Source organism: Panthera tigris, chromosome F2 (assembly GCF_018350195.1).
Source record: "Panthera tigris isolate Pti1 chromosome F2, P.tigris_Pti1_mat1.1, whole genome shotgun sequence".
NCBI classification, from domain to species: Eukaryota; Metazoa; Chordata; class Mammalia; order Carnivora; family Felidae; genus Panthera; species Panthera tigris.
The window spans coordinates 65,492,055-65,731,531 of NC_056676.1; the positions used below are offsets into that span (position 1 = coordinate 65,492,055).

At 48.4% G+C, this 239,477-nt stretch overlaps 2 protein-coding genes and 1 pseudogene across 6 annotated transcripts; 2 read left to right on the forward strand and 1 right to left on the reverse strand.

The window, feature by feature from the left end:
- The first annotated feature begins 5,503 nt into the window (after window positions 1-5,503).
- On the forward strand, window positions 5,504-166,938 carry ZHX2 (zinc fingers and homeoboxes 2). Of its 5 annotated transcripts, none has more exons than XM_042973357.1 (5): window positions 5,504-5,819; window positions 25,073-25,376; window positions 77,868-77,938; window positions 150,845-153,585; window positions 165,669-166,938. In XM_042973357.1, the coding sequence occupies exon 4, from the start codon at window positions 151,066-151,068 to the stop codon at window positions 153,580-153,582; it is 2,517 nt and encodes an 838-aa protein (XP_042829291.1). In that variant the 5' UTR covers window positions 5,504-5,819; window positions 25,073-25,376; window positions 77,868-77,938; window positions 150,845-151,065; the 3' UTR covers window positions 153,583-153,585; window positions 165,669-166,938. The 5 variants fall into 5 exon arrangements, with proteins under 5 accessions (XP_042829291.1, XP_042829290.1, XP_042829288.1 ...); XM_042973356.1 differs by lacking the exon at window positions 25,073-25,376 and adding an exon at window positions 142,249-142,349; XM_042973355.1 differs by lacking the exon at window positions 5,504-5,819 and adding an exon at window positions 16,228-17,417.
- Window positions 166,939-182,587: 15,649 nt separating this feature from the next.
- LOC102966709 lies at window positions 182,588-186,821 on the forward strand (annotated as a pseudogene).
- Window positions 186,822-193,095: 6,274 nt separating this feature from the next.
- Window positions 193,096-220,146, reverse strand: DERL1 (derlin 1). Its single transcript, XM_007076818.3, has 8 exons — window positions 219,704-220,146; window positions 209,150-209,261; window positions 203,866-203,930; window positions 202,792-202,818; window positions 201,874-201,969; window positions 200,667-200,719; window positions 198,784-198,894; window positions 193,096-194,568 (listed from the first exon to the last, which is right to left on the reverse strand). Exons 1-8 carry the CDS (start codon window positions 219,854-219,856, stop codon window positions 194,430-194,432), a joined length of 756 nt encoding a protein of 251 aa, XP_007076880.2. The 5' UTR covers window positions 219,857-220,146; the 3' UTR covers window positions 193,096-194,429.
- Window positions 220,147-239,477: the final 19,331 nt, after the last annotated feature.

Here is a 239,477-nt window from a genome sequence, read left to right on the forward strand (position 1 = left end):
CACCATACTTGGCTATGCACATCTTTTTTAGCTCTGTTGCATACTGACAGAAGACACAGTTCTGTTTCTCAGGGGCAAGCTTGGGGCTTTGTTGCTTATGAGCAAATCTGCATGGGGATTAATATAAGCCAGACGTTAGGAGACCCACGTTCTGGTCGTGGCACTGTCACCAACTGAGAGCCTCAGTTTTCCCGCCTGTGAAATGAGCTGGTTGAAGAAACAGATCCCTAAGGACCGATGCCGAGGTAATGCTTTGCAGGCTGAGAATCCAAAGGAGGAGGGACCAGTGATGTTCTTCCACATCAGACTCAAAGCCCAGGCACCCCATAGAAATAGAAGCCTGGACCACAGGAAATGAAGTGCTTAGCAAAGATCATTCTCGGTAAACAGAAAATGTATAGTCTCTCTCTTTTTTAAAGTTTATTTATTTATTTTGCGAGAGAGAGAGAGAGCAAGGGAGGAGCAGAGAGACAGGGAGAGAGAAAATCCCAAGAAGGTTCAGCACCGTCAGTGCAGAGCCCGATGCAGGGCTCAAACTCACGAGCGGTGAGATCATGACCCTGGCTGAGATCAAGAGTCAGACGCTTAACTGACTGAGCCACCCAAGTGCCCCAGAAAATGTGTACAGTCTTGAACAGAATTGACTCCCTATTACTGGATGAGCCCTGACAAGAGCACACTTCATTCATTCATTTATTTCACAATCACTTATTGTGCACCTATGTACAATGCCCCAGGCAGGCTTTTAAGCACGGGAATATGATAGTGAATGAAACAAAGTACCTGCTTACAGAAACCTTACGTTATAGTGGAGAGACAACAAACAAATGAATACGCACATATAAAATAGCATATGATAACAAAGACCTTGCCAGGTGATAATTCTCTTCCAGGATATTGCAAAAGAGAGTCTGATAGGGCCATACTTTGGTCCCCTTTTGATACAATAGCAAATGATGAAAAAGGGCACAGAAATAACATTAGCCTTGCAGTTAGAAGACCTGCTGTCAAATCGTGGTTCTGCATTTAGTCTGAGAACTTGAAAACTACTACACACTGTATACCATCATTGCAACCTTATTAGCTTCAGCGACCTTCTCTGTAAGACGTAGATGGTAGTATCCACCGTGCTTACCTTACAGGAATGCTGCAAGGATCAAGCCAGACTGTGAAGTCGGAGACCTAGCAAGCTCTGAGTTTTCCCGACTTTGTAAACTCTCTGTTCTACACTCCTTGCAGGTTCAGATTTCTGCTAAGTCAAGCTCCTGCTATAAACTTGAAAACGTCAAGTCCCAGCTTTGATCCTACCAAGGATGTGGGATTCCATCTCACAGCACAAGACATTTTGTATCAAACCACGGAGTGAGGGGTTGCAGACATGTGAGGAAACAGCATCTGTCTAGCTTGCTTCCTTTTTTCCTCCACTTGCAGGTATTTGGCAAAGCAATCTGAATATTCCAAAAGGTCACCCTCTATCTCGCTTCTTTATAAGTTGTGTCCGTAGTGGCTGTTCTGTGCTACAGTTGGTAAATTGATATTTAATACTTTTCACTTCTGAATCTTATAATGGAAAAATTAAATAAATGTAACATGTCCAAGGATATATACCAAAATTATAACCAGTACCTGTTTGGACTGCTGATAATTACTTTCTTCTTCTTGCTGACTTCTCTGTATTTTGTGCTTTCTTTTTTCATTCATTTAAAACATATTTACCTAGGGATCAGACAGCTGGAAGGGGCGATCCTGCAATTCACATCTTAATTCCAAATCTTTCTGCTCTGCCACCTTTCCTTTGTGTTTATAAACCAGTGTGGATTTGTTGTCATTTGATTAGGGGCTTCTCAGGGATAATGCTGTGTTTTTGGTTTCTTCTCCTCCTGCAATTTCTAAATTTGCAAGACTTCTCAGCCGGGCCTGGTTCTCACCCAATTAAGAACAGAAGCTGTTTTCTCCCCACTGGGCATCTATAAAACACCAGGATGGACTCTTGTCCTTCCTTGGTTTTGAAGCCACTAGACGAAGATTTGAATCCAAATTCAAATTGGCTGGGTGACTTCGGAGAAGCGTCTTAACCTCTCTGAACAGCAGTTTCGCCATTTGTAAGATGAGGGAGACAATACACGCAGGGTAGGTGGTTCTAAGGATTTGACAAGATAATGCATACAGGAAGGGCTGGCCCCTAGTAGAGCCTCAATATGTGATTGCTGTTAATGAAAGTAGTCTTGGGAAACACTAGATGCCATTCTAGGCTGGGGGATAGGGGAGAGGAATTCAGATTGTTACCAAAAGGTAGAATCATGCAATCAAGAACTCTGGCTCAGGCCTCTAATGAACTCAGTTCTGAGCCTCGACTTCCTCCTCTGTAAAATGGGCATGATAATGTAACTTACCTTAACAGTGGTTCTCAAAAGGTGATCCGAGGACCCTGGAGGCCCCCAAGGCTCTTTCAGGGGTCCCTGAAGTCAAAAATCATTTTCATAATAGGGCAAAAATATTACTTTCCCTTTTCACTCTCATCCTCTCACACATATACAGTTTTCCCGAGGCTCTGTGACCTGTCATGGTTGTCATTGCTCTGACGGCTAACGGAAAGTGTGTCTGTAAATCCCTGTTTTCGTCTTTTTCAATTGAATTTCTAATACGGTAACCGTCAATAGGTATACAGCTCACATGGGCAAAAGCTATTTGGGGTCCTCAATAATTGTAAGAGTTTAAGGAGAACTGAAACAAAACATTGTAAGAATTGCTGCCCGATAGAGTTGTTGGAAAGATTAAGTAGCAACGGGCATATGGCGGACAAAACACTCCATAAACATTACCTTTATCATCATGGATTCCAAAGCTCCTGAATCATATCAGATAAGGGTCCATCCACTCCACCTACGCGCAGAGCAAATTGAAATCATAGCACTTAATGCAAAGTCACCCTTGGTTCATTCCCTGCTGTTTGTTTAGGTAGTGAAAGTTCAGTCCATGTTAAACTTTGAACAATTTGCAGACAGCAGCACATCAGAAACCTCCACAGTGTCCATGACATATAAGTGACCTGTAGACAGGGGGACTTGGTGGACAGTCCAGAGGACTACCCTGCTTGGCTCAACCCTGCCCCTTCCCACCCTGTTAATCTCTCACCAGCCAGAAGCAGATGGTAACAAGGTAGGGGCACAGGAAACTTGACTTCTAGAAAATGCTCCTAAGTGATGGACCATCAAGAGGAGATGCAGTCTCAAAATGGGAACAGTTTCCTTAAGGCTTCCATAATTTCCGTGGAAACAAACTGAGAGCTGCGCTTACTTTGGGGCACGGGGAGCGAAATGACCGGGAAGAGTCAAGGGTAAGCATATAAAATTATTAAATTTGGCAGGGGGGTCCTTTTTTCCCCCCTGTATTCTCCTGGCACACCCTTGGGGGAAGAAATATAAAACAGTATTCTTAGATTCTCGTGTTTATGGCAAATACATTAGGATCTTAGAAGTTATCAAATGAGTCTGAGAAAGATGCAACACGATCTGGGTCATGGTCTGCGATGAAGTTCTTAATGAATACGTTAAGAGCTGCATCAGCGATACGATGCATCGCTTCTTGGGTCTGTGAGCATCACACAAGAGACCCCTCCCAGGCCAGGGCCTTGTTGTCTGCGTCATTAAAAAAACAAAACAAAACAAAAAAACAAACAAAAAAACAAAAAAAACAAAAAACGCCACCAACAAAAAACCAAAACCAACAGACAGACCCCACATGAGCAATAACCGAACAAACAGGTGCAGACCAGTAAGAAAATTTTGCATATGAGCTATTTTTATTGTCAAAACTTCTGGAGACCCAAGGAGCTCTGTTAGAGAAATTGGAGCCCCAAGGGAGACCGTAGAAAAACGTTGTTCAGCCAGTTTCTTGTCCCCAGTCTAGAAAACGAAAATGTCAAAAGGTCACCCAGTGCCTTGGCCACGCAGTCAGCCCCCTAGGCCAGCCGTCCCCACTCCAGTCCCCGTCCTCGCCTCTGGCCACTCCGCCGCGCACGGCCACCTGTTGCGGTCCTGGCGCCCAGAGCTGCGTCGCAAACCGCCGCTAGAGTTCGTTCTAATTCCCCGGAGCAGAGGCTGGCCGGGAAGCCCCGACGCTCCGCGCCTGCTAATCCTCAGGGCGGGCGGGGACTCCGCAGAGCCTCCCAGCCCCAGGCTCCCTTTGTTTTCTCGCTGCGCTCAGACTGTCAGAAGTAGACCCCAGACAACATCCCTCGGCCCGGTTCTGCTAGTGCACGCCCGCGCCCAGCTCAAGCCGGGAAAGGCTGACGCGTCCACATGCCCTTGGAGGGAAACCGGGTCCGTCCGGGCAGGAATGTGCGGCGCAGACAGGTTGCCCGCTGAGATTCCGAAGCGTCCCCGGGATCCGAATTCCTTAGGGCTCCTCAGCGTAGCACTGCTGCAGGAACGCCGCGCCCAGAACGCAAGTTCACGGGTACCGCGCCGCAAGCGAAGGGCAGCGAGATCTTGGCCCGCCCGTACTCTAAAACGCCCGAGGGGAGCCAGGGGGCGACAGTTAGGGATCTCTTCCCTCCGGGAACGCCAGAGTCCCAGTTCCGAAAGCGACCCGCCCAGCTTCCGAGGGACTTCCCTGCGAGCGCCGCAGGGGTGTGCATTTCTCCGAGTCTGAGAATCCCAGCGAACGGCGGCCCGACAAGAGTTTAAGTCAGCTCCCGGGGCGTCTGTTTGTTTATTGGCTCTTAAGGGAAAAAGTTTGAGGATCTTTAACTAACCTCAGACCTGGCGCAAGCGCAAATCCCCGAATCTCCCCAGCAAAAGTCATCTAATTTCAAGTCGTTATATAAGTGGGGGCTCTTTCTCACCCTCCCTACCCCAAGCCCTCTTATTACTATTCCAGGAGCAAAAACGTGTCTCGCTTAAAAAAAAAAAAAAAAAATTTTTTTTTTTTTTTTTTAGTTATTATTTCCCTGAGTCGGGAGAAGGGAGAAAGCGCAGGCAGCGGCCTGGGCGCGTGGCGGCCCCACCCGAGCACGACCCCTCGTGCTGCGAGAGGGACGCGGGGATCTGGGGTGCCACCCGCTCAGGGCCAGCAGCCGCGCCCCGCGGTCCCTCCGTCTGCCACTCCACGTGGTCAGGATCAACAGTTTGTTGAGCTCATCAGTGACACCTTGAACTTTTCATAAAGAAAATGGGTATTGCACCAGGAGGGTTTGGCCACGGCCGCCGGGCCGGGTCGTGCTTAATATTCAATGATCTCGCTCGCGCCTCCCCCTCCTCCCCTCGCAGAAATTCCACCGAGTCCGTTACTGGGCTCAGACTTTTAAGTTAATTTACTGCCAACCCCCCCACCCCAACCTCGGCTAGTAACCAGCGCCTTTAGGGCTAACCTCCCCCCCAGCTCCCGCCTGAAAATGACATTTCGCCGGCGTCTCCGGAGGGGGCTGAATTTCACTTTGTAACTTTCTGCGGAACCCGAGCCCGGGTGGCAGCTCGGGTGGTGGTATCGTATGCAAATACGCATGCTGACGTTACAGATCATGTGGGTTTTGGCGTAGATTCCCCACTGATCGAGACATTTTTTTTTCCCCTTTTTTTTCCTTCTTTTTTTTTTTTTTTTTTTTTTTAAAATTTTGGCCACTGTTCCCCGTACGGGGGCTTTTCCTGTCCGTCTGTCTGGCAGGCTGGCCGTGCCCCTCTTTCCCACGGAGCCCGAGCCCGGCGCCCGGTGGGGAGTGGGGAGTGGGTGGGGGGAGCCAGCAGAGTTCCATTTTGGAACGCCCGTGCCGCGTCTCCGCGCTCCCAGCCCGGGTCCCCGCGTCCCCAGCCCCGGCGCAGGTAAGAAACTTCGCCTCGGCGCCCGGCACCCCCCGCCCGGCGCCGCCAGCCCCGAGCCCCGCACGCCGGGCGCCGGCCACTCCAGCCCAACTTTCCCACCGCCGCCGCCGCTGCCGCGGCTCCCGAAAATGTGTTGTTAATGGGACTTGGCCGGGTTTGTGATTGGAAGAGGGGGTGCGGAGGGGGGGGGGTGCGGGCCCTTTCGGCGGGTGGGAGGAAAGAAGAGCATCCGGAGGTGGGGGGAGATTTTTTTTTAAGAGTTTTGATTACAAGTTTGGATAAATGGGAGCCAGACCGAGGAGGAGGAGGAGGAGGAAAAACATGTCTACGTTTCCCTATGTCGACATAAGCCACAAAAAAATATGGCGTCCGCTTTCGACAGGGCGTTACGTAGACCCGACTCTGTTTTTATTTATTTATTTCGTGGCCGGCGCCCTCCCCTCCGTGGCCCAGCTGCGGCGCTTTGTGCAAACGGGGCAGGTCCCGCGGGGACTCCGGCGGGACGTGGCCCCGGCCCGGCGGGTTTGGCGGGGGGGGGGGGGGGGTCTGCGTGTGCGAGCTGCCCTCCCTCCCCCGCGCTCCCCTCTTCTCCCCTCTCCCGGTGACGATTCGCCGTACTGTGGTGGCAGGAAGCATGACGCCGTGGGCTGAGGCTGCCTCTGCTCTCGTCGCCGCCGGTGGCTGCGGGCGGCCGCCCGAGCTACCTGCCGGGGGGCAGGGCCGGAGCGCGGCGCGGGCCCCACGCCCGGCTCAGGTGGCGGGGCGCCCGCGTGTGGGGGGGGGGGTCCGGGGGTGGATTCCCCCCCCCTCGCTGTCCGCCGCCGGCCGGCCCACGCCCGCGGCCGCCTCTGCCAGCCGAGCCCACGCTCGCCCCCGGAGCGGCAGCTGGCGCTGTGGCGTCCGCCCCACGAGAGGTTCATCTTTGTTGGTGTTGCGGCGTCTTTGTGGCTTCCCCGGGACTTGGTATCCTCGCCTTTGCAAACTTGCCCTTTCCCCCGGCCGCTCTGCAGGAGGCTGCGGAGACGGAGAGCAGCGGAAAGTTGGAAACCAGTGAGCATCTCAGGACGGTCCCCTTGGCCCCGTAGCTGTGCGGAGAGCTCGGAGGCGGAGGAGGAGGAGGAGGGTGGCTCGTTAGGCTGGGGAGAAAACTTGGGGAAGCCAAGTTGTGATTTGCTCGGGCTTCCACCTGATTGATCGGCTTCAAAGCCAGTGGGGTCTCTGCCTGCCTCCAGCTGTTTGGGGATGGCCTTTTGTTTGTCCGGAGGTGGGGAGGGGGAAGGTGGGGGAATGGTGACTTTCCCTGGACCCGTCCCCTTTGGAAGAGGTATTGCCCGGCGGGCCCCGGGGTCCCCTGAGTCTTGTCAGGCCCTAGAATTCTTCCCCCACCTGATCTCTGATGATCTCCTTGTCTCCCAAGTTAGCAGCTCACCAGGTCTGAGGCAGGCCCCGATGGGCAGGTTTTGGGGGGGCAGGAAGTCCCCCTCTTCATCCCCTGGGTAGTTCAGACCTACACTTACCCTCTTAAAACATCACACACACACAGGCACACACTCTCAGACTTGCAGTACACTCACACTCCTTTATGTAGAGCAGAAATTAATGCCTGTTGAAGTGAAGGGGGTGAGGTTCTGAGGGCTCTTCAAGATTTCAGTCAAAAGGTGATTTTCTATTTATGAGGGCCCTGAGTTTAAGCAGTTCAGTCCCAGGGCAGTAATGTCAAAAAGCATTTGGATGACAACCAAGTGGAATAAATATCTTGTAAAATGGCGTGTTTAAAAGTAAAAATAGATTAATGGAACCCTCAAGTGCTTCAATGGAACTAACATAAAGGGTTGATTCAAGTTTAAAGGGAAAATTATATTAAGCCATATACACATCTTCTTTTACTGCCCCGGGGGGTGGGGAATCTACAAGTAAGACTGAAATGTGTCACCGACAGGAACAGGGACCTGTGATCCGTGGGAATCTCGTTGGTGTGGAAACGCTGTGCTCTTTGATCGTTCTTGTGTGCATGTACCTTCTGGCCAGGTTTGATGTCAACTAGGATCCAGCTGAAGTTAACAGCTCTTAAGGGGCAATTCAGAGGTCAGGGATTTAGGGGACATCAGATGTATTAACCAATCCCCATTTAAAGGAAAAGATCAAAATGACAGTGTTTGTGGGCACTCCAGAAGGGTATTCTCCTGATGTAAATGCAGCGTATCTTGACGTGCGGAAAGGTGATCCCCACACCAAGGGTCTCACCTCCATCAGGGCTGTGGGATTGAGTGGGATGCCTGGTGTTTGGCAAAAAGAATAGTGACGATATTTGATAATGACTGCTAATGTTTACTGTTTTCATATGCCAGGCACAATGGTTAGTTTTTTGTGTGCTTTATCATTTAGTTCTTAGCATAACCCTGTGAGATAAGTGCAATTATTATCCTCAGGTTACAGTTGAGGAAACTGAGGCTCAAAGAGGTGAAGGAATTTGCCCAGAGCTGCAGAGCAGAAAGTGAAGTCAGTGTTCCGAGCCGGGCCCTATTTCTTAGCCTTAAACACTCCTGTTACAGCAGTTCTCATTGGAACGAGTCCTCATTAGAAGGGAAAAGTAAAGGGACAGGTGTAGTTATGAAAAAGAAGGAACAGTGACACTGCCCTGGGGTCTGAACTCCAGAATTTTCCTGGGTTTTATTCCTTCATTCACTTATTTAGCAGCTACGTGTTGATTTATTTGTTCATTCAGCAGCTGTGATAGTCATCATCCTAATAAGAGTGCAGTCATTAAACACTTTTATATGCCAAGAACCCTTATAAGTGCTCGTGATTATTTTGTCTTCGTGACATCCCTGGGGGGTAAGTACTGTCAGTCTCTCCTTTTTATGGATGAGGAAGCAGAGGCACAGAGAGCACGGACGTTGCCCAAGACCAAACAGTAAGAGCACCAGACCCCAGAACACGCACACTTTGACCCCAGAACCAGCTCACTCCAGTGCGCTGCGCTAGACATTATGGAGAGACTGGCGACAGAAAGCCCCCTAACCTCAATGCAAAACCCTGCTCCAGGCACTGTGGAGGTGCTGGCGGGGTCCAGACCCCCTACCCCCGAGGAATCTGAGCAGACCGGCAGGCCCAATCAAGCAGGATTAACTAAGTGCTGTAATTGAGAAAAGTACTGCGGAAGCACAACGAAGGGTGTAATTATTGTGCTCTGAGGGAATCGTGGAGGTTTTCCTAAAGGGGGTGGCATCTGAACTGACCCATGGAATGAGAAGGAACAATGTCTGGAGGTGTGTCAGATATGATTGTATTCAGCTGTTAGCAGCAGCGATCCTGACCACTGGTGACGTAGCCAGATGGGGGCTTACTCGTGTCAGACAAGAGGGGGGAGTGGGACGATGCCTGGGCTGTACCACTGGGGACCCAGGCTCTGTCTTTCCACTACACCATCCTTAGCTGTAGGCCTCCGATCCCAGGTGTGTGTTCTTGAGGTGGAAAGGTGGCTGCCACGTGTCCGGGCTTCACATCTCCATCCCAGGAAAGAGAAAGCAGGATGAACGAGGCATTGAACGTGTGGCTACTAGGGCTTTACTGTTACATTGGGAAGAGATGCCCCTCTCAGGGACTTCTGTCCTTGGTTCATCAACCAGAACTGCACTGCCCGGCCACCCACACGTACCAGGGAGGGCAGCCCTGCATTTTTAAGGTAGGCACATTGCTTCCGTGAACAAACTGGGGTGAATGGTGGGATGGTTGTTGAGTTGGCAGATAAAGTGTGTGTGGCCTAAGTAAGAGGAGAAGAGGAAGAAAGGTATTTCTGGTGAAGGTAAAGCTGTGTCCTGGAAGCCGAGCATATTCTGAGGAGGTGGAGAGGGGGATGGAGGGACAGTTGTGCAAAGAGATGATTGCAGACTTGAGGGTGGACGTGGAGGAGGGTGGCTGGTAATCCATAGGTACTGGGGAGCTATGGCAGGTTTCCGAGGACGCGTGTCAAGCATTTAGGAAGGTAAGACTGACAGCAGTGTGCCTTGTGCAGACAAATCAGCTCGGTTCTGGTTTGAAATAAAAAGTTTCAGACCAGGGGACCAGTTTTGCCTTAGGGCAAAAAGAAGACAGAGTGCAGTAAGAAAGTGAGGGATGATGGGGAGCTTTTCTTTTAGGTCCTGCCAATAGGAATCCCAAATTAAGCCAATGCTAGTCAGCTGTTACGAGGACGTAAGTAGCTCTCCCTTTTCATAGCTCAGTTACTGAAAGCTGTGGAGGTAGGTACCATTAGTCCCCAGACACTACAGTTGGCCTTTGTCCTGATCCTCAGACTGCTAGGTATTACCTGCATCAGAATAACTTTGGTCATGACCGTTCACCTTTGCTTTAAATGGACAGGATGATATCAGGAGGCCTCAGAGGCCCTTCTGTTAGGTTCCCCGCTCTGGATTCCTCCAGCAAGGACTGATTCTCTGCTCAATTTATTAGCTACTCTCTAAACCTCAATTTCCTCATCTCGAAAATAGAGATCGTTCTAATAGCTGCCTGATGAGTTGTTGTGAAGCTTTGGAAGAAATTTGTAAAAGAGCTGAGCACAGCGCCTAACACTGTGTTCAGCAAATATCACCTGCTGTCACCATCATCACCACCAGCATCATCACTGTCACTGCCACAACCTCTGGCATGTGACTTTATTGTATCCTTGAGATGCCAAGTGATTAACATACATGGATTTTATCATTGATTCCAAGACCCAGACTGCCCCCGTCTTATTGCATTCCCCCCCCCCTCACGCATACGCACTGGTTAGTGGCAGGTCCGAGTAACCACTGAAATGGAAAGCCTTCCCAGAAAATCGCCGTGAGACCCCGGTGCAGTGTTCAGGTAGGATAATGTGCTGTGTCATAGTCAAATCCAGACAGCGCGGTTCTGAAAGGATGCCTGACTACTCACATGGCCCCGTGGTAGACGATAAAGTAGACATTGTTTTTAGTAGTGACAAGGTAGTTTCGTTTTTAACTTGGGGGAGGGGGGGGGGAGTCCCTCCTGGTTCCCCTCCCCCACCCTTCTCTAAAGCCCCCTCCCGGCATCCAACAGGTTGTGATTTTAAGAATCACCCACAATGTGTTTCCTGTTCCTATGCTTATAGTCTTACTTTTAAGAGGGGCCGATTGGGGGTGGTGTGAGTGTGGGTGTGGGTGTGGGTGTATAACAGACCCCCACGGAGAAAAACAGTCGTGACAACAGTGTATCAGTTTCCACCCAAACTTTAAAATGGAAAAAAAGAGGCCAGAGCCAGACCTGATTTTCTTGCTTACCCCTCTTGTTTACCACCCTGGTGAACAATTTTCAGTAAAAAGCCACAGTGCACACACACTTTCTTCCTCCCCTCTGCCTGCCTCCACACCTCTAGTACTAGAAACACTTAGTGGACATTAAATCTTATTACAGGGTGTTTCGCTGCGATAGAGTTGCCACATAGAATCTGCAGTGAATGAAATACTTGTACTGTTGATCCATGGGGAATCAGTATTTGTAAGGAGCGTGCCCCCGGCGTTCACTTTGGTGTAAGAGATTTGTGGTATGTTTTGGGGGTGCACAGGCTTGGTTTGGGATAGAAAAGTGAAAAGCGTATGATGGGTTTACTTTTGGGTTTCAAGCCATGCTTGGTTTACCCCGCAGGGGGAAACCAGCAAAATCTTGGGAACCATTTGCTGTCCAATTCAGTGTGGGCAGTGGACTCATGGATCCCTGGGGCCTCAGAGAGTGTCCAGATTGAGTTAGCTCCTCCTTTGGGAGGGAATCCTCCCTGTTGGGGGCCCTGGACAGACTGTGGGAGAGAGGAGTCTGCTGTTGAGAAAGGAAGAGGGAAGACGTGAGCAAGAGTTTCTGGGCTCCGGGTTCTCCTTGGCCCGGTTGGATGCCTGCAGCTGCAGCTTCTAGACTCCGAAACATCTGCAGAAAACCAAGGAAGGACCAGAAGTCTAAATTGAGGCAGCATGCGTGCATGCCCTGGCTGTGCAAACATTATGGTTTAAGTCAGTGTTGCAGAAAGACTCCAGGAAAACACTCCTCGGTGGGGCTGACGTCCATGCCCCACCCCCAGCTGTCTTGCTCCCCCTCCCGCTTTGTCCCCTCTGACTGGTGAGGCTGAACGAATACGAAGTTCCCTATACCCCCAGAACACCACAGACACACAGTGTTGCTGCCTTAACCACAGCGATGCGTCGCCCAGATTGAGCACCTGCTGTGTACCCGGCCCTCTGCTAAATACTCTCACTATGTCATTCAGTCTGACCATGAGTAGTACTTTGAGAGCAGGGTCGTAGCCCAGTTTTAAAGACAGGAAACCAAAGCTCAGAAAGGTTAGGTACTTGCCGAAGGTCACAGAGAGAAAGTAGCCAAGTCAGGATTCAAATTCAGATCAGTCTGATCCCAAAGCTGATGTCCTTTTTTTTTTTTTTTAAGTAGTTTTTTTTTTTTTTAATTATTTTGAGAAAGAGAGAGACCGAGCACACAAGCCAAGGAGGGGCAGAGAGAGACAGAGAGACAGAGAGAGAGAGAGAGAGAGAGAGAGAGAGAGAATCCCAAGCAGGCTCCACACTGCCTGCTTACAGGCACTGCCACAGTGCCAAGCTGGATGTGGGGCTTGAACCCACGAACCGTGAGATCATGACCCGAGCCGAAGTCAAGAGCAGGACGCCTAACCGACTGAGCCACCCACGTGCCCCCCAAGGCTGATGCTGTTAGTCATCACCAGGTCTTTCTGAAATCTTGTGGAGGTGCCCCACCCCAGCCTAGGAGGAAGTATGGGGAGAAGGGACAGTTTTAGAGTGTGCTTCTAGACGGTCTGATTGCTTTTCTGCTAAAGGGGTGTAGGGGTGTGGGCGTTCATGCATGCGTGAGGATGCGTGTGTGTAAGTTTAGTCAAAACAGAAGAGAATTCCAAATCCGTGCTTGTGATCCAACTGCCCCACCCCAAAAAGACAACTCTAAAGCCTCCAGCAGTGTCTATGACAGAACATTCCCCAGGGGGCACTGCCCCCTTTCCACCCTCTCCTTGGCTGTAGGGAGGAGGAATCCCAGCGGGCTGCAGGCTGCGCTCCCGGGACTGATGAGAATCCGGGTGCTACTTTCAGGATGCTGAACAGCCTTGCCAGCCAATAGGGGAAGGAGATGGAGGGAGCAGGCGTTGGGAGAGGAGATGGCTGTGTTGCTGTTTTTATACAATAAAAGAGGATCATTGTAATTGGGAGCCCTTGAATCATAACACGTCTGCCTATGGCTCTCTCCAGCTGCAGAGCCATTTAGTTAAATAGCGCACAGAAAACTCCTTTCAGCAGATATTACTTTCCCGCTGTTCTTAAATACAAGACTGAGCTGAATTGCTGTAAGGACAAAGCCATCTCAGCGCCCCCCACCCCCTCCCGCCCCGGGTATACCCAGAGCCCTCGCGGAATTTCCCTGGCCTGTGGAGGAGGACATTTAGAAATTATTTTCCTTTGCACTGCACCCTTGCCTTTTTGGAAACAGCTCCTTTAAGATATTTGCACACAGTCTGGTCAGAGTTGGATGTCATAGTCAAGTTGTTTATGGGGGGTAGTGACCCAGAAGGGGCAGAGAGAGGCCAGAATGCCAGTGCGGGTAGAGATGGGGTGTGTCCTTGCTTTTGGAGGAGGGCGGTGGGAAATGGAGAGATACGGACCGACAACTAAAAGCTGGGAAGACTGCCCCCAGGTCAAGAAATTTAGAGGAAGGGATGGCAGTGGCTCCAGGCAGGAGCAGAGAAGAAGCACAGACCCTCACCTAACCTCCCCTAACAGAGCGCCGAGGGCTCATTACCCTGTACTTTCTTCCCGAGAACTTTGTGTTACAGAATTAATTAGGAGAATGCGGTGAACTTCTGCCAGAGCCGCGCAGTTCAGGAGAGTGGAAGATTTCACAGCGTTCCCAGGAGCAGGGGCTTTTGGGCGCACAGAGCCACAGAGTGGACACGGTTTGGGTCACTCCATGGGTTAATGGTAGACATTCCAAAGATGGAGGGCTGTATTCAGCAGCGTGAAATTGAACACGGCCTGACGTCAGCACTTTCAGAAATGGGATTTATGGGTCTTCTGGTACAAACTCTAATGTCCTCTGGGGTCCCTGGAGGACGATCGTGGGGACCGGGGGATGAGTCTAATAGCAACATGGTGCATTAGTGGGATCAAGGAGTGTTCCGGCTGGAAGAAACTTCAGGGAGCACTTAGTCCATCTTAGGGAAACTGAGGCCCAAAGAGGTAAGGGATCACACGATTATATGGCAGAGTATTACTTTCCTCTTCTATAGCTTGAGGCTCTTCGGTTTCCTCGAGCCTTCCCTAACCTAGCCTCTTTTCCTCTGTCCAGTCAACGAACACCTGCCAGAGGATGAAAACGACATCCCTCAGGAAGTCCTCAATCATTTGGCCCTTAGCAACTGCAGTGATCGTCGCACTGACATTATAGGAGCAATGCTGAGCCCTTTTTGTGGATTAGCTCATGAGAATCCCAAGAGATACAAGAACCCTTTTATTTCCACTTAACAGGCGAGGAACAGCAGAGTGGGAAGCCCTCTGTCCGAGGTTTCTGGGAGCCAGGCAGTCTTCTTCCGTACCGGTGCTCCCCAGGCATGGGCCCATGCCACCTGTCCTGCCCTCTGTGCACCTGTGGCTCCTCCATATCTGATTAGAACCAGCGGCCAAGCCACCAGCCAGCGCCGAGGGTAACACAAGGGTGCACGTGCAGTTAGGGCTTGACAAAGGGCTTTTTTAAAAATGGTCTTTATTTATTTTGAGAGAGTGTGTATGCATGGGAGTGGGGGAGGGGCAGAGAGAGCAGAGAGAGAGAATCCCAAGCAGGCTCTGCAATGTCAACACAGAGCCCGACACGAGGCTCCATCTCACAAACCGCGAGATCATGACCTGAGCCTAAATCAGGAGTCAGACGCTTAACTGAGCCACCCGGGCAGACAAAGGGCTTTCTTGTGCATAGTTGGTTTTTTCCCCCCAATGTGACGAATGCCACCTGTATGTAGGTTCCTCACACCCTCACACCATCGTCCAGGTCGTTTGCACAGCAGCCCTGCTAAGCAGATAGTGTGAAGGTCAGGGCCAGGATTCCAGCACAGGTCTGTGGAATCCAAGACTGGAGCAGTTCTAGCCACATCAGGCATGCTGCAGCCATAACCCACTGATTGGGAGAACTCTGTGGGCAGGGACAGGTCACTTAGGGATACAGAATCACCAGTTGACTGCCCAGGTTAGTTTCCCTGATGTCCCCCTAAAAGTAAAGGAATCTGAGGCACTTCAGGCAACTTTCAGCTGAGCAGCAGATACTTCTTTGAGCATGTTAAGAAGTACCAATTATAATATATGGGGCAGTATGTGCCAAGCCCTGTGCAGCTCTGTACGTGGGTCCTAGAGTTAGCCCCTATTTTAAAATAGCTTACGGTGTAGTGTAGATACCTTAGAATTCACCCAGGTATAAAATGTACAATTAACTGATATCTAGTGTATTTACAGTTGTGCAACCATCACAACAATGTAGTTTTAGAACATTTCTGTCATCTCAAAGACAGATCCTGTGTCCATTAGCAGTCACTTCCCAGCCCCCTCCCAGCCCCCTTCCCCAAGCCTTAGCAACCTGAGCTACCTTCTGTCCTATAGACCTGCCCTTGTTGGACATTCCACATGGGAGAAACCGTGTAATCTGTGGTCTTCCCTATTTAATTTCTTTCGCTTCACATAATGTTTTTGAGGCTCATCCGTATTATAGTATGCATCTGTACTTCATTGTTTTTACGGCTAAATAGTATTCCATTGTGTGGCTATGCCTGCGAGGGCTGCCATCACAAAATGCCACAGACTGGGTGGCTTAAACAACAGGCATTTATTTTCCCACAGTTCTGGAGGCTGGACGTTCAAGATCAAGGTGTCAGCACATTGGATTTCTTCTGAGGCCTCTCCCCTTGGCTCGCAGATGGTTTCCTTCTCACTCTGTCCTCACACGGCCTTTTCTCTGTGCACACACATCCCTGGTGTCCCTCTGTATGTCCAGATTTCCTCTTAAAGGACACCAGGCACATTGCTCTAGGGCCCACACTAATGACTTGTTTTAACTTAGTCACTTCGTTAAAGGCCCTATCTCCAGGGTCATTTGGGTGGCTCAGTCGGTTAAGGGTCCGACTTCAGCTCAGGTCATGATCTCACAGTTCGTGGGTTCGAGCCCCGCGTCAGGCTCTGAGCTGCTGGCACAGAGCCTGCTTGGGATTCTCTCTCTCTCCCTCTCTCTCTGCCTCTCCCCTGCTTTCTCTCTCCCTCTCTCTTAAAAATAAATAAATAAACATTAAAAAAAAAAAAAAAAGGCCCTGTCTCTGAATACAGTCACATTCTGGGGTCCTGGGGATAGAGCTTCAATGTATGAATTGGGGGGGGGGGGCGCGGAGCACACAATCCAGCCCATATTTTGTTTATCCATTCACCTGTCAACAATTGGATTTCTACATTTGGGGCATTATAATAATGCTGCTGTGAACACTTGTGTGCAATGTTTGTGTGGAGGTGTGTTTTCATTTCTCTCGGGAGGATACGTGGGAGTGGAACTGCTGGATTGGATGGTCACTCTATGCTTTCCTTTTTGAGAAAACGCCAAGCTCTTCTCCAAAGTGGCAGCACCCTCGCACACTCCCAGCAGCAGTGCATGAGGGTTCTGATATCGCCGGGTCTTTGCCAGTCCTTGGCATTGTCGTCGGTCCCATTTTACAGGTGAGGAAACTGAGCACAGCGTGGGGAAGGTCAGTCACATGGCTAGCGGGCAGGATTCACGCACTGGTCTGACCAGTGAACTACCCAGGGCCTGGACTGGGTGAGGCAAACGAGGCACCCAGTGTGCAAAATATAAGGTGGTGCTCGCTCCCGGGCTCCTGCAAATGCAGGGTCAGCGCTTGAGAGGGAGTGCTTCCTTCAGTTCTGCGTCCTGGGTGCCTAGTTTGCCACTGCCTCACCCTTGTCCTGGCCTTGCCACTGTGTGTAGGGTACTGTGCTCAGTATTGGGAGCAGGGGAAGGGACACAGATGACCAAGCCCCAGCCTCTTCCCTGGAGGTGTTCTCAGTCTAGCTGGGGAACGTGTGCATTTGCTGGTCTACACAGTGGGCCTAGCTGGACTTGCAGGCCTGGAACCCCTGCTGCTAAGGCCGCTGTGTGAATTATAGGGGGTAACACCTGTAAAGTACTTAGCACAGCACCCAGCACCTAGGCAGTGGCCTAGAAATGCTGGCTCATATTGTTTTGTTATCCGACATATCTCTGACCTCATGTACTATGAGGCTGCCTCTGAGTCACTGTGGTTTGAGGGATATCCCAGTGCCATGAATTGATGACTGGGGGCCACACCCCTACCCCACAGAAGGGGCCATCACCCAGCGAGAGCAGGAACTGGTCATCCAGGCTCTTCAGACCTGCCGAGCCTGTCCTGGTGGACCCTGGTGGGTCCTGTCCCCAGAGCCCAGCGGTGGCTCCACTCGAGCTTCTGGCATTTCCTGGCTGGGCTGTAGTGACGCTCTTGTGTCTGGCTGTGTTACCTCCAGAGCCATAGTGTGATTCCTGTGCTCCCAGGTGTGAGAAAGTACCTGATGGGTAGTGCTTGGGGCCGAGGTGAGGCAGGGAAGGGTGGCTTCCGGTCCTTTCTGCTGAGCTGACAGTCCCCTGGTTTTCTCCAGCTGGGAGAAAGAGCCCTGTGTGTGGCTCCACTTATAACCAGATCAGCCTGCGGGTCTTTCAGGGTTGGGAGGGGTGCACTGATTGATCCTGGTAGGGGATTTGTGGAATCAACTTCAAGATTTCTGGATATAGAAGATATGTGCCAGTTACAAAAATGATAGGAATTTGCAGTCCTTAAATACCACATCTGATCGTGTTTCCTTACCCTCCTAAAAAGCTCCCCATGTCACTGGTTGTCCAGGAGTCCCAAACCCAAATGCTTTCAGGGGCTTTGAAGGTAGTATAGAAGAGTGAAGGGGTGAAGTATAGGGCAGTAGAAAGCAGTGGGGAATGGGTCAAAGTGGAAAGCATATGCCCAGTCTAAAGGCATTCAAAATCAATTTTTTCCCATTGTGCTTTCCTGTCTATTCTGAGGACTCCCACTTAGTAACTTCTAACCCGTAGGATCAAGTCCAAATTCCTGACCCTAGCATGGTGGCTCTTGGAGAGCTGACCTCTGCCTACCAGGCTTATTCTACCGTAACTAATTCCCCCGCCCCCTCTGCCATATGCCCCACCCTTCGGCCAGACAAGACTGATGTCTAAACCTTGTGTGTCGTCCTTTCCTTTTCATTCCTTTCCACACATAGATTCTTTTCCCTGGAGAGACTGCATCCCCCAAACTTAGCAAGACCTACTCATTCCTGCTATAGAGATACTTGCTCCCTCCTCCGAGAGGCTAGTGTGCCATAGAAATAACCCCTTATAAATCTTAGCAGATAAAACAGAAAAAAAAAATGGATTTTTGTCTGTTTGCACATCTGTCTCCCTGGAAAACTGTGAGCCACCCCCACCCCCCCAACCCTCACCGCAAGGGAGACTTTCCTATTTGTCTCCACGTTCCCAGCACCAGCACAAGCCTGGCCCACTTAGTAGGTTCAAAATGAATATCTCTCATGTGATTGGATTGTTACTGAGGATGAGTAAAGAACCCTTTACTGTTTGGGAGCCTGTGCTCTCGGTCAACACAAGTTGGCAGCCAGATGCGTTGCTGCTCGCTGCTGCCCCTGGTGGCAGGTCCTTGACACTGCCTGGAAGGACAGTCAACTGGACCATGTTGTAACAGGAAGCAGTGGAGGAAGCTTCCGTCCCAGGCTGGTTTTGTCCCGGATCCAGGATCTTTTGGCCAAACTCTGCCAAGCTCCCTGCCTCCCTGGCTCAGCCCTACTGCCTCTTCTGGATCTCTGGCCTATCTGTGCAGCCTGGATCCACTGCCTCCCTCCAACTTGTCCCACGTGACACCTACAGCACTGTCACAGGTGTTGTTGCAGGGTCTTTCTACTACTTTCACTATTAAACTTTCTTTTATTTTTATGTTTTTTACAAAGTCTGAACTTGAGACCAAACTCTACTGTAAAGGTGTTAGAGAGGAAGGAAACCAAACCGATTGAATGCTACGTACCAACCATTGAATCTTGTTTTAAATTGTTTCATTTTCCCAATAACCCCACTTGGTAGACGTTTTTATACCTATTTTATGTATGAGAAAATTGAAGTTTTAAGAAATTAGCTTGCCTGAGTTATACGGGAAATGGCCGAGCTGGGATTTAAAGCCAGGTCTGGGTGACATCAGACCCCAGGGGATCTGTGGCCACATCACCATGTTGGAGTGTTAGGTAAAGAGTATTAAGAGTCTGTGTTGGGGCACCTGGCTGGCTCAGTCGGAAGAGCATGTGACTTCTGATCTTAGGGTCGTGAGTCTTTGAGTTCCACGTTGGGTGTGGAGATTATTAAAAAAAAAAAAAAAAAAGTCTGTGTTAAGTGCCTTAGCACATGGGATCCCAGGGACACTGGTTCTGTATTCCCTTCCAGAGTTTAAGATTTTGCTTATGAAAGCCTGCACAGGTAGAATTAGCAACAGGAGCGTCTTTTTCCTTTCCCTTACCAGGTGCTTCTTGGCCAGTTTCTCATTCTCAAGATATTTGTCCTCTCACAGTTTCGTCAACAATTTTTCGCTGCTCTGGGGAGGCGAGAAAAAAATACCTGTCATGAGAGAGATGGCCAGATTTACTAAATCTTCATAATCTTGCTGGACCATCTTATGTGATGGGAAGATGGTCTCACTGAGATTTCAGTGTACTGTGTGGTTGAAAATAACTGGCCATCCTGTGACAGACATGCATGAGCCTTCTGGAATAGGGGCTGAATAAATGTACATGAGTCGTCGGTTCTGATGCAGTGACCAGGAAGCCCCAGTATCCTAGTGGCTTAACAAAGCAAGGTCTATCTCTTAGTCTTTGGAAGTGTGCTGAAAGGCAACCGGTCACCAAGGTAGCTTTCTTCGAAGCTGGGACTTAGGGATCCAGGCAGCCTTGACTTGGTGGGCACATCATTTGAAACAATTGGCTTTCAGGCTGCTGGAGCAGAGGAAAAGAAAATTAAATGGTCACGTACGCACTCCCCGAAACTATCACCTCTCCTCACCCTGCCTAACTCTAGGATGCTGGGAAACCAGGGGGTGGGGAGAGTGGATGTGAATATGAGTGTTTGGTGAGCAGTACATATTTCTGACCTGTGAAGCCCTGGACTGGCCGTGCTATTCCAGCAAGTCATTGTTCCTCTAAGCCTGGCTGGGGATCAGGGAGTAAAGAGGATCAGCGGCAGAGCCCAGACTTGAACACAGCTTCCAGACGCTTAGTCCGGTGCCACTTTGGCTCTAAGGACAGTGCTCAGTTGTCTCTGTCAATTGGGATGTGGAGGAGCCGTCCTAATGCTCAGAAAGGCCACCAAACACTAAAAATAATTGTTTGCAACATCTTTACCTTTCTTACATTTTGTAGAATACCATTGCAGTTTGGATTTACATTGAACATCCAATGTGGGGTAAAGAAAATGAACGTTAATGAGCCCACAGCTGCTGCCAAGCACTAGTGAGTAACTCTGATGGCCAGCATTTGCCTCGAGAGTGCGATGTGCCAGGCGGATTCCCAGCTCTATGTGGACAAATTTATGTACTCCACCCAGCTCCCCTAGGAGGTCCTTTACTGTTAATTTCCTCCTGAGGGAGGCCTGATTGTCTGTATATAACAGATGAGGAAACTGAGGCTCAGAGAAGTCACATGGCTAGGAAGAGGCAGAGCCCAGCCTCACAGGCAGATCTAGCTGATCCTCAACCCAACACTCAATTTGTGAGGTTTGGGAGTATGTTGGGGGATGCAGGAAAGGCCAAGGATTGCGTAGCGGTGCTATTCAGGTGAGTAGTCGAATGCTTTGGGGGTATTCTGCCATGCCTGTCTATTCCGAGGTGTGCCGGAAGCGTTACGGATGCTGGACGTTTGGTTTATTCGTACAGGAAATATTCAGGAACCTACTATGCATCAGACACGCTGGTAAATACTAGAAATACTGAGGTGCTTTCAATCTGATTTATTTCTCCGTGGGACTTTCTAGATTTTCAAAAATGTCCTTGAAAGATAACTTCAGGACCTCGATCATTCCTGCCTGGGAATGATCGTGTATTTGAGTTTTGGCTTCAAGAACATGGCCTGTGGCACCTGGGCTCTGCTTGGAAAGCAAGGACCCCCTTCAGCCAATTGATCCTGTGATTGAACAGCCCAGCGTTTGTCGGTTACCAACTTCGCACTAGTTCCTGTCTCAGACGGTCAGCCAGCCAGTGATAAAGCCAACATTTGAGATCACCTAGTCCACCCCTCTGAGGTTTTATAGTAGAGGAAACCAAGGCTCTCTCTAGGTTGTGAAATACTCTAGGCCCTTTTGCTTCTTTAAATGTTTCAGTCTCAAAGCGCATTCCAGAGCAACAGATTTTACCAGTGATTCAGGGAACCAGGGACGTGTTCCTGCCTCTACTGCGCTTCCATTCAGGAATGTTAAGGATACAGGGTTCTACCCCTCTTAGGCACTTTATACCTTTGACAGTATGCCTTTCCATTTACCCCGGGTGCCCAGGGCAGGAGCGCTGACCAGCCTCATCTCCCGCCTAGCCCCCCGATTTGAGGGGGTGATTGAGGAAGCAGTCCCTCCATCATGGAGAAGGTAAAGGACACGTACAATGTCAGATGATTAGCAGTGGAACCTGGGCTTCAACCCTGTGCTTTTTGCTTGTGCTTCACGTGTGTGTGTGTGTGTGTGTGTGTGTGTGTGTGTGTGGTTTTCTTGCTTGTTTTTCGGTATTAGAATTTTATGGCCAAGTTCTCTGACAAAAACTAATCATTTTAGACTTTCAGGGTGGGGGGGTGGAGGTGGGGGAGGTATATGTCTGGGGAAGTATGTCTATTAAATAGTTTTGGTTTTGGTGAACATCACATTTTTTCACTCAGGGTTTAAATTGTGGAGTTTGGGTCTCCGAAAGTAATGGCATAACTCGGTTATCTCCGTGGTGAGGAGAACTTGGCTTTAGTGATCCTGGTAATCCGAGGAGGGGGCCTGCAGGGCTCCTTCTTCCTGACCGTGAGAAGTTTTCCATCCAGGTGACAGGGCTGGATCCGGGGCTGTGGGCAGCCTCCCTCATTCCGAGATTTTGGAGGAGTCCTGTCCTTCTGCCCGCCCACTAACCCTCCGCCTTTGCTTTGCACAAATGACAGGCATTTGAATTTACTTACGAGAAAAACAAAACGCTTTTGACTCCTGTAGCTCATCTGGTGGGGCAAGCGTCCGTCCGTCTTGCAGTTCAGATGCCCTTGATGACAGAGGACCCCAGCCACTATTACATCTCTTTCATCGCGGCTCCATCACATCCTGCCCTCCTCTCCCATCCTGGGTTCACATGGTAGCTGTGTGCCAGGCCTGCAACCCCTTCCGAGAGGGGCAGGAACCGTGTCCTGGACAGTACGGTGGAGCCCCAAGCTCTAGTGGCCACCCCTTGCGCAGAGTAGTTGCTCAGTAAATATTTGTGGAATTTCTGAGGCAGGCAGCACTAGTGAACCCACAGTGACCCTTATCCGGGACACAAGCTGTTGGAGATTTGGCACATGGGTCATTTGTTCTGGCAACTAATGAAACATCTTTGCACCATGTGCTATCGGCAACCCTAAATGCAGGTTAACAGCAAATGCTTGCATTAGTCATGAGGATAGCTAGTGGTCACTTCGTGCCAAGTCTTTTCCCAAGGGAGGAGAGAGCAGTGGAGGGCGGGGAGGCAGGGTGGGAGGGAGAGAGGATGGAAATCATATTAAACCACAGGAGTAAAAGAACAAAGAACACAGGTTTCCCCCCCCCCCCAGTGAAAAACCATGTGAGAGGCTTGCCTGCAAGACTTGTAAAAACATAATAAAAACCTGCAACTGGAAGTTATATCTTGTGTAGACAGGTGCACATGCACACACATACACATACACGGGTCATACACAGGTGCACACGCACAACATACAGCTAAAACATAGTACAGCTGAAAAGTTTAATTTGTGAGTCTTTGACAGGACATAGGTATTGTGTACAACCTTAGTCGCAGAAACTACACATTGAGACTAATCGTTTTGTAAGTTCTGAGCTGTAGATACTCTGTGAATCAAGGCTTTTAATGAATGAAAAGACTGTTTGTGTAGGGTTGGTTAAAATAACAACCCATGAGAAAATTCTTAATCCTAGGTTTGCAGAAGGGGACTATTTATTCCCTAATTACCTACTTCATTGTGGGTGCCTATAATAAAATTCTCAGGTTATCTTGGGCAAAATTGGGCAGAGTGTAGTTTTTAATAAAATAATTTTTTAAGTAAACATGTTCCTGCAAATTTCCCATAATGCCCCTTTTTGTGAAATGAGTTTCATAAGTTGGGACTTGACATCTTTCCTCATGAACAGGATTTTGACACGGAGCTTCTATTCAGGGGCTCTGGAAACACAAGGGGAATGTTTTCATTTCAGAAGAGAAATCTAGAAAGTAAGGAAGCAGAAATGTTTGGCAGTGTCCTCCCATCCCCCCCCCCCCAAATCACGTTTGGAGGAAGGTGACTGCCAGTTCTGGACAGTCACTGTCTTTCTGTTCAGATGAGTCCTCGTGGAACTTCCCCACGATTCTGGAACAAGTACGTGGCCTGAAAGAAATTCCATGCACAGATGGGAATCAGGAGGCCTGGAGACACCCAGCTCAGCCACCCGCTGCCTGCTGACATTGAGAGGGTCGTTCTTTCCCTCTCCAGCCTCAGTTTCCCTGCTCGTAAAGTAGGGGTGACCTTACAGCCTCTGAGCCACTTCTCTAACCTGAAGTGTGCAGGGCGGGTTGTCTCTGCCCGCTCCAGGTCGGCAGGACTTCTGCAGGTAGGGCCGGCTGTCAGAGGCCTGCTGCCACCCTGGCTGCCTCCGAGCGGCCAGTTGACTCAGACCTTTCTAGAAGCCTTGTACAAAAGAACTCGACTTTCCACCGAAATTGCCCGTGGAACTATGGTGACGTTTCCTTGGAAAACCCACGTGGTGTTGAGCAAGCAGGCTGCTCCGTGCAGCTGCTGACAGTCCAAACTCCCAAGGCAGTGGGTCTGCAACTGATTTACAGGGAAGCACCGAGAAGGGGCGGCTGGTGGGGGGTGGGGGTGGCTGGAGAGAGGGCTGGCAGGTTCTCAGGTCCCAGTGCCTGGCTGGAAAAGTTAACCGGCCATCTCCTCGAGGGGGACAAAACCATCTCCGCGAGGGGGACAAAGCTGGCCAGACCTGCCCTCCCACCCCTCCTCCTCTGGAATGCCGTGTTTATTTATGGCTCTGTGGATCCCTGTTTCTCTTGGGAAATCACTTCTCCCAGGGCTGGGGGAAGCTGGCAGGATGTCTCCAAAGCAGGCTCCTTCCCCCCGCCCCCAGCAGTTAGAGCTTTTGGACACCAGGGATTGGGGGTGGGAGATGCCTCAGGAGAACGGGAGGAGGTAGGCTCGCAGGTGGTGTTGGGGACTTCTGAGTGGTCAGCCTGGATTAGCACCCTCTCCTTCCCCTTTCCGGTTCGGTTTGGAGCCTGGAAAGAGGGTGGGGACTTAAAAGTGAAAGCAGCCAAGCAAAAGCAGCCGAATTTCCCTCTCCCTTCCCCCGCCCCAGCGAGCAACCCCAACATGATGCCAGGAGCAGAGGTGCGAGGGCTCTTAGGTTAGTAGGTGGTCAGAGCCAGACTTGGTGGTTTAGCCATCTGGTGTCTTTCTATTCGAGGCTGTGATGGTGGCTCCGGGCCCACCTCACATTCCAGAGGCTCGTGCTAGAACTCACTTTCCAGCTCGACCGTCGCCTCCACGGGGAAGCCTTCCCTGAAGTGGTCTCTGCCCCTGCCCCTCCAGACCAGGGTTTCTCTGCGTCAGCACTGCCGACATTTGGGGTCAGGCAGTTGTCTGTCGTGGGGGCTGTGCCCCTTGGGGTGTGGAGAGCACCCCTGGTCCTCCTCCTCCAGATGCCAGCAGCACCTTCCCCAAAATGCCTCCAGATGCAGCCAAATGTCTCCTGGGGGGAGACTGTCCCCTCTTCCCTCCCTCCCCCTCCACTGCCAACCTTGGGGCCAAATCACATGCCCTGTTCTGTTTCCTTCACAACCCTCTTCCCTCCCTGACATGATCTTATTTTTCTCTCTTGATCCCGCTGGTGCGCAGCCCTGGCGGCCCGTTATATTCACCTGAGAAGCTTTAAAAAAATCCCGACGCCAGGCCCCACCCCAGGTGATTCCACCAGAATCTTGGGAGAGACTCCTTAAAAGCTTCCTGGCTTGGTCTGCTGGGCAGCCTGGGTCGAGAAACGTTTTGCTCTGTCCCTCTGGCGGGTAAGCCACCACGTGAGGGAGGAGCACGGCGGCCTTGACCACACCTGGGAGTCCAGAGAAGGATGCCCGGCGCACAGTAGGACTCGGCACTGAGATCCCACGAACGTGCAAACACTCCAGACAACCCATCGTCACTAGTAGGTGTTCTTTGTTCTTTCGCTATTACCATTCGTCCGCTCAACAAACATTCATCGAATGCTTGCTGTGTGCCAGCTGTGGGGGTGCTACATGCTGGGGATGCCAAGCTGAGCAAAACTGAACCCCCCGTCTTCTAGGTGCCTCCAGGCTCCTAGGAGGCAAATATGTAAAACGCGAGGTTGCCCATAGGATGCGATCGTTGCTAGACTGGCGGTGTGCAGAAAGCAGCTAGAACAGAGAACACGGAGTTCCTAAAAAGACACGAAAAGGAGCCTCGTTTCTCTTAGCGAGGTGTTTTCCTTAGTTTTGACACTTGGGTGACATCACAGCAGCTGAGCCAGCTGAGGTCCTGGGAGGCCACCTAACTTCCGATAGGAGCCACCTGCCTAACGTGGCCCCGTCTGGATTCAGACCCAGATCTGCCTTCCTCGAAGGCCCGTGTTCCTTCCAGGAGATGCTACTGTGTCCAGAGCTGAGACTGGAACACAGGACCCTGGGTTGGTTCTGGGTGCACAGCAGCCACTCGGTGCCCTCAACCAGCGCGTAGGATGCCCGCCGCTCCCACCACTAACCTGCTGTGGACCATCCATCTCCTGCCCCCGGAAGAGTTTTACCCCCGAAGCCCTTTCAGTCTATGAAACCAAGAATCAGATGGTCTTCGTTTGGCTCCTCAGAAGGAGACCCCAAGACAAAGATTTAAGTGAAGGTGGTTTATTTGAGAAGTATAGGAAGCTCTGGCAGGGAGCCAGGAAGGGAGCCTAGGAAGAGAAGTGGGGGGGGGGGGGGCACAAAGTACTTTCCAGCAAGTTACCACGGTGGGCACCTGGGGCCGCAGCTCACGGGACCGCATGGCCCACCCAAGGGGTGTGACAGGCATGGGACTCACCAGTACCCACTCAGGAAGCAAAGTGGGCCCGGAAACCAGAGAGAGCCCCCAAGCAAGGAAACACAGGTGTTGGCAATTAGAATTCTATGAGGCTCAAGTGCGCGGAAGGGGGCACGCGGTAGGGCACGGGCGGCATCTGTTCAGACCCAGAGGAGCGCTTCTCAAATATCATTTTTTTTTCAGTTGTCAGTCTCATTTTGGGGGCACCTGTTGTATACAGAGCTCCGGGCTGGGTTTGAAGGTTTGAAATAGACATTCTGTCTCGGAGGGGCTGGCAGTCACAGACAGGTGACCAGAGCACTGTCTGTGTAAGCCTCACTTCTGCAAACACTGGTGTGAAAAAGGTCCAGGTCCTCAGCCCAGCATTGGTGGCATTTCCCTGGGCAGGACGCAGCCCCCTCTCGTCATTCCCTCCCCCTGGAGCGCTCTGCTCCAGGAGTTTTGAACTGCTTGCAGCTCCTGAAAAAGCGTCTTCTTTCTCTTCTCCCTCTGGACCTAAATTTATACGTGGTAGCCCTTCTTCTTTGTTCCCAGAATAACTCCCCATCGTTTACGAGTCGGGTTAATATCTCCTCCTCCGGGAAGCCATCTCTGACTAACACTCCAATCCAGGTGCCCTTGGCTGTTGTCAGGGTCACTATTCTTATTCCTATCGGAGGAGTTGTCATAGAAGATTGTCATCACATCTTCTCTGTAAGCTTTGGGGAAGCCATGGGTACATGTTTCCTTTTCACTGGGCGTTAAACTAGGCCTGGGTGTGAAAGCTAGGCCTGAATTTCCAACTTAGCTGAACAGCTTCCTAATTGTGAAACTGGGACTGGATTTCAAGCCTCAGTTTTCTAGTCCTTAGAAATGGGCACAATAATGCTTCCCTCACAAGAGTGCTGGAAGCATTAGAGAAATTCATGAAAACTGCCTAGGACACAGTACATACAGGCATCTGAGTCAGGGCCCCCGACAGAACGTGGAGTAGTCACGGGAATTAGTGAATGGACCGTTCACAGGTAGGTGCACAGGGATGAGTAGAGCCGGCAGGAAATGGGGAGGCCCTGGGTGAGCGACAGCTGCAGGGCCCGAAAGAGCAAGCGGAGGGGTGGCCCCTGGAACTGGAGAGAGGCTGTCTTACATGATAAGTACCACCTAACCTTGACTGTGCACCTGCTGTGGCCACTGTTCTAAATCACTTAAGCCGCATTTATGGGGTATTCCTGTTTGTCCCATTTGACAGATAGGAAAGGTGAGGCACATAAAGATTCATTTTCTCTGCGTCTCGAAGTCGGGGTGGGACCTTGCTGTCCTATGACCCTCTGATCTGTGTGGTTGGTGAGCGGGAGCCACGATTGCTTCTGCTACTTTGTCGCGGTGGCTGGGCCCTAAAATGTGAGGCAACGCAGGCTCCTAGGCGGGCTCAGACGCTTTCCAGCCAACTTATTAGCTACAAATTGTAGCCATCTCACCTGGGCCCTAAATGGGCATATTTATCGAGTAATGAAATTGAAAGTCTCATCCCGTTAAGCTTCTGGTAACGTAGGACATGGTTCACTCCTAAGAGTTTTAATACTCGTGCATATTTGTTGACTCCATGAATTCTTTTTGACATTTATTCAGGATTTCCAGGCTGTATGGGAAGGAAAGCAAAACAGCATCGTCAGTGTTGTAGGTAGAAATAGAGAAATAGGGTTTTCCATTCAGATTGAAATGTTAGGCACTTGCAGGTGGCCTTTGAATTTAGATGGCAAATTTAACACTCCTGTCGGAGGCCACCCAGCCTGGTAACCACAGCCAGCATCCTGTCCAGTGGGCACCCCACAGTCAAGGTAGGGATCATGGTACTGACACACAGGGCTTAGGGCGGGCCACGTGAGGCTCCGTACTAATCACTGATGTTGGGCTTCTGCGTGCCCGGCCTCCTCCCAAGATGTTAACACAGGTTTACTCATTCAATTCCTATAACTACCTTCTAGGGTGGGGTCTATTATTAGCCCCATTTTGCAGATGAGGAAACGGAGGCACCAGGAAATTAAGTAATTTGCCCGAAGTCACCCAGGTGATGAGTGGAAGACCGCTGATTGAAATCCAGAGTCTGACTCGGGATACCTTCTCTGAACTTCAGTGTTATTGCCTCTCTGTAAGATAAGGCCCTCTTATTTTACGAGTGAGGCTCAGAGAGGTACAGTGACTTGTCCGAAGTCACCCAGCCTTGTTAGCAGGAAAGTTCAAAAGGGTTCTTAGTGACTCCTTCGGACTCTGGACCATCCTGTCGCCCTTTTTTTTTTTTTTTTTTTTTCCAGTTTTCTTACTCATCTGTAAAACGGGCTAATAATTATACCTTTAAATATTTTGAAGAGACTAATAATCATTTCTGCCCTGACTCCTTATAGATATGAGGACCACATACAGTGTATGTGGGCACCTCACGTAAACTGCAGGGTGCTAGAACAGGTTTCTAATAAATGACAGCACTGGCCTTGGTCAGCAGAGTTCAAAGCACATGTATTAACCCACACAGTTCATCCTTCATAATCCATAATCCGCAGCACGCCCTTTCAGGTTTGCAGCTGCAGAATCAGTTGTAGGAAGGAGAGTACCTTGTCAGGATATGGAAGCTAGTGAGGGCGCTTTCTAAGATTTGAACCTGACCAGTCTGGGTCGGAGCTCCTTACCAGCAGCTATGTTATTTTTCTTTTAATTATTTTATTTTAGAGGCCGCACATGTGAGCAGGGGAGAGGGGCAGAGGGAGAGAGAGAGAAAGAGAAGAGAATCTTCACGCTGAGCGTGGAGCCCGATGGCTTGATCCCACAACCCTGGGCTCATCACCTGAGCGGAAACCCAGAGTTGGATGTTCAAACGACTGAGCCACCCATGCGCCCCCACCCCCAGCAGCTATATTATTAACAAATCTTGTCAATGTTACATTTTGCACCTCACACACATTTTCTCAAGCACTAGCTACAGCCACAAAATAAAGGAAAATCATTTCTTTATAAAACCCTGAGTCTGGGAGGGACTGGTCTTTTTTTTTTTTTTTTTTTTTTTTTTTTTTTTTTTTTTTTGCAACATCCTAACAGAGATGATGACAAATGCCCTCTGTACCACCTTTCAGCTTGAGGAAGCTTCTAGAGGGAAATAAGGGCCTCAGAGACCCGCCCTCTGAAGTCCTATTAGCAGTTGTATCACAGCAGAAGGGGCAGAGACGGCTGAAGTGGCTAGAGGAGGAAGAACCCAAAGAAACTAGAAAGAAGAGCTGAAAACAAACCTCCCAGGGGCAAAGAGAGCTCATTTATGCGCGATCCCATGGTGTTACTTAGTTATGTCCGCTGGAAGTGATTTTAGACCTTAGGTAACCTCACAAGCCATCGGGGGCACATGTGCCTGATGTGACCTGAGCCACATCCTTTACTAGGTAAGCTCCAGACAGGCTGGCTGTGGGGTGTGAAGTTTAAGAGCAGGATCAAGGGGTGCCTGGGTGGCTCAGTTGGTTAAGTGTCCAACTTCGACTCAGGTCATGATCTCGTGGTTTGTGAATTCCAGCCCCGCGTCGGGCTCTGTGCTGACAGCTCAGAGCCTGGAACCTGCTTTGGATTCTGTGTCTCCCTCTCTCTCTGCCCCTCCCCCACTTGCACTCTGTCTGTCTGTCTCTTTCTCTCTCTCTCAAAAAGAAACATTAAAAAAAAAAAAAAATAGCAGGACCAAGAGTGAGGCAGACCTGAGTTTGAATCATGACTCCACCCTTTTCCAGCCGTGTGACCCGAGGCCACAGTGTGCCACCATTTCATCATCTGTAAAGAGAGGTAATCACTGTCTACATAATACAATATTTTTGCAGATTAGAGGAAATCCTATACTTGGAGAAGTGGCTGCCAAAAGAACTAGAAGTTTCTAACTAGAGTTAGAAAAGGTTGCCTCTGGGGACTATGTTGGAGGGGGTTAACTTTTATCATAAGCTGGTGGTTTTCATTATAAGCCTCTGTAGTATTTCATTTCTTAATTATGAGCATGTATTTCTTTGCTAAAGATGGTTTTAAGGCATTTTATGAGGGGCGCCTCGGTGGCTTAGTTGGTTAAGCGTCCAGCTCTTGAATTCAGCTCGGGTCATGACCTCAGTATCCTGAGATTGAGCCCTGTGTTGGGCTCTGCGCTGACAGCATGGAGCCTGCTTGGGATTCTCTCTCTCCGTCTCTCTCTGCCCCTCCCCTGCTCAGTTGCTCTCTCTCTCCCAAATAAATAAGTAAACTTAAGAAAGATAAAGCATTTTACAAGATCATGTAAACCCAGCACTGTGCAAAATGCTTGGCAAATAGTAAGAGTTTAATAAATGCAGGCTGTTTTTCTGGATTCCGTAAATGACTTGCTGTCACTATTTCCTGAATGCTTCAGGAACGCAGTCTGGGGTTGCTGTTTCAGCCTAGAGCAGCCGAGTGCTCCAGAATTACAACAGGCAAGTGGTTTGGACAGATCTCTTCTTGCCAAATGAATCATTTTGCTTCCTGATTCTAATGCCATCTCCCCTCCCTGCCACCGACGTGCTGGAGAAGGCAGACAGTGCCTCACTACAGGTCTCCCCTCACCCCTGGACTCAGCTAGTGGTGGACCTAGCTTCCTTAAATCTCCAGGTTCCCTGGACTCTTCGGCCAGGGCTGTGAGAGGGAAGAACGGTGGTCAGTAGAATCCAGCGTGGACTCACCGAGATCAGAGTGAAGCAGGTTCGCTTCGTTTCTTCAAAAATGGCTTTTGAGCTAGTAGATGAGGAAAAGGCCCCAAGTCAGGCATCTCTGGTATTAATCAAGGTGTTTGAGAAAGCCACTCATGCGTTCTTTGGAAACATGATGGAGAAATGTTGGATGATGCCATTGGATAAGTTTGCAGGTTAAATGAGTGCACCAAAGGGTACTGACAGATCTGAGTAGAATTGTCCGGACTGAGGTTCCTGGTGGCGAGTCTGGCTCTCTGGGCTCACCCCTATTCTAACCTAAATGCTAGCCCTAGGAGTCATCCAATGTGTGGCCTTTGGAACTCACACTGCTTCTTACAAGCTACAGTGATACGTGAAGGTGCTTCACTTCTGAAAACCTCAGTTTCCTCATCTGTAAAATGGGGGATAGTAACACCTGCCTCATCGGTTTGTTTAAGGGACAAGGCAAGGAGAATGCCTCGTGCCATGCCCGAGACCTTGCAGACCTTCGGGCAATGGTTACTTGCATTTCACTGTGGTCAGAAATAACATGAAGCTGGGAGTATTAGTGGGTTTATTGGATGATAAGCACAGCCATTTAGAAGATCTCAAGAAGAATGAGCCGAATCTAGTGACTTGAAGAACAGCATCAAGTCCCACCAGAGAGCGGGAGACAGAACCCTGAGGCACCGCAGATCCTGGGTGGGAAAGGCTGTATGGGCTGCAGGTCCCGGAAGGACTAGCGGTGTGAAGAGGGATGTGGAGATAGTTTTTAGCAGCATTGGGAACAGTGTGTGTCCAGAGCGAGCCAGTCACAAGCCTCCTCACAGAATTGTGCTCAGCAGTTTGCAGTATTGTGTGCAAAGTGGGACATTCTCAAACTAATACGTGGAAGGAGAGCGACTAGGATCGAAAACAGTCTGGAAACAAAGAACGTAAGGCTTCACTCGTTAAAATTTGGAATATTTAGTTGAAGTTTTAGGGGTCAGTAAATGGCACAGCGCTGTTGCTTGACCAGGTTCAAGACCAATCAGGAGAGATACAAGTCGGGGCACCTGGGTGGCTCAGTCGGTTGAGTGTCCGACTTCCGCTCAGGTCATGATCTCATGGTTCATGGGTTCAAGCCCCGTTTCAGGCTCTGTGCTGACAGCCCAGGACCTGGAGCCTGTTTCAGATTCTGTGTCTCCCTCTCTCTCTACCCCTCCCCAGCTAGTTCTCTGTCTCTCTCTCAAAAAAAGGTAAACATTAAAAAAAAAATTGTTTTTAATGTCCACTTTGTTCCTTACAGAGCCAGGCTAGTGCGCATGACTTATGTACATCTGCTGGCTAGAAGGTCTTTCTAACGCCCCCTGTCCTGCACCCCACCCCACACAGAACCCAAGGAGGGAACTGTGAGCCTGCAAAGCAGACTCACTCACTTAGAGCATTGCTCTGTCTGATGGCAGAGCCAGAACAGGCAAAGAAATTGCATCTGTGAAGTTTGCAGCTTAACTTCATTGAGTCAAGAAATGGACCAGTGACTCATCCGCCAGCGAGATGCTTTACTCCACTTCTAGGCAAACGTGGGTGACAGGGATGGAAACAGGTCCAGGGTGACTCAGTAAGGATCCTTCCTCATGGAAAGAAGGCAGGGGAGGAGTAAGAATCTCCCCCTAACATTTAGGAAGGCTGCCCCAAATTCAGTAAGCACCTTCTTGCTGTACAAAGTGCTCTTCATTCATTCATTCATTCATTCAGTAAATATCAAATAGTTACTGATCACCTGTTATGTGCCAGGTAGTCTTCTAGGCTTTTGGGGGACAGAAACAAAATAGAATCCTGCCCTCATGGAACACACATCCTTGGCCTGGGAGGAGACAGACAATAAAGGGTAGTAGTCATCATAAGCAAGGAAATCGTGCACTATGCAAGAAAGTGATAGTAGCTGTGGAAAAAATAATAATCCAGTATTTGAAAATGGTGTGGGAGTGAGCCATGGGACTATTTATGGAAAGAGCATTCCAGGCAGAGGAACAAAGCTGGGGCAAAGGCACTGTGGTAGCAGTGTGCCTGGGGAGTGGGAGAAAAGCCAGGAGGCCAGTGTGCAGACCAGAACAAGTGAAGGGAGAGCCGTGGGCCAGGAGACACAGGAACTGGATGGTCCAGAGCCTTATGGGCCATGCTCAGGACCCTTGTCCACCTTTACATGGGATGCGTGATTTGGTTCGCACTACATGATGTGGTGTTATAGGATAGTTATTCCTATTATCGTTGTTTACAGACGAATAAACTGAGATTCACGACCAAAGTCCCCTATTTTTACAGCTGAGAAAATTAATACCCACAGAGATGAAGTGATTTGCTCAAGGCCACAGAGTGGGCAAAATGGCACTGGCCTAGGACTTGGGCCTCTCGATTCTCAGTCCAGAGCCTTTTTCCCCCACACCTCTACCCTGGAAATGAACTGCCCTTGAAGGAGGTGACCCTGGGCCTCTCTTGCAGATTCAGGTATATAGATCATGGAGTTCTTAATACTGTGTTTTGTTTTCAGATCTTCTATGTGGACTAAAGAATCTCCTTCCTAGTAAGGGGGTTGGTGTGGAAAAGCTGTTAAACATGCATGTTAATGAACGCGGGATGAGGGGAAGGCCAGTGACTGTAATATGGCCATTGCAAGCCGGATGCTAATTGCTTCCTATGTACCTGGTCCTACTGTGAGCTTTGGACGTGTATTCATTCATTCATTCCTCACTAGCACCCTAAGGGGTAGGTATTGTTATTACCCTCATGTTATAGATGAGGAACTGAAACACAGATAACTTGTCCAAGATCACACCATAAGTAAAGAGCGGGGCAGTACTCAAAGCTCAGGAAGTCTGGCTTCAGAGTCTGCTCTTAACCCCTCTGCTCACACCGATGGACCAGGACCAAAGGAAGTTACACCAGCTGCAGGATTGGGGTCACCAAAAGCATTTCCCGTGGGCAACTGGGGAGTGGATGAGAGCCATCTTTTACTTTCCCACATTCTTACCTGGAAGATACTCCTTTCTCGAAGCTTCCCTTCAGACACGGGGACTTTCAGAGCTTAATTGGCAAGACGACTTTCAAGCACCTCCCTAGGAAAGAAGTCTCACCTCCCCTCTGTGACTGAAAGCATGACTGTTTCTGCTTGGAGTTATTTTAGGAGAGAGAGAAGCCATTCCCGTGGATTGAAAACAGCACCCAGTATATGCTGATCTGTTAATAATGATAATGAGCATTTATGTGGTGCTTACACTTTCCAACAGGCTGTCATACTGAGTCATTAGATCATTCAGTCCCACGAGGGTTCTAGGTTGTCACCATTTCATAGATGAGGAAGCTGAGATGCACTGGGGAAGGTTAAATGATTTGCTTAGTCACACTAGTGAGAAGTGGAGAGAGACTTGTACCCAAGTCCATATCGAAAGTTCTAGCTACCACTCTGTGCTGGCTGAACAGCCACGCTCAAATATAGCCACTAAGACTTCGAGTTTCCCCCACTGTCCTAGAGTAGAGTGTTCCTATGAAACCTGTCGTGAGCAAGCTGAAGCGGCATAAAGCAAAGAAGCAATTACCATTCATTTGTATAGGAAATTTTTCAGCTCCCCAAGCCCCCAAAAAACCTCTCAGGCTTTTCTGATACCTTAGGACACTTCTTGCTACAGGATGCACAAAATAAGTCAAAGCACAGGCAGTTGATGCCGAGATTCTAAGTGTAGGTCCCAGGGAAGGATCTTGGTGGGGCCACTCTCCCTGCTTGGGGTGCAGCTATCTCTTTAATGGCTGCTGCAAAACTAATAATGCTATTTCCATTTTTTGCCCTTTTTTCCATAGAAGGTCCGTTTTGCATTTCTTTCCGTTAGCGAAGCCAGGTGCTAATGGAGACCTCTCATAAAGGTGAGGTGGCATAACACAAACTTTCAAAAAGGGGAAAGCTGTATATTCCTGAATCACGTGAGTCCTTCAACGCATCTTTTCTCCTGAAGACAAGCGTAAAGAGCCGTGGCAAATTCCTGAGGGTATTTATTCAGACTTGAAAGATATTGGAGAAACCAGTTTCTAGGATTGAGTCTCCACTTTTAAAAAAGATCGTTTTTATCCCCTAGGATCTGGCTGGCTGTGTCTGTTTTACTAAATTAGGTTGCCGGCGGATTGACACCCATTGGCCACGTTTAGGAGTTTGTGTTGATATTACTGTTGTGAAAAAGCACATATTGGTCCCCACCATCTATATGCCTGTGACTAATTTTTTTTTCTCTCTTCCATTTCGTGCAACTTTTGCTTACAGCCTTCTTGGCGTAATTGACACATTGGCTCGGGCCTCCAAGACTGCCAACTTGGAGCCTTGAATCAGTTAAATCAGTTATGACAGATGTGATTATTTACAAGAAAATAGAAGTCACTATAATTAGACCTTCTAAGGAGTACATTTGGGTGGAGAATGAGAAAGCACAAGTCTGATCTGGCATGATGTGTTTGGATTTCAGCCCTGCGCAGGTTCTTCTCTGCTCTATGAAAGAAGGTGTTGGGGCGTCTGACACCCTCCATAGACACTGCCATGTATCAATTCTCGTGACAGAGCTATTGATAGATGGAAAGGCGAGGTGGTAGAGGGAGCATTAGGTTTGGCCCCAGAAGTGGTTTCAGTTCTCAGCTCAGCCGCTTGTCCTTACATCAGTATCTTTTTTTTTTTTTTTTCAGTCATACAATGGGGATTAAAAAAAAAGAATCCCTATCGTACCGCGTTGAGAAAATGAAAAGTAACAAAGACAGGTGTCTAGCACTCTGCCTGATATGAGGCACCATGCACGGGGCTCCTACCCCTCTTGAGCATGACCCTTGACCTCTCCGAGCCTCACCTTTCTCATTGGAAAATAGAAGTGAGAATCATTTCATACAGTGGATGTGAGAGTTGGAGGAAATGAAGTATGTGAAAGGGGCTTCATGACCAGTTGTTGCTATTTCATGCTTCCATCTTCCTATTTTTTTTAATCCATAATAGTTTTGGGGGACCTGGGTGGCTAAGTTAGTTAACTGACCATCTCTTGATTTCAGCTCAGGTCAGGATCTCACCATTTGTAAGTTTGAGCCCCACGTTGGGCTCTGTGCTGACAGTGCAGAGCCTTCTTGGGATTCTCTCTCTCTCTCTCTCTCTCTCTCTCTCTCTCTCTCTCTTTCTCTGCCCTACTTCCCCTCTCTGTCTCTCAAAATAACAAACTTTAAAAAAAAATCCATAATAGTTTTGATTCAGTGCATGCATCATGGGCCAGGCATGCTGGGTCATCTTCTCCGTTAGGTACATAGGCATAACGCCTAGTGCCCACGATATTTTCAGAGCCCCAGAAAATGTTTGATTTTAATTTCCCTTAAAGTCAGAAGGAAAAAATGAACATAATAATAATGAATATAAAATCAAATATAGAAATAAGAAACAATAATAAGCATCATGATTTATCTGGCCTGGATTGTACTCCTCTTTATACCGATGTAATATTAAAAACCCAATTTTTTCTGTTTTTTTATTTCTATTATTTTTTTTTAATTTAATGCAGGAAGGGACTGGACCCATAAAGGCAAAAATGTGTAGGGCTCACAAAAGTCATAATGCAGCCTTAATTGTGAGATCTTCACAAATGTTAGCCCAGTCATTCTCAGGAAGGTTTTTTAAATTCTCATTTTACAGATGAGGAAATTGGAGCTTCAGGAGGTTAAGAAACTTATCCAAAGCCACATGGCTAGTAAGAGACTGTATTAGGTTGGGCTAACAGCGGTAACCCCCCAATTTTAATAGCGTAACGCTTTAGGAGTTTATTTCCTGCGAACACGATTCAGTGCAGATGTTTGGCAGGTGGTCTTCCACACAGGGATTCGGGAACCTGGTCCTGGGAGCACTCTGGGTCAATTGGTAGATGAAGAACCACATGTGGGAGGTTTTCAGGGGCTGGGCCTGAAATTGCCCCACATTACTTCCGCTTTCAGTCCATTGGCCAGAGTGTAGCCACGTGACCATCCTAACTGCAAGGAAGACTGGGAAGTGGAGTCCAGCTGCATGCTTGGCAGGAAGAGAACATGGATAATGGGGAACCCTCTCAATCCCCCGACATGGTGACCGTGTTGGATGCCAGCCCACATCTTTTCTACCCCAAGTCCATGCTCTTGCCACTCTAATTAGCTGATTCTTGCCACAAAGCCCCTTTATGGGCCCTTTAATCCTGCCAGACTTGCCCGTTTACTGTGCCCCGCACCAGACCTTTGCCTGCCCCGTCCCCCTTGCCGTGGTAGGCGCTGGGAAGAGAGATGCATTGGGAAGGCGCTGCTCCTACCCTGGAATTGCTCGCAGGCTACCTTGAGAAGACTGCAGCCTGGTGCCGTGTGCTCCGTGTCTCCCGGTACCCAGCCCAGTAGTGCTTCTGGGCATGTGCTGAAGCCAGAGAATACCTCCACAGTGTGAGAAAAGGAGGCTGCGCAGAAGGTCTCAGAGAGCAGGAGAAAAGAGGTTTGAGCTGGAGTCTCGGCTGGACCGGGAGCCTTGGGCAAGGCATCGGCGGTAAGGGGGTGGTAGCAGGTGATCTTGCAGCACTAAAATGCTGCAGTCCTGGTATTGCTAGTTATTTGCCAAAAGCGAATTGTGTGGCCCTGCCCTTGAGCTGTTAACAGTGTTGCCTTTGAACCCCCGTGTTCATAAAGGACAAAACGGCTGGAGCCAGCTGGAGGCCAGATGCCCTGTGGATGTTTCTGTAACTGTTGGGCTAGCCCAGTGACCCTGGCGATGTGCCAGTAGTGCTGGTGTTGGTGGGCACCCAGGTCCTGCAAGATCAGGCCAACACCATCAGTCAGGAGACCGCTGAGTTGAATCGGAATAACTCCCTCCTCCAGGAAGCCCTCGGTGGTCCCTACCTGCTCAGAACCCCAAGGCACTTGTTGCCATGCCACCTTAAGGTCCTGCATTGCCTCCTGACACCTGGCTCACAGCTCTCCTCCCATTCCCCGTTAGTCTCTCACGCAGGCGCAGAACCCCGCTTAAAAATGTGTCTCGCAAGGAGACTTGGCATCCAGGACGCGCCCCGGGAAGAATTTGTTTTTGTTTTAATGCCGAGGACGTTTGCATGAAAACAGGATCTTTGTTGCTTAGGAATTGATCAACTCCTGCTGCTTCTTCTCCCTGCTGAAGTGCCAGCCCCATATTTTGTCACAGGCAAGCAAGTAACGGGACGGCTGGGACCTCCACAGATAGAGGGTCCTGGCTGTTCAGGGAGGGCTACAGAGGCCATGGGGTCCACAGAGAATCCAGAATCCTTCCTACGCTGAAAAGAGCTCAACAGGTGAGAGGTGCCCTTGGCCGAAGAACTGCCTCCTGAGTGAAGATTCTTTGTGGGTCTAGTTTGTCCTAGATGCTCAGGAGAGAAGAGAAGGGGCAACACATTTAAGAAGGGGCCTCCACCTGCAAGGAGAAAAAAGGAACAAAGACAGCGCAGACGCAAGTGACAGGAACTGGTACGTAGAGCAGAGAGGTGGGAAGTGAGGAGCTGGACAGACGTGGGGGTCTGCTACTTACCCGTAGGGTAAGCATGGACATGCTGCTTCACCTCTCTGCACCCCAGTTTCCTCACCTGCAGAAGAACATCCATCTCTTGGGGGTGTTACGAAGATTAAATGAGATGCTATATGTTAAGTGGGTGGCATGGTGAACAGTCAATAAAGGCAGACTCTTATTATTGATATTAATAATAACAATTCATAATAATACCAGATGCTCTCCATCCTAAGGAAGAGCTATCCAGATGGCCACAAAAGGCTATTTAGAGAAAGGACTTGAACTTGATTTGACACAGCTGTGTCCACTGCAGACCATTCTTGAGGAGGTTGGAGAAACAGTCCACAAAATCGAAGTAAAATCGCCCACATGCCCGTGGAGGGGGGTTCTCCAGGCCCCCCCCCTCCCGCCCATTTGTGGCCCCGGCCTGGCCTGACAGGCGTTGGCCTAGAAGGGACAGAGATGAGAAAAGCCTGGAGTGACAAGTCAACCCGTCAGGCCCTTCCTCTTGCCTCAGTGCTTGGTTTCTGGAGGGCAGGGGGGGCGTTTATGTCCAAATGCCCACAAGAGGCCGGACACCTTTCTCTCTCTGCGCCCTTAATATATGCTAATCAAAGCTGAGAGCCTGCAGAAAATATCTGCTTGGCAAAGCCCTGCTCCCTCGCCTTGGCTTGCCCACCCTCCCTGGGCTTCCCCTCCCATCTGCCTATCCAAGGGCGTCCATAAATCCGGCTTTCGGAGCCCTCGGGGGCTGGCAGGGCTGCCGTGGACCTCAGTCACATCTCGATGGAAACAATTGAAAACCACTTGGCAAAAAACAAGGGGTGACCTAATGTTTCGTAGCAAGAATACATTTTTTCCTCGCCATTCTTATTCAAGCCCTGGAGAGAAAGCCGGCTGCTCTCCAACTCCTTCGGGCTGGGACCTCAGGGTTTCTTATTCCTTTCTCCCCACTTTCTGACCACCCCCCAGGGGAAGCACGGGGAGGCCAGGCTCCCGGGCTGGCTGTGGCCCCCACGGCCATGGAGGAGCGGATCGGGCCTTACCTTCCTGACTTGCCAGGCGGCCTTGGTCCCCTCAGAGGCAAGGCTATGGGCACAGGGGCCTGTGAGAGGCCCATATATGGAGCCTGGGGAATGTGGGATCTGGCAGTCCGCCTGGAAAAAATGGCCGTGTTCTGAGGGCCAACTCTGCCGAATTATAAATAGCACTGCCTCCCTCCCCTTCCAGCTTGCTGTGTCTGTCACCGAGCCTTCATAGAGTAAGTTGGAGAGGACCGGACAGGACAAAGGGGCAGGCGGTGGGGAGGAGGGGGAGACCTACAGGACTACAGGACTTTCGGCTGCTGTCTTGAGATCGATAAAGAGAACTGTCACCAGACCGTGGGGCTGAGAGTAGACACATTTGAGACAGCAGAGTGACTACTGATTTAATACGTTTTTATAAGCCAAATAAATATGGGGGGGGGGGCGGGGGAGAACTAAGGGAATGTTTAAGTACAGGAGATGGCTTTAGAGGAGGTTTTGGAGCCTTTAAAAAAATAATAATAATCAATTGTCTCAATATATGAAAGCTTTCTCTCTGGCTCCAAAAGGCCAGCTGTTGTGGCTTCCAAATCGGAACCTTTGGACAGGTGCCCACAAAGGCCCATCCTGGGAGTCTTCTCCCAGATGATTTCTCTGTGGGTTTTGGTATCTCCCTGACATAGGGGAAGCAGGGGCACTCACCCCTTCCCCACAAATGTCTGCACGTTCTTTTGCTCACCACGTCGAGGGTGATGAATTTGGAAGGTGTTAGAAAAGTAAGAAAGAAAGAAAGAAAGAAAGAAAGAAAGAGAAAGAAAGAAAGAAAGGAAGGAAGGAAGGAAGGAAGGAAGGAAGAAAGGAGTGTGCAGCTCTGGCTGTAGAAGGCCCCCCAGCGATTCACACCTGGGTGATAGTGATCGGTAGGAGGTGTTCCAGCAAATTCTGAATTCTGAAGGAGGGGTGGGCTACTACTGCAAGGACCCGAAGTCCTTGATCGTGCCCGTGACCGTGCTGGGTGCTCCTGGGGACCCGTGGCCAGGTCTGCCGATTTGCTGCCCGGCCCTCCGCGGTCAGAACTCCGAAGTCGGGTCTAGGGGGCTCCGCTGAGGACGATGGGACTCAGGCGCCCAAGATGTGTGGAGGGCCAGCACACCCCCACATGGGTGTCCGTGCCTCCTCTGTGAGAGAGCGGGCAGCGCCAACAGCGGTTGCTTGTGTCCTTTGCTCCAGTGCTTGTGGCCCTTGTGTCCATATCACAGATTTGGAAGTGGGCTCACCGATGGGTCTCTCCTCTCCTACCTTTTTATGATCCCCCTTTCGTGCGTGCTCCGGAGCTACGTGTGAAATCAGACATGTTGAAAGAAAGCTTAAAGAGGAACAGACAAACCTTTGTGTCTTTTGGACACTTGTCAGTAGAAGATCTGCGGACCCCACAGAATTCAGGCAACCAGTCAGCATGGGGTGTGAGTGGGTGGACTTTGGAACTTGCCCTAGTGTTAGATTTGGAAGGCCCGTCCCAGGGAGTGGCTTGAAACCCGTGCCTCTGGAGCCCTCGGGGGGGGGGGGGGGGAGGTACCTCAGAGGCTGAGAGACAAAGGGCTTCCAGACTTTGGCCCATTTCAAGCAAAGTAGCTCCGCCCGTTCCCTGCTTTAGGATTAGACAGCATCATTTGAAAAGGGATGGCATGTCTTCAAAAGTGTGGAAACCAATACTGTGGCTCTCTCTGTCATTTCAGCGCTAAGTAAATAAGTGTGACTCTTGTCTCAGGAAGGGAAATCTCAGAGCACGGGGACAGGGAGGGAAGCACAGTGAGCATCTTTTCACCTCCCTTCCTTCGGCAACTGAGGCCCGGGGAGGTGACAGGATTTGTTGAAGGGATGTGAGTGGCAGGACCTGGGACTCAGAGCCACTGCAGGTGCTCGTCAAAGAGGCACGATGTGCCCTAAGCACCCCCAATGGTGGTATTTGATCCAATCAAGACAGACAGCTTCCCAGAGGAAGTGACACTGAGCCAAGATGAAAAAGATGGCAGGTGACAAGAAGGTGACGAGGGGCAGGAGGATTATCCAAGCAGAGGAACCACATGGGGGCTCGGGCAGGCAGTTCAGGGAAGCAGAGGCTTGGGAAAGGCGTTGGCTTTCATGGGAAGACCCGCCCCCCCCCCATCTGTCTGAGCTCACATCTCGCCTAGGGAACGAGGAAGGTGAACGGCATTACCACCTGCCAGGCGAGGCCACGTTCTGTGGGCTTTCAGAGCGGTTCCTCTGGCCGACCCGGAGCCCAGCTTACCACGAACAGAGCCTGCTCCCCAGAGAGGTGTTTCTGCTGGAGCCCAGGCAGGATGGCGTGCTGGAAGGCTTGCCGCAGCAGGACTTGAATACATAATGTGCCTCCTCTGACTTGAGCTGTGAGAAAGTCCAGACGGCCTTCTCTAGACAGGAAAGGACATCTCAGGGACGGTGGGGTTTGCTCGCAGTGAAACTCCCTGTGGCTTCCTGGGGAGAATATTGGTCTTTTTCTCAGGGTGTGCGCTTTGCATGAGCGTCGGCCCTGTTCGGGCCCCAGATCTTGTTTCTGGTCCCAGGGTGCACCATTTATTCCTTAATCAGAAGTGAAGGGGGACTTGGCTAAAGATCCCCGGAAATGTGGACATTGATCGTTGTCACCCAGATGATACGCTTAAAAAAACAAATACATGTTCTTTGCAACATAACATCCTAGAAAAAGGATTCCTGTTCTTTTATATTCTGCTCTCTGGGGAAAACCAGCACGGGCTAGTGCCGACTCATCCAATCATGGGCTTACCTTATCCTCAAGCTTCATGAATCCCGCAGAACCGAGGGGGAGTCTGGGATGGCTCAGGAGAGCATGCAGAGCTTTACTAACTAGCAGTCAAGCAGAGAATTCCCAGTCACTCCCACTTGCTTTTTTTTTTTTTTTTAAAGTAGGCTCTGTACCCAGCATGGGGCTTGAATTCACGACCCCACGACCCCAAGATCAAGAGTCACATGCTGTACTAACTGAGCCAGCCAGGCGCCCCTCTCCTACTTTCTGATACGCATTTGGAGGCGGGGACTTTCTGCACAAAATGCCTTACTCTGTATTCATGAGATTCATAGTCTCCATCCTGACATGCTAGCCTCGGTCCTGCGAGAGTGTGGTTCATGCTTCAGCTGTCTCTGGGCCAGGGTTTCTCAAAGTGTGTTCTGAGGAGTCTGTGTCCTGCGTGATGCTCTGGGACAAAGGGGTTGTGTTGTCATGTTAGTTTGGGAAATGCTGCCTACCGATTCATCTTGCATGTTAATTCTCTGTTCAGATGTCTATGCCAGATATCTTCCCAGACCACCATTACCACCGCTGTCAACACCTATCCCCATACCCGTTCTGTTCCTCAGAGTCCTTTTATTTTTTGTTACGTTTGTTTCTCAATTTTGAGAGACACCGCGATGGCACCAGTAGGGGAGGGGCACAGAGAGAGGGGGAGAGAGAATCCCAAACAGGCAGCGCAGAGCAGAGCCCGACGCGGGGCTCAAACCCACAAAGCTATGAGATCTTGACCTGAGCCAAAACCAAGAGTTGGACGCTCAGCCGACCGAGCCACCCAGGTGCCCCCTCCGAGTCCTTTTATATCCTGATGTTATGTTTATCTGTTGAGTTTTGTATTGTCTGTTTCCCCCACACTCACAATGCTCCACGCACCAGGGACCTTGCCTGTTTTGTTCAGTTCTGTATCCCTTGTGTCTAGAACACTGCCTGGTTCAATAAAATAATGTGTCATTGGACAGCGAACACATGAACCAACTGATATGTTCAAACCCTCAGGACTCTTCCATATAGAATTCTGTTTAATTTTATTTAGCTCAATATTTTTTCATACTCCTTCCCCCTTTTCTTCAAACGCCCAGCTCATCTCATCACGTAAGCCCAGGTCGAATTTGACCCTGAGAGGCCAGCTCGGACCATTCTACCAGGAGAAGCTGGCCTCCTTGTCCCACACTGTCTCATCACCAGGTTTCATTTTCTTCGTGGTATCATGACCAGTGGAAATTGGCCTGTTCATTAGTTCTCTCCTAACAAAGAGTGTGTTAGTTCACTTCTCTGATCTGAGCTCTGTGAGGGCAGGGAGGTCATCTGTCCTGTTCACCACCGACTCCCCAGGGTTCAGAACAGTGCCTGGTAAGTGATGGGTAATAATTTGCTGCATGAGTAGCCCTCTTTTCTGACTGACCCTTATCAGCAGCCCGTAGAATTTAAATTCCACCAAACACGCTCTGGGACAGGCTGTTTTCTGTCAACCCTCACAACCAGTTGCCAGTCATTACATTATGGTAGCTGCTCCTCTTCTTCATAAAACCACCAAGTGTCAGAACCAGAAGGGACATCAGAGAGTGTCTACACCCAGTGCTCTTGGTTTGTTGTTGTTGTTGTTGTTGTTGTTTTTAAGTAAGCTCCACGCCCATTGAGGGGCTTGAACTCATCACCCTGAGACCAAGAGTTGTGTGCTGTAGTGACTGAGCCAGCCATCCCTACCCTCACCAGTGCTCTCGTTTTTCAGAGGGAGAAATAGATAAATAGAGGCTTTGAGAGGGCAAGGGCTGCCGGTTCAGGACTAGTCCCCCAGGGCTCCTGTGTCCTACTCGAGTTATCCTCCATTGTCTGTGTTCTAGGGCTGCTGTACCAAACTACCACAACCTTGGTGGAGGTCACAAGTCTGAAATGGGTCTCACAGGGCTAAAATCAAGGTATCACCGGGCTGTTCCTTCGGGAGGCTCTAGAGGAGAATCTGTTTCCCTGACTTTTCCAGCTTCTGGAAGCTGCCTGTGTTCCTTGGCTTATGGACCCTTCTTTCATCTTCAAAGCAATGGCCTATTGAGTCTTTCTCAAACTGTGTCACTCTGACTCCCTCTTTCACTTCTGAGGACCTGCATGATTACATCGGGCCCGTCCAGATAAGCCAGGATCATCTCCCCATCTCTACGTCCATAACCTAACCACATCTGCAGAGTCCCTCTTGCCATGTAAGCTAACATATTCACAGGCACTGGGGAGTAGGGCGTGGACATCTTTGGAAGGGACGTTTTTCTCTCTGCCTCTCATCACACCATCTGCCCCTTGCTACACCCTCCGGCAGATGCACGTTCTCCTCCCCACTGGGACTCCCAGCACTTTCTGCATCTACTTGTCACATCACTTTATAGCTCGTCCAGTGTCTGGCTGCCTGGCCAGGCTGTGACTTCCTCATGGGCAGGGCGGTCATCTCTGTACCCAACCGTTAGCCCATTCCTGGCACTTGGGAAGCACATAGGAAGTGCCGTTGCCTTGGCTGAGATGGATGTAACCCACCTCCATTTACTACACCAGCCCCCTGCTTCCATTCACTGAACTGAAGGGGCCCCCCAGCAGCTTCTGCTGTTTGCGTTTTGCCATGGGACCAGTCCACAAAGAGAGCAAGAGAGAGCCTGGCCCCAGCTTTGGTCTTCTGGCACATTAAAGTATGAAAAAATATGAGAACTGATTACCGTAAAACCTGCAAAATCTTTACATCAGCAAGTTTACTCTTGATATCCAGAATACTCTGCTATAGAACCGAGTTGTGAGTTTAGCACGAGGTTTACATTTAAAAGACTTTAAACACTTTTTTAAAATTTTATTTATTATAAAGAGAGACAGCAGGGGAGAGGGGCAGAGGAAGAGAGAGAATCCCAAGCAAGCTCCACACTTCGCACAGAGCCTAACACGGGGCTCGATCCCACAACTCTGGGACCATGACCTGAGCCAAAACCGAGAGTTGGAGGCTCAACCAACTGAGCCACCCAGGTGCTCCTATATTTAAAATACTTAAATTCAGGGTATTGTACAGGTCTTAGAGTCTCTGATTCAGACAGCCTCGTATCGTTTTGACATGGACTGTGTCAAAAGTTTCAACTTATGCCCTTTTGTGAGTGAGAAGCCTGGTCTGAAGTGCCCTCCTGTTCACACCCCCAGGCCTCCAGACCTTGTGAGAGGTTCCACTTTGGAATAAAGGCTGAAGGAAAAGGCCCTGGGATGTGGCTTAATATTCAGTATCAGACCTTGAGCAAGTCACGTTCTTCATCCGAACGTTGTATACTCAGCTGTCGGCGAGGGGCTTGGAGCCCACGACTTTTAGGTTCCCTTTCCACCAACATCCTGTTACCTGGAGGGATCTGTGATAGATGCCGCCACCTGGTTTCTGGTCCGGATGTAGCCATGAGGAAGGTTTTGCTTCTGGCCCGGGCCGGTAAGTGATGGCATCACTGTCCTGCCTTTCACAGAAATCCCGGAAGATTCCTTCCGCTCTCCACACTATTCTGAACCTGGCAGAATCCTAGAGGTTCTCCACCCTGGAGAGATCCTGTGCCTCTTCTTCTTATTTTTAATGTTTATTTTTTTTTGAGAGAGAGAGACAGAGCACGAGTGGGGAGGGGCAAAGAGAGAGAGGGAGACACAGAGTCTGAAGCAGGCTACAGGCTCCAAGCTGTCAGCTCAGAGCCCAATGCAGGGCTTGAACTCATGAGCTGTGAGATCATGACCTGAGCTGGCGTCGGACGCTTAACCGACTAAGTCACCCAGGCTCCCCAGAGGTAGGGTGGTTTCTTATCTGGGGTGAGTGCAGACTGAAAAAAAGCCCTGATTTTGAAGCATCTTTGATGGCTTTTAGAAAGAAAACAGGACCAAAAAAAAAAAAACAAATCATAAACAGTTGAAAACAATATGTATGTTTCCGTGTTATGTGGTTTTCTATATGTTCTGTTTCACAATAAAATACATTTTAAAAGTCACAAGCAAACAGCATTGAATAAACAGGGTTTCAGGTCCACAAGGCAGCCAAGAACCCGTTACTCCCTTTCTAAGACTGTTCTGTTTTAGGCTGTTGTTCTTCTGCCCCCCTCCCTCCAGCCCCCTGCCTCACCCTACAGCAGCCATGTCTTGGGCTGGTCCATCCACCAGGTCATTATGATGGTCCTCCTGTATTGAAAACACTGTGTACCCCCAAGTCCCCTTGATGACACACAGTGTGATGTGGGAAAAACAGCTCAGACCCTGATGTCCAGCAGAAACCTGGATTCAAGTCTGCCCTTGTCTGCTGTCTCTTCACCTCTCTAGGCCTCAGGTTCCTCACTAGCAAAGCAAGGGGCCTATCCTATGTTAGGCTTGCAAACTCAAGTGCATATGAAGTCAGGCAGGTAAAAGGAATGAGGAAGGCGAGCCAGAAGTAAGGAATGGGGAGTGTGGCAACTTTGACAAAATCGAAAATTCCACGCCCAGTCCAAAAGGGACACTTGCCACTGAGCCCCAACAGACTGTTCCCAGGCAGGAATATGGACTTAGGGATGCCAGACAGCTACCTTTTGTTTGTTTTGTTTTGTTTTGTTTTGTTTTAATTTTTTAATGTTTATTTATTTTTGAGAGAGAGGGAGACAGAATGCGAGTAGGTTAGGGGCAGAGAGAGAGGGAGGCACAGAATCCGAAGTAGGCTCCAGGCTCCGAGCTGTCAGCACAGAGCCTGATGCAGGGCTTGAACTCACGGACTGCGAGATCATGACCTGAGCCGAAGTTGGACACTCAACCGACTAAGCCACCCAGGCACCCCTACCTTTTGTTTTTCCAAGGAAAGTTGGAAATCTTGGTTTAAAAAAAAATGTTTATTTATTTGGAGAGAGAGAGAGAGAGAGAGAGCATGAGCGGGCAAGGAGCAGAGAGAGGGAGAGAGAGAATCCCAAGCAGGCCACGCGCTGTCAGCACAGAACCCAACCCGGGGCTCAAACTCACAAACTGTGAGATCATGACCTGAGCCGAAATCAGGTGTCAGACGATCAACCAACTGAGCCATCCAAGTTTCCCTGAAATCTTGGTTTTTATAAGACATTTCCAAAATGCTTAACGCATAGTGTAGCTCAAAGAAAACACGTCTGAGAGCCAAATCCAGCCCCAGCCACCTGTTTGCAAGCCTCGGGCCAGAGATTTGGTAGCTTGCAACCCACTCTGATACATGGGGATGCCGCCATGCATGCCTTACTTTCTGTGTGCCTGGATGTGTGTTTCTCTCATTGCAATCAAGGCACGTATTGTCCCTGGAAGATAGTAGGTGCTCAATTTAATGATAGCCATAAAGGACTAGATCCACGTGTCGTACTCCCGTGTACCACCCCACACGAATACACACCAGGACTAGCACGCGTATACAAGTAGTCCCCAGGCGTTTCTGCTTACTAAATACGCAAGAACAGCAACCTTTAATGATATCATGGAATCGTAATGATGGAATTATGGTAATGATACCGTGGAATGATATCATGGAGTAGACTGACCTACAGCCTCTAAGAGGGGCCCCGCATGTGTGGTTTATGCTCTTCCTGATGTAGTTTATGCAGGTAAGAGAAATGGAGTCCTGCTGGGTTATGTCCTCTGTCAAAGGCCATGGCGCAGCAGCCCCCTCTCCCCATCTGGCACCCAAAGAAATTTATTCCATCAAGCCATGAATTTCTCCCTCCCCCTTTCCTTTCTCCCTCCTTCACTGTCCCCTACTCACCAGGAGGAGGTAGCAGACAACTCAAGGACACCTCTCACTCACCAGGGGCGGGACATGGGCTTCGGTGGAAAAGAAGCCCATTATACCCCAGATCTGTGGCTGTGAGGGTGAGCGCACCTTGTGCAGCTGAAGGGAGCACAAAGAAGCACTTGAACCCAGTGGCATCAGCCTGCCTTTCTTCACTGGAGGGAAAATGGGCCATTATTCCCACTGTGCCCTATTCCCACCAGCTCTCCGCCTAACCTCCAAGCAAGAGAGGCCCCACTTTCCAGCAGGTTTCTCTGCTGGACACTCCAGCAACATATTAGCATATTTTGCATTAAAAAGGACTTGGAAAATGAATTAAATGATTGGCATGGTGTTTTCAAAAGGGTTTTCCAAACTACTAGTAATTGTGTGGTGTTAAAATTCACCACTCCTGCCTGAAATGCCCTGAGCCTGGCAGCCAACTTAATCAGGAGACATCGCACCAGGCGGGGCGTATTTTAAGGCTCATGATACCCGGTGATTGCCTGAACAGTACCTGGAGACTTGCTAAAGAGAACCTTGTCCTAGTTTTTCAGCAAGCCGGCAGTTCATTTTCCTTCCTCACGGAGCCGAGATTTACGCCAATTCAGAATCTCTTTTTATGAGAGGGTCTGGGTCAGCTCCGGAACAGTCTGTTGAGGCTCCAGGCTGTGTAGACAGTATCCAAATGCAGACAACAAGCTAACAGAGGTGGAGCTTGGGGGACGGGTACTAGGTTGGTCACTCATGGCACTGCTCTGGCCACGGGGGCTCTGTGTAGGGGCACGAGTGTGGCAGAAGCTTCTAGAACGCGCTTTGAGAAATGCTGCTCTGGTCCAACCTCTTTATTTTTCAAGTGAGGGAGATGAGACCGAGAAAGACTATTACTCGCCCGGGGTCAGAAGCCACTTTTATTCTTCCTCGAAAGCGGGATTCAGATCCCCTGACTCTTAATTCAGGTTTGTCATTTTTGCGGGTGCAGAGGAAAGGAAAATTAAGGGGCACCGGCTGGCTCAGTCAGTGGAGCGTGTGATCTTAGGGTTGTGGGTTCAAGTCCTACATTGTGTGTAGAGATTACTTAAAAACAAAATCTTACAAAAAAAATTAATTGGGAAATAGGGGTGCGGGGCTGGGTAGGACTCCCAGAGGGAGATTAGGAAGTCCAAGATGGAGGATGACAAGCTGTGGGGAGAGCCTTAGGCTTTTTAGAATAACAGTTGTTACTAACATCATAATTAACCGTGATAATGGTGATAGTTGCTAACACTTGTGTGCTTTCTCTGTACCAAGCGCCGTGCCAAGAGCTGGCCTGTATTACCTCATTTGACCCTCCTAACAACTCTGTGAAGCAAGGGTTAGTACTCACGCAACCCCGTTTTACAGATGAGAAAACTGAGGCTCAGAGATCAAGCAACCAACCTAAGGTTACCCAGACCTGCCTGCAGCATCAGAATCTGTACAGAAAAAGAGAGCATCCGTAAGCAAATGATCAGGAAAAGGTAGTATGAGGCACACAGCTACCAGACAGTATTAAGAACAGAGACAGGATGAGGGAGAAAAGAGTGGGGACCGAGGAGAGCGCCAGGGGCACCCAGAAGGTGCTGGTCAAGAAAGCAGAGTGAGATGCGGTGTGGATGGAACGGGGCTCTGTGACCTGGGCTCCCATGTCTGTGCAGGGAGCAGCTTTGGCCCAAGAGCAGAAATACAGACCTGGAGCTCAGGAGAGGAATCACACAAAAACTCCTGGTTTTTCAGGAACTGGAGGGGGGGAAGGAAGAGAGAGAGTGCCTGGATAATAGAGTGTGTGAGTGTGTGTGTGCGTGTGTGTGTGTGTGTGTAGGAGGACCATACGCATACACACCCTCACACACATCCCTCAGGAGTGACTTGTAAGGAGAACGCGTCCTCAATCCAGCTCAGCCTGGGATGAAGGAAGAGGTGCCTGATCAGAAGGGAGACTGGAATCAGGGAAGACAGGGACAGCCATGCCCCATGCCTGTATCCACGAGGGCCTGGCTAAAGGGATCTCAGGAAGTGTCATCCTCTAACTCCCCTTGTCTGAGCAGAGAGGCCCCCCGCCCCCTGCCGCATGCTGTTGGGAGAGGCGGCTCAGTGGGTGTGGGCTGAAGCAGGCTGCAGGACAAAAGACGGAGGGGTAGAGGGCTGCCCCCTGAACGGATGAGTGGTTTATCTCATCTCGTGTATTTTTCCCTCCCCTTCTTGGGGCTGATGGATCGTATATGTGAATGGGCTTCTGGATGACTAATGACAGATGATTCTCACTGGGAATACAAACAGTATAGTGGGTCTGGGCTCTACCAGGGTCTTGTGGGCTGGCTTTTATTTCACACGGAGTATCTGAAGATGGCAGATAACAACTCATATACCCTACACATTGAGGGCACTGATCTTTTTAAAAGTAATTAAGACGCTATTTCAGCAAAAAGTTGGAAAAACGTCCTATTGCCTTTTAGTCTCATTAAAGGGCCTCAAAAACTTTTAACAGTGGTTAGAATTTCTGTGCTTCTCCACGTTTACTTAACGTGCTGATAGTCCCTCCAAAAGGATATGCACGGGTACACATGTAAATTAGAAAGAAAGGAAGAGGAAGAACAGTATGAAAACCCTCCCAGCTCAGTCTAGGAGCTGGGCAAGAAAGCCTCTCTACCTGAGCTCTGCTGGGGTCTGTGTCCATTTGGACTGCTACAGTAAAAATACTACAGACTGGGTGGATTGTAACCAGCAGAGACGTATTTCTCACGGTTCTGGAAGCTGGGAGTCCAAGGTCAAGGCACTGGTGGATTCAGTGTCTGATGAGAGCCCGCTTCCTGGTTCATAGACAGTCGCCTTCTCACTGTGTCCTACATGGCAGGAGAGGTGAGGGGGTCTCTAATAAGAGGTGATAAGGGCACTAATCCCATTCATAAGAGCTCCACGACCTAATCATCTCTCAAAGTCCTCACCTCCTAATACCGTCACACTGGGTGTTAGGATTTAACATAGAAATTTTAGAGGGACACAAACTTTCGGTATAGCAGGGACCAAACATAGAAGACTGAGTCCACCTTCAAGTGCTAAGGAACGTAGGGTTGGAAACCCAATGTACAAGCAAAGGCATGGGACAGTTGCAAGGCGATAGCCCCAGGACTGAGGGCTCCGAATTTTAAGAGTTCAGAGAGGACACAAAATAAGTGACCCCAGATGGAATTCACCTTGACAGGTTTTCTGCATATAAAAGGTAAAGTTTGGAGTGCTGTTTTGAAGGAGGAATGGCCAGCCGAAGGAAACGGCACAAACAGATTGTAGAGAACCCATTGGTGCTGACGATGTGGGTTTTGCTCTCTAGACCGGGAGAATCTGAACATGCCATTTTGACGGACTTCTTATGTTCAATTTTGAGTGTGACTGAACATCCAAAAGAAAGGCCCCCGAGCAATGAGTCTCAGAGCTCTGTTTGCTCGTATGGAGTCCGCTAGCCCCCTGCAGCCCAGCATCGTTCAGATGCCTGCCCTCCTTTCTAAAACAAGAGCCAGTTTAGTGAGGTCACCTGCTGGTCCCCTCATTTGCATTTGGTGGTCAGAGCTGGTCAGGGTGTCATTCAGACAAATTAATTTTGCAAAGTCCTCATGGGTTTACAGGTAGGGGGATGGATGAAGGATGAGAATGTGAGATGTAAAAAATGCATTTCAGAAATGCCATCCCATTAGAGCTTCATTTCGGTCCCTTGGGGTGGCCACCAAGTAAACAGCTTAATTTCCATCCCTGCTGGAGGTGCCGAATGCAGCATTCACACTTGCCAACAGATAAATGTCTCCTGTCTCTGGCGGTGCTTAATGGCTTTTAGTGGAGTTAAGGCTGGGAAGAAAGGGACTGACTTTCTCTTATTGGGTAAAACTGAAACACTGGGGAGACAATCCCTTTTCAGACAGATCCTTTCCTTCTCAGATTACTGAGCCACAGCCCAGCCAACTCCTTTTCAGCTCTCTCAGGTAAAATGGGAGACAGAAGCCACCCAACTGGGGTGCAGGCGGTGGGGGGGCTGTGACATGCTGGTGTTTGGGATTTGTCAGCTGAGAGATTTGCATTTCTAATAAGGGCCGAGTCCAAGTGTGCCTCAGCCCTGTGGCTGCCCTGTCTCTTTAGCTCTCCGAGTGCTCAGTTTGCTGGCACCCAGGGAAGGATCTTCAGCATAAATAAATCGCTGTGCAGAGAGAGAGGAAAGCAGAGGGTGGTGGGGCATCGGGGGCGCTTTCTGGCGCGAGCCTTTAAGGTCCCGTAACAAGCTGCAGAGCGCCCTGGCGAATATTCCCTGTGCACCTGTACCTCACATGCCCTTTGTCTACATATGTTTTTAAAGATTTTATTTATAAGTGATCTCTGCACCCGACCTGGGGCTCGAACTCACAACCCCGAGATGGAGAGTCGCCTGCTCTACCAAATAAGCCAGCCAGTGCTCCAAGAAACTTATGAAATGTTGCTCTCTGAGATTGTGAGATTCATTGTCATTTCTCTGAAAAGAACCAGGCATGTCTATCCCAGTCTTATCTACATTGGCAGAAAATTGGGAGAAGGAAACCTACGTCCTCCAAGAGATGAAGAGTAAGACAAATTCAGTGGTTAAATAAATGAACGATTAAATAAATAGCAGAAACCAATACAGCAAGTCTACTTAGTAGTGTGATTTTTTTAAAAGTGTTAAACGCTAGGGGTGCCTGGGTGGCTCAGTCAGTTGTGTCCGACTTCAGTTCAGGTCATGATCTCACGGTTCGTGAGTTCGAGCCCGGCATCGGGCTCCATGCTGACAGCTCAGAGCCTGGAGCCAGCTTCTGATTCTGTGTCTCCCTCTCTCTCTGCCCCTCGCCCACTCGCACTCTCTCTCTCTCTCTCCCCCCCCCCAAAATAATAAACATTTAAAATTTTTAAAAAATAAAAAATGTTTAAAGATTAAAAATTTAAAAAAATTAAAGCGTTAAATGTTAAGTGAAAAATGCAGGATATGTACTGTATACTGTATATGGTTTTTATTTTTAAAAACACGATGTAGATGGAAATACAGCAAGACGTTCAACAGTTAGTTCCTAGACATGACATCAGAGATGATTATTTTTCTTCCTTTATTGCTATATTGCCTACAATGGTTTTTTTTCTGATTCTAGAAGTTAAATGTCGAAGCAGGAAACTGTCAGATTCCCTCTTTTCTTTTGTTTCTTTTCCTTTCTTATCTCCTGGCACGAGAACATCAGCTTTGCTGTCACTGGGACCATCTAGGTGCTGCCCAGCCAAGCCTTCAGTTGCTAGCAGGGAACAGAACTACAGGAGCACAGGACAAAACTTGAACGTACCTAGTCCCCCTCACCTGCCATTTACTCTGCCTTGAGTTCATCTAAACCCTTCTTGAACTTGTTTATATTTTTAGCTCATACTGCCTCTCAGGCCCAACAAGTTCCATGTGTTTTCCACCCGCCGTGTGAAGTGGCCGAGGCCTGCCTGTCGCGTATCCTCAGATGACCTCCTTCCCACGCCAAGGGGTCCTCCCCGGTTTTGCACTTCTAGCGAACAAAATAAGAACAGCGAGGACACATGCACAATTAGCAAAGCACCCGTACAGACATAATCGATTTTGTAGAACTGTTGAACCTGGTGTTGAGAGAGACCTCCGAAATTGTTGAGGCCGGTGTTTTCCTCAAAATTCACATAATGACAGTCACTATTTCCAGAAACCAGTGGAAATTGTACAGTACCCAGGATACGGTGGCACTGGCTGCCTAAAAATATCACAGGGCTGTGTGTGTGGTGGTGGGGAGGGGTATTTTGGCTTTGGCTCTGGGCAGGAATCGAATAACAATGGTCACCTTGTTTTGATCAGGGACTCCGGCATTTCTACAAGTGCTTTGCTATTTTGTTAATGGAGAAACTAATTAATGTATGAGAGACAGAATCTTTAAAAATTTGGCACGTGGAAAGGAGGACATTGACGGGACTTTGCTAATCTGGGCCAGACCTGTGAGGCGGAGAGGGCAGGAATATTCCCGCATGCCGGACAGAGGAGCAGGAGGACCCCGGAGCGGCCACCTGACCCCAGCTGAGGAGGCCAGCGCACAGAGGCATGGGCCTGGACCCAGGCTGTCCAGCTGTAAGGCCTCGGCTGTCTCCAGGTCGCCTCTTCTCTCTCTGTTTAAACCAAGCCCCTGAGATACGTTACCTGCACTGGGAATAATTTAATAGACTTTGGATTCGGGCACGCTCCAACGGTGGTCTTCCTGTCCAGACTGAGTCGTCAGTCTGGAAAACGATTGGTTAGTTTCATGGCCTTTCTAGATCCTTCAGTCTTTCCCAACTGTAGAAACACGGGCTTCCGGGTTCAGTAGGGTACAGAGGGAAAGAAGGTGGGCTCTAAACTCCGAAAGCCCGGGTTCAAATCCTGCCTCCCTCCCTCACCGGTCCACAATCCCAGGTTAAACTTCCCAACTGTAAAATGGGAATAATGATAGTATCTGCCTGAAAGGGCCTTTGTGAGGATCGGGCAACACACTGAATGAAAAGTGCTTGTCCAGTGCCTGGCGCCCGGTATATACTCCGTGAAGATGAGTCGTGGCCTCTGATGTCATCATTGTTATTGTCGGTGTCCCATGAAAGGACCATAGTTAGGACACAGTGCCAGCTTTGAACCCGTTTTGCTTTGCCAGACCAGTGGCAGTTACCCCATTGGCTGTGTCGCTTCCTTTATCCTTTGGGGGAAAACAACCCAGTAGCTCCTCATTCACCCAGTTCCCGTTTCAAAGGGAGCAAAGCAAGGCCCAGTTGACCTGCCCTACATGACTTGCTCAAGGTCACACGGCTCGCTGGGGCAGAGTGGGAGAAAAGAGCTAAATCTAGAGCTCTTCACTCCGCAGTGCCCTGTTCCCTCTACGTGCCTCCTTTAATCCTCCAGACCAGGAAAATAGGGAGAAACGAGAGAAAGAAAGAACCAGATCCCCAGGAACCCTTGTTTGGATCACTGAGCAGTCACTGCATGCCTGCTGCTTGGTTAGTGTCTTTCTTTCATTTAGGAGCTTTAGATGCCGGTGAGGGTGGGGGCCCCCGATGGTTCCCGTTTCGCTTTCCTCCCTTCCTGCCTTCACCTGACTGCGCTCTGCATGAACCTCAGAACCTTGGGCGGTGGGTGGATGACGGACACAAGGAAGAAGCATGGAGTTGGCTGGTGGTTTCTGGTTGGTATTAAGCCCTTGTCCCCGCGTGCTGACTCCAGAGGGGCATTACAGGAATCCTCTGAGGCTCACGCCCATCTCAGGCTCTGCCGAAAGCCTCCTTACCTGAACCAGCCACTTCCTGAGCCCACCTTTTTTTGAGAGAGAGAGAGAGAGAGAGAGAGAGAGAGAGAGAGGAGAGAGATAGCACGAGTGGGGGAGGGGCAGAGAGACAGGGAGACACAGCATCTGAAGCAGGCTCCAGGCTCTGAGCTGTCAGCACAGAGCCCAACATGGGGCTCAGACTCTTGGTCTGCAAGATCATGACCTGAGCGGAAGTCAGACAGTTAACCGACTGAGCCACCCAGGCGCTCCTTCCTGACCCCACCTTTGAGGTGTCAGACATCCTGGGGCCACAAAACTGAAGGAGCCTCACTTCCTGCCTTCCAGGGGCTCACCGGTGGGGCAAGTTAGGCACAGACTGTGAACCAAATCACGGGAGGATTTGTGCACATAAGGGTTTGGGGAAGCGCATTCCAGGCAGAGGAAGGTTTGAGCAAAGACACTAAGGTGTCACCTTGCACAAAGTGCTTCAGGGTTGTCTGGTTGCTTTGAATATGTTTCTTCTGTCCCGGCTGGACTATAAGTGCTTCTAGCAAGAAATCACAGCGAGTCCTCCTCTTTCTTCTTAGCCCCTGTGTTCGTGGGGGCTGTTGACAGATTGGAAAACACCTTCAGCTGTACAATTCTTACTTGACTTGCTCAGCAGCTTTGTGGGGTTAGACTTTATTTCCATTTTAGAGATATTTAAACTGAGGCCTTGCAAAGGTGACTTGGTGGCTCAACTCCTTAGTGACCGAGCCTAAATTTGCACTCGAATCTGAAGTCTGATTCCAACTTCGCCATGGATCTCACCTTTAATTGGTCAACACTCGGGAAAGGGGCCTGAATTCAGTTGTTTGACTGAGAGGGAGACACAGGAGCAAGAGTCATGGAGCTCAGTAGAAAGGGCAGTGGCTTCAGAAGGGAGGCCCCTGGGGGCACCTGGGTGGCTCAGTTGGTTGAGCGTCCGACTTCGGCTCAGGTCATGATCTCGTGGTTCATGAGTTCAAGCCCCGCGTTGGGCCCTGTGCTGACAGCTCAGAGCCTGGAGCCTGCTTCCGATTCTGTGTCTCCCTCTCTCTCTGTGCCTCCCCCACTCATGCTTTGTGTCTCTCTCTCTTTCTCTTTCTCTCTGTCTCTCAAAAATAAATAAACATTAAAAAAAAAGAAGAAGAAGGGAGGTCCCTGGCTTGGGTCTCAGCTCTGCCAAGCATGAGTTGCAGGGACTTAGAATAGTCGCTTCTCTTTGAGACTCAGTTTCCCTGGTTGGAAAATGAGAAGGTGGTAGGAGATCCCAACTCATAAATCTGTAGAGCTGGAATCAAGAACCTTGGTGTTCAGTAGCTTTCTTCTGTCTCAGCCCCCAGCCCCTCCCTAGCTGCCCCCAGCCCCTGGTTCCGTCCAGCCCCTGTGATTTCCCCTCTCCAACAAACCCCACCTCTATCTAGCTCAGTGGAATCACCCAGGGAGCATGTTCAAATGCTGAGTCTGAGGCCTTTTCCTAGAACCTGAGGACTCTGAGACCCTGGAGATGGGCCTGGGAACCTGCATTTCTTCCCTAACCACCCCCAGGAAATTCTGATCATCAGCCAGACTTGACAATTTGTGCCTAAGCTTGGTAGTTCTCAAACTTGAGTGGGGATCAGAATCACTAGGGGGGCTTATAAAATGACTGAGCCCAGCTCCAGAATTTCTGATTTCGTAGTTCAGGAGCAGGACCCACCAATTTGCATTTGGAACAAATTCCCAGGTGATGCAGCAGCCACCCTTTGACAACCACTGCCCTAGCTGATTCTCTGAGAGCCCAACTAGCAACCAGCAAGGGAATCTTTGCTCATGGAGAAGCCCCGTCAGCACATGAACTTTTTTCACAGAGACCTTTATAATTATTTAGATGACCAGAATAGAAGCTAGTGTTGGCTGTGACATATGCTACATACCAGGCCCTGTGCTAAATGTCTGGAGTCAGTTTCTTGTTATTACATAGGATTTTGCAGATTCAGAATTAGAGGATCCATTAGATTGAGTGCTCATCTCAGATTGCACCTACAGCCAAGGCAATCAGGACTTTCTAGAGCAGTGTTCCGGCTAATTTCCTTACCCCACGAGGCCTCTCTGTACTGTGTCAGCCATGATGGATTCTGTTATGGGCATTTCAAGCCAGGTCCAGAGAGGGTTCACCATGCAGGTTGGGAGCGGTACTGCTGGTCAGAGGAGCCTGGAGCCTTTCGTTAGTTCCCCACAAATGGTACCCTGCTGTTAGTGGCCTTTGGCCCATACCTGTGGGACAGCACGACTGCCCCTCATCTCATCATCTACCTAGCCCACTTCTAGGGGACCCTTCACGGACCCACAGGGTGTTGCATCTGTAGCTCGTAGCTCCTGGGGTAAAAACTGGGCTCTGCTGCTGGGTCACAGAAGACCACCAGCCGGGTGGGACTCTGCCTGGGTTCTGGCCCGGCTGATGTTCCGTTTGCCCGTAACAGCCTTGGAAAAGAACTGTTGGTGTGAGATCCCAGGAGACATTCAGCAGATACAGATGGAGAAGGTTGCATCATAACTCGAACTCTGGCGCGTCTTTATTGGCGAGCTTCTTTCCCCCTGACTTGTGAAGATTCTTCCATTGTTTAGCAGCAGGTTCCCTGATTTGTGAAGAAATGTAGGACAGAGTAATTAGAGAGGAAATCCAAGTGGTCATGAGGGCTCGTTCCACCCCTAGGTCTTTATTCTCACAGTTTGCCAACACACACACACACACACACACACACACACACATCATGCTTGTGTGCGTGGTCTGTTATTGTTTTATTTCCCCAATTATTTTTACATCTGGCAGGAATCTCAGGGGTCTCAGGAAGTCATCCAAGTTGTTCTTGCCTTTCATGCAGTGTCTTTTACTTCTCCTACCTGTGCTCTTGGCTCTGTGGAGAAAAGGAAGGAAGGAGGGCAGGAAAGACACTGATCCTTCAGGGGGGCCAGAGGCCTCCACACAGAGGCTCAGAGTGTTATCCTTTCTGTTTTAAGCGGATTGACATGCCCCCTTGAAGGCAGCTTGGCGGAGTCAGCTGACTTTGGAATTGGCTTTGAACGCTACAGCTCTACTCGGGATCCTCCACTGAACCAAGCCACCTTCTCCGAGCTTCAGGTGGCCAGTCCGACCTGCCCGTCTCCTCTGAGAGGTTGTGAAAGAAAAGAGATGGTGGCTATGAGAGCATCTCTCCCGTCTGAGAGGGGAAAGGGATCCTAGAAACCTAGGTGTTTTACTTTACTAATGAGAAAGCGGGGCGCATGGTGGTCCAGCACTTCCGGGGCAGAAGAGCAGGATTGGAAGCAGAAGCAGGGCATTGCCATGGTTGTGTTTCCTTCCGTGATTGTTTTGTAAACGGCGAGCAAAGTGAGTGCGGAAGCAGAAGGAAAACGATAGGAATCTCTGGCTGGAGCACCTTCCCCAGCTTCTGAGACAGCGTGTCGTGACCAATCACTCGGTTTCCGTGTGTGTGTGTGTGTGTGTGTGTGTGTGTGTGTGTGTGTGTGTGTGACTCTCTGTTTCGGTCTGTCGGTCTCTCTCACACACACAGACACATCTCTTGGTTTAAATAGAAAAAGGCAGTGACTGCTCTTCACAGGAGAATTACTCTCTTTCACTGATCAGCAGGAAATCCATTGGGCATCATCTTACTCGGCAACGTATTTTCTAAGACATGAAGGAGTAAAGCTTCTAGTCGGGGAGAATCCACTGCCTGAGCTCTCTGGCATCCATGGGCTTGTGGCCTTGTACTTGCCTCAACCCCCAGCCCCCTAGTTCCCCTGTTCCCCTCCCACAGATAGACACGTTCCTGGTCCTGTTGCCCCCAAACACACATAGGGTGAAATCGGAGAACATGGGCTATTCAAACAGCCAGAGGATCAGAACTCTGTTTCTCACTAGCAGTGTGACCTTGGGCAGGTCACTTAACCTCTCTGAGCTTCAGCTTCCTCATCTGGACCATAGTAATAGCCCATTACATTGAAGTGAGGCTTCACCTTCACAGCGGAGAAGGATAAAAAGTGCTTAATACCGGGACGGGGACGGACACAAAGTAGCGGCCCGATAAACATTAATCTGCCACTATTGCAAATGTTGGAGGGATCCTGAAGATCACGTGATTGCGGTATCATTTTCGTAAGGGAATTGACTGGTTTATCATGTAAATGAGATCTCACTAGGCCTCCAGCAATCTGGCTGCATAGTTAAAGCTCTAATTTTCTACCCAGGGAAGAACAAATATTGTCCAAGTGTTAAGCACTCCATAGCTGAGCTGTTATCTCTGCAATACTGAGATGCTCCCGTGGTACTTTTCAATGCTACCTTGTGCGCATAAATATCCTTGTATCTGAAAAGGATATAAAATTGCAAATAATAAAAGGATACCGATACAACAGAACTGGACACCATGAAAACAGGAGTAAAAACACAAAAGCCCAATTGTCAATGGGAGAGAGGTTACATTATGCTGCACTTTCTAGTTTACAAAGCACTTTTTTATAATCCCCATGCCCCAGCGGCCTCACAGCCGGCCTGGAAGGTAGATATCATCTCACCCAACCTGCAAGCGGGAGAACGGGGTCTCAGGAGGAGAGCCGTCATGTGAGTAGGAAAGACAGACAGCAGCCACATCCTCCCAGGCCTTGTAGGACTTAGGAAAGGAATGTGAGTAGTTCTGAGTTCAAACCTTCGAAGGTTTAAGCAGGACAGTGTTGCAATGTGGTCCACGTTTTCAGATGACATCTTGGTGGGGGGGGGGGGTGGAGAAAGAGCAAAAGTGGAAACAGGGAGGCCACTCGGGAGGTGGCTGTGGAAGTTCAGGCGAGAGATGTGATGCTTGCAAGAGAAAGAGAAGTGGATGGGTTGGAGATGGAGGCCAGGAGCCAGCCTTCCGGTGGACTAGATATGGATGCTAACGGAGAGGGGAGAAGCAAGGATGATGGCCCCCAACTCCCTGGTGGGTCGCTGGGTGGCTGGTGATCTGATGGGGCATCTGCAGAGGAACAGGTTTCTGAGGTGGGGGGCGGGGAATCGGGAGATCCATTTGCATTTATTTTGGGAAGGAGGATGTATTTCCCCAAACACTTGGTCCTCTGATGGCAAAGAGCTGGTCGTATTCACTTGCTCCTGGATGTTGAATAAATGCTTTCAGTGAGCAGGGTGAGCTCAGGCCCATCCCCAGCAGCCTGTCTGTAAAGAATGCTGCCCCTGGCAAGGCTCCATGTTCCTTCAGCCGCCAGGGAACCAGGGAGCCATTCATGACCCCTTCTCAGAACATTGGGCCCGATACAAGAAACAAACAAAAAACCCCAATGTCCTACCTTCTAATGTTTCAGGCTTTCGGTAACTTTTTCTTTCGCCAATCTCCACGGGATCTTTCCTCAGCTAACGTTTGAAAGTGATTCTTTTTTTTTTTTTTTTTTATGTTGTGCTCAGGCCTTAAATAACCTTTACCCCGTGGTGGCTTCCAAATAGATGAAGCCTGGTAAAATTACAATAATATCAACAACAATAACAAGCTTTTGTAGACTTCCATTTAATTAAAAGACCTTGTTATTTTAGCCTCAGGAAAAATCTCTGAGCTAAGATACATGGTGAGTTTGTTTGGCTCTGTTTGAGAAGCCAAGGAATGTGGCCCCCAAGAGCATGCAAAATAATAATAATAGTAATAGTGTTAAATTAAAAGAGTTAAGGCACTCGGAACAGGGCCTGGCGCATGAACGTTAGCTGTTGTTTTTATGATCAGTTTCTAGATAGACAGACCCAGGCACAACGAGGCTATGATGTACCCAGTAGTGGAATCGGCTCCCGTGCGCTCTGCGATATTCCCGGATGCTGCTCTCAAAAGGAATCTATGTTCCAAAGTGATCTTCAGGTGGACGGGAAGGCTGCTGCCAGGGCTGAGTCCCTATGAAATGCTCCTTTTCGGCCGGCCAGCAATCGCCACCTGTCTCCCTTGCAAATCAGTTTTCTACCTGAGGTCTGGGAGCAGGCCACCCGAGAGCCTGTCCTCTCTCCACTGCCTCCCGCCCCAGGGGCTCCCCCTCTGTCCATCATCTTTTGCTCCTTCCCATTCTGGGAGGTAGAGCACAAGCCCCGCCTCCACCACCTCCTCCTCCCCTGACCTCCACCCTCCCGGCACTCTTCTCCAAAGGGCTTCTGCAGCAGGGCCACCATGGGCACCATGGAAGGGCACATGACCTCATCTGCCCCACGTGACTCCTCACATGTAAGTCTTGCCCCCCCCGCCCCCGGTTGAGTAGATGGAGACAGAGGGAGGCCTTGTCTTGTACCTGGTGACTCTCACTGCCCGGTGTTCCTGGCCCAGGGCCAAGCCAAGAGCAGGTGCCATGACATCATACGACTGACTTCTGAAACAATCACCACAATCATCCCTACAACCCACCTTTGCCAATGGGTGGTGAGCTCATCCAAGTCAACCCCTTGGGGAGCTCACCTCTTATTACAAAGGTGCCATGGCTCAGAACAGCCCAGACCCCCCGAATATCCCCCCAACACATTCTGAGCCTTGAGCTTGGCAAATCAGTGTCCTTTGAAGGTGGTTCCACCTGTCCCATCTGTGGAACCAGGAATGTGACTTACCTTAGAAATATAGCTGGGGAGGCAGGGGACAGGTGTTGAGAGTAAGGGATAGTTATACCATAATGTGCCCAGTTTGCTTTTTGCCTACAACCTGACAGTGAAGACAGCTCCAGAAAAGGGCTTCCAAAGGTGTCTTAAGCAAGGGTCATGTCCCTGAGATCGATAGGAAAGGTCTGCCACGGGGATCCTGTGGAAACAAAGGTTCACTTTGGGCTGAGTCAGTTCTGTGAGTGTGGTTACAGTTTGTCCACAAAGAGGAATGAACAAGTGAGTGAGCCTTTGGGTGAAACCTCATTATCTCCTGGCCAGAGTGCATGTGTCGTTGTATTTGTGTATATTTGTGTACATGTGTGCCTTGGGAGGGGAGCCTGCAGACCCAGCCACCCCGAAAAAGACAATCCTGCTTTGAAGCAGATATAATGCTCATTCCTTTGCCTCTTGCCGTCCCTCACAGGGCCCCCAAATTTGTTTCAGCCCAGTGACTCCCTCCACTGACCTGAATTTAATTATTTTATTCTTCATAAAGAGAACACCTCCCCCCCGCCCCGATTCCCACCCCACCCCCAAAATTAACTGACCTCTCCTCATTAAGTGTTCTAACAACACGGTTTTGTGTGGGAAGAGACGTGGGCTCTGTCCACAGGCCCCGCTGTTGATCTCTGTTAAAATGATGAAAATTTGACAAGGCAAGGGCGGGTGGAGGTTGGGAGGGTGTTTTCCCTAGATCCCCAATATTTGGGTTTTGTCCAATAAAATATTTTCCTGGGCATCAGAGGAAGAGGAAATGGACAACGTCTGTTTCTTCAGAGACCGATGTCGGCCTGCTGGTGGAGGCTCAGGAGTGGCCTGTGCACCTGCCCCCAGCACCCTTCTTTCCCTATCCTCCTAGTGGCCCGGGGTAGGGTGGGAGCCAAGAGACTTTCAGTGTGCATATCACGGGAGAGGAGGCATGTTTAGTAACCTGACTGGCTGAAGTTCCTGAGTGATTGTTATGAGTCCTGAGGCACAGCTGAAACCTGTTTACTGAGGCCACTACCCCCCCCCCCCAACCCAGGATCTCTTCGTGGCCGTGTGCATGGGGGGACCCAGAGGCTATAACTTGAAGTCACCAGATTGGACAGAATTCCCAGCAAAGCCCCGGGTCATGTGGTGGCTGCCAGGAAGCAGTGGAGAGGCTGGACAAGGGCCATTCTGGGGTTTTGCGAAGTGGGGACGTGGGGATCAAGGGCGGGAAAGGCATCTGTCCCCCTCTGCTAGAGGCCCCAGGGAGCCTGGTGCTGCCATTCACCAGCTCTGTTCCTGGCACATCCCTGTGGCTCTGATCTCCACTTCCTCATTGGAAAACACAGGGATAACAATACCTGCCTACAGAGTGAGCGGCTCTGGAGCCAGGCATTTCCAGCTCTACTCCTCGATTGCTGTGTGACTTTGGGCAAGTTACTTCACCTCTCTGGGCCTGGTTTTGCTTGTCGTATTCACTTCCTGTGGTTGCTGTAACAAATGACCACAAACTTGGTGGTTTAACACAACAGAAATTTCATCTCTCACAGTTCTGGAGTTCATGAATCAAGTGTCAGCTGGGCCATGCTTCCTCTAGAAGCTCTAGGACAAATTTTTTCCTTGCTTCTTCCAGCTTCTAGAGGCCGTTGACGTTCCTTGTGGCCGCCTCCGTCTTCGCATCACCTTCTCTTCTGTCTGTGTGTCTCTCTTCTGGGTGTCTTATGAAGACACTTGTCATTGGATTAGGGCCCATCTAGATAATCCAGGGTGATCTTCTCTTGAGATCCTTAACTTAATCACACATGCAAAGACTCTTTCCAAATAAGGTCACGTTCACAGGTTCTGGGGGCAAGGACATGAACCTATTATTTTGGGAGCAGGGCACAATTCAACCCACTATGAATGACTAAAGTCCTTCAGCCAATGCCCACAAACACTCACCATTTGCTCTTCTCATAATCCTCACCAATCCACTGTTGACTTCGGGGAGCACCACGTTGCACCCTCCAAGGGGCACCCGCCCCATTTTGGTGGATGCAAATGGCCCCTCTAGAGTTACACGTGAGCACGTGCTCGCAGACCCCTGGGTGGTGCTGCTTCTTGCCACGTCAACCGCCGCCCCCCAGTCCAAGCCCCCGTCCCCTCTCGAGTGGACCATGGCAGTGCCACTGGCTGCCCCTCCCCCGCCCTCCCTCCACTTCCTGCACACACCCCACAACTGTCTCCTCTCCCCACAGCTGCTTTTCCAAATGATGGGTCAGATCCTATCAATTGCCTGCCCCCAGCCCTCCACTCGTCCCCCCTTCTCAGAGCAGCAGCCAAAGCCCTCATGGCAACCCCAAGGCCCCCCCATGATCACCTGCCCTCTGCCCCCTGGCTCTCTGGCTCAGCCTGGAGCACACACACACACGCACACATGCACACACGCACTGGCATTTGCACAGGCCGTTCGCTTAGCCTAGAACACTCCTTCCCAGTGGTCTGTACTTTCCTCCCTTGTTTCATTCAGGTTCTGCTTCAAAGTCACTCCCTCAAAGGGTCTTCCCTGACCACCACAGGGTCGTAGCTAAACTAGCACCCCATCCATCTCCGTTCCCTTACCCTGGTTTTTCTTTAAAGCACACAGTGTGCTTGGCACTATACGTTTATTTGCTTGTTGAATGGTCTGCTCTCCTCATTACGCTCAACTCCATGAGAGGAGGGAGGGTGATCAAGCCCTGCTGAATCCCCAGCCCGGGCACATGTGAGGCACGTGGTAAATATTTCTGGGATGAGGGGATCTTACCGGCCAGGCTTTGGCTCTGTATGCATGACCTAGTATCTCCCAACAACCACCAACGATGGTGTTGTTCTACCCTCACTTGTTGGAGGTACAGAGAGAGTAAATAAATGTCCCCTCTCCCCATGGGGAGTGATATCAGCAAGATCCGAGCTAACTAGCCTTACTCCAGAACCGACTTTCTGAATCACCATCTGTCATGAGGCAGACATGAAAGACTAGGTGAAAGGCCTTTGGAAGTGAAAACGTGCTACGTGGAGGAAGCAGGATGACAGGCAGTAGCCGAGCCCTAGCCGAACAGATCGCTCCACATTGCTTTGGGTCACCTTCTTGTTTAATTTTTTTAATTTTGAGAACCATTTTTGGCTGCCTCCCTGGATTATAATGTGAAGTGGTAAGAAAAGTGTCTGTGAAGTATCGTGGTTCTCGTCTACTACTGTCCTACGTGGGTGGTCTAGAATGTTCTAGAAATGGGGCATGCATGCATAAAGGTGTCCTTTCTTCCAAAACAGTTCAGTCCGTTTTTCTGCCATCGGTGAACATAGCATATTGATTAGGATAAAATATCTTGGTGTGGGGCCGTGCAAAGAGCATACTTCCAACTCTACTGCTAAAAACACCCTGGGGCCTTGAATCATAACAGCAGCTCTTCCCCCAGGTGCTAGGCACATTCCAAGCTTTATACTTATTGATTCATTTCATTCCCCTAACCACTCTTGGGAGTAAGCACTCTTAATAACCCCAGTTAATCCCCATCACAGAGACACAGAGATGTTAAGTAACTCGGCCAAAGTCACCCAGCTAATAAATGGCAGAGCCGGGATGTGAACTCAGGCCGTCTGTCTCCTGAGGGTGAGTTTTAACCAACTCTCTTTCGTGACTCAGCTTCATCTGTAAATTATGGGGGAATGCATCCACTCATGTTGCCAGCTTGAAATATCTATACTTTGAGGTGGAGAAGCTGGTAGTCGTTTTGAGTCACTGGTGTGAATGCAGAAGATGTAGGCGAGCAGGGCTGGAAGCAGGGCTGAAGCAAGGAGATCACAAGGGAAGGTGCAAGATGTGGGCTCCTGTCTGTCAGGTCCCGGCTCGCATCTTGCTGTCCCGTCATTTGCTACTTTTCTTGCCTTGACGGTTTGCGGACATAAGAACACACAGGTGCGTATCTGCCCCCAGACGGCTTTCCCCTGTGTGTGGGAAAAGGAAAACGAAACTTACGGTCGACTCGGCCTCACATCTCTTTTCTTGTTTAATTCACACAGAAACCCTGTGTGGACAGGCAGGGAGAGTCCCATTTTACAGATGAGGAAACAGACAGAGACAGGTTGAGAAAACAGATCTCAAGGTCACATTTCCCTCCTCCTGCCCTCCTACGAGTATTTCCTGGGTTCTTCCTCGGGGTTTTTCCTACCTTACTGTACGCAAATACCTTTGATTGCTTCCAGCCACCTCCCACACTGTTGCCACCACTAGATTGGTAATAAATACCCATCATGAAGACAGCTGTCCTTTATTTAGTGCCTCCGGTGTGTCAGGAACTATGCCGGGGGCTGTTGCATTTTGTTTGCTTCTACTCCCCACAATACCCCTCTGAGATGCAGCCTTATGATGCCCATTTTATAGATGAGGTGCCTGAGGCCACATAGCCCCAAGCTGACCCTTGCATACAGTCACACAGCTAGGAAGTGGTAACCCCAGCATCCCTATGTGTTAACCCAGGTTGTCTGATGTCCCTTCCCCCCTCCCCTGGGGGACTCGTGGTCATGGACGATGTCCAGTCTCCTTGGCATGGTGTGTAGGGCCCCCACTCCCCGGCCTCTGCCCGTCTATCCCACACGCTAGCTCCACTGTCCTCACTGGCATCCACTCTCAGCCACCCGCAGCTCTCTGCTCAGGCCATGCCCTTCCTCGGGACCTCACTCCTCTGTTCCCCTCCCTGGAATTCCCACTCCCTCCCATTTCTGACTGGTGATTTCCCACCCATTCCTAAGAGAGCGGGCCAAAGCCACCTTCTTCACGAAGCCTCCGTCATGCAGACCCGCCATTTTCTGTCCCCTACTCCCCACCCAAGCGTCACTGTGTCCCAGGGCACCCTGTACCTCTCTCCATTCTGGCATAGCTCACAGGGTGTCTCCCACAACTAATGCAGCCCGTGGATCTGAGGGACATAGGACAGCAAGGAGCAGTATGGCTTATGGAAAGAGTGGCGAATTCGTGCCCCGCCAAAGGGCATTCTGATTCCTTGTTGTTGTTGTTGTTGTTGTTGTTGTTGTTGTTGTTTTAACTTTTTATTTATTTTGAGGAGGGAGGCAGAGCCAGAGAGAGAGAATCCCAAGCAGGCTCCGGGCTGTCAGCACAAGCCCAATGCAGGGCTCGAACCCATAAATGGTGAGAGCATGACCTGAGCTCAGTCAGACACTTAACCTACTGAGCCACCCAGGCACCCCTGATTCCTCATTGTTTTTAAAAACACCATGCCAGCCAGCCCAACAAAACAACTTTGTGGGTATTTGAAACCTGAGCCACAACTGTGAGACTCCTGGGAGCCCCTCAGGATTTTCTACATTGTCAGTGCTTAAATGAGGGAGTCAGGGAGGGAGGAAGAAAGGATTTACTTTCCTAAACCTGGCAGTTTGGTATATTCTATGTATGGTATATTATACCATTATTATATTATGTATTATACCAGACTGCCATAACAAAGTACCACAGGCAGGGTGGCTTAAACAACAGATATTTATTTTCTCACAGTTCTGAAGGCTGGAGGTCCAAGATCACGGTTCCAGCCCATTCTGTTTCTGGTGAGGACCCCCTTCCTCACTTGCAGACAGCCACTTCCTGCTGTGTCCTCACGTGGCCTTTCCTCAGTGCATGATACAGAAAGAGAGAGAGCAAGCTCTCAGGTGTCTCTTCTTACAAGGACACTAGTTCTGTGGGATCAGGACCCCATTGTTAATGACCTCATTTAACCTCCCTTAGAGGCCCCCAACTCCAAATGGCCTCCGTCCCACTAGGGGTCAGGACTTCAACATATGAATTTGGGGGAGACAGGCATAAACATTCAGTCCCTAACGCATGGCATTCCAGATCATTTGGTCCATGAGTGTTTCCTGTGTCCTTACTATGGGGATTCTGGAAACACTGAAGGCAAGCAGGACCGTCCAGTGGTCAAAAGCATGGGCTTTCAAATCAGAGAATTTCAAGTTTGAAACCTAACTCTGACACTTATTCTCCAAGTGACTTAGCCTACAGGGCCTCAGATTCCTCACTGTAAAATAGGGCCACGACACGAACCACACAGGGCCGGAGGATTGAGATTAATGCATATCCACAGTGCCCGACAGCACCCCTGTGTGAGTGCGGGGAACACTCACGGAGCACAGCTCTGTTCTGGCCGCCCTGCCAGGTGCTGGGAATCGGGTGGTGAGCAAGATAAGCAGATCCCTGGTTCTCACACTTACTGGACGAGCCAGATAATAAGTGAATATGTGATCAGATAACCAACAGGTCAGTCATTTGAGGACAGGGCATGGGCCGTGAGGAAATAAAACAGGTGGTAAAATAAGGGCACCTGGGGAGGTGACTTTGTCAAGAAGCTGACGGCCACACAGAGACTCAGGTCGGAGTATTCCAGTCGCGGGAAGAGGACACACACAGACTGCAGGTGGATACGCTCGGTGCCTGCATGAGCTGTTAATGCTTGCTGTGATTGTTGTGTTTATTCTTGCGTGTGGCCCCACCTTCGGAGTCCACCTCGCTTGTGGGGACACAAGACCTCTGCCCAGCCCTTCAGGGTATAGTGCCCCCTGAACTGGGCCTTCAGAGGAGGGCAGCTCAGCGAAGGCTGGAGTGGTCAGGAAGGCCTCCCCCTCTGTTGGTGCAGAGGGGAGGGTGCGTGGGGAGGGAGGCCGGCATTCCAGAGGAGGGGGAGTTTGGCTAAAGAGCCTGGCATCTGAGAGGGACCCTCGAAGACTTCCCCGGCCAGCGCCAGGTCTAAAAGAAATGCCCAGGGCGCCATTGGGTGACCTCAGTGTGGGCTGACAAGGGCAGCGGCGGCCTCCGTTGTCACGGCGGGCTGGGCAGGTTGTCAGTTCGAGAGAATTAGCTCCCCACTCAAGATGTAAGGCCCTGGGCAGAAATCCAGCTTTGTGAGTCACAACCAGATGCACATCTTGTCAGAGAAAACCATGGCCACAGAGCACTGGTCATGGTTTCCTGGAAACTTCCTGAGCGTTGGGGGAGGGGGCCCTCTGAGGATATAGGTGCCAGCCACAGCTGAGAGTGGAGGATGTGCCGTGGGCAGGGCCCAGGCTGGAGGCCTGGGGCTGCACCTTCCGGGGTCCACAGCCAAGCCTTCCAGGGCCCCCCCGGAAGAGTCAGAGCCTCAGCGAGGCCAGTGGACTAGCTGAGGCCCATTTGGGGTCTCTGTCTCCCCTCCCACAGCCGGCCTCCTCAAGCAGGCCCGCATGCCCCTTGTGTGGGTGCAGGAAGAGCATTTATATGGGGAGAGGTGCCCCTGAGTCCCCATCCCACCAACATGAATTCAAATCCAAGGACTTCGACTAATAGAGCTTCTCTGGCCCTCAGTTCTCTGGTCTACCAAGCAATAGGATAAATTGGGAGCTCTCCAAGGTTCCGCCCAGCTGCAGTATTCAGACACTTCCTTCGTTTTCCTCCGTATAGATAAAAGAAACTGAAGCCCAAGAGAAGGGGTTTGCTCGGAGTCAACCCAGTTGAAGGTGGGACCGGAGCTCCTGCTCTGGCCAGATCTGCACCCTTTCTCCAATGCCCGGCCTTCTCTCCTCAGTCTCCCTCACCCTGGACGCCTCTTTCCCTCTGTTCTTTCTACCTGTGCTTCCCGCCTGCCAGACAGAGGTTTTCAGCTACTCCAAGAAAGATGTTCCCACCCAGGGGGTGGTAGGTCTCGAATCAGAACCAAGATGGGAACATCTGTGTGTTCTCACCAGTATTAAGCAGGCAGGGCCTCGTCTGGCCACCTCCTGTCTGAATCCTACACATCCTTCAATCCAGCTTCAATAACACCTCCGCCAGGAAGCCCTCTGGCAGATCACTCCAGCCAGAGCTGTCACCTTCCCCAGCCTTCCTTCCCCATGCACGCCACCTTATAATCCTGCCATTGGCATTTTCACTTACTTTTGTTGTGGTTATTTGTGCATACATCATAGCTCTTCTATGCAATTTCCAACTCACTGAAATCAGTAACCAAATTGCCTACCACCAGCCTCCCTTGGACATCTGGTGCAGTGTTTGTATTCTGAGTGTTGGGTAGATAATTGTGGAATAAATGGAGTTTTCTTTCTTCATTGCAGAAGGGTTCTTTCCTTTCAGAATGAATGGCTGGGCGTGTAAGAGCATCTGTTCTAGAACTACAGTGGGTTGAATCTTAGCTTTGCCATCTGCACACTGTGAGACCTTGGGCAAGTTACTAACACTTTTGTACCTCAGTTTCCTCACTTGTAAAAGGAGGCTGACTGTAACCACCCCACCAACCAGGGTGGCTGTGCAGGTACAGTGCCCTGCATAGACTTTCGTCAATAAATGAAGTTGTTAAATTTCAGTGGCCCTCTATGCAAATTTTTATTTGATGTTTTGGAATATAGCACAGCCTTGCAGAGTTCAAGTTTGGATTTAGATAAGGTGCCAAATCCTTTTTAATCCTTGCAGTCACTGAACCTGCTTTCGGGTATTTGGTACCCATTGTAGAACCTCCCCAGGTCCCTGGAGTAGGAGCGGGGAGGGAGGGATGGGGCCCCGAAGCTAGCGTAACTGCTCGCCAGCCTAGGACTAACAGCTACATTAAGCGCTTTTATTCAATTCATGTGACTCCACAAATTTGGAATGTGTTAGGGAGAGTTTTTCCAGCTATGAGTCAGTACATTTATGCTCTCTCACACACACATAAAAAAATTTTTTTAAAGAAAAAGAGTTTAGCAAGAATCATTTATGAGTGCAAAGTGGAAATCTGTGGAAATTTTATTTTGACCCTGAAGGCAAGTAATACTTAAGAATTTAATAAAGGGCTTGAAACAGGATGCAGTAGGGAAAAAACACAGCTAACTGCCTTTTCCTTCCTTCTGTATTCTCAGCCACTGTGTTTCACAGAGGAAGGTCTAATTTGCATGGGTTTATTAAGCACCTCCTGGATACCCAGATTTGTGCTAAATATGGTGGGGAAGAGAGGAGAAGCAGAACCAGCATTTATTAGGCACCTATTATGTGCCAGATAACCGTGATGGGAGGGGAAGAAACAGGTCTTCACTTCAAGAGGCAGTGTGGGAGAAAATGGAACAATTGTATTCAGACACATGGGTTCAAACCCCAGCGCCCTATATTCGTAATACCATCTAATCCCCATCATATCCATTATATGGATGACAAAACTAAGGCTCGGAGAAGGTAAAACATTTGTCTATGGACACAGAACTCTTAAATGTTAGAAACCATATCCTAAACTGGGTCTTTCCGTCTCCCTATCAGGGTTAATGTCCCTAGGAGCTGGATAGGAGCTGTTTCCCACCAGGGAGGGAGGCAGACACACTCGTTCTTGGAGATCGTGTCTGCATATCATAACCAGGTACAACCTTCCTGCAGACCAGTCTCTTCAGCCACCTTCTGCCACTTGCTTTTAAGTCCTGCAGTTAGGGATTATCAAGAACCTGCTTCTCATTCAGGCTGATCCTCTTTGCTGTTGTTGTTTATTTTAAATAAAGAAACCACCGCCCACCCAGAGGGCTTGTGTTTCTAGCTCACTTTCCTCTCTTTTGCAAGGGCTCATTTTCATAGAATCCCGATCACCAGGGAGCTGTGTTTTTCCCTCTGAAACATGAGCTGTAATCAAAGGTGTATTCATCCCCAAACATCTGCCAGGAGCCACCTGAGCCAGGGTTCCCCAAAGCCTCGAGGCTCAGGCCAGGTTCCCGGGGACAATTTTTCCCTACACAAATCCGATTGCCCTGTGGTTGTCCTTTTGTAAAGATGGCAGGGTCCCAGGCAATGCCTCTCAGATTGCTGGAGGATGTGAAGGGGACCCCGGGGTAAACAGGATTCCACTGTCCATTCGGCAGCTACTTTTGAGGGCCACCACGTGCCAGGTACGGCAGGCATGGGGAATCCCGTCACTCACAGGTGTAAGGACCCGACTTCTTGAAATGCCTGCAGGGCTCTGAAAAGTCTGGCCCTTGCTGTTTCTCTGGCCTGCTTGGCTATGGCCACTCCAGCCCGCTTCCGGTATCTGTGTCCAGCAGGGCTCCACACGCACCCTTCTCCAGCTTTTTCGTCTTCCTTCCCCTCTTCGCCTTTCAGGTGTGCCCCCCTCTGCTATACGTGCCTCTCCTGGTGCTCTTGCTGCCATTGCCATGTGCTTCGTTGGCACAATAATGTCTTTGAAGTCTTTATCTCCAGCCCCATTGCAAGGGCTCACCTTACCTCCCCAGCCCTGGTCCATAGTGCCCATTGTTGGAAGAATGAGGGCAGTAGTAAGCAAAACAGACTGTGCCCTGCCCGGTGCTGGGCACATCTTCCTCGAGTGTTCATTGTGCTTAACAGTTTTGAAGAGGAAATATTTGGAAACAAATACAGATCCATTCTAGAGCAGAATTCAGTGTTCTCATTCAAGACGTCAAGCTGCACCCACACACCACAGGGAGGTTATGAACTCAGCATTCTCTGTACTCGTGGGGGTCTTAGTAGAAGAGTAGGTTGGGCTTGGGGGAGAGGTAGCCCAGTTTGCCAGCAACTCCAGCCATGGGGCCAAAGTTTAAGAGGCCAGTGGGGGGGGGGGGGGGAATGGAAGGACTATCCAGTCAGGCCAGAGTTCAAAACCCCAGTGCTGGACTTTCAACTCTTGTGACATGGGGCAGTGTATCTGATCGCTCTGAGATTCAGGTTTCCATCTATAAAATGGGTACATGAATACATGCTCCTCAGAGTTGCCGTGAGAGAGAGAGAGAGAGAGAGAGAGAGAGACGGCCCCTGGAGGACTCAGCTCAGTACCTGGCACAGAACAAGAACTCAGGAAATAGCGGCCGTTGCGTTAGTCACTCACTAGTGATGCTCTTTTTGAATTAAAGGCTGTTGTTGGTGATCAAGGTGAAACATTTTCTGGAGCAGAGACAGGCAACTTAAAACTATACTTCCAGCTTACAGAATGATGGCTTCTCAGAAGTGACTTGTAGCTTCCCACCTTCTTTGTACTTGACCTTTGTCTCATGTCCAGCCTGGACTGGCCCCAGCCAGAGCCCGTCACCCCCTCCCCTTTATTCCATGGGTTCCTTGCCCTCTCCTCAATATGAGGCCATCACCGCGGGACATAATGACCTGCTTACCAGACCTGGAGTTTCTTACTCATCTGCTAAATGTTTGCCGAATGAAGAAATGGAATGGAATAAATTGTGTTAGTGGGGGTGACTGTGGAGGGTGGGGGGTGTTTTTCTCCTACAAACGGTTCAAGTAGCTTCCCCCCCTTTCCTCCTTCAGGTGTCTAGCAATCCAGGAGGCTTAAAGTAGGCCACAAGGGAAAGAGCAGGGGAGCTGGAGGGAAAATCCCATGGGCAGATTTTTCTTTATTGGGATTTTGCTCCATATGACCAACACTTTCTGGTGAAAGGAGTCCTGAGCCAGGAAGACTGGAAATACGTGCACGTTTCGAGGCTGAAGAACATCGAAACGTCCTTTAATTCATTTATAATGCTCCTAACGGGAGCTGCCGTTTTCCTCACGCAGGAACGGTGCTCGGCACCGAGGTGTTCGTTCCCTGGTGCGGCCCAACGAGGAGGTTCTGATAGAACCCCACTTGGTTGGTGAGGAATCCAGGGTCCCAAGGAGTCGAGTCCTCGGTGTGAAGGCACAGCACAAGGGTGTGAGACTCAGACTCAGAAGTCCTGTCTCCTAGACCAGCGCTGTTCCCCATGCTGGTTAGGACCAGGTGTCTCGCAGGCTGGGTCCGAGGGTAAACAGGGAAAACAGGACTGATTCACGGAGACCCCTCCCAGCTCTGGCAATATCCGCTGTGCAGCCCCATTGCAAGTTGCTCTGCTTCCCTCTGCTCAAGAATCACCTGGCCAGCGGAGGAGAGGGATCAATGTCAGCAATAATAGTAGCTACCATACCTGCTGACAAGATTCTAAGCGTTTTGTGTTGCCTCCCTCAGTCCTACAGGGTAAGTTGGGGTTGATTAGGGGAAGGGGGAGGACAGGGCATTGAAGGAAGAGACGAAGTGTAGCCGTGTGGCTGCCTGAGGGATGGTAGACGGATTCAAGAAGCTTGGCAGTCAGGGATCCCAGAACACACTGGAGTGAGGCGAGGCAGGGAGAGATGCGCCGATCTGGACCTTGGAAGCCCTGGGGTAAGGAGTGTGGTCTTTATCCCGAGACAAATGAGGCATCTATTAGCTTCTTCCCCCACCCCATACTACCTCTGTCACATTGTCCTTTCTCAGACTCACTCCATTATTGATTTTTTAAATGTTTATTTTTTATTTTGGCGGGGGGGTAGTGGTGTTGGCGAGGGCAGAGAGAGAGGAGACGAAGAATCCCAAGCAGGCCCTGCAATGTCCATGCAGAGCCTGATGTGGGGTTCTATCTCACGAACCGTGAGATCATGACCTGAGCCAAAGTCAAGAGTTGGACCCTCAACAGTCAGTCTATTTTTTATCTTCCTCCTTTTTTATACCGTGAATTTCCTAAAGGTAGGGACTGGGTCTTCTTTTTTTATGTCTGGTGCTTAGCACAGAATCAGGTATATATGGGTACTTAATATAGACTGTTAACCAAGGGGCGCCTGGGTGGCTCAGTCAGTTAAGAATCTGACTTCAGCTCAGGTCACGATCTCACGATTTGTGATTTCTAGCCCCACATCATGCTCTGTGCTGACAGCTCAGAGCCTGGAGCCTGCTTCGGATTCTGTGTCTCCCTCTCTCTCTGCCCCATCCCCGCTCATGCTCTGTTTCTCTCTGCCTCTCAAAAAATGAATAAACATTAAAAAAAATTTTTTAAGACTTAATCAAACGTTTAATGTAGTCAGTATTCAGTATTGACATGTTCGATATTCAATAACTATATATAGTATACATTATATATAGATATTAGTACCTATAATGCAACTTACATTCAGCTGGATGATTGTAATGATAACTGAAAATTCAAAAATCGCAGCACCTTGGGGGACAGTTGGGGGACAGCAGAGCCGACACTCTCCATGCAACTCTGTAATAAAGCTCAATCCTAGTATTGAAACAAACACAGTTCAAAGGGCATGCTAGATTTTGAATTAAAAAAAAAATCAGTAACTTAGGGCCCGAGTCACTACAGGGGCTATATTTTAAAAAGGAAGAGGGGGGATTGATGGGAGGGGCTAGAGAAGGGTTGAGGCTGCGAAGGCAGGAGGGGACAACGCCTTTGTCAGAAGTTCCAGGTGAGGACAGCTGCAGCTGTTGCCACAGGGTAGCAGAGACGGGTGGTCTAGCCCTTGGCCTTTGCACAAAGATCCGTGAGGCCCGAGCAACAGGAGCTTCTAAGACAGCATGTGGCCACGCTGAGCCGAGAGGAGGAGTGTGGAGCACGTAGGGCGACTGGACAGCGAGGCCTCCAGGCTTGCCTTGCTCACTCAGGCTTCCCCAGGGACCGGGGGCAGGGGGGTGTGCTTTGCATCCGGCTGGCGTCACTGGGGCAAGGCATTCGTGCACTGGGAGCGTTTGCCTGTGAACTGCTGCCACCTCCAGATTTTGTTGACATCCTTCCCCTATATAACCTGTGTGAGCTCATCTGCTGTATGGAAGCCAGTGCACTAGAAGGAACGATACATAGTGTAATACGTGACTACCTGATAAGCCAAGAAGGCCAGCTGGCCAGTTTCCATGGAGAAAGGTAACAGTCACACACCCTGTGTGGGCTGTGGACCATTTTCTTCTTGGTCCATGAGTCTATTCAGCAAACCCTTTCTGTGAGCCGAGTGTAGAGCAAGGCCATGGGGAGTTAGGCAAAACTAAGTGAGAGCATCATAAGCCTGTGACAGACATGATCTCTTTCCCCATCAGGAGCAGCTGAGCCTTCAGAGGACCTCAACCCCAGCCTGCCCACAAGCTGTGTGACCTCAGGAAAATCACTTAACCTCTCTGTGCCTCATTTTCCTCAACTGCAAAATAGCACTGATGACACTCTCCCAAGTTCTTTTTTTTTTTTTAATTTTTTTTAATGTTTATTTTTGTGAGAGAGAGACAGAGTGCAAGCAGGGGAGGGGCAGAGAGAAAGAGAGACACAGAATCGGAAGCAGGCTCCAGGCTTTGAGCTGTCAGCACAGAGCCCGAAGCGGGGCTCAAACTCACGAGCCTTTGAGCTCTGAGATCATGACCTGAGCCAAAGTCGGCCGCTTAACTGACTGAGCCACCCAGGCACCTCTCCCAAGTTCTTTTAAGCGATTAGTTAATGGATAAAAAGCTCTTTCTAAACTAAAATGGGCTTCACAGAGTATTGTCCCTCCCACAAGTCAGTGCCTGGAATACTAAGGCTAGCTGGTCTCCCGGGACCTTCTTCCACTGGATGGTTAGTTCTAAGTGCAGTGGGCAGGAGCCCCAAACTCCCTGCTATCCAAATAAATTAATCGCTGGGATTAACACAGAAGCTTGAATTCTCCTGCAGGAGGAAGGCCCAGAACCTTTAACTGGGAAATTTTGTGGGCCCTCACAAAAAGTGAGGAGGAGGAAATCAGTGTGCAGCATGCAACGCCTCCCTCTCTGAAGGCTCTCCAGGACACCCAGGACCCTCCCTCTCTGGGGCCTGAGGTCATCCCCCGGCCCCCCACTGCCCTTCCCCAGCCCTCCCACCCGGCTGGGCCTGCCCATCCCTTCCCCCTCGCATTCTGCTTCCCCGAGATCACGAGATCACGCAGTGGAAAGGAACACCGGCTTGGGAATCACACGAGCACGGGCTTGGCTCAGCTCTACCAGTCACCAGCAGTAAGCGAGTTGTGGCCTCGTGAGCCTGTTTCCTCACCTGGAGAATGGGCTATGACTTCCTTCCTTCCACGGTTACTGACGGATATTACTATTCCTTCCGAGATTATGGATGAGAACCTGGCGGGCTTTAGTATGCCCAGAAATCACCCGAGAGGCTTGTTGGGAGGCAGGTTCTGACGCTGTAGGGCTGGGTGGGGTCTGCGACGCTGGTCTCTCCACCAGCTCCCAGGTGACACGACTTCCCTCTTGAAGAACAAGAACACAGAGCAGGTGTACGACGGCAACTATTGCCATGAAGATTCTTTTTTCTCCCCGGTGAAAAGGTTCTTCCTTGCAAACAGGCGTCGATGAATAAGAGAAACCTCTGCTCACCTCTGAATTCGTAGGGAAACAAGAAAAAACAAGTTTTGCTTTAGAGGCGGCCTGGGTGTGGGGAGTGAGGAGAGTGGCCTCCACGGCTCATCAGCACGCAGCTCCACACACACACGTGCGCCGCAGGTGGGCCTCCGCCGGCTGCAGAAACCTCTAGAGCTCAGGCCTCAACTTGCCATGCTGGGAACGCAGCCTCGGAGCCGGGCACACGCCTTATTCCTCCGGCTACAGCTCTCCAGAGGAATTTTCAAAGCACACGGGGTTCGCTTGGCAGAGCCTCCCAGGATATAAATACGCATTTGGGGCTTCTGCTTTAAGGACTGCGGTGCCTTTTTGACTGGAGGCCTGTGCCCAGGCCTCTTCCCCCTCACCTTCATCAAAATGGAACCACGGCCGGCCAGCCGCTGCTAGGAGCAGACACCCAAGACTCCAGGAGAGCCGGAGTGAGGATCGGGACACCTCCCCACCCCACCCCATCCGATCCTGCTTTTGGTTTCCCCTCCTAAAAGGCCTGCTTCCCAACAAGCTGCTGACTCACCCAGGGTGAGGGGCTTTTTGTTTCTCCCCTCTCCTCTCAGCATCCCCACAAAGCCCAGAGGTTTTGAGGTTGGTTTCACGAGCAGCTTTGTCCTTATCATTTACTTTCCTTTCTCCCCGCCCCCCCCCCCACCCCCGTCTCCATCCCAGTCTCCCAGTCCTCCATCCCTCCTGGAAAGAGAGTTGGACCCCCAGGTGGTCGGCCCGGCTTTTAACACTGAGTTTCTCCTCTTCGTAGGTCTTGACACACTGGCTGCTCTTGGAGTTCAAGCATACCAAGATTCCCAGGATGTAAGCAATCCGGGACTGGTGAGTGACAATGCGTTGGATGCAACCTCAGCTGGATTTCAAGAAGGGGAAGGGGATGAGCAGGGGGTGCGGGCGGCCGGTCCTGGAGCCTGTCCTGAGGGCGTCCGACTTTTGCAGCTTCAAACCGCTTCCCTCCAGATGCACCTGGAAATGGCACAGAGAAGCTAGGTGTGAGTCCCTCGCAATTCAGAGGGGTCCTGCCAGTCCCTCCCTAGAAGCAAACAGAGTGTGTAGGTAGGTGGCTGGGCTTCCTTTCTCTGCTCAGATGCACCATCCTGAGGGCCTGGGCCTGGAATTGTTTAACCAGGATTAGGGAGGTATTCTTAGAAGAGAGAGGACATTACCTGGTCCCCTCCAGTTTGTAACCCATCGTCCTGCGGAGACCTGAGGAGGTGAGGTGAGAAAGCCACCTTTGCACATACGAAGGGCTGTCATTGAAGAAAAGTGGGCAGCTGTTGACTCAACCTAAGGAAAAATTCCTACCAGAAGAGGTATGCAAAGGTGACGTAGGTGTCCACTGGAAGTAGTGAGTTCCCTGTCACTGGCAGAATTCAAGTGCAGGTTGCAGAAGCATCGGTGTTGAAGGAAGGAGTGGTTTTGACTAGTGTTTTACAGACTGTTCCATGATGACCTAGAACCCCCAGGGGTTCTAGGGTGAGGGGTAGCGGACTTAGGGAGAGTGAGGGGGCTTGTGAGTGTGCACTCTCTCAGCACTACCTGTTTGGTGTGGTTCTGCTGTAAAACTGTTTGGAAGTTGCTGGATGAGATGATCCTCAGCTCTTCTATGACTTGTCGTCCACCGGCCCCTGCTGTACCTGAACTACCACCAGACAGACACACATATCACACAGCATGTTGTGAACGTGATGGGGTGGGCAGCTCTCCAAGCGTGATGGGGGTTTTGGCCAGAGGCTCCTGTCCCATGCCAGGACCACCGAAAGATTGACTGGCTAGTCACACCATCTAGAGCTTTGATCCAGGCGACACAGACCCGAAAAGAAGGCGTGGGGGACACTGGAGCCCCCCCCAGTCCCCCAGGCTGTGGGGGGGACAGTGAGGGTGGCTTCCTAAGGGGGGTGGGGCACTTTGGCAAGACCAGTACCCCAGACTCAAGCTAGCATGAGAAGAATTGCACCCAGACCCAGGTGGGGACAGTATGCGCGAGGGACACCCACTGTGAAGGGGAAGGTCTGAGTAATGAGCCCCCAGGCTTCCTTTGTGCTTTGTCACTGGGCCTTCTTCCCCTGGGCCTGGGTCAGCTGCAGCTGTAAATATTTATCAAGGGCCCCTGAGGGCAGGGTGCAGTGGGAGGCCAGAGATGGGGTTTTTCTTTAAGAAACTGACAGCATGGATAAGATTGAGTTTGACAGTCGCTGTGCATAGGCTGTCTGTTCAGCTGAGTCCTGAGCGCTGGGGGTGGGGGGGTGCTGGGGGCGGTGGAGAGGGGGTATTGAAGACCAGCAATGGGAACAGAGGGCTGAACAATGCTTTTGAGCCATGGCTTGATGCTTCCTTGGCAAATCTTCAAACAGGAGTGGGGCTTTGAGGACAGGGGCTGTGTTCTTTGATTCACAGGAGCTGGCACATAGTAGGTGCTCAGTAAGTGATTGTCAGATGACTGAAAGGGATAACAACGAGGAGGCACGCGGGGAGGTGATGTCTAGTTAAGAGGAGCGGGGCCCCCAGAATCGATCTTCCCAGGTTCAAATCTTGCCTCTTCCACTAGCTGCTGGGCCATAGGCCAGGACATAGTAAGTGCCAATAGCCCTGAGCCCTATTTTTGTTCTACATGTGGGGCATGACCCTGAATTAAGGTTCAGTGTTGGGACAGGACAGTGTCCAGTGTTGGGGCAGGCTCAGTGATGGGACAGCATGAGTCAGAGGAGAGAGCTCTGGGCTGGGAGTCAGAAGACCTGGCTCAGCTGGAGGGCGGGGGGACAGGGAAGCAATCTCACCCCTGAGAGCCCACTCTCTAAGATGGTGATGCTGTGAGGAGGTGATCAAGGCGGCTCTATTTTTCCTGCTCTCCCTCTGATGGGACATTGTAGTCCTGGCACCCTTCCAAAGGCAAGGGCAGCTCAGCCATTTATTACTTGTTGGGGGCCCTCCTGGAAAGTGGTCCAACGTCTCCGGACCTCCCTGTCCCCCAGTGAAAGGGAACCCAGTGCAAGCCTTCTTCTTTTGCAGAAATGGTCTTAACAACTTGAAAAGCACTGTACAAAAGAAAGATTCTGTTGATGCGGACAGAAAACCACTAAAGATGGGAGCTCGGGTAGCATAATCTCAAGCCTCCCAGCCGAAGCCCGTTCCCTGTCCCCTCCACTGGGAGACCAGTTCTCCGAACGATGCAGGCACCACCCACTACACCAGGACCTGTAGCAGGTTCCAGATAAAAATTTGCACTTGCCTGAACTGGGTGTAGCTGGCATCTGCCTAACTCCAGCCTCAGACTCCACAAAATGCCCGTATTTGCCCTGAAAGCAGACCTAGGAGAGTCTGGAGGGCATTTCCAGGGAGGGCCCCTGTGGGCTGGTGTGGGTACACACCTGTAAGAGACACCGAGGCAGCCTTGACTGCCGAAGACTAGAGTCGGCAGTCAGGCTAAATGGGGGCGCGCTGCTGGCACCTTTGAGCGGCCACCTCTGAAACCATGTCTGAGGCAGGATACAATGGCCCAGGATGCTATCCGGCTTGTTCCGGTGTGGGCCGGGCGCCACAGGCAGAGAGGGTCCGGCATCTCCAAAATGGGTAAAGGAGGGCCTGCTACATGTGTGAGTCATGCAGGTGTGGGGAGCCAGGGACCCTAAGGAGAGCCAGCTGTGCAGAGAGGCAGGGTGATGGTGTTATAGGCAGGTTAGAATAGGGATGAGGGAACAATAAAAAAACAGGATGTCATGCATTAAGCAACATTCAGCCTACAAGTAGTCAGGGACCTGACTAAAGAATAAAATGCCCAGGCTCCTTTTTCGTTTTTTGTTTTTGTTTTTTTGAGACCCACGCATGTGCATAAGTGCCTTAAAGGACTGAGAACGACCCGTCCACCAGGGGTACTCAAGGGCACAGAGTATACTCGATATTCGGGGTATACTCCTGGCAAGTGCCAGGACACATGCATCAAGTGACCAAAACTAGGTATGTGCAAAGTCCCTCAAAGCTCCTCCAACATTAAAGGAAAAAATCCCCCATCCCTCCCGTGAACATTCAACGGCTCCCTTTAACGTCCCAGTAAGTGGGTGAGACCCAGGCTTCCTGGGGTGGCTCCCTGTCAGAGCTGGCACTCCCTTCTTGAGTGTGTGCTTTCCCTTTCAATAAACTCTTTGCTGTTGCTTTTACCTTAAAAAAAATTGCATTTGCCTGAAACATTTATCAGGCTTTAGTAATAGACCTGGACTGCAGGATGGGCTTGCTCAGGGACCCACCTTTCGCCTCCCCTGCCTGTCACACCGTGATCCTAGCTGGATAGTAGGACCGTAGTGAGCCAGAATCACTTAGCACACAAGCACTGCCCCTGTGCCTAGGGGATCTTCAAAGATGTCTAACATTTTGCCAAGTGACCTCAATTTTACTTCTGCCTTTAGTGGGAAGGATACAGGGAGGAGGGGCTTTCCTGGCCAGCTTCAAAGAGGGAGCTCCATCAGTCACACAGCTTCTCTCAGCTTCTGTGCCACCTGTATTTAGATGAGGTGACCAGGCTAGGTCAGGGATGGTAAATAGATTTCATCTTCTGCCAACGCTGATCAACTGGTCTTGGCTGCCAGGGGCAGGATATTGAGAAGGATTCTGAGGACTATCTAAGAAATGGTGTGGGGCAATGGATTAGTGATGTCTGCTCAGGCAGAGGACAGTAGCATCTGTGGCAGTTTTTGGCATGCCTGCACTCCCCCCCGCCCCGCACCCCACCCCGTGCTTCATGTTTTATATCAACAGCCTTGTTTTGCATCAGAGAGGCACAGCATAGCAAAACCTCATTAATCTGGCCCACTTTAGAACCCACCCGAGTGAGTGAAGAGCCTTAATCTTTGGGCATCTGCTACATTCAGGAGCTTTGTTACCTTTCAGTGAATGGAATGAAATGAACTCGCAAGTAGTTCACTGGTCCCAGTACAGGGGCCACAGTGATCTGTGCTTCGCAAGTCTGACCGTAGGGCTGAGCGCAGCTGACCTGTACTTCTGGCACGACCTACTCTGTTTGTGTGCAAAGTATGGATACCACCAAAAGAAACTCTGATAAAGGCAGAGTGTTTTTGAGGTATAAAACCATTCAATGGGCAGCTTGACTTCTATTTCAAATTGCCAGAGAATTTGAATTAGAGTTGGCTGCACTAGCCAGGAATAAGCTGTTTTTCCAGAATTATATGCACAAGATGAGACAAAACAGTCCAGAACTAGATTTTCCCTGAGCTTCCTGATCTGTAAAATGGGGAAATAATACACCCCATAGGGCTGTTTGGGAGAGTAAATGAGATAAAAACGCAGAAGAGACCTAGCAGGATCGTGCACACAAAAGCTGGTCAAAAAATGCTATTTCTTCTCCCCTGTACCACCTCCTATCTATAGTCCCCTGAAAGCATAGCTTTCTTCTTACAATATGTTCGAGAAAATGCTGTTACAGATAGATTTTTTTAAAATAGTATCATACTTTTCAAATGACTCCTGTTTTTCAGAGCCTCTTCCTTTTTATTTCCAATGATTTTTCAATGGGAAAGTCCACTTAAACCTTCAACTGGAGTTGCTCTCGGTCGTCTGGGTGTAGGAGCTGATGCTCCAAGGGTCCCGACGGGCACGTGCGTGAAGGCTGTGGTTGCAGGTCTCCCTAGAGGATGACTAGACCATGTCCCCTGTCTTCCCTTTAATTCAGCAGGTGTCAACACCCAAATACCGCTCCCTCCATAGGGAGAGTCGGGACAGTAAAGGTGGAAAAATGCCGAATTGATACCAAGTGAATTTGGGTGTGAGCGTGTCAAAGAGGGGATCTACTTGTTAAAAATGGGTAGGAAATTGGAAATGGAACTCCAGTTTGGGCCTTAGTCCCTGAGAATCTTCAGGAGAAAGAAGTTCTCATTTAAAGAAATCAAGACCCATTGAATCTGTGAGAGGCAGGGAGAGGAACCCACGTGGCCGGAGGGTCAATACTCCCCAGTCACAGGAGCCCAGGGTGGGGGAACAGGCCTGGGAGGCCCAGGGGAGCTGGTCAGGACTCCTGGGTTGTTGGCTGAGAGTAGAGGTTCTAAGGGGGCACTGGGCAAGCGCGCGCCCTTTGTTCTGGTGCCTGGAGCATCTGTCCCACCTTCTCTGGCCCCGGTGTGGACAGCCTCGTGCTTCTCCTTGGACTGGAACAGAACCGCTCTGCAGCCCGTGCCCTGCTCCCCTGCCAGAAGCCTCATCTTCCCTGCCCCAGGAGAAGGCCTGGCCAGCAGCCTGCCCACTGCCCCACAGGCAGGGGAGGAGGGGCATGGACCCCTCACCCTCCCTCCCCTTCTTTCCCCTGAGCCTCCACTCCCTGTGTGATGACTGTGCTGTGGGTCCCTGTCCTCATCCTTGTCCAGCCTCGTCTTCTCCCTCCTGAGGATGGGGCTGAGAGTGCTTGGAGCAGAGGGGAGGCCTTGTGGTTGGAGGGGAGGGGGGACAGCCAGCATAGGCTCTCCTGGGGAGCTGTCACCTGGAGACCTGGGCAGCCAGGGCTGTCTCCTTAGCACTTGAAACTCAGCAAGTCCTGAAGCTTCCTCTGAGGCCCCTGTCCCCTCTTTGGATCCCCATGGACCTTATGGCCCCACCACCCAGTGTGAGGCAGTGCCACAGGGTCATTAAGACCATGCACTCTAGAGCTGGACTGGCTGGGTTAGCATCCCAGGTCCACCCTCACTGACCCCAATGTTGGCCAAGTTATTCAACTTCTGTGTGCATCAGTTTCTTCATCTGTAAAATGGGCCAGCTCACAGGGTAGTTAGGACTCCTGAGTTTATGGTATGTGCTTAGAACAGGGACTGGCACAGAGTGAGTAAATCAAAATCAGTAAGAAATGCAGAAATCAGTGTGTCATGTGATAGCCTGATTGACACCAGCAAGATTTTAAGTTTCTGCCCACAGAAACAACATCCTTCCTTCTGCCTGTGGGTTCAGGAGGCTTTCAACTAGAGCCTGAGGGAGGGGGAGAATTTCTGCAGATAGGTGGCTGTGGAATCATGGGCAGAGATGCAGAGGGAGAGGGCACCTGGGACATTCGGAGGATGCCAGAAGTCCGGCGTTGCTGGAGCAGGTGCAGCCTGAGGGAGGAGCACGAGGCAGTTGAGATGGGCAAGCTTGGATGAGTCAAAGCCTGGAGATCCTCAAACGCCATGGTCAGGATTGGACTCCGCAGGAAGCAACACACAGCTGTCGGAAGTTGGAAACCAAGCAGGTGATGTGATGCACGACGTGGTCACGGTGCAGGGAGTAGGCTGCAGGTAAGACAGATCACAGGCAAGACGCAGTTGGAGGCAGCTGCAGAGAGATGGCCCTGGAGAGAAGGTGTGACTGTGTGAACTGTGACGGACAGTCACGGCAGAGGCGAAGCGTGGGGAGTTGCCCCCGGCGTACCAGTTCAGAGAAAGCATCGACTGGTCTTGAACACAGAAAGTGGGGACGGAGGAGTCCAGAGGGAGCCCTACACTCCTGGCTTGGGAATCTGAGGGAGATCCTGCTGAGCATGGTAGTGAACAGATAGAGAAAACGTGCCAGTTAGTACAGAAGGCGCTGGGAAGGTAGTAGCTGACGCACTTGTGGGACGCCCAGGGACCGGGGTGGGCAGCGTAGAGCAAGTGGTCAGGCACGTGGACTCGAGAGTCCACATGGCATGAATCCAAATCCCAACTCCACCATTTGCTAGCCGTGTGACCCTGGAGGGGTCATTTCCTTTTCCAGAGCTTCAGCGTCTTCTATATAATGGGGATTACACAGTTATTAGCTGCCTGAGAGGCTGTTCGGTCAGGACATGTAGCATTAGGAGCTGTGCTCACGGAGAGTGCTTAGTAGGGGCAACCTTGCCCTATGGTAGCAGTGGTCTTGATATTAGCTTTCAGTATTAGTATTCGTGTCCTCATCCTATTGGGGATGTCCAACATGGGCATAAGTGAGCCCAGGACAGGAGGGCTTCATTCCGGAGTCCTCCACCCAGAGGTCAGTGGTTGTCAACCTGACGGGTGGTCCTGGGGGAGGAATAGAAGGCCATCAACTGGGTTGTTTACAAATTGCATCACCCTCCCCAGCTGTGGCCTCACCATCCCGCCCCCCCCCCCCCCCCCGGCTGTCCTGTGAAAAATCAACATGGGCGACTGTCACCATTCCCAAAGGGCATGTGCCACGTCCCTCAGGCCTACTGGGAAGGAGTGAGATGGACAGACAGCTGACAGAGGAGCAAGGCAAGGCCATGGGGTGATTGCATTCTCTCTCAGGGACTGCTCAGAGCAGGGGACAGAACCCGGGGACACTATCCACATTTAAGAGGCAAGACCGGAAAAAACAACTCAGTCGGGAAACGGAGCTACCGCTGTCCCAGGTGCCCTGCCTGACTGGACATAAAGACCCCATAAAAGGCGGGCAGTTCTGCACAATCCAGGTGCGGGTTCAAACCACACTCCCACTCAGCACGTGAGGGGTCCTCTGCTCCTTCCTCCAGCAGCAGTAGACTCTGTATCTGAGTTGAACAGGAGAGATGGCCTCCCACCTTCCCCTTCTGTCCATCTAACACTTGCCCTGGTGCCCTGCCCTGAACCCTGTTCCGTGTTATTTCAGAGCCCACAGTTTATTGGCCAAGGAAATGATAACACCTGGAACTGTGAGGTAACAAGGCTCAAGTGGATATTCAATTATATTAGTCAGACTTTTGGTTACAAGCTTAGAGATCTAATTCAAATTGACGGAAGTATAAAAAACAAAAAAGCAGTTCATGTAATTGAAAAGTCTGAGCTGCTCTGGCCCTGAGCCCAGCTGGATCTAAACAATGTCAGCAGGCATCGCTTCTCTCTGTCTCTAGACTCAGATTTCTTGTGTGGGCTTCGCTCAGGCAAGTTTTCCCCCCCAAAGATCCAGCAGCTTCTCTCGGCAACCCCCACAGAAAGAGAGCTTTGCTTTGGTGGCCATCCTAGCAGATGCCCTGGGGTTGAGGGGTTCGGGTCACGTGTCCATGCCTAAGCGAAGGATTGCTGTTTGAGCAGCATCAGTGAGTGTACAGGGGAGGCTGGCTCACCCACCAGCCTGGGCAGGATGCTATCTTTGCTTTAAGCGAGCTCTCAGCTGATGAGGCTTCTCCTTTGTATGGCCAACAGGGTATCTGTTCCCTGGTTCCAATCGCTCTTCGTGCCTGAAACCACTCACACTGTTCTCGAGGTCAGAAGTCTGAAATGGGTCTCGCTGAGCTAACATCAAGGTGTCAACAAGATGCATTCCTTTTTGGAGACTCTAGTAGAGAATCCATGGCTTGCCTTTTCCAGCTGCTAGAAGCTTCCCTATTTCTTAGTTCATGGTTCTTCCATCTTCAAAGCCAGCAATGGCCAGTTGAGTTTCCCTCCTGCTGCATTACTCTGAAGCTGACTTTTCCGCATCTCTTTTCAATCTCTAACGACTCTTGTGATCTAGGATATTCCCTTTATTTTAAGGTCAGCTGATTAGCCACCTTAATTCCTCTTTGCCATTTAAAGTAACATTCACAGGCTCTGGAGATTAGGGCCTGGGCATGTCTGGGGGCTGTTTTTCTGCCTGCCACAGCTATTGTCATTAGTGTTGTAATATTTAGGCAATATTTGCCATGACCAAGGCCATTTGCTAAACTCCTAACCACCCAGAGGCAGGGTACAGCAAATAACCCCCATTTTACCATCAAGGAAACTGAGGCACCAAAAAATGAGTCACTTCCAAAGTGACACATTCAGTGACAGTAGAGTTGGGGCTGGATCACAGGTCTGCCAGACCCCAGAGTCTGGCTCTTTACCAGGTCAGCTGGTGGAAGATGTCAGGAGTGTTGGAATAACAGAAAACAGAGTGGAGGCAGATGGATGGAGTGGTGGTGAAGTTCTCTGGCACCAGACCCCCTAGGGTTTATGTGCCGGCTCTGTCCTTCACTAGCCGTGTGACCTTGGCCCCGGTCACCTCACTTTTCCATGCCTCCCTTCATAAACCAGAAAACGAGCCTTGCAGGGCTCCCAAGAAATCACCAGGGCTGGTTTTATTTTGATTTTTAAAGTAAAATTGCCGGGCCCAAGTTTTTCTTTTTTATGTGTAGCTTCAGCCCACTTTTAGTGGGAGAAAAAGCCATGTATACATCTCCTTTAACTTTGCTTTCCTTTTTTCCTGTTTCCTCATAAGACAGCATGGCAAGGATCAGCCAACTATGCCTATCTCTGAGCAGCCTGTGAGCTAAGAATGGTTTTATATTTTTAAAGGATTTTAAATACACACACACACACACACACACACACACACACACACACGCAACAGAGAGTGCTTGTGACCCAGCAAGCCTAAAATATTTACTATCTGGCCCTTTACAGAAAAAGTTTGCCAACCTCAGAAAGAACAAGGCAGTTGAGTCGACCAGACCTGGGTTTGGATCCTGTACTATATGGTCATGGTCCACTTAGACCTTTAGACCGTGAAAGCACCATGGGGCCCCCTTGGGGTTTTCCCCTCCGGGCGGGGGCGGGAACACAGGGGTGGTGGTCAGTATGTGATTGGGCACCTACTCCGGGTAAGAGCGTCACCTGTCGTCCCCTCACCAGCCAGGTACACCCATGGAGGAGAAGCCACTTGGGAGAGCAGGCCACTCGCTCACGAGTGACACAGTGGGAGGAGATGGAATGGGGATTTGAGCCCAGGCAGTCCGAGTCTGCACTCCCCTGCCTTGCCTCCCTGTTGTTTCCATTGATTTTTTCAGGCAAGGGAATCATTGGCTGTGCCTTCCCCCTTCTCACTTTCCCCAACTCTCTGCAAAATTCCTTCCCAATGTAAAGTGGGAGAGTGGTCAGAAACAGCTCTCATGAGAACCATTTAAAATTTTGGTTCTGGCATTCATCTGTCCATCCATCCGTCTATCCAGCAAACACAGCACAGCACCAGGAATGGGTGAGAGAACATGCCTTTTTAAAAAACAAATTTTAATGTTTATTTTTGAGAGAGACCGAGCATGAGAGGGGGAGGAGCAGAGAGAGAGACATACAGAATCCAAAGCAGGCTCCAGTCTCTGAGCTGTCAGCACAGAGCCCAATACGGGGCTCGAACCCACAAACCGTAGGATCATGACCTGAGCTGAAGTCAGATGCTTAACCGCTTGAGCCACCCAGGTGCCCCAAGAGAACACGTCTTTAAGAGTGACAAAGACACAGCCCCAAGTCCTTGGGTCCTCTGCATTCATTGTTATGGGGAGGCATACAGGGAAACTCATTAAATAGCACCACGCACTTGATTAATAATATGCTGTAATTCGGGCAGCACCAGACTATTTCAGCACCCCTCCCCCCACCCAGTTACCATGACAACGTTATTTCAACAAACAGCTCCTTAATATTTAACAAAAATTATGCTCCTGCCAGGTGAGCAGAAGAACCACCACACTACAAAGGGCTTAGGGGGGTTTACAAAGACATTTTATATGAAGCCATCAGTTTCCCCTGATCCCTGCGTGCCATCCGTCGCCAGAAAATGCAAGTGTTCTGGGGGCTGGGCGCCAATGTGATGCCAGGCCTCCGTTACATACAGCAATTGAGAGTTGTCACTTTTTTAATGCAGAATGTCACAACGGCTCCGTGAGGACGGGTAGCGTGATAGCATTATTAAACGCTTCTTTGTACACCAATCTACTAATTTCACCCCAGCTCGCCTGAGGCTGCTGAAAGCCTTGTTTGCTTCCTGTGCCTTGAATCAGGCTGGATTGCGAGACGGCGTGTGGAGAGCCCAGAGCGTGTGTGCGCCACTGTGAGAAGGGGCTCGTTTCCTCTTCAAGGCGCCATCTGGTCCCACCCGGTCGATTCAGTAAGGAGCAGGTGCAGGGATCAGGAGACCCAGTCCTCTGCCCTCAAGGGGGCTAGAGATGAAAGAGAAAAGACCAAGGAGACACGGAACATTCTGTGGCAGCCTCCACCAATATGATGGTCTGACGTGCTGAGCATTGAGAAGGCACAAATTAATTACACATCCCAGACCCCCATTGGGAAGGATGGGTTAATAACTGTAATAAAGTAGGGAGAGTGGAGAGTGCTATCATGGTGATCTATTAGCTGTATGCTCTTAGGTAGGTTACTTAACTTCTCTGTGCCTCTGTTTTTTCATCCATAAATTGGAGATAACACTACCTATAGGACAACCTAACTGTTGTCATGAGGTTTAAAAAATGAAATAAACGTATAAAAAGCACTAAAACGGTTCTTAAAATACTCAAAACAGTAGGCACATGGTAAGTATTAAATAACTGCTAGCTAGGATTTCAGGTTCCCATGGTACCATGCATACAATTATAATAATAGCTCACATCTATTAAGGGCTTACTGTGCCTCGCACAATGCTGAGCGCTGGTGCTGTACTATCTCATTTAATCCTCACATTCGTCCTGTGAGATAGATACTCTCATTATCTCCACCTGTTGTAGACGAGGAGGCTGAGGCTCAGAGGGGTTGGGGAACTTGCCTGAAGTTGCGAGGCTTCTTGTTTGTAAGAGGGGCTGTTTGTAAGAGGGGATTGGAATTCAGTTTGTCTGAGTTTGCCACCTAACAAAACGCCAAGGGCAGTACCACACGGAGCACACCGGTGGTGCTGGGGGAGCGCGGGTGCCCTGCTGGTGGCTCCAGGGAGGGCTGTCTGGGGGCAGCGGCTGTAGGTACTTTGAAGGCTCCTGTATAGTCGTGGAGAGAGGATGGGGTTTGAAGGCAGAGGGGCAAATCTAAGTAGGAGGACTAAGTAGCTGCATTTGTAGGAGAAGCACTGTCTTGTTGACCATCCAAAGGGCAGATTCGTGGCATTGAGTGGGACCTTATCTATCTATTTAAAATATACATTGGGCTTTTATTTAAAATAAGTGGACTGGAAGAGGAAGCATGAGACCTAAGGGGGGGGAGAGAAGCCTTTAGAATTTTCCATTTTCTTGGATCAGGATTTCATTGGAATAATATGACTGGGTCTACATCGAGTGTGCATGTCTATGCAATATGAAAACATTTTGCCCCAGTTTCTCCAAAAGCAGAGAAAGGAAGGTTTAGACTGTGTAGCAAATTATAACCATAGCCATAATGCACTGTATTTTTTAATATATACATATGTATGTGTGTATCAGCTATTTATTACCACAATAGTGCTTCATAACAAGCAACTACCAACCTCACCCATGAACAACAAGAAGCATTTATTTAGCTCATATCTACAGGATTTAGCCTTCATGGATTGGGTTCACTCATGAACCTGAGGTTAGCTAAAGGTTATGTGGCTCTGCTGATCATGGCTGGATTTACCCGCATCTTTGGGGTTGGCTGATCTAAGATGACCTCAGCTGGGATGACAGGGGTGAGTGGATAAAGCCCCACACATGGCTGACCCTCTAGTAGTCTTGCTCAGGCATAGGAGCAAGGGTGCAATCTGAAAGGTGCTTGTGCTTTTGCAAACCTTGGCTTGCATCCTGTCTGCTAACAAACCTCCAGTTGGACAAAGCAAGTCACATGGCCAGAGTCACAGTGGGAGAGCTCAACAAGGTTACATGTCAAAGAGTATGGGTTGGGGGGGCGCCTGGGTGGCTCAGTCGGTTAAGCAGTTAAGCGTCTGACTTTGGCTCAGGTCACGACCTTACGTTTGTGGGTTTGAGCCCTGCATCACTCTGTGATCTGACAGCCTGGAGCCTGCTTCAGATTCTGTGTCTCCTTCTCTCTCTGCCCCTCCCCTGCTCATGCTCACTTGCTCTCTCTCTTAAAAGTAAATAAACATTTAAAATTTTTTTAAAAAAAGAGTAGGATGGATACAGGGAAGGATACAGAATCGGGACCATCAGTGTAACCAGTAACATGTTTCCCAAAATCCACCAGATGAAAGCATCAAGCCATCTGGGAGGAGGAATCCTCAAAGGCAGACTTGGAATAGTCATATGATTTCTTCTGGTCTGAGAGCTACAAGGTGACCTTGACCTCAAAGTGAGTCCTCAGTGCATGGCATTTAAGCCAGCGTCTGTGTCTTCAACATCATACCTAATCCCTGCCCCGAGGTGTCTGCAGTGACAGGTAGAACCTGTCACTACAGGGAGGGGGACCTGGTGCACCCCCGGTAGCACTTGGTTTGGATGTACTGCTTGTCCTAAGCTGCTTCTCTAGACAGCAAGGACAGCGCAGCCCTGGGAACTCAAGGTTGGCCATGTGTCTCCTGGCAGAACTTGGTACCCAAGGTTTGCCCTAAAGGCAGTCTGTCTAGAAATATAGGTCAAATGAAAGGAAGGTCTATCTAAGGAATTCTTTTTTCTTCCACATCATTTATTTAATAGTAGCCCAATACCTTGACTTTGCACTCTACTGGATACTCATAACAATAAGGACTAGCATTATTCCATTTCACAGATGAGGAAACTGAGGCCAAGAGAGCTGAAGTGACTTTGTCAGAGTGGCAAAGCCAGCTGTGCAGCCCAGCCCGCTCTCTCTCTCTCTCACTCTCTCTCTCTCTTTACCGCCAGTGATCTGCAGCCCAGCCCTAGGGACTGTGTTCACATCCCCATTCTGCCTCTTGCAGACATGTGGCCTTGGATATGTCACTCACCTAATTCTCTGTGCCTCTGGAGAGAATCTTATCTCCCCGATGGGGCTGTTATGAGAAGTAAATGAGTTTAAAATTAAGGACTAAGATTCTTGAGTACTGCCCTGAAGTTGGACACATTCCTAGAACTCTCCCTGAACCCTCAAAACCACTCTGAGGAAAGTACTGTTCTTACCCCACTTTTACAGATAGGAAGCTGATGTTCAGGGACAGAGTGACCAGCCAGAGGCCCCACCAAGGTGGCGCTGGGGCTTGGACACAGGCTGTTGGCCTCCAGAGCCTGTGAACGTCTGCTTCCCGTGCAAGGATTCAGCAAGGACACCATAATAAATACTAGCTGTCCTTGTCCCTTTGGAAGCCTGAGATTGAGAAGCACATTGGGGAGAACGTGCCACAAGAGAAGCAAAGGTGAAACCCTGGCACCACTCTAAAAAGCATCTAAAACAGATGCTGCCCCAGCATTTGGTCCCTTCTGACGACAGGAGCATCATGTTAGAGAGCCCGTGAGGTCATACCCCAAAACACACACACACACACACACACACACACACACACACACACACACAACTACCAAAGCGTGCGTTCACTGAACCCGGTGACTCAGAAGGCAGTGGCACCATCTCTGTAAATCCGAATACTTGATTAACACTGAATGACCTACGTGACCAAGTTCATCTGATTGAGATGCATTATCACCACCCGTTCATTTGCTGGGCACGTGAGTGTTGCTCACAGGCTCCAGCTTGAGCACACAAACCCTCCATCGTCATCCTTATGCACCGCATACCTGTAGAGCTTTCTAAGCACCTTGACGTGGGGCCTTTTCACTCCTCGAGGGAGGTTAAAGCAGGGATGGTACCTGTTTTCCAGTTTAAAGAACAAAGGCCAGAGCAGTGACACTTTGGCTGCCGGCCCTTAGGAGAGACAAAAGAGGTCCAGGCCAACACAAACTAAAACTGTTCCTTTGTGTTCAATCAGAATCTCGGGTCCACATTTCTTTTTTATCATTTACTGTCTGTGTGACCTTGGGGAGGTTACTGTATTTCTCTGTGCCTCTGTTTTCTCCTCTGTAAAGTGGGGATAATAGTGTTTACCTCTTAGAAACGGTACGGTAGTACCTGGAACGAACATACGAAGGATGTGGTAAGTGTTGCCTATTGCCATTACTGTGTGCATTTTTGATTAATCATAAATGGACATTAAGTAGGGTTTGATAAGTGTAGCGGGTGGACAAAAATCCTTATCGGGCGTGAGGGTGGAGTCACAACAGGCGTCTTGCGTGATGAAAATATCGAGGAGTCCGTTAGGATACATGGCCAAGGTCACCCTGCTGGTGAGAGGCCCCGTGGAGATGAGAAGCCATCTGACCCCAAAATCTAGATCCTTCCTGTTTTACCAGGCTGCCTGACTGTCCTTAGCAGGAGATCTGTCCCTTCCCTAAGTCACCCATCCTGTCGCTCCATAACTCCGGTATTGGCAAAATGCCTGGGCTCACGTACCTAATGGAAACCTCCCCATCTCCTTAAAACTTCCAGCCAGCAAATGTAATGGAGCTGTGAACCCAGGTTTGCATTAGCCATTCAAAAAGGATACAGTTTGTATCTGAGAACACTTAATTAAGCACTAGGCTTAATTAACTTAAATCAATCTCGCTCCTTACTCCCAAGCCCCCCTCAAAAAAGAGGGCTGCGTAAAGTATAGTCCTTAACTGGAAGTTCTGATTTTAGCTGTTTCTAATCAGACTCAAAATTGCCAGCTTGTTGTCTTAATCTGCCCCTGAGATATCAGCCTTCCCTGTGTGATTAATCTTTCCTTTCTTTGGCCACGTTTCAGACCTAGACAAGCATTGCACTGCGGCTTATCATGTTGTGGTTATTGTTCCCTGAAAGGGATGAATGGAAGCAACCGCCTTTCCTTGCATAATTTGTCAAACACCCACACACCCCTCTTTTTATTTCTAATTCCAAAGCCAGCCGATGAGCTTTGCACTTTTGCAACTTTGCCTCCACCCTCAAGAATCTTCATTAATTAAAAAAAAAAAATTTTTTTTTAATGCTTATTTATTTTTGAGAGACAGAGTGTGAGCAGGGAAGGGGCAGAGAGAGAGGGAGACACAATCCAATGCAGGCTCCGGGCTCTGAGCTGTCAGCACAGAGCCCGAAGCGGGGCTCTAACCCACGAACCGTTAGATCATGACCTGAACCGAAGTCGGACGCTTAACCGACTGAGCCACCCAGGTGCCCCTATTAATTTTTTTTTTTTATGTGTTTTCTTCCTTTCGCTAGAGAACAGTGACTTGCCCCAAACTGCAAAATAACAAAATGCACAAAACCGGACCGTGGGTCCTGCAGAACTTCTCCCTTTCCTTCCATGTCCACAGGGGCAACTGTAATGCCTGCCACCTCCAAGGCCTCCTCTGCCACCCTGGCCCAGACCTCATCTTTCACCTGGGCCTGATGGGCCCCCCTTCCCCCCCCTTACAGTCTTGCTTGCAATCCACCCTGCACACCTCTGCCAAAGTTACCTTTTTACTATACAAACCAAATCACGTCACTCCGAAGGATTATAACCATCCAGTAGCTTCTCCCTGCAATTCAGCTGATGTCTAGACTCCTTTCCCCGGCTGACCAAACCTTAAGTAAAAGATCCCGCCCTTCTCTACCCATCAAGCCCCTACCGTCTCCTCCACTGAGCATCCGCCATGCTGGCTTTCTTCCTGTTCTAAGGGACCCCAACCCCGCCTTCTCCCTGGTGCACTTGCTGTCCCCTACATGTGCAGTGTTCTGTCCTGGGTTCCCAAGAAAACAGAGGCGGAGGCACAGCTCCTAATGGTCTGTGCGGGGATGGGGACAGATGTGCGATCCCCAGGAAGCAACAACAACAAGGCAAAAGGGAAGTTCAGGTGAAAAGAGAAAACAGTGTTCGGGGTGCGTTGTTCAGCTGACTGGCCGCTTCACGAGGAACTCCGGCCCGCTGCTGTGATACTCGGATGGTGGTGTGGGATGTAGTCAGCTATACTGTGATGCCCCATCCGCGTTCCTCAAATCTGCCACACTGTGCAAAACCGCACAGTAAAAATCACCGGGCCCAATCGCGGGGAGGATAAAGTTAGGGCCACAACTCTCAAAAACTTTGTCCTAGTAAGAGCAGTGGCACGGTTTTACACGTTACACATGGTTTAGAAATGCACAAATACTGCAGTAAATACAGCATTTTTCCTTGCCACGAGACCCGTGTGTTTGAGGAACTGGGTGGCAGAAGGCGGCAACCTGTGGGTCACCGTGGCGTAGTAGAGGGACGAAAGCTGTAACACCAGCTGTGACGGTTGTGACTCGTCACGCACAAGGTAAACTGAGGTAGCCGGCACTCATTTGAGATGTGTGTATGTGCGCGTGTCGTGTCTTTCTGTGGATTTCGGTTCAGGTGGGTGAGGTCTGTTCACCTGTGGTTTCTCACGGATGACCTCGGGCACAAGCATGTGCAAAACCCATGGCTTACTCCACCGGGGTCCTGTTGCAACAGATTTGCATTTTCCAGACCGGCACTGCAGCCGACCTGACAGGGCTGTGTCCCAGAAAAGCCCGTCGGGGGAGGATGTCAGAGTTCCCCCCCCCCCCCCCCCCCCCCCCCCCCCCGTCAGCGCTGACTCTCCGTGCTCAGGGGGCTGAGCCTGAAGTAGGAGCCAGAGCCCTTAGGCCTGGTCAGGTGGGACCCGAGGCCAGCGGAGGGGGTGATGTTGGCCACGCTGAAGCCCGCCCTCACGTGAGAGAGCTGGGGGGACACCCGGGGCCCCGCGCAGCCCAGCAAATCCAGCACCGTGCCGGGCCCGGTACCTGCTCTTGCCTCGTCCTTACACGTCCCACCGCTGGTGGTTCATTCTTCCACTTAAAGACACCCCTTTGGGGTGGAGGCGAGGGCCGCAGGCAGACTGGCAGCAACACCGGGGGGCTCCAAGCAAAAATGGGAAGCCGCGGGAGCCGGACAGACGTGGTGGGATTTGGACGTGTTAAATCCTGCCCTACAGCCGTGCGGGAACTGGCTCGCTGGGGAGAAGCCCGACTAGGAGGGCGATGACAGCTTGGACCAGGGGTGCAGGAGTGAAGCTGTGGGAGGCGGGCAGGTGGGGGGGGGGGTGTTTTGGAGGAAGAGCCGACAGACTCACTGATGGAGAAATGGGGTTGTGGCCTGTCAGGGCTCCCCCGGTGAGACCCTCCTGGCTCATGAGAAAGTCCCCGGATTACCACCTTACCACCGTCAGGAGACAGGCAGGCCCTGGTTCAGTGTGGTATTTGGCGAGTCGGTGACAGCTTAAAATCATCTAGACGTTGAATTTGTCGTCTCTGGAGTGCTTGGCTGGGATCAAAGCAGACACACCCAACTCTGGGGACATGCAGGGGCCTTGGGAGGCCTGGGGGGAAGGCCCTAGTGAAGGGAAGGCCCCTCCCAGGGGGTGAGGTTTTATGTGGGAGATTTGGGGTGGCATTGAAAGTTCTCACCTTGAGAGCAGACAACAAAATGTTTAAAACAGTGCTTCTCAGAAGTGGGAGGCATGAGAGAGCACTTTTGCTCCCCACCCCTGCCCGGAGGACATTTGGCAGCATCTGGACACTTTTTTTTTTTTTTTAATTTTTTAGTGTTTGTGTATTTTAAAAAAAAAATTTTTTTTAACATTTATTTTTGAGACAGAGACAGAGCATGAATGGGGGAGGGGCAGACAGAGAGGGAGACACAGAATCGGAAACAGGCTCCAGGCTCTGAGCTGTCAGCACAGAGCCCGACGCGGGGCTCGAACTCACAAACCGCGAGATGGTGACCTGAGCCGAAGTTGGCCGCTTAACCGACTGAGCCACCCAGGTGCCCCAATGTTTGTGTATTTTCGAGAGAGAGAGAGAGAGCATGAGCTGGGAAGGGGCAGAGAGAGAGAGAGAGAAGAAAACAGAATGTGAAGCAGGCTCCAGGCTCTGAGCTGTTAGCACAGAGCCCGACGCGGGGCCCAAACCCACGATCCGTGAGATCATGACCTGAACCCATGTCAGACGCTCAGCTGACTGAGCCACCCAGGTACCCCTGGAGACATTTTTGATTCATCACAATTTCAGGCAGGGTTGCTGCTGACATCTAGTAGGTGAAGGATTTTTTTTTTTTTTTCTATTTTAGAGAGGGCACGTGCAAGTGGAGGAGAGGGGCAGAGAGAGAATCTTTTTTTTTTTTTTTAATTTTTTATGTGAATTTTGAGAGAAGAGAGACAGAGCATGAGTGGGGGAGGGGCAGAGAGAGAGGGAGACACAGAATCCAAAGCAGGCTCCAGGCTTTGAGCTGCCAGCACAGAGTCCGATGCAGGACTCGAACCATGAACCACGAGATCATGACCTGAGCCAAGGTCAGATGCTTAACTGGCTGAGCCACCTGGGCACCCAACAGCAGGTGAAGGATTTTAGTGCGCTGCTAAACATGCTACAATGCACATGACAGCCCCCCTCAGCTAGAAGCTAGTTGGCCCCAAATGTCACGTATGCCAAGGTTGAGAAACCCTGATTATGTCCCGAACACCCAACACTTGGCGGGGGGGGGGGTGGGGGGGAAGCCTTTTCAGGTCTGTTACAAAATGCCATAGTCTAGAACACTGATCATGTGGCTGGTGGGTCTGGTGTCTACACCTGATACTGGAGTTTATCGCTCTGTATATTCGAGGTACGTTAATGGAGAGTTGAGTACACATATATTTAGCTCGGCATTTCTGAAAGGCTGCCAATTCAGGGGAAAAAATCAATTAAAATGCACAAAAATGCCATTAAAAGTTAAGCAATGTGTGCCAAACACTGGACACAAGCAAGATGCCTCTCCGTAGGTGAATGGATGAACCAAGTGTGGTATATCCACCCACTGGAGTGTTATTCAGTCATAAGAGGAAATGATGAGCCAAAAGGCCAAGAAAAGATTTGCAGGAACCTTAAGTGCAGATTGGTAAATGAAAGAAGCCAGATGAAGTGGTTGCATATTGTAGGATTTCAACTTGGTCACATTACCTAGTAGAGGGAAAACTATCCAGACTCTAAACACGTCAGCAGTTGCCAGGGGTGAGCAGGAAGGGAGAGAGGGGTGACCAGGTGGGGCACAGGGAGGGTTCATGGCAGGGAAACCATCCTGTTTGATGGTTGAATGGTGGACTCACGTCCCACGTGTGTCAAGACCCATTAAATGCACAACACAAAGAGTGAAACCTGGTGTAAACCGATGAACTTCGGTTAATAATCACTTTGGTTGTATCAATATAGGTTCATCAGTTGTAACACATGTACCACACCAGTGCAGGAAGTTACTAGGGGAAACAGAGGAAGTGGGGAGAGAAGAGTGATATGGGAACTCTGTACTTTCTGCACATTTTTTCCAGAAAACCTAAAATTGCTCTAAAAATTAGTCTATTGATTTTTTAAACATTAAGCAATATAACAGAATTAACAAAATTATTATAATTATCATAATAACTAACACTTACCGAGTGCTTCCAAAGAGGCAAACACATAATAAAAAGTCGTCACTGTCATCATTGGTTAGGACGTAACAGAAGAACTGAGTAGGAAGAATGGCTCTCACTTGAAGAGCACTGCTTAGGTCCAGGCAGATAAGATGTTGAACCTTATACATTTAACCCCCTCTACCACCCTAGGAGGAAGGTCCTATTATCGTCATCTTCATTTTATAAAACAAGGAAATGGAGACTCAGGTTAAGTCACGGGCCCAGGGTCACAGAACGTCAGAGGCAGGATTTGAATCAGATCTCATTGACTCCTGGGCTTATGTGCACACATGTGGGAGTGTGTGTGTACGTGTGTGTACCACATAGAAGGAGAAGGGTGCGGTGATTAATGAGTGACTGCATAAAAGGAAAGAAGGAAAAGCATCAAAATAACGGAAATACACATACACACAAATGAAGTTTCTCCCCTCCCCCTGCCTTGTGTCTGGGTCTCTTCCTGTGGGTGTTACCGCCCTCTACCCTGCCTGCCCACCAGGGCTCATCGTGGGATGGGGTGTGGCGGTGACCCAGGCTGACCAGTGTTTCCATTGGGCGCTGGCCAGCCTGAGAGTTGCATCTGAAGCCAGCCTCCTGCCCTGGGTGGTCCTGGATAGCTCCTCTTGCCCAAGGTTGTACAGAAGGTTCCAAGCCAGCAGCGGGAGCCCCTGCCCCTTTCTCCAGGAGCATTCTCTTTTGTTTTTGTTTTTTTTTTTACTGTTTATTTATTTTTGAGAGAGACAGACAGAGCATGAGTGGGGGAGGGGCAGAAAGAGAGGGAGACACAGAATCCAAAGCAGGCTCCAGGCTTCAGGCTCCAAGCCGTTGGCACAGAACCCAACGTGGGGCTCAAACCCACGAACCGTGAGACCATGATCTGGGTCGAAGTCAGATGCTTAACCAACTGAGCCACCCAGGCGCCCCAGCATTCTGTTTTCAAGAGGAATGCGAGGACCAGGCAGCAGCCATCCCATCCTTAAATGGGGACAAGCCCCTCATAGTCCCGGAGAGCTGCCTGTAGTCCTGCAGATTCGTGCCTGCTGCGTTCAGAGTCCAGAAACAGCTACTTGTCTCCTTCAGAAGGTGCTGGAATGAATTGTCCGGCACCGCCCAGTTTCCTGAGGGCGTCTGATCACGTCACTCTGGACCAAAACGCGAAGCAAAGATCCAGCTGCCCCATCTGGCTGGCATTTTCATATCTTTATAAGGTGATGTCATGCACGAAGGGAAGGTGGCATCACTCTCACCTGATTCTGCCTTATCTCTTTTTTATCCACCTTATTCTGTCTAGACCCCCATCCTGAACCCACTGGCGGAGAAACCCACCTCAGGGCGTGGATTTCGTCCTGGTCTTCTCTGTCTTCCTCTGTGTCTGTACCGTGCCTGACAACGGCATGTCCTCAAGAAACGTTTGAGTGGCGCTACCCCGAATAAATCTCAACTGACCACGGACCGAATATTTAAAGAAGCATTTTTCTGCCCATTCCAGAAGATTTCAGTATGGGCCCATCATTCTCAGATTGTTTTTCAATCACCAGAATTGATTTCCGTCGTCCCCCTCCGCAGGGTCGTCGCCAGTGAAGTGTATGAAATTGCAATTAATGTTGGCATTTGTCCCCGTCTCCCTCCCTTTCCTTAAAGGGGGCACACAGGTGGTGGCAAATTGACGAGCCAATAGTAATCACATCATAGGGGAGGTGTGAGCACTGGCAAGGGCTTTTGCAATTAAATTAGGTGGAGAAATTCGCTTTCTGAGGAAGGGACAGCAAGGAGGTGCCCCTGCCGCAGGGGAGCTGGCTTGTCTTCAGAGGCGCTGCAGGAGGGTGGCTCCGCAGAGCACAGGAAGAGGGCGTGGCCGCTGGGATTATTTCCAGCCTAATTGGTTTTGCACGGCTCAAGTTTTAGCAAGCAATTTCTATAAGTCCTTTTACAATTGGAATTCATAAGCAAGTCTGCGTGCGCTCCCCTGAGTGGTTTTTTGTTTTTTTTTCTTTTCTTTCTGTTTCCTGGTCCCGTCTCACTAGTACCTAGTAGCATCTTTCACCCGATCCCAGAGAGATCCCTGGTCTTCCCACCTGTGCCAAGCCAGACCCTTCCCAAAGAATGGGTTTCATTAAGAGTTTCCATCAGCCCAGTCTTAATTTTGTTTCTCTCCTGCAATCAGCGATTCATCAGCCTGCAGTTCATTAGGATACTCTTCGCACCAAGAAGAGCACAGCTGGGCACTCGCTGTCTGGGCCGAGCTGCGGGCAGACGGGAGGGGCCGATGGCAGGGGTGGGGACTCTGCCATGCCTGGTCCGTGGATGCTCCTTGGAGGCAGAGGACTTAGGAGGGAGGCGGACTAGTCCATCAGTCTAGACCTACAGCCCTTCTCTTCTCCGTGGACTCCCTCTCAAACCTTCCTGCAGCTCCTTGTTGGGACTCTGGTTTTAAAGGCACATTTTTTTTTTTTCTTTGTTATTAAAAGGGATGAGCTCCCCTCTGAGAATTCTTTTACTCCCTGCCCTCTTCTCTGGTCTTCCCTTGCACAAAATGGGCATAGTCAGATCTATTCCATAGGCTTCTTGGGAGATGGTGAATATAAATGCCTGGGACATGATGTCATTTTGAGCAGTTCTGTTTTATGCACCATGCATACAGTATCTCATTTAATTTCTACAGAAACACTTTGAGGTGGGTTTTTTGGTTCATATGTTTATTCTGTAAAAACCTTTTATTGAGCATCTACTACGTGCCGAATAATATTACATAACCTGCTGGGGCTCCAGCCATGGACAGGCAGATTTCCCTGCTGACAAGGAATTTAGGTTCTCATAGCTGCTGTTACACCATTTTACAGACCAAAACACTAATGCTCAGAGACAGTGTCACTTGGTCAAGGTCACACGGCCACTTGTCTGGCTCTGAAGACAGTCCCCGCTCTTCTGTCCTTGCTGCCTTCCTGGGTCTGAACCCAGCACTAGGCATGCACATAGCTTTGTCAATGTGTGGAGCTTCCCCCCACCGTACCCTCACCCTGTTTCAATTAGGCTGGATTACATGTCACTGGGGAGGGAACAGTGCCTGGGAATTAGGAGATAATCGTGTGACCTCAGAGAAGCTGTTTAACCCCTCTGAGCCTCAGTGTTCATGTCTGTGAAATGGGGATAAATCTAACACTTCAGGTTATGATGGACTTCCCAACACCCAGGATATGGGGACCTACTTTAAGGGCTGTGATGTCCTGAGCCAGTATGAGTTGTTTCTTTGTGCCCTAGTAGCCCCTGGGTGTCTTGGGAGCCTGTTCAGCTGCCCTAGGCCCTGGGCACCTAGTTTCTTCTAGATCATTAGAGGGAATACAGGCTAGTGGTTTTGACCGTGGTTAAAATTCCAGCTCCGCATTTGCTGTTATGCCACCTGTGAAATGGGAATATCAAGAGCATCTGCCTCAGAGAGTTGTTACGAGAGTGAAGTGATCCTTTCCTGACAGCAGTGGCCGCCATGACTCAGTGATGTTCACCCAGTGGCTTCATTCTTAAACTGCTAAGCAAAACCCTATGATTCTGAAACATCTCTGAGGATTACATTTCTTGGTCTGAAAATCAAATCTAATTGTTTCTGTGAAACATTGCATCCCTCTATTCAGTTTTGGATTCATCCCCTTCAGACTAGGTGGTTTTTGTCTTGTCTGTCCGTTTTGTTTCTTTCATGTGATGTTCCGAAATATAACGGAACGATTTCATTTCCATTTAGCGAAGTAGATTGTTAAAGGAACAGGAAACCTGACGACGAGGTTCTCCTCCCAGGATGTTACCCCACACGTGGAGTGGTTTTCGTGTTTTTCTGACAAAGAACTGAGAGATTGTTTTTCCTTTAAGCTGCTCAGTGGTAAAGCCTCTTCTCTTAAACCCGGGTCAACTCTGTATAACCAAACAGCTGGAAGTGTGGGCCAAGAGAGTGAGCCGTCTAGACACAGGGACAAGTCCCTGTCCGTGTGTAAAGGACAGCTTTGTTGTTCTTGCCAGGCGCGATGGCCCAGATCACTGGAAGGCCACATTTTGGCTTATTGGAGGCCGCAAGCAGTCTTGCTCAACCTGGAAACCCACATTCATGAGGAGAAATCATGGCTGTCGGTCCTCGTGAAGTGAATGGCACATTTCAGGACCTTCAAAGGGATAATCAGCAAAGCAGAACTCGCTGATTTGTCCCCACTGTGCAAATAAGCTACCATTTATTCAAAGTCCCCATGCACGTGACCAACCTTTCCTAGGTGCTTGGAACACGTCATCACTTGTTTTTGCCCCAAACCCACCTATTGTAGGTGAAGAAACTAAAAGTCAGAGAGGTGAAGTGACTTGCCCAAGGTCACACAGCTCTGACGACGCGGAGCAAGGTCCTTTTTATTCCCAAACTCTTGTCGTTCTGGGGAACCACTGGGGGAAAAATTAGGGATGAGAAAACAGTAGAAAAAGCCTGGTGGTGATGGTGGCGGAGGAGGAGTTGGCGTTAACCATCCGTAGAAAATTGTTGCCGCTTATCATGACAATGTTGTTAACTATTCACTTTCAGAAAAGGACCTAAAAATGGACTGACAGATACATATTCAACTCTGTTTAAAAAAAAAAAAATGAAAAAGAATGAAATTGGCAGGCATGAATTCCCAATGTCAGAGGCAGAACCAAGCCCGGTCAGCCTGCTTCTGGATTTCTTTCCTCCTTACCTTTATACTTCACAAGCGTCACGTTGTATAATTTTTTGCTTCCAGTCCAGATAGGACTAAGCCATCCCATCATGTGGTGCCCCCAGTAAAGTAATAGCAGTTAATACTTATTTAGCACTCTCTGTATGCCAAGCCTTGATGGAACCATTTATATTCATTTTTTTTAATGCTTCTTTATTTTTGAGAGAGAGCGAGCATGGGGCAGGGGCGGAGAGAGAGGGAGACACAGAATCCGGAGCAGGCTCCAGGCTCTGAGCTGTCAGCGGAGCCTGGCGTGGGGCTCAAACTCCCGAACCACGAGGTCATGACCTGAGCCGAAGTCGGTCCCTTAACAGACTGAGCCACCCAGTCGCCCCCACCTATATTAACTCCTTCAAGCTTCACAAGAAGCTTGTGAGACAGATAGCATACTCATAATCATTTCACAGAGAAGGACACAGAGGCACGGAGAAGCTAAGCCCGGTGCCAGGGTCACTGAGCTGGAGAGTGGCCGTGGGGTTGGGCGCCCAGGCAGGCCGCTCCCTCCTGCACCTGTGGGCTCCTGCCCCAGCTCAGCACAACCTGCTCCTGACCTTGTTCCTCCAGTTGCCGCTTGATTTCGCCCAGACTTGTCTGATACTCACTCACTGGATCTTCTCACAGCTTTGCAAAGTGCTGGGTGTCCAGGGTGAGTGGTTTCCGTCAACAGCCATGGACCAGCCATCCATTCAGCAAATCCGTACTGAATCCTTGCTGGGTTCAAAGCACCGAACTGGGCACTGAGTCTGGGTCCTCGTCCTTGTATTCATGGAATTCCAAGTTCCCTGAGGGCTAGGGTGTGTCCTGTGTTTGTTTTTCCTCCCTCTCCAGACCTAGAGTCCCACACAGACCCTCTCCCACAGCACCAAGAGCATTTCTTCTTCCTGACATTTTAACGTTTTCCTCCCCACGTGATGAAAAGCAGGAATTTTGGCCTCAATACATGGAACCTTGCGTTTATAGAAGGTGCTCAATAAATGCTTAACAGTCATAGAAGGTGCTCGATAAATGCTTAACAAAGTGGATCCCTGGTATTGTCTTTCCAGCTAGAGCCAAACAGGGCTGGTTTACAATTGCACAAAGAGAAGCTACTTAAATCACAAGCCATAAAAGGCTGCAGAAAGAGGGTATCCACTGTGGCCCCCTTCAGGAACATCCTCTTGAGTTTCAGATTTTGACCCCAAAGACAAATGCCATCAGGGAGGGGGGTGGGGGACGCTGGCTGCATCTGTCTCACCGTGTCCAAAAATGCTATTCCTTAGCCTCTTTTCTAACCACCTCCCACCCCCACTTCCCAATATCCTGACTTACATGGAAAATCAATGTAGTTCAAGTAGGAAACAAAGAAGAGAGAGGTTTCACCTGAGGTGGAAATTATGCAGGCAGCTTCATGCAAATTGGAGGGAAAGACAAAAATAAAGCCGTGCTAGGGAATCCAGGCACCCTGGTAATTCCGAGCTGCTTTATTCGCTGCACTCGTAGCGGGGCCGGCTGTGTGCAGGACCCAGTTAAAACTAACATCATGTCAGGTTTAGGCTTTCTGGAAAAGAATGTGAATGGAAAAACAAACTGCAGATGTTTGTTCTGATTTCTAGCAGAGACGTGAAATGTTCTGTGGCTTTCAGGGTATCAAGCTTTTCCCTCTGTCCACGCCTCACCTAAGGAGGGCGCCCTCTGGGAGCCAGATGATATCATGGAAGCCAGTTTGTGGTTGGAATGACTTCTCACATGTGGCTTCCAATTTCTGAGGCTCAGTGACATTCAACATGGGCTGGTCCTTCATTTTGTCCTAGTGCTGGGTGTGACATGTTTTGTTTTTTTCAAAGGCTCAGAAATGGTGGTTGGCAGGTCTCCGTAAGGTCACAACGTCCTGGTCAGGCGTGAGCCTTTGCCCACTCTAGTCCTCCTCCAGGAAGCCACGGGGTTTGTCATCCATCCCTGAAAAGGTGGCTCTGACATTTCAAATGTCTGCTTTACAGAGCGTGTAGGTACTCCTCCTAGTCGTCTAGCTAACTGTAATTGATTTCCCATAATGCACTGCTTCCTACACGTACTGCATGTCTGTTTTAAGTGGCATAGACAAATATTTCATGATTATGCATGTATTCTCAGGAGTATTAGGGAAAAAAATGTAACTAAATAATTTTTAAATTATTGAGTAAAGAACAGTACAAGTAGTATTTGTCTAGGGCATAACTCACAACGTGTGGTAAAAATGACTAAAGTTTGAGGAACTGGGGGGCTCCTGGGTGGCTCAGTTGGTTAAGCGTCCGACTTCGGCTCAGGTCATGATCTCGAGGTCTGTGAGTTCAAGCCCCGCATCGGGCTCTGTGCTGACAGCTCAGAGCCTGGAGCCTGCTTCCGATTCTGTGTCTCCTTCTCTCTCTACCCCTCCCCTGCTTGCACGCATGCTCTCTCGCTCTCAAAAATAAGCATTAAAAATTTTTTTTTTAAGTTAGAGGAACTGTCCTAGAATGTGAGCATTTTCAGTCAACTTTCTAAAAACTCACATGCATATGGTCTGTTTACCTCTTCTCCTAGAAGAAGGGAAGAAAACATTGCAGCGTGCATCTGAATCACGGTGGGGTGTCCTAAAAATGTAGATCCCTCATACTCTCACCGAGAGAGCCTAGTTGAGCGGGACTGAGGTGAGGCCCTGGAATTTGCATTTTAATTAGCTTCCAAGGTGGGTTTGTGGTAGGAGGTCCTAAGGCCTGAAGTCCCTAAGGACTGCCTCAGAACCCGCTTCCAAACAAAGACGGTTCCACTCCTGCACAGAATGTTCGCTTTCATCCCCCCCCCCCCCCCCCCCCCAGTGAGCCGTGCCTGCTCTCTGGGAATAAAATCTCATAAAACCTAATTTAATTGTTGAGCGGTGCTTCCTCTTTCAAATCACTTGTACATGCAGATTTGGGGGCTGCTTGGCTAATCAGGATTTCTCAGCCTCAGCACTACTGACATTCTGGGCTGGCTAATTCTTTGTCGTGATGGATTATGCTTCCATTGTAGGGTGTTTTAGCAGAATCCCCGGCCTCTACCCACTAGATACTAGCAGCACACCCCACACCCCCACCGTTGTGACAACTAAAAATGTCTTCAGACACTGGCAAATGTCCCCCGTGGAGACTAAACCAGCCACCATTGAGACCCACCCGGCTACTTAGCTAACTTTATTCCGCTCGATAAACCTTTCCAGTCACAACCGGACTCAGAAGATGATGGTGAGGGGCTCCTGGGTGGCTCAGTCGGTTGAGCCCCTGACTCTTGATTTTGGCTCAGGTCATGATCCCAGGGTCATAGGATCAAGCCCCACGTCGGGAGCTCTGGGCTAAGCGTGCAGCTTGCTTAAGAGTCTGTCTCCCTCTGCCCCTCCCCCACTGGCGCGCTCGCTTTCTCAAAAAAAAAAAAAAAAAAATGATGATGGTGATGAGGGTGAAAAAGGGATTTGCTAGCTTCCCACGACTAGGACTGAGTTCCTTGAAAACGCAGGTCCCTGGTGGTGAAAAAATATGCTCCAGTAGAAATTATTCATAGCTCTCTGGCCCTGGAATTTGAATTCTCTTTTTTCAGGAGCCCTCGGCCCCATGAAAAAAAGAATGTTTTATGAAGTGCATGAAGCAGAACGAGTAGCCTGCAGCCTGGCGTAAACCTACCTCAGATCAGCTGTAAATTCAAGGGACTTCAGAGAATCAGTATAGCTGGGCCAGGTCAGCTAGTGGTCTGCCCTTCCAGGGGAATTCAAGTGAACCAACAGGTATTAGCAGCTTACTTTGTGCTGGGCACTAGGGAAGCCGGTGAGGGTACAAAAATAAGGATGATCAAGTCCTTTCCCTCAAGAGGCTTGGGTCTGTTAGAGTCAGGCAAGTGCCCCAACAGAGGCAGCATGACATAACGGTCCTTAGCCATCTTGCCTGACTTCAAATCCTGCTCCACTTACACCAGCTGTGTGGCTTTGAGCAAGTTCCACAACCTCTCTGTACCTGTGTTTCCTCAGCTGTAAATTGGGGGTAGAAATGGTACCTACCCCAGGGGTTGTTTAGAGGGTCATATGTGTTCATATTGTAAAGCACCTAGAAAGGGCTATGTTAGAAAGCCCAGCGGTGAAGGGCAGACCTTGGAGTCAGGAGGCTTGGGTTCAAATCCTCACTCTTCTGAGCTTTGCCAGGCTCAGAGCCTCAAGTCCTCCATCCATGAGATGAGACAATCTCATCTTGCCCCACAGGATGATGGTAAAGATGAAATGAGATGATCCATGAAATGCCCAGGCCAGCCTGGCACACAGTAAGCACTGAATAATTTTAGCTATTTTGTATGGTTATTAGAAATGGATTTTTACCAACCAAATTCATAAGAGATCAGAGACCATTTATCTGAAGTGAAAATTAAGAGAGCCAAGGGCCCAGAAAACTGCATCTCTTGGGTCAGTTCCCTGACACTGTCCAGCAATGGCATTAAGAGGCTGGATTCCAAAGGCCACCTGGGTGAGCACAGAATCCACTCAGGGAAGGTAGTTCTGGAATTCATATATGCACGCTCCCAGCCCGGCATCTGTACCACCTGCCTCCGGGCTCTGGGGGCTTTCCCCGGACAGGCAGACAGGGCACACCTCCTAGCTGGGTGACTCTTCTCCTAGCATTCTTCTAAGCTTACTCTTTATTTAGATGTATTAATAACTTTGCTTATTAGTACAGACACTCTCTAAACTCTGCCCATCCTGTCTCTTTCTTATCTGCGTTTAAGACAGCTTTGCCCAGAGCTCATCTGTCTTATCTACTTGATGCAGAATTTCTGCCAACAGACTCACACGGACAGGCAAGAGCCTTTGGTCACTCTCTCCAAAAAAGTATTTATCATATCTCATTGTGCCACAAGGCAAAGATGTATCAAGCATGCCCTGGCTCTTTTTTTTTAAAAAAAAATTTTTTTTTTCAACGTTTTTTATTTATTTTTGGGACAGAGAGAGACAGAGCATGAACGGGGGAGGGGCAGAGAGAGAGGGAGACACAGAATCGGAAACAGGCTCCAGGCTCCGAGCCATCAGCCCAGAGCCTGACGCGGGGCTCGAACTCACGGACCGCGAGATCGTGACCTGGCTGAAGTCGGACGCTTAACCGACTGCGCCACCCAGGCGCCCCCCCTGGCTCTTTAATGAAGTTAGAATCCCAAGTGATGAATTAAGTCACACACCTTCAGTGATTATCAATGTCTGAGTGCCAGGTCTTGGGATGGGCTTCAGTTTCACCTGGAAAGTCTTAGGAGATAATCACCATACTACCCCAGCCACATATCCCCGAAAAACTGTGGCCCGGCCCCCAGTCTCGCCAGCAAAGAGTAAGTGGGGAACCCAGATTTCCACCCTCCCTTGGTAGCGAGGAGCCCCAACCTTGCCTCCGCTTCCGCCCCCACTAGGGTGGTGTCAGAGAAGGCAGACTAAGGAGAGGACACTTTTCACCACCGCCAGCCGAGGGTAACTACACCCACCTTGGTGTCAGTAAAAGCCACACAGAAGGAGTAAGAAGGTACTCCTAACCCTTCCCAGCTAGGGAGGTGTCAGTGGAAGCCTTGTGGGGAGCTGGAACTCCCATTCCTGCCCAGTGGGGATTTGAGTGTCCATGAAACCCAAATGAAGAACCTGGCCGCGCACCTGGCAGTAATGAGGTGCCCCCCACCCTGTCAGAGCAGTATCCAGGAAAGCCAGCTCAAACACGTTTAAGAAAGATCCAAATTCTCATAATATCCAAAAGGCCATATTTCAATTAAAAACCACTCATACCAAGAATCAAGATCTCAAACTGAATGAAAAGAAGACAATCGATAGATGCCAACACCAAGCTGACACAGATGTTAGAATTATCTGACAAAGATTTTAAAGTGGCCACTATAAAAATGCCTCAGTAAGCAATTATGAAATGTTTGAAATATGAAAAAAAATAGAATGTCTCAATAAAGAAATAGAAGAAAAAAACACATAGAAATTTTAGAACTAAAATATATAATAACTAAAATTAAAAATTCATTGGATGACCCCAATAGACTGGAGGGGCCGGCGGGTGGGGGGGGCGGTGGGGAATCTGTGAACTTGATGATTAAACAGTAGGAGTTACCCAATCTGAACAGTAAAGAGAAAATAGACTGGGGGGCAGGGGAAGGGAACAGAATCTCAGGGATCTATGGGACTATAACAAAAGGCTTAATATTCATGTCCTCAGAGTCATGGAGAGAGAAGAGAAAGACAGTGGGACTCAAAAACTATTCAAATAAGTAATGGCTGGAAACTCCCAAATCTGGCAACAGACCTGCAGACTCAAGAAACTGAGTGAATCCCAAATGAGATAAACCCAAAGAAGGCCACACCAAGACACCTCAAACTCAAACATCTAAAAACCAAAGACAAAAGCTCTTGAAATCTCTGAGAGAGAAATGGTACCTTACTTACAGGGAAAAACAACATGAATGGCAGATTTCTTACCAGAAGCCATGGAGACCAGAAGGAAGTGGCATAGCATTTTTGAAATAACTGTCAACCCAGAATCCTATATCCAGCAAAAATACATCCTGCGGGAATGAAAGGGAAATCAAGACATTCTCCAATGAGAGAAAGCTAAGGGAATTTGTTGCCAGCATATATACCCTAAAACAACGGCTAAAGGAAGTTCTCTAGGTAAAAGATGATTAGGGGTAACTGGATGGCTCATCAGGTTGAGTATCTGACTTCGGCTCAGGTCATGATCTCACAGTTTGGGAGTTCAAGCCCTGCGTCGGGCTCTGTGCTGACAGCTCGAAGCCTGGAGCTTGCTTCGGATTCTGTGTCTCCCTTGCTCTCTGCCCCTCCCCCCCTCCCCCCACACTCATGCTCTGTCTCTCTCTCAGAAAATAAGCATGAAAAAAAAATCTCTTTAATTAAAAAAAAAGAAAAAATTATTAAGGCATCTTGGAACATCAGGAAGAAAGAAAGAACACAAACCTGTTTTCTACTTTGCCTCCCATCTTGAAGGAAAAGGACCACAAAAAGCAAAGCAGGGCCTGAAGGTTTTGAAAAAGGAAGACAGTCGGAGTCTTAAGGACCCTTGAAGGAAGAAAGGATGATTTGGATTCTGCCCGGGACAGAGAAGTAGTCTGGGGACCTGATGAGGGGACACAGTCTGCAACTGATGTCCTCAACTTCTTGTTGTTCGAATTAGAATAAAATGAGCTAGGAGAGAAATGTAAGGCTGTCCAGCTTTTTCCTTTCTTTATGTTAGACTAGAGTTAAACAACTTGTCTTAGAAACCTACAACCCACAACACACCCTTACTTACTTTAGACTGCCCCATAGTTTCCTGCAAAAACCGAGCTGCAGTTAGAGAACGAGTCTGAAAATTTGGAAGAGTAGTATCAGTTCAAAACTTTCCTATCTGAACCCAATTTTGGTATTGGATTAGGTACCTGTAACACCTGGGCCATGAAAGTAACCGGTTTCCACAATGAGCAGGAGACAGACATAACTAACTCCAGCTCTTAGAAATGGGCACTTGCCAAAAGAATTGAATGGAGGCTGGTAGTTAAATAAAGCCATCTAAGGCTAAAAAATTAGTTAATGTTTATTGGGAGCTTGTATCTCAAGCATGTTACATTTACAATTGTGTTCGGTGCAGAATTAATGAGAAGTTAGAGACAACTAAGAGTCCATCGGTAGGGGAGTGGTTTATGCTACATTGAGACCACGAAATCTGTCCAAGAGGATAAGGATTCCTCCTTACGTGTGGATGAGGAATGATAACTGGGATACACGGTTGAGTGAATAACGCAAGTTGCTGAATAATGCATCTAGTGCAATCCCATTTGTGAAAAATAAATTCCCTGTGTGGGTGTGTTTGTGCACGGGAAAAGGATATACATTAAACTGTTAAAAGCAGTTACTTCTGGGGAGTGGAAATAGAAAAGAGGTGGGGGATACAGTAGAGATTCCTGTGTCATCTAGATTTTTGTAGGAATTATAGGCTGCTTGTGTGATGCAAAAATTAGAATGGTTTCAACTTAAAGGGGACAGAGGAGGGGAGTGCCTGGGTGGCTCAGTGAGTTAAGCATCTGACTTTGGCTCAGGTCATAGTCTCACAGTTCGTGTGTTTGAGCCTGCATCGTGTTCTCTGCTGTCCGCACAGAGCCTGCTTAGGATCTTCTCTCTCTCTCTCTCTCTCTCTCTCTGCCCCTTCCCCGTTTGCAGTCTCAAAAAAAATTTTTTTTAAATAAATAAATAAATAGGACAGAGGGCATGAAAGCCAACAGCATCCCGGTGGTCAACTTGCCTAAACCCCCCTCTAAGCCTTAGCTTCCTCAAAATGGGAAACCTCCCAGGAGCGTTGGGAAAATGAAACAGGAAAAGCTGCATGGAAGGGGCCCAGCCAGCATGAGGCTGGTGTCTGGATGCCCAGAGCCACTGAGTCGGGTCAGAGGATATTTCCCCATGTACAGAATGGCTGAGGACAGCCATCTCATAAGGGCGTTGTGAGGGAGTAAATGAGGTCAAAGATGTGCAAAGTGCCTGGATGGTAGGTGCTCAGAAGTGCAGTGGCTGGTGTCTTTATTTATTTATACCAGCCCCGCCAGCCCCCAAACAGAGCCTTGCAGAAGGCACGTGACAAGCTATCCCGGGGTGTGGGAATTTTTTTTTTTTAATCTGGACCAAACGGGTTGTAATGCCTGTCGCTGCCTTTCCCAAATATGCATATAAGGGGTTCGTCTTGGGTGACAGTGTGCAGCGGGGACAGCCAGCAAAAGACAGAAGACTGGCCTCCCTATGGGCCCCGTCACCCTACAGTTGAGTTCACAGAGGGCTGCGGGTTCTATGTGGGTGGAATTGGGATGCCAGGCCTTAGCCCCTCTATCTGGCTGTTGTGAACACAAAATGAGAGGCTAGTGTGAGAGCGTTGTGTAAACCGTAGAGCTCTGTCCACATGGAAAACCCTTGTTATCTCCCTCTTCTCTTTAATCTGACCTTAAACTGTGAGCAGTATGTTTCCCATGCCCACCCAGCATTCAAGTATCAAAGACAGATTTCAAAATTAATTTTTTGGAGTACGTAAAAACACTTTCCAGGGGCGGCTGTGTGGCTCAGTCAGTCAAGCGTCAGACTCTTGGTTTCGGCTCAGGACATCATGATCTCAGGGTTCGTGGGTTCGAGCCCCACATCAGCTCTGTGCTGACAATGTGGAGCCTGCTTGGGATTCTCTCTTTTCCCCTCTGTTTCTGCAGAGCACTCTTATGTGCTCTCTCTCTCTCTCTCTCTGTCAAAATAAATAAACTTAAAAAAAAAAACAACAGAAACACTTACCAGTGGATGGCTATGGCTAGGGTAATAACCATGAAGTAGGAAAACACATCTTTCAGAAAAGAAGGCAGTTCTTGGCATTGTTGTTAGAAGTAGGTGTTTGGCTCCTGGTCTGATCTGAGTGCCCTTCCTGGGCCTACCTGAACTCCATTGGCAGCTGGGAACTTGGCTTGCCCCAGAGAGGTGGGGGGTGAGGGGGGTGTTAGTGGATTCATCACCTTTTCAAATTTCCTTTGTGATTTCCTCCCTTCCATAGATGTCACTTAGTTCTAACTTGTTCTATAATTTAACATTTCTTCCACCTGGTTCCAGAAACCTATGGTGCTGAGCCAGCAAAGGTAAGGACTCACCTGCATTGTAGCTTAAATAAAGTTTATCTGATTTGGGTTTAGTAGCCAAAAGGAGTTAGATATGGTTAAAAAAAAAAATAGGACAAATGAATACTCATTGCTCTTTAGGTTAATTTATAGATTTTGCATCCCTGGAGATTTCTAAAAATAGACTAAACACACATCATTCTGATTCATTCGCCTCGAGGGGCCAGGCCAGATAATCCTCCTCCTGCTTCCCCAGACCTGTTCTTCCTCTTGATCCCACTCGCTCGGGGCGGAAAGCTGGGAGGTACCTCCCATGTGCGCTCCAGCCTCCTGGGTGACCCTCCTCCATCAGCTTTCCATCCCCGAGGTCACTCTCTCGAATTCGGGGCCTCATATCGCACACCTGGTCTCTTCCAGAGCCTTCGATTTTACCCTCTCCCATCCATCTGCTACCTGCAGCCAAGGTGATCTCTGAAAGCACAGGTCTGATCATGCTTTTCACCTGCTTAAAATCCTTTCTGCCTTCATTGGCTACTGGGTGAGTCCAACTTGCCTGGGGCCTCTCCTCCCCATGATCAGGCCTCTCCCACGTCCAACCTCAGCCGCCCCACCTCCCAGCGGTTCATCCTACACCCCCCACCTTCCCCACAGCTGTGCACACTCTCAAAACAGATCTGCTCTCATGTTCCCTTAAACATACCACGCCTCAGAACCTCTGTTCTGCAGCCTGTCTGCCCAGATAACATCCTTCCCTTTCTTACTCACCTGGTAAACTCCTGCTTGCTCCCCAAAACCCAGCTCAAAAATCCCCTCTTCAGAGAAGTAAATTAACCTGGGAAAAATCAGAGCCGGGCCAAAGACCAGAGGGGCGTAACTAGTTTCTTTCTTAAATTCGGGGCGCTGCCCTTGCACATTGCCTTAACTTAGTCCCTGCCCCAACTCTAAAGGTAAGTCCTATCAGTATCCTGGTTTTGCAGATGAGGTCGCAGAAGTTAAGAGTCTAGTGACCTGCCCAAAGTCACGCAGCCAATTCATTGTAGAATTGGGGTTTAAACTTCAGTGTGTCTGACGAAAGCTTGCGTTTAGTCACTTGTGGCCTTCTGCCGTCCAGTGCAGTGTTTTTTCAAGCTGCCAGTCACAATTCATTAGGGAATTGTGAAATCGGTCTAGTAGGCAAAGCTGGCTACATAATTTGTGGGGCCCAGGGTGAACTGAAAACACAGGGCCCTTGTTCAAAACAACAGGAAAAAGCTTTTCCCCCTCATCTGCAGTCTCTCAGGCTGTCATGGTGTTTTTTTATTCCCCACCTAATGTCACACTCCCTCAGGCACATGGATACTCGTGGGAGAGTGCAGACCCTCTCGGGGCACCACCAAGGACAAGGCAGTGGCCGTTGCCGCGTGGGGGCAGGCAGCGGATGGCCACGTGTCCTGTCCGACTCCACTTACAAAACCCGAGTCTCAAGATAAAATAATAATAATTAGTATCACCATCATTCTCAAGTTTGTTAACATACAGTGTAGTCTCGACTTCAAGAGTAGAACCCAGTGATTCGTGTCTCACAAAGGAACCCAGTGCTCATCCAGCAAGTGCCCTCCTTCATGCCCATCACCCGTCTGGCCCATCCCCCCACCCCCACCTCCTGCCAGCAACCCTGTTTGTTCTGTGTATTTAAGAGTCTCTTATGGTTTGCCTCCCTCTCTGTTTTTATGAAGATAAAACTATTAAAAACGTGGAGACAGTGACCACAGAGCATAAAAAGAAGGTATTAGAATATACTGTACATAGTGAGAATATTATTTTGTTCACTCTGTTTTTTACACATAGGTCTGCACACCCACAGGATTACCACATGAAATGTATTTCTTTTTTTTTTTTTTAATTTTTTTTTTTTAACGTTTATTTTTGAGACAGAGAGAGACAGAGCATGAACGGGGGAGGGTCAGAGAGAGGGAGACACAGAATCTGAAACAGGCTCCAGGCTCTGAGCTGTCAGCACAGAGCCCGACGCGGGGCTCGAACTCACAGACCACGAGATCATGACCTGAGCTGAAGTCGGCTGCTTAACCGACTGAGCCACCCAGGCGCCCCGTGAAATGTATTTCTTAATGTTACTCTCAGCCAAAGATGTCTGAAAACAGTCAACTATCAACTGCTCGCTTTATTTATTTTTTTAAGTTTGTATTTATTTATTTTGAGAGAGACAGAGACAGCACAAGCGGGGGAGGGGCAGAGAGAGAGGGAGACAGAGAATCCCAAGCAGGCTCTGCACTGTCAGCTTGGAGCCCGTTGTGGGGCTCGAACTCACGAAACCGTGAGATCACGACCTGAGCCAAAACCAAGAGTCGGACGCTTGACCGAGCCACCCAGACTCCCCTCAACTGCTAGCTTTAAACTGTTCCCCTTCCCCGGAGTGCACAGAAGAGGAAAGGGGCTTTGCCACGGTGAGCAGTGGACGGAAGCGCGTAGAGGTGTGGGTGGACACATACCCTCTTCTTCCCCTCACCTCTCTCCCTGCTCTTCTTACACTAGGGGCTTCTCCACGAGGAGACCCAGGCGCCTCTGAGGAATTGTCCACCAAGGTTCTGGGAGCCCACGTATGAGCAAGAGACAAGAGACAGGCTCAGGGTTCTAAATATTTGGTTCTAGATATTTGCAAGTTTCTTTTCACATTTTTGGCAAGACAGCTTCATAAGGATGGTGGCCTGGCTTCCAGGGGTCATAACCTTGACCCTCACACAGCTAACTGTTTTTGCAAATACTGCGCCTTCTCTGTGTGTGCCATTAACACGCAGCATGGCCTCAGAGCTGGTGTCAGCCCTGACCGGCAGTGACAGACACAGTCTGGGACAGGCTGTCAGACACATCTCCAGATAGAAACAGAAAATCTGGTCTGACGTGTCCACCAGCCCCCTGCTGGCCCGGGCCCTCGGCATTGGTCAGCACGTGAGCGTGTCCTTTCAGAGCAGTCTCCAGCATCATGGCATCGTGTGGGCTGCCCCGTGTGACAGCATGGCCACTGGGCTTTAGAAGGGACATGTGATGGGAGGTGGGGCAGATGGCTAAGAAACCATACTCCCCAGGGCAGGGGACCCCTTGTGGAGCCCTGTCAGTGGCACTGTGCCAGGCATCCAAGGAGGACCCTTTCCTTGCACCTCAAAAGCCTTGTCTCCTAATCGGCCCTTTGCAGAAGGCATTCTTATCCCCACTTTGCAGATGCAGAAACTAAGGCTCAAAGAGCCTACAGGGCTTGCCCAAGGCACATATTCATTCATTAGCAAATACGAAAGCACCTACTAGGCACCAGGTCCTCAGAAGACAATGGCACGGAAAACAAAGGGGTCTGTGCCTTTGCGAACCTTACAGGATAGCAGGAACCAAGAAGAGGTGGGAACTCAAATTTTTTTGTGGATGGTTTTATTGAGATGATAATTCCCAGACCATACAGCTCACTCACAAAGTGTACCACCAATGGTTTTCAGTATATTCACAGGTGGGCATCCATCACCATGAGTTTAGAATACTTTCCATCACCTCCAAAAAAAAAAAAAGAAAAAGAAGAAACCTTGTATCCACCTGCAGTCACTTTCCACTTCCCTCCAGCCCCCCTCCCTCTGTTTCCCTCCAGCCCCAGGCGACCACTAGTCTGTCGCTCTAGATTTGCCTACTGTGGACATTTCATACAAACGGAATCATGCAATACGTGGTCCTTTGTGACCGATTTATTTCACTTAACATGATGCTTTCAGGGCGCCTATGAATTGTAGCATGTCAGCCCCCACCTTTTTTTTTCTTTTTTCTTTTCCTTTTTTGCCAAGTGAGACTGCATTTTATGGATGGACCATATTGTGTTGACCCATGCTCCATCGATGGACGTTTCCACTTTTTGACTGTTAAGAATAGTGCCGCTATGAACATTCAGCATTTGCATAGCAGGACCTCAGATTTGAACCCAGTTCTGCCCGTCTCTAAAGCCTAGCACTGTGCCCCTCAGCAGCTTCCATGCCCCCAAAAAGCTAGCCTTCCTGAGCCTCCTGCCTCGTGTTTTGAGAGAAAGAATTCATCATCATGTACCACAGCCTTAGCAATATGTCGAGCCCGGTCGACGTATTGGCAGGTACGAAACTCCCTCTGAGCTCCTGGGAGTCAGGTGGTCCAGGAAGTTCTCCAGCATCTCTGTCACTCTCCATCCTGGCCCTCGTGACAGGGACAGGCAGAAAGCAAAGGCTGGGGCGCTCTGTCCCGAGCAACCCTTAACTCAGGGGACTCGCGGGCTGAGAGGTTTGAGCCGCATCAGCAGTGGAACTTGAATGTGGCCCTCGTCTGCACTGGGCTTGCTCAGTGATCACATAGCCTGTGCTCCAAGTCACCTCCTTACCTGGTTCTCTCTTATGACAAAAGAAGGGTTGTAACACCATCAGTTGTTGATTGAAAGGAAAGGGAGGCCATGTGCATAGGGCACAGCAAGTTACCAAGCCCGTGGGTGAATCCATCCCATAACTATGGCCTTAATGAGCTCAGCTGTCTCCTAGGGCAAGCCTTTCCTGATCTCTACCCGTAAACCCACACACTCTATTCTCTGATTGTCTGTGGTACTTTGTGCTCCGTTCACTCACGGAAATTAATCCATTGTTTCATCTCTGCCTGGGTTCTTACATGGCTCCTCCTTGAATCCAGGGAGAACAGATAGCTCACGGCCATACTCCAAACACCCAGCCCAGTCCTTGGTGCCTTGGAGGTGCTCAGGGGAGGCTATGGAAGGAAGCAGGCCAGCCAGAAAACAGCACTGAGGAGCTGCTGCTCTCATTCTGCTGCCTGATCCTGGCAGCTAGTTCTCTGCCAGGCTGCCTGGGTCAAGATGGCGGGGTGAACTAGAAGGAACAGAAGAATGCTGAAGGATCTTGAGTCTCACAAGCCAGGGTCACCATAACCGCAAACGGTGAAGTGGGGAGAGAATGGGGTAGCGGGGACAGCAGCCAGAACAGGTGGCATCTGCCTCCCACCGACAGGCATGAGGGCCCCACTGGTTATTTCCCAGCCCCGCCTGCAGGCCTCGGTTCAGCCTGGCCTACTTTCAAGCTCATTATATGCTGCCGCCGGAGCGAAACGCTCCCCCTGTCCCTGGTTCCTGAGACCTGCCCTTTCAGACCCATCGTGTGGCATTTTACTGCTTCCAAGATTCACCACTTATCAAAACCCCGACTAATTAAAACTTGCAACCGATTTCCTTTCTTACACTGTGGACCTCTACTCGCTAATAAATCTTACAGGTTAATTCAGATACGTAAGTCCGCTCCTGCAGAAGTGGTTTTCTCCCTACTGCTTTGTTATCTGAGCTTTTTCAGCTCTCTCTTGGATTTTTGTGAAGTTCAAAGCCTGTGATGCACTTATTCCCAGAGAAACTGCTTCGCAGTGGCCCATCTCTCTAAGATTATTCCTGCTGCAATGAATATTTTTACTGTTATTCCCAAAGGGGAGCATGTTGCCTTTCTTCTCCGCCTTCCCCAGACTTCACTTTAGGCTGGGTCTGTCACGTCAGGTTCCTTGCAGCCATATCGGGGCATCTTCTGGGCCAAGTCCCCTGCATGTTGACTGCAAGATGAGGCCCCTTCCCCCTTCTGAGAACAGCTATTAGCATCTCAAAGTCCTGGCAGGCTGCAGCTGAGCCCCTGAGAGCTCATCCATCCAGTGTCCATGCCTTACAGGTCATGTAATGACACCTGTTAGGAACAAGACCCTGAGTGGCAGGCAGTCAGGTCTCCCAAATCCCCTTCAAGGGCTCTTTCCATGGGAGGCCTTGCCAGAGTTACTGCAGATCAGCGAGGCCCGCTGGCCTGGGAACGCAGCTGGTCAGTGCCCTGAGCTCGGCCTACAGCTCGCTCTTCTCTCCACTCCGCTTGCCTGGTCTCCCACCATCTCGGTGTTTCCTACCCTGAAAGGATAGTCTCTTCAAACTCGGAGATTTCCCCGAGCGCTCCTCCTTGATCATTTGTGAAAAATACAAAGTAAACTGAAAGATGGGGAGCCCAGGTGGCTCAGTCGGTTGAGCATCCGACTTCGGCTCAGGTCACCATCTCGCGGTTCGTGGGTTCGAGCCCCGCGTCGGGCTCTGTGCCAACAGCTCGGAGCCTGGAGCCTGTTTCAGATTCTGTGTCTCCTCCTCTCTCTGCCCCTCCCTTGCTCTCTCTCTCTCTCTCTCTCAAAAATAAATAAACATTAAAAAAATGAAGAAAAGAAACTGGAAGAAATTTGTAAGAGAGCCTACATTGATCATTTGGGAATTTCATTTGGAACATCATCCACCTCTTTCTGCTTTTGCTTCCTTGGCTTTACGCTGCAAGAAAACATTTCCTCTCCCAGTTATGGGTGATTAATGGAACCCTGTCTGGGCCTTGGGTTCTAGCGGAGTTGCAGAATTTCTCAGGAGAGCAAAGAAAAGCAGGAAAACCTCCATTAGTGTCTTATCTGAAGCAGCCTCATTCTTTTCCCCATTCTGGAGGAGTCTTGTTCTGTGATGGCCATGAGAAAGGGTGGTTTGTCGATGGTTGGTACTTTTCCCCATGGCACAGTAGTCTGAAGACCAAAGAAAGTGGTGAATCGATTCTGTGTCAGGTAAGGAGAGGGAGTGATGGATATTTAAGTCTCCAGCCCTCCTAAATGCAGGTTCCGGGCCTGGGGCTTTGGTGATTCACCTTCTCCTCCTCGTCCTCCTGCCACCCGCCTGTGGGATGTGTGACCAGCTGACTCTGGTCCCCAGACACAGGCACTGGCAGGGAAGGGCGGACAGGCCCCTTGCCTTGGTGGGTTTCAAACCGCCTGCCTTGAAGTGCAAATGGCAGGTGTTGGCTCCTCTGTGCCTTTTAGAGCATCCGCCTGGCTCTTTTATGAGATTACAGGCGCTTTCATCTCGGCTTTGGCCCCGTTTTTCCTCCTTCTCAGCAAGGCTCCAAAGACAAGCATCGAGGCGAGAACAAGGAGAGGAGGCTCATTGGTGCCTGTGTCCCCGCTGGGCAGGGCGACCTGGCCTGTGCATCTTCCAGCCGCGTCCCTTTGAGCCGTGGAGGCTGGGAAGGGAGCGCCGAGGACCAGGTTAAGAGGGGTCCTTCCCCCTTGGTGCCGGGAGGAAGTTGCATTGCATCCTGGGAATGCTCTAATCATCCCTTTTGCTTTGTGCCTTCCACTTCAATCCAGTGGAGAGGGGCTTCGGTGCCTTTGCTTCCCTTTTTCTTTTCTTTTAAACCTAGAGGTACTTTTTTGAGGCTCAGGGCTGAGAACACAGCACATGTCTTGCGCTTTTGCTTTATGTCTGCATGTACACACACACCCTTCCTTCGTGGTGGCTGTGTTTCCTCACAGGTCTTGCTTTTCAGGTTCCCTTTGCTTGAAAGGCCCAAACGGGCTTTCCTTTCCATATTGCTCTCAATGAAAGAAAGGCGAGTTTCTCTCCTGCCCGAGATGCTAGAATTCCTTCCTTCCGTCTATCCGTCCTATCATTTAAGCGTTTCTTATGGAGCCTTCCCTCTGGGCCAGGAGCTGGGAATGTGACCATGGATAAAGCAAAGTTCTTGCTCCTAATGGGCATGCTCCTTGCAGCCTGCCTTCCCCGGCCCTACCCCTTCTAGCTCTGTCTCCCACCACTTGTCCCCTGAGTTCCATCCGTCCGACATCCATGCCCTTTGCTGAGCCAGTGTCCCCTTCCTGTCTCTGCACTTTGGCTCAGGCATCTCTGTCCGTCCAGGGTGCACTTCCTCTTCCAGAGCCCCACCCACAACCTCACCTGCCTCGACTCTTGCCTCTGTGAAACTTCCTCACAGCTCTGCCCCCACACCAGACAGCGAGCAACTCCCTCCTCCGTGCACTTGGGGCTATAATGCACCCCATGTGGCATTATAGCTATGACCTGTCTTTCTCAGGGCTCCCAGCCCTGAGCTCACATTTGGGTCACTATGCATAAGGCTTTGTTCCCATGTACCATGGTGGGCCCTCCAGGCCCCCATCACCTCCAGCACCCTAAGTATTTCTGGGAGTCCTCAAGGAATGTCTCGGTGTTCTTCACTCTGAGGAGCCACTGTGAGACCCTGCCAGAATTGGACCCCCTGTCCTTGCCCCTGTGAGGCCACACAGCATCTGACAGAGTGCCCAGATTACCACAGTGTCCCCCACCCCCACTGTGCCCAAGCCCGTGGAGGGCTGTGCTGTGACAAGGAGAATCCTGCCCCCCCCCCCCACACCCCATGTGTCACATTCTACCACAGGGCTTCTGCTGCCTCACACAGAGATATTTGTTGAAACAACTCTGTCTGTTCTTTCTTGTCCCCACCTCTTGGAATCAGACATGGATCCCTGGGATCTCGGCCAAAGGGTGATCTGCCAAAGATCAGGCACCGGGCTGCAGTCAGAACTGCATTTCCTTCTGATGACTAAGGCACCGTTCTTGAGACAGGGTATGTGTACTCCCTAAAGATACATTGCTTCCCAAACAACCCTTGGGCCTTAGAATTCAAAAACTTATTGGCAGGCCTGTCCTGCCAGAATTCCAAATGTGCCCTGACATGTTTGAGTCTTAAAACAACCAACATAGGCTGCGGAAACATACGCCCCACCGTTGTACTTTCCTGGTCCAAAGCAGACATCACTAATCAATCACAGGATAGTTTCTGCCTCGTGACACCATTAGGATTCTTCTCCGTTCAGCACGCTTAAGGGACCACAGAGCACACCTCTACTCTGAAGGCTTTAAGGATCCCTTCATTAGAAATATTCACTATTTCCTCTATCTAATATCTAATATTATATAATATATAATATACTAATATTCACTATTCCTTTACCTTTCAACCCCTCCCCTCCCCCCCATTCTTGTCTGGGCTCATCCAGATTGCAATAACACAACTAATGGCTAATATCTTCTGAGCTCTTCCGTTGACTCGGGCAGTGTTCTGAGTGCCTGTCATTCATTAAACTTAATACTTACAACCATATGATGCCGGTACCATTGCCATCCCCACTTTACAGATGAGAAAACTCAGATACAGGAATTACAAGAGTTCCCCAGTCACACCCTGTGTCCTGCCTACCTTTGTCGCTTCTGTCATTCCGCCATCATTTTTATCAGGCACGGATGTGGGCCCGGCACAGCGGTAGGCCCTAAGGACAGAAGTAGAACCCAGCACGCCGCTTGGGTGCAGCCCTTAAGAAATCATTTATTTCGAGGCCACGTTCATGGAGAGAAGAGAGGATGGGAGCTAGATTCAAGAAGTGGGAAGCTGAATGGGAGACTGAAGGAGTGAGCTCATTCAAGGAGTTTAAAATGAATGAGAGTGGAGAGAATAGAGCTGGAGCCTGACTAATGTCTTTTATTCCCGGACGGCCCCCGCTGTTCTTGTAGAAGCTTCCTCCTCCCTCTCGACACCCCCAAGCTTAGCTGAGGGCATCAGAATTTGTGAAAAAACCACGGCCCCCTGGGCGGGAGCCCGGGGAGGGCCCTGGCCTTCTCATCCCCCGTCCCCGGGCCTCCCGGTTCCACTGTTCCGACAGACAAGGGCGGCTCTGGCAGCCCTGCACAGGATGTGGGAGCCACTGACGAGTCTCTTGCAGTCGTAAGGGGAAGGGCCGTCGCCGCCAGGCCCCGCCAGGATTGGTGTCAGCTGGTCAAGACCCCAGAAGCTCTGTCGCGGCAGCCAACCCAGCAATGCTCTTTCACTTTCCTGGAAACCAAGCTTCCTTGCTGGCGTCCAGCGCCCTGCGCCCTCTCCCTCCTCACCTCCACCACCTTCTGATCCTGAGCGCCTTACCTGTCCTCTCTGTTCCTTGCTTGCCTGCACCCTGCTTCCTCTCTTACATCCAAGCCACTTCTTACCTGGCCCTCCGTGGACACCGCACTTTTTTCAGACCCGTGAGTCTTGGCCTAGACCAAGGGTCAACCGGCCTCCTCTGTAAAGGACCAGAGAGTAAATATTTTAGGCTGCGTGGGCCAGAAGTTCCCTGTTGCGATGACTCGATTCTGCAGTGAAGTGTGAGTGCACACACGGGCACGTCTGTCACGTCCCAATAAAACTTTATTTGCAAAAGCAGGAGGCAAGCCATAGTTTGCCATCCCCTCGCCCAAACTGTTCTCTCATCCGGAATATCCCCTCATTTTGTCACATCTACTCCTTCCTGTCCTTTGGGACACAGGAGTAGTCTCACCTGGCTGGGAAAACCCCCTCCCGACCACCTCACTGCCCTGTGTGCTCATCACCTCCTCACCCAGTTCTCTTTGTTTCCTTACCAGTTTGCATCTAGTACCCACCGTCAGTGTCCTCAACTGTGCCATTAGATGTAGTCACATTCTGGGTTCATAATCCGCACACGGAACTAGCTTCAGGTATTAGTAGCATGAATGTGTAATGACGCCGTGCTTGGAAAACCACTAAATTAAGAAATGAAAGAGGGGCGCCTGGGTGGCTCAGTCGGTTGAGCGTCCGACTTCGGCTCAGGTCATGATCTCACCATCTGTGAATTCAAGCCCCGCATCGGGCTCTGTGCTGACGGCTCAGAGCCTGGAGCCTGCTTCGGATTCTGTATCTCCCTCTCTGTCTGTCCCTCCCCTACTTGCACTCTGTTTCTCTCTCTCTCTCAAAAATAAATAAATATTTTTAAAAAAAAGAAATTCTCAGAGATGAGAGGGTGACAGGAACTACTAGTCGAGCTAATTCTTCCAATGCTCTACATCTGTTATCTTGTTTCATCATAGTCACAGCTCTCCGAGGTGAACAGCATTAGCCCGTTTTACAGATGAGAAGGCTAAAGTCAGAGGCTTGTGGCCGGCTGGAAGTCACACAGCTTCCAGGAATTGGAACTGTTTCAGCCACGTTTTCTCTCCTAAAACAAAGTAAAACCACTTTTCTGCTTCTAAAGGTAATAATCTGGGTTATTATACAAATTGTTGAAAATATATAAAGCAGAAAATAAAAAATCATAATAATCCCTATGCCATAAATAGCCAGTGTTACCATCATCTATATGTGTTTTTTTTTTACAACTGTTTGTGTTTTTGCAAAAAATTGGAATTCTACATATCTGTGTATAGCTGCACTTTTTTTTTTTTTCGCCTTTTAAAAAATTAAGGTCCAATTTGCCTTCAGTGAAATTCACCCTTTTTTTTAATGTATAGTTCTTAGAGTTTTGATAAATGCATGCAGTCGAATAACCACCACCGAAATCAAGATATAGAACAAGTCTGCAACCCCCGCCCCGAAATTCTCTTGTACTCCTCCTAGTCGCCCCCACCAACCTTCAGCACCTGGAACACCCCCCCCGCCGGTTTTTGTCTCTACAGTTTTGCCTTTCCAGATGTCACATAAATGGAATCATCCAGTGTGTTGTAGCTTCGTGTTTCACTTAACATCATGCGAGTATGTTCCCTCGTCATTATATATTCTTCAAAAGTATTATTTTTTAATGACTGCCTGGCACTCTCCATCCCCCATGCTCTCCAGCATGCCACAGCAGCCTCTTGGAGAATAGAAATGAGAGGTGCAAGGTCACGTTGGAAAGAACAAGGGCAGAATAGATCTGCTTCCTGCTTGTCTCCCGACAAGAGGTGCCGGCTCTTCTGACTCCAGGCCGAGGTGGCCCAACTCCACGTGGGCACACGGGTGATACCAAACCGCAGGTTAGAGCACCAACATTTGCACCCAGCTCTATGCCCTTACAGCCCTTGCTGGGGCGTGGCGCCTTCTGGATTCCTGGGTTCAGATCCAGAGTTTCCCCCGAGGAAATGGCAAGAAGAATGCCCACCCCACAGGGCCACCGGGAGGAGGAAAGGCGGTGGCGTGGGTGAATATGGGGACCACAGGGCTGGGCGTTTGGGCCGGTTTTCCTTTCTCCCCATTCTCCCGTCCCCTCTCCAAATGTCTGGATCCACCTTCACTAAAAAAGAAGAGAGGAGTTGAGATTAATGAAGAGTGTGGAAGACCGGTTTTCACGTGATTGAAGCTGCCTCCTGACCAACAGCAGATGGGGAGAGGACTGAAGGAAGGGTATACAACTGTCAGAGTCGGGATCTGTTGGGAACAAGTACACGGAGGCCTCCAGAACCTGCCCCCTCCCCCCAGGTACAGGAGACACCCCCTGAGCACACGGCACGGGAGCAGGATCTGGGATGACGCTTGGAGCTCTGAGTACCAAAATGGCTCCGGGCCTTTTCCGCCTGCCTTCTAGGTGATGAAATTTTAGCAAGTTCTTCACCACCCAACCCAGCATTTTCATCTCCCTCCTCCTGGGTCCTGCTTAGACTTCTCCCAGCAAAGTGCAGTCAGTATCCTAGTGTGTTGCTATGGAAAGAATGGCAATATCACTTCGAGTTCATGAAGAAAAAAAAAAAAATAAGAAAGAAAAGGAAAAAAGAAAAAAAATAGGACAAGCAGGATTTTTTTTTTTAAGTGTTACGAAACTGGAAGAAAAAGTGTTCCACCACTAAATATATCCACTTACAAAATCAGCAGATGTTAGGGCTTACACAGCGTCGGTCTCTCAGGCCTGCAGAAAACTGCAAAGCATTTTCACGCCGTCATCCCACAGAACTCTGAGAGGCTGTTAGAGATTTCTCGGTTGGTGGCTGGAACCTTCCATGTTGGCCAAATGGATGACATGTAGCCTTTCGGGGGTGCCTTGGGATAACTGGACTCCATTGTGTTTATTTCTTTTAAAGGCCTTACTCCTGTTCCCTGTCCCCACCCCCATTTTCCGTGCCAGGTCATTCAAATTCCGACCCCCTTGGGTACCTTCAAAAAGCCAAGCCTTGGAGCCTGAGTCTGAACCCCAGCTCTGCCGTGGACAAGCTCTGGTCCTTGGGCATGTCCTATCCAACGTCTCTGAGCTGCCGTTTCCATATTAATAAAACACCTGCTTCCAAAGGCTTGTGAAGTTTAGCAGTAACACAGGGAGCATCTAGCATCTGGGGGGCAGCCCAGAGCTATGACTAGTAGTGGGGTGGTGTGATAGAAGTTCTCGTGCCTTCTAGCCACATTTTCTCTCTGCCCCGGGGGCTGTCAGGGACTGCAGAAGGGGCAGTTCAGCTTGCGTCTGTCATCGGTGGCCCATCCGGAGTGGAACCGCACTCAACCTCAGGCCTTTCTCAGTGTCACTCATTCATTCATCACCTGTTGGTCTAGATAATCCGGATGTAGAGCATCTTCTCACACTCTTGGTTGATATCTTGGGTCTGCCTCTGTCCCAACTATTGCTGCCTAAAAACTCCACCAAAACTTAGGGGTTTCAAACCGAAATCTAGTACATGTCACAAATCTGTAAGTGCGAAGTTCAGAGTGTAGCAGTTGGGGCTCACCGGTGCTCTGTGATGTCTGGGGGCCTCAGTTGGGATGGACTTGAAGTGATGGGGCTAGAACAGCTTGGGAGAGTTGAGCATCTCTTCCTCCACGTGGTTAGCTTGGGCTTCCTCACAGCATGGTGGCCTTGGGACAGTCAGGCTGCTTACACAGGGGCCCAGAGCTCCCAGGGGAAGGAAGCGGAGATTGCATGTCCTCTTAAAGGCCTTGGTCCAGAACTGTCATGGCATCACTTCTACCACATTCTATTGGTCAAAGCAGTCATAGGGCAGTCCTAATTCAGGGGTGCAGGGATGGATTGGGTCGTGAGCCCCACCTCTCAGTGGGAGAAGCGTCAATCTGTGGCCTTTTTTTAATCTGTCACAGAGTCACCACACCTGCCTGCCTGCTTGCCCTAGAAGGAAAGTCTGAGAAGCTGATGGTGGAACCTGGGAGCAGAACCAAAGGGCAGGATAAGCATTACTGATCGAAGGTGAAGGTGGAGTTCAGATAGCACACTTTTCACGGGAGCTGGCTCCTTGAAGAGTTGGGTGCAAACCAGAATTTTGGAATAGGCCCTGTGAATGCCCCCTGGGCATCCTCTCTGGCAAATTCCTATCCATAGCACAACCAGCCCTCAATTTCTCTTGCGTGTAAATGCCTAGTGCACACATCAGGTTTGCTTACAGTGAGGCATTTCCGTTTCGAGTCACTGTGCTCTTTCCTAATGAAAGTGGGTCCATATTTTCCCAACTGGCAGAGGCACCCAGGCCAGGCTTCGCCAGCTGGTCCTGTAGGCCATGGCCACCTGGAAAGAAAAGATCTCTGCTTTGGGGGGTGTATTAGTTTCTTAGGGTTACCACTAACAGAGCACTACAAACTGGGTGGCTTAAAACAGAGGAAACTTACCGTTCCCCAGTTCTGGAAGCCAGAAGTCTGAATCAGGATGTTGCCAAGGACATGTTCCTCCAGAAGGCACTAGGGAAAGCCCTGCTCCAGACCTGTCCCCCGGTTTCTGATACCCTCAGACGTTCCTTAGCCTGTCACTGGTCGTTTTCCCCTGTATCTCCTCACATTGTCTTCCTTTGGGTGAGTCTGTCCCTGCCTCCAGATCTCCCCTCTTTATAGGGACACCAGTCATTTTTTTTTCATTTTTATTTTGGAGAGAGAGAGACAGACAGAGACAGAGTGCAAGCAGGGGAGGGGCAGAGAGAGAGGAAGACACAGAATCCGAAGCAGGCTCCAGGCTCTAGCTGTCGGCACAGAGCCCAATGTGGGGCTCGAACCCACAAACCATGAGATCATGACCTGAGCTGCAGTTGAATGCTTAACCGACTGAGCCACCCAGGTGCCCTTGGGACACCAGTCATATTGAAGAAGAGCCCACCCTTGACTTTTGTAAAGATCCTATTTCCAAATACACTGACATCCTGAGATGTACCAGGACTTAGGGCTTCAACGTATTTTTAGCAGAAACAGAATTCAACCCACAACAGGTGGTGAACAGAGGCACACTGGGATCAAATCCTGACGCTGTGGCCATCTCACTCCCAGCCTCTCTCTGTCTCTAGGGGTCATGACCCGGGCCTCCAAAATAGAAGCTCTAGAGGGCAACGTTCTCAGCTGCCCAGAGCGGTGCTGGCACATATTAGGCCCTCAATACATATTTTATTAAAAGAAAGGAGGGAGGGAGGGTGGAAGGAATACATGAACCAGTCAGCCAGTCATTGAACAGCCAGTGGCCCTGACAGACCAGAGGGGCCAGCATGCCCCTTACCCCTTGGGTCCTGATCCTAAGTGGCCAAAGAGTTGAGGGTCTCGGAGTTACTGCTGCAGTTACTTTTGCTACTGACAATACAGGACTATTAACAGGCCCCTCGTTCTCCTGTGAAGCTATGTCAGCACATTCTGCTATTGGGAAAAATATGGGCGGGGGGGGGGGGGGTCCCACTGAAAAGCTTACAGAGGCTTCAGCCTGACCTCTTGGCATTTGAGATTTGAGTCCGTGGAGGGAGTTAAACTGATTTGGATAGAATTTAGGACATGGAGGGCTGTTGCAAGGAGTACTAATTTGCTGTCCCCCTTGAAATCAGTTAATTACCAAAAGAGGTTCTTAGTGGGCCTGCCTTCCGCAAATCGCACTAGGCACCAAGGAAGCATGCAGGATAGAGGATGACGTAATGGAGTGTGATCGATGTTCAGAAAGCGGCACCTGGGTTCAGAACTGTGGGAGAAAGGGGAATGAAGATGACAAGGTCCTGACCCAAAATGAGCTCTTGACCCACCAGGGAAAAGACATACCCAGACAGGTAACTAGTAGACCCCTAGGGGAAGTTCAAATTGTGTTATTTGAGAATAGGGGAGGGAGCAACCCATGTGACCGAGAGAAACCGGAGAGATTCTTCCGGGAGGAGGGATTGGAGCTAGACTTTGAAGACAGGCTGGGTTGGCCTTCAATAGAAATATTTTGGAGAGAGGGCCATTCCAGACAGAACAGCGTGAGCCAGGCCCGGAGGTGGGTGAGGGCAGGGCAGGTCCGGAAGCCGTGAGCACACTCCAGGCTACATCAGCAGGGCTTTGAAGACGATGCTACGGAATTCAGACAATATTTGGGGAGCAGTAGGGAGCGAGGGAGGATTTAGAGGAAGGCGTGCCTTGATCTGTTTTTTAGGCAGATCACAGGGGCAGTTTGGACAAGGCCCTGGGAAAGCCCAGTGGCAGAGGGTGGAAGATAATTGGAAGGCCTCCTAACAGTGCAAGTGACCCAGGAGGAATGCCTGATGGGGGTGGAGGGAAGGGACATGGGACGGAGGGGCAGATACAAAGAGAAAGGACTGGACTTTCTGATGACAGCCCAGAATATGACCGCACCTAACAGGGAAACGGTGCAGGAACAACCCCCATCTCGGAGTGTCCCCCAACAGAAGCAATACCCACGCTCCCCAACTCCCCTCTCCTGGGAGGTGACCCGACTGAGACCAGGGCTTCTCAAACCAGGCTGCACTTTGGAATCCTTTTAAAAATACGGATGCCTGGATCCCACCCCCAGGAAATCTGGTGTAACTGGCGTGGGGTGCGGCCTGAGTGTTGGGGTATTTAAGAGTTCCCCTGCTGCTGCACAGGAGAATGATCTCCCTGTACAGAGTAGGCTGTCCAGCTGCTGTCAGTTTGTCATTAGCTGTTAATTTGAAGGATTTCTTAGTTAAATGCTAGGTCTTGCACTAAATGGTAAATTCCATGAGAACGGGAATTATATCCGCTTCCTGCGACTGCTGTAACTGAACCTTCGAAAGGTCATTCCACCGATCTGTCAAGCCAGCTGCTTGAGGGCTGTGGGGAACACAGGAAGACCAGAGAATTCCGTGGCCCCTTGCCGCACTTTCGGACAGTTTGTGCATCCAGCTGTGCAGAAGCATCTGTAAACCAGGCCCAGTGTGTTCTCCTCATCCCATGGGTTATGGGAAACTCCCCAAGAGGCCTACACTCCCTGTGGAAGCTCCAGGGGACCATCTGCTGCTTTGTCTTTTCCAGCACCTAGAGCTGTGTTCTTTTCATTCCTTGGCTTGTGGCCCCTTCCTCCATCTTCAAAGCCAGATTCTTCTCTCTGACTCTGCTTCCCTCTGCTTCTGTCACATGGCCTTCCTCTCTTCCAACTCACATCTCCCACCCCCTCCCTCTTATAAAGACACTTAGGATTGCATTTAAGGCCTATCCAGATAATCCAGGATTATCTCCTCATCTCAAGATCCTTAACTTAATCACATCTGCACAATCCTTTTCGCCATGTAAGGTAACATTCACAGATTCCAGGGATTAAGACCTGGATTTCTTTCAGAGAGCCGTTACTCAGCCTGCCTTGGGGGTTGTGTTATTTTTGTTTGCTTTGGTAGGCTTACAACCTAGTGCAGTGCCTGGGACATAGTGACATAGTGACGCAGTGAGATGGGTGGAGAGCATAAGCTCAGTGCACTGGCTGATCGAAGTCACATTGCAGTAGAATCAGACTCCTAGGGATGCAGAAGGAGAGCTGAAGGTAGACTGTGGAAGGAAGTGCCAGACATAGAGGGATTTAACCTGGTGCCTTCTAAAATGCACAGCAGTTCCTACCGTGCATCCCTGACTTCTCCCCCTCCCCATTCAGTGGCTTTCCATTACCCTCGGGACAAAGTCTAGTGAGGCTCCCCCCTCAACTCTCCCAGCTTTCTCTCCTGTCTCCCCTGGCACCCCATACTGTCCCTTAGATTGTGCCTGGCATTCTTGCATTATCATTGCTTCTGTAATTTTCTTTCTCCTCTACTAGACTTAAACTCCAGGGGACAGCTGTAAGCTTAGCTTGCCCCCCGTCCTCTTTACTTCCAGTCTCCAGGACAGAACCTGGCACTTAGTGAGTACTCACGTATCTGTCAAGTGAATAAAGGAACTACGAACTAATGGGCTATTAAGAGCCAGACAGCCTTGCTTCTGAGAATATTGGCTTATCAGGGGAAATTGGACTGTTAGTTCATTCCCCAGTGCCTGGACTGGTGGCCTGGCTGACAAGTCATTTAAAAATATTTGGCGGGGGGTGGGGGGGTGGAGGATGCAAAGAGTCTGCCAGAGCAGAAGAAGGTTCAGGGAAAAGAGTGTGTGAGTTTTGGTAAGAGCCTTGGAATTGTGTCGTGGGAGACCCCAAAAGCTCGTCAGATGACATTCAGCAGATAATCGGGAGCCACAGCTGGCCATTACTGAAATCAGAGATGGAGGGAGATGTACCCAGCAGCAGGCAGCAAGGCACAAGATGATGGAAGGAAGGAAAGTTATTCCATTTCAGTAACCCAGACAAGGTGTGATGATAGCTTGAGTATGGAACCATCTAGAATATTACAAGTGACAGAGCTTAGATTCAGATTGAGGGAGAGGGACAAACTCATGTGCTAATGTACCATGCCCTGGGCACACATATGAAGAATGGCACAGGAGGGAGCATCCAAGGTGACTTTGTGTTTGCCAGCCCCAGGTGACAGAGAGCTTGATGCCCCCACCTTGTGGCCCATTCAGTCATCCAGGAAATGACCCCATTTCTTATTTGTGTGATTTTGCATCTTCATATCATCAGCATCTGTTACTTTATATTTTGACTAAGCTCCTGTACCCTGGGTCATAGCGCATTGGCACATTAAAACCGTCATTTGGATGGGGCGCCTGGGTGGTTCAGTCGGTTGAGCGTCCGACTTCGGCTCAGGTCGTGATCTCGTGGTTTGTGAGTTCAAGCCCCACGTCAGGCTCTGTGCCGATAGCTCACAGCCTGGAGCCTGCTTCGGATTCTGTGTCTCCCTGTCTCTCTCCACCCCTCCTCCACTCGCACTCTGTGTGTGTGTGTCTCTCTCTCTCTCAAAAATAAACACTAAAACAAATTTTAAAAAAAGCAAAACCCGTCAGTTGGAAATTCCTCTGGAAAAGGACAAAATCACAATAACAGGCCCCTCATATCTGAAGAGAAATTCACCAAGTATTTTTTTGTTTCCTGTCCTTCTGCCCCCATAACACACTTGTGTACCCATTTCTCACTGTCATCTGTAGAGCAAGTAGTTGCTGGTAGAGATCGAACTATCTAGGAAGCTGCAGATGCCACGCGGTTGGTTCTGATGAACTAATGTTGCGTCGGCCTAAAACGAGGAACCACAGAGGCAAAAGAAGAATCCAGCTTGGGCTCTTCCTTCAGTTCAGCAGGCAGGCCCAGCGCTGTGTCTCCTGTTTGTACAACAGCAGAGAGCTGGCATATGGAAGGCTCTGGATCGGATCACAGAGGAAAACCTCTTCTCAGATTCAGTGGCCTCATGGGGAAATAGAGGCTGTACTAGTTCCTGCTCTGCCTGCCTCCTTGGGGATAGGGGCTCCTACGGGATGACGTCCGTAAAAGTGCCGGATTGTGGTGCATAGTCCAGACCTGAGGGGTGCTTATTACCATCGCTCCATGACCATTATTACTGTCGGTGTGGAGGAGATTGTGAGGATCGTTGGCAAAAAGGAACAAGCAGGCCAGTGATTTTCTACCAGAGAGCAGCAGTTGGCACAATTGCTTAGAAAAAGTGAAAGAGGAATTCTGGAAGAGTGGGCAACCCCTACATGTTCTTTCCCAAGTTTAAATTGTAAAAAGAAAAGAAAGAAAAGGAACAAAAGGGGGAAAGAAAGGAAGAAAGAAGAAAGAAAGAAATCAATCATGATTTTCTAGAGTCCTCCCATACTGGACTCACTTGGTAAGAATTTTGCCCCCAAGATAAAGGTGATCCCAAAAAGGACCTTCCCTTCCTGCGTTCCTTCTGCGTCTCAAATATGTTGGCAGTGGGGAGACTGGGAACACTGCCAGGCCCATGTGTTGGAAGAGGGAGTGGGCGGTCAGCCCTCCCACAGCCCCCATCCTTGGTCCATCCACCAAGACATCCCATCAGCAAGGTCCACCGGAACCTTCGCCCTTCAGTGCAAAGCTGGTCCTTGGTGTTATCATGGGAACCCTCCCCGGTCAGGGGGCTGTTCCAGGCCCAGGTAGGGCACACCTTGCCCCTGGGCTGCCAGAGGCCACGTGGTCTTTTGCACAGACCATGACACTTCTCTACGCCTCAGTTTCCTCACTTGTAAAATGAGCGGAGCGAGACAAGCTCAGGTTCAGGTTTGTAGTCTGTGATCCGTAATTGTCCAGGAATGCTGGGTTCCACTGAGTTCATCTGCGACAGGGCCCAGCTGTGCAAGGGACCCTGCACCCCGGAAGCCCAGAGGATTTGTGCAGGAGCTGTAGCTGCTGGCTGTGTGGGAGAAACTCAAGTCCGTGCTGTGGGCCCTGTGCCTCTCTCTCCATTAGCCTTCGGCCCATTGAGGAGCCTGCCTCTGCTTAGTGACCTACTCTAGGACATTTACTCCTTAGATGACCTTTAAAAGCAGGAAGAAAGGGGCGTCATGATCTCGTGGTCATGAGATGGAGCCCACGTCAGGGTCCCACACCAAGCATGGAGCCTGCTTGGGATTCTCTCTCTCCCTCTCTCCCTCTTCCCCACTCATGCACACTGTCTCTCCCTCTCAAAATAAATAAACTTCAAAAAAAAAAAGCAGGAAGAAAGGAAAGGGGAGAGGGTTGGGGACAAGGATGGGAAAGGAAGGAGGGGAGAGAGGCAGGGATGGGGAAGCGGAGAAGACACCTTGTCCCCATCACCTCATCCGATTGTCACCACAGCCCTGGGAAGCGAGAAAGAACATGTGTGTGAGGTCACCTTAAAGACAGTTCAGCTCAGGGGCGCCTGGATGGCTCAGTCGGTTGAGCGTCAGACTCTTTGATTTCAGGTCAGGTCAAGATCTCACTGGGGGTAGGGTGAGCAGCCATGCCACTGCGTGAATGGGCGTGCTCACACGTGTCCCTCTGAAGACTGTCATTCTGGAATGTTCTAGCAGAGGTAATCATCCTAGCTGTGGCAACTTAATGGAGACGGGAGGCAGCAAGTGCTGGCCTTGTGGATCTGAGTCCAGCAGGGTTTCCAGCTTGTTCCAAAGAGACAGCAGCCCAGCTCTCTCCAGCCTGGAAGCAGGAAGGGGTTCACCAGAGAAGTGGCGTGGGGTGAAAGGAAGGTCATGGGCCGCAGCCCTGGCTCCCCTGGCCCTGTGTTCACGTCCTGGGCCCGCCAGAGCAGACTGAGTAGCCCCAAACAGCACAAATGCCCATACGGTTCTGGAGGTCAGAAGTCAAAAGTCAGATTCCTCGAGCTAAAGCCAAGATGTGGGCAGGGCCAGCTTCCCCTGGGGATTCCAGAGGAGAACCACTCCTTTCTTCCCCAACTTCTAGTGGCCGCCTGCATTCCTTGGCTCATGGCTCCCATGTCCACCTTCAAGGCACGTCTGACCATCTCCATTTCTGCCCTCACATCATCTTCTCATCTGTAGTCAAGTCTCCCTCTGGCCCTCCCCTTGTAAGGTTATATTGAGACCCACCTGGGTAACCCGGGATAGTCTCTCCATCTCAAGGTCTTTAACCGAATCCCATCATCCCAGTCCCTTTTGCCATATAGGGTCCCATTCACAGGTTCCAGGAGTTGGGACCTGCGTATCTTTGGGGCCATTGTTCAACCTCCTACACCCTGAGTCCTGTGCAGAGAGAAGCAGAACCGTGGCCCCTGGATGCAGTTTAAACCCATGTGATTTTCGTCTGGGATTTGAGTGGCGTGGATGAATGGCTTTGTGGAGCACGTTCTATCAGAGAGCAAGAGTAAACCTTCAGTCTTTATCCAAGGCTTTGAGATAAAGGGAAGTCCCTTCAAGGTAGAGATGAAAGGTTCAAGAGAGAGCTGTGGTTTGGGGGATGCACAGGATGAGCTGGGGGGCTGCAGGCAGATTGGGGGACAGAATGGAGAGAGGGATCTGACAGGAGACTATAAGCGACTGCTAAAAAGCCCTGTGTTGCCCTGATCCACGCGTGCCTGGGGAACAGAGAAACCTCACTCCTCTCCAGGCTCCAGGAAGATGGAGTGAGCACGCATCACCCACGAGGAGGGAAATGAAAAGGTTACACCGGGAATTGTCGATATGATGAATGCCTGTGGTCTCACAGCCTCTCTAAATGTTTTGATAGCAGAATTTGATGGATTGTAAATCAGAGCAGGCCCATCTTACACTTTTCATGCCACCTTATTTATTTATGTAATGTGATGCGTAAAACCAGAATCGATTCCTTTTTCTCTGTCTCAGCGAGCTTTTTTTCCCCCTGCTTTCAGAAACCCATCACTCTGCTCCCAGCCCTGGTTTGCCATGTTTGTGGGTGTGTGGGTGTGTGGGTGTGTGGGTGTGTGGGTGTGTGCCTGTGTCTGGTGGCGGCTGTTATGATTCTTTCTACCCAGAAAAAGGATGCTTTGCCTTGGAGAGGATGATAGCACCAGGAATTAACTACAGAAATAACGAAGCCACTTTGCTTCAACATGTGTCTTAATCTTGTTGCTGGTTTTTGTGGGTTTTTTTACAAGATTATTGCTCAGAGAAAGAGAAGGAGTAGAGATGGTGCAGTGTGATAGGTTTGTGATACAAAACCCAGGCAGACACGAAGACAGTTTCCCAATCATCCTGGCTTGCCTCTGAGCTCGCTTGAGCCCCTCCGGGGGATCCGATTAACCTTGCCTTTGACGTATGCTCTCTACCGTAATAATTACTGGTTAATAATACATCAGAGAGGGGCAACCCTTACTTCATCATCAACATTGCTACCATTTGTTGAGCATTTACAGGTACCTGGCATTATGATGGGATCTTTACAAGCATTACACCATTTATGACATCCTCACAATCCTACGAGGTAGGCATTAGCTCCATAGTTACAGACAAAGAGACCAAACCTAGGAGAGGTGAAATATATTGCCAGTGTCATACAACTAGTAAGAGTTAGGTGGGGCCTCACTTCAAACCCAGAGCTAGTGAACTTATTCACTCTACTTGTTCTAATTCCAAAGCCAGTGAACTTATTCACTCTACTTAACTGGCTTCTCGGCTCAAAACTCCTTGATGTCACCATGATACTGAGGACAGACAGCCACCCAGCAGAACCCATCACCCCAACACAACTGCCCTTGAGACACTTCACCTCCCTGCCCGGGAAGATGGGCCACTGAGGTCTTACCATGATGGTGAAGGATAGGATTCTGTGTCTTCTCGCCATGCTTGCCTTCTGTCTGTGACCACATCTCCTGGTTGACTTTACCTAATGGATAGACTTAGGTCACCTCTGAGAACCTTCCAACTTTGATGCCCAGTGGTCCTTCTCGATTCTGGTTTTTAGCCTTTGGCTTCTTTCACGAAGAAAGCAGAATATGGGGGGCACCTGGGGGGCTCACTCAGTTGAGCATCCCACTCTTGGTTTTGGCTCAGATCATGATCTCACAGTTCATGAGTTCAAGCCCCATGTCACGCTGTGCTCTGACACACGGAGCCTGCTTGGGATTCCTCCTCTCTCTCTCTGCCCCTCCCTGCCTTGCTCGCTCTCTCTCTCTCTCTCACTCACTCACTCACAAACTAAATAAACATTAAAATCTTTTTTTAAAAAAAGAGAGAGCAGTGTATGGTTTTTGGGGTGCAAAGTCTTTATGTATAAGCCATCAAGACAATGCTTCATTTTAACTACTTGAAAAAAACTATTTCAGAAACCAAAAAAAAAAAAAAAAAAAAAAAAAAAACCTGTATGCTATAGTTTTGGTTTTTTAATCCACTTTTTTCAAAGAACACCTGGAGATTAAAATTTTTTCTAATATTTCATCTAGACTCACAGATGACACCCCCCCCCCCAACACTTTTTTTGGAGCTGTTTGGAGCTCTCCACTTATCTCAGATTCAACTAATTCCTCAATTATCTTCAGTAAGGAAAAGAAGAACTTTCTTCCATGGTAACACTATTGAAGAGTTTTGTTTTCATGTTAGTAAGTGAAAAGTTGTATTTCTCGATGAAGCTTTTTAAAGCCTTTCAAGAAAGCACCGCTGGGGAGAACAGAATTTTTAAATAACAACTGAACAATTTGCAAATTACTTCGCGGCAAGCATCGAATGTCGTCAGCAGTCAGTGAGTCTGCCCCTCTGTGGTCATTGATACACACAATCATGTCAAGGCAGCTCGTTCTCGATAGAGTTCTAGGCCCAGAACTCAACTCCTTGAGGAGGCATCCCCTGATTATCTCTCTGCCAGGGCTGTGCAGTCACCATCACATCATTTTTCAAAACTCTGTGCAAATCACTCAGCACTATCTAGACGTTGTTTTCCATTTGTTTCCTGTCTTCCCCTCCTTGATCATAGATGCCTTGAGAGCAGGAATCTTTTGTCTTATTTCCTTAGTATCTAAAATTTTTTTTAATGTTTATTTATTTTTGAGAGAGAGAGAGAGACAGAGCACAAGCAGGAGAGGGGCAGAGAGAGAGGGAGACACAGCATCTGAAGCAGGCTCCAGGCTTTGAGCTGTCAGCACAGAGCCCAATGTGGAGCTCGAACCCACGAACCGCAAGACCATGACCTGAGCCGAAGTCAGACAGTTAACTGACTGAGCCACCCAGGCGCCCCTTTCCTTAGTATCGAAAGCGGTGACTGGGATATAGCAGACCTGAGGGACGGAGTGAATGAACGACTGAGTGAATGAATGAATGAATGAATCAACAAATAATTAAGTTGCGTTCTCTTTTCCAAGGCCCATGTTTCTGTTGCTAAAAAAAATAGGTCCTCTGCCATATTTCCCTTTTAAAATACCAGGAAGTTTCGAGGATGGGAAGGGGGTATCCAAATGGAACCGGGTGGTGAAAAGCATGTCTCACAACCAGCTCCCCCTACCCCTAGCGAGGCTTTCAAGGCAAGGATGATGTGGTCAGATCTGTGTTTAGAAACATGATGTTCAGTCATGGCATCAGTTGTGAGGTACGTATTATCAAGAAGTATTGCTTCAGAAGTAAAGTAGTAAAGTTTGTGAATGACTGTCTTTTCTTGATTAGCAGGGACGCAAAAGTGACCCTATATGAATGTCACTCCCGCTCACATCCTGCGAATCTTCCTTAAGTGGGAAGGGATGGTGTGGAATAATGGCCATCACAACAAGAACGAGAGAATGTTGCAAATGGGCATGTCACCCAGCATGTCTGTCATGGCAGGAAAGGGCTGAGAATTGCTGTTTTAGGAAGAAATGGTGGCAGGGAGGAGGTTGGCCTGAAACTGTGTCTCTCGAGATGTTTTCAATTACAGGTGACAGAAAGCCCCATCAGACTGACATAAGTATGTTGGATTCGGGCAGAGCGGCATTCAGTGGGATGTTTTCAGGACTCACTGTCTGCATCTCTCAGCCCAGCGCTCGGCTCCACTCTCAGGTCTGTTCCCCCTCGCGTGGCAAGAAGGCCGCTGGCAGTGGTGCGAACTGTGTGCTCGCATCCAGTCGGCTCGGCAACTCCACCAGAAAGGAGCACGTGTCTCCCAGTGGTTCCGGAAGAAGCCCCAGAGGGAACCCCACTGGTTCTGACTGCTTTGTAATGACTCGCCGTTGCTGGAGGACGTGGGGTTCTGAGCGGTCAGAACTAAGTCCCACGCCCACTGCCGGAGGGCCCACATGGACCAAGAGTGGGTCCTTTCTCGGCAAAGAATGAACTGCCATGGCCAGAGGAGGCGAGATAGGCCGCTGGCAGGTGAAGCTCAGAGGCCAGGCCAGGATAGAGGGAGTGTTTGCAGCTGCTGAGGGAGGGCGAGAGGAGAACCTGACCTCGCACAGAGGCGTGAGGGCCTGGGAGGCATGGTAAAAGCAGCAGAGTCAGGAAGACCCGGTGTAATAAAGTAGGCGGCAGGGGGAGGACAGGGGAAGGAGAATCCGGGTTCCCAGCCTGAATAAAGGACAAGATTATGGGACTTTTATTTGGAACGAGGAGCATTACAGAAAGACCACGTTTGGGAGGGAAGGGATCAGCTTGGTTCTAGAAGGGTTCAATTTGGGGTGTCCGTGAGACTCCCCGCGATGGTCACAGAGGCAGAGAAGACACACTTGGAGGAGACTCTGAGGCCATCCAGCCCGGCCTCTGCCAAATTTCCCCATCAGCTACACCTTCCAGGAGGGGTGACTGAATAGAATCTGTTTTCCAACTGAGCAGGGATGGATCCTCTGGTATTTAAAAAAATTTTTTTTAACATTTATTTATTTTTGAGACAGAGAGACAGAGCATGAACAGGGGAGGGTCAGAGAGAGAGGGAGACACAGAATCTGAAACAGGCTCCAGGCTCTGAGCTGTCAGCACAGAGCCTGACGCGGGGCTCAAACTCACGGACCGCGAGATCATGACCTGAGCCGAAGTCGGCCGCTTAACCGACTGAGCCACCCAGGCGCCCCGGATCCTCTGGTATTTTAATTTATTTATTATTTTCCTTGGTTTTCATGAATCATCTTGGCCTTGTTAAAAAAAAAAAAAAAAATCTGGTTTCAGTGGACAATGGCCCATCCAGCCTTTGTCCACACAGGCTGGCCTCACTGTCAGCCAGCAGTCGGAGCAGAAGGTCTGGGGCCCTATAGAGAGGAGCCAGGCTGGGCGGGCTGTTTGGTAGCTGGCTGTCCACCAGGATGCGTGTAGAGCTTTGGGATGGAGGAATTGGAGGAAGGCAGTTTGCCCCACAGAGTCGGGGATGGTGGGGACAGATTTGGCAGTTTGAGAGAAAAGCATCAGCAGAGCAGGGAGGGCAGAGCACTCAGAGGTGAGGGGCGAACGGTACGGGATTGGAAAAGGTGAGCAACAGTCATCCCAAACTTCGAGAGCTTTGATGGTTGCACAGTCTCAATAACACGGATTGCAAGCTCAGCGCTCACACCATGTCGGAGGCCCAGAGCCAAACCTAGAGGCCAGGGCGTTCACTGGATGCTCTTGGCAACCCTTTGACGTGGGTACCGTTTTCATGCCCGAATTACAGACAGAAAGGCCGAGGCTTCAGAAGCCTGACATAAGTTGTCCAGGCTCACACGGAGACAAGTGACCGGAGCAGTCTCTCCTTCAGTGGGGGCCTGAGCGCCCCACCTCCACCATAGAAAGCGAGAGTTGGTGCGATAATGTGTAGACCGGGGCAGAATTGAGCGGCTTTGGGAAATTCGGTGTTGCTTTTTACTGTTGTTTTGCTTTGTTTATTTTTTTAGGGAAATGGCAAATGGAGGTGTTCCCGGAGGGAAGGGGATCCAGGGAAAGGAGGGGAGTTGAGAGCACCGATGAGTGCTGGGCTAGAGTCCCTGAGGAGCATCGGGGCCCGCAGGCCAGGTGGAGGGGTTAGCCTGGTAACGGGGAGACCCACTACCGCCTCTGAGCTGGAGAGAAAGAGACGAGTGTGGAGATGGGGAAGAAGGTGACCTTTGTCTCGTGACCTTGATCTTCTCAACAAGATGGAAGGCAAAATCTTTAAAATAGACAGGCAAAGTTAGGAAGATTAAAAATATTGGCACAGTTGCCATAGAAATTTCTATGGGCACGAACAAAACATGAGAAAGAAAATCTCGGAGCAGCAAGACTCAGATGAGCTGGGTCACCTTCCCTGGGGGTTGGCAGCTGAGAAGGGGGACTTGGGGAATGAGGTCAGGTGACCCGAGGGCAGACTGAGCAGGGTGTGTGTGCAGGATGAATGGCACAGCTTACCCTCACTTCACTGCTAATACCAGCTCACTAAAGTCACCTGTTTGGGGAACCAGGCCAGCGGTAAAGGTTCTCATTCAGCCCGATCCTGCCACTGGAGAATCCCACCCCCCATTTTCTAAATGTGGAAACTGAGGCTGGCCCTTGAAAATGAGTCTGTTGCATTTGGAGCAGTCCAGGCTGCACGTGGGTTTGGGGTGTGTGAGGTGGGCATTCGGGCTGTGGCCCGACAAGGAGGGACTTCTCCATCAGTAAGCGGCAGAGCCGGGATTCAAACCCGGGGAGAGCTAGCTCCAGCCTGGGTCCGTCTCCACCAACCAGGTGGGCACTAACGGTGAGGACCGATGGGGGGAAAAACAGCCATGAGGCTAAGGTCTCACCTGGCAAAGGAGCTGTGGAATTCGTTGTTTCTGAGTCAATGAGTTAATTCTGGGGTCTGGGCTCACATGGGCCCAGAACGGGTCTTCCGTCCCAGGCATCGCTGGCCTTCTTTGCCTGAGTCCTTACTGCCTTGTCTCAGGTCGCCACTTTTCCTCACGGCTAGCAAGACACCAGCCTCCTCTCGGAGCCCTGTGTTGCCTAAGTGCACGATGGCGCTGATGGGGGTGGGCCACGTGCCCCGGCCACAGACTTCATTTCATCATTTCATCCCCCTGAAACGTTTTTGGCTACAGGAGGCCATGCAGGCTTTTTCCTAGCTCAGAAGAGAGCATCTCCGAGTAACAAGTGGAAAAAGACATTACAATTCAATTAGAATCGTACTCCTTCGAACACTCCCAGAGGGAGAAAGCCACTCAGAATTTGTGAGAAATCTAATTTATAGACTCAGTGTCAGGAAATGGAATTGTTCACGATTAACAACTGTGTGTTCCTGGGACCAAGCAGTGGGTGTAGGGCCAGAATTGTCTGGGCTCTACCCGCTTCAGCAAGCCATTTAACCTCTCTGAGCCTCCGTTTCCTCATCTGTGAAAGGGAGATCATAGCCGTGTGCCGGTGTTGTAGGGATAATACAGATTATGCCTCTAAACAGTATCTGCTCACACCCTTAACCAGATCAGCAAACGCCTTTTCTTTAAAAAAAAAAAAAAAAAAAAAAATTGTCTGGCTGAGCAACGGAGCCATAAAAACACGAGAAGTAGCATCATTTTTTTTTTTTAATGTTTATTTGTTTTTGAAAGAGAGAGAGACAGAGCATGAGAGCAGGGGAGGGGCAGAGAGGGAGAGAGAGACACAGAATCTGAAGCAGCTCCAGGCTCCGAGCTGTCGGCACAGAGCCCGACGTGGGGCTCAAACCCACAGACTGTGAGATCATGACCTGAGCTGAAGTCGGTCACGTAACCAACTGAGCCACCCGGGCGCCCCAAGAAATAGCGTCTTAAAGTTCACCTCCCCCAGCCACCAGTTGCGCTGCTCTGGACCTGTGGTGTCTACAGGTGTCCTATACTGCGTTAGCAGGCATCCAGCATGCTGTGTTCCCTTCTCCTCCTACGGTTCTTCCCCCACGTCTGCATTGTCCTCCAAACTGTCATCGCCCTTGGGGACATGCCGTTCCTCTCTAGTCCAGCACAGAATGCAGCAAGAAACCTCTCCAGTCTTCATGGCACAGAACTGGCCTCCCCCTAGCCACTTCTGCAGCAGGAGAAGCCGAGTGACGCGTTCCTGCCGAGGCCACCAAACCTGGCTGCCCGTCAGTCACCGTGGCTGCTTGTTAAAAGTAAAGACTCCTGGGCCTGCTTTCGGTTGTCGGGTTTTAAAGTCTGCACGGGGGCGCAGGAAGGGTATTTTCTACAAAGCACCCCAGGGGGTACCTGACGGTTTGGGAGCCACATCGTATCGTAGGCTTTCCCCCGCATTAGATTTCAGTAGGCTAGGGAGAAATCCGTAAAACTCCAGGAATTAACTCAGGGTCTCCTGAGTGACGTTTCAAAAGCGATTCCCATTTAACAGATGAGAAAGATGGAGGCAAATGGAAGCAGACAAGCGAGCTGGGCAGCCAGGAGTGCAGAGCAAAACCCGAGACCCCTGCGTCCAGTTCCTTCCTCCACTCCACCTGCCAGCCGCCACCGCCACAACGCGCCTACCCTTCAGGATTCCTTCTCCCTGGGCAGCGGAGGGGTGGGGGGGATGTTGTGACTTGAGAACATAAAGGAACAATCACACGCGTGTGCACACGAGGTCTACCCTTATGAGCTGAGGTGATATCTGTTAACAGCTCTGTCAGAAGACCTGGCAGAGCTAAAAGCATCTTTTTTGGCTTTGATGTCTTGACAGGATGCTTCCTTTGAAAGCCCAGAGACAGCCCTGTTATTTCCTCTGACAGCCCCAGTGAAAAGCCCCGAAATGAGAAGTGGCATCCTCGCCAAAGCCCGAAGGTTCGATTCCTTAGGAGCGGCCCATGTGCTCCCCGCGTAGGCGTGACGCAAAGCCTGCCTGGGAGGCCCGAGGGGCCCGGGCTCCTTGACTTGCTCTGACCTCTGACCCTCCTTGGGCTGGAGACCACCCCCCCCCCCCCCAGCCATAGGCTCTGACTCTCCCCTCCCCCACGTGCCTTCCTCCGGAACTCGACGGCCTGGACATTTCTCTCATCTGACAGCCAGGCTATGTGTCAGCCGCCTTGCAAAGTGATTCCAGGGGCTGGTCTTCTGGTTTGACCCGTTTTTGGTTCCCCTCAGGGCCGCAGGCCACTTGTAGGGAGAGGTCGGGAAATGCTACCACCCCATCTCTGGAAAGGAGGCGGGGAGAGAGGGTGGCAGTGGGGACTTGCTTCCTTGGGGAGGCTCCACGTGTGGCCCACCTATGCGCTCTCCTCCCCTGGGGCCCGGTTAGAAATGCAGAACCTCACTTCCACCCCAGACTTTCCAAATCCGAATTCTGTATTTTAGCAAGGTCCCCATAAAGCTTGCAGCCCAGCTCTGCTGCTCCGGGCTGTGTGACCTCGGCCAAGCTCCTTAACCTCTCTGAGCTTCGGTGTCTGCAGAGGGTTTTTGACAAGTGAGCCACTGAACACCTGGAATGTGCAAGGACTGCGGTGAATGCCAGCTGCCGTTGCTGTTGGGAAGACGATTAAGGGAGAATCAGTTTTACCACATTTAAACCCGAATCATCCAGCTATCCTTGGGGGGGCGAGTGCAAACTGAGTGGGAGAAGGTTCAAGATGAAAAGGGAAGGGCCCTCAACATCTGCTTAGAGAACAAATGTAAGGATAGAGGGAGGCGTGTCTCTGGCAGCCCGGGCCCTCACTGTTTAATTTGGGGGTAGTCAAGATTATTGTTCATCTGCTTGGCTTGGGGGTTCTTACCTTCATTGACGTGCCTTCTCGTCCTGCCATCCCTACCCCACCACCCCACGAACTTCTCTCTAAGACCCTGCTGCTTCCATGATTCGCGAGTGGAATGAAATTGCAACTCCTTAGTGTGACATTCAAGGCCCTCCACAGTCTCTGCCTAACCTGACTTGCCAGCCTCTTCCCAGCTTCCGCCCTCTTGCCCTGCCCTTTGACCTCAGTCCTGTCCATTCCTCAGATATTTCCTTGCTCCTGCTCTCTCCTCTGCCTGGGAGCACGTTCCTCTGATTGGAGTCACCCTTCCCTTTCTCTGTCCTCCAGGATCCTACCCCACCCTTGGAACTCTGCTTAACCAGGGGAGGCTGTGTCATGTGCCAGGAGCACGTGTTCAAATCCCAGCCCTACCATGAACTCACCGTGCGACCTTGGGCAAGGCACTTAGCCTCCCTGGCCTGGGTTTTTCTTCCATAAATTGAGGTTCATTACAACAGCCCTGCAGAGTTGTTGTGGGGCCTCATCCACATAGTAAGGAGAATTTCAGTTAATCAAAATCATGGTCATTTTATTTCTTTAAAAAAATTTTTTTTTATCTTTATTTCTGAGACAGAGAGAGACAGAGCATGAGTGGAGGAGGGGCAGAGAGAGAGGGAGACCCAGAATCCAAAGCAGGCTCCAGGCTCCGAGCTGTCAGCACAGAGCCCAATGCGGGGCTTGAACTCACGGACTGTGAGATCATGACCTGAGCCGAAGTCGGTCGCTCAACCGACTGAGCCACCCAGGCACCCCTTGGTCGTTTTATTTCTAAGACGATTCCCTCCTCTGTGAAGCCATTAGCCATCCTCCTACCCTGTCTTAAGGAATTAAGCACAGCCTGCTCTGTGTTTCATAAACTCTTTCTCCTTCCTGTCTGTGCAACGTCCCGATGCTCCCCTGGCTTCTCGTGGAGGGAGGCCCTAACCTCCCCGCTTAAAGTCGCAGGTCACCGCATTCCCCACCCCAGCCTCATCACTGCTTGACTTTTTCCCCATAGAGCTCATCACCTCTTGGGCTTCTGCTCATGTCAGCTTGTGAACACGAGTCCCACCAGAGCAGAGATTCCTGTGTGTTTACTCGTGTGTCCTGGGGACCCAGAACCACATCTGCACTCATAGTGCTCGGTATCTGTCGTCTACACGAATAAATCACTTTTGCACCATGGAGGGTATTCGGTGGGCACTCCCCTGCCTGCCTGTTACAGGCTGAAATGGGTCTCCCCTGCCACCTGCCAAATTCATGAGTTACAGTCCTACCCCTGAGAATGTGGGGTATTTCAGAAAGGGTTTTTAAAGAAGTGATTAGGGTTAAAGGAAGCCCTTGGGGTGAGCCCCAGTCCAGTGTGACAGGTGTCCTTCTGAGAAGAGGCGACCAGGCGGTAGACACAAGGAAGGACGTGCTGAGGACAGGGCAAGTAGGTGGCCGTCTGCAAGCCGAGGAGAGAGGCTTCCAGAGAAACCAACCCTGCAGACACCTTGGTCATGGACTCCCAACTGCCAGAACTGTGAGAAAAACACTCCTGTTGGTTAAGCCTCCCCATCTGGGGTGCTCCAGCCCTGGCTCAGCAATAACGCCGGCTGTGCGCTCCCTGAGGACAAGGGCACGGTTTCCTCCTCTTTGTGGGCCCCGTTTCCACAGCCAAACTCAGCACACAGGGGTCTAATCGAACTGCGTTCCACGCACAGCACAGAGGGGCTGATGGAGAAGTAGAGGCGCCAAGCGGGGAAGGGGGAAGAGAGCCCAGGGGACGCCCGGAAGGGAGTTGTTCGTGATGGTCTGTAGAGACTGGCCGTTTTCATCCCATGTTACTTATTCCAAGATTTTGTCCTTTCTCATTCATCATTGGATTTCTTTGTGGTGAGTGATGGATGCCGTGGTGGATAAAAGGAAAACCGAGTGTCAGAAACACGCAAAGGAGGCAAGGGTCTGTGTCGGTGCCTTGGCTCCCTTTCCGTGCACCATGTGCTTGTCGCGCTCTGTCCTAGTTGTCCTGTGAGGCCTGGGACGCCTGGAATGTCACAGACGAAGGAGATTTCTTTCCTCTCCTCTCCTTCCGGGCGCCAGGATCTTAAGCACAAATGTGCTCAGTCCTAACCGGCTCCGGCCACCCGCCCCAAGGCAGGATCGTGTCTCAGGCCCCACTGCTGGGCATCCAGGGGAGAACTCGCTGCCGCCCGGAGGTCGAATGTTCTCAGGCGGGCACAGAATGCGCCTGGGAAGCCGGCCGGGGTGAGACCGGCTGCACAGGGCTGGCGGGTTGTGATGCTCACCTCCCCTCCCCCAGCACGGAAGCGATGTGCTGGACTTTTAACGTGCATTTTGACATCTTTATTTTTGCCAGTTCGGGCAGGTGTCCGTCCGAGCCTGAAGACGGCTGGCAGTACTGTAGCCTTCGTGCCGGCGAGGCCCAGGCCTCGTGGGCGCTGGTCCCGATCCCACTGGCGGCTCACAGACTTTCAAAAAGGCAGACCACGTGCTTCTGCTGTGCAGACACTCACCCCCTTCTGGTGCCGGGGTGATTCTTCCCAGGGCCGTGGTTCTTGTGACTCCATCACGGGGACCCCCCCCCCCCCACCGAGAGATGAGTTCTTCAAAGGCTCCGTGTTTTCTGCGCCCTGCCCCCACGTCTGTCTTCTCTTCCTTCATCTTTCCTTCTTTTTGATCTGCTGTGGTTTGGACTCCTGGTCGCCAAATGAGTTTTAGAAGATGCTGTTTATTCTGAACCACGGTTTTTGGAACACTGAGAAGTTTTAGGATGTTTTTACCACAGTTTGGTTTACTTCTGGGCCCCATTTGTCAACAGATTTAAGTCATTCTACGTATGGGGAGTTTCTCTAAGAAGAATCTCTTCCCCCTCCCTCCCCTGCACCCATTCCTGCACCGATTTCTTTGTTTTTCAGGCAAAAAGTTTCCTTTTGCTCCCTTGCTTAAAAATTCTATTTCAGGGGTGCCTGCATGGCTCAGTCAGTTAAGCATCTGACTTCGGCTCAGGTCATGATCTTGTGGTTCGTGAGTTCGAGCCCCGCTCCGGGCTCTCTGCTGTCAGCACAGAGCCTGCTGCAGATCCTCTTTCCCCTTATCTCTCTGCCCCTCTGCTGCTCATTCTCTCTCTTTCCCTCTCTCTCAAATAAATAAACATTTAAAAAATTTCTAAAAATTATATTTCAGCTTCCCCAGTCTCTTGGCTAGTGTGTGCAAATGTAGCCACCAGCTGTCACGACAGGGACACCCTCTGTGGCACTTTAGGACCTCCTTCCCCCTCACAGAGCCCCTCTGCTCATGCCCCCAGCGCACACCCACGCATACACTCACGCACGTGCACGCACACACAAGGGTGCCTACACGTGCACACACAGCAGGACATTTTGCCGCGCCTCCTCTCTCCGTATCAGCCACAGGCCCCACGAGGCAGCCATCCTGAGTTAACTTAATTATTCAGCCAACATGCATAGGAAGCTTACTACGGGCCAGGTATGGTTCTAGGCTCTGAGGAAACCACAGTGAAAAGTTTCTGCCTCTATGGAATCTATGTTCTAGAATAGCACTGTCCAGTAGAAGGTCCCTCAGCGATAGAAAAGTTCTGCGCTGCTTCATACAAAAGCCACCAGCCACGTGTGGCTACTGAGCACTTGAAATGCGGCCCGTGTAACTTGAAGATCTGATTTTTTTTTTCATTTTCTTTTATTTTAATTAAGAAAGAGCCGCATTTAAATTCGAAGAGCCACGTTTGCCTAGTGGCTGGCATATTGAAAGTCCTAGAGGAAGAAAAAAGTAGATAAATGCTCTCTCCTCCCTCCTTCAATCACAAAATGTCTAAGTAAATTTTAAATATTGAAAAGTGCTATGAAGAAAACAAAGCCAAGCAGAGTAAGGAAACAGAGTAATGAGGGAGGCACTGATTTACTTGGGGTGGTGGTCAGGAAAGGTCTCTCTGTGGGAGGATGCCTTTTATTTTTGTTTTAATGTTTATTTCTGAGTGAGAGAGTGAGAGTGAGGGGAGAGGGGCGGGGGGGGGGGGGGAGAATCCCAAGCAGGCCCTACACTGTCAGCACAGAGCCCAATGCAGAGCTTGAACTCACGAACTGTGAGATCATGGCCTGAGCTGAAACCAGGAGTCGGCCACTTAACCAACTGAGCCACCCAGATGCCCTGAGGATGACTTTTAAATGGGGACGTGAGCACTGAGGAGCCCGGGGGTGGGAGGTTAGGGCAGAGGTCCTGAGATGGAAGGGATACCCCTGCTCCAGCAGCCGGAATGTGACGCGCAAGGGGGAGCAGGAAGTATGGGCCAGAACGTGCCGGGGTTGCAGGCTGTTATAAGGGCTTGGAGAAAGGGCTTTGTGCAGAAAGGTGACATGAACTGATTCTTATCTTAAAATATGCCACTGCTCCAGAGACCCTTCAGAGGCTGCCACAGACTTCCAGGTGGGAGAGGACAGTAGCTTAGACAAGGCAGGGGCGGGGGGATGTGGAAGTGGTGCGAGGGGTCAGATACTAGATTTATTCTGAAGACAGAGTCAACAGCGTTGCTGACGGATTAGTTGGGGTGGGCCCAAGAGAGTTTGGGCCGGAATGACCAATGGTGGAGCCACTGACAGAGATGAGAAACTCTGGAGGGGGTAACGTTATGGCTGAGGGGGAAACCAAGAGTCTCAGCAGCAGGGACATGGAGGCTGAAGATGTCAGTTTGGGTGTGGTCAGCAAAAAGACACGGTCGCCTCTGCTCTGCTGTGCCCGTGTCCTCTCCTCACCAGTGCCCGGAGGGACACTCACCCACTGCTGATGACGTTGTCCAGCGTGGGAATGCCAGGGCTCCTCGTTAGAATAACTGGCTTCTGGCTTCACAGGGGAAATGCCCCTCCCCAAGTCCTGCTCAGCTTTGTCACCTGAGCCCCTAAGCAGATGTGCGTGGGCACAGTCCCGCAGGGTTGCTCGTAAAAATAAGCCTCCACTTCTACCCTTGAGCACTCTCTTCAGTGGAACTCAACCCCAAGGCAACGGGAGGGACAGGAGGTAACAGCCATCTTTTCCCTTTCCGTTCTCCCCAGGTGTCAGCTCTACTCCTTTCAAAACACATCTCCCTTCTCCTTTAAGCACAAAATGAAAGATGCCCTCTACACCAGCCCGTGCATTTACACACTGGACGCTGCCACTTCCCCGACTTTGCTACTCCTGATAAGCAAATTGTTCCTGTACTCCCAAATTAATATTTGTTTAATGCAATTCCAATCGAAATTCTAACAGGATTTTATTTTGCAGATGATTCTGATTTATGGGAATTGATTTATATGAAGAAATGACCAAACTAACCCAGGAATGTTTTGCCAAAGAAGAGGATAAGGAGGAGCTCACTCTACCAGACATTAAAACATACTCTAATCTACAAAAAAAAAAAAAAAATTAAGTCATGTGTGTCAATAGCTAGATAAGAGGCACAGAATAAATGACCCAGAAACGCCCTAGTATATGTAAAAATGTAATGTATGACAGAGATGATTTCACAAATTAGTGAGAACACAATACATGCTATGAGATAATTGGTAACTCTCAAAAAAAATGGTTAGAATTGTATCTTACAGCTTAACCCAAGATCAGTTGAATTCCAAATGCGTTAAATGTAACAAATAAAGCTAAAACACTCTGAGAAAACATAGAATGATATGTCTCAGCTATCAAGGCAGGGAATCACTTTTTTTTTTAATGTACAAGTGATTTTTATTTATTTTCTGTTGAAGTATAATTGACATATAAGATCCTGTTAGTTTCAGGTGTGCATCAGAGTGATTCCGTGTTTTTATACATCATGAAATGATCCCCACAATCACATAGTTACCATCTGTCACCATACAAAGTTAATACAATATTATTGAGTATATTCCCTATGCTGTACATTACATCCCAGGACCTTTTTTATTTATTTATTTTTTTTACAACTGGAAGTTTGTACCTCTTAATCACCCTTCGCCTACTTCATCTGCCCCTCAAACCCTCCCCTCTCTGGCAACCAGCAGTTTGTTTCTTGTAACTGGGAACCACTTTCTATATATAAAATCACAGCGAAAGGAGCCACAAAAGAAAAAGGTTGGTAAATTTGCTGCCTAAAACGTAAAACTTTTGCATGTAAAAACACGAAAAATGCCATATACGAACGAACACGAATGAACATAAAAGGTAAATGATCGACTAGAATCATTTTGCAACAAATACAATAAAGTACTGATACTCTTAATATAGAGGCTTGTAAATCAATAGTAAAATCACTGAGCATCACAAGAGAAAAATGGCACGAATAAACAATTCAAAAGGAAAGAACACACAGGGCAAGTAAATCTATGAAAGCAGTTCAACCTGATTAGCAATGAAGGAAAGCACAAAAGTATATTAAGATCGTCTAACCCTGGGGCACCTGGGTGGCTTAGTCAGTTAAGCATCTGACTTCGGCTCAGGTCATGATCTCACGGTTCATGGGTTCGAGCCTCCCACCGGGCTCTGTGCTGACAGCTCAGAGCCTGGAGCCTGCTTCGGATTCTGTCTCCATCTCTCCCTGCCCCTCCCCGGCTTACAGTCCTTCTCTCAATCTGTCTCAAAAATAAATAAACGTTAAAAAATTTATTTAAAAAAAGATGGTTTAACCCTATCTAATCAGCAAGGCGTTTTCATGGTAATATTCCATGTAGGTTGAGTGGTAAGTTGGGCATTCCCGTTCATTGCCAGGGGAAGGGCCAGCTGATGGAAAAGTTGGCCAAATGAGTGAAGAGAACTTAAAATGCACATATCCTTTAACCCAGTGCTTCTGTGTCTAAGCATTCATCCTAAGGACTTACCGGAAATAAGGACTCACGGTGTTGCCTGCAATTTTGTGGAGAAGAGCCAAAAATTGAAGAAAAAAAAAAATGTCCAACAAAAGCTGAATGACTAAATGTATCACATGTGTATATCCCCCCAAGGTGGTATCATGCAGCCATTTTTAAGTCATTATTTTGCTCATTATTTATAGAAAGGGAACATTTCAAGTGAAATAAAGGAACTACAGTATTCAGGGTGATTTTTTTCTCCTTTATACTTGAAAGCATTTTCTGGATTTTCTATACTGGTGACCTTACTTCTGTGATAAGAAACAAGAGTTGATATCCATTTTCTAACACCCATATAAACACCATTTGGTGGCCCCAGGTAAGCATCTTGCTTCTGATGTACCATCAATTAAGGCAGCTTGAGAGCCCAGCGACATCTCGACATCTCATCTCCGCCACCCCACCCACCACTTTAGAGCTTAGAGACTTCATTGCATTTCTGTATCTGTTTGCCTCTAAACATGAACGAATGACCTGCACCCTCCTTTGCTTGCGTTGGGCCGGTTCCCACTGCCCTTCCCAAAGAAAGGAAGAAAAGAATGTGATCTTTTATTTTCATGTGCACCCTCTCTCACTGTCTGTGCGTACCTAGGTGTCTGCTTTATTGTGGGTGCCAGTTGGGGTGGGTTAGAAAGAAATGCTAGTTTCTTCTGCCTTGTGGAAAAACACTGACCCTATCTTTGTTCTTGTCCCACAGATATGATGCTGCCTCTTGTGTTTAGCCATTGGAGCAGTTACAGTTTTTTGTGCTGAGATCATTCTGAACACTCAAACACTAGACTTCAGCATTCAAGGGAAGCCAAAGCCATTGGAGGGGGAATAAAGCCCAAAGCCTTTTATCTGATTTGCTCCAAAAATTTCACTGCCCCTTCCCTACCCGCCCCCCTCCCCAAATTTAAGCTGTTGCACACAGACGGCATGGCGAGCAAGCGAAAATCCACAACCCCGTGCATGGTTCGGACATCACAAGTAGTAGAACAAGATGTGCCCGAGGAAGGAGACAGGGCCAAAGAGAAAGGAATCAGCACACCACAGCCTGAAACAACCAAGGACAGTTGGACAGTAGAACCCGAGAACTCTTCCAAAGAAAATGAAGTGATAGAGGTGAAATCTACAGGGGAAAACCAATCCAAAAAACTCCAAGGTGGTTATGAATGCAAATACTGCCCCTACTCCACGCAAAACCTGAACGAGTTCACGGAGCACGTTGACACGCAGCACCCCAATGTGATTCTCAACCCCTTATACGTGTGTGCCGAATGTAACTTCACAACCAAAAAGTACGACTCCCTGTCTGACCACAACTCCAAGTTCCATCCCGGGGAGACCAACTTCAAGCTGAAGTTAATCAAGCGCAATAATCAAACTGTCTTAGAGCAGTCCATCGAAGCCACCAACCACGTCGTGTCCATCACCACCAGCGGCCCCGGAAGCGGCGACGGTGATCCCGGAATCTCAGTGAGTAAAACCCCCATCATGAAGCCAGGGAAACCAAAAGCCGATGCCAAGAAGGTGCCCAAGAAGCCGGAGGAGGCCACGCCCGAGAACCACGTGGAAGGGACTGCCCGCCTGGTGACAGACGCGGCTGAGATCCTCTCGAGACTCGGAGGCGTGGAGCTCCTCCAGGACACATTAGGGCACGTCACGCCTTCTGTCCAGCTCCCACCAAATATCAACCTTGTCCCGAAGGTCCCCGTCCCGCTGAATACTACCAAATACAACTCTGCCCTGGACACGAATGCCACCATGATCAACTCCTTCAACAAGTTCCCTTACCCAACCCAGGCCGAGTTGTCCTGGCTGACGGCTGCTTCCAAACACCCAGAAGAGCACATCAGAATCTGGTTTGCCACACAGCGCTTAAAGCATGGCATCAGCTGGTCCCCGGAGGAGGTGGAGGAGGCCCGGAAAAAGATGTTCAATGGCACCATCCAGTCAGTACCCCCCACGATCACCGTGCTGCCGGCCCAGCTGGCGCCCACAAAGATGTCACAGCCCATCCTCCAGACAGCTCTGCCGTGCCAGATTCTCGGCCAGACCAGCCTGGTGCTGACTCAGGTGACCAGCGGATCAACAACGGTCTCCTGCTCCCCCATCACGCTTGCCGTGGCCGGAGTGACCAACCATGGCCAAAAAAGGCCTTTAGTGACTCCCCAGGCCGCCCCCGAGCCCAAGCGTCCACACATCGCTCAGGTGCCAGAGCCCCCGCCCAAGGTGGCCAACCCTGTGCTGACGCCAGCCAGTGACCGCAAGAAGACAAAGGAGCAGATTGCGCATCTCAAGGCAAGCTTTCTCCAGAGCCAGTTTCCTGACGATGCTGAGGTCTATCGGCTCATCGAGGTGACCGGCCTTGCCAGGAGTGAGATCAAGAAGTGGTTCAGCGATCACCGGTATCGGTGTCAAAGAGGCATCGTCCACATCACCAGCGAATCCCTTGCCAAAGACCAGTTGGCCATCGCAGCCTCCCGACACGGCCGCGCGTACCACGCGTACCCGGACTTTGCCCCACAGAAATTCAAAGAAAAAACACAGGGTCAGATTAAAACCCTGGAGGACAGCTTTTTGAAAAGCTCTTTCCCGACCCAAGCAGAACTGGACAGACTAAGGGTGGAAACCAAGCTGAGCAGGAGAGAGATCGAATCCTGGTTCTCAGAGAGACGGAAGCTTCGGGACAGCATGGAACAAGCGGTCTTGGATTCCATGGGGACTGGCAAAAAAGGCCAAGATGTGGTGGCCCCCAATGGTGCTCTGTCTCGACTTGACCAGCTCTCCGGTGCCCAGTTAGCCAGTTCTCTGCCCAGCCCTTCACCAGCAATTACGAAAAATCAAGAACAGGTACATCTCCTGCGGAGCACGTTTGCAAGAACCCAGTGGCCTACTCCCCAGGAGTATGACCAGTTAGCAGCCAAGACGGGCCTGGTCCGAACTGAAATTGTGCGCTGGTTCAAAGAGAACAGGTGCTTACTAAAAACCGGAACCTTAAAGTGGATGGAGCAGTACCAGCACCAGCAGATAGCGGGAGATCACGGTTACGACGCCCCACCAAGGAAAGCAGTGAAAGCCGTCATCGCTGAGAGCCCAAAGAATGGAAGTGACGTGGGTCAGCAACATTACAAGGACCCCAAAAAGCTCTGTGAAGAGGACTTGGAGAAGCTGGTACCCAGGGTGAAAGTGAGCAACGAGCAAGCCAAGGATGGTGTGCTGGCCAAGCCTTCTGAAGCCACCTCGGACAGGTCGGAGGGCAGCAGCCGGGACGGCCAGGGCAGCGACGAGAATGAGGAGTCGGGCGTTGTGGATTGGGTGGAGGTCACGGTCGGAGAGGAGGACGCCGTCTCAGACAGGTCGGATAGCTGGAGTCAGACGGCAGCCGAAGGCACCGCAGAACAGGCCGGCTCGGACTCCGACAGCATCCCTGCCGAGGCTGGCCAGGCCTAACAGGTAACCCCCTCCCTGCTCCCCGCAGGAAAGTAGGCGAGGATGCTGGCTTGCTTTCTCCGTATTGCCAGAGTCCATATAGGTTGTAGGGTACGGAGATGTTGACACAGATGATGAGTTCTTTTTAAAAGTTCTTGTTTGAAAAAGGAAGGAAACCAGGGATGCTGGCAGGCCAGGTCAGAGGACCTGGAAGGGGTCCCGCAGGACCAGTCAGAACGGTCCTTGGCTTCATGCAGGATGGAAAGCAGGTGTGAGCCAGCAGGAGGTGAGAGCAGAGTTTACTGAAGGGAGAGAGAGAGAGATTGAGAGCAGATACGGACAGAGCGTCTGGGAGACTTAAAAAGGAAAGGAGCAGGAGTCTCATCTTTGCTTGGGGTCTGGAGATTTTATTGACCATTGCGGTCTGGAGCACATGTCCTCTCAGGCATCCAGGAACTCAGGGTCCAGGTGTCCATCATAAGTCACTCGTTCCCTGGAGTCAGGGAATTTTGACGACGAGATGTCTAGAGTCAGTGGTCTGCAATAGGCAGGCGTGTGCCACATGATGGCCTCGCCTGGTCCTTCCTGAGATGTTATCTACTGTGCTAGAAGGCCCCAGAGAAATCATGAACTCCTGGTCCCTTGTAAGGAGGACATACGTTAAGGCATGTGCGGGGCGGGGGGTGCAAGTCCTAGCGAGAGAGAATAGAAGCAGGAAAGGGAGCAAAAAGCAGATTCTTATGGAGCCCTTCGGTTTCCTGGTCTCACTAGCGGCTGGTGGATTTTGTGTCCTCGTTTGCAAGGCCCTGCCCGTGAGTGACAGCGCTGTGGCATATCTTGGACGCACCCTCTGGGGCCTCTCCGTTCCTCAGTCTACAAGCAGTTATAGGGACACAGCCTCTGCCTGCTTTCTGTTTGCTGCTGTAAGAAACGGACCTGAAAAGGATGTGTCTTTTCCTTTTTCTTTCTGTGTTGTTTTGTTTTGTTTTGTTTTCATTTTCTTTCCTTTCTTGGATTTTTAAGGGTAGTTAGCCAAGTTTACTGGCCAGAGATTTGGGGTTGTTTCTTTCAACCTGACAGGTTTTGCTCTTTGCCTAGTCATGGCTGAAGGAAGGCGAGTTTCTCACTATATAACACAGCTCATAATTGTGCTGAGTGGGTCCCCAGAACCCCTTCAAATCTGGAAGAGACTGGTGTAAATTAGGCCTGTGGAGCCACAAAAGCCTGGGAAGGGAGGTTGCCATGGTTACTAATGGCCGTGTCATCCACATGATGGGACATGCACCCAGGCCCTGGTGTTTGTGCTTTCACGAGAGGTCTGTGCAAATCAAGGCCTCAAAACACAGCAGCTTGCTTGGTGGTAGGTTTAGAATAGAGGGGGCAGCGGGGAGAGGGGTGCAGGAGGCAGAGAGCCGACCTTGGCCAAAGCCGACACATTCCACGGGCAGCTCGGAACCAGGAGGGAGAGGTGTGATTTACGCTCTGCCCAGATTGGCTTCTCCAGAGGTCACTTAAAAGGCAACAGAAGCCCCCCCCCCCGCCCCCACATCATGTCATCTTTAAAAATAATGAAACAAAGGTAAGAACCTCCAGAATGATTGATAAGGTCCCGAAGGGAGCCCTGGAAATTACCATGCTTCTTTATTAACGACTTCGGGCAACTTTGGCTGGTCATGCCCCTCATCAATTCATTTATTTCGTAGTAAGAAATAGCAGTAAAGAAATAAATGAAAACATAAAGTCTTCTTAGAAACCGTATTTTAGCTGGTTCCATCAGTAGTGAAAGAGCAGTTGAAGGAACAGCCAATCAAAGATGCCATCAAGGCTTCTTCCCGCCGCCCCCCCCCCCCCACCGACTTTTCAAGAGGGAATCGTAATGGGGTACAGGTGAGGAGGCAGTCCAGAGGGGAGGGGCTAGTGGCAGGAGGGGGCTAAAGTCCAATAGTACCAACTGCCCCCCACCATCTGGCTACCTTGGTTCCTCCCTCTGGCTATTCTCGTACCTTCCTTTGAGACCTAGCTTGCCCTGTCTTCTATCATTGACCTTTTCCAGTGCATGACATAAATTTACACGATTGCTTTTTCCTCCTGCCACGGAGTAGACAATAGGGTTCAGTTCAATCCAGCAAATACATTCTGCACACCTACCATGTGCCAGTCTCTGTGCTAAGTGACAGAGATAACGGGATGAAGAAAGCAGATAAGAGTCCTTTCACGTGGTGCTCAGTCAGGCCAAGGAGAGAGGAAATTGCTCTTTCCTTTACTAGCCGGGGTGATCCATGGTGTGATAGGGACACGCCCAGCTGTGCACTGGAGCACACAGGAGGGGCATCCAGAGGTCAGGGCAGGCTTCCCGGAGGAAGGGATATCTGTCTCAGAGACTAGCTGAAGGGAAGGAACTGGCCGGTGCACTGACAAGGAAGAGTGGCTCATGTGGAAAGGGACGGACAAGGAAAGTTCCAGAGATGAGAAAAGGAATGGTACAGTTGAGGAACCAAGAGAGTTCGGGCACAGCCAGAAAGCCGAGTTCGGGGTTCAGGAGTCGATGAGAAAAGGCAACTCGAAGAAATGACTGTGGTTTTCCACAGAAAGCAAAAGCTATTCTGAACCAGCTGTGTTGGCCGAGTTTGAGTAGAATTGTGAGTGTCCCGTGTCCCAGAGTGAGCTGGGATGGCACTTCCAGGTCCCCATGGCTGAGTGGGGTTTGTCTAGGGGTAGCAGCTCCCCAGGGGCCCTGAGGCCACCTGTCCCCATCCCTTCTCCCCCAAGCTGTACCAGCACCGACAGGGGAACATGCCCAGCTCTTCTGCCTACCATCGGGCCTGTGCCCCACGAGAGGCCCAAGAGAAACATAAAGGGGGAAGCAATGCTAAAACGATAAGGAGCAGCTTTGGAGGGAAGGGAGGAAGGATGGAAGGGTGGGTGCAGGGCCTCCTGAGCACCAGAGGCTGAGCTAAGTGCTCTGGCCCCAGATGGTCTTCCTTGGTGCTCCTAGTGACGCCGAGAGGTAAGCTACTGTATATTTTCATAGGCCCAGAAACTGAGGCTCAGAAACCAAGGAGCGTACCCTCCTTCTCCCAACCAGCACCTTGGCTCCCTTCCACAGCCCCGCCTCCTACTGCTGTCTCTGCCTCTCTGTTTCTGACAGAAACTCCCTGTCTCTGGATGACCCCCAGGGTGGGGTTGGGAGGTGGGTGTTTAGATTTGACAGTTGATATTAGATAATTCAGAGATGAAGGAACTGGCTGTTTTCTACCTCCCACCCACACACACACACACACACAAACCCAGAAATACCGTGGAACCCCCTTTTATGTTTATTTATGGCGAATGCCCTCAAGTGTGAGCTGAAAAATGTTCCCAAACAAGATGCTATGGTCTACTTCACACCGGGTAGCACCCAGTGTCCCTACTGGCTTCCTGATGTTTCCGAGGTGCTACCGCATTGAGAAAAGGGCTGCGGGTCTGGCCCGGTGGTGGCATCCCGGACAGAGGCACCCGCTTAAGGGGACCTTTCAACTTAGAGGGAAGAAATCCCTCCAAATTACTTCACAGCTTTTATGAACCGAACACATGGGTCTCTTGAAATTCATAAATATTCAGTGATGCCTTTATTTTAAACACATATTTATTTAGGAAACTGCAGTTGGGTTCAGTTGTTACACATACGATAATCCTGAAAATAATGCACAGTTGCAGCTTCGTAAAAGGTGTTATGGGATGTACGTATGAGAAAGAGAAAGAGAGAGAGAATGAACTTGGGTGAGCAGCTGAGAGCAAACTCCAGGGTGGGGTTTCCTCCTCTGCTGTGGTTCAGCATCCCCTCTGCCGAAGCTTCACAAGCTCACGACAGCGTTGACTCGGGCCAGGTTCACTCAGCCTTGAGGGCAGACAGAAAGGGACTCCTTACCTTTGAATTGTGTTGTGATGATTCATCCTCCGCGGCCAAACAGTTATGGAGCTATCCATTGAGAGACCTGTCGTGGTAAGAGGCTGAACAGTAAATTCCTCCTTTCCTAAAAATGAGTCAGAATACTTGAGCCAAACATTGCCAGACATATGCCTCAATGTTTGGCCAGATGGAATATCCCAGTACTCCTACTACTAAGAATTTCTATATACCGGTATATGCCATGTACTTGGCATTCTTCTTAGCACATCCATTAAATCATTTAAACCTCACTTCATCCCCGTGACATAGGTATGGCCTTCTTCCTGTTGTGCAAAGGGCAAAACCGAGGCTCGGAGAGACGCGTGGGTTCCTCAGCTAGCAGCTGGTGGCACCCGGAGACCACCTCTCATCTGTGAGGCACCAGTGCCTGACCCAACCACGGTTGGTACCACTGCCACGGGTCAGGGCAGACCGGCAGGACTTGACTCTTTCTTAATACTATAGTCAAACACGAATACACAGTGACTCGTGCACTAACTTGGCTACCTCCCAATTCCTGACAGTTTCCAACTCATGATTAGGGATGGCTTTGGACAAGAGATACATTTCGTGAAAAATATTTTCCAGGGTTCAGCTTGCTTAAAAAATTCAAGGCTACCAACTGGTGCATCCTGGCTACACTTTAGGATCCAGGATATGCGTGCCCCACAGTCTGTTCAGATTAGCTGTCTAAATACAGATATTTGAATGAGTGGATGGATGGATGGATGCATGCATGGATGAAACTGTAATTATCTGTTTCTCTGTCTCTCCCCACCAGACCCTTGAATGTAGGGACCATATCCTATTAATCTCTGAGTCCCTAGTGCCTAATTTGGAGGGGCTGCTTAATAGCAATGTATTGAACCAACCTGAGAATTAACAAACATAGTTGACTTTCAGTTGTCTGGAATCTGGTATTTCAGTCCTTTGCTCCTCGTCCTCCTCCTCCTCCCCCTCCCCTACCACCCCCTCCCCACTCCCTCTTCCTTTCACTTCCCGTCCTCCTTCCCTTTTCCCTCCTCCTCATTTTCCATCACTCATTAGCCTTATTAGCTGACAGCTGACAGAGGAGAGAAGTTGGGGACAGTTTGCTTTCCATGCATGTGAGCAGCTCCAGGAAAAGGTCTGCTGGAGAATCTCACTGGTTATTTACTGGGTGATGCTTCTCAGGGACTGCCCATTAGCCTCGCAGCCCTGGCACCTAATGGAGAGTTAACTGTTACCACTTCCATTTACCTAATTCTGGAGCTTCTCAGGCTAGGAATTCTCACTGTGCTTTGGGCAGCTTGTAGCAATTTAGGAATCATGAAGTCTAAGTTCCCTCATTTGTCAGAGGAAGGATGTGGGCCCCAAGGAGAGGAAGTAACTGGTCCAGAGACATCCATAATAAGTGATTCGACCCATTTATGCATCAGGTTATTTGTGGGATGCCTCTGGCGTGCCACACTCCAGGTGTGTTCAAACTCTGAACATCTGTGGTACCCAGCATGTTCCTGCCCTCATGGAGCCCACAGTCTAGTGAGGGATGAAATTTTAACCAAACAAAAAAGAGAGATTGCCATGCTAACGGGTTTTTTGAAGGAAAGGTACACAGTCTGTGGGAATATACGATAGGGGAATTTGACTTGATTTGAGTGGTTGGGGGAGGCTTCTCTGAAGAGATAATAAATGAGTTAAAATCCAAAAAGTCAAGTATGAGTTGGCTGAGCAAAGAGGGGGAAGTAGCCTTCCATGCTGAAGATACAGCATACTCAAAGGTCCTGAGGCCAGGGGGAACTTCACATCGGGGGACCTAAAAGGTGGCCATTGTGGCTGTGATTTGCCTAGTTCACACTTCACAGAAGTTCATGGGTTAAAAACCAGAGTGGTATGTGACCTACAAATAATCCAAATTTCCCTTGAAACTCCTCTACCTCACCAGTAAAGAAGACTGTATATGATTCAGTGTGTATGATCCTGTAGAGAAAGTTTAGATGCTCTGAGATACTCAAGGAAGGAGTAAAAGGAAGTCATGTTGCAGATATCTGGGCATTCAGACCTTCCTGCCATAGTGGTAAATGGAGGATGGATGCTGGAAAATTCTAGAGCATCCACATGGCCATATGTTTTACTTTATTCTCTATTATTAGTAGGTCTCTATAACTTTAATACTTAACGATATTAGTCAACTAAGGCTGCCAGAACACTACAGATTGAGTGGCTTAAACAACATTTATGTCCTTGCAGTTCTGGAGACTGAAAGTTCAAGATCAAGTTTCCAAGCAGAGTTGGTTACTGGTGTGGCCTCTTTTCTTGACTTGCACGCAGCCACTTCTCTCTGTGTCCTGTCCTTTCCTAGTCTTTCCTCTGTGCCTGTGCCCTCCTAATGTCTCTTCCTCTTCTTATAAGGACACTAGAGCCCCACCTCATGACCCTCATTTAGCCATAATTACCTCTTTAAAGGCCCATCTCCAAATACAGTCAGATTGGGGTTAAGGCTTCAACATATGAATGGTGGGGTAGGGGACATAGTTCAGCCCATGGCACTAATAAAATTGTCTGTTGTTGTTAGGATTAAATGAAATAATACAAGTGAAATCCCCTAAACAGGGGCCCAGCATTAGCATCAGCAATTGCTTAGTTGCTGGCTCTGAATTGACAGTCTTTTTTTTTTTTTAGTATATTATGATTATTTTTAATGTTTACTTATTTTGAAAGATGATGGGGAGAGGCAGAGAGCAAGGAAGAGACAGAGAGAATCCCAAGCAGGCTGCACACTGTCACCACAGAGCCCGATGTGGGGCTTGATCCCATGAACCATGAGATCATGACCTGAGCTGAAATCAAGAGTTGGGTGCTCAACCGACTGAGCCACCCAGGTGCCCTGACGCTTTTTTTTTTCTTTTTTTTTTTTTATGGAGAAGAACTTGGCTGAATGCCTTCCAACTTGGCTTTTTCAGTTGGGGCCCCACTTGTACAAGCTCATGCTGTTGTGTATTAATTGCATCTCAGAGGGGTGGGGGTGAGGATGGGGGGCAATGACAAGGGGTAACATTTGCTGAGCCCTTACTGGGCCAGGCACTTTGCATGTGTTGATGACTCTCTGAAGTCAACACTATTCTTTTTCATTTTATGGCTGAGGAGAACGAAGCACAGAAAGGTAGCTCATCCAAGATCCTTCAGCTAGAAAGTGGGGGAGCTGGCATTCAAACCCGAGTCCACATGCATAAACACGTCAGGGGTGTGCCTAGTGAGTTTAAAATATGATTCTGTTTGCCCAAATTCTTTGGACTCCTCTAGATAATATCCTCTGACGGAAAAAGGGCAGGAAGAGCCAATAGCCCCTTTGATTCCTTCTCCCATCGAGCCTCCTTGCAAGCAGCCTGGGGGAGACTTGCCTGGCTTGTAAGTCTTAGCAATTTCCCCAAGCCCAGAGGCTCCCCAGACTGCTGCGGTGAAAGAGCTTTGGCCAGATATGCCAGAGTTGACCAAGGCCTGGCATGGGAACGATTTGAGATGGGATGGAGTCTTCCTGGTCCACTGGGAAATTGCTTAATCCCTCTCCCTGCCACCATGTTTTCCTTTTCCCAATTCTAATTAAAATCAGAGCATGCCCCCTATCAAGAAAAGAAAGTTTGGCTCAAATATTATTAAGATAATAAATCACTATCACGGTGCTTGTTTTTCTGTCTCACGGAGTACAGTATTACTCTCTCCTGAGTCTGTGGGGCTTAGGGAAATCCCTACAGGGCAAATTAAAGAGACACAGAAACAGGTATCACATGGGAAAAGAATTCTAATTTTTTCATGTTTCCCCAATGGGTAAAGTAGTAAGCAGATTTTGCTAAAGAATTAGACAGTACTTTTTAGCCTTCCAAGTTGTCCCCAAGATAGAAAGGGACTGCTATGAAGGCAGAGGGTTCTCTGTCCTGGGCGGTGTTCAGGAAGAGGCTAGACATCCACTTGGTAGAATAGTGGCCATAAGCACAGGGCCCGATGATCTTGCTGTTTCCTCCCAAAGGGGAGATTCGGTGCTCTAGGATCAAATAATCCGTCGGGTCACTGGTTCTCTGCCCTGGGGAATGTCTCCGTCCTAGTGGTAAGACTGCGGATAGAAGCCCAGGGGATTAGCAAGAGGCCACACAGTCAAAATCACTGTGCTACTCTAAAATAAAAACCCGAGATGGGAGTTTGTCACCAACGTTGTGTAACCAGCCACCCCTCTAAGAGCAGCGTGCTTGTCCCATTTCTCTTTCACTAATGAACACCAGGGCATACTGTGTGAGCCAGACCCAGAGTGGGGCAGGGGGCCAGGGGTCAGCAGTGAACACCGCGGGCCCCATGCATGTCCTCAGAGGACGTACAATTAACCAGGCAGTTTGAAGACTGCGTGATACAGTTGTGCTGGAGATCCCTGGTGCAGGGGCGTTTGACAAGGAGACCTGAGGGTGCTCGGGGGCAAAGCCTTCCAGGGAAGCAGCCTGTGGCTAGGACGCGCTGCCCTAGGGGAAGTGACTGGGCCACCGGCTGTGTCCCTCATGGGGAAGGGAAACCGCCCCGCCTTCTGTTCCCAGCGGCTTCCCAGCCTCCCTTTTGAGAGCATTGCCAGCCCCCGCAGTCCTGCCCGCTGCCACGCACCCTGGGAGAGGTCAGAGGAGAGCTGAGGTCCCAGGGTGCTCCCAGGGCCCAGAGCCACCCACGGACATCTGGGGTCTCTGCAGAAGCAACTTGGTGTCCTTTTCTCCGGGTCACCCTTTTGCCCTCTGCAGTCCGTTTGGGAAGGGGGTGGGGGGGTGGTAAGGGCTTTGTTCAGTATTTCTTTTCTTCGTGAATACACCTGTTTGGAGGCTTATGTGTGTTGGTGTCCACAAGAAATGACACAAGGGAATCATAACACATCGCCCGATGAAGAACCACCTTCATATTGAGGCATATCTAAAAATGTGAGTTTTTGCCATTCGCTTGAAGAGACAGGGTTCAGTTTCATTTTTGAGAGGGAGAGAGAGTAAATACGTGTATACACACACACCCCTAAGGCCCCAGTTTTACACCTGGTCTTCCTCAAAGGAAAATGAAGCAGTGTTTTGGGAGCACCTGCATGCCTGGCACTCCCCACCTGTAACCCCCGCCCCCAGCGGCCCAGCAAGTATGGGGGGATGGAAGTGAGTCTCAGGGTGGTTAAGGAAGTAACACGGACACACAGCTAGGAAGTGGCAGGCCCTGGATCCCAGCTACTCCGACCCCACGGCCCTTTCCACTCTGACCCACCACAGCCAATACCCACAGTCGTGTGCTGACCTGATGCTCTGCAGCCTGGCTGGGAGAAGGATGGAGAGTAGCGGTCTACCCCCCCCTTGGGCCTTGTTTCCCGGGCTCTTGAGAACCTCTCAGGTGGACACCCCACCAGAGGCACCCCCTTTGCAAGGGTGATGAAAGACCCTGTTTGCTGGGGGAAAGCCAGTTCCTTGGGGAGCACAGGAGGAGCCTGGCTCTGGTCCCTGTGCCCACCCGGGGGTGCCTGTGGCTCTCCGTGGGATCAGCAGTAGGCACGTGGACCTCTCTGGGTGCCCAGAACCGCCAGCCCCTGCCTTTGAAGCAGACGTGCTCTCCCTGTCCCCAGGTGTCTCCATGCAGGGGGAGACTGTGTGAGTAGGACAGGGAGCCTGGAGTCCCATCAGGTGTGGGAGGAGCCACTGAAGTTGGACTGACCTTGGAGGAATGCAGGCTCCACCACTCGCTACATGCCTGACATCATTTAATCTCAGCCCCTGTTTCTTCACGCCACGGTAGGCTTAACGGTCTGGTTACTATAAGGAGTGGACGGGATGCGTTAGCATTAGCACCTACCATTGGGCCTGGCTCGTAGTAAGTGTGAGAGAAATATCAGTTCCTGTCACTGTTGTCACAACCAAGGTCGTTACTGTGACTGTGCCTCTGAGAAGTCTCGTGATTTGGGGGATTCGCCTTTCTTCCCGGAGCTTCCCTCCTTTTCCTTGTGAACTGAGTGATGTGACAGCACCACCTGTAAGGACCCCTGTGGTTCTTACAGTTCAGTGACTTTTGCGGATCACTTTCAGGCGGTACCAGATCCCAAGGACACCCCCGGAATCTGGTTTCATCCACAGACGTTTCTCTCACAAGTTGGCTTCTTAATTCCAGCATTCATTCTCCTAGTCAGAGCACCTAGGAAATGTAGGGGCAGCTGACCTCCTGACATTAAGAAAGAATGTATAGATGTATAGACATCTATACATTAAGCTGATCTCCTGACATTAAGAAAGACTGTATAGATGACCTGCTGATACCTCTGGCTGAGAAGTCAAGTCTGCTTGCTCTTGGGGTCCCCTGTGCTAAAGGCACTTCTTAGGGTCCTCTCCACTAGAAACAGCCATTCCAAGAAGGAGGCAAAGAAAAAGCCAGTGGCTTCAGGAATCCACAGATCTGATAAACTTCCAGCCCGTCATGGAATACTAGCTGTAGTCCTGGGCCCTCCCCTCGGATTCCTTTCCCAGGAGCTCCAGATCCTGGGAGCCCACAAGGGTAATCATGGCGGTCTGTCTTTGCTTCCTCGGGCTGCCTTAAAGTACCACAAAGCGGTGGCTTAAACAACAGAAATGTATTCTGTCACAGTTCTGGAGACTCGAAGTCTGGTGTTGGCAGAGTTGGTTCTTTCTGGGGGCCGTGAGGGAAATCTGTTCCACGCCTCGCTCCTAGCTTCTTCTAGGTTGCTGGCAGTCCTTGGTGTCCCTTGGCGTCCCTTGGCGTCCCTTGGCTCATAGATGCATCACCATGGTCTCTGGCTTCGTCTTCATGTGGTGTACTCTCTGTGCGAATCTGTTTCAGTGTCCGGATTTCCAGTTTGTAACGTCACCAGTTCTGTTGGATGAGGGGACACCCTAATGACCTCATTTTAACATGACTATTTATCTCTGTAAAGGAATTTCCAAATAGGGTCTCATTGTGAGATACTGAGGATTAGGACAGCAGTATATCTTTTGAAGAGACACAGTTCAACTCACAAGAGGGTCCTTGTGCTGTTTTAGTAACGTCAAAGAACATAAGAATTAAGCATTTCTCCATTCGGACTCTTAATACTGTTGGTGTGTTATAAGCAGACACTCTGGAGATTGCCTGGGTTTGAATCCTGACGGGGCCACTTCCCAGCTGTACAATCTTGGACAAAGTGTTTAGCCTCTCTGTGCTCAGTTTCCTCACCTGTAAAATGGGAACAATGGTCACACACCTCTGAAGGTTGATATCAAATTAAAAATACACTTAAGGGGCACCTGGGTGGCTCAGTCGGTTAAGCATCCGACTTTGGCTCAGGTCATGATCTCGTGATCTGTGAGTTGGAGCCCCACGTCAGGCTCTGTGCTGACAGCTCAGAGCCTGGAGCCTGCTTCGGATTCTGTGTCTCCCTCTCTCTCTGCCCCTCCCTCTCTCTCTCTCTCTCTCTCTCTCTGTCTCAAAAATAAATAAACATTAAAAAAAATTTTTAAATACACTTAAAATGTTTCATCTTGTTATCACTGTTCTCTACCTTACCATGCTTGGAAAAGGCTGCAGCCAACAAAACAACAGAAGTCTGTAATACTATGTAGTATTGTCAGACTCTGGAACTTTAGGAGCCCCTGTGACTGGCTCCCCCTCCAGGAATGAGAAAAAGGCCTTGTAATGATGAAAAGAATCACAGGCCACCACCTCCACTTGCCCAGAAAGTCATCCTGTTTTCAAAGGTCTCTTTCTGGGGACGCTTCCTGTGATGTCAGACTGTACTCGGGAAAATGCGCTCTTTCTAAAAAAAAAAAACTGGGGCGCCTGGGTGGCTCAGTCGGTTAAGCATCCGACTTCGGCTCAGGTCATGATCTCACGGTCCGTGGGTTCAAGCCCCGCGTCGGGCTCTGTGCCGACAGCTCAGAGCCTGGAGCCTGCTTCAGATTCTGTGTCTCCCTCTCTCTCTGACCCTCCCACGTTCATGCTCTCTCTGTGTCTCAAAAATAAATAAAACATTAAAAAAAATTAAAAAAAAAAAAACTGGCCCCAAACTGGGGCACTTATCTCTCGTCTAAGCCCTAGGATGGCTTTGGAAGGGGTCGTCCCCAAGACAGCCAGGAAGAGTGACCCAGCCGCCTTCCACCCAGAGACTGATCATCTCCTGACATCTCTTCTCTCCGGTTTTGCGTTGTCTTTCTAGGGAAGTCCGTCAGAACTGCATTGCTGATAAAGGGGACGCTCTGTCTTTGAGGAAGGAAGAGGACCTCCCTCCCCGGCCGTGGGCCACCCTGGCCAGAGGCTCCAAGTGGAACCACTTAGCCGGCGTGTGGCTGCTGGGTGCCAGAACCCCAGCCTTCACACACACCCCGCCCGGAGGACCGGCGGGAATTGTTCATAGTGCCAAAGTCCTACTACTGCGTTTTCAATGGGTCCTTGTAAATAGTTTGCTCCTCTGCCCTGGCCCCCACTTCTTGCTATACTGGAACCAATTTGTACGATGTGGGAATTTTGTTACCTTTTTAATCAAGGGCAACGTCCTTTTCCAGCACTACCATTGTAAGGTTTTTTCCAGGAGGGAGGGCTGATCACATGTGCTTTTCTCTTTTTCCTTTTTTTTTTTTTAATCTTTATTTTCTTAATTTTGGGGAGGGGGGAATGTTAGCATTAGTGCCATTATATCTACTGGATTTTAGGTAGGGAGAGTTCGTTTTATTAAAAGTAGTTTGAAATTTGGGAGATTTCTCCGTGGGAAGGGCTAGGATTTGGGCTTCTGTCTGAACTTTGAGAGGGTTTTACAGATGGCACATCTTCCAGATCAAGCCCATTTTTGGTTCTCCCTCCGCCACCAGCCACCTCTGGGGTCCCTGTTTAGCCACGCACAGGGCTTTCCGAACTGCCAACAGGTGGATCTGGTTTTCTCCGCCGCCTGGCCTCTTGGGCTGACCTTGGGCGGAGCCAGCACCAGAGAACTAGGGAGCAGGTGGCTCCCTCTTTCAGCGTCTTGTTAGATACCAGCAGAAAGGGCTTCCACATTTCTAGCATTATCGTTACTTTTGTGAAACTCCAACAAAAAGAGGTCTTCCTATCTAGATGGTACAAAGATGAACAACTTTGGTTTTGATTTCTGTTCCTAACTGCCTTTTCTCAGTGTGATATTTGACAAGATTTCAGCCTGAAGCCTCATCATGATCTGATTTTTTTGTTTGTGTTTGTTTTTGGGCCAATTTTAGATTCCTGAGTGCACTTTTGTTTTTTGTTGTTTTTTTTTTTTCCAATTAGTCCTAACTTTTAAAGAGGAAAAACCAAGAGACATATCTGGTGTAAATGTTGCAATATGAATTGTGTTTGCAACCCCCTCCCCCCCCCCGACCCCCCATTTGGGTATACTGCACAAATAAAATGCTAGGGAGTTTGGAAAAAAAAAACATTTTTTCTAACTTGTTGCTCATTTGTTGTAACTCAATAAAGCAGAGACTAAACATTTTTATAACCTTTTCCTCTGCTCCTTGTTCTTCATTGCTGCCTGGCTTCGAGGGCATGAGGTTTCCAACTTAGCCACCTCTCGTTTCAAAGCAGTATGACAGATTCATTTGACATTTCTCATTTTCTGTCTTGGTGAGGTCCGACAGCACCAACGGGACTTTAAAAACAGGGCGTACATGTTGATGTGGGAATCTGTCACATCTCTTGGACACAGAGAAGTAAGTGATAGGTCCTCCCTTCTCCAGGGTCTTCACAGATAGATTCATAAAATACTGCGGAGAACAGCATGAGTGGGAAGGAAATCTGCAGGCCATGTGCAGGACCACTGCTCGCCCTCCGGTGACCCGAGGTAAGTCACTCCCCTCCCTGGGCTGCTGCTGACAGGTGACTGGGACACTGCCATTTCTCAGAGAAGGCTGGCTTTTGTGTCTCTGCCCAGGTGAGGTTTAAAGAGTCCCTCACTGTTCAGGGGTGAGGCTCATCTGCCCGGGGATTTTCAAGCTTGGGCAGGCACCAGAACCACCTGGAGGGGCTAAAGTTTCTGATTCGGTAGGCCTGGAGCAAGATCGGAGAATCTGTGTTGCTAACAAGTTTCCAAGGTAAGGCTGATGCTGCTGGTCTGGGAAACCCACTTTGGGAATCTCTCGTCTAGATATTTGATTTTCCAGGGATGTATGGACTTTGGGCCAGTTTATCTAAACTAAGCATGTGTACAAAGCATGTGGAAGTATATTCTTCAGACAGCCCTCCCACTTCCCCAAACATAGGAAACATTGAAAAATCGGGGATTCTGAGTAAGTTGGCCTTCTCTGGAAGATGTCCTCTATCTTGAATATTGTAGAGTTCTGGCCTTTGGCTACAAAACCATGCAGTCCTGCAGCAGCCCTGGTCTGGGGCTCCGGCCGCCTGGGAGATACCTGCCCACTAATCTCTGCACCCCCTTTTCAATCTCCATCCCCTGGTCCCCTACCCAGTCAGGAGGCAGAGATGCCTTCTGCTTAGCGGAACCTGCTCAGTCCCCACCAGCCACCCCAAAGCTCATGCTCCAGATACTACCCTCCCACCGGGACCACTGCAAAAGCACCTGTTCTCTGTTGCAGTGTCGCCCACCCTCCAAGGCTCCCTACCTACAAGACAGGATGAGACGGAAGCACACAAGCCACCTACAGGTGCAAAACATAAGGAGCCAAGGCCGTGCAAGTGCCAACCCCGAACGTGCGGGACCCCACGAGTGGCTGCCTCCTTAAGTTCTGTGTCCTGGGTGCCACACTTGCCTCGCCCTAGCCCTGCCCTGTCTGCCACACTTGCCTCCAACCCTGCTTCATTTTCCTCCATCTTATTTTCACAGCGTGTCATCATCTATCTGTTTACTGTCTTTCATATCCCACTGCGTTACAAGCTAGCTTCAGGAAGACAAGAATTGTGTCTGGCTTGTTCCCTCTCCCACATCCTCTGGCCCTAGCACAGTGGCAGGATGTAATAGGTGCTCCCTAAATATTTGTGGGATGGATGGATGGTGGGTGGATGGACAGACGGATGGATGGACAGATGCATGGATTTAGAGTGCCAGCTCGGCAGTCAGACAAACCCAAGTTTGAATCCCAGCGCTATGGCCCACGAGATAGGTGATCTTGTGGGGTTTATGTGACTCCTCACAACCCTGCTTCCTCATCTGAGGCATGGACGTGCAGATCTTTGCCACGGGGCCAGTGTGAGGATTAACTACGCTCAAGTACGCAAAGTGCCCAGTGCTCTACAAATGTTCTTTCCTCTTGTGCTGCTCTGACCGAGGAGTGACAGCGGGCCAGGCAGTGTGATGGCTGTGCCTTTCCGTGCCCGGATGGGATGTCCATGTGAGGAAGGCACACAGGAAGAAGCTGGATGAAGTTCTAGGAGATAATATTGCAGACACCTGTGCTTCTGGCTTTGGAGACTTTGCCATGTGTAGCTAATACTCTCCTTCCTTCCCTTGACCCCCAAACTCTCCCTACACCCCTCTTCCAAAAAATCCCCAAAATCCAACATACAATTTTCTTATTAGAAAAAAAAAAAAACCGTGAAAAGTGGCTGTAGCTCACTCATTCTCGGTCCCCACCTGCACTGCCTTTCCTGTGCGTTCCCAGCACTGGGCCTTCCACAGACCGCATCTCCCCATGCCGTCCTGTGCTTCCAGCCCATTAACGAATGTCGGACCAAATCCGGCTTCCAGCTTCTCCCTTGGCAGGCATCTGCCTTCCGCTCCTGCTATTTACTGCCCTTGCAGTCGCTTGTCACTCTTGAGCAACGTAAATACATTCTTCAAGCAAGGCAGCATGAGATCAGCCATCAAATGCCTGAAGAAACCAAAGGGAAAACCAAAGCCAGAACATTTGTCTTTTTATTTTAATTTCTGCATCGAAGACAAAGCCTGGATAATTGGTTGCAATGAAAATACACAGGGAAGATGGTTGTGCTCTTTTAACCATCCAGCAAAATACATGTCAAGCCATCTTTGCCCGCCTGGGGACAATTAAAGGTGGCAGAAGCTAGGAGAGGTTCTCGGGGGGAAGAGATGGACAGGATTCTCACTGAGGTGGACGAGAGCAGTGGAGTGGGCTGAACAGCTGTAGCTTCTGTCGGCCCCATACCTCTCTGCACTGCTGCCCCTTCCTCTGGGGTTCACTCCTCTGACTCCGGGGGTGGGGGCTGCCCATCACGGTGACCAGCCCCTCCCACAGGACGAGCCAGGGCACCCCAGCCCCGTGGCAGTGCGCTGCAGGAGCGCTCTGCGCTGGGGGAAGAGCTCCCTTTTCCCATCTAGATGACAGTGTGTTATTAGCCTGGAGGCGCCAGCAGCCGGAGCCCCTGCCAGAGACAGGAAGCCAGTAGTTAGAAGCCAAAAAAATCAAGAAAAGGAGAAGAGCAGTGAAAGAAAGAGATGGCGGTGGTGACAATGACAATGCAACATCATCTGAGTCCCTGGACCCTGCCATTCCCAAGGCCAGCATCCTGTCTTTCCAGTTTCATCAAAACCAACATATTTCTGACTTAAGCCAAAAACCCGTTACTAGAAACTCCGTTCTGATGGGTTGATGATATGACGAGATAAAAATCAACGGAAAGACACTGAATGCACATCGCCACCCGTGGCTGGTGTTTCCCTATTGGATGGCTGGCCTCTGAGTCCTTGCTACTCAAGTGTGTTTCCTGGATCAGCAAGCGGCCCCGGCCTCAGCCTCACCGAGGTACTTGTGAGAAGTGCAGAATCTCTGGCTGGCACCCAGACCTGTTGACACCGAATCTGCAATTCGATACTGACCTTAAGGTGATCCACGCATTCATTCAAGTCAAGAACATCCCCCCCCGCTCAACTCTGAAGGCACTGAAAGTCTCCTTCCCCACCTCCTGCAGCACACTGGCTGGGGGTTGGTGGGTGAAATCGAATGCTACATCACACCACAGAAACTGTTTTCAGAATGTAGACTCCAGGGCCTTGAGGAGCGAGGAGGCGAGGTCGGGAACAGGATGGAGGGCACGTGGTGCCCCAGGTGTGGGCACGCTTGTCCTTCTAGGCCACCTGGTGCACTGCCGCTTCTAACCAACAGCTCTCGGAAATGACAGCTCTCGCTGGCCTGCCACAATACAGGCTGGAGAGAACCAGGAGGATGTCAGTTCCCTCCTACTGATTCCTGAAAGCTCCCGGCTGGAGTGCCTCGCAGCTGGATGTACTTACAAACCACAGCAGCGACACCATCTTTGTCCCTGAGGGGTTGATCAATAAAAATCAATTTTAAAAAAAGGACTTCGGTGCATCCCAGGACACGTAGCGAGTCGGGCATCCTGCAGAGTGCAGGAGGTGCACTGCCCTTGACTTTGAGGAGGGGGGAAACAAAGGTGTCCATCAATAACTCTATCACCTTCACCCAGAACAAGCCCCCAAAGCGTTACACACTTCCTCAGTCTGGATCCTTGGAGAAAAGAGAACACTGAGACTGGGTAATTTAGGGAGAGTTTATGAAAAGTTTATTGTTTACAAAGGTGTGGGCAGAGTTTGGGGAAAACAACAAGGGAGGATGTAGGGAGCTTGGCCTGAACGGGTAAGGAATAGGGCAGTTACTGGAACCCACAGAGGGCAGATGTACAGAGGAGGCTACCTGAAAGGAGATGTGACCTTCAGCAAATAAACCACGGTGACCCAGCAGGCACAGAGTCGGGGGAATAAATACCCTGACATCATTCTCCTTCTGTCCTCTGCCCTCCTGCCACTGCCTTCCAATGACCAAACCCAATCAGACGTCAGAAGGCAAGGGGATCTGTCAATCCAGCCCATCAGAGACTGGCTCCCAACACATAGAGCAGGTGAGGTAAGGGTAGAGGGAGGAAACAGATGATCCCACACACAGATCAGTCTATTGGCTGGACCAAAGATGGCAAATATGCACCAAGCATGCCTTATGCCCTACTCCACACCTGTGACAGACATTAATAATCGATAATCGATGTGCCTTTCCCTGCTAGGCTTGGACAAACTTTCAAAATATTTAACACAGAACTCTACCTCGAATCTATTAATCTTGGAACATGGTTGCCTAGCTAATATCCATCCCCTCATTCCTCCTTGCTCACAGAACCAAGATATTGCCCAGGCACTAACATACCCCAGCTCCCCAGGTGAGAAACTCAGTTTCCCCTGCAGCTAGGAATGGCAAATGACACAAAGGCAGCAGGCCACTGCATAGTTAGTGCCACTCTCCTTTCTTCCTTCTGACCCTGTATGCACTGGTGATCTTTAGACTGTGTCTCTGAGAGCCTCATTGAGCCCCCGAACCTGTGCCTCAGATGAAAGTTTCAAACTATTTTTTTAATCGAATTATAATTGACATACAATATCCTATTAGTGTCAGGTGTACAAGATGATGATTTGATATTTTTTACGTTGGAAAATGATCACCCTGCCAGGTCTGGTTACCATCCATCACCATACAAAGGTATTACAATGTTATCGACTATATTCCCTATGCTGTACATTACATTCCTATGACTTGCGTATTTTATAACTGTACATTTATCCTTCTTTAATCTCCTCCACCTATTTTCACCTGTGTCCCCACCCCCTCCCCTCTGGCAATCACCAGTTCTATCAGCGAGTCTGTTTCTGCTTTCCGTTGTCCATTTGTTTTTTATAGACCAAATCTAAATGAAATCATATGGAATTTGTCTTTCTCTGACTTACTTCACTTAGCAGAATACTCTCTAACTCCCATCCATGTTGCCACAAATGGCAAGATTTCGTTTTTTTCTGGCCAAGTAATATTCCATTATATGTATACTGTATTATACATTATATATCATATAATGTATTTTTATATATTATAAATATATAATATATTTACACATTATTGTGACATTTATATTTAATATTTATATATTAATATATAATATTTACATATAATGTAATTATACATTATATAAATAATGTGTAAATAAAATTATAATGTATAATATATATACACGCCACATCTTCTTTATCCATTCATCTATCCATGGACACTTAGGTTGCTTCCATATCATGGCTATCATAAATAATGTTGCAGTACATTATGCAGTACATAGGGGTACATATATCTTTGCAAATTATGTTTTTATTTTCTTTGGATAAATACCCAAAAGTGGAACGGCTGGATTGTGGGGTAGTTCTATTTTTAATTTTCTGATAAAACTCCATACTGTATTCCATAGTAGCTGCCCCAATTTACATTCCCACCAACAGTGGATGAAGATTCCCTTTCTAAACTTCTTGATATGAAAAGTAAATCTCTGTTTGACCCACCACCCATTGGATTTGTCTGATACTTGCCATCAAATGCACTCATAACTGACACAAACCCTGTGTGCCATACATTCTAGAGAGATGTGAATCCCTTCACTCACACATGTACTTATTTATCCCTGTGCTAACTGCCAGGTGAGAGACAAGTGAGGCATAGTCTGTCTCCTCTTCAAGGAACCTTGATCTACATTTTGAAAGATTAGTAGGAGTTTGCCAAGTGGATAAATGAGAAGAAGGCACACGAAGCAGAAATGAGTGTATGCAACGTCGGAATGTTAAGTACTAAGAATCCATCTAGCAGTCTATGATGTGTAAAAAAAGAAGAAACCATCCCTTTCGAACAACCAATTCTGAAAAACAACCAATTCAATTCAAACCCAGTCGTGAAAAAACAGAAGTGATTATCTACTTGGAAAGAACCTGAAAAACAGCCAAAGATTATGCTATTTCCTTGTATGATGGGAAATCAAAAAGTGGCTTGGGATTTCCCAAAACAAATAAAATTTTATATAAAACAGATGTAAAGTGAAAACAAAATGTATTTGAAGTCTTTTACCTCAGACTCGCTTCCCATAGCTGAATTTGGGTCACAAAACTTGGAATCAGGTCGGTACTTCCAAATGTATCCCCCAATTCCTTGTGCATGCCCTTTCTGTGGCCACACTGGTCCGCCTGCTGATTACTGAACACTCCCTGGGTCCGTACAGTTTCCCAGCTTAGAACCCCCTCCCCAGTTCTTGCCTAACCCCCTGTTCTTCCAGGCCGAGGTGAAGATCCACCAGACCCAACAGGAAGCTGGGTTTAAGGAAGACACATAACCCCAGGCTCTCAGAGAGCCCTGCTGTTCTGAACTCCAGGAGTTCACCATCAACAAGATCTATTCTAACCACACATGGGTTTGTTGTTCACCTTCCTCTTTGTGTGATGCTCCTGTAGTCAGGAAGTGGGCTGAACATCGTTTGCTTTTCCCTCCCAGCATCCCTTCCCCTCCCTTTCAGCCACACTCACATCCCTCCCCACTGGGGACCCCTGGGCCCTACCCCTTCCCCACACCTGCTCTCTCCCGGGGGCCAACTACAGGCCATCAGTCTATGGGCACCAGCACACAGCAGCACCCCCTAGCCATGGGGAGTCATGTGACTCAGGCCTAGCCAATCGCAGCACTCCTCTCTGACCTCCGCGGGGGGGGGGGGGGGGGAGGGGCCGCCAAGGGGTACTCACGTGACTCGAGCTGGCCCAATCAATGATTTTCTTGAGGTTTATAAAAATTTGAGCAGCGAGGGACGGGGGAGAAAAAAGAAAAAGAAGTGCAGGGTCATTAGAGTATTCAGATCCAGCTAACCCTAAAGTTAGGTTCACCCATGTTTCCCAGTTAGTGAGCCAATAAATCCCCGATTTGCTTAAGTTAGTTTGAGTTGCCTTACTGTCATTTGGAAATGAAAGAGTTGCGAGTAAAACCCGTACTGTTACCCCACTGCCCAGCACATGTCTGCGGAACTGACCACAACTGGAAATGCAAGGGCAGATTAGAGGACATTTAAAAATGTATTGGCTATGATTCCATGTATATGAAATGTCTGAAATGGGCAAATCTATAAAGATAGCGGTGGGGTGTAAAGGAAGGATTAGGGGTAAGGGCTAAGAGCTGTGAGAGTTCTTTGTAGGGTAATGAAAATTTTGCAACATTGATTGTGGTGATGGTTATACAACTCTAAATATACTAAGAGCCATTGAATTGTATGCTTCAAACAGGTGAATAGCGTGGCATGTAAATTATATCTTGGGGCACCTGGTGGCTCAGTTGTTTTAGCATCAGACTCTTGATTTCGGCTCAGGTTATGATCTCATGTGAGTCAAATCTGGAGTTGGGCTCTGTTCTGACAGCACAGAGCCTGCTTGGAATTCTCTCTCCCTCCCTCTCTGCCTCTACCCCACTCATGATCTCTCTCTCTCTCCCATACACACACACACACACACACACACACACACACACACACTGTTCAAGCCTGTCCTGAACCACACCCTCCAGGTTTTCTCTTGCTTGGTGCCTTTGTACCTGAACTTCCTTTTTCTTCCTTCTTGTTGCCTGAACTTCCCTTTTCTTCCTTCTTTACCTGGCAAACTCCCCATGACTCATGCAAGTCCCCAAATGAGTATCATGTCTTCCAAGAATCCTCTCCTGACCCCTTCCAGCCAAGTCCTCTGTGCTCCTAAAACCGCTTTTGCATGTCTTTATTATAATTCTAGATACTGTCCCTGTGTTTGTCTGCCATGTAAGCCTATGGAGGCCTCCTTGTAGACAGAGTCCAGCCCCACAGGGACAAGGCAAGCATGCATTCAATTGTGTGTTGTAGGAATAAATCTACACTAGCAATATCCCCAGCTTAATTAGACAAGGGATGGTAGTAAGATATTTGAAAAAAAAAATTTGTGGGGAAACATCCATAATGGGATAAAATGTATAAGTGTCCACAAACTTCTTCCCTTCACCCACCTGCCCAAGAGAACCTCTCTAATTGGCGGCCTAATTCTCCTTTCTCCTCTGTCTCTCTCAGAGACCAATTTCTACATTTTTTTTTGGTTAAGGGCCTGGAATGAGCAAAGAAGGACAGCAGCAAAGGTGTCAATGGAGGAGTAGAAGGACTTAAGGAAAAAGGTCTAATCAACCTGGGTAATAAAGAATGGAGAGAGAAAAGAGACGAAGTTCAGGGAATAGAAGTCACTGGGCTAGTGGAAAAGAAAGAATTCTTCGAACAGCTTCAAATAGAGTGTAGCACAAGAGGGAACAGGTCAAGAGTCAAAACAGCGTACAGGGCGTGCTGTACAGGGTCATATATCTGGAAGCCTGCCTAATGTTCTTTCGGAAAGTTGAGAACAAAGCTAAATTCCTTTTTTGTCATGTTTTGGCTTATTCGGACTGTGCTTCTATAACTGGTTCTAGGACTGGACCATATGGGTCACAGTTTCAATAGGGTTACATGAAGTTTCAGTAAATGCAAAATGAAACTGGAAAACCAACTGAAAGCATTTCCTGCTATTAATAGGCTAGAACTCATTACCCATTTCCATGGACCATACTTGTCTTCACATTTCCTCATACTGTTCTGCCTGGTGAGAATTGTGCTTCCTGGAATAGCAGAAACGTGGTTGAGCAGCAGAGGACACAATCATATGACTGTCCATGACAAGGCCACCCCAGGATTCAGGATCCTGGATCCTGACCCTTGTTTTACCACAAGGGTGTATGACCCTTGGAAAGTCATTGCTCCTCTTTAAGCCTCATTTTTCAAATGAGGGGGTTTAGACCAGATGACCATCAACTGTTCATTCCAACTCTGAGATATGATTATAGGAGCCTGGGCCAATATCCGTCTTAAAAGCCTCCAGATTCCAGCTCCCAAACCCCCTACCCTCAACTGAAGGTTTTGGGGAGATTTTTTTAGGACAGCAGTGAGCTAAAGAAACTTTAGGGCAATAGCCCTAAAGCTTTGGAGCAAAGATTGTCAGTGAGCAACCCAGGGAGGGAACTTTGAAGAAGCATATGTGCCCACAAACAGCATTTAATTAAAGAGCAGCAAATGGCAGCATGGAAAAGCGGAAAGCAGGCTGTTCAGGAATATTTCTCCAAATGCAGAACATATCACTCGATATCTCTTCTCAAGCCAAGCAACGTTCACAATGGCTTTGTTAGAGACACAGGGTGCCTTTGGGGTCATCTAACCGGTTGCTCTGGGCAGGCAGCTGCCCTCGCCCTAGGCCTGGACACAGTCTCCTAAGCCTGGACATAGTCTCCTAAGCACGGTCTTCACCTGGTGAGACTGGGGACTAAGTTGACCTTAGCAAGACAAATTCCTCTTTAAGGGATTGCTAAATCCATGTGTGCTCCAGAAGTTTCCTGTGGTGTTTCTGACTCGTGTGTGGCAGATCGTCAGCAGATTGTGTAAGAATGTCTAGGACCCCAAGAAAGAAGCACTTCCAGAACACACGAAAAGTGCACAATTTTCCCCACCAGCAGAGTAAAGGCTAGACTTCAGAACGATTTCCTCAAGATTGGATTTAGGAACGTGCCCAAAGCTACAGAAACTAACAAGTGCCAGAGCTGGAATTCGAACCCAGGGTACTCTGAGACCAAAGCGCATGCTTTTATTTATTTATTTTTATCTTAATATTTTTTAATGTTTATTTACTTGTTTTTGAGAGAGAGTGTGAATGGGGGAGGGGCAGAGAAAGAGGGAGACAGAGAACCCTAAGCAGGCTCCGTGCTGTGAGCACAGAGCCCGATGCGGGGTTCGAACCCACAAGCCATGAGATCATGACCTGAGCCGAAATCAAGAGTCAGACGCTTAATCACCTGAGCCACCCAGGTGCCCCAAAGCTCAAGCCATTGCCTCCCATGGCCAATCCTAACCAGGAGCCAGTGACAAAGGACTCTGGGTGATGCAGACCCACTCAGGTGCACGTTTCTATGTCAAACATCATGGCATCAGAAATGCTGACTGCCTTGAGCAGCACATACAGCAGAAAGGAGTGGTGTTGCAAGGGTGCAGTATAGCCAGGTCACCGAAGAGGTCCAGGCTTGAGGAAGGCAAGTTCAAATGGACTCAAGTGGATTCTGTCCGGGAATCCAGGTAAATGAGCCATCGATTCAGAGACATCCAAACGCAAGGTGCTGGAATTCATCTAACCCATTCCCCTTGGTTTAGAGATGGAAAAAAAACCCAACCCAACATGAGTAATTTGCCTAGTATCTTCTTCTAGCTAGTTACACATCCAGGACCAGAACTGAAATATTATGACTCCAGAACCAGCTTTTTTTTTTTTTAACTACACACATTATTACTGCAGCCATGAATCAAAGTTGTCTTTGGCAGAGCTATCAGTGCACTTATTCCGAAAGTAGCTGAGCCATAAAAGGTTAATTATCCCTTGTAAACTGTGCCCAACAGACGCTATGAGAGACCAAAGTAACCTCATCTTTGATGGGCTCAAGCTAGTAGGAAGTACAAACAGTCTTCAGAGCTCAAAGAATAACGACGGGCAAACTTCCTCCAAACTCAAATTCTCAGGAATTTTATAAATACTTCCACAATGCCAACACCATTCAATATTCACTTGTTGAGCATTTACCTTGTGTCAAGTACTTTAATTGCTAGGGAAACAAAAGGGATTACATGCTGGCCCTGCCCCAAATGGGCTCCCCGTCTGTGCCCTCAGTTGATCCTAGGTCATTCCAGGACCTTGACCAGTCCATCCTTGGTCATAAGGACCTAGCATATTCTGGCCCATATTTACTCTGGCCCAATTTACTCTTGTTAAACATAATGAGGTCGGTCGGTCTAATGGGGGAGGCAGACAAGTCAACACCAAAGTCAACACAGTCAGACATATACGCAGAGAGAACTGGGAAAACAGAGCAGGGGCATCATTTCCAAACAGGGGCATGGTTGGCTTCCTAGAGGAGGGGCCACCTGAACTGAGTTTTCTTTTTTTAATATTTCTTTATATGGGGGAGAGCGCAAGCAGGGGAGGGGCAGGGAGTGGGGGCAGAGGATCCGAAGCAGGCTCTGCGCTGACAGGCTGAAAGCAGAGAGCCCGATGTGAGGCTCAAACTCACGAACCACGAGATCATGACCTGAGCCAAAGTTGGATGCTCCACCGAGCCCCTCAGGTGTCCCTGAGTTCTGAGACCCATAAGAATAATGCACAAACATGGCGTCTGGTGACTCAGTCGGTTAAGTGTCCGACTTCGGCTCAGGTCATGATCTCACGGTTCCTGAGTTCGAGCCCCTCAGCAGGCTCTGTGCTGACAGCTCGGAGCCTGGAGCTTGCTTCAGATTCTGTCTCCTTCGATCTCTGCCTCTCTCTCTCTCTCTCTCTCTCTCTCTCTCAAAAATAAATAAACATTTAAAAAATTATTAAGAGTAATCCACAAACAGGAGACTAAAGGAGATGGGGTTTAGTAGAATCAATCTGATATAGGCTTAGATTTTTCTCTCTTCTCATTTTCAATTGTATTTCCACCTGCCTCTCCTTAGCCGATGGGGCTTTTGCTCTCTGATAAGAAAACAACCTTCCGTTGTCCCATAGAAACATCGGTGTGAGCTTGTTCTGGTCTCCTTATGAAAACCACCTGTCTGGAAGGCAGGTGGAAAATCACAGGAGTCACGCCTGCCTGGCCTGACAGGCGTGAGGAGAGAGGGCATCGGAGCCTGGCCAGGAGCAGGCCGAGAGGCGGGAAGAGGGTAGAGAAGTTCCTAGCAGCTCCCGGTCCTGACTTGCCCCTGCTCGCTGTGGGGCACAGGATTGGGGCCAGAGTCCACAAGGTCCCCAGGCGCAGCCTCTCCTCTCAGCGCAGGTTACCATTGGACAAAGGCACAGAGAGCGTTCACCCCAGAGCCTTACACGCCTCAGATTTCAGACCAGGTGACAGCCACTCTTGTGCTGGGAGCTTATAAACCAGCCTGCAGCTGGGCCCGGGGCCGGCTGTGTCTCTCCTGGGGCACTGTGCCCAGTGAGTCCAAACCCCATGGCAGGACATGATCGGCCTCACTCACCCTTGAACCCATTGCCCCCCACTGCCCACCCTTCGCCTACACTCGCCTCCACCTCATGGACACTCCATTCCTCTTGCCTCCAGACCTATGCAAACACTGTTCCCTCCACCTGACACTCTGACCCTGGCCCTGATCCTTTATCTCATTGACCCCTGCTCCTCTTTCAGGTCAAAGCTAGAAATCCCTGCTTCTAGAAGTTTCCTGTGATCCCACCCCCAGGTCCCAGGGAGCTGCAATTTCCAGACTGCATGCCCATGTCTCCTTCAAGGGCTCCTGCAGGGCAGAGACTGAGTCCTTTCATCCCTGTATCCCCAGCACCCAGCACACCGCCAGGCCTGTGAACGTGCCAGACCCGGTGAATACATCCCTTCTCTCATGGGAGCCACTGAAGGACTGATTCCAGTCAGCAGGATGAGAAGGCCAAGGTCATTCCTCAGCTGAAGGGTCCTTGTGGGGGGGGGGGGGGGGGGGTTGATGCTCAGAGTTCTCCCTTTGCATGAAAAACCACTCCCTTGTATTTGCAAAGGACTTTCCTCTGCACCACCCTCAGGGGTAGGTTTTAATCTATCCACTTCCAGATGGGGAACCCGAGGCCCAGACAGGTTCGGTGAGTTGCCTGCGATGCACACTCCGAGGTGACAGAGAGCGGGCCAGCCCCGGGGTCTCTGACTCGGGTTCACCAGCACCTTTGCTGGCCTTCTGGCATTGCCCAGGGGAGCCAGCCAGCCTGAGTTCCAGGTGAGGAGTCGTTGCTTAGGCCCTTCCTGTGACCTGTTAACTACTCTACAAGGGGCCCACAGGGACTGCCTGACCTACTCCATAGTGGGGTACAAACGGCTCAACGCTCCCCCAGCCAGCCCTCACGCACACATGTGTGAGCCCCACCCCATGGCTTTTAGGTCCATGGCCCTCAGGAAAACGGGGGTAGGTGGCCACAGAAAATTCATGACACGTGGTGGGAGGGTCGAAGGCACAAACGGAAGACAGTGGTATCACCCAGGGCCCATGAGCCCAGGCATCCCTAACACCGAGGAAGGACGACTCCTCCCTTCTTCCCGCCTCCCAATCCCACACAGGTGCCTTTTGTTTGTAAAAACTAACTGGGACCCAGCTGGCAAGAGAGTCTGGAAAATGTAGTTTCTCAGTCTCGGGAGTGCAGGGAAAAGATAAAAGGGCAGGTATCGAGCTGGACAGCAACAGGTAGCATCTGTACACCATCAGGGCCACTAGAATAGGGCGATGTCTCCAAAAGGCCCTTGTGAAGGGCCAGGAGCACAGGGAACGTGCTTTCTGAGTGTCCTGCACCTGTGGGCATTCTCCTTACTTTGGAGGGGGTCCTGCCTTCTACCTCCAAATAGAAGTGAAGATCTCAGCCAGCCTCCCTTGTGGCTGGGAATGGGGCATCGGCTCCACAAATCAAATTTGCCAGCAGGATCTATTGGGATAGAAGCGGTGATGTGAGGGAAGAAGCCCAGGCAGCCTCCATGTGCTGGGAGGCAGCGGCGGCTGCAAGGCCTGGTCTGTCCGGAGAAGGTGCATGAACCCCTGCTCAAATTCCTGGCGCAGCAGTGACTGTTCCCTCTAATGTTCACCGGGGGCAGTCTCTCACCAGATCGATCCTGCAGCAGCGTCCTGCGTGTCACTGCCAGGGATTCAGCCTCAAGCCGGATCCCCCAACCTTCCCAAGATCCTCTAATTTACCCATCTTTTTACACAAACATTAAAGCTAAAGTATAAGGTCTTTACAAAGCGTATACAGATCAGGAGCATACAGCTCAAGAAATTTTTATAAAGTGAACCGTCACCCAGAGCAATAAGTAGGGTATTACCAGTACGGGCAGGTGCACCCCCAGGGGCCCTCTCAGAAACTGCCCCCCCAACTCTAATCGCTCACCCGACTTCTGACAGCATAGATTCTTTGTGCCTATTCTTGAGTTTTATAGAAATGGGATCATAAAGCAGATATTATTTGCATCTGGCTTCTTCCATGCAACATCGTTTCTGAGACTCCCCAACGTTGCTTTCTGTGGCAGTGCTGTGTCTGTGTTCCTAGCTGTATAGTATTCCATCAGAGGAGCAAACCACAGTTCACCCATTCAGCTGCTGATGGACTTCAGGTTGCTTCTAGTTTAAGTTTATTAAAAATAATGCTGCGGGGCGCCTGGGTGGCTCAGTCGGTTAAGCGTCTGACTTCGGCTCAGGTCACGATCTCGCGGTCCGCAGGTTCGAGCCCCGCGTCGGGCTCTGGGCTGATGGCTCAGAGCCTGAAGCCTGCTTCCGATTCTGTGTTTCCCTCTCTCTCTGCCCCTCCCCTGTTCATGCTGTGTCTCTCTCTGTCTGAAAAATAAATAAAAGTTAAAAAAAAAAATTAAAAAAAAAATAATGCTGCAATCGGGGCGCCTGGGTGGCTCAGTCGGGTAAGTGTCCAACTTTAGCTCCGGTTATGATCCCCAGTTTGGGGGTTCGAGCCCCTCATCAGGCTCTGTGCTGACAGCTCAGAGCCTGGAGCCTGCTTTGGATTCTGTGTCTCCTTCTCTCTCTGCCCCTCCCTGCTCACGTGCTGTCTCTCTCTCAAAAATAAACATTAAAAAAAATGCTGCTATCAACGTTCTCACATGTGTCTTTTATGTGCATTGCAGTGCAAGGCAGTCATAAGAGGGGAACAGAACTGAGGCCAGCTGAGATTTTTGTAAAGAAAACAAGTTATTAAAACAAAATACACTATCCCCAAATGGCTTTCAACTAAGTAGAATCATTTCTAACAGAGCCATTTAGGGTGATTCCCTGGGCCCACAGCATCCCCTGTAATCAGCACCACCTCGGGGGCATGTGGGTGGCTCAGTCGGCTAAGCGTCTAACTCTTGGTTTCGGTTCAGGTCATGATCTCACGGTTCATGAGTTCAAGCCCCGTGTCCAGCTCTGTGCTGACAGCACACAGCCTGCTTGGGATTCTTTCTCTCTCTCTCTCTCTCTCTCTCTCTCTCTCTCCCTCTCTGCCCCTTCTCTGCTCGAGATCTGCACATGCAGTCTCTGAAAATAAATAAAATAAACACATAAACCATAAAAAAAAATCCACCAGCTTGGTGGCATCCTGGTGCTAAATGACACTGCCACTGCTTCACTGCGCTGTGACACGGCAGGGTGACAGGGTCCCCCCTCTGAGCCTCAGTTTCCTCACCTATAACAATAACGCCAACCTCATCAGACCATTGTGAGGATCCCAGTGATGACTGAAGGACAGGGGAGGAAGGCAGGGGGACAGATAGCACTGCGGACTGGCTTTGTAGCAGATGCTTCCGCAGCATTAGCTCAGGGGGGTGTCACCATCATCCTATGAGGTGGGTCTCACCCTTCTCTTCGTCAAGCTGAGGAAACTAGAGCTCTGAGGTTTATGTGAGGTCGTAAATGTGGCTCGAGGTCACAGGCCTGGTGAAGGGCAGTGTCAGCTCTGCCCAGGTCTGCCCCCCCCCAGTCCACATAGAAAGGGGACCGGGATTCTGCCTCTTGCTGGTGAGGGGAGTCCTTCGCCTCCTCTGAGCCCCACGTGTAACTCATGGGCAGCACGAGGACAGTAAAACCATCACAGGGCAGTTGTGAGGACAAAATGAGTTGGTGGTTGGGAAGGGGAGGGACACTAATGTGTCTGAGGAGAGCCAAATGATTTACACAGATTGAGGTAATTTCCACGACAGGCTTCCAAGGTGGGAGCCCGGTTACTTCCTTCTAGCTAGGACGTTCGGGTGTGTCATGAACTGTGACTCAGAAGTCCCAGAGGGACGCCAGCCCCCACCGGCCTCATCACCCTGGACATTCCAGTTCCTGCCCAGGGAGAAGGGCCCAGTCAGAACTGACCCCCGCAAAGTGGACAGTCTCCTGCCGCTGAGGCCAGACCCATAACTCCTTCAATTGTCTTTGTTCCTCAGACCCTGAAGCCAGGCCTGCACCCCCCAACACACACACACACACACACACACACACACACCCCACAGGCCGGGCACAGCAAGCCCCCTCCCAGCCCCCACTGCTATCAAGAAAGCCATTGTCAAATGCACACACTCAAAATGCTAAAAGACTGCGTTTTTATTTTTCAAGGGCCCATTGCTAATCACAAGAGGCCACTTAGTCTGAGTGGGGCCCAGTAATGTTGATTAATGATTATGCATTTCTCAAGAGAGTGGAGACCGCTCCACTCCTCTGTCTCCTGCCCCATTGCCCGCCCCGGGTGTGCGCATTAATCAGGGCGACCGCGGGTGAACTAGAGCTGTGACCAGTGACCTTTGGGCAAGAGCGCCGCAAGGCCCCAGCACCGGGTCGCTCTTCGCTCTTCGTTTCCAGGTGCGTTTGCTCCACACCCTCCTCAGCAGGGCCCTACTGCCCTGTGCCCTGCCTCACCCCTGCCAGGGGAGTCTAGGGGGGTGGCTTTTCCACTTCAGTGCCCGGATCACCCCTCCCATCACACGCCACGTGGATGTGAATATTAATCAGGCCCCACACACCTCCAGATAGTTCACCGTAATGATTTTAAGGGTTTTCCTTAATTTCCTTTCTCTGTGTGACAGATACAGACATTCATGAGTGAGGGTTCCCAGCCCCTCCCCCCGCCCCACTATTTCTAAAGGAAATTCAATCTTCCTGTATTCAGCCCCGCCCCCAGCCCCGCCCACGTCCCTCCCACTCCTTTCTGTGGGTTCCCTTCTGGCCAAGCCCGGCTTGTGCCACGTTTTGGGAACACAGAATCCGGAGAATGGGCTGAGGGCAACCAAACTGGAGGCAAGGAGAGAGAAAGAAGGCGGGGAGGGGTTGAGATTCAAACATGTCACTTAGGGGAGCAGTTTTCTTGGAGTGGAGGAGTCGGGGGGACTCTCGAACACCCTCAGGTGTGAGGGACAAAGTGGAGCAAATCGGCAGGAGGGCTTTTAAGAAGCGGGGAAAGGCTGACAAACAAGGGCTGGCTTTGGAAAACCACTCGGTTCTACTGCTACTAGATGTGCGGGACTCTGAGGCCAGGCAATGCTCCCTTCTAGGAATTAGGCGCCTTACCCAAAGGATATGTGTGTCACTATGTTCCTCAGAGTACGTGCCCCGGAATATTCACAGCAGCCTCCTTGTTATATCCTGAAACTATCCCGATGCCCACCAACAGCAGAGTGGACAAGTAAATCACGGTGTATGCGGACCATGGAGTAAGCTTCAGCGATGAGGACAAAAACACTACAATTATACACAACAGGAATACTCTCACAAGCGTAATGTTAAGTAAACGCAGACAGACACAAAAGAATATGTACGGTATGGTTCTATTTGTAGAATATTCTAAACCAGGAAATAACTAATTTACTATGTGGTTACGAGTCAAGACTGTGGCTCACCTGGGGTGGGGCTTGGTGACTGGGCCAGGGCAGGTGTTCAAGAAGGCTTCTGGGGGCTGGAGATGTCATATTCTGATCAGGGTGCTAGCTACCCCAGGTGTGTCGGTTTGTAAACAGTCATCCAGGTGTGTGAACTTTTCTAAATACAGAGTATACAATATTTATTTTTAACAATTTTTAATATTTATTTTTGAGGGAGAGAGAGATGGAATGTGAGCAGGGGAGGGGCAGAGAGAGAGGGAGACACAGAATCCAAAGCAGGCTCCAGGCTCTGAGTGGTCAGCACAGAGCCCGACGCGGGGTTAGAACTCACAGATCACCAGATCATGACCTGAGCCGAAGTCGGACACTTAACCGACTGAGCCACCCAGGCGCCCCAGGATTTATTAAAAAAAAACGAAACAAAACAAAAACCAGCAGCATTGTCCTGAATCTGTTCTTTGGACTTGTTAGTAAAGGCCTGAACGGCCGTAAAATCGCTTTGCTTGGCTGGGCTGTGTTTCTGTGAAGGCGGTACTGTGCTGAGACAATGCTTGGTATTCTTTCAACTTCGTTTGCTGTTCCACAGGGGCCTTCAGGAAGACTTGTGTTTCCGAGCTGCCCTCGTGATTCGCTGGGACCCCGTGAGTGAGTGCCGGCCAGCAGCTTGTGGGCAGAAATGATGTAGGCCGCTTGCAGCCTGGCCCCTAAAGTCGGCTGCGCAGTCCTCCACTGGCTCTTCCTTGAGCGGCCACCTCCAGAGAATTCAGTGGAGGACTCTGGGGTCCTGGGAGGTTGTGGAGCCGCTGAAGCCCAAAGCACAGCACACACGGAAGTTTGAAATCCCGGCACTAATTGAAAGGACGCCGAGTCGCTGAATAACTGCGTGGAGCAGACCCCCCTCCTCGTTCTCCACTCCCCTTCCCGGCCCCCACCATCCTCCCTGCCGACCCGCATCGGCCCGTGACTTGGACAAGAAATGGAGCTCTGCTGTGATATGCAGCGGGGAATTGGTGATTGGTTGCTGGTTACAGCTATTAGTCTAACCCGACTGTCCGACTCACACATATTACACGTTTCAAAAGAAGCCATTTGGGGCCCGGGTCTCCATCTTGTAAATGGGAGTGGAGGTGAACACGCTCAGGGAGAAATACTGGTTCCTGACCCCTTGCACTTCCATAGGGAGGGAATTTCCCAGGGAGGAAAAGTACACCAGAAACTCTAATTTTTCTCTCATAGGAAGACTTATGTGATTGGTGAGCCAAGGAAGGGACTGAGCTCCGTCCTTGTGAAGCCAACCGGGCCCCCTGGAAACCACCTTCTGGGCTCTCCCCACGGTAAGCTTGCAGCAGGAGACACCCCTGTCCTTGTTTTGCTATGCCGGTGACCAGGGCAGTCTTTCAAGTTCTGGGGTTCCTTTTTAGGACATCTTTGTAACTGCACCCCTATGACGTATCTTCCAATCCATCCATCTTTTCTCAAGAATGAAGCTGTCATTTTTACCTCTAATAACAGTGATTATCTCTCCCTTGGCTCCGAACCAAGGAAAAGGGGAGAGTGATTTACTGGTCCTCTAAAATCCAACAAAGACTAGGAAAGTAGCTGTTCTCTGTAGCAATGGCCCAAAACTGAGGCCAACTCCAAAATATCACTGTAAAAATTTTTTATTTATTAGCTGCGCGTAGGGCGGCCTTTTCCCACGTTCACGTGACCCCGGGGGTTGGACTGCGGGTCTCCTTGCAGGGCAGCAGCTCCAGAGCAGACCAGGAACTGCAGCGGCCGGAGTCATGGCAGAACAAGCATTTAGAAAGTGTCTTCCCCTCTTTGACCGAGTTTCAGTTGAAAGGAGTGCAGCCGAAACTGTAACCGAAGGAGACATTATGCTTCCGGAAAAATTGCAAGGAAAAGTTCTGCAAGCCAACAGTGGTGGCTGTGGGATCAGGCTCCAGAGGAAAGGGTGGAGAGATTCAACCAGTCAGTGAGTGTGAAAGCTGGAGATAAAGTTCTTCTCCCAGAATATGGAGACACCAAAGTAGTTCTAGACGGCAAGGATCGTTTCTTATTTAGAGATGGTGACATTCTCGGAAAGTACGTAGACTGACATAAATCATTATGGAAATGGCATGAAGGGAAGCTGCCCATTCCGGCGAAGTTGTGAAATCTTTCATCATGTAAATAATTTTCATGTCTCTCTTTTGTAATAAACTAATGGTATCCAAAAAAAAATTTTTTTTATTAAGTTGATTTATTTTGAGAGAGAGGGTGGGGGAGGGGCAGAGAGACAGGGAGAGAGCAAGCAGGCTCCACACTGTCAGTTGCAGAGCCTGACGTGGGGCTCGATCTCATGAACTGTGAGATCATGACCTGAGCCTAAATCAAGAGTCGGACGCTTTACCTGACTGAGCCATCCAGGCACCTCTTGAAAAATCATTTTGAATAGAAGTCAGGGAAATTTCAAAGGATTTGTCAAAAAAAAAAAAAACAGGCAAAAGGGACTGAAATGAGGGGTAAGTTGGGAAAACACTAGCTGTGACCCCTCTTTTGATAAAGAATTTAGATGAGCCTCACTTCTGTCTTTTACATACTAGGATTTGAGATCTCATTCGAGCAAAGAGTTCCATGCCTAAAGACCATTTGCAAGTCTGATTTAGATAATCTTTTAGGTACCCTCCAGCCCAAAGGATCTCTGACTTATACAAGAAATCCCAAATTCCATTTTTGTAATGTTTGCCAATGACAGTAGTCTGTGACAGACACAGACAGATGACAGGCTGGGATGCAGAGAGAAGTCTGAGGGTCGGCTTCTAGATGAAAGCTCTTTTGGAAGCAAAGAAGAGATGCACCCAGGTGATCTGAGCTGGTGGGACAGCGGTGCCCAACCTTTCTTTTGTCTTGGGCAGAGTCTGATGGTCTCACCCGAAGGGTTGAAAATGGATTATGAATACCGCGTGGGCCAGAGACAGCGTGGACAGTGTTCCCGCTGCGAGAGGCAGGAAGGGCACATTGCATTTAAGGACCTGAGAGAAGGTGGTTGGGAGGTGAATTCGCTTCCTACGGCTGCTGTCACGAGTCCCCACAAACTTGAGGGCGTAAAACAGTAGAATTTTATTTTCTCGCAGTTCTGGAGGCCAGAAGTCCAAAATCAAGGTGTCAGCTGGACCACACTTCCTCCAAAGGCTGGATGAGAGATTTCATTCCTTGCCTCTTCCAGCTGGCGGTGGCATCAGGTGCTCTTTGGCCCCCCTGGTCTGGGGCCCCTGCTCCAGGCTCTTCCTCCACCTCCCCATCACCTTCTCCTCTGTGTGTCTGTGTCTTCCCCTCTTCTGCCAAATATCCCCTGTGTGGCCCTTACAGGACACTTGTCATTGGATTCAGAGCCCACCCGGGTAATCCAGGACGATCTCCTCATCTCAAGATCCTTGATTACATCTGCAGAGACTCTTTCTGCAAATACGGTCATATTCATAGGTTCTGGGAACTAGTATATGGATGTATCTTTGGTGGGGGGGGGGCACCATTCAACCCTCTGTAGGGGGCATATCACAATTTTGAGGAGTATGTAATGAACATTTGAAATAATGTTCAAAATAACTTGAAATAGTGAACATAATGAAGTCACTTTTTAATTTTTTTTTTTTTTAGTTCATTTATTTGAGTCATGTCTACACCCCAGCGTGGGGCTCAAACTCACAACACCGAGATCAAGAGTGGCATGCTCTTCCGACTGAGCCAGCCAGGCACCCCAAAACCATCTTAATTTTTCAGCTACAGAATTGCCCTGCTTCCCTGACCCAGAGCCTCGCTTTGTGTCCGGCGAATAACTTCAGTAAGCCTCTCTAAGGTGAGTAGGCGTGATTAACTGCAAAGCTTTTATTTTGCGGAGTATGGAGTTTGGGAGCCAGAGCTAAATTGACCAAGACAGACGGGACTGGAAGAGCTATGTGGAGAAAGGATGGAGAGAAGGCAGGAAGCCAGGTGACCATGCTAGAGAATTTAGATTATGAAATGGATCCATTCCTTCAACAAATATTTATCTCAACAAGGCTGTGTGTGCCAGCCTTTGCACTAGGTGCTGGGGATATGGCAGTGAACACACACACAGTCTCTCCTCAAGAAGTGTGGGCAGTCACTTATCCCTGTGAGGTTCAATGCCAACACTTCCACCTTCTTTTCCCCAAATCTTCAGCAAAATCCACAATGCTTGCTAAATGCTCTGGAGATGAACTTGCGGGAGGAGATGGGAGGATATAGAGTCTCGTTCCTGGGTTGGAATGAGGCAAAGCCAGAGGCCCCTCCAAAAGGCCACATGTGGTTTCCATGCGCCAGTGGGCCAACTGGGGCTTTTTAGGCACATCCAGCATCTACTTCCCCCTTCTCATGAAGCAAGAGCACTTTGATTTGCTTTTAAATAACTACTTCTCCCCCTTTGCAGTCTTAATGGGACTGTGAGTCAAGTGTTTTTCCCTCAATTCCTAGTCACAAGAGGGTCACAAGGGCCAAGCTAGGCCAGTAAGACTTGGGAGATGAACCCTAAAAGGAGAAACGCAAGCATAGAATAAAAAGTGGAGCTGATTTAGCCCAGCAGCTGCAGTCAAGATTAGTTCCTGTTCCCCGAATCCCTGGTACCCCTTCCTATCCGGTGTCTCCGCGGCCCCTTGGAATCTGTGACCTACTCTGTATCCTTCCAATAAATTCTCTTTTGCTAAAGTCAACCAGAGTCCTTTTTGGGTACCTGTAATCAGAGAAGCCTAACTGATCGAAGTGATCAAGAAAAGTCCCAAGCCCTCCTACCCAGTAAGAGGTCTGGGCACCTGCAGGGGATGAGGGCATGCTGTGGTGACAGATGCATCTCACATCCTCAGAGCTGGGTTTGTGACTTTTCTCTCAGGACAGTTTCGACCAAAATCTAAGGTCTCCCTTAAGCTAACAGTGATTGCCCTTAATTAACAAGGACACTCAGCGTATCAGTGCCAGCCCTTAGAAAAAGGCCAACACGATGCCAGAGAAGAGAGAGGGATCAAATTCATCTAGGTCAGATAAAGGCTTCCGATGAAAACTTGAGCTTAATAAACATTCCCGAGTGATCCTTAAACCTTGCACCTGAATTCAGTTCTGCACTTCCTGTGGCTCTTTCTGGCCCTGGTGACAAGGCAGGGCCTTCTCCTCCATTGTGCCCATGCATTCATACAGGCCACAGGGGAATTCCTCAGGGGAGAGAAAGCTAAATTTATACCTTCAATTAATCTTCCAGTGTTCTTGCCCGCCTTCAGTCTATACGGAGTCTCCTTTTGCCCCAACCACTAGGATCACACCTATTAGCAGATAATTAGCCATTATAGATAGAAGCTGCTTAGCTCCTTTTTAAAAGTACTTCAGTTTTGAATCCAGTCTTCCCAGGATCTCAAACCTCTTCTAATACCCTCTTTCAGAGAACCAGGATTCCGCTCTATGAACAAGAAGTCCTTTAAGACTCCCAAGAGACCAGGCCATCGGCTCTCTCCCTAAACAGACCAAATTCCTACCCAATCCATTACCCATTCCAGTAGAGAGCACACACCCTGAAGACAGACAGCTGGTCCTAAGTGCATCTGCCCAAGCACTACTCAATAGACACCTAGTTTTTATAATACATATGTAGACTTTATACATTTACATAGATATTTGTAATTATATATATATATATATATACACACACATATATATGTGTATATATGTATGTGTATGTATGGGTATATATATATAATTTTTCCCCTTTCCAAGCCACAAGGCAATCCCCCCAGGGATGATAGAAAGCTAATTTATACCTTCAACTGAAGTTTCCAAACGTTCTGGCCTGCCTTTAGCCTGGCAAGAAAACAATCTTTTTTTGCCACTTAATGCCAGATTCTGACCTTTGGCTTCCTCAACTGCAACGCAGCAGCCGAGATCTTAACTCAGAGCTGGGTTCATGCCTTGTTTTTGGTGCCTTGTAGCTGCTTGGTCTTAAGTGACTTAACCACGCTGAGTCTTAAGTTTCCTTACCTGAGAAATGGGAATAATGCTATTTCACAAGGTTGTTCCCAAGCCCAACCGAAATACAGAATCATTGGGAACTTTAAAAACATACAGAATGGGGGCGCCTGGGTGGCTCAGTCGGTTAAGCGTCCGACTTCGGCTCAGGTCACGATCTCGCGGTCCGTGAGTTCGAGCCCCTCGTCAGGCTCTGGGCTGATGGCTCAGAGCCTGGAGCCTGCTTCCGATTCTGTGTCTCCCTCTCTCTCTGCCCTTCCCCCGTTCATGCTCTGTCTCTCTCTGTCTCAAAAATAAATAAACTTAAAAAAAAAATTAAAAAAAAAAAAACATACAGAATGGAAGCAATGCAAGAAATCTGCATCCTTAAAAATCCCAAGTGATTCTCCGGTACAGCCACATTGGAAACCATAGATTGGAGGCTTACATTAAATGATCCAGAAAGTACGAGTCACATTCAGCAGCCGGTTGTGTTTCTGGAAATAGGGTTCTACCCTAACGGAGTTGTGAGGATAAGGGGAGCACATGGAGAGTCATTCTGGGCTTTCGCCATACATGGAAGGAATTGCATGGCAGGATACTCTCCCCTAAATTGCAGTTGCAGCCGCCAGAGCCACTCGGAGTGAAAAGCAAACAAGTAAACTGCCAGGAAGCACTTGTTTTCTCAGCCCAGCTTTGGAGATACTAACGGTATAAAGTCCAAAGAGAGGATTAGATGTTTCCCAAGGTTAAGCTTTGTTATTTAGTTAATGCTGGAAATGTTAAAGGGGAAGGGACCTCAGAAATAGAGTTGTAATGAATGAAGGGGTGGCAACCACATCACCTGTTCAGTCAGTGTTCCTCAAAGCAGCTCAGAACACGGGGATACTGGCGATATACCGTCCCCCCGAAATAAGCAGGATCAGGGCGCCTGGGTGGCTCAGTCGGTTAAGCATCTGACTTCAGCTCAGGTCATGATCTCGGGGTCTGTGAGTTCGAGCCCTGCACCGGGCTCTGTGCTGACAGCTCAGAGCCTGGAGCCTGCTTCGGATTCTGTGTCTCCCTCTCTCTCTCTCTGCCCCACCCTGCTTGTGCGGTCTCTCAAAAATGAATGTTTAAAAAAAATTTTTTTTTCTTTTAAAAAGTAGGATCATTCCTTTCTAGCTTTCTGCTATTTCTCCAATGCCAGAAGAGGGGGGCAGCGCTCCTCCTTCCTGTCACCCCACCTGGTGATGAATGATGAGGGCCTACCTAAAAGGCCTGGCTGGTTCAAGCTCAAGAAAAAAAAGGCTCAGTAACATCATGGCCTCTGCCTTCCAGGCTCTAGGTTCTTATCTGGTTAATTCTGTAGGGTTCCAGGAGTCAGACCTGCAGGCTACAGAAATGCCGTAAGGCACACAACTGGATGGGGCGCCCAACTCAATGTTCGGAAGCACACTGCTTCATTCCAACCAAAACCCAGAAACTGTGCTTCCGGGAATGAATCCTACAGCTAGTCCCAACACATGAGCTAGTCCCCTAAAACATGCTGCATTGCTGTGATTGCAAAAAACCCTGGACACTCCTACAGGCCCGAGAAATGCCTGGTCACGTAAATTAGGTAGTGTCTAAAAGAGGCAGCAGGGTAGGTATACGGAAACTTCAGACAGACGACCGTCAAGTTGTACATTTTAATTTACAATCTTTACCAATAAAAAGAATTAGTTACAAAAGGGGAAGTTCTCTATACAAAATAAGGATTTTTTTTTTTTTCCCCACTCATAAAGAGAATCCACTGTCATGTCCTGCCTGGCCAAATCAAATCTCAACTAGCTTGCTTAGCTGAATTATTCCAAAAAGATAGGTAATCCAGACAAGATTCATAAAATCATCAGCTCCTTACATGTGTTTAAGAAGAATTTAATGAACATTCTGCCTTGAACGAAGGTATTCTAAAGAATACTTGTAACCTTTACCGAAACTACTGCTCTCAGGCAGCTGAATTGCTAAGAGAGCATATACAAGGGCCTCGAGCTCACTCGTCATGAGAATCTTCTTACGCTTACAATGAGTTTCCACTCCTGTAGATGAGGGCACATGTGACATAACAGGAATAATGGCTTCTAAAAGTTTACAAGTAAATTTTATTGTGGCCACAGGTCAACAGCACAAACACACGACAGTTAAGGTTCAGAGTCTCTCCGCCTCCTTTATCGTGTAAAATTAAATAAGGAGAGGTACACACAAACTTTTATTAAAATCAAGCTGCTTTCAGGTCCCCACTTCCTGGTGTCACACACGTCACTGTTTTCAGGGTGGGGCAAAGCACGGTCACACTGGTAGAGCACAGTGTTTCCTGAGAAGAAACCAATCAAAATGTTCAAAGCCAAACCACTCAACACTGCTCCTAGGCCTAGCAGTCTGCTTTCAGAATAAAACCAGAAAGTAAGAAACTGTGAAACACCATAGCCTTCAAAAAACTTTATTGGGGGATAAGCCTAGCTCTGATGGAAAAAGCCCCTACGGGGGAAAAAAAAAGTTGTGGGTATTTAAGCTGGGATGATGTACATTCATGACTTCTACATTCATGGCTCAAAATAAAGACCCTCAAACACAAGTGATTCTAAAGCCATTACAACCCAAAATTATGTGATTCACTTAGATGTGCTTAGATTAGCTCTTATAATATGACCTATGTACAGAGGAACTGTGTCCTCACCATTAACTGAAGCATGTGCCATTCAAGGTGGCGGGAGAGGCAAAAAAAAAAAAAAAAAGACAATTTAAATAGGGTGTAAGGTTCTCACTCCACACTATTCAATAAACATATATCCAGAATGAGAATGAAATGGAACCGATGCCCAGGTGCCTCTCAAAGAGAGCGACTCCCCGGGGCACGTGTGATTTGGAATTTCCTAGCACAACACACCCCACTACTCCGGGGACACGCAAAGCCAGCATGCCCTACATGAGATGCAAAGGGACTACCCCTCGCACAGTTTGCACCTAGGCCCCGTGCAAGACGCAGCTCCACTGAAGTTGTGATCCCCTCGCTTAAGGAAGAAAACGCCTAGCAACAACCTATGCCTCCTTAACACCAATCTGTGTCCTCACGGCCTCAGTGGTGCTGGTTTTTTTTTAATAAAAAACATCTGTAGCAGTGGCAAATGGTCACAACTGACATCGGGTCCCAGCAATTCCAAAAGAGAAAGCTCTCCAACCGCTGGTCCAGTCTTTTCCCCTATTGTTATAGTTCTGCCACCAAGGGGAGAAAATGGTGGACAAGTTCTTTGAGCCCAAGCCTTGGCAAAAGTCAATAAATAAGAGAGCTTGTCAAAGGCAGAACCATCTCAGGGGCAACCTCCCCCAGCTGCAAACATGGGGTTGGAAAAAGAAGGAGGGAGGCAGGTGTGCAAGAAAGAGGTAAGAGTCCCTTTGCCAAGGGTTTAGTGACCCAACCCCAGATTCCCAGTTTGGTGCCAGCAGACCAGGACCTGCCAAAACCCGTTACTGAGACAGAAAAGGAAGAGAAGACACCAAAAAAGAGAGTCAGTTCTGAAATTTGCACAGTTGATATTTGTTCTTCGTAGCAGTAAGGACTTGAATGAGAATCACGAAACTTGAGGAACACTTATATTTTTCTTCAGGTCTTAAAAAATTGTGTCTTGTACTGAAAGACTACATTCAGTGTGGGTCAGGTCCAACAGCGTTTGCTAGAACTCGGTGGTTAAGCACGCCCAGCACTGGAAGGAGACTTCATCTGAGCAGAGTGGCTGGTGGGCAGGCCAGAGGCCGCTCCTTCACTGGTCTCCAAGCCGAAAGCCCTGTCCCCAGTTGTGTCTCCCACCTCCGCCATTCTGATCAGCAGCCCGCCTCATGCTGGCGGGGGGCACACCGAATCCTGACACCCCTCCTCTCCTGCTGGGCAGCCAGCGGTACCTGGAGCGGGGGTAGGGGGGAAACAAAGGAGAGAAGACGAGATGATCACTTCCGCACGGTGCTCTGACCATTCAGCACGTCTCCCTTTCCTGCATCCCCATGGCATCTGTCACACTGAATTACATTAGTCTGGCCAATGGAAGACAATGTCTTACTTAACTCTGCCTTCTCAGCACTTAGCTCGATGCCCGGACCACAGACTGTGCTCACTTTTCGGATTTCTTAAATTTACTACGTCTCCAGCCAAATTCACACTCTAAAAAAATTCGTTTTCTGATTGCAAAAGCAATTCATACAGAACAGTATAGAAACAAAAATATTACTCCCACAAGCCCAACAACCAGAAAGAACCACCTATACATAGCATTTTGATGGATCTAAATACGGATCAACCTGGATCAAAGGAGGTAACAGAAATTCACTTGCAAAGGACCAATCTGCAGCCTGCATGTTGAGGCCCACACGGCACCTCCACCCACACCTGGGCCCCACGGCCGTCAAGGGGGACTGGAGATGCCCACTTTGTCTTGGAATCTGGGGTGTTTTTTAATTTTTGCATTTATACATTTTTGAGAGACAGAGAGAGAGAGAGTGAGAGAGAGAGCACACGCACAAGCGGGGGAGGGGCAGAGAGAGAGGGAGACACAGAATCTGAAGCAGGCTCCAGGCTCTGAACTGTCAGCACAGAGCCCGATGCGGGGCTCGAACCCACAAACCACAAGATCATGACCCAAGCCGAAGTCAGACGTTTAACCGCTTAACCGACTGAGCCACCCAGGCGCCCCTGGGGTGTTTTTTTAAATGTTCATTCCTAATCTGTCTTCTGAGAGCCTTCTTTCCATCTCAAAGATGGTAGCAAAGCTGAAGTCCAAAAAGCTTACCTGACTTCCCACCTTACAGATTAATGACCTAAGAGTCCCAGAGCAGCTAAGAAAACTTAAACCCAGGTCTGTGTTCTCCATAGTCTTTCCCTTCCTTGTCTATTAGTAAACTGAGAACGTGTTTTGTTGTTGTTGTTGTTGTTTAATGTTTATTTATTTTGAGAGAGAGTGAAAGATCAAGTGGGATAGGGGTAGACACAGAACCCCAAGGAGGCTCTGCGTTGTCAGCACAGAGCCCAATGCAGGGCTCGAGCTCACAAACCACGAGATCACGACCTGAGCAGAAATCAAGAGTCGGATGCTTAACCGCCTGAGTCACCCAGGCGCCCCAAGAATGTGTTTAAACCTATTCCACTTAGATCCTAGTGTTTAAAATTTTGTGAGAAGGCAGAGGCCATCATCTGACAGCCCTGTTCAAAACCCTCACGGCACCAAGAGCAGACCGTGAGTGGTAACATGTCCACAGCAAAAAGCTTGCAGAGCACGTCCGTATCATAGAACGTTTTGCTTCCACCAGGTGCTGCATAAATTCACCTCGTCTTTACCACAACCCTATGAGCCAGGCACTACTATTACCCCATCTTGTAAATGAGAAAACCAAGGCAAGACTAAATAAAACCCTTCTAAAGAGTGAGTGTCCAGATTCCAACCCAGGCAGCCTGGTTCCAGAGTGTGTGCCTGTACCACTTACTGGACTACAGGCTTCGTGCTACAGACGGGACACACGGGGTGCGATTCAGGTGACCGCAGTTAGGGACTGGAGTCCTCATTTGTTCACATCATCCCTGACGCCTTTGTATTCCTGCCGAAACCAGACCACGAACCCCTTTCACACAAAAAAATAACTACGTGCAGAAGACGATCTACTTTTCGAAATGCAATGCAGAACAGTGATACATCTCAGAATTCTAGAACTCCGCATCTTCCCTTTTAAACAAATACGGCTTTGTTTTCAAGTCAAAACGTCTGTCCAACTCCTGACTTCTCCACATCCACGATGTTCTGGTACAATAATATTCCTCCAAAGTGTATAATGAAACAGAACACTTAAAAAGGGCTGCCTTGCTTTGCTTCTCACTGTAAGACAATATGGGAGCCATCGCCACTGCTTAGACGGATAGTGAAATTAAATGCAAGTAATTAGTACAAAAAGACACCCAATTATACATAATCAACAAAAATTTATGGTAATTTCAAAGCAGTTAGTGCTTTTGCAAGGAGCTGCATTTTGTCATCTGATCTGTATGCAAAATTTAACAGAAGGGCTTTTCCACCAACAGAGAGCGCTCAAACGGAAGGCAGGCTTTGGCATGCCACTGATTTTTGCCACTAGAATCTCACATGCTTTGTTGCCTACAACTGAGAACTATCTCCAAGCCGTGAAGTCAGAACACGGCCCCTGAAAGTAAGAGAACCGTTGGCCGCCCACCAAATGACCAAGTTGTGTTTTAATCAATTCATCTGCCATCTGACTTGATAAACCTAGACCAAAAATCCAAACCCGCTGCTATCGTGTCCTTTGATAATCAGAAAGCAGATTGGTCATTTGTTTTTTTAGCCTGAAGGCAACTCAAGGCTCAGAAGACAAACAAGTTTCCTTTCATGCTCTTTAAAAAAAAAAAAAAAAACACAACAAAAGTGTACTTCTCTGTTTGTATATAATACGTCACAAAAGGCTTTTAAAACCCTACCCCTAAATTACAAAGGGGGTGCAGGGTGAAGGGGCCTCAAGTTTTACTGCTCTCACTGACCCCTTGGAAGAATGATGAATCACAAAACATTAAAATGAGCAAGATGAGAAAGGGTTTTCCTTCTTTAAAGCTTTTAAATGCAAGCTATTATTGCATATCCCAGACTGGAGATTAGGTGTGATTGTCAGGCAGGCTGTGACACCCAGATGGTGATTTCACTGGTCCCTTCTTCAACAGCCTTTTGCCTCACTGACAGAATGGTCCCACTCCTGACATGCTTAAGTGTGTCAGCATCTCTTCTGGCTCGTGAAATCCCACCCTAGACCCAACTTTAGGAACAAGGCTAAGAACTTGTATTTACCGAACACCCACTACTGTGCGGCCAATAGCCTGCCTTACCACCCGCAGCCCGATGAGACCCGGCTTCCCCCCAGCGTACAGGCTTGCAAATTGAAGCTCGGAGGTTTTATTAAGCAACTTCCCCAATTATCAAAACTGATGAATGAGGGGAACGGGATTCCAACCCAAGTCTGTCTCAAAACCAAAGCTGTGCCCTCAGCCTCCTCACCTGAGTAAACCCTAGGAGTGGCAGAGAAAGAACCAGCACACATTCCCATGGTGCCTACACTCTACAAACCTCAGGTTTCCCACTTTCACTTTGAAAAGTTCCAGAAATTTTTCATTCTCTAATATCTGATAGAAAAAATGTTTGGGGCGCCTGGCTGGCTCACTTGGAGAGCATGCAACTCTTGATCTCAGGGTTCAACATGCCCTATGTTAGGTGTGGTGATTACAAGGGAGGGAGGGAGGGAGGGAGGAAGGGAGGAGGGGAGGAAGGGAGGAAGGAAGGAAGGAAGGAAGGAAGGAAGGAAGGAAGGAGAAAGGAAGGAAGGAAGGAAGGAAGGAAGGAAGGAAGGAGAATGGAAGGAAGAGAAGGAAGGAAGGAAAGAAGGAAGGAAGGAGAATGAAAGGAAGAGAAGGAAGGAAGGAAGGAGAAAGGAAGGAAGGAAAATGGAAGGAAGAGAAGGAAGGAAGGAAGTTAGGAAGTTAGGAAGGAAAGGAAAGGAAAGGAAAGGGAAGAAAGGAAGGAAGGAAAGGGAAGGAAGAAAGGAAGGAGAACGGAAGGAAGGAAAGAAGGAAGGAAGAAAGGAAGGAAAGGAAGGAAGGAGAATGGAAGGGAGGAAGGGAGGAAGGGAGGAAGGGAGGAAGGAAGGAAGTTAGTTTGAAACTGCCAACCAGTGAGGTAGCTTTATCCCCCTACCTCTTCTCTGGCCAAATCTTGTGTAAAATTGATGCTCTGAGAGCATATACTGTTGTCCTGTTACTGTGTCCAGCCCCCTGGCGCACTGTGGGCCGCGCTGGAGCTGCACATGGGGCCCCACTTGTTCAGCAGAGCTAGAACGTTCCCTGTGATGTCTGACTGGAGTCAGCAGCAGCCCCTAGCTAGAAGGGCTCCAAGGAGAAGACAAGGCTGTGGCTTTGATCCCTGACTTCCTGTGACTGTGGGACCAGGACAAGTCTGCTGGTTCACATTTCTCCATCAGCCGCAGAGGTAAATCCGACCCCTCGTGGAGTTTGATTAGGATGCCTAAGACACGGGTGGTGAAATAAATGACTGTGACATGAGAGAGAAAAATACTTACAGAAACTGAGGTGTAGACAGGAAATTCCTTCCTCCCAAGTCCATCGGGTATCTGAACATTAGGAAGAAATAAAGATGTCCGACAAGATTTCCAATTAGCTCATTGATCACCCTGCAAACAAAGAGGCAAATTAGTTTCAAGATATTCAAGCAGTGAAGTGAGATGTGGCCGGTTTTAACTAACAGCAAGGGAAAACAGCCTTCCCAGCGGCCCATTTCCGGTCCTGGGCAGCCCGTGGTGGCTCTGCAGGGAGCCCTTTTGTGGTCTGCGTGGCAAATGCATTCTGAGGGGAAGGGAAACCAGTCCTGCTGGGGTCCGTGCTCTCCAAGGGCAGCTGCCCTCCGACATCTCTTTCAAGCCCCATCTCATCCTCAAAATCTTGTTTTTGCTACTTCCTTGCCTCCAGAGTGGCAAGCTGCAAAGCTTCTGAATGCTTCAGCCATAAGTACTATATTTGCAAACCATGGGCAAATGGGAAGGCCAGCGAGAGAGAAGCGTGGGGAAGGTGGGGGGACAGTGCAGGCCTGTTCGCACATTCCTGGAGCCACAGCACTTGCCCCTCGCCTCCTGCGTCCTTGAATGTAAGACATCACAAAGATCACTTTGCGTGGCTGACCTTGTAATCCTAAAACACACGCTGCCTTCAGTTTTTCCTGGCTTACGTACAGGCCCTCGAAGGTTCTATAGATCCACTCCTACTATCAAATACCCTGCGTTGTCCTCTGCGGCCACATGATTCCTGTCAGGGACAAATCAACATCTGCAGCCACTCCCGGGCTCTGCCCTTGGCAGCTTCAGCACGCTCAGAACTTGCTAGGCTCTAAACAGCGTCGGTCTGCTTAATTCACTCATTTCTGTCAATACGCTGCAGACATCAGGACCACACAGAGCAGGTATGTCAGACATATTAAGAACAAGGACCCTCAAAATCTGTTAAAAATGGAAAATACTTTGTAGTATAAGTGGGAGTTCACAGAACAGTTGCATCTTGAGATCTTCCTTTTAAAATTCTGACTGGATACATTAAAGGTTTTCCTCTCAGCTCGAATTCCAGGCTGGAAATTTGACCCTATTTGGCTATAATTTCTGTACTATCAAACCGCTTGCAAAACTACTTCCCATCTGAGAATCTGCATTTTGATGACTGGTGAGCAGTTTTCAAGGCATTCTGGAAATGCCTCAAGAATAAAAAACATAGTAATTTCACGCATAGTTCTTAGAGGAGTCAGCCTAGACACAAAGTAGCTTCTGGTTTGCTCAATCTGGACAGTGAATCCAGAAATACTTTTCAAAAGCACATACATGGAAGTATACTGTGCCTAACGATGAGCTAACAAAATAACAATCGTTCAGTGCTAAATGTGCTTAAAGTCCCGCAATGTAATCAATGACATCAAAATGAAATTACAGTGGACCCTTGAACAACACAGATTTGAACTGCGTGGGTCCACTTGTATGTGGGTTTTTTCATGTATACAGTACAGTTCTGTAAATGTATGTTCTCTTCTTATGATTTTCTGAATAACATTTTCTTTTCCCTAACTTACTTTATTATAAGAATACAGTATATGATACATATAATACGTTACAACCTAAAACATGCATTAATCGACTGCTTATGCTAGCAGCAAGGCTTTGGTCAACAGGAGACTAGGAACAGTCAACTTCTGGGGGAGTTAAAAAATATACACAGATTTCCAACTGTGCAGGAGGTTGATACTCCTAATCCCCGTTGTTCAAGGTCAACTGTATTTCATAAGTCTGAGGTTCCAATGCATCGACGCTGAACTTCTTTAAAGTTTCATAAAGCCTAGAGAAGACAAAGAATAATGGAAGTCTTTTAAGGATTTGTTTCCAATTAAATAAATCGAGTATTTACTTACGAGCCTCCGATGATATAGTTGAATCCAAGGATCACCCAAGGTAAATAACAGGCCTAGGAAAACGTAAACACAAACATGAATAACCACCCCTAAGAAGGATGCAGGTGCCAGGGGGCTAGAACGGGTAAGGATATACTGGTAAGAGCTTTATATAAATTCTACGGAAAGTCACCCCCAAAATTTGTCAGACCAATCCATCAGTACTGTACTTAAAACTTCCAATCTAAAATTCGTATATTAGTAACTGGAGGGACAGAGTACTGTGCCCATGGATCAGATACGATACATGCCCTGCTGAATGGATACTAACAAACAGCTTCACAAAGGAGCTGGGTGTCCTATGGACACTCATGAAAACATGACCCATAATAGAACCACATTAAGACTCCAACTAGCCAACTGTTGCCCATGAACTAAAAATATCCCACCTTTTTAGGTTCTTCTCTTACATACTTCACAAAATTACTTGGGATTTTTATCTCATTATACACGGATGTCCTGAACTAATACTCTCCCAAATGAGAAAGCTCCCCAGTTGAATTCAACATCTGAGCCTCTGTCCAGATTCAACACATCATACCAAGAGCTAAGGGAGCTACAAGGAACTTCACAAAGTAGTAAAGAAAGGGTTCTACATAAATAACTTGAAGGCAGAATGTGGTAAATATTCTGGAACATAAAGTACTGGAGAGCCCCAAGGCAAGACTAATTCCAGGCAGGAAACCCAGGAGTATGTTCAGTCCCAACTCAAATGAAGACCAGGTAGGATTTACAAGAGGAAGAAAATCAAAGAGATGTTACGAGTGGAAAAGTGTGAGAGAAGGAACTAACGGAAGTGTCTGGGGGGAAAAACAAATCTGTTTTAGCGGAAGTGTAAAATACATTAACAGGGAATGATAACAGACTTTAAAAGGAAATGCTCCCCATGAGTATCTTTCCTTCCCTCTATCATACACGCAGACACAAGACTGTTCGGGGACACATGCCTAAGGGGCCAAGAAGTAACAGTCAGCAAAGGAAGGATTCCAGGTGGGCTAAAGAAACGCAGGGCACTGACCAGGGGACTGAGCAGGGGAGGGGGGCTTGCCTATGGTATGTTGCTCTGCAGTGACCTCTTCTGGACGAGTCAGAAAGTGCACCTCTCGGATGAAGAGGGATTTCTGTGGAGACGAACGAAAAGGAAACTTTTCCAACTAGGTCAAAGTACCTTAAATCGTGTTCCAAACCAAAATGATACAATCATGTCTCTGTTCAGCTGGGCCCAGACATAAAGTACGGACATGATCAGAGGAATCATCAGCAACTGCAAAAGAAGTCAACGTGTAAACACAAGGCTCCAGAGGCACTTCAGAGGCTTACCGTGAATCTACCAGGTTGGGTTTTTTTGTTTTTGTTTTTGTTTTTTTTTTAACCTCTCCCCTCCAAACAAATTCTCACATGGCTATTCAAAAACCAAAAATAAATTCAATCATCAGAATTACAAATTGATCCTTTTAGTTAATCAATTATACAAAGCATTCTACAAAATCCTGGAATAAAATCCAACAGAATTATTTGAGATGGATTCAGAAATATCAGGATCAAGCTCGGGTACTTGAGAAAAGGAGGCAGTAGGGGCGCCTGGGTGGCTCAGTCGGTTAAGTGTCGGACTTCAGCTCAGGTCATGATCTTGCAGTTGGTGAGTTGGTGAGTTCAAGCCCCCACATCAGGCTCTGTGCTGACATTTCGGAACCCGAAGCCTCTTCAGATTCTGCGCGCGCACGCGCGCGCGCGTGTGTGTGTGTGTGTGTCTGCCCCTCCCCCGCTTGTGCACTGTCCCTCTCTCTCAAATATAAACATTAAAAAAAAAAAAGAAGGCAGTAAAGCTTTACTTACTGTATATTCTCAACTTAAAAACTACATATCCATATAATGCATAGAAAATACTGGAAAACCATCATTCTCAATGCACAAACATAATGAAGAACCCAGAAATGAGCAAGGAAAGTAATGGTTTAGATAATTCATGTAAGACCTTCAAAGAAGTTCTAATTCTATAACTGCAAAATGCAATTTAAGTTTCTCTCAAAGGCCATGAATAAGTAAATCTGAAACATGTAAAAGGGCAGTTTCAAGGGACACTTACCTGCATGTCCATTGCTAAGCCAGTAATCTTGGTTTATAAAGTTAAAGATCAGATACAAACAAAGCAATTCGCACCTAGTATAAGTTCATTTCATTCCTGTGTTCTGAAAGAAAACACTTTTCTTATAGTTCAAACTGTTTAAAACATTCCAGAATCCCAAGTTATCGAATACTCTCCATTATGAATATTCTATTAGACTATAGGATGTCACGGAAATGTGAGAATTTAACTGCTTTGGCCCACGACTCAGTTGGCCCTCTTGCATCCTCTTTGCCTTGCCCTGCATTTTAGCACCTCTTCTCCAGCTGGAAGATGATGATACCTGTGCCCTGAAACAAATAATGATTCTACTCACATTCAGGGCTCCACAGCATGGCTGAGGTCCAAAACAATTTTTTTTTCTTCCCTTAAAGGAGGGGAAAGGGCATCCAAAGTGCCACATGTCCTGGCTCCCGGCCAAGCTTCAATGGCAGCTAAGCCCCAAAGCAATTCTGAGCTCACCAGCTCCGCACAGACTGAGCCATCGTGCCCTTTCTGCTGCTCTCACCATCTGTAAAGGTCCGCAGCTGGAAGGCTGCTGGCAGCGGGGGCTGAAATGCAGCAGAGACATGCTGTGGCCCTTCCCAGAGCCGGCTCCCCCTGGATGGACTGAATGACTATGTAGGCCCCAAAGACGAGGACGGCAACGAAATCAGAAAAGGCTGCTGGCTGTAAATTAACTTTCTGATAAGGAGCACAGATTCCAAAAGCTGTCTCATGGCACGGAATCTCTCTGCTGCAGTCAACGAGCTGTCACACATGAGAACACAGAGAACTGGGAACAAGAGGGACAGCAATACAATTGAACCAAATGTGGAAAACCCCACCAAGGCAATGGCAAGAGAATGCACCACTCAAGGGCCGTATGATTGACTACGGCTCTCAAAGCGAACTTTAATTATTCTTAATTATGAACTGTAGTAAACAAAGATGCAAATGCTATCATTTGAACTGCTGTACACAATACCGTCTACTTTCCCAAACCTGAAAATAAAATGGTTTCTTTCTGGCCCAAAGTCACAGACTAAAGGATACCACGATGCAAATCCAGTTAAAAAGGAGCATGAATAAATAGTCTGCAGGCCTCCCATCAAAAGCTCCTAGAAACAAAAATAAGCCAAATGTCACGGTCCAGAATTTCAGAACAAAGTGATTTCTATGTAGAGAAATGCTTCAAAAAATTCTAGAGAAAGCCAAAATGAGAATATTTTTAAACTTCTCCTCACAAGTAAAAAAAAAAAAAAAAAAAAAAAAAAAGGAAAATTTTTAAAATACCTAAAACCATGTCTTCCAATAAAGCCCTGAACTACAGTCAACTGAGTAAGGCTAATCTGTTCTCCTAACCGAATTCCAGTAACTACCATCCTCCAACTACCACAAGCTGTAAGACCCGCAGGGAGGGCAGTCGGTTTCACTGCCAGTGAGCTCCCATCCCCTGAAGGCTTCACAACTAGTCGGCCTCTCCTTCCTGGCTCTCCTCGTGGCCCGATGACACATCTGTGATCACTTGTCTCCCTCCTCCCTCTGCGAGACCATAAGCTCTGATACTGGAGGGACCCCATCTGTCTGGCCTGCCACTGTGTCTCCAGGAAGACTATGCTGGGAGAATCTTACTGTTGTTGTTATTATTAGATACACACACACACACACACACACACACACACACACACACACTCTCACACTCACACACTCTCACTCTGACACTGGGCTTTCTTGAGAAGATTCAGTCTCCTTCTTCTGGCTTACATTCTAGCAAGGGAAAACAATGCTGGAGGAGGGGAAGAGTGAGGGCACGGCCAAACCTTCCCATAGACTCTGACTCTTCACCTTCAGACCACATCCGGGAGGTAGAAGGGAAAGACGAGGAAATAAAGTTACATGACCTGGACCACATGGCTTGTTAGAAGCAGGGCGAAATGTAATTACTAGTCCAGTGCCCTTGTCACCACACCAAACGCCAGGCTCCGTCTTATTCCTGGACCGAACAATCAACACTGGCCCTGCTCTTCCTTCTAAGGGTGAGCCCTCATGCCTTCAGGTGGGAGACCAGAAGAGAGGCAGAGACCACACGCAAATGACTGTAAGGTCATTCTAGCTCAAACAGCTACGTTCCCTCCCCTCCACACCCCCTCATAATCGCATGATATGTAGTCAGTTAAAAAACAAAATCCTCTCTCTCTCTGTCTCAAAAATAAATAAAAACATTAAAAAAAATTTTTTTTAAAGGAGGGGGGTGCTCCTGGGTAGCTCAGTCGGTTAAGCATCCAGCTTCAGTTCAGGTCATGATCTCACAGTCCGTGAGTCCGAGCCCTGCGTCAGGCTCTGTGCTGACAGCTCAGGGCCTGGAGCCTGCCTTAGATTCTGTGTCTCCCTCTCTCTCTGCCCCTTCCCTGCTCGTGCTCTGTCTCTCTCTGTCTCAAAAATAAATAAAAACATTAAAAAAAATTGTTTTTAAATCCTAACAAGTCTCAGAAAGACAGGGAAAAAATTCTATCTAAAAGAAAAAAAGTTTCCGGCAAAAGTCTCTCCTTCTTTCCCTAATTTCTCCCCTGGTGTCTCAAAGGCACGCTTTAGCCACAGTGTTAAGGAAGCTCAATGATGGGGATCCCTATGATGAATCAAAGCTAATTTCTGAATTTTAGTAAAATTTGCTTTTCTTTTTTTTTTTTAAGTAGGCTCCACGTCCAGTGTGGAGCTTGAACCCGTGATCCCAAGATCAAGAGTCGCATGCTCTACCAACTGAGCCAGCCAGGTGCTCCTGTTGACTTTGTGATTCGGAAGCATTCTTCGGATTGAATACTTAAGCTACTGTAATCACATAAATTACAATACTATATTATTTGGCAAGTGTGCAACTGGGAATTTATAAAGTAAGTGGTCTCAAACTGCAGTCTTCCAGTTCAAATCAGAAACCTTATAAATAAGCCGACACTGCTGTATATTTCATTGACTCAGGCAGGAAAATATGCAGGTGGCAAACACATTGTCAGGCTGTTACCGTGAGGCTGTATGGCGGAGGGAAGACTGGAATCAATGAACCAGGGCTCCAGTCCCAGACATGTTATCTCAAATAGCGTTGTGACCTTTGGGGCATGTCACCACCTCTCCAGACCATTGTTTTCTCGTGGCGCAATCTTATTTTAAATGGGCAGGTCTCAAAAGTTCCTCTCAACATGAGGGTTCAGAACCGCATTATTCATAACAGTGAAAAACGAATACAAGTCAAATGTCCATCAACTGATGAGTGGAAACACACGGGGCACGTGGGTGGCTCCGTGGGTTAAGCATCCTACTCTTGGTTTCGGCTCAGGTCATGATCTCAGTTTTGTGAGTTCAAGCCCCACATCAGACTCTGCACTGACAGCACAGTGATCCTCTCTGCTTCTCCCCGACTCGCACTCTCTCTCAAAACAAATGAACTTAAAAAAAAAAAAAAATGGAAAAATAACCATATAAGGGAATCTCATTTGGCAATAAAAAGGAATGAGGTACTAACACATGCTACGTGGAAGAATCTTGAAAACACTAAGTGAAAGAAGCCAGTTACAAAAGATCACCTATTGTATGATGCTGCCTATAAGAAATGCACAGAATGGGCAAATCTAAAAAGGCAGAAAGTAGACCAGTGGTTGCCTAAAAGCTTAAGGGGACGACCAGGTTGAATGGAAATGGGGAATGGCCGTTAATGGGCACAGGGTTTCTTCTTGTGGTGACGACATATTCTCAAGTTAATTATAGTGATGATTGGACAAATCTATGAATACCCACTAAATTGTACACTTTAAATGGGTGGAACTGTATAGTATTTGAATTATATATCAATAAAACTTGAAATAGTACCTCTCAGCTCTAGAATTTCAAAATGCTCAGTAAGGAATGGGGGAAGCTTAAAAGAATTAAAGCGAATAAAAGAGATCAATGGGCTAATAATCCTACAGATTGATCTTCAGTGTTATTCAGGTATTACAAATTAGTTATATTACCTGACTAGATAGGAGGGGTGGGTAAGTGGGTTCCAGGGCCTCAAGTAACGGAGAGAAAACAACTTACAAATAAAATATGGTCATGGCATTATTGCAATTTAGGCTTCATAACGGTATTAGGATTATTTTTAAGTCCTTGAATTTCAGAGATAAATATTAGAAAATGTACCGATGAAATGATATCATGTCTGCTATCATTTGCTTCAAATAATCAGGGGTGGGAGGACAGACATGAATAGAGATCAAATAAGATCAGCTAGGAGATAACAGTTCAAGGCGAGGAGTAGTTAAAAAGGGGTTCTTGCAGGCAGGTGGACACATACTACAACATGGGTAAGACTTGAAAACATTCTGAGTGAAAGAAGCCTGTCACAGAAGGACTCATAAAGTGTCCCAAATAGGCAAATCCGTATGCATAGAAAGTAGCTCAGTGCTGGCCAGGAGCTTAGAGAAAGGGGGGGATGGGAGATAGAGAATAACTGCTTTGGGTTTCGGGGGGCGATGAAGATGTACTGAATTAGACAGTGGTTGGTAGTGGCTGCGTAACCCTGCAACTAGACCAGAGACCACAGAACGGTACACTTTAAAATGGCTAAAACAGGGGCGCCTGCGGGGCTCAGTGGGTTAAGCATCTGGCTTCGGCTCAGGTCATGATCTCACCGTTCTGAGTTCGAGCCCCCCTGTCAGGCTCTGCGCCAACAGCTCAGAGCCTGGAGCCTGCTTCCGATTCTGTGTCTCCCTCTCTCTCTGTCCCTCCCCCACTCGTGCTCTGTCTCTCTCTTAGACAATGAACAAATGTTTAAAAAAAATTTTTTTGTAATGGTTAAAACAGTCACTTTTATGTTCTGTGAATTTCATCTCAACAAAAAGGAAAACAAAGGTTCATTAACCTTTCTCACTACTTTTGTGTACATTTGAAGTTTTTCTGTAGCAAAATTTTGAAAAACTAGTCATGGATCATCCACACTTAGAATCTCCTACTGATATAAAATAATACTACTCCAATAGCTCAATCCTCAATGAAATTACACCAGGGGGTAGAATGCTACAGCATTACTAGCAAGTTCAACTGGGACAGGGGAGAATAAAAATCACATATGCTGGGGGCTTTAGGTCCAAGCCCCCTGCTGTGGTCGCGAGACTGTGGGTCAGTTTCACCTCCGCCAAGCCACCTTCCTTCCCCGAATCTCCTCTTTTTCCTCCATAAAACTAAGGGGATGGGCTAGGTCCCTTCCGGTGGTAAGAGTCGATGACCTGACACTTAATGTAGTGATTTGTTTTTAAAAAGCACCTTGTGCAAATGCCAATTTAAGGAAAACACATTTGACACCAAATGCCCATCCTTCTACTTCCCCGCAGTTATGAGACTGATTCTCAATTCTCAAACTGACTTAGATTTAAGGGTGGTTCAGAATTCTCTACCCTGAGCTAACAGCCAGCAGGTTTATAAGGTCTCTGGAGTCGGCCAACCTTTTCAAAATCATTTAGGCTTAATAAAACTTTGTTCACATTTTGACCCAGCAGCATCAATTTACTGCTCTCAGGATAAGCAACTCAGAACAGCACACGAGGTATTGTACAAAGGAAATAACAATACCGAGAAACTTCTAAGAAAAGATTTTTGTAAAAAACCAAACAAACAAAAAAACTTACCCATAACACCATATGGGCAGTCCTATCTAATAAACTACCATATTATTAAATCCCAGTTATGTATGTCAAAAGTGAGTAATTCAATCACAGAGAATAACTTAAGGCTTTCATAGCATGAAGAAGTGTTTTTCAACCCCAGTCTGGGAGATATATACACTTCAGCCCAGTTGACATTTAAGGACAAGGACTGGGGCACCTGGGTCACTCAGTCAGTTAAATGTCCGACTCTTGATCTCAGCTCAGGTCTTGATCTCAGGGTTGTGAGTTCAAGCCCCACAGTGGGCTCCAAACGGAGTGTGAAGTCAACTTAAAAAATAAATAAAATAAAGGACAAATGAGCGCCATGTGACAGAAACGGGTGAGAAGTCAAATTTAAGTGAGAGGCACACAACTCAGCCACTAAGGACAAGGTAGGGACAAGATGTATTAAGCTCTGGCCTTTCATTTTTTTTCACCTATAAAATGGTGACACTGTTACTTATGCTTCATGATGATGTCGTGAGGATTAAAAATCAAATAAACGAAGTGCCTAGTACAGTCCTGGCACAGTTACTACTGAGCATTTACTATCATTATGCCATTTCCTTACAAGCTAACTGCCCTCAAAATTCTTCCAATAAGTAACTGGTAAATTAGAACTGGTGAATTAGAAACAAATCTTAAGACAACTATGGACAACATACCTGTTTCAAGACGTGTAGAATACTGATATAAGAAATATAAATTGACCAAATAAAGAAATCCAGTTCCTGGACCCACAGGGAAATAAAAGGTGGCAGTGATTGGCCTCCAAATCTGTCCAGATCAAAACAAACACAGTGGTTAGTTTCTCCAAGCCTGGTTAAATTTTTTTTTTTTTTTAACTCAACAAAATTCACCCTTGCAAAACATTCTCCTCTGTGATGAAAGCAACCAAAGGGATACCACCAATGTAATTCAAGAACACTGAAGAAAAGCTCCCATCAGCTACCATCATACCAATCTGCAAAGCGATGGAATAAAATCATGTAATATAAGCAATAAATATTCCTAACCAAGTTGAAAAAAATCAATACTAAGGAAATATATGGTTAGTCTTTACTGGGAGAAGGGCCATAGTTAAGCCTGTCAAAAATGAATTATAAAGACAGGCTCCGGCTGCACAGTAATATCTCCTTTTGGGAGAAAGAATATACCGAGGTGATAAACCTTACCAAAAAATGTCATTTTCAAAAGGTAGAAGTAAAATAGAAATGTTTTTATTCAAATCACTGTGCTATTTAGGCAATATGGATATATGACTTTACAACTGTCCCATCCCCTCAACACACACACACACACACACACACACACACACTTACCAAAAAGTCTACAATGAGAAGGAAGTCTTCCTCCTGACCTTCATCTCCTGATTCCCTTTCCATCAACAACAATCAGTTTCTTGTATTTCTTTCAATAACATTATGTGTTACTACTGTTCATTCTTTTTCATCCTACCTTGTATTGCATGGTTCTATGCCTTGTTTAAGTCCCTTGACAAGATATTTTTATTGGCTGTAAAGTATTCCTTTTATGTGAAGGTCCAAAATTTGTTTAAACCGTTACAAGGCCGCGGTTGAATATTCTCGAATATCCTCTTTATACACTTACATATAGGATCAAATCCTGTGAGTTCATCTGCTAAATTAACAGACTTCTGCATTTAATTTTTGTAGACATTGCCAAATGCCTACAAAAATGTTTAACCAACTCCTATACTTACTCCTAAAATGTACATTAATGCCCATCTTCTCTCCACGCCGTCACCATGTAGTGTGTGTTTACGAACTGTTTTTAAAACTTTAGCACTTCCTTTCTTCATTTTCCTGCCAGATTTGCATTTCTTTATATATTATGGAAATTCCCCTTTCTCATTGTTGCAAATATTTTCTGGCCATTCATCTATGTTTTTACGGTATTCTTGCCATATTTTGACATGTAAAAGTGTAATTTAAGGTAGGCAAATGTATCCGTCGGGGGTACTTGGATGCTCATGTAGCTCACAAGCTACGTCTCCACTTAAGAGTATCAAAATGTTCACAGTCCTACCGTGGCACATTCATGTCCGTGGCACATTCATGTTCGTCTCAGGAGTAAGGAAGATAACCTACTTCTTTTTCTAGGTGCTCACTCAGCTTTCCCAATCCCATTTACAGAGTAACCCATACTTCCTCCATTCATTTGAAACACTACTTTCTTTCTTGTTTTTTTTTAAATATTTTTTAATGTTTATTTTTGAGAGAGAGACAGAGTGCGAGCCAGGCAGGGGTAGAGAGAGAGGGAGACACAGAATCCGAAGCAGGCTCCAGGCTCGGAGCTGTCAGCACAGAGCCTGACATGGGGCTCGAAATCGTGAACCACGAGATTATGACCTTAAACTAAAGTCAGACACTTAACCAATCGAGCCACCCAGGTGTTCCGAAAAGCTATTTTCATTATCTATTTATTTCCTTTTATATTAAAATCTATTATATTAAAATGCTATCCTGTTTGGAACTGAATTCCCCTATCAATATCAAGCTATTTGAATGTCTAGTTTTATAATATGTAACAATATCTGGTAAAGTCATATGATTAAATAATCCCCCTCCTGTTTTTCTTCCACATTTGTCATGATTTTCTCGGCTGGTCTCAACATTTTATTTTCTCAAAAGAACTAGAATCAGCATCTTTATTATATCAATGTGATAACCATTCCCAGCCAGGAAGAAGTCTTTCACAGCTTTTAGAAGTTTTCTATTGAGCTATGCTTTCTAGCTCTAATACCAAACCACCAAAGCCGAATTACCTTACTGTTTGTAGTATTAGCTGGATTACTTTATTGTTTGTAATAGATTTGAAAACTGAGCCTCTTGGGCTTTCAAAGTATACAACTCTATCTGTAAATAAAATTTTGTATCTCATTCCATTCTGGTCTAATTCACTGGCTAGTACCCCCGAACAACCTTAAATAATAATAGTGGTTGAAGTAGACGACCTTCCCAGTCCTTCGGAAATGCCAGCATAATGCTGGCTTTTGCCTGGAGAGCTGTGTGTCTCGCTTGGCAAGCATGAAAGACCCGCCCCCCGGCATCCAGATGTTCTCGGTAGTGGGTCATGTGAAGAAGCAAAGAGTGAGCACGAGGGAGGGGTGGTCTGGTCTTGGGAAAACGACTAAAGTCCGAGAGAACTGCAAGAGCACTGAACAGGTACTGCTGACAGTGTGGGTGTGGCTGGAATGGGGGACACTGGCGGCGGCGCCTGGCCGGACACAGAGCTGCCACGTTACACCCTCCGAGTACAGGAATGTAGCCCTCACGGCTCCGTTCCCTGCGGAAGAAAACGCGCTTTATAAAAACACCCAGAAGAGTGACTTTGCAAGAAACCTCTATTAAACCAGTAAAACAAAATAAGTTAAAACTCATGTGGATTTATTTACAACTTTAACATAGACGCATCATTTAACGGAAAAGATTTGAGGACTGTGAGTGAGAAGTTCTCACCAGAAGTGATTTGAGAACACCAAGATGTTAAGTGTCTGGCTTACAAGCTATCACTTCCGGGCCTCAATTTCCATCCGTAAAAGGGGAATGATAGACTAATACTTGCCCTATTCTGATGGGTGGTTTAAAAAAAAAAAAAAAAAAGTGTGCTATTCTGCTCATTTACATGCACTGACTCAGGGGGCAGATTTTACAGATGAAGAACAGAAATGAGAAAAGGTTAAATAATAGCTAGCAGGTGGGGGAGGTAGAATTTTATCCCAGACAGCTTGACTCCAGAGTTTATGACACAAAACCCCTGTTTTTACAATGTCTCTCACAAGTGGCATCATTACTATGAGCTATAATTACAACTAGTAAAAATTTTAAGTCCTCCTATACTTGTATAATCCTGATTCTCCCTGCTTACGAAAAGCACTGGGGGCAAAGACCAGAAGCAAGCTAGCCCTGGCCTTGGCTCTTAAGTAGCCGCAGGGCCTTGGAAAAGTCTAGACCTCTCAGTGTATATCTTCATCTACCCGGTGATGTCTGTCCTATGACTCTGCCCTCCTTAGCTCACAGATTTTATAAAACGTTGTAATTAAGAAAACGGATTACAAAGGTGCTTTGAAAAAAAAAAATTGTACGTGTAGGTGTATGATGATTACAATCTCTTAGAAGACACACACTGACATAGTTTTTACAAATTCCCATTTTAAGCTACCTCCATATCCCTGCAAATTACTCAGGACCTGATTTTGGAAAAGAAACCCTGTTTTTTTCCGACTACATTTTCCCCTAACACTGACGCCACCATGCTATTTTTAGCCCCTGTGTGCACCTGTGCTTTGGAAATCAGTGTCTGTCAAAATATCTCACTTCTTTTCCCCGCTCATTAAGCTTACCCTTGAGTTATACTTGGCTTTCATTGATCTAAGAGACTTGATATTATTTTTGTATTACTTTAAAATGATAATTTGAAAACACCAGGAGAGAACTTATCTCTTCGGAAAAACACAATGTAATGTATTTCTGGAATCCCCAATGAAGAGGCCCAGCTAAATTCCCTCCTTTCCTCTGACATGCAAATAGTTAGAATAAGAAAATGGATTTTCAGGGCTGGGAGTGCAGACATGCTTTCCGCCCTGGGGAGCCTGCCCCCACCCCACAATGGGGAGCCAGGTGCAGCACCGAGGGCACAGGACCGGCAGGCAGAGGGGAGGGGAGGCGAGCAGCTCATTTTATCCCCACAGCCTCCCAAGGTAGGAACCATCATCACCCCCAGCTTTTTCTTGAGGAAAGCTGGGCCCTCATGAGAGTTTAGGTGATCTGCAGAGTCCCTCACTTAGAAGGAGGCCCATAGCTGCACTGGCATCTAAGGCCTCTGAAAAGGGGTAAGACATTGTTCTTTACTTACTAGTCCCACAGCTTCTGTTGAGAGAGTGGGTGGCAGCCAGCCTTGAACTAAAATTCTCCCAAACAATCTGCTGCCGAAATAATGACAAACGCCACCCAGAGTCTAAAGTGGGGGGAGTTTTAAAGTACCAAAAGCAGACTTTTTTTTTTTTCTGAAATGATACAAATTGATTGCTTTGGAGGTAAGAAACTCTACACAGGTCACCAAACAAGAAAGAAGAGGAGCATCCATGTGCCAAATGCTGATGTTAGCAAAGTGTGGCTTTTTCTTTTCTTTTTTTTTTTTTTTTTGACATCCTAGGTAGGCAAGAAAAACGAATGAAAAATGAAAGGCACCAAGGCTCAACTGTGGACTGTAAAAGAGCTGTTGGAAGCCATCTATCCTACCCCTGGGTATGTACTCAACAGAAACGCATACCTATGTTCACCAAGACATGTACCAGAATGTTCACAGCACTATTCATTACAGCCAAAACCAGACACTATCCAAAAGACCCATCATCAGTAGAATGGGGTAAAGAGATGGTGATCTAGTCACACGATGGACCAATATGAGGAGGAACAATCTATACCCATGAGCAACAGTACTAGTGACTCAAATGCACTGTTAAAAAGAGACCAGACACAATAGAATACATACCGTAAGATTTCATTCATAGAAAGTAAAATAATTGGCAAAAGCAATCTGTGATACTAAAAGGTAAGATAGTAGTTACCCTTGGAGGGGGCAGTTACCAGAAGGGAGCTACAGGAAGGTTTACTGGTATGTTCTGCTTCTTGATCTGGGTGCTGGTTACACACAGGTATTCAGTTTTTAAAAATTCAACAACTTGTAAATGTATAAAGCGGACTGAAGTGGACAGGACTGTTAAGGAAAGACATTAAAGCTATACATACCAAAACACTAGCCACTTAAGTTCTAATCCAAACCTTGAGGCTACTTCCATGCTCAGCCTAGAGACCAAGTTCATCTCCCTTCTGGTTATGCATGTATAGGTTTCTCTTCCCCAGTGTGCTTTTTTTTTTTAAGTTTATTTATTTTGCGAGAAAGAGAGTGAACAAACGTGAGTGGGGGAGGGGCAAAGAGAGGGAGAGAGAGAATCCCAAGCAAGCTCCCTGCTGTCAGCACAGAGCCCAGGGCAGGGCCCAATCTCACAAACTCTGAGATCATGACCTGAGCCAAAATCAAGAGTTGACACTTAAACAACTGAGCCACCCAGGTGCCCTTCCCTAATACGCTCTTAATTCATTCGGCTAGGGTTGCTATCATCGGGTTAAAGGTAAATAACATAAAGCAAAAGCTTGGCAAATATAAGCACAAGGCCCAAATCACAGATTTGGCGGGTGCCATTTCTTCTCATTCCTGAAAACAAATGAGGGAAATTGAGAGTTCATCTCTTCCCGCTTGAAGTCAGGATGCTTTTAAGGGGGCAAAATACAGGATAATCATCCAGCAGTCACATTTCAATTTCAGTTACAAATTAAAATTAGAATCTCGGGGCCCCTGGATGGCTCAGTCGGTTAAGTGTCCAACTTCAGCTCAGGTCATGATCTCACGGTTTGTGAGTTTGAGCCCCGCATCGGGCTCTGTGCTGACAGCTCAGAGTCTGGAGCCTGCTTTGGATTCTAGGTCTCCTTCCCTCTCTACCCCTACCCCTCCCACTCACACTCTGTCTCTGTCTCTCTCTCTCTCAAAAATAAATAAACATTAAAAGAATTTTTTTACTAAAAAATAAAAAAAAATTAGACTCTTACTGCCCAGAGAGAAAAGGCAGTAATGGAAGGAATTACTATTCACTAGAAAATAAAAATGGACACTATTTTTGAACAGCTTATTACGAGAATATATACTGGGAACTTTACATTTTGCTATGAATTTTACATGACAGAGGCATGGAGTAGATAACATACTTCTTCAATTTGAAGATACTCATTTTTGTGTTTCTAAAATTAGTATGTGGCTTATAATCCAATACATTCATTTAATGGAATTTCTACTCTCCCTCCCCTCCAAAAAGTTGTATTAAATTGATGGTGCATCTTATAATCTATGGAGTTAGATCAGAGTTCATACGGTATTAAATGACCCCCACTTTTAGGTAACGAAACTGAGGCTCAGAAAGAGTACTAAGTAACTTGCCTGAGGGCATATAATGAGTATGGGGCTGAGCCAGGTCTTGGGGAACCATGACTCAATTCCTTGAAATCCCTTGGTCTTTCTATTTTAAGAGAAAGTAGATAACTGACTTGGAAGAAATCACCCTCAAAAATGTTTGCTAAACACTTAACTGTGTGTTTTGGTAGATTTGATGTGAAGGAGTTGAAAGAGGCAGCTCAAAACTATCTGACTCACCAAAGTAGAAACCGGAACTGGAGATGATTACAAACTGGAGTGATACTGGTCTCAGGATGCCCGTGGGAGCTGAACGAGGTGGCATGGAAGTACAACAGAGATGCAAGGAGGTGCGGTGCCTCTGTCCAGAGAAATAGACAGCCCTGGGAGACACGAGCTCAGAAAGCACGAGGGCTGCAGGACTAGGTCATCAAGGACCAGCAGGAAGACATTTATTTCATCATTATGAAGTAGCTATCTGATCAATGCGTGTTGAACGTGAGGGACTAGAAACTTTGGATAACGGCACAGTGAGTCTTAACATCCCATCCAAACTAAGAAAAATAACACTTTAAACTCTGCAGTTCCAAACCAACAAGTTAGTCAGATGAAGCCTAAAGATAAGGAGGAAAAGGGACTTTCATCTCTTCCAACATGAATCCGCAATTCTAAATCAATCATCCACCAATTTTTTTTAAGCTGTTCAAGGCTCAGCTTCGAAGGAAAAGATGAGCCTCCAGCAGAAAGCACACCGCATGCTGTTTGTCACACACCGACCTCTCAGATGCAGGTTTTCTTTCAGCTGCTTCATTTGCAAATGAGTTCCTCTAGGTGGGTCTGAAAGCTAAATTTGTCCAGAATGGGCACGAGCCAGAGTAGCAGAGAGAAGGTCTAGATACTGGCCTTTTCCCATCTGGACAACCAGCGCACTGTCCTGCCCCCCACTGCTTCTCCCAGCTCTCAGGACCACGAAACAATGTAAGGAAGATGGGAAAAGCACGGGAGGGGGGACACGAATGATGACTCTTCTAATCAAGGCACATCTGTCAACATTCACCTGCAGTCTATTAGAAAGGCTTTCTTATTTTACCAGTCTGACAACACAAGTGAGCAAGATTTTGCAAGGAGGGTCAAAGAGCCACTTTCGACCAGATCCTTCTCACAAAATGACTTACAACCACCACTCCTCCTGCACACATATTACCCAGCATGCCACCCACCAGGCACAAAGTGCACAACAGCCACTAGGTCACAAATAATAACCAGAGCTGGCAGCAGGCCCACATCATTTTCTAATCTCCAACTGCCTGCTTAACTTCTGCACTCAGATGCCTAAGAAGCATCTCTAGACGTAACATGGCCAACACAGAAACTCTTCATCCACACCCTCCCCTGGCCCCCAAACCTACGCCATCCTAAACATTTCCCACTTGGTAAAGGACTCCACCATCCACCGTGGAAACAGCGGCATCTTTGAGTCCTGCTTCCTTCAGCTACTCCCCTGCCACATTCATTCAGCAGCAACCTTGTCCACGCTACTCCAAAATCTACCTACTTCTACCTCTGCAGTCACCCGGACCCAAAACATCATCTCTCTTGCCTTCTAACTGGATTTCTCTCTCTCCCCCATCCCAGGTGCTAAGTCCGTCCCACAGAGCGGTCAAGCAATCTTGTCAGTTCTCTGTTCAAAATGCTCCAAAGCCTTCCTGGTGTCTTCAAAATAAAGCTCAGAGGCACCTGGATGGCTTAGTCAGTTGAGCGTCTGACTCTGGCTCAGGTCATGATCTCACAGTTTGTGAGTTCAAGCCCCACAAGGGGCTAGCTGCTGTCAGCCTGTCAGCACAGGGCCCGCTTCGGATCTTGCTCTCCTCTCTCTGCCCCTCACCCATTCACATGCTCTCTCTCTCCCCAAAAATAGATAAAACATTAAAAAAAATTCTTTAGTAAATAAATAAAGTTCAAAGCACAAAGTCCTGTACAACCCAAGCCCAGCCCACCTTTCCATCCGTGCTTTATCGTACTCACCCCTGGTTATCTCTGTCTGCATCTGCCAATCCTCATCCCTACAGCTGACTCGTAACCAGCTATCCGGTCTTCCTTCCGTTTCTGGGGCCTGCCTCCCAGCCTTCCTCTTGCTAACCCTTGTTCTTAGAAGGCTGTCCCCAGAGCCGGATCTTCCCAAAGCTGGCACCTCGGCATTCGGATTTCAGTTCAGGCATCTTCTCTGAAGCCTTTCTGGAACACTCTATCCAATGTTATATGCCTTAAGTCACCCTCGATCATATGCCTCTCTCTTATTTTCTTCATGGGAGCTGGGACTTTCTGTCTTATTCACTATTGTAGCTCCAGTGCCCAGCACTGGCAAGTGCCAACTATTTCCATGCATTCAACCAACATGAAAGCACCTACTATGTGCCAGGCCCTATTCTAGGTAACAAAGACGGTGGTAAACAAGTCAGGGATCTGGTTCTCGTGGCGCCTTCTTTTCTGAAGGGAAGCTAACCAATGCCAACAGGTGACATGTAGCAAGTACAATTAAGCATAAAGGAGATGGAGTGAAGGAGGGGTATTAATTTATGTAGGGCAATCCATAACACCTTGCCAATAAGGTGGCACCGGGAAGAGACTTGAAGAAGGTAAGGAGGTAAATCAAGGTTATCGTCCTCAAACAGAGAAACAACACATGCTAGCAACCTGAGGAGAGGGCGTCAGCTGCTGAAGGAAGAGCAAGGATTCCACTGTGGAGCCTAAGGTGCAAGGTGGACAGTAGCAGCAGTTAAGGCCAGAGCGGCAGGAGGGGGCTTTGCAGGCCGCTGGAAGGACTTGCATTTTATACATCTGATTTGAGAAGACATGGAAGGTTCAGGATAGAGGACAGACAGGCTTGATTTATATTTCAAAAGGATCACTCCAGCTGTCTACAGAAAAGACGGAAAGGACCTGAGCTGGAATGATAATGGCTTGCAATGGAGAACGAAAAGGGACCTGTTACTCTGGACGTATGTCTAAAGTAGAGCAAACTAGTAGCTGGCAAATTATGGGATGTGGGAGAAAGACAAGTCGACGATGACTCCATAACTGGTAGCTTGAGCTCCTGCAATAATGAAATTGCTCTTTACTTCTAGGGCAAAGGAAAAGGGTAACCAGTTTGGGACATGTTAAATTTGAGATGCCTATTAGTCATCCGAGTGGTAATTTCAAACAGACAGTTGGATATCAGGAGACAGATCTGAACTGAAAATATGTATATTTGTATTTGAGAGTCCTCAGTTTATAGAAAGTATTTAAACCCATGAAGCTAAATGAGATCTCCTATAGCTGGGGACCGGTAGAGAAAAGGGCCTATAACTGATCCCTGGGGCACATCACAACATTTAAAGGTCAGGATGATGAGGAACAAGCAGCAGAGACTAAGAAACAGTAAACTGGGGGGAGACAAGGCAGGTTATCCACATGCCAATTAATGTGCTCAAATTAATGTCAAATCTTAGTAGCTGACCTGCCACTGAGTAAAGATCTAAATCACAGAATCCAATGAATAAAGATAATCTCCGGGAAACTAATATTCCCTTGCCAGAAATACCCTGGAAAGTTTCCTTCATGCTTAAATAGCAAGGCCTTCTATTTGGGGAACAATTTCCTCTTTACTCCTCCCTTCATACATTCTACTACTACATGTCACATACTAGGTCGGGGCTAGGTGGAACGCAGATAAACAAACCCACTCTTTGCATCTGACCACAAACCACTCCCGCAAAGAAAAAAAAAAGCCTCTATTAACATAAGAAGTACTCGGCTGAATGCTGAGTAAATCGACATCCTCATGGCACCCACGTGAGTGGCAGAGGAAGGTCAGAGGGCACCTGCTCCGGGTAGAACCAGGGTGCTAATCACCGGCGTCCAAAAGATTAACAACGATCACAGAATTACCTTCCCACTGGCTCCTTCTCTGAATGCAGAGGGCAGGGAGCATAATCTTAATAGAAGAGCAAAATCAGTCCCTTCCCAATGGGCCAAAGCCACTTCTCCAACCATCCGTGCCCTAGCTCCAGACCCCTTTTTTGCCTCCACCCCGCCCCCAAACCACAGGACCTCGCCCTAAACCGCTGGAGCCGTCGCACTACAAATCCCACCAGGCACCGCGCGCCCACGACATGCCGGTCTACGCTCCGTCACCGCCGGGCCTCCTGGGACCTGTAGTCTCCACGCCCCTTCGCGCTGGTCAGTACCTGGAAGCGATAGAGGAAGGCTTCAGGCCAGAGGAAGAAGTAGGCCGGGCTGATGAGACCGAGTTTGCCGACCAAGGGCACCGCGACAGTGGCGGCGAACCAGTAGCGAGTGATGGCCGGGATGCTTCTGAACCAGTCCCCGATGTCCGACATCTTCACCTTTTAGGTGGCCAGGATGCGCACAGCCGCCGACTCCCAGTCCCTGGCCCCTCACGACACGGCCCGTTCAGCGAGTGGAAGGTGTCGAGGCGGAAGCCGCCCAAGCCGCCGATAAGAAGGCGGAGATCGGCGGACGTGGCGCCACCGAATTCGGACGAGCGAGGGAGCGTTCGGCAGCGAAACTTCCCCTTCCGGCGGCCGCGGAAGACGTTGACCAGAAGTCCCGCCGCTTAAAGGGCAAGCACCGATTTTACCACAGGGCCGCGGCTCCGCGGTACGGGGGAAAGGACGGTATGGGGCGGGGCCAAGCGGGGCGAAGGCACAACTGGTGGGAAACAGTGGTTGCCAGGGGCAACGGCAAATACTCCAGCCAATGGCGAGGCTGAACGCCTACTACCTAGTTCAAGCCGGAGTTGTAATCCAGGTGGGTGCTCTTGGATGATGTTTAAAAAGGAAGGAGGAAAATAAAGTACACAGTTCCTCATCTGTTCTTTCATTTGACAAATGTTTGTTGAGGGCTAAGTGCCAGGGTTCTAGGTAGGGTTCTAGACACCGAGGATTCTGCGACTATCAGAGCTGTTGTACCTTCTCTCCTAGAGTTTACATTCTGATGGGGTTAGACAACTACTAATAAGTGCAAAAGATAATTTCAGAGAGTGGGGGGAAAAAAGGAATATAAAATAGGATGATGCACTAGAGTGACGGGGTGGGAGCGGGGAAACGTGGGGAAAGATGACTACTTTAGATGAGAATGGTCAAGGAGAACCTGGATGAAGTGTCCTTTGAGCTGAACCACCCCCACCCCCCAGGCAAGAACTGGGGAGTTTTCCTTGCAAAGAAAACAGCCACTCCTGTTAGCTTGGAATGTTAGAGGAACTGAAAGCAAAGTTATATTCTTAACTATGAATATAATTCCTCAAGCAGGATTTAATTACAAGTAGATGAGAATCCTTATTCTTAATCTGTAAAAAGGGAGACAAAACTGTTCCTGTTATTTTCAGATGTGAGTCCTGCAGTTTAAGACTGATTAAGCTAAAAGGGGAAAGAAAAAAAAAAAAAAAAGATTGATTAAGCCATCCAGTAAAGACCACTAGAAACAAACCTGTAGCCCAGAGTTAGTTTTATTTACTTTCTGCAGCAAGGGATACTGGACTCCAGAGGAACCTGGACCATCTCATCAAGCAAAAAAAGAATAGGGTCATTATTGGATTGCGAGGAAAGGTGAAGTAAAATTTTGGTGAAATTTAAATGAAGCAGTGTTTTGATAGGCTCAAAGCAAAGCAATGCTGTGTGTAAAAGTGTTAACATCAAGCCTAGGCCTGAGGGGCACCTGGGTGGCTCAGTCAGTTGAGCCTCCGACTTCCACTCAGGTCATGATCTCGCGGTTTGTGAGTTCGAGCCCCACATTGGGCTCACTGGTGTCAGCCTGTCTGTGCAGAGCCCATTTCAGATCCTCCGTCCCCCTCTCGCTGCCCCTCCCCTGCTAGCGCTCTCTCAAAAAATAAATATTAAAAAAAAAAAATAGGCTTAGGTTAAATTCCAGTTAAAAAAAAAAAAAAAAAGCCTAGGCCTGAGCTTAGAAGCAAGTTCAGGGTCCTCTTCCCTTTGAAATCTCAAATTTAGGTTAGACGTGGAATGTTGGGTCTGAAAACTCCTTATTTAAAGTTTTGCAACTAGATTGAAAATCGTGTGTCAGGATGACCCATATAGCTCAGATCCTTCAGGCAAGAATGGGATTTTCCATCCACACCAAAAAAATTTCAAACCGTGAAGTGTGTACAACAAAGTATTATTTTAAAGAAGATTTTTCAGCACAACATCCCTGATGTTCATTAACAGAAACCGTATTTACAAAAAGGCACTAAGTATTCCACAGACTGATAAAAGTATACAACATTTGGAGACCTAATCGATATCAGGCATAAAGAATATATAAAGAAACCCCTCATTCATACAAAGCTGGTGAGAATATAAATTAGTACAACCTTATAAAATAATATTGATATAAAAGCTAGAGGGGCCCCTGGGTGGCTCAGTCAGTTAAGCAACCGACTCTTGATTTCAGCTCAGGTCATGATCTCATGGTTTGTGAGTTTGAGCCCTGAGTTGGGCTCTGTGCTGACAGCACGGAGCCTGCTTGGGATTCTCTCTCTCTCTCCCTTTCTCTCCCACCCACTTCTTTCTCTCTCTCTCTCTCACTCAAAATAAATAAATGAAGATTTAAAAATAAATAAAATAGGGGTGCCTGGGTGGCTCAGTCGGTTGAGCTTCTGACTTCAGCTCAGGTCATGATCTCACACTTCACAAGTTCGATCCCTGCATCGGGCTCTGTGCTGACAGCTCAGAGCCTGAAGCCTGCTTCATATTCTGTGTCTCCCTGTCTCTCTGCCCCTAACCCACTCGCATTCTGTCTCTGTCTCTCTCAAAAATAAATAAACATTTAAAACATTTAATTAATTAATTAGTTAATTAATTAATTAAAAGCTAGAGCATTGTACAAATAACATAATATTTGGAGATATTGCCTGAGCTCCATTCTCCGCATCTCCCTATCTTCTTGTACCCACTACACATTATATCCAAGATAGAATAAGAGGAAATGTGTTATCTAGTTTAGGTGGAAAGCTAAGGAAGGTTTCTCTGATGAAACTAAGTACAGGTGCTGCCCCCCCCCCCAAAAAAAAACCTACGAAGAACAAAACAACATATAATGTTTGGCAATATTTATTTCTAGGTTGTGCTCTAAAATTCAGAGTGCACAAGCTTGAGAGAACTGAATGCTAGGCAAATAACACAGAAGGGCCAACACAAGTAATAGAAGTCCACAGAAGGATTGCCATCGGCTGAACAAAAGATTCCCTAGGAATCATGTCTACATGGGACTGTCAGGAACAGACAGTACCTTCATGAGCAGAGCTGGGAAGAGAGACCAGAGGAGAAAATTCCAAATGGGGAAGTGTTTGGAAGGGCCTTGGGTCTGCTGTATACTTGGGACATCAATTTTCTCTGGTTCCAAGGTACAGTGCTCTACTTTATCACCGACCAGAAACTTTCTGGATGCTGGGGTCTTGCTCGAGATTAATGCAAACAAAAGCATTATGGTATCAACTTTGTCTACAAATTTTGTTCTAATTGATCAAATGTAATTTCTAAATTTGGATGAAAAAGTACGTGTGTATTATCTTTTAAAAAATCCCAATGCAAAACTGTAGCCAGGTTGATTTGTTATAACCCAATAAAGAGAGATAGGTACTGCCAGCCATAAATGATAAAAATTTCCTTTCAATGAGCATTGGCTAACAGTCCTGGGGCTGACAAAGAAAAGATGTGAGAAGGAATGAAGTTCTTAGAAACATTGGGAATTAGCGTCATTTTATTTTAAACTAGGTGGATTGGTTTCCCTGAGTTTGACTTATGAAGCGGTAATCCTAGGAGAAGTCAAAAATCTAAATGAAATCAAACGAACTGTCAAAAGTACAGAAGGAAACTGCTCCGTGTATCCATTTGACTCACGGATTTGTTAACAGTCTCAATGTCTTACCAACCAAAATGTTGCCTTTTTAGATTAATTTATTTTTGAAACAGAAAATATTTATCATCGAATAAAAGTTTTCTATTTCTTTTAAAAAAATAAAATAAAATAAAATAAAATAAAATAAAATAAAATAAAATTCAAAGTGCAGCTCTGGAATTCCACTTCAGGCTTTAGAAATACTAAAGCTTAAGTTGTGGTTACACCACTTATTAGCACTATCATGTTGTAAAAATGACAACCTCATGGTGCTTCAGTTTCTTCACCTATAAAATGTGAGAGGAAAAAGTAATAGCAATACTGCTTTCAGAGGATTGTGAAGATTTAAATCAGATAAATTCAGGTTTAGCACTTAAAGCAGCATCAGCATTATTACTCTTCTCTTTTTGCTTCTCTTTTTGAAATGTTTTACAATGAAAGCATATCGCTTTTAGAAATAGAAATCTGGATTTTCAACAAACCCTATCCCTCCCACCATGTGATTCTGATCCAAGTTATCTGCCAACCATTCTTGAGAACCATCAGACTAGATGGACATTCAGGATTTTTCTGTTTCTCTTTATAAAATCACTATATATTGTGATAAATTATTCTGGGCATAAAACACAAAGGTGGCTTATTCTTAGCCATCTTCAATAGAGGACTTCCCCCAATGCTCCCAAATAGCTTGCTCTAGAATTTAATTGCTTGGCTTGTGAGGAAGTCCCTGTGTTACTGCCATCAACACTCGTCATCATTTAAAACATGCAGGTAATGATTGGGCTAAGTTCTAGGAAAAATTATGGAGGTGTAGGGGAAATAGGTGATCTCATGAATTATTGACAAGAATATACATCGGTACAACCTCTCCAGCAAGCAATTTGGTAATATTCAAATGCATTTCTAGGAATTTAAGCTTTAGATAGACTCCAACTTTTTAAAAATGCACAAGGAGAGTCATTACCACATTTTTTTAAATAGCAAGAGATTGGAAATAGCTGAATAAGTATCAATATGAAACTGATTAAATGATGGCTTATCCATATGGTCAAATACTATCAACCTTCATTAGAAAAAAATAACTTTGTACACTATAAAATAGAATGCTAATAACATATAGCATCAAGGACACAAGAGTTACAGTACAAAGTTCACACTATGCTATTATACAGTTGTACAGAAAGCACACACACAAACACACACACAGTATTTGCTTGAAATAGTGGTTGTCTCTGGAAATGGAAACTCAGAGGATGGGAGACAGGAGTGGGAAGGAGACATGTTATTGCATGTTCTTTTATCCTTTTAAATTTTGTCCCAACTATGTGTACTACATATTCTAAAATTAATTTTCAAAAAATGTAGAAAGGCGGTTTGTTCAGAAAGGAACAGGTTCAATGCCAAAAACTTTAGAAAGATAGTTAGAAAAGACCTTAACTCTGTCTTTCCTGCCATATTGATGTATACTCCCTATTGTTTCTGTTAAAAAAGGATGTTAAGGAAACGGGGGGGGGGGGGGGGGGGGGGGGGGGGAGGGGAGGGGCGCTTGGGAGAGACGGCCATTGAGAGCACAATATTGCCTATAGCGCTGAAAATTGGCACTGCGCCTCAGAGTAATGTTGACAGACGTTGGGGGGGGGGGCTGACGACTCAAATATCATCTGTCACAACAGTCATGCAGGAACACCATCCTAATGGGTTGCCTGCCACATAAGTGGCATCTTCAAAAATTCAAAGCACATTGCAAAGATGTAATTAATTCTTACATTAACTAGTAGGCACTTTCATTAGCCCCATCATGCAGGTGAAGCTATGGCAAGAATAATAATTTCTCTTTTGTCATGCCTGGCAGAACCTGTCCTATATTTTTAGTCCTAAGTCTGGGAAATTTTAAAGATTTTGGCACACTGGGCTGGAAAACAAGGCAGTTACTAAATAGTGGATAGATTATTCCCCATTTGTTATTTTGATGCGTGCGTGTGTGTGTGTGTGTGTGTGTGTGTACTAAAAAGTCAGCCTTAGGGGCGCCTGGGTGGCTCATTCGGTTAAGTGCCCACCTTCAGCTCAGATCATGATCTCACAGTTTGTGGGTTCAAACACCTTGTTGGGCTTTCTGCTGTCAGCACAGAGCCTGCTTTGGATCCTCTGTCCTCTCTTTCTGCCTCTCCCCTGCTTATTCATTCTCTCTCTCTGTCTCTCTCAAAATAAAAAAATAGAAAATAAATAAATAAAAATAAAGTCAGCCTTTTACATACCATAAGGAACGAATCTGGATTCCAGGCTTGCCTCTGTCTTTTGCTGATTGTGTGACCTTTGCTGATTGTATGTGACCATGGGCAGGTCACTAAAAACAATAACAATATTACCTGACACACTACAGCAAAGTTGTTTGTTGTCCGTTTGAATTGACAGCCTGCTGTTAACCAAGCTCCGGGCTTGAAGTTTCCATGCATCATCCCCCTTAATGGGCACACTAACCCCCATAGGTAGGTACAGAATTATTATTATTATTATTATTATCATTATCATTATCATTATTATTATGGAAACTGAGAAACAGATTATCATCTAACTCATCCAAGGTCCCATAACTGTAAGTGGTGATTCCAATCCAGGGCTGTCTGACCTGAGTCCATCTTTTAACTGCTCTGCTCTACCTCCGTGACAAATGTAAAAGTTCCTTATAAACTCCAAAGCATCTCACAGATACTAGTTTTACTCTAGTAACTAACACAAAGGACCAGCACATGGGAGGCAATTAATGTTGTATAGATGAGTAAAGCAGGCTGGCTGAACCAAAGTTTATGCAAGAAGTATTTGGAATAAAATAATCCCTTTAATATCAGACTTCTCTTAAGTAACAATTCCACATGCCAAAATCATCAGAGGACAGTAATCCAAGCAATGATTACAGCTATTAATAACTTATATTCATCAGTCATAGTTTATATTCATAATCAGAACAATAGTAAATGATACTCATTCAAGATATGCCTTGGGGAAGGCCTGCAAGGATCTGACATACCTTCCCTCTAAATCAAAGAAAAAACTCCTCCGTGTTAGAATGTGAGTAATATTTAAATACAGGATTCTTATCAGTTGGCTTTGGATCCAAGTCATCACCCATGGTGTAGACATTCCACTAGAATTAAGGCTCAAGCAAAACTCCCAAAAGCCTTTAATTGGAGACACATCCAGAGAAAGGCGTATTAACCAGAATCCTGAGCTATTGCAAAGACTTGAGGCCTGTTTCCATCACTATCAGGAAACAGCTTATTACCAGTTTGTTATAAAGGATACAACTCAAGAAAAGCCAAATGGAAGAAATGCACAGGGCAAGGAAGGGAGAAAGTATTCAGAGCCCCCATGCCTTCTCTGGGTGCACCACCCTCCCAGCACCTTGATGTGTTCACCAACCTGGACGCTCTCGGAATCCCTTCGTCTTGGGTTTTTATGGATGTTCCATTACCTAGGCCTGATTGATTAAATCATTAGCCATTGGTGATGAACTAAATTCCCAGCCCCTTCCTCCTCCCTGGAAGGTCAGAGGGGTGTGGCTGAAAGTTCCCTCCAACCACAGGTAGGTTCTGCAACCAGGCCCCCATCCTCCTAGAGTCCCCACAATAGCATAAACTCAGGTCTGATAGAAAATGATTATGGATAACAAAAGGTGCTCCTTTCATCCTAGCACTCAAGAAATGAAGTTCTGTGCCAGGAACAGGGACAAAAAACAAACAGATGTTTCCCATTGTACCACAATATCATGCAGCTGTTAACCAAAATGTAACTAAGACTATGAGTTTTGCAACTAAAAATTTTAAGGGTAGGTTGTTTTACTAGGAAAGAATAGAGTAAGTAGAACAGGATGTAGGGGAGGGAGGATGCTTATTGAAAAAAAGAGAGAGAGAGAGGCACCTGGGTGGCTCAGTCAGTTAGGCATGGGACTCTTGATATCAGCTCATGTCATGATCTCACAGTTTCTGAGTTCAAGCCCCACGTCGCACTCTGTGTGGACCATTGGAGCCATCTTGGGATTCTTTCTCCCTCTTTCTTCCCCTCCCCCACTCTCTCTCAAAATAAATAAATAAGCTTTAAAAAAATAAAAGAAGGGGGGAGATATAAAAATTTACTATCTTCTAGTTTGTTTGTTTGGTTTTTTTTCCATATCATACTGTTCTTTTCATTTACCTTTTCATAAAAAGAGTCTTTCCTGGGTTGCCAGGCTGGCTCGATCGGTAGAGCATATGACTCTTGATCTCAGGGTCATGAGTTTGAGCCTCACGTTGAGTGTAGAGATTATTTAAAAATAAAATACAATTTAAAAAGAAAAAAGAGGCTTTCCCTGTTTCTACAAAGTTTTCATAATTATCATTCTGTTGACTGAATAATATTCTACTAGCGATATAGCGTAATCCTTTGACCATTTTCCTATTTCGGATGCCTGTTTTGCAATACCTAATACAGCTTGAACATCTTCATGTGTATACATTTTTGCATATGGATAGCTAGCTTCTTTTTACTAATAATACGTGTTGAATATTCATAAATTGAAACTTTGTGGGCATGGTCTTAATAAGTCTTCACAAGAACACCTCAACCCTATGAGGTACTTTTATTTTTATTTATAATTGAAGAAACAGCCTCAGAAAAGTTAAGTCACTTGCCACTTGCTAGTAAGTGCAAAGGTAAGACTCAAACCCAGGTCTGTCTAGAGCCAAAGGCGGTACTCTCTAATTCAGTCATCCAACAAAGTACCATAGTCTGGGTGGTTTATAAACAACAGAAATTTCTTTCTCGCAGGTCTGGAGACCGGAAGTGCAAGATCAGGGCACCAGCACGGTCACGCTCTGGTGAGGGTCCCCTTCCATCTTGCATTTCTATCCTCACATGGTAGAAGGGAGAAGAGTGGTCTTTCAGGTCTCTCTTATAAGGGCATTACCTTCATTCATTAGGGCAGAGCCTCCCCAAGGCCCCACCTCCTGATACCATCACATTAGGCGTTAGGATTTTGACATCGTGGGGAGAATTTGGGGAGACACAGTCAGCCCACAGCAACTTGTTAGGTACCAGGTACTCTTCCTGGCACTGTGGATGCAGCAGTGAACCAAACTGACGAATATCCGTGGCCTCTTAGAGCTTACATTCTAGAGGAGGCAGGAAGACTATCGAAAGGGGCAGAAGTTAGATGCACAGTAGATGAACCCTTGACACGTGCCTGGAGCCAAAATAAAGCGAAGGAGATTTGGGTTGGTCAGGGAGGGCCTCACTGTGGTCTCAAGGGACGCTTGAATAAAGATCTTAAGGAGGTGAAAGAGCAAGCAATGCGGACAGCTGGGGAAAACCATTCAGGCAGCAGGGCTGGCAAAGGCCCTGAGTGGAAGCGTGCCTGGCAGGGAGGCCTCACAGCACCAAGCCCAACGTGGCTGAGTGGAGAAAGTCGGGGGCGGGGGGTGGTCAGAGAGAGCAAGGAAGGAGGGGTACTTAGAATCAGGCAGGACATTGTAGGTTATGGAAAGGACGTTGCATTCTATTCCGGTCTTTTTTTTTTAAGATTTTATTTTTATGTAATCTCTACACCCAACTTAGGGCTTGAACTCACAACCCTGAGACCAAGAGTCACATGCTCCACTGACTGAGCCAGCCAGGCGCCCCTATTCTGCTCTTAACCACTCCACCACATTGCCTCTCAATAATTCTACCGGACAGGGGCGCCTGGGTGGCTGGGTCGGTCGGTGGAGCATCCGACTTCAGCTCAGGTCATGATCTCACAGTTCATGAGTGTGAGCCCCACATCGGGCTCACTGCCGTTAGTGCAGAGCCCGCTTCAGATCTTCTGTCCCCCGAGTCTCTGCCCCTTCCCCACTTGCGCGCACTCTCTCTCTCTCTCTCTCTCTCTCAAAAATAAATAAATCTTTAAAAAAAATAATAATAATTCTACTGAACAGATTTCCAGGAGGGGGATTCTGACGTGAAAGGATGTGAGCATCTTTATTTTACTATCACTCCCAGAGACTGCCTAGTCAGATTTAGGCTACAGGGGTCCTCGCTTACTTGGGCACTTCCAAGGCTCTTGCCTAACTTTCTTAAAAATGAGGGGAGGGGTGACTGGGTGGCTCAGTTGGTTAAGCGTGCAACTCCGTTTCAGCTCAGGTCATGATCTCACAGTTTGTGAGTTCTGGCCCCGCGTTGGACTCTTTGCTGACAGCTCAGAGCCTGGAGCCTGCTTCAGATTCGGTGTCTCCCTCTCTCTCTGCCCCTCCCCACTCTTGCGCTGTTTTTGCTTTTGTTTTATGTTTATTTATTCTTGAGAGAGAGAGAGAGAGAGAGAGAGAGCGCACACGCGTGCCAGAGTGGGGGAGGGGCAGAGAGAGAGAGAGAAAGGGAGACATAGAAACCGAAGCAGGCTCCAGGCTCTGAGCTGTCAGCAAAGAGTCCAACGCGGGGCTCGAATTCGCAACTGTGAGATCATGACCTGAGCTGAAGTCGGACGCTTAACCAACTGAGCCACCCAGGCGCCCCTAAAAAAAATTAAAATTTTTAAATTTTTAAAAAATTAAAAATCTTAAAATTAAAAAAAAATTTTAAAGAAACAGTAAGTATATACGCCTTAAATTTCCACAATGATATATGTCAAATGTATTTAAATTAAAAAACAAAGTCAAACAAAAAAACAAGTATAATCATGTCTCAATTAGTACAGTAGCTATATTCCAGGAAAATTTAGAGTATATTAAATCCCTGTAAATATTCTTCATGTTTATATGTAAAACAGAATTAGGTGCTAGTTCAGCTATTACAAATGGGATTTTTACTTACAGGAATGTATTGGAAATGTTCAAAAGGATGCGGGACCATTTTATACATTGTAGGATGTCTGCCTAACATCCCTGACCCCCTTTCCTAAATTCCTGTTGTGCCCTTAGTTATTGTGATAACCCAAAACAATCATGTTATGAGTTGAATTGTGTTCCCCAAATAGATATATTAAAATCCTAACCCCTGGTCCCAGTGAATGTGATGTTATTTGAAAATAGTATTTGCAGATGTAATCAAGCTTAAATGAGGTCATAGTTGATTAGGGTGAGCTAGTCCATTGGATTAACAGTGACTTGATATACTTATAAAAGGAGAAAATGTAGACACAGACACAGGGGGAGAAGGCCATGCAAAGACAAGGGCAGAGATCAGAGTGATGCATCTATAAGCCAAGGATTGCCGACCAGTACCAGGAACTAGGAGAGAAGCATGACAGACTCTCCCTCAAGGCCTCCAGACTTTGATTTCAGACTTCTGACCCCTGGAACCATGAGAGAATGAATTTCACTATTTTAAGCCACCCAGTTTGCAATACTTTGTTACCGCGTCTCTGGGAAACCAATATAAATGTCTTACATAGCACAATGAAGACACTGTTGAAAACCTGTCTTTGTGCCTCCTTCCTGCACAGTGCCCAGATCTCTGCTTAGATAATACCTGCCAGCAGTGCCTTCCTCGAACACCTTAATCCAGGTATCACCCCGCCCATCCTGCTCATTCCTTTACCCCGCTTACATTTTTCTTCATTTTTCATTACCTGACATGATATACTTTATTTATTTTCTTAGTCGTTGTCTGTCTTCCCAACTAGAATGCAAGTTCCAGGAAAGGGCAATTTTGTCTTGTTCACTGCCATTCCCCAGCACCCGGAACAACCCTTTCCCACACAGGAGCTCCACTGACATTTATTGAACTAGCAAATGAGGATCTCCTTTGCAGAGAGAGGACAAATGCAATCTTAATATAATGAGGAATAGAACAGAATAGCTTACCTGGAGAAAGCAAAGAGACATAGCAAAGCACCTGAGAGCTGGAAGACTTGGAGGAAAAGTAATTCAAATGTTTTAGTGAAAGTTGGATATACAACCTCTTTTGATCACGGGATGTTATTGCTGATGCCGCAGATGTAATGTGCAAATATGCATATGCTTGACTGGCAAGGCATTGGAGCCAAAAAAGCTACATCTGTCACGCTTGTCTGAAGCCAGTCCAAGTAGGCTGAACATGCATTTAGAGAGCTCTGAAAGCATTTTATATCTGGTACGTGCTGTCAAAGGCAGTAGGAAAAAAAATGTGTTGGCAAGGGACAGTACATACTAACCAGCCGAGTTCGTGCGTGCATTAGGTTACATGCAGGTGTCACAGCTTCGGCACTGTGGACACTTCAGGTCAAACAGTTATTTGTTGGTGAGGGGCTTCCCTGTGTGTGGGAGGATGATTATCAGCATCTTTGGTACCATGTGACAGTAGCACCCACCTTCTCAGCTATGACAACCAAAAACGTCTGCAGACATGGCCAAATGTCCTCTGGGGGCAGTCACCCTTGGTTGAGAACCACTGAGTTACATGTGATGCTTGTCCACTCCCCCTCCTTCCTTGGCAACTCCCCCTTATGCCCCCAACACACACACACACACACACACACACACACACACACACACACACACTGAAACAACCCTCCCACCTCCCTGTCCTCAAAGGATGATTTATTCCTATATGTTCTCCCACCGAATGTGCCTCTGGGACTTCCTGAGGTCATCCGTGGTCAACCATGACATTAGAAGCCTCTAACAAAACACATCTCTTAAGGTCATGAGAGTGTCTAGTTCCGTTCTATATTGAGGCTAGACTTGACCATGTGACTTGCGTTAGCCAATGGGACATTAGCTGGCATGGTGATGCATGCAAGTGAAACACTTCCACACTCAGGCTTGTCCTACTGAAACATTCCTTTGTAAGAGCCCAGGGCCGTGTAAAGAAGCTCAAGCTAGACTACTGAATGATGAGAGGCCGCGTGGACAGAGGCACAGGTAGGTGAGAAGCCATCTTGGATGTTTCAGCCCCAGGTGAGCCTTCAGCTGCACGCAACCACGAGTGACCACGGCTATATCGTGGTGAGTCAGGCTATATCGTGGTATATCAGCTGGGCCCAGTCAACTCACAGAATGGTGAAATTTAGGAAATCATTTTTGCTTGAAGCCAATGAATTTTGAGGTAATTTTTACACAGCAACATACAACTGAAACATCAAATGTCTAAGTCGTTGAAATGAGTAGGAAGCGGTGCAGTGCTAGAGCAGGCTCGTATTAGCTCACAAGAGCCAACTGTTAAATTTTCCGGATTTTTCTGAGAGGATTATTAAATACAGCCTTTATCAAAAATTGAATTATATAAACTTAGATTGAAATAAATTATATTTAAAGGAAATACTCAAAACATATCATTTCTTAAAAAACATATCATTTGGGGCACCTGGGTGGCTCAGTCAGTTGAGCGTCCGACTTCGGCTCAGGTCATGATCTCGCAGTCTGTGAGTTCGAGCCCCGCGTCGGGCTCTGTGCTGACTGCTCAGAGCCTGGAGCCTGCTTCGGATTCTGTGTCTCCCTCTCTCTCTGCCCCTCCCCTGCTCATGCTCTGTCTCTCTCTCTGTCAAAAATAAATAAAACATTTAAAAAAATGAAAAATAAAACATATCATTTGTTAATTCCTTTACCATATTTTACTATGATTGATGCTCTTGAGGTTTTCTATGTCCATCGTATCTGTATGGTGAACATACTATGTAATAGTGTACTATTGCTCACCTCTTTCCAATGACATCACATTGGTAGCTTGAAATTGGCCTTGAATAGTAGGAGTACTTATACCACAGAAATTACCAAATGCTACAAACCAGGGCTTTATTTTTGTCCAGAGAGCCAGTTGTTAAATTTATCAGCACATCACTGGTACTCTCCTTAGAGGGGCTTAAATAATAGCAATAATACAATATTTAGGGTGTGTGTGTGTGTGTGTGTGTGTGGTGTGTTAATGGGGAATAAACAGGATTATCATGCAAATAATGAATTCCCTTCATAGCTTAGCAGGATATGCTATGAGAATACAGATGAAGGCAGCACCAGAGACTTTCTGGGTGTACAAGTTTTTATTGGACTATTGTTTCTTGTATATCTACAGTGTTAAGTGATGGTCATGGAGCCTTCCAAGTAATTGCTGTGTGCTGTACTGCCAGTGAGAAAAGCATAATGTGGTTGCCTATTTCTTGTCTGTGGGTAAAAATCAGCAAAGTCTGGCATTCTGGATGGTTTAATAAAGAAAGATACAAGAAATAATAGCAGTAATAACAGCTAGCATTCACTGAGGACTTCTGTGTGCCAAAGTTGTTCTAAACTCTAAACAATTCTTTGGGGTTGCTCCTATTTTTATCCCAATTTTACAGATGGAGAAATCAAGGCACGGAGAAGTTCAATATTATGCCCAAGGTTAGAGTACTAGTAAGCAGTGGACTCAGGCAACATACTTATGGGGAGAACAGGGTGGAATATGTGAAATTAGGACTCTCTGTTCACAGTACTCATGAGTTACAGTCAAATTTATTTAGTCCTATGGGAGATATTCCCAGCATTCTCTGACTCCACAGCCCTCTGCCCAGCAAGGCCTTTGTAATAGGCCTGTTTGGGCAGAGTAACACCCTTCTAAGGTCTACAGGTGAAGGTGGTAATCCCATTGCGCATACTCTATCTTATCTTTCTCTTTGCTCATGTAGAAAATTGCTTGCACAGGGATGCTTGGCTGGCTCAGTTGGTAGAACATGTGATTCTTGATCTTGGGGTTGTGAGTTTGAGCCCTACACAGGGTGTAGAGACTACTTAAAAATAAAATCTTTGGGGAAAAAAGTTTTTTAAAGAAAGTTGCTTGCAGTATTTTTCAAAGCCATCAATATAATAAAACCCAAACTACTTGGGTAAAGGGGAGAAGGGAGGGATGGATGAGCAGAGCACAGAGGATTTTTAGGGCAAAGAAAGTACTCTGGATGATATTATAATGTCCAAAGCCACAGAATGTACAACACCAAGAGCGAACCATAGTGTAAACCAGGGGCTCTGGGAAATTATGATGTGTCCATGTAGGTTCATCAGTTGTAACAAAGGTATCACTCTGGTGGGGATGCTGATAATGAGGAGGCTGTGCACGTGTGGGGGCAGGAGGTATGTGGGGAAATCTCTATACCTTTCCTTTAATTTTTCTGTGATCTTAAAACTGCTCTAAAAAAATTCTTTAATTTTTTTTAATTTTTTTTTTTGAAAGAGAGAGAGAGAGACACAGACTGCGAGTGGGGGAGGGGCAGAGAGCGAGAGAGACAGAATCTGAAGCAGGCTCCAGGCTCCATGCTGTCAGCACAGAGCCCGATGTGGGGCTCAGACCACGAGATCATGACCTGAGCTGAAGTCAGACCCTTAACCTACTGAGCCACCCACGCTCCCCTTAAAAAAAATTCCTTAAAAAAATATATTTAGGGGACATGGTTTTTACTATTGAGTAAGGCCACATAAAAACCAGAAGAGACCGAAGTGCCTGGTCTGTTAGGTGTGGATTCCTTACCAGTCATCCTCACTCGGCTCTGTGGCCTCTTTCCACATGCTACCCAGAGTGGGCACTGGACAAAAGAAGCCACGCTGCCCTCGAATACTTAAATGGACAATAAATGCTTTGCTCAGTCTGCCTTCCTCCCTTACAGCAATTAGAGGTATTTTACTCACGGTTTATGGCGTCCTGTCACACTTGATTGATAGCCTGTCCTCTGAGCCCATAAATGTTTTTAGGAGCCTGTGAATCAAAGCTAGTTATTCAGTCCTGTGGGAGATATTCCCAGCATTCCCTGACTCCACAGTCCTCTGCCCAGAGAGGCCTTTGGAACAGACCACCACTGACAGAGCATAATTTGAAAGGTTTAAGCTTCCAATAGAACCTTTCCAAGCGACCTTAAACTAGCGCCTACAAGAGTACAATGGTACACTTAGGTATTAATTTCTCCAGCATAAAGTTTGCAATAGTACGCTGAGGTATTAATTTCTCTAGCATCAAGTTTGCAAATAATTTTTTAAACCCAACTGTCAACAACAGAGGGATTATAAAATCATGCCACACCACACGTCCATAAGATGGGATATCATGCAGTTGTCGCTAAGACAGAGGTAGCTATAGGCTGTCCTTCTTAGGACAGTTGTGGACATGATGGGGGCCGAGATTTCCACACGCTCCTCCTCTCCTGGCCACGTGGAAAGGCTGCAAAGACTGGAAACTTGCAGCCACTGCCCATTCTGTCATGTTATGGTCTCCTCCTTCCTTTGACTTGCAGGAGGTCTTTAAAAAAAAACCACAGTCTATGGCAGCAGTTTCTCATCGTACGTGGGAATGATCTTGCTGCCTGTCAAAATCAACACCACACCCCCCCCCACACTTTGATACTATACAATTCCAGCTGTAGTTGTCAAATCCTTTTGATTACACACGAAACACTGCCCTTGGTTGCTTTCATGTATGTTTTATGAGGACACCTAGACATGAATATTTATTTAAGCAACTTGGAGCATGTCTCTTTGATTTTCTTCTTCTGTTCTGAGTCATGTTAAAAGGGTGGGGCAGGTGCACCATGTCGTAGCTAACCTGTTATGGCTTTTGCCTTACTGCCTGCCCCCACCCCCCATCCCTACCACGCCAGACAGCTGAGCTGTCTAGGAAATGGAAAACATTGCCTGGGTTTGCATCAGTTAGCAGTATGACACACATCCCTGTGTTACCGATGAAACAGAACTCTTTCTTTGCAGTGTCAGCTTACCCACACAATATGTCAATGTACCCTTGTCATTTAACTATTGCCTGCTTGGATTCCTTTTATGGTAGCTGCCTTGGTCAACCCTTCATCACTTTTGTCTCACCCTCCTTCTGCCTCAAGCTTCAAATTCTTTTTTTTTTTTTATGTTTATCTATTTTTGAGAGAGAGAGAGAGAGAGAGAGAGAGAGAGAGAAAGAGACAGAGTGTGAGTGGGGGAGGGACAGAGAGAAAGGGAATCGCAGAATCTGAAGCAGGCTCCAGGCTCTGAGCTGTCAGCACAGAGCCCAATGTGGGGTTTGAATCTACGAACTGCGAGATCATGACCTGAGCCAAAGTAAGATGCTTAACAGACTAAGCCACCCAGGTGCCCCTCAAGCTTTAAACTCTTAAATGATCTTTCTACTACAGAGGGATATGTCTAGAAACCACCAGTTTCCCTAGAACCTTTTAGAATAAGATCCAACCTCCTTAGAATGGCAATATGGGACTTTTATATTCTTAGTTTTACATGTGTCTCAGTCTTCTGCCTCTCACCCCCACAATAATAATAATAATAATAGTTATTGCTATTATTATTGAGAGCTTGTAGCTGCTAAGCATGTTACATGCATAATAACTCCTTGTGCGTCTGTGCTTTGATTGCACTCAGCATTTCTAGTTTCTAGAAGGTTCCATGTTGTTTCACAAATGCCCCTGCCTTTCTGCAGATGCTGTTTCCTTCCCTAACTTCTCTGCTTTATAACCCCTATTTATCCTTCAGACTCAGCTCAAGTATCACCACCTCCTGAAGCCTTCCCTGACTTGTTTTTCTTCCAATTACCTCTACTTTAGAAAATAGAAGGCAATGTTTCTGCTCAAATAACCAGAGTATAGGAAGGACAGGAGTCCAGATTAGCTTCTGGGACAGTTAGAACAAGGGACATAAATGCTGCCAGAATGTTCTTTTACTATTTCTGGTTTTCTTGCCCCCCTTGTTTTTGAGTTTCAGCTACCCTCTCTCAGACTGGCTCTCACCACAAAGTTGGAGGTACTGTCTCTGGCAGCTCCCAGTCTACCAGAGAGGGAGGAAGCTTGCTGGCCTTGGTCTCAACTTTAAACCCCTCCCAAAAGGGCTCTGGTTGGCTCGCTGAGTCAGGCCCCACCCCTGAGCCAATCATTTGACCAGTGAGGGGTGGGCTAGAAGCATTTCTCAGAAGTGTGTGTCATACTACGTTTGAGGAGCTTGGAGGCGGTGGGGGACAGGGGTAGGGACAGTGCTGGATAGACATGGATACCCATGTCTACAGTCTTACCGTACCCTTCCCCAACCCCACTCAGTGCTTTATTGTTTTTAAGTGCTGTCAACATCTTTGTTTACCAACACTCCTTTTAATGTGCAAATAAACCCTTTTTCCAAGGAGATAAAACAGAATCTTGTTATAATAGTTCCCAGAGTCTTTTTTTTTTATGTTTTTATTTTATTTTTGAGACAGAGAGAGACAGAGCATGAACGGGGGAGGTACAGAGAGAGAGACACAGAACTGGAAGCAGGCTCCAGGCTCTGAGCCATCAGCCCAGAGCCCGACGCGGGGCTCGAACTCACGGACCGCGAGATCGTGACCTGAGCTGAAGCCGGACGCTTAACCGACTGAGCCACCCAGGCGCCCCAGTTCCCAGAGTTTTTTAACCCAAGCTAGCAATAAATTATTTTCTGGTGCATGCCATAGGTCTTTTGCAAGAATTCAGAACCACACCAATGGTTCTGAACCATTAACTGACTCTATTAGTTAACTTTATGCTGCAGTTAACAGCCTGGCCGATCCCAGATGAGTGAGCAGTAAATGTTTATTGTTGCATGCCACCGAGTTTTGGTGGTTGCTTTTTCACAGCATCGTTGCAGCTACAGATAACTAACTTAATAGGATTGCACTTCCGGCCCCTCGTGTTTGGATGGAGCCACAGTTCTGGTAGTGAGTTGAGAGTAAAGGTTATAGTGACATTTCTGGGCTAGAGCATTCAATTGGTGGTATGAGACCCTCTAGAACTCTCTTTCCACCCCCTGGACAGCAACCTAAACTTTTGTAATGGTGGCTACTCCATCGGCCTAGCTCCCTTAGAGACAATATGAGCTAAACACACCACTGAGTTGTTTTAAGCCTGAGTTTTGGAGTGGCTAGTTACTGTGGCATAACTTAATCTAACCTGAGTGAGGTGAGAAAGGGTATTTCAAGAACTTTGCTAAAGGTTATCTATTGCTTTCTACTTGGTGCTCTTTGAGAAATTGCAATAAATGTTTGAATTGTATTTTCAGTTCTTGGTTATCATCCTGGTTTGACTTGCTTGCTCACTCTTGACTGGCTTAGGTTTGGGCATATTAGAGAACTGGTTGCCAGGAAATTGGGAAAGAGAATAGCTGCCCCTCACCTTCTAAATATCTTGGGATTTTTCCCAAACAGAAAAGGTTTTCAGATGTTGAACATTCCAAATGTCCACTAAATTCCTTCTAGCAAGGCAGATGAAGTGAGGGCGCCTGGGTGGCTCGGTTGAGTGTCCAACTCTTGATCTCGGCTCAGGTCATGATCCCACAGTTTCATGGGTTTGAGACCCACATCAGACTCTGTGCTTACCATGCTCAGAGCCTCCTTGGAATCCTCCCCTTGTCTCTGCCCCTCCCCTGCTCACGCTGTCTCTGTCTCTCTCCAAATAAACAAATAAACTTAAAAAAAAAAAAGTAGACACAATGGAAGTTCTTCTCTTTCTAGATTATATATTATCACAGCAAAAAAGAAGGCTTCCTTCAACAATGGAAGTGGGATAGGCAAGAGGACAAAGAGAAAGGACTTTGTAAAGCAAAACCCAAAAATCCCTTGGACATGCACAACTTTCCATTCCTTTGAGAATGTAGTTGAAATACATACAAAGAAGAAAACAGGAGGAAATCTTTGTGACCTTCAGTTAGGTAAAGATTTCTTAGATATCACACCAAAAACTCCAAAACACTGTTGGGTTGATCTTGAACACTAACATCATCTACTCATTGAAAGACATTGTTAAGAGAATGAAAAAACAAGCCACAAACTGGGAGAAAATATATGCAAAGTGCATGTATGATAAACGGCTTGTATCCACAATATGTAAAGAACTCTCAAAGCTCAATAAAAAAAAAAAAAGACCAGTTAAACAATGGATAAAATATTTGGACATATACTTCACCAAAGATATATGCAGAAGGCAAATAATCACAAGAAAAGATGCTGGACATATCATTTGTCATTCCAGAAAGGGAAATTAAAATCACCAGGAGGGTACCACAATACTCCTAGTACGGCTGTAATCACAAAGACTCATCATAGATGTGGAACACCTGGAACTATCCTACGTTGTTGGTGGAGATGTAAAATGGCACAACTACTCTGAAAACATTTGATGCTTTCTTAAAAAGTTAAGCCTACACCTACCATATGGCCCAGTCA

Coding starts and splice junctions, on each gene's coding strand:
- ZHX2 (XM_042973357.1), top strand. CDS start 151,066: ATGGCGAGCAAGCGAAAATCCACAACCCCGTGCATGGTTCGGACATCA.
- DERL1 (XM_007076818.3), bottom strand. CDS start 219,856: ATGTCGGACATCGGGGACTGGTTCAGAAGCATCCCGGCCATCACTCGC. Junction 201,970..202,791: donor GCTTAGCAATGGACATGCAG/GTAAGTGTCCCT, acceptor CTTCTTTTGCAG/TTGCTGATGATTCCTCTGAT. Junction 194,569..198,783: donor CTGTCTACACCTCAGTTTCT/GTAAGTATTTTT, acceptor CCCCCGCTCCAG/GTACCGCTGGCTGCCCAGCA.